Here is a 288,358-nt window from a genome sequence, read left to right on the forward strand (position 1 = left end):
TGGGGACTCCTCTGAAGACAACTTTGAAAGGCCCCCCTGCTGGCCTTTCTGAACCTTCCTTAGACCGTATGGCAGTCTAAAGCACTCCCACCCAACCTTCCCTCCATCTCACCTTCTCTCTGCATCAGAATCAAGGCCCTAGGCCCTCACCAGGTTCCCCCCACCCCATTTCTTCTCACAAGGTGGCTCCGCTAATAAAATCCTTGCCCGTCTAATCCTGTCCTGGCATCTGCTTCTCAGGTCACCTGGGCTAACAAAGAAACCAAATTTCTAATGTATTGCTGAAAGTTCCTGAAAGATACCAGCAAAAAAAAAAAAAAAAGACAGAACAGCTGCATTCTGTACTCTGCAATCCACAGGACTTGCTCAATCCAATCGCCCACCTCAGAGCCACTGAGGTTTAGATTTAAGTCCAGGAAAAATTACAGACTCCTAGAAGTTTAAGTCTATATTCTTAAAAGTGGTAAATATGTATAAATAAAAATGTATGGAAATAATGTCAAATCCACAAATGTCATGAATCCATTCTATTGAACATCTAAGATACTCTGGCCACCTCAAAACCATGTAGTAAAGTGTCCGTGGCCCCCCATATCTTTTTGCCATTCCGCATCCCCTTCCTCCACCCAGAATGCCCTTCCGTGCTTTCTCTATCTACTGAATTCCTATTTATTCTTCAAAACACAACTCAAAGTTTACTTCCTCTAGGAAACTCTCCTTGATTTCCCCTGGCCAAATTACCTCCTTGTACCCCATGTTTCTTTTAAGGATTTGCATATAATTTTATTGAAATACATATCAACTGGGATTTTTACAGGTACCAGTAATTTATGACTAAAAGGGCTTTAAACAATAAGGAGATCACTGCTATGTCACAGAACAAGAATTCTGGAGAAAGGCAGTGGCAGGATTGGCTCAGCGGTTCTACTGTATCTTCATGGACCTACATCTTTCTACCTGTCCACTCTATCATCTAGTGAGTTAGAAATGGTGTATTCGTGATTACAAGCTCCAACCCCCATCACCTCAAAAACTACACTCCAAGGCAGGAAGAGAATGTTCTACCCATTTGTCTCTCTTTTTTGATTAGTGAGAAAATCCTTTTTAGATATTTCCCATAAGATTCTGCCTTTTGTCTCATTGACCAGAACAGGGTCACACGGCCTCTCCAACTAGTCACAGCAAAGACTACGTGATGGACTAACAATGATTCATCTTTGAATTGGGCTAATCCTCTTTAAGCATATTGCGCCTGCATACCGAAAATTAAAAAAAAGGCCATTTAGCCAGGAAGATGCAGAGAATGGCTGTTGAACACAGAGATCACAGTGTCTGCCACACACCTGACTCAGAGTTGCTGGTTTATTTACATGCCTGTCTCTGCCACCACGTCCTGCAGTTCTCGGAGCCAGGAACCCTGTCTTATTCATCTCTGTAACATCTGTAACTGGCCCATAGTAGCATTCAGTACCTTTGTTGGACATTTGAAACATTTGGTTATTGAGTAAATAACATTTATTTATTCATAAATAATAAATAACATTTGTTTATTAAATAAATGTGTTTTTATTTGTTTATTAAATAAATGCAGCACATATAAACACTAAAAAAAAGCTTACAAAATAAAATATTAGATAATTTCTCCAACTCCTCCCCTGAATAATCAAAAGAATGCTATCTCAGTTGTAGAGAGTAAGAGACTGAAGCTAAAAAGAACAAATAACCAAGCTGAAATAACAACACAAACATTCTGACTCAACTGTTTAGCCAAAATCCCAGACCTCTCAGCTCTCTGGTTACACCGCAAATATAGTTTCAGTGCCTCACTCGAGGATACACAACTACATAGTCTTCACAAATACGTGCTGTACTGAGAGATTCCCTAACTAGTTAAAATGAACTCTAATAAATTTTTACTCAAGGCCACAGAAAACCACAACCAAAAAAAAAAGTTTTGATTTTAAATGCGCTCCACTACTTAACAAAAAGCCTTTTGCAATTCTTGACGTAAGTTGTCAAATGATGGACTGACTCTCTGTACACTGGGTCCTTTCAATAATTCTGATTACATTTACCTGGCATTTTGATTTGCAATTGCATGTTTATACCTCCTTCCCATCTCATTCTAAGGCTAGAGGTCCTATAATAATTGCTCACCAAGATAATTTTGACCAAGTTGGGACCAGGTCAGGTTTTATTAAGTTTCCCTCAATGAACAAACTTTTTCAAAAAGACGTTTTATAGAAAGCACAGATATAGCTAGAGAAAAACACCTCTCTATAGGATGCAAAAAAAAAAAACCTGTTGGCTTCTAGTCAATTCTGACACATAGTGACCCTATAGGACAGAGTAGAACTGCCCCATAGAGTTTCCAAAGAGTGCCTGATGGATCTGAACAGACGACCCTTTGGTTAACCGGGGCTATAGCATTTAAACACTCTGCCACCAGGTTTTTTTTATAGCATTTAAACACTCTGCCACCAGGGTTCCCTACAGGATGTGAGGAGGATATAAACATTACTCCTCAAACTCAACTGTGTGTGCAAAAACTCTTGCAACTGTTTTACTATATGTTTTCTATAAAGTAATTTCATTTCATTAAGTGCTCCCTTTTGGCCACGCAGATAAAAAATTTAACTTAGTTACTAGAGTTGCCTAGCCACACAAAACCAGCGTGAGTCCATGGGCATAGTTCCAGGGTCCTATGGTGTCTCAAGGTACCCTTAGAGTGGGAAGGGGCCCTCTGGTTATTAGCCATCTACCCACAAATTATCCCACCTCCCCAAATAGCTATTTAGCCATTTCTCCACTGATCTGGGGTCCAGAGACACATCCTTTTTCTCTTCTCTGCCCCTCCTTTCTGTTCCAAAGAAATCTTTTTCTATTCTGGGAGAATAACTTTTGTTGACAGACATAAACAGTGACTCTAAATAAATAACATTGCTTCTGTATGATTCATATGTAGTGCTGCAATTATTTTTTAAGAATTTTTTAAAAACTATTCGGTCTTTGAGAACTGTTGTGTTCTTAAAATTGTTTTCAATACTGCAGAAAGGCAAGAGGCATAGAGGTTATGAGCTTGGACTCTGGACCCAGTCTGTCTCGGTTTGATCTATAACCTGGGGAAATTTACTTACTCAGTGTGCAGCTCAGTTTCCTCATTTTAAATGAGGATAATAAAAGCATCTACCTCAAAGGAGTTGGTATGAGGCTACAATGAATACCTATATTTATATATCCACCCTCAGGATGCAGTAGCCTTATCAAATGACCCCAGCTGGCCTAGTGGAGAACAGGTGGGTATGACATTAAAATTTAATATGAAGCTCACTGTGCCCCTTTGGGACACTGGGAAGGGATCAGACCTGCTTCAAAAACCATGCCTATCCAGTGGAAGTACAGATGGGGGAAAGAAGCATGAGTGTGTGAGTAATAGCCAGAGCAGCTCAAAGCTAGGCCCCCTCTCTAGCAGGGGATTCTCTGACTCTTTATTTCACACTGAACTGGTGAGGAGGGGAGAGGCAAGCTGGTGCCCTTCCCTTCCCACCCATTTCCAAGCCTTTAGGTTCACAGCAGAGCTCAAACTGATTCTTTCTGGTTCAACCCCCTGCTGAGAATTTGCCTTTTCACTCCAGGTATACTGAATCAGAATCTACAGTTTAACAAGGTCCTCAGGCCGTTCTTACAAGAATCTTGTCAAACTCTAGATTCTGATTCAGTGTAATAAAAACCACCTGGAGATTTGGTTAAACCATAGATTCTGATACCTGAAATGGAAATGCAAATTCTCAGCCCGGCGTCAAACCAGAAAGAATCGGTTAGAAGTCCTGGTTCACATTGGTTCTCAGGCCACTGCACAATAGGATCACCTGAGAGCTTTTAAAAATCTGATGTCTGGGGAAAGGACTCAGACATCAGCATTTTTTAAAGCTTCCCAGGTGATTCCAACGTGCAACCAAATTAGAACTTTAACACAACTGTCTAGCCTGGGGTCACTGCTGGGAGGACATTCGCCAGACTCGGTTATCCTAGACTCCCCAGAGAGGGCTTATGGTCCTTTCAGAGTGCAAGCCTCTTTGGAGTGGAAAATGTCCTGACCCTGGCTGTTAAGTAGTGCCTGCAGCAGCAGTTCCACAGGGCCGCATGACCCCACGTCAGCTGAAGAGGGAATTAGCCACCTCAGCTAAAGGGCTTCTTAAGGCAAATTAATTTTTCCTTAAGCTCCTCGTTCACCCAAACAAAACACACAGCTTTCTGATCCATTCTAAAGAAAGAGTTGGGGTTTTCAAGGATAGAGTTATTTTTCTTTTATAAAGCCTTGCAATTTAAAGTGTAGTCCCCAACCAGCAGGAGGCCTCATCGGGAGGGCTGGTGGAAATGCAGTATCTCAGGCCCCACCCGGACCTAATAAATCAGAATTTACAGTTTAACAAAATCCATGGTGATTTTGAAGCACATTCTAGAAGCACCACTACAAAGACTTCTGATATACAGGACTGTGTTCCAAACCCTTATAAAATATGGACATGAGTACTCACGACACTGTATGTATGAGAACCTGTGAATTTTCAAAAATGGGCTGCAGTGACCAAAGATGACGTAAAAAGTCCACATTTCCTCACATATGTTCACAAATTGTCTGACAGAGTATGATGGGGCCAACCTCTCTCTTTCTAAAGGTCTATTTTAATATTATGGTCAACAAGTTTGTAATTGGTAGATTTATGTAGAGCTACCCAAAAGAAATATATGTGTGTGTGTGTACATACATATATAATTACATAAATGCTGTTAGATGATACAGAATGTGTTAAACTTTTTTTGCTATAGTGAAACACATATAAGAGAGGAAGAAATGCCAGTGGACTGACAAGTCATTGACAAAGACTTAGCATGTAAAAAAATAAGCATGTAAAAAAGAGGGAAATAATGTAATCTGATTCATTTGAAACTTTTGTTGTTGTTGTTACTGTTGTTTATTCTGGATTTGTTTTGTTTTATAATTACCATCAGTAATTAGCTAAATTAAGGAGTTTTTAAAGCTTAAGGGAGAAAACTAAGGGAGTGTCTTAGCCATCTAGTGCTGCTATAACCAAAGTACCACTACTGGATGGCTTTAACAAAGAAAAATTTATTCTCTCACAATCTAGGAAGTTAGAAGTTCAAATTCAGGGTGCCAGCTCTAGGGGAAGGCTTTCTCTCTCCGTCGGCTTTGTGAGAAGGTCCTTGTCATCAATCTTCCCCTGGTCTAGGAGTTTCTCAATACAGGGACCCGGGGTCCAAAGGACACGCTGTGCTCCCAGCACTGCTTTCTTGGCAGTATGACACCCCCCTGTCTCTCTGCTAGCTTCTCTCTTTTATGTCTCAAAAGAGATCGACTTAAAACACAACCTAATCTTATAGATTGAGTCCTCCCTCATTCACATGACTACCACTAATCCCACCTCAATAACATCATGGAGGTAGGATTTACAACACATTGGAAAATCACATCAGATGATGAAATGATAGGCAATCGCACAATACTGGGAATCATGGACTAGCCAAAATGACACACTTTTTTTGGGTGGGGGACACAATTTAATCCATAATAGGGAGTAAACAAAATCTTAAGGGCAAATAATGCATTTTTACATGTAAAAATTCCACATTGCCTTTATTGCTAAAATCCAGCATCAACAAGATAGTAAGACTTGCTGGAAAACGTGATAGCCTGTGAATCAGGAGCTGTAGGTTATTAGTCCAGTTATCAGGTTAGTGGGCCTAAATGATGCTGGTTTCCATATGACTTTCCCTAAGGCTCAATTTCTTCAACTTTAAAATGATGCATCCAAAATGAATCATCATTAAGGTTTCCTCTTGCTCAAAGGTTTACTATTTTGGGATCCATGACATATCAAACACCCAACCACAATAAAAAGTTTCAAGCCACACAAATGTTAGGGATTATTTTACCAGTAGGTGGCGATGTTGACCCAAAAATGCTAGAAAACAACATAAACACTCTTTCATGGTATTTGGCAGCTAACTTTATACCTAAGAGGAGACCCTAATGGCAGTAGCGGTTAAGAGCGATAGCTGCTAACCAAAAGGTCAGCAGTTTGTAATCCACCTGGCAGTCCTTGGGCACCCTGTGGGGTAGGTCTACTCTGTGCTATAGGGTCACCATGAGTCGGAATCAACTTGACGGCAATGAGTTTGGTTTGGTTTGGTCTGGTTTCTACATTTAAGGGTCAGAACATCTGAAAAGGTTAGAAATTATACTACTATACACGAAGCCTGAGGACTAAAATGTGTGAAATTGGAACACCATCAGTGAGGGACAACCAGAGGAGAAAGAAAAGCTGTATTCAGTAACAGAGACATCTTGAAAGATAACAGGCCAAGTACAGGAGTTCATGGGACGGACAGCCAAGGGGAAATTCAGAGAGTCTGGACAACCAAAGAATTCTTGATCCTGCTAAATGTCCCCCATTCAGCCAAGGAGATTGCTGGCACTTTAGTACTCAAGGCAGTAGCATACTTGGTATCCCAAAAGAGCCCTACAGCAACATATACCAAAAGCTCTGATTGCAAGTAAGCAAGTCACTCATCAGAATTTTTCTGACTTGTCCTATACCTGATTCCCTCCCTAGATCTTCAATCTTCTGGCATTTCCTACAGATTTCTAATTTTGCCCTGACCTAGAATTTAGGTTTTAGGCTCTCCTGTACAGGGTCACCATGAGTGGGAATCAACTCAACGGCAACGGATTTTTGTTTTTGTTTTCTAGGACACCACTCCTGAGAATTCATGGTATTGACTCCACTTACTCACACTGATGCTATCTCCTGGATCTCAGACAAACTTGACCCTAACTTCGATAACACCTGTGTCTCCCTCCAGATTCCATTCCTGAAAAATCTCATCTCACCTGGAAACCACACACATAGGTGCTTTTAGGAAAGAATCGTCAATTGTTACACACAGAAGAAACTTACACACATCATCACATCAATCCCTATTACTTTACAACAAGAAACTAAGGGGAGAGGCTCAGTAATAATAAAGATTTAATATTTAATAAATATTTAGCCAGGAAGGGATTTATGATCGCCTGTAACAAGAGATCTGATATAGGCAACTCTCAAACCTGTTGCCACACCAAAGTCCAAAGGCTGAAAAATGTACCACTTTCCCCTTGCACATCTGTTACAAGAAGGAAGAAAGACTGCACAGAAACCCACCAGCAGACTTACCTGCCCGTTTTCTTGCAAAGAAATGGGTCGCCTGCCCAGTCCTCCACCAATTGCTGTTGAGGAAATGGGACCACCATGATTGGCTTTGACAAATCAGAATTTCACTTATGTGGGGGAAAGGCAGATACTGGGACAAAACCGGGCTGTACCAAACCCGTTGCCGTGGAGTTGATTTCGACTCCTATCAACCCTATAGGACAGGGTAAAACTGCCCCCACAGGGTTTCCAAGGAGAGGCTGGTGAATTCAGACTGCTGACCTTTTGGTTAGCAGTGGAATTCTTAACCACTGCGCCACCAGGGCTCTCCACTAGCACAGAAGGAAGAGAAAATGCACGGTCTGCTGCGTCAGGGTGTTGAAACCAAGCACTGGGATGTCACAGACAATCGCATATATTTGAGAAATACGAGATTAGAAACCAAGGGACATCTAGGCAACTCAGAGTCAAAGGATATTTCTTTAACATATGACATTAGTTCCTCCATGAATTCCATTAATCACCCAATAGGAAGAGTTGGCCCCTGCTACTTCTGCCCCCGCTACTTCTCAAGTCAACTTCTCTGTATCAGCACGTGTTGCTCGTATATACGCGTCATTCTTCACTTGTCGTGCTGTTAAAAGCAGCAACTTCTCACAAAGCGCTAAATGAGGGCGAGAGGTCGAAGACAGGCTCCTAAATGGGCATTGCTTGACTCATTTACTGAGCTCGAGTAAGCAACATTGCATGTTGTAATACCCACTTCGCAGAACTTACACTCCCTCATTCTGTAATTATAAAAGCCCTATTTGGTAGTTAAATGCAGGGGTTTAACAGCAGAATACAGGAGTAACTGAAAGTTTCTAAGCAGGGAATTGAAATAATAGGAAATATTAACCAAGCAGTGGTATATGAAAAATAAATTAAGGGAAGTAGTAGTTGAAACAAATTAGAAGCTACTTTTAAAATACGGTCAAGACATAAGATTAAATCAGAAATTCAACTGAGAATTTCCTTGGGAATATGTTGGAACAATTCCTCACTGGTAGTAAGTTATTTGATGCACCTTATCTATTTTTAGACTTTACAAAATGCAAAAAAAAAAAAAAATTTATAAATGATGCATACAAGCAAACAAACCCTAGACTGAAATTTCACATACACACACACAAAAGGCATTTAATTAAGGCCACTATAATATAAAAAGATAATATATTATTAATTTAAAACCTCCTTGAATTTTAGAGGAAATCACAAATGTAATTCTTTTTAGCATGAAGTAGAATGAACTAGTTATAGCTTTCTTATGGTGATTTCACAATTTATCAGATATGTCATTCTATACACAACAGCTTTACACATCTGAATTTTCTACTAAAATTCCCCGGGGATTTTATAGTATTCCCCAGGTATCCATGGTAAAATGCAAAATAGGTTTAGATGACACAGATCAACTATACATTTTTATTTTAATAGTTTATTTTGTTGTTGTTAGGTGCCGTCGTGTCAGTTGCAACTCATAGTGACCCTATGGACAACAGAACGAAACACTGCCCAGTCTAGCGCCATTCTCACTATTGTCGTTACGCTTGGGTTCGTAGTTTCAGCCACTGTGTCGATCCATCTCATTGAAGGCCTTCCTCTTTTTCACTGACCCTCTACTTTACCAGGCGTGATGTCCTTCTCCAGGGACCGGTCCCTCCTGATAACATGTCCAAAGTATGTGAGGTGCAGTCTCACTATTGTCGCTTCTAAGGAGCGTTCTGGCTGTACTTCTTCCAAGGCAGGTTTGTCCTTTATTTTGGCAGTCCGTGGTACATTCAACATCCTTCGCCAACACCATGACTCGAAGATATCAATTCTTCTGTCTTTATTTTAACATGTAATAAAAAATATAACAAGCCCTTCAGACCCATGAATTCACAGATATTATGTTAATAATGTGTATAATTTTAAAAGATAAGCCAAAGAAAAAATTAAGTATATAATAGTAACACAGTCATATCAAATTCCTGTTGTTTGAGACTTCTCTTTTATCCGATCTTTGGCACCTCAGGGAGCATCAGTCGTGCCCTAAAGCACAGCTCATCCCATACCAGTATACCCATACAACTACCAGTGGCTGTTGAGTCGGCTCATGCTGATCCCTTGTGCATCAGAGTAGAACTGTGCTCCACAGGGTTTTCAATGGCTGATATTTTGGAAAAAGATCACCATCTCTTTCTTCTGAGGCACCTCTGGGTGGACTCAAACTTCCAACCTTTTGGTTAGCAGTTGTATTCATTAATGGTTTGTACCACCCAAGGTATCCCACCAATATGCACAGCACTATAAACCCTGGTGGAGTAGTGGTTAAAAGCTCGGCTGCTAACCAAAAGGTCGGCAGTTCAAATCCACCAGCCTCTGTTTAGAAACTCTATTTCCATCCCAGATACACTGAATCAGAAGCTACATTTCAACAAGGTCCCCAGGTGTTAAACCGTAGAGAAGAATCATCTGAGAATCTTGTTAAAATGTAGACCCTATTTCAGTATAACTGGGTTGGAAATGCAAGTTCTCAGCAGGGGGTCAAACCAGAAAGAACCAGTTAGAACCCTTGATTTAAACTAGCATGAAGCTGTAGAAGGAAAATTGCCTTAAAATTTCTTTAGCATTTTCTTTTGAAGTCTGATTTGATAGAGAAAAAAAAATTGCAAAGACATCTGGGTGTGCAAACTTTTCCTGAAGGTCCTTGAAGCTTCCTTTTCTCTTGAAGTTTTCTTGACCAAGTGACTCCCAGGGTAACAAACCAACCAACAAACAAATCAGCCAACAAATGAAATAATAAAAATTGTTTTATTTTCAGAAGAAAGTGCTGCTGCATAAAACCAACAATCCGTAGTGCCTCCCAGGAAACCTTAAATGTTAAAACCCTGTGTGGGTCCACTCATAAGAGCACCACGGTTCATAGCCTTGGTTTTCCTTCTCAAGGATTCTATCTCCCTCTCAACACACATGTGATTATTCACTGCGATGAGTCGGAATCAACATGACAACGACTAAAAACAACCCCAAAGAGAGTACGTTTTCCAGTTCACTTTCTTTCTACTTTGATAAAATGAATTTAGATAAAGAGAAAGACTGTATTTCAAACCATGGGTCTCTAAAAGCTCTCTAACAAGCTGCAAACTGGCAGGAAGCCTGAAGAGTTTCCAGGTGTGAATTAATTGGCAGCTTTCCCCAACTCTTCTGTGTCAGGGAAGCCATAGATGCTCATGGACATATTGCGATTCTCCTCTTCTCTGGAGGTTACAAACAAACTGCTCAAACTCGGGAAGATAACTTTTTTGAAAAATTTGGTTACCCAGCCAGTTCTCAGATGTCCACACCAACCTGTCCTCATAAATTTCAATAAATTGACATCATCCCACAGAAGCGAGATTAAGCCACATTTTCCTTCCTTTCTTTGCACTCAAGCTCTTCTCAGGTTCGGTGCTGTCCTTGTGGCTTCACTCTTTCTGTAATAGTATTTTAATACCAACTCTATATATTCTCCAGGCTCTTCCAAACCACAGGTATTTTCTGCCCCTGATAAATACTTCACTACTGGCTTAATGCTTAATTAGGAGCTTAATGCTGTTATTTCTTTGGAGTGCTGGATTTTAGAGTCAAATAGCTCCATCTCTGTCATTTCCTTCTGTGACCCTGGGAAGTATATCAGGAGGACTGCTTTTAGGCCTAAGTAACACAATAATCAACAAACAGTGGCTTAAGCAAAAGATAATAAATTATTTCATATAACCCAAGTCTATAAGGAGCCCTGGTGGCACAGTGGCTAAGCACTTGGCTGCTAACCAAAAGGTTAGTGGTTTGAACCCACCAGTTGCTCTGTAGGAGAAAGATATGGCAGTCTGCTTCCGTAAAGATTACAGCTTTGCAAAACTTATGGGGCAGTTCTACTCTGTCCTGTAGGGTCCTGTAAGTTGGAAACCACTTGACAGCAGCAGGTTTGGGGGTTTTTTGGAAACCAAGTCTGGAAGGAAGAAATGCCTGACATTTGCTGAGCAAGTGTTACAGATTGAATTGTATCTTTCAGAAAGATATGTTGAAGTCCTAACCCCTGTACCCGTGAATGTGACTTTGTTTGGAAACAGGATTTCTCTTTGAAGATACCATCAGGTAAGTTACCAAGGCTACACTGGAGCAGAGTGGGTCCTAATCCCTTCTGAGTGGTGTCTTATAAAAGGAGAGAATAGACACAGAGACAGAGTCACCAGCCACAGAATGCCAAGAAGTACTTGGGGCTAACCGAAGCTACAGGAAACCAGGAAGGATTCTCCCCTAGAGCAGACAGAGAGAGCATAGCTTTCTGCTGCCCCAAATTTGGACTTCCAGCCTCTAGAACTGTGAAATGATCAATGTTCACTCTTCAAAGCCACCTACTGTGTGGTATTTTGTTACAGCAGACCTGAGGAGCTGAGAAGCAGGTTTTACTATGTCAGGGCCGGCATGACGATTCTCCTGGCCTCTTCCTCATGATTCCCGAAATCAAACCTGGCCTTAGATTCTCTTTCAGTCACTCGAAAAGTATTGATTGAATGCTTTTATATTCCTGGCAGTAAGCTAGGCTTTTCTGAGGGAAATAACTATGACACTGGCCCTGCCTGGAAGGCCTGATATGACAGCAGAGTAAACATGGAGACTTATAACTTGAGTACAAAGTTGCAATAAACCATAAAGGAAGTACACATACATGTTGAGGAGTGTCAGAAGATGGAACAATAACTCTTTAGTCAGGAGAAGGAGAAAAGGAAAGAGGTGATAGAGCTGGGTACAGAAGTATGAGTAGTATTGGGACCTGGGGACTGAGTATAGGCCACTCCAGAGAGAATAAACGCAGGCCGTGAATGTAATCAGAAAAGCAATTAGGTACCTTTGGAGAAAAAACTGCTCAGCATTTCAGTGAGCAAGGTGCCTGAATGTGAATAGGCAATTTCAAGTCAGGAAGAAAAGAGGAAAAGGTGGAAAAACCTCTCCATATGTTTCCATCACCTTCCTGCTTGTCTCATAGCCAAACACGATGTCCCCTGGCCACCCTTGGCCATAAAGGAGGCCGAGAGAATGAGAAAGAGGATAAGAACGTGGTTATGGGATTAGCAGCCAACGTTGTCTATCACAGCAAAGTAAATAATCTTTCTGGGCTTCTGTTTCCTTTTCTGAAAATGGGAATAATGATGCCTTTCTCATGGGTTTATTGTGAGGATTAAATGAAACGCCTACCTGTGCACAGCATCTGGTGTAAAATAGGAGCTCATCTATATGTTTCTTAGACTTAGACTCATCTGCTCTCTGTGAGTATGGACGAAACGTGACATTTACAAATGACAGGACAGTTGGCTGGATAATTTATTTTGTTCTCAATATGTAGAGACTATTCTCTTTCTTAGTCTAAGATGGTGATCAGGGCTTTACTTTTCCTTATCTCAGAGATTTTTGTTTTAGGGCTGAGTGCAGCATTGCCTGGTATCCCAAAATCAATGTTCCATCATCATGCTACCTCACCCCCACTGGCCTTAGCTATTTATCTATGGAAAACCTTAGGTCATTCAGGAGAGTTTTGCCAGATAGCCTGAGGAGTAGAGGGGATGGAAAGTGGGCTTGGAGTTGAAGATGTGGGCATATCAGAAAGAGACATAAGATTTTGGAGGTTTCCTCTTAAGATTAGGAAGGGGATGAACAATTTGCTGATCGTGTAACCACATATTCCCCATAGTTGATCCTCACAATAACCCCGTAAACTTGTTCTCTGTAAGGTTGTATGTCACAGAGTCCTTGGGGATATGTCCTTCTAGGTCAACACTCCCTGGCTATTTGCATGGCACAATCCTCCTTTTGTGTGAGGAAAGGACGGACTTGACTGCACTAGAGCGCACCCCCCTCTAAGACTTAGCCACTCCATTCCCTCAAGAGATAAAACTAAAAACCAAACCCAGTGCCGTCGAGTCGATTCTGACTCATAGTGACCCTATAGGACAGAGTAGAACTGCCCCATAGAGTTTCCAAGTCCAAGGAGCACCTGGCAGGCTGGAACTGACGACCCTTTGGTTAGCACCCATAGCACTTAACCACTACGTCACCAGGGTTTCCTCCCTAAGAGATAGTTCACTATAAAATAAAATGAGGGAGAGATAGAAAGTATGTGATATCTGTAGTCTCTGTGTTTTTCCCTGCGTCATGGGAGTTCTCACATGCCTCTGTTGTGTAATGTTACTATTAGAGAGTAGAGAAAACTCATGTCTCAGTGATCTGAATAAGAAAGCAAAGACTTTATAAGAAGATGGCACCACTGTGGCTCACTTCATCCTAGAAGGAAGCAGTGAACAGACCACGTCCCTGGAGCTGGACCGTGGAGGAGCTTTTCCATGTCGGCCTTCCAAGATGTGGGTCTGGGAGAAGATTGTCACTCCTCCAACATGTGAAACAAAGAGGGAGAAAACTTCACCAGCAGAAGATTGAGAAATCAGTATGGTCCTTGTCTGATTATTAATTAGTGTTATATTGATTGTAAAATAAAAGGGATGCTTCTGACAAAACGTCCTACCTGATGTTTGTCTCCTGGAACTCTGAAACTTTTATTTATATCTTATAAGAAGAACCTACTAGTTAATTTAGGGCATTGTAAAGTCTTGAGTTTGGGCCTAATTTAGTTATGAATTAGTATATTTATTTTGCAGATGAGAACACTGAGGTTCGGAAAGTCTGGAACTTTCTCTTTCCTCTCATCCCTTTCTACGTTAGAGCACACACCGAATTTGATCTTTGGGATCCAGCACACTTTGGCACAGTTCTTCCTTTCTTTTATTAACAAGGATAATATGAAATTTCTTCATGATTATGCAAATTTACTTTGAATCCAATAGAACTTTTTATATCAAGTATTTCTGATAAAGCTGAAGCTCTAATTTGCAAAAGGTGTGTACCGTGTTTGAACAGTCATCCTACAGTGAGTTTTACCCGTTAACAGTTGCCATCAAGTCAATGCAGACTTTCTGATGGCAGCGTCAGCACTCATGCTGGGCCCAACTCACTGGCAAGGGCTTAGAAACAGTGAAACAAAAAATCGAAGAGAAAAGAAGAAGAGGATAATAAGAGGGGGAAAGGCAGCTGGTCCTAATGGTAGATGGCTATGTGTCACAGAAGCATTTGGCCTTAGTCTGTTCTATCTTGACTTCATCTATAACTCGTGATATTGGACAAACCATGCAGATTTCTATAGCCTCAGTTTCTTGGCCTATAAAATGGGCTAATATCGCTCCCCCTTACCAAGTTCAAATATCATTTTGAAGAAGAAAGTTGGAAAGGCTCAACCTGTGCTTGTGGAGTGTATTTACAGCTCCCTGGAGCAAGGCAGTTTGGAGCTAAAAGTATCACTATTTTTGCAGTTAGAGAGTCAGAATCCATCTTCCGTCATGTTTTAAGCCTTTGAAAGAGCTCTTTGTTTTTCTGCCTAAGCTTTGACCCACAGGGAAAAATATTTTGTCTTTCAAAAGGGTTCTTTCATAAACAGGTCATTCTTTTTAAGTGGGTTTCACTACATTTATTAACATGTAGTAACACTTAAGGAAGGTTTCATTTAGTACTGGGAAAAAGCAGCGTGGGCAGCCTGCCACCCCGTAGGCTAAAAAGAAATATTGTCTAGAACAAGGCCCAGGGCATGCAGGGAGGCCAGGTGTTGTTGCAGGTTACCACCTGGGTCTTGCATCACTCAGGCAGCACGAACAATGATAGGTGTCCCACAGGGCTCTCATCCTAGACAAGGCCAGGGAATGAAAATTACCCAGCCTTTCTTAGTCACTGAAATGACTTCATCAGAAAGAAATCTGTCAGTAAAGGGGAAGATGCAGATATTCAAGTTGATAAGCAGCAGAAAATTCAATAAGCTGTCTTTCCAAGTTTTCTTTCTGTCTGTATGGTTGAACTTTCCTCTGTTCTCTGAGTTCATTTTAAACATCCCCGTTCATCATTTATGTCATGATTGATCCTATTAACTCTCCTTGTTAACCTCCTCTGATCTCACTACTTAATTCAGGCCTCCCTTTCCTCCCCCTACCCCGTTTTTTTTTTTTTTTGGCAAGAAGAAAAAATCCATTCAATCAAGGCCATCCTTAGAGGTGTCTGGGCCTCCATAAATCTTACTTCAAGGTCATCCATTAACTTCTTTGCAAAGGTAAAAGCAGGTAAGAAGATGCCTCCAGAGCAGTCTTCAGTGAGGAAAGCAAGTCTGGAGTGGGCAACCTGCTGCTGAGGGGTGTTGGGGAGTAAAAGACCAATCACACAGCCTCCAGAGGGGCAGAAGGAGCTGACTGAAAGCCAGTGACCAGTTGGGGAGGTCTTTCCTCTCTGTTCCACTGGGACTTTGTCTGTGAGTGCTCACCAGTCACCAGCAAAGCCCAAAGCTTGAAGCAAATGTCTGCCTTGAGGTAAGGATCACCAAAAAACCAAACCCACTGCAGCCGAGTTGATTCCAACTCATAGTGACCCTACAGGTTTTCCAAGGCTATAAATCACCACAGAAACAGACTGCCACATCTTCCTCCCATGGGGCCACTGGTGGTTTTGAACAGCCAACCTTTGGGTTAGCAGTCAATCACTTTAACCACTGTGCCACCAGGGTTCCTTAAGGTCAGGATATGTACTATGCATTTGCTCTCTCAAGATCCAACCTCTTGAAGCTTCAGTCCAGAATCATGACATTTTGCCTAGCCCTATGATCTCAGAAACTGACAGAAGATTTATTGGAAGTCAAGACATTGAACTCTGACCAAGATTTGATAAAACACCCTCTCAAAGCTGGATGACAATTTCTATATGTCCTGAGCATTAAAGAGAATATGCTGCCCGCCCCATCAACACCCAACATATGGAACACACACACACACAAAATTGTGAAAGGTCTAATCCCTGAAGTAAGTAAAATGAATTTCAACTAGTTCAGACTTTTACCATGATAATAATGCCATGCTTTTTCTGAAATATTACATTTTTCCTTTTTTTTTTTTTCCTGTTTGTGTGCATGTGTTCCTGTCTGCTGATGCTCTAGGCAATATGCTCAGTCAGCCTATTGGGGATCCTATCCCCGCCTCTATGCACCCTGCACACCCCCACCAAATGTCTGCCATTGGTTGGTTTGGTAGTTTGTAACACAAGAGTTTCCATTAGGACAATTCTCCTTGATGTGACCTTCTCTTTTTGTAAGGAGCTCTGAAGAAGCAGGAGTAGATTTTAATAACATTTTTAATGTAGAGCCAATGCATTCATTTAACGCATGTTTCTTGAACACCCACGATGTTCCAGGGAGGACATAGGCAGTCAGCTACCTTATAGGGATAAAGTTAGGGGTGAAGTCACACATGGACAAGATCTTGAAAGACAAGGAAAAGTAAACCAAGTGAGCAAGGCATAAGACTCTCCAGGGTGCTGTGAACAGCACCTGCAAAGGAATAAAGGCAACTGGGAGCACTGAGCAAAAACGAGGGATAGCATCTCTGAAAGAAACTAATCATCTCCATCGATTTTCCTGTCTCAGTCTGCATGGTCAATTTTCTGCTGTCAGGAAGCATTTATTACCGAGGAAAAGCTATACTTCATGTTTAGCTACACTTACCTTGTGAAACATGTTGAGGTTTTAAAAATCTATATGACCTTAAATTACAGAGGGAGGAAGGAGAATAGGCAAGGAATCGCAATTAGGATCATGAAAAGTTCTTGTTCTTTTAGGATGAAAATTTAGTATGGGGGGAGGGGGTGGGGGCCTTTGTGAACGTCTGATGGAAATCTGTGGTTCACAAAATTTAGGTTCCTGTTAGGCTACAGTTTTATTATAAACAGGAAGCCTTGTGTTGAGGGGACTTTTTTCAAGCAGCTAGTTTTTTCGAGTTTCCTCACAAGAGGGCAGTGCTGCCTAAGAGTTGTAGCCGTCAATGAGCAGGCGAAGGAAGGAGAACTGTGCCCCCAACTGTCTGTCTCAACACAGGTAAAGCTGAAGAATTTTTGTCTTGTCCACACTACGCCATTTTGTTTTATTTTGTCTAAGGAAAATCTTAACAAAAGGCTATTTTTTGTCTTCTCAGAAAATGACGAAGTGATCCTGGCATAATAAATAGCCTCCAATTCTCCTGCTTCAACTCTGGAAATGATGGGAATTTAAACAGAGTATCAATTGCTTGGTGACAGGATGGGTTGGGTTAGTGAAATCCTTTTGGCTGATCTAATGTGCTTTACAGGCAGTTTTGGAAATGGTAAACATTCACAAGAGACACGTAAGTACTTAATACAATATCACTGAAACCCAAACCTAGGGGATAGCTAGATATGTTTTACAGAAGCAATTTAAATCTTACAGCATTCTAGCTAGGTGGACAAAAGGAAAATTACTAATCAAACTTCAGAATTAGGATGATTCAAGTCTGAAAAATAAGACATTTGCCCACATGCTCCTTCTGGAACTGAATACTTTCGTGTGCCTCTAATCACAAATGCCTCACTAATAACTTATTGCAAAGATATATATATAAACTCTACCTCCTCTTAAAGAGATTAAACTTAGTTTTGGAAATATGAGTGCAAATTCTGAGCAGTTACAAAAAGAAAAAATTTACCTATGTGAATTAATGTCCCTCTAAATATACCACAAAAATCACCTTTTCTGGTAATTCAGGTTTAAGGGTGAATTTCTAAGAACTGCTTCAATTGTACTAAGATGCATTCTTAGACAAAAGAGAATGTGCTCACTTACAATGAACAATCCAAAAATGAAATTAAGAAAACAATTCCATTTATGGAAGTATCTAAAACAATAAAATCTTTAGGAATATTTTTAACAAAAGAAGCGTAAGACCTATACACTGAAAACTATAAAATATCACTGAGTGAAACTGTAAAAGACATACAGTCTAAATAAACAAAAAACATTACAAGTTTATGGATTGGAAAACTTATATTGTTAAGATGGCAATACTTCCCAAATTAATATACAGCTTCAACAAAATGTATCTCAAAATACAAGCTGGCCTTCTTGTAGGAGTTGTCAAGCTGATTCCAAAATTCATGTGAAAATGCAAGAGACCCAGAGTAGACAAAACAATATTGAATAATAACAAAGAGGACTCACACGTCCCAATTTTAAAACTTACTACAAAGCTACAGTAATCAAGACAGTGTGTACGAACATAAGGATAGACATACAGATCAACGAGATAGAATTGAAACCCCCAAAATGAACACATTCATTTATGATAAATTGGTATTTGAAAAGGGTGCCAAGACCATTGAAATAGGGAGAGAATAGTCTTCTCAACAAATGATACTGGGACAACTGCATAGTCACATTCAAAAGAATGAATCCGGACCCCCTTCTCACACCATATATGAAACGTAAGCCAAAATCATCAAAGACCTAAATGTAAGAGCTATAACACTCTTAAAAGAAAACATAGGTATAAATATGTATGACCTTCAGTTAGGCAACGGCTCCTTAAATATGACATCAAAAGTACAAAAAGCCAAAGAAAAAATAGATAAATTGGGCTTCGTCAAAATTAAAAACTTGTACTTTACAGGATACCATCAAGAAAGTGCAAAGATAACCTGAAGACTGGGAGAAAAATAGGAGTAAATCATATATCTGCTAAGGGTCTAGTATCTAGAATATATGAAGAAGTTTTAAAACTCAACGATAGAAAAGACAAATAATCCAATTTAAAAATGGGCAAAGGATTTGAGTAAATATATCTCCAAAGAAGACATACAAATGACCATTAAACACATGAAAAATGCTCAACATCATTATTCACTAGGGAAATGCAATTTGAAACCACAATGACATACCACTTCACAGGCACTAAACCACCAGGATGGCTATAATTAGAAAAATGCAATATAACAACTGTTGATGAGGTTATGGAGAAAATGGAAACCTCATACATTGCAGGTGGGAATGTAAGATAATACAGTAGCTTTGGAAAATAGTTTAGCAGTTCCTCAAAAATTAAGCATACGATTACCATATTATCCAGCAATTCCATTCCTAAGAATATACCCAAAAGAATTGAAAACATATGTCTATACAAAGACTTGAACACTAATATTCTTGGCAGCATTATTCATAATAGCCAAAAACTGAAGACAACCCAGATGTCTGTTAGTTGATGAATGGATAGACAAAATGTGAAATATCCATAATATAGAATATTACTTGGCAACAAAAAGGAATGAACCATGAAAACATTATGCTAAGTGAAAGAAGCCAGTGACACAAGGACAATTTTTTTATGATTCCACATATATGAAATGTCCAGGAAAGGCAAATCTATAGTGACAGAAATAGATTAGTGATTTTGAGGGCAGGGAGTGGGAGGGAATCATTGCTAATGTATATGGGATTTCTTTTTGGGTTGACTAAAATGTTCTGGAACTAGATAGTGTTGATAGTTGCACAAAACTTGTGAATACACTTAAAACCACTAAATTTAATAGGGTGAGTTTTTATCTTATGTGGATTATATCTCAATTTAAAAAAGACAAAGAGAATGTGTTTGGGTATAATGTTCCTAATCATGAAGGAGATAGAAGTGAAAATGAGGTCATTAAAATGCTACTATCAAGAACAGCACCAAAAACTTATTCTCAACCCAGCTCCCAACAACATTACTGACCAAAGGACTCACTCTTTTCAATATACACTGATGGAAAAATAATAGCTAATTGACCAATAGAACTCAAAAAAAAAAAAGCCTACGCTAACATCGTTCCTATTTTTTTGCAGCAGATATTTATTTTACCAGTTAATATAAATTTATATCCACAGGAAAATTGATTAATAGTAATGTGTTAGTGCAAAAAAAGTATTATGTATTGCTATTAGGTGCCGTTGAGTTGGTTCCAACTCATAGTGACCCTATACACAACAGAATGAAACACTGCCCATCCTGTGCCACCCTCACAATTGTTGTTATGCTTGAGCCCATTGTTGCAGCCACCATGTCAATCCATCTTCACGAGGGTCTTCCTCTTTTTTGCAGGTCCTTTTAACAAGCACAATGCCCTTCTCCAGAGGCTAAACCCTCCTGATAACATGTCCAATGTATGTGAGACAAACTCTCACCATCCATGGCTCCAAGGAGCATCCTTGTTGTACTTCCTCCAAGACAGATTTGTTCCTTCTTTTGGCAGTCCATGGTATATTCAATATTCCTCACCAACATTACAATTCAAAGGCATCAATTCTTCAGTCTTCCTTATTCATTGTCCAGCTTTCGTATGCATATGAGGCGATTGAAAACACCAAGGCTTGGGTCAGGCCCACCTTAGTCTTCAAGGTGATATCTTTGCTTTTCAACACTTTAAAAAGGTTTTTTGCAGCAGATTTGTCCAATGCAATGTGTTTTTTGATTTCTTGACTGCGTGTCCATGTGTGTCGATTGTGGATCCAAGTAAAATGAAATCCATGACAACTTCAATCTTTTCTCCGTTTATCATGATGTTGCTTATTGGTCCAGTTGTGAGGAGTTTTGTCTTCTTTATCCTGAGGTGAAGTGTAATCCATACCAAAGGCTGTGGTCTTTGATCTTTATCAGTAAGTGCTTCAAGTCCTCTTCATTTTCAGCAAGGAAGGCTGTGCCATCTGCATAACACAGGTTGTTAATAAGTGATCCTCCAATCTTGATGCCCCATTCTTCTTCATATAGTCCAGCTTCTCGGATTATTTGCTCAGCATACAGATTGAATAGGTATGGTGAAAGGATACAACCCTGATTTACACCTTTCCAGACTTTAAACCACGCAGTATCCCCTTGTTCTGTTCAAACAACTGCCTCTTGATTAATACAAGTTCCTCACGAGCACAATTAACTATTCTGGAGTTCACATTCTTCCCAATGTTATTCATAATTTGTTATGATCCACACAGTTGAATACTTTTGCATAGTCAATAAAACACAAGTAAACATCTTTCTGGAATGCTCTGCTTTCAGCCAGGACATCAGCAATGATATTGCCGGTTCCATGTCCTCTTCTGAATCCGACTTGAATTTCTAGCAGTTCTCTGTCAATATACTGCCGCAGCTGCTTTTGAATGATCTTCAGCAAAATTTTACTTGCATGTGATATTAATGATATTTTTCAATAATTTCTGCATTTGGTTAGATCACCTTTCTTGGAAATAGGCATAAAAACATATCTCTTCCATTCAGTTCACCAGATTTCTTGGCATAGCAAGTGAGCACTTTCATTGTTGCATCTGTTTGTTGAAATATCTCAATTGGTATTCTGTCAATTCCTGAAGCCTTGTTCTTAACCAATGCCTTCAGTGCAGCTTGGACTTCTTCCTTCAGTACCATCGGTTCCTGATCATATGCTACCTCCTGAAATAGTTGAACATCGAACAATTCCTTTTGGTATTGTGACTCTGTGTGTTCCTTCCATCTTCTTTTAATGCTTCCTGTGTCATTTAATATTTTCCCAGTAGAATCCTTCAATATTGCAACTTGAGGCTTGATTTTTTTCTTCAGTTCCTTCAGCTTGAGAAATGCCGACCGTGTTCTTCCCTATTGGTTTTCCAACTCCAGGTCTTTCTACATGTCATTATAATACTTTGTCTTGAACTGCCCTTTGAAATCTTCTGTTCGGTTCTTTTATGTCATTATTTCTTCCACTTGCTTTAGCTACTCAACATTTCAGAGTCTCTTCTGACATCCATTTTGGTCTTTTCTTTCCTGTCCTTTTCATGACCTCTTGCTTTCTTCATGTATGATGTCCTTCCATAACTCGTCTAGTCTTCAGTCATTAGTGTTCAGCACATCAAATCTATTCTTGAGATGGTCTCTAAATTTAGGTGGGGTATGCTCAAGATTGTACTCTGGCTCTCATGGACTTGTTCTAATTCTTCAGTTTCAACTTGAACTTGCTTATGAGCAATTGATGGTCTGTTCCCCAATTGGCCCCGGCCTTGTTCTGAATGATGATGTTGAGCTTTTCCATCATCTCTTTCCACAGAAGTAGTCGATTTGATTCCTGTGTATTCCACCTGGCAAGGTTCATGTGTATAGTCACCATGTATGTTAGTGAAAAAAGATATTTGCAGTGAAGATGACATTGGTCTTGCAAAATTCTATCATGCGATCTCCTGTATTATTTCTGTCCCCAAGGTCATATTTTCCAACTACTAATCCTTCTTTTTTGTCTCCAACTTTTGCATTCCAATCCCCAGTAATTATCAGTGCATGGTGACTGCATGTGTGATGAATTTCAGACTGCAAAAGTTGGTAAAAAGTCTTCAGTTTCTTCATCTTTGACCTTAGTGGTTGTTGTATGAATTTGAATAATAGTCATATAACTGGTCCTCCTTGTAGGTGTATGGATATTATCCTATCACTTACAGTGTCGTACTTCAGGATAGATCTTGAAATATTCTTTTGGATGATGAATGCAATGCCATTCCTCTTCAAGTTGTCATTTCCGGCATAGCAGACCATATGATTGTCCCATTCAAAGTGGCTAATACCCATCCATTTCAGCTCACTAATGCCTAGGATATTGATGTTTATGCTTTCCATTTCATTTTTGACAATTCCCTGTTTTCCTAGATTCATACTTTGTACATTCCAAGTTCTGATTATTAATGGATGTTTGAAGCTGTTTCTTCTCATTTTGAGTTATGCCACATCAGCAAATGAATGTCCCAAAAGCTTGACTCCATCCACATCATTAAGGTCAACTCTACTTTGAGGAGGCAACTCTTCCTCAGTCATTTTTGGAGTGACTTCTAACCTGAGGGGCTCATCTTCTGGCACCATATCAGACAATGACCCACTGCTAAGCATAAGGTTTTCACTGGCTAATTCTTTTCAGAAGTAGACTACAGGGTCCTTCTTCCTAGTCTGTCTTAGTCTGGAAGCTCAGCTGAAACCTGTCCACCCTGGATGATCCTGCTAGTATTTGAATACTGGTGGCAAAGCTTCCAGCATCATAGCAACATGCAAGCCCCCACAGTTACGACAAACTGACAGATGCATGGGGGAAATGTATTATACAGCAGTGAAAATGAATGAATGTGTACATCAACATAACCTTGAGCAAAAAAGCAAATAAAAGAATATGCATCATATGAGTCCATTTATATAAAAATTTTAAATGCAAAGCAATACTGTGTGTAAGTGCATACACTATTGTGAATACGTATCTATTTTAGAAAAGGTATTAAGAAGTTCATGAAGTGATGGGCACCCAGGATGAAATGGGTATATACCCCCAGAAGAGAAAGGAGGGTGATGAGAAAAAGGAAGAGTACACATAGGACATTTTCAACCACATTGATAATATTATATCTCTTAGTTAAACTGGGTGGTAGATACATGGGTTTATATTCTTTTTAGTCTTTATACTTTTGGCCTATCAGAAACTTTTAATAATAAACTTTTAACAATAAGAACAAATGTTCTAAATGATCACTCTAAGACCTTCATTGTTTGCCTCAAAATCACAGCAGTCACACTGTGGATGAAGCATCACAGCTTCTTCAAAATACTTCTCAGTTGTCCAGTGGCAAGTCTTAAAGCTTTAGGATGTTTTCTAAAGATGACAGCAGAAAGCCAAGAGGCGGTTTTGTTTTCATTGTCACCTGCTAAAAAGATTTCCTCATGTTTTTAAACTAACAAAGACCTGATAACAGTAGTAGTAGTCTGATTTGGCTTGGCTGTGAATAGCTTCTCTCCAGCCCTCTAGCGCCGTTTTCTCTTCCTCCACCCCACCTTCAAGGTCGCCATCTGCAAGGTCCCCACACTTTATTTATTGCAGCTTTATTCCAAAATTGAACCAGTAAGTGGTGTCTCACTTTGGGAAAGTGATCAAAAGATTATTGTTAGCCTATGTTTGCAAGTATATGAAAGTCACTGACATACAAACTGACCACATGAAACTGATTCACACAACTGAAAAGTGAAAATTTCAGTGATCTACCTTCTTAGCATCTACAACACCTTATGTAACTCTCCATATTGATTTTTTCTCCTCCAAGTTGACCAAATTTAACAATATTGGGTGACTTTCTAAAAAGCACTAAAACGTATGCGTGTGTATGTTTTATGAATGTAACTGGGTTTAAATCCAGTCTATTAAGGTTATTACTATGTGGTTAATACCTAGAGGCAAGTAGCCATGAAAAAGTTAAACAGCAAAAATCCCAGGGCAGCATCAGCACGCAAACAAGCAGCCTTGAACCTCAGTGCTCTTGTCAGGGGGATGTTTGTTAGTGATAGGCTAGAAACAGTCTCGGAGAAAAGGACTTCAGCTGATGCTTTGCCCAGAGGAGTATTTTTTCCTGCCTAAAGCCAGAGAGATGTATAAAATTTCCACCAGCAATTTTGCCAAAGGCTTTAGCTGAGTTCACTGGCATTCAAAGACAGTCTTCTTGCAGGTCCCTTTTTGCAGCCTTGTGAGTTAGTAATGATCGACACAAACGGCCGGTACAGTCAAAGCCCAGCTGATGAGGTCTTCCTCAAGAAAATCAGAAGGTCTCTGTGCTTCAACATCTCCAGCCATTGAAAACCAAACTTCAAATTCTTTGTAATTAAAGGGGTTGCCTTAACCTGGGCAAGAGGGAAGCACAAAAACAAATCAGAAGACAATGCAGTCAAGTGAAAGCAAGAGAGAAATGAGACTAGGAGCAAGATACAGAGCCAGTTGCTGTGAGTCATCTCTGACCCATGGCAGCCCCACGTGTGTCAGAGCAGAGCTGTACTCCGCAGGGTTTTCAGTGGTGGAGTTTTAGGGAGTGGGTTACCAATCTTTCTTCTGAGGAGCCTCTGGGTGAGCTTCAACCTCCAACCTTTCCATTAAAAAATCCTTCTCTTAATCCCTATGCCGATTGAATTTTTGAAGTAAATCTTCTATTAAAGTATAGCATATTTATACAGAAAAGTACTTAAAAGTACTGGATAAATCTTCTCAAATCAAATACATCCACGTGACCACCATATTGACCAGGACACAGACCTTTTTCAGCATCCAGAATCCTCTTACATTAGTTTATCTCCAAAGACAGCCACAATTCTGTTTTCTGTGATTATCAGTTAACTCTACCTTCCTTTGAACTTTAAATAAACAAGCTCATACGGAACAAACTTGTCTGGCTACTTCTGCTCAACATTATGTTTATAAAATTCATTTGTGTTCTTTTATGTGGAAAAAGTTTGTTCATTAGATGAATATACCAAAATGAATGTGTTTGTAGTGTTGTTAATGAACATTGGCTGATTTCAGAAGTACCTTGTAGAGTGGCTATGAGGATTAAATGCCACCGCCCATCTGTCAGTTTGTCATACTGTGGTGGCTTGCATGATGCTGTGAAGCTGGAAGCTATGCCACCAGCATTTAAAATACCAGTGGGTCACATGTGATGGACAGGTTACAGTGGTGCTTCCAGGCTAAGACTAGGAATCTACTTCCAAAAACCTTAAGGATCACACCAAAACACTGTCCCACTTGCTTGCTTTGGATATGTCATTAGAAGGAATCAATCGCTAGAGGAGGATATCATGTTTGGTGAAGCAAAGGGCCAGTGAGTGTGTGGGAGACACTCAGTGAGATGGATTAGAACAATAGCTGCAACGATGGACTCAAACGTGTTGGCAATTGTGACGATGATACAGGGCTACACAATGCTTCATTCTGTTGTACATAGGATCCAGCTGACAGCAGGTATCAACAAGGATTAAATGAAATAAATGTGTACAAGTTCCTAGCGTACAGTAGTTCTTAGATTTCTTTCAAAATTTTTTGTCATATTTTTGGTAAATGTATTTTTATATTTTGATTTTTCATTTACCTTAATGTTCTTGTGTTTTGGTCTATGACAATGTTATACTTTATCTACATTTTAGATCATCTTTTTTTTTTTTTTGTATTGTTTTCAAGAGTTACAAGCTATCATTCTTCCATTGTTTAGTAGGACATCTACTTGGTTCCTTTGATTTTTCTATGGTCTGAATTTTTCTTTTTTTCCTTTAATTCTCCTGTAATGCAAATTCCCAGGGTCAAGTTGTGAAATAGGACAGGTATTTTTGCTACCAGCCTACTATCTGTCAGCTCTTCCTTTTCTTCTTCATTTGGCTGATGTTCCTCCCTACCCTTCTGAATGCCCTCTAGATCACCTCCCTACCAAAATTTGCCCCAGGGTGGCAGCTTAATTAAGTCAAAGTGCCTGTAACAGATTAAAACAATGATATCAAGCTGTAGTGGGAAAATAAATGACCTGGAGCCTTGTTAAGATGTAGATTCCCATATCTCTTATTCAGAAGGCTCTGTTGGTGAAGTGGTTAAGAGCTCCACTGCTAACCAAAAGGATGGCAGTTCGAATCCACCAGCCACACCTTGGAAACTCTATGGGGCAGTTCTACTCTGCCCTATAGGGTCACTATAAGTCGGAATCAACTCTATGGCAATGGGTTGGGTTTGGTTTTTAGTCCCACATTTACAGAAAGTGGCTTAAAGTACAACTTCTTCCATAAACTTTGTACATATGGTCTTAAACTATAGAAGAAAAACAATAGCATCATCTGACAGTGGATAAGAAAGCTGTTCTTGAGAGAATATAGACTTCTCTATGCCCTCAAAATTATATATATTCTTCTTTATAGTTACCAACACTCTAACCACCTTTAAAAAAAAAAAACAAAAAACTTCACTGGTCTGTAGTCTCATCCAAAATCAAACCAAGAACCAAATGCTTTCCAGTCAATTTAGTGTCTGAGAAGCCTAAAATCACTGGACCGCTCACTTGCTTTGTGAAGTACTGTTCTTATCACCAGAAAAAAAAAAAAAAAATCAAGTACAAATAAAATGTTATGTTTCTAAATGTGCATTTCCCTGAATGCTCCAACCAGTTAATCGTATGGTTGAGACCACTAGCAAATCCTCTCATTTTAAAGAAAAAATGTTCCTTTCATCATCTTTCTTCTAAAAGATTTTTTCAATATATAATATATAGCCATTTTATTTCTCACCACAAAAGAATTACACTTCCCAGACCTACTTCCTGGGTTGAGTGGATAAGATAGAAAACCTTACAAAATACCACAGTGAGTCTGAGAATAGATGAATCATGGGGTGCTACAGAGTGGAGTTATAAGAGTAGCGTTTCACCCCAAGTAACTGCCATTTCAGGTATCTCCCTACAGAGGCCTGGTGTTAAAAAAGACTAAGGGAAAAGAACAGTAAGGTAAATAATATTCTAGCATGGAAGAAAATTCATTGTGCATGAAGACCTGGGTTGCTGATAGAGTGAAGTGGAACTGAAGACCAAAAGCCTACAGGGTATAAATATTCTCCTGAGGGCCTTCCAAGACATCTATCACAGAATTATTAGTGGCTCTGTTTGATCATCAAATAAAAGGCTGCCATAAATCAAGAAGATAAAGGACAGTTTTCGTGCAGAGGACCAGAAAGCCTTCAAACATCTGGTCTGGAAATGGCTCGGTGGAGTGGGGTGTAATTCAGATAGCCTATTGGAAAGTGGATTGAAGGGATGCAGTTGGTGTTTGTCTTTTTTTCAAAGTACAGGGATTAATAACCAGATAGGAGAGCTAATGGCCCTACCAGAGTGGATTATTATTCTGCCTGGCTGGCAGAAATCCCTTTGAAGATATCCTTTGTCTATTTATTAAATTAACTGCTTTTTTTTCTTCAAAGGAAAAGTTACCCCTTTTTAACTTATTAAGCAATCTACTGCAGCAGTCTGGGATAAAACAGTTGTTGCTGTTGCACTTTGCTATTAAATCAACCCGACTCACAACGACTCCATGTGTGTAGAGTGGAACTATGCTCTACAGGGTTTCCAAGCCTGTGACCTTTTAGAAGCAGATTGCCAGGCCTGGTTTCTGATGTGCCTCTGGTTTGAACTGCCAACCTTTCAGCTAGTAGTTGAGTTCTTTGTTTTTTGCCAACCAGGAACTCCAGAGGGTTCCAATAGTGCTAAAATGGCGTCTCTGGCCCTGTTAGCTTAGGACCCATAGTCCCTTTAAAGTGCTTCCTCCCACACATCCTCCCCTCCTCCCATCCCCCCCACACATATATTTCTGGAGTCTCGGGTGTTTTGGCCTAATGTCAGATACACCAAGGTGGACTTTAATTCTTCTGTGTTCAGTCACTCTGGCACCAGAATTCCCAACCCACCAAAGCAAGGCTAAAAGCTTCATTTTTCCCAGCACATGTTTCCCACAGCACGGCAGGCAGTCTTAAGTCCCTAAAGTCTCAGAGGGACTTTCTATGAAACACTCATTGCTCCACTCAGAGCCTCTCTCCCATGAAATCGATTCCCTGGGCTGGGCCAGAGGAGCCCCTGAATGAGAATTATCACTCAGGTTATCCTCAGCTCTATGCTCCTCTCCAAAGCTGGACCTGGTGATTGTTGTTGTGTGCCATTCAGTCAATTCTGACTCACAGCAACCCTGTACAACAGAGTGGAAAACTGCTCCATAGGATTTCCTAGGTGGTGCAGCGCTTAAGAGCTCAGCTGCTAACCAAAAGATCAGTAGTGGGAATCTACCAGCCACTCCTTGGAAACCCTATGGGACAGCTCTATGCTGTCCTATAGGGTCACTATCAATCAGAATCAGCTTGAAGGCAATGGGTTTGGTTTGGTTTTTGGTTAATCTTTGTGCGTGTGTATGTGTGTGCTTTGGATGAAGGTTTACAGAGCAAATTAGTTTTTCACTATACAATTAATACATGTATTGTTTTGTGACATTGGTTGCAACCCCGCAACAAGTCCACGCTCTCCCCTTCTTGATGTTGGGTTCTCCATTTTCATTTGTCCAGCTTTCTTGTCCCCTCCTGCCTTCTCATCCTTGCCCCTGATGTCCCCCTTTAGTCTAGTATACACAGTTGGACTATGTGTATTATTGATTGTTTTATAGGCCTGTGTAATCTTTGGCTGCAGGGTGAACCTCAGGAGTGACTTCAGTACTGAGTTAAAAGGGTGTCCAGGGGCCATGCTCTCAGGGTTCCTCCAGTCTCTGTCAGGCCAGTAAGCCTGCTGTTGTTCATGAGTTAAAATTTTGTTCTACATTTTCCTCCAGTTCTGTCTAAGACCCTTTATTGTGCTCCCTGTCAGAGCAGTCAGTGGTGGTAACTGAGTGCCATCTAGTTGTGCTGGCCTCATCTGGTGGAGGCTATGGTATTTGTGGCCCATTAGTCCTTTGGACTAATCTTTCCATTGTGCCTTTGGTTTTCTTCATTCTCCCTTGCTCCAGATGGGTTGGGACCACTGGAGTATCTTAGATGGCCGCTGTCTTAGTCATCTAGTGCTGCTATAACAGAAATACGAGTGGATGGCTTTAACAAAAATAAATTTATTTTCTCTCTGTTTAGTAGGCTAGAGGTCCAAATTCAGGGCATTGGCTCCAGGGGAAGGCTTTCTCTCTTTGTCAGGTCTGGAGGATGGTCCTTGTCATCAATCTTCCCCTGGACTAGGAGCTTCTCTGCACAGGAATGCCAGGTCCAAAGGACACTCTGCTCCCAGCATTGCTCTCTTGGTGGTATGAGGTCCCCAACTCTCTGCTTGCTTTCCTTCCCTTTTATCTCTTGTAAAATAAAAGGTGGGGCAAGCCACTCCCCAGGGAAACTACCTTTACATTGGATCAGGGATGTGACCTGAGTAAGAGTGTTACATCCCACCCTCATCCTTTCTAACCACAGGTGGAGATTGATTTATAACACATAGGAAAATCACAAAGTGGAGGACAACCACACATGGATTAACCAAGCTGACACATATTTGGAGGGGGGACACAATTCAATCCACTACAGCTGCTCACAAGCCCAGATGCTCTCACCACAGTCAGAGGTAGAACATTTTCTTTATAAACTATGTTATGCCAGTTGAGATAGATGTCTCCCAAGACCGCGATCCCCAGCCCTCAATCCAGTAATTTGGTCCCTCCTGGAGTTCGAATGTGTCTATGAAGCTTCCATGACCTTGCCCTGGTCAAGTTGTACTGAATTTCCCAGTATTTTATACTGTTTCACCAAATTTACCACTTATCTCTTGTCTAATGTTTTTCTCTCCTTTCTCCTCTCCTCCCTCATAACCATCAAAGATTGTTTCTTTCCACATGTAAACCTCTTTGTGAGTTTTTATGATAATGGTCTCATACAGTATTTGCCCTTTTGTGATTGACTTATTTCACTCAGCATAATGCCCTCCTGAATCATCCATGTTGTGAGATGTTTAACAGATTCATCATTTTTCTTTATCATTGTGTAGTATGCCTTTGTGTGTATGTACCATAGTTTACCCATTCGTCTACTGATGGGCACTTAGGGTGTTTCCATCTTTTTGCTATTGTAAATAACACTGCAATGAACATGGGTGTGTATGTCTATTAGTGTGACAGCTCTTATTTCCCTAGGATATATTCCTAGGAGTGGAATTGGTGGGTTATACAGTATTTGGTTTATGGGAGCAGATCACCAGTTCTTTTCTCCCACAGAGCTACTGGTGGGTTCTAACCACTGACCTTCCAGTTAGTAGCTGAGCACTTAGCCTTTGTGCCACCAGAGCTCTTTCATCTTTTTAGATTAGATAAATCCATGACCTGTCTATCAGTTTGTCCTACTGCAGTGGCTTGTGTGTTGCTATGATGCTGAAAGTTATACCCTTGGTATTTCAAATACCAGCAGGGTCACCCATGGTAGACAAGTTTCAGAGGAGCTTCCAGACTAAGACAGACTAGAAAGAAAGGTCTGGCAATCTACTTCTGAAAATTACCTGATGAAAACCCTATGGATCACAACAGAATATTGCCCCATATAGTGCTGGAAGATGGAGGGCACTGCAGATACACAGTTGCCACAAAAATGGACCTGAGCATAGCAATGATTGTGAAAATGATGCAGGAGTGGGCAACAGTTCATTCTATCAAACATGGGTTTGCCTTCAGTCAGAGCCAACTTGATGGCAGCTAACAAAAACAGTAAATAAATACACAAATCAAGTGATTAATCATTGTTAGTCATTATTCAAAAAAGACAACCTTAGAACAATAGGCATACTACTGGCTATTGAATAAGCACTAAATGATTAAAATACATCAGAAATTATGGGTGACTCCTATGAACTTCACAAGAGTACTCACTTTATAGCTTAGAGAAAAAGTGCCAAGAAATATTTTGTGCTGGATCATTACGTGGCAATTGTTTATAAATTACCCCAGGTCACCATATAAACAGGGCCCAATTCAACAATGTCACTGAGTAACACTTCCTTAATTGTATCATTCCTATTGGTTACAAAATCATTAAAAGCCTTTTCTTTGAGAAGCCAAAATGCAAAGAGATCACATCAGCTTCTCTGGTCTTAACTACAAATCCAGTCCATTTTTTTTTAATGGGTTGGGGAGGGACTGGAAGAGAGGATGGGTGAGGGATGGGGCGCCTCAGGAAATGAAGCCCTGTCACTTCAAAGGGCAGCCGGCTGAGAGCAGGTGCGCAGCTCTCTGGGGAAGGTGCAGGATAGTTGCTTGACTGGAACACACATGTAGCAGTGCAGAAAATGAGGGGGGCTGGAAGATCAAAAGGAAACCTGAAAATTACAGGTCACCCCCAATCTGTACCTCTCAACGAGTATTACGTTGTCAGGCATTTGAAAGGGAGCTCCTGATCTTTACAAGGTCAAGAGCCACGGACTCCAGTGAGTCTGTAGTGGATCTGATTCCGCTTTCATTACTGCCAAGCAAAAAACTCATTTCAAGCCAGAGAAATTCAGGTAGTACCCAAAGCCCTTTAAAGTTTATAGAGGAAACCTGCATTCCATAGGCTTCCATGGGCTCTTTTGAAGTATCTCCAGAAGTTAAACAGCCTTCCCAGAGATGCTCATTTAGATTGCTCATAAAGAGTGAGGAATGAATGCTCTCCCCATTTTGGTCCTCCAATGCTGTTATACAGGTGGAAAGAGGATGTCTTCCTGCCATTCTGCCCTAGGACAAGGTCGAGACTCATGCAATGATACCGTTTATAAATATTCATGGGTAAATGGCATCCAGTTTCACTGCATCACCCTTTAAGCACTTTCTTTTTCCCTTGGTTAGAAAAAATAGACTATGTATCTAGCTTTATTTAGATTGAATTTCCCATGTGCAATTCTAACAGATTCAAGTCAATGAGGAGCCTTTTTTATGCAGCTCTGTGGTTATGACAAAGAGCATTATGGAAAGCAAAATAATCTAGCCATTGATTCTGTTAATTAATTTCATAAACCCAAGCAAATTACATGGCCCTCTACATTCTCAACAGAGGTATACAGTACTTACAAAAATTTTTGACTGGTTCAACATAACATCTTAAATGCAGGCTTAAGGAATAAAAAGTCATTCAAATGTTTTGTTTGTGTGAGTCTTGTAGATCCTATTTCCCAAGCCTAATTTTTTGATTGACTTCTACTGTTTTGCTTTAACTAAATACATTAAAAACATCTGCAAAATATAGTCACAGTTTTGGGGTTCCTTGGAGGAAAGGCCCTCTAGGCTGAAAAGAATCCATTTTTCTAGCTGTAATCGCACTTGTAGGAGTAACATAAGCCTCCATTGCTCAGGCCTTTTCCTCCCTCAGCTGGTTCTAAAAACCTTGGATAACTTAGATAAAAGCGGAATTTTCTCTGCGGATAATATGTGAGGTTATTACATATTATATCTCATCTTGCATGGCTCAGTGTGGCCATCACCACAATTTCACAAAATAACAAATCCAGTCCAATAAATGTCTACATCGTGTTCATGCTGGTTGAGTACCTAGAAATATTAGCTTATTTGATTTAATTACAAAAAGAGCAAATCAATAGAACACTATAACCAGAAAATTTTGAGCTATGCATGCTCAATAAATTTATTCACTTAGTTGCCTGAAAACATGCCAAACACTCTGGCAAAATATTCAAATTATCTGATTATATTTGATTAAAATTGAAGTAAAACCAATGGAGAGAAAACATCAGTAGTTGGTTGTGAAACCCTAATGGTGAAACTCCGGTTATGTAATAATTAAGTTTGCTATTGGATAATGTTTAAGATTTGTTTGAAAAACCAAGTCTTTAGAGACAACAAACACTAAAAAAAAAGTCAATTCAATTATAAAGGTCTCTACTTCTGAAATGCAAGTATATATTAACCTTTTATGATTTTCAGTGAAGAGTAACAATGAGAATCATCACCAAGTGCATGGATGAGGGGGCACAGCAGGAGGAGGGACTTGACAGGGACAACAGACCCTGCTGTATGTGGGCACGTGTAGGGTGGCTGGGCCACCAGCTGTGATATCCTGTGTAGACCATCCTGTGGCAGAGAATTGTCTGTGCCTTGGTTTCTGCCCAAGTTGTTTTTCCAGCTTTCCCACAGAGTCTGTCAGCCTAGATATATTTTTGAAGGTACCCTAGGTAGCGCAGATGGTAACTATGCTCAGCTGTTAACTGAAAGGTTGGAGGTTGGAGTCCACCCAGAGGCACCTGGAAGAGAAGCCTGGTGATCTACTTCTGAAAAATCAGGCATTGAAAACCCTATGGAGCACAGTTCTATCTGACACACATGGGGTCACCATGCGTTGAAATCAACTCAACAGCAACTGGATTTGTTTTTCTTTTTAATATACTTTTAAATGATTCAATTTCTGATGAATTGAGTCATGCTTTCTCCATTATTTGCAATCAAGAATCCTAAAAATACAAATATATTACAGATAGAGGAAGTAAGACAAGTAAGGGAGGCTAAAATGTGGATTTGTCTGAATGGAAGGCTTAGGGAAGAAAATAAATGAGAACCCAACTAATATTTCTAGCTGAGAAATTGGCAACTTTTCTTATGAAGTTGTAAAACAGCTGCCTGAACAGTTGAATTTTATACCTTAGGTGAAGAGGCTAGTGTATAAATGGAAATAGGAAAAAATTATGATGGCGAAGCATATTATGTACAACTGTTTAAAAAAAAAAAAACTGTTTAGTCCTACAAAAAAAAAAAAAAGACAAATTTAGGTAGATGGTGGCCAATTTGAAAGCAGAGAGCTACCACATGATTCAACTGCTGAGTCAACCATCTGGACTACCTCTTACCTAGTTAATACACTTGGTGTTAACACACTCGGATAAGTCAGGTTGCATTTTCAGTTGCTTTCAGTCAAGCCCATCTTAATGGTATACCAAGAAATTTGGATCCTCATCTGCTCAGGAGAGGAACAAGAATCTAGTACATGTTCTGTTGTTAAAAGTGGGCCCAAAGAGAGCCTCTCTTATTATGGGGCTCTCTCTCTACATGGTGTTAATTGTGTGTTTCAACTTGACTCATTGCAGATCCAGGCATTCAAAGCTGGACTGCCCGGATATGTCACCCTCCTGTACCAGAACCCTTTTACTTGCTGCCTCAGATTCTCTTGGCAGCACCAACCTCTAGGGCGTTTGGCCACTTGTCTTTGTATTAGCTGCCATGGCACAACCCAACAGTGCCTTGCCTCACGATCACAACACCTGCCTCTCCCCTCCTTCTGAGATTCCCTGTTGCGGCTGAAGCGTGAGAACCCAGGGTCCTCTTAACGCTCAGGTGTGTGCACAATGAAACATGGAGCTAACGTCCTGTGAAGAGGTCATGTCCTGCAAGGTGAATCTCTGACCATTGGAAAAAGAAGATAAATTCTTCTCCCTCCTCCTCTGTAATGAGTTCAAGGGGTTACAGGGCTGATCAAGGAAAATGATACGACAGCAAGTGTTGCAAAACAAGCTATCTCTTGGGGCTGATGCACTGACAGCTGCATGCAGGAGGTGATTCACCAACAGGAGGCCCTCTAGGAGCTGTCCAGGGAGCCACCAGAATGGGTATTCCCTCTTCTTGGAAAATCTTTTACTACTCATGAAACTTCTTTTCTAGTCTTGCACACACATGTATTTTTATTAATTCCTCTCAGGTATCCCAGTGACCCCCCAGCCCCCAAGCCAAAGAGACATTCTGATCTTTGAAGTTATCTTAGCCTTTGAGAATTCACACCATTACAATCATATTATTCATAATTGGGCTAATAGTGACAGATTTTATCACCAGCAGGCACTAGAGCCCCTGGATAAATTATTAATCTTTTCCAGTAGTGCAGATAACAGATATGCTCTCCTCTGTCTACTTCAATTTTTCCAAGAGTATTGATGAGAAATAAGTGACTAAAGTTTGTGTTATTGCTTGTTTTTTAGCATAAATACTTCCTGTCATAACAGCAGTAAAGTTGTTGTTGTTAGTTGCCATCCAGTTGATTCTGACTCCTGGCGACCCCATGCGTGCAGAGTAGAACAGCTCCATAGAGTTTTCAAGGCTGTGACCTTTTAGAAGCAGATCACCAGGCCTCTCTTCCAATCTACCTCTGGGTGGGTTCAAACCGCCAACCTTTGGCTAATAGTCAAGCACTTAATTTGTGCTACCCAGGCACTTAAAGTGAGAGTTAAGGTAAAAACTGCTTATGTTTAAAAGAAGCTTTCCGTACCTGAAGCACATCCGTTAATGTGGGCAAGTCTATCCTCACCTAAACTTCCCTTACTGAGGCTCTAACCACGCATCTCCAGGTCTGTGGTTATTTTCTAAGGCTGTTACACAATTAGAATGCCTTATCTTAATACATTCTTGAGCCCAAATGCCACCATCAATGATATGCCAGCAGATCTGAATTTAAGAGAAGCAACATTTCATTTCCAAATGATAGGAATTAACAAAGATATTGTTTTCTCCAATAAATGTTTGGACTAAATAGCTTCTTTCTATTCAATATGTTGATCCAAGTTTCTGCTAGATATCATTTATCTCCAAATAGTAATTTCTGCCTATTCATAGAAATAATTAGATACAGAAAGAGCTTCATTACTTCCATCTGAAAACAAAACATGGTAATCAGTCCAAGAACTCAAGCGATAATATGTCAAAATGCTCAAAAAATATATAGTTGGCTCAAGCTAATAGACCAGTTTTGAAAATTGAGAGGAAGGAAGTTTTATAAAATAGAAACTGCATAAAATTTACTGCTTAAAAAATCAAGAGCCTAGGAAAGAGTGGAGTAGAAAACATTCCATAGACAATGTTGGCTCTGCCCACAACCATTCACACTGTGTATTGCTGGGTCTGAACAAAGTGGTAGCCCCAGACTCCAGCCCCAAGTCCCCAACCTCAGAAAGCCTGCCTGCTTGAAAATCAGCCATCAGGCTAAGAGCACACAGGAGGCAAATTTCCTGAGAAGACACTTTTCCTCTAAAGTGACGAGTAATGCCAGTTATCATCGAGTCGATTCTGACTTATAACAAAATGCAAAATATGCAAAATAATGAGCACAGAGTCTGGCACAAAGTAAGGCTTCAATACATTATAACTATTTTATCTTTCTTGGAAAAATCCCATGCACTCGCAATGTTATTGCACAATGTCCTTATTCCCAAGTATTCTTCCCTGCACTTCCCACTACTTAGCTTTGATTTCATTTGCCTCACAGTTTCTGCTTATGTGGACATAAGACACATTATTCTATTCTGGTTTTCCAAAAGGGAGAAGCAAAGCTAAATGCTTTGACTTAAGTCTGCTCGTTGGGCCAAAGTAAGAACTACACTAGTGATTAATATTATATGCCAGTCCAGTGTTTCTCAGTGGGGATAGTGTTGCCCTTCATGGAAAGTTTTGGAAGCTTGTAGGGACAATTTTGGTTGTCCCAAAGACTGGGGAACACTACTGGCATTTAGCATGGAATCAGGGATGTTAGAGTTTGGCTCTATAAAAGAAAAAAAAAAAATAGTCCCACATTCCTTAGAATGTTCAAATATTGCTCAAGACATTCATGTGGATTAAAAAAAAATACATTAAACCTGCTCACAAATTGCTGAGCCAAAGCTCTAAGACTGTCATAAATGTAAACACAAAGTACATATCAACACACTGCTATAAAAACTCAGGCAGAGACTAGCAACAGGGGTTATTTAACAACTGGAACAGGAATGTTTCGTTATTTTAACAACTGCTGCACTGTATTGACATAATCAGTGATCAGTCCTGTAAATGTGCCCGTATCTTCATTTTTTTTTTTTTTTTGATTGAGGCAATGAATCCACCAGCTGCCATAATCTCACAAGGGAAGGAAAGGGGACAGTTTGAACCAGCCTGGCCTGCCCCCTGCTCCTCTTGAATGCCATTCAGTGATCTGTGTAAATGTCTTTGTTTCTCTTCAAAGATCAAACTTAGCCTAGCACACTCCGGAGAAATAAGAATGCTCCTCTAAATAGGGGGCATCCATAAAGACACAGAATTCTTGAGCCCCCAGTTCAATCAGCACAACATTCTTGACTACCTGAAGGGGCCAAGCTGGGAGCTCTTGCCCTGAGGTTCAGTGGCACAGATGTACAATATTCAAAGGAAAACCTCAAGAATCCTTTTACCCATAAGCAGAAGATCTTATCCAATTTTGGTGTCCTCGTGTGGGTGCCAATACAAAAAGGCCCTTATGGGTTCATTTTGACATTGTTCTTTGGTCAGAAAATACGGCATCCCCAGTACTACTCGTGTCAATTTAAATTTTACTTTTCAGTGTTTTCTTTCTTTGATTTCTATACTCTGTCATTACCTTCATGTGAAGATTGGTTAGTCAGTAACTAAAATTGCTATAAGCAATTAACTCATTTCATATATATTGTTATGTTTATAACAAGAACCCTTCAAAAACTAGGACCTATTTTTTTCCCCTAGGCATAGCCATCAGGCTCACAAAAAATGGATCATGAATGCTGTGGGCTAGCAGACATTTTCTGAGGCAACATGGGCCCTTGGGGCACATCAAAGAGAAAATAGTTTAATAAATGATTGTTATTTCTATGCTTATTTGAGAAAGTTTAATTTTCACTTTTATCAAGCTGTCCATTTCACTTTTACCAAGCTGTCCATTAGCAAGTTACATTATGTGCAAAGCCTTTGGAATTAAAAATATGTTTATTTTGCCTATTTATGGATATCCCAAGAGAATTTTAGCAATTTCTAGATGAATACCAAAAAAAAAACCTATTGCCCTCAAGTCAATTCTGACACATAGTGACCCTGTAGAACAGAGTGGAAGTGCTCCATTGGGATTGCAAGGCTGTAAGTCTTTACAGAGGCAGACTGTCACATCTTTCTCCTGCAGAGCTGCTGTTGGGTTCGAATCACCAACATTTCAGTTAGAAGCCAAGTGCTTTCACCATTGTGCCACCAGGGATCATTATGAAGGAATACCCACTGCCTTTCAGGCAATTTCAACTCACAAAGACCCAATAGGACAGAGTTGAACTGCCCCATAGAGTTTCCAAGGAGTAGTTGGTGGGTTTTAACTGCAAAACTTTTGTTTAGCAGCCAAACTCTTAACACTGTGCCACCAGGGCTTCTATGAAGGAACACAGCTTTGTTTGAACAACTGCCTCCTGGTTTCTGTACAGGTTCCTCATGAGCACAATCAAGTGTTCCGGAGTTCCCATTCTCTGCAACGTTATCCATAATTTGTGATGATTCACATAGTTGAATGTCTTTACATAGTCAGTAAAACAGAGGTAAACATCTTTCTGGTATTCTCTGCTTTTAGCCAAGATCCATCTGATATCAGCAATGATGGCCCTCATTCCACATCCTCTTCTGAATCTGGCTTGAGTTTCTGGTAGTTCCCTGTCGATGTACTGATGCAAACATTTTTGAATTATCTTCACCAAAATTTTACTTGATATGATATTGTTGGATAATTTCCACATTCTGTTGGATCATCTTTGTTTGGAATGGGCAAAGGTACGGACCTTTTCCAGTTGGTTGGCCATCTAAGTGTCTTCCAAATTTCTTGGCATAGATGATTGAGTGCTTCCAGCATTGCATCTATTTGCTGAAACATCTCAATTGGTATTCTGTCAGTTCCTGCAGCCTTGTTTTTCACTAATGCCTTCAGTGCAGTTTGGACTTCTTCCTTCAGTACCATCCCTGCTTGATCATATGCCACCTCCTGAAATGGTTGAACATTGATGAATTCTCTTTGATATAGTAACTCTGTGTATTTCGTTCATCTTCGTTTGATGCTTCCTGCATTGTTTAATATTTTCCCCCATAGAATCCATCACTATTGCAATTCGAGGCTTGAATTTTTTCTTCAGTTCTTTCAGCTTGAACAATCCCAAGTGTGTTCTTTCCTTCTGGTTTTCTGACTCCAGGTCTTTGTATATGTCATTATAATACTTTGTCTTCTCAAGCTGCCCTTTGAAATCTTCTGTTCAGCTCTTTGACTGCATCATACTTCCTTTCTCTTTAGCTACTCTATGTTCAAGAGCAAGATTTAGAGTCACTTCTGGCATCCATTTTGGTCTTTTCTTTCTTTCCTGTCTTTTTAATGACCTTTTGTTTTCTTCATGTATGATGTCCTTGATATCATCTCACAACTCGTCTGGGCTTCTGTCATTAGTGTTCAACACATCAAATCCATTCTTGAGGTGGTCTCTAAATTCAGGTGGGATATACTCAAGGTACTTTGGCTCTCGTCGACTTGTTCTAATTATCTTCACTTTCAACTTGAACTTGCATTTGACAATTGATAGTCTGTTCCTCAGTCAGCCCCGGCCTTGTTCTGACTGATGATATTGAGCTTTTTTTTCCATCATCTCTTTCAAAAGATGCAGTCGATTTGATTCCTTTGTATTCCATCCAGTGAGATCCATGTATATAGCTGCCATTTATGTTGTTTATAACAGGTATTTGCAATGAATAAGTTGCTGGTCTTGCAAAATTCTATCGTTTGATCTCTAGCACCATTTCTATTACCAAGGCCATATTTTCAAACTACCCATCCTTCTTCTTCACTTCCAAATTTCGTATTCCAATCACCAGTAATTATCAATGCATCTTGATCACATGTTTGATCAATTTCAGACTGCAAAAGTTGGCAAAAATGTTCAATTTCTTCATCTTTCACATTAGTGGTTGGTGCTTCAATTCGAATAATAGTATAATTAACTGATCTTCCTTGTAGGCGTATGGGTATTATTCTATCATTGACGGCGTTGTACTTCAGGATAGATCTTAAATTGTTCTTTTTGATGATGAATTGTGATGCCTTTCTTCTTCAATTTGTCATTCTTAGCATAATAGACCATATGATTATCAGATTCAAAATGCCCAATACCAGTCCATTTCACCTCACTAACGCATAGGATATAATGAATCCCTTAAAATGAAAGTTTTGTTTCTCAAGTCACTATTATGGTTTCTGACTCGAGGCAAGGCCCAATGAGCTCTTTAGAAAATCACTAGAGTTCGGCCTCTTGCACATAGTAGTCTATTTCTCACTAACATCTCTCGGGCAGGAACTGGAATCTGGAATAACCTCTCCTGGTGCTCCTTAGTTAGCAACACTTATTTGCAGGAACCTGTGAGGAAGGCTCTCAATGAGATAGATTGATACAGTGGCTGCAACAATGGGCTGAAGCATAAAAACAATTATGAGGATGGCACAGGACTAGGCAGTGTTTCGTTCTGTTGGGCACAGGGTTGCTATGAGCAGAAACCAACTCAACAGCACCTAACAACTAGAACATGAGTCCCTGGGTGGTACAAATGGTAAAGGTGCCAGTTTGCTGACCAAAAAGTTGGCCGTTTGTGTCCACCTAGAAGTACCAGTTCAGAAAGGCCTAGAGATCTACTTCCAAAAAATCAGCTATAGAAAACCTATGGAGTACAGTTCTGCTCTGACACACATGGGGTAGCCATGAATCAGAATCAACTCAGTGGCAACTGGTTTTGCCTGTTATCACTAAATTCTGTGTCCTCATCTCACCTAGCTGACAAAAATCATTAGGATGTGATACTCAGTTTTTTTATTCAGTATGCCTTGTGTGGAGACCTGGATATCTGAGTTTTCAACAAGATTATCTTGTGATGCTGAAGCACACCAAAGTATTAAAGCATCTGGACTCAATATATCCCAGCAAACATTCCCCACAGCTTTTTGTGCCCTACACATCAGCCTGTCTCATCAAAGTATTAGTAACCATCAGTAGGCTGGTCACCACAACCAATGAGTAATTTCAGCGTTCTGAGATTACTCCTCAATGAAGCAGAGAAACCAGACTATGTCTGAACAATCTTTCTTAGGAGCCAGGCCTGGCCAGTGTTCTTAATAGCTCCCTCTTGAGCTAGTCTAAGACCACAGGTCCCTTGTAAATGCTATTTTAGGTTCATGCCCTAGTTCTGGAAGGTCTTGGAGCATTAGAGAATTCTGGTCAAGAATCCAGGCTTTGGCGTCGACAGACTGCTTTTGAATATTGGCTCCGTTACAAGTCTATGTGTCCTCGGTCAAGCCTCAGGTACTTTATGTATTAAAAATAGAAATAATACCTATCTCATAAGATTTTTTTTTAATTTCACTTTTAACAGCCTCATTGAGATATAATTACATATCATAAAATTCGTTCATCTAAAGTGTACAACAGTTTTTAGTATGCTCACAGGGTTGTGCAACCATCAGCACTTTCTCATCCCAGAACATTGCATCACCCCAAAAAAGAACCCCATACCCATTATCAGACATACCCCATCTCACCCTCTTCTCCTTAGCCTTCGTTAACCACTAATCTTCTTTCTGTTGGCTATAGATCTGCCAATTCTGGACTTTTCATATAAATTGAATCATATAATTATGGCCTTTGAAACTGCTTCCTTTCACTTAGCATGCCTTCAAGTTTCATCCCTGTTGTAGCATAGCAGTACTTCACTCCTTTTCATTGCTGAATAATACTCCAAGAGTCATTATAAGTCAGAATCGACTTGACGGCAATGGGTATGGATATACCAGGTTTTGTTTTTCCATTCATCAGTTGATGGACACTTGAGTTGCTTCTGCCTTGGGGCTGTTATGAGTAGTGTTGCTGAGAACATCTGTGCACAAGTTTTTGTGTAGACATATGTTTTCATTTCTCTTGGGTATATACCTAGGCGTAGAATCACTGGGTGATATGGTACTTTATATTTAACATTCTGTGGAACTGCAGACTGTTTTCCAAAGTGACTGCACCATTTTACAATGCATGAAGGCTAAAATTTCTTGTTATAGTTTATTGTTATTAAAGTCATCTTACCCAGAACCCAGTGCCGTCGAGTCATCTTAGTGAATATTAAGTGGTACCTTGTTGTGGTTTTTATTTGCATTTTCCTGATGACTAATGATGTTAAGCATCTTTTCATATGCTTATTGGCCATTTGTATATCTTGTTTGTTGAAATGTCTATTCAAGCCCTTTGTCCATTTTTTAATTGGGTTGTTTGTCTTTCTGTTATTAAATTGCAGGGGTTCTTTGTATAGTCTAGATATTAGGCCCTTATTCAAATTTATGCTTTGCAAATATTTTCTCCTTTTGACTAGCTTTACTTTAACTTTCTTAATAATGGCCTTTGAAGCACAGAAGTCTTTTAATTATGACATTCAATTTATTATTATTTTTTTTTAATTTTATTGCTTGTGTTTTTGGTGTCATATCTAAGAAACTTCTGCTTAATTCAAGGTCATAAAGAATTATTCCTATGTCCTATAGGGTTTTGGTGAAGATTAAATGAGATAATGTTTATAAGCTCTGGACCTATTGAAAATGTCAATAGGAAGTAAATATAATAATTGATATTATCATTCAGGGTCTGCCTTTTGCTGTAGTGTCATTTTTCAGGTTTCCACTGCCTCTTTTCTGGATTTTCCTTTTGGTTGGACCCGCTATTTGGAATTGATTTCAAACTGTTCCTGATGAACTCTCTCTGGATCACACATGACCTTTAGTTCCAGACAAGTTATGCTGACTTTTGCTTAATCCAAGTCTGGGTTGTACAGGAAGGGCATCAGACAAGCAAAAGAGAGTGCCCTAGAAAAATCAGCTCTGATCAGTCCAATAATATCTACCATTCATTAAGCACCTGCAGTGTGGCATCCTGTTTATGAACATCATCTCTGGTCATTGCAATAATTGTGGGCATTACATATTAGCATCCCGACCTTATAAATGAGGCAACTGATTTTCAGGGAAGTTTAGTAATTTCCCAGTTAATAATTGATGAGCTGGGATATGACGAACTAGGAAGCTTGTGCTCTCTCTTTCTGAATACCACTGAGTCTCGATCTTTCAGGACAACCAGAAATCCTGAAGCAAGCATTACCCGAAACCCATTGCCATCGAGTCGATTCCGACTCATAGCGACCCTATAGGACAGAGTAGAACTGCCCCATAGAGTTTCCAAGGAGCGCCTGGTGGATTTGAACTGCTGACCTTTTGGTCAGCAGCCATAGCACTTACCTACTACACCACCACGGTTTCCAAGCAAGCATTAGAACTTCTTTTTTTAGTAGCTCTAAACACCATTAAGATATAGTTAACAAGAATGTGTTAAGAGGGTATGTACTGGAGGGCACATGAAAAAACTGGAAGTCAAGTTCTCTGATCTCAAGATTTGGGAAATATAAATTAGAATGTAAAACACAAGCACCAACTCTGAAGGCAGATAAAAAAAAATATGAAGTAATAATGCCTCAATAAAATCAACAGGGTAAATCCTGGCACCTAACTGAATTTTTCTTCTCTAGACTGGGTTGTGGTAGTTGGTGTAGCTAAACTATGGCTTAATTTTAAAGAAACTTGAACCTGACCAGTTTCTCTAAGGCACTATGCCTGCACTTTGAGTGTTACCCACCTGGTGAACCGTTAGCAGCACTTTCTCAAAATATTGTCTGGAACCATCTGCAGCAAAATCCCCTGGCATGCTGCATTTGTAACCACGTCTTCTTTAAACTAAAAAAGCGAGAGAGAGTAAGAGGATTGTTTCCTCACTGTGGGAGCCCAATTTTTGCCTTTAGGAAACAGTGTGTCCTCTTAACTTCTGTCTTACAATGAGCCTAATCATTATAAAAAAAGTTTATATGGTGATCATAATTATAGATAAGACTTTCCTAACACTTTTCATGGACCAGGTACTATTCTAAGTCATTTATTTACATTAACACGTTAAAATTCCCACAAGATCTTGTGTTATTGGCACAATTATCTTCAAACACATTACATGGATGAGGAAACAGGTTCAATAACTTGTCCAAGATTACATACCTTGAAGTTGATATACCCAAAATTCAAAAAAATTGGCACTCTAATGTCAGAGTCTAGGCTCTTAACTACTATACTTCTTTTTGAAAAATGATTTAATAGCAAAAGATGGAGGAGAAAGCCAACTGCCCGTCAGTAAACTAGTTGCTGTTGAGCTAATTCTGAGTCACAGCGTCCCCATGCATGTGAGAGTAGAGCTCTGCTCCATGTTAGTCACAAGTAGATCATCAGGACTTTCTTCTGCGGTGCTCTGGGTGGACTTGAACCTCTAGCCAAGCACGTTCACCGTATGTACCGCCCAGAGACTCTTGACCCATCAGTAGGGGACTGGCTAAAGAAATTTCAATCCCTCATACTATGAAATGCAGCTATGAAAAAGAATGAAGACGCTCCCACTGAACTGAAAGGCAAGGTGTAGAATGTGTATAAGATATCGCCTTTATGATTTTTTAAAAATCTTTTTTTAATTGATTTTTAGAAAGTATGTATTGGGAGTCTGTTTTGTTTTGTTTGTAATATAAGTTACAATTTTTTCCTAATTCATCATTTGGACTTTTTATGTGCTTATGGTATAATTTGCCATGCAAAAGCTATTATTTTGATGTTCTTGAATTAATCGTTTATTTTATGGTTTCTGGATTTTATGTCATCATTAGAAAGACCTTCCCTACTTCAAAGATACAAGGAATTCTTCCAGTTTTTTTTTTTTTTTTTTTTTTTGGTGCTTTTAGGCTTTTTTTTTTTTAACGTGGAACTTTAAGTGTATTTGAAGCTTACTATGGTATACAGTGAGAGATATGAACAAGCTCACTGTTAGTCACAGTACCCATTACTATATTTTTATCTTTATCCCGTTGATTTGAGATGCCCCCTCCCCTTTTCATGAAGTTTTCTCACAGATTTTGCATTATTTCTGGACTTCATTTTCTGTAGGGATCATGTGTTTGATTTACAAGGCAGCCAGAGGCCTTTGCGCTTGTACTTAAATATTATTTCAGTCCTGGAACTACATATATGGCCTGTTGAACATACCATGTTACTGGCAGCACCCCCATAGACCTGGGGAAGTTACAGAAGTAACAAACAGGTTTTCCAGTGATGGCTTCAGAAGAGCACAGATCAGAGAAACCCTGTTCCTGTTGATAATGGTATTGTACCGCTCACCTGATAAGATTTTCAAATTCATACTCTCTGCGCCACCACAGAGGGGCCTCGTACCTTTCCCTTCAGAAAATGGAGGCAAAAATTATATTCACAATGAGGTTCAAAAATTATACTACCACTATCAGTCGGAATTGACTCAACAGCAATGTGTTTGGTTTTTTTAGTTAGGTCAATGTGTATGTTGACTACTGGCTCCTGAGGTCTGCTCACAATTCCCAGAAACCACATCAAAATGGCAGCTTTAAACCTAAATGCTCATCAAGAGATGAATGGATAAACAAAATGTGGTACACAGACAATGGAATACTACTCAGCCAGCAGGAGAAATGAAGTCTTGATACATCTTGCAGTATGGATGGAGCCTGAAGACATTGTGCTGAGCTAAATAAGCCAATCACAAAAGGACAAATATTGTAAGACTTCACTTACATAAAAAGACAAGAAAAGACAAATATATAGAGGCCAAAGTTTATTAGTGGCTACCAGGGGTAGGAGAGAGGGGGGAAGGAGGAGATAACAGTGACAGAAAAATCACACTGATTAAGGGTGGGGTTGCACAGTTGTACCCCTGTAAAAAGTTGAATTGGCAAAAGTTGTGTGATAGATGTATTTATAACAACGGCAGGAAAAAAAAAAAAGAGTAGCTGCTGAGGCTGCTTATGTACGAGCAAACACCTCATGGAATTTGGATCCTCTGTTTGGGGGTTCAGGGTTGTGGTTTCATGGGACATCCTAGTTAACTAGCCTAATAACATGTTTAGTGCTTCTGTTCTACCTCCTAGTTCATTGCGTAGTGCCTGGAGTCTTAAAAGCTTGCAAGCAGCCAACCAAGGCACAATTGGTCTCTATTCACCTGGAGCAGCAGAGGAAGAAGGAGAGTCAGGAATAGGAGGAGGATATGGAATGCATGCTAATTGCCTCCATGAACAACTGCCTCCTTTGCCATGAGACCAGAAGAACTGGATGGTGCCTGGCTACCATTACTGAACATTTTGATCGAAGATACCATAGCAGAATCCTTATCAAAAGGGGGAAAAACGCAGAAGACAATTTCAAATTCTCATGGACTCCAGACTTTCTAGAGCCATGCAGGGCAGATGAACCCCTGAAACTACTGCCCTGAGATAATCTTTAAACCTTAAACCGAAAGTATCCCCTGAAGTCTTCTTAAAATGAAACAGTTTAGCTAAACTATTAAAAAAGGTCTTCTTTGAGTATTACACTTTTTTAAGAACTATCTATATGGGATCGAATACACTACAGCAACTCAAAAGCTTAGATAGGAACTTTAGGGGCAGTGAGTTTATCTTAATGAGGGAGGAACACCTCAAAAAAGGAGAGTGAGAACTGCTGCACAACTCAAGAATGTAATTATCAGCGTCACTAAATTGTACGTGTAGAAACTAGATGAATTGGTGTATGTTTTGCTGTATATATTCTGAACAACAAATGAAATAAAATTTAGGGGAAAAAAATGGCAGCTTTACTTAGAAGCGTGGAGACAATGCCACAGGAGCTACGCCAGCCAGTCACTTTTCATAGTGCAAAGCTCCTATATGGACCCATCTGTGACCTAAACTCCCTTTAAGTCCCCAGACAACTCTGGATGGGGTAGACTTTCTGGCTGTGTTTGAAATTGAGACTCCATGTCACACTACCGGACTTAATTTACCACCCCATAGTGAGAGAAGGTAGCAGGAGCACTGGGCTCAAGGCCTATGTATGATTGGCCAGTGTCCTTGGCTCAATCCTAGCCACATGTTAAGTTCGTATAACCCCAGTTGGAATGTGTGTGCTCTCTAGGCCTTGACAACTGAGAGGAAAGGAGGCCAGTCACAAATTAAATTAGGAGGTGTAAAGTGCTGTGGGAAGACAAAGAAAGGGAGGTGGCAAAAACAGGTGCCAAAAGGCATTTATGCACAACTCCATCACAGATTCATTTCTTTGCGTATGATTAGCAGCTAAATTGAGTTAAGGTAAATTTCATGCTTCTTTGACCTTTTGGTATCCTGAAGAGAAAAAGGAATAGCACCTGTCCCCAAAAGATTTTCCAAGAGAGAAGCAGGCCGTGTTCCCCAGGTCTCTCAAGTGCTCAGCTCCTCCACACCACGTACAGATTTAAGATCATATCTTTTGGAAACCAACCTCTCAAGGACTAGCTAAATTGTACAAAGCTGTTCCTTTATAAGTCACTGGAGGGGACAAGAATTGATAAGACCAAGGAAATGATCTGCATCTGTGTTTGTCACATCACAGGGACAGGGCCACTAATAGATATGTAGTGTTAAAAATGTCTTACACATCCTATGCCCAGCCCAGTTTTCAAAGAGTCGCCCCCTTTGCAGTACTGTGTATTAAGGGCTCCCAGATTCATGAATCAGTCAACAGCTTATGCTCATACCTCATTGGCCACAGGTCTTACTGTCTTCCTGGTCTTTTGTCACCACCGTGAGTCACGATCTAGTCTCTTTGCTTCCAAGCTTGGATTTCCAGCTGGTAGCATTTTCCTCACTATTTCGGAGGCAGGATTGCACAGTGATTGGGAGGAGATCTGAATTCTGGCTTCACTAAGCCTTGATGGCATGACGTTGTGCAGATGATGTACCCTGCCCCTGTGACTGAGCTTCTTCAGCTACAGTCTCTTCAACTATAGAATGGGGATAATAATAGCGATGATGATGATGATACTTAACCTCATGGTTAATCCTAACACTAAATGAGTGCTTGACATTTGAAGTGCTTTACTTGTTTTGTCTCCCGTAATCCTAAAAAAAAAAAAAAAAAAGGAGCCCTGGTGGCACAGTGGTTAAGTGCTTGGCTGCTAACAGAGATGTCAGCAGTTCAAACCCATCAGCTGCTCTGCAGAAGAAAAGATCTGGCAATCTGTTTCTGTAAAGATTACAGCCTTTGAAAGCCTATGGGGCAGTTCTACCTTGCCCTATAGGGTTGCTATAAACCAGAATTAACTCGATGGCAATGGGTTTGAATTTTTTTTGTTGTTAATCTTAAAAAATCCCCATGAGATAAGTCATTAGCCATCAATAAAGAGCAGCTTCATGAATCAAGCTTTGAAGGCCCACTCTCAAGACAGTGTTAGAGAACGTGGTGTGAAAGTACCTGATTATTCTTCCCCTTAGAAGTTGTAAACAGACTCCCAGTAAACTTATCTCCATGACTACAGCTCAGTGGAAATAAATGACTCCAGAAGTTGCATCCCTCACAGCACCAAGACCAGAAGGTGGGCTCTAAGCACCAGCTGGCAGATAGACTGAGGGAACAGAATCTTTCATTTCTTTACTACTTGTAATTCAACGCTGTTTTATCCACATTAGCAAATCACCCAAATTCGTAATCTTAGCAATAATTTATAAGCTTAGCAATAATTCAAGAAATTGAAATAGCTCCGCAAAAGAATGTGTGGCTATCACTCAGAAAGCCTAACTCCTAGCTGGTAAAACATCTTACAACAAATATCCTAGTCTAGCAGGAAAGTAAGCCCGAAAAGGAATGAGCACAGGGAGAAGAGACAGAGCCGGGACCCTGCTTGGGCTCACGTCCACCTGAGCTGCACTTGCCCATGGTTCACAAGTGCCGAGGTGCACTTTACCTTCTGGAGCCCTAGGTGCACCAAAGCTGTTCTGCTGAAGCAGCAGAATTCATCTCGACCTCTTCTCTGGTCTACATCTTGCTTACACAGGTCCTAAGTAACTGCCCTGTGACTCCAAGGTTTTGCCAGGATTTTGGAAAAGCCCCTCTTTTAGGCACTGCCATTTACATTATTCCTTTCTGATGACCAGGGCAATGCTATTTGGTGAGTTTCTATCCCAGACTCCCTCTCACTTCCTTTAGGACATATTCTCTTCCAGAGGCTCAGTAGGGTCTGTCTATATGTGCCCAAAGCATCTGAATTCCTGAACGAGCAAAGCTGAGGCTCAAGGTAGCCTCTGCCCCAGAATGATTTCATCAGTGACCAGAGTCACAAAGCCAGTGAATTATAGAGTTCTTCCTGTTTTAGCCATGAGAATCTTATTCCAAGGCCCCTTTTCTTTGCTTCCCCTCACTGCATGCTAGCTCACTCCCTGAAATAGCTTGAGTCAATTACAAGTAGGAGCGGTAATCAAGAAGGGACAGGATCTCACTACAGCTAATAAAGGATTATTTTTCTCCACAATTACCTTCAGCAGAGGGGATTAATTAGTAAATTCTTTAAAAGCTGTTTTCTATGTACCAAACTCAGACAAATGTAGTCAGTGGAACCCAGACCTGATATCTAATCTTAAGTATATCATCAACTGCACGATTGTAGTGATCATTTAAACTTCCCACTGCCTTCTCGGTGGTAACTGTCTCCTACTCTGCCTCATATCTATTCTGGGTAAAACGGAAGTAACTATCTCCTATGCCCTCATATAGATAGATACCCAAAGGATTGATGATCTTCTGTGTTTTGGGGCAGGAGTATGAAAATTAGCTTGATTTCTCACTCCCAAAGGATAACATTTCTTTTCCTGCTTTGTCCTCGCTTGTAACCTGTATTGGCTAGAGGTCTGTCATACTTGGGGTGCTGGCCTTACCTATGACACCTCTGTGTCTGAAATCTGCATGTGAGATGCCCTGCTGAGAAAAGCAGCTGCAGGCATAACATAAAGCATTGCAAGAGCTGATTGGAAAAAGAATGGCTCCTGGCCAAAGGCTGACTTCTGAGGTGGGCAGTCCTGAAATCCCTACCCAACAGGAGTGCCCTAAACAGGATATTGACTGAATGAATCTATCAAATTCTCTCTCTGGGGAAGTCTAAACACATAGAGAATGTGTGTGTTTACCCTAAGCACAAGGCGACAGCAGCCCACCACTAGAAGAACACAAAGCCTGTGTGGGGTGAACTGAAAGCATCAAGAACAATAAAACCCAAACCCAACTCAGCTCTTGATCAGACTGACAGAAGAGGCATGTCCATTTTCAGGTATAAATACTATTTGCCCCAGTCCCTCCTGTTCTACAGCCAGTGTCAGGATTCAATCAAAAATCAAAAGACACATGAACCAAAAAAACAAGGTAAAAAGACACCACCGAGAGAGGAAAGCAATAAATAGAATGAGACTCAGAAATGATCCAGATGTTAGAACCATTAGACAGGAACTTTTCCAGGATGTACTGGAAAAGGTAGAAAACATGCATGAACACGTGAGGAATTTCAGCAAAGAGAAACTGACTCAGATAGAAGAGCTAGAGAGAAGAAAAAAAAAATTATACCAGAGGGAAAGAATTCCCTTGATGAGCTCATTGGCAGACAGATGAGAAATGAATCAGTGAATCTGAAGATAGATCAATAGAATTACCCAAATTGAAAGCAAGGAGAATGGGGGGGGAAAAAAAATCCCCCAAACGGGAACACATCAACTGAACTATTACATGTATAAGTAGAGTCTACAAATAAGAGAGAATAAGAAACAAGAAATACATGGATAATTTCCAAAAATAATGAAAGAAACTAAACTACATATCCAAAAAGCTCACAGAACCCCTAGCAAGATGAAAACAAGTCATGTGGTGCAGGCATGCACATACACCCAAACCTAGGCTCATCGTAGTCAAACAGCTACAAACCAAAGATAAAGAAAAATCTTGAATGCAGCTACCACAAAATAATAATAATACATACAAAGAAACAAGGAATTACAGCCAACTTCTCATCCAAAACTATGCAAGGCAGACAATGGAGTGGCATATTAAAAAAAAAAAAAAAAAGTTAATAGATTTTTTTAGTATAATTTAAGACTTACAGAATTGAGTAGATAGTGCATAGAGTTTCATATACCCACCTGTCTTCTTAGTCACCTAGTGCTGCTATAACAGAAATACCACATGTGGATGGTTTTTAACAAAGAGAAACTTATTTGTTCACAGTAAAATAGGCTAAAAGTCCAAATTCAGGGCGTCAGCTCCAGAAGACTCTCTCTGTCGGCCTTCTCGTCAATCTTCCCCCAGACTAGGAGCTTCTCAGGAACCCCAGGTCCAAAGGACGTGCTCTGCTCCTGGCACTGTTTTCTTGGTGGTATGAGGTCCCCCCATCTCTCTGCTTGCTTCTCTCTTTTTATCTCAAGAGACTGCCTCAAGACACAATCCAATCTTGTAGATTGAGTCCTGCCTCACTAACACAACTGCCTCCCAGCCCCCCTCGTTAACATCATAGAGGCAGGATTTACAACATACAGGAAAATCACACAATACTGGGAATCAAGGCCCAGTCAAACTGATGATAAACACATTTTTGTGGGACGTAATTCAATCCATGACATCGCCCTACTACCACCTCCCCACCCCCTGTACTCAACTTCCCCTATTACCATCTTGAATTAAGTGTGGTACATCTATTACAATTGATGCACCAATATTGATACAGTATTATTAACTGGAAACCCTGGTGATGTAGTGGCTAAGTGCTACGGCTGCTAACCAAAGGGTCGGCAGTTCAAGTCCGCCAGGCGCTCCTTGGAAACTCTATGGGGCAGTTCTACTCTGTCCTATAGGGTTGCTATGAGTCGGAATTGACTCGACAGCACTGGTTTTTTAAATTTATTCATTTATTAACTATAATTCATAGCTTAGATTACGGTTCACTCTTTGTATTGTACAGTTCTACGAGTTTCAGCAAATGCATATGACTTTTATTCACCATTACACTTTCATACAGAATAGTTTCATCACCCTAAAAATCTCCTATACTTCACCTGTTTATCCCTCCCCTTCCTCTTGCCAAGCACCTGGCAATCATTGATTTTTTTACCGTCATGGAATGGCATATTTAAGGTACTGAAATAGAAGCACTTTCAAACAAGAATTCTACGCACAGTGAAGATACAATTCAAAAGCGAAGGTGAAACAAAAACTTTTGTGGACAACAAAAACAGAATTCAATGCCAGCAGATGTGTACCACAAGGCATGTTAAATTTTTCATGAAGGAGTGTATTACCAGATGGAAACTTGGATCTACACAAGGAAATGAACGCACTGGGAATGGCAAAAACGAAGGTAAATGTAAAAGCTATGTTGTTCTTATTTTTAATCACTTTTAAGAGGTAACTGACAATTTACCATAAAATAAATAACAGTTTACTGTAGGGCTGATAATACAGGTAACAATAAAATGTATGTAATGGGAAACACACTGCTGTAAGATTCTTACATAAAGTAATATTATTTTAAGTCAACTGTGATGCTAAAGTCGTATATTTCAAACCTTATGGAAACCCTGCTGGTGTAGTGGTTAAGAGCTACGGCTGCTAACCAAAAGGTCACCAGTTTGTATCCACCGGTTGCTCCTTGGAAGCCCTATGGGGCAGTTCTGTCCTACAGGGTCGCTGTTGAGTTGGAATTGACTCGACAGCAACAAGTTTTTTTTTTTTTAATGGCAACCACTAAGTTTTTTTTTTTTTTTTTTAATTAACTTTTATTAAGCTTCTAGTGAACATTTACAATTCCAATCAGTCTGTCACATGTAAGTTTACATACATCTTACTCCCTTCTCCCACTTGCTCTCCCCCTATTGAGTCAGCCCTTTCAGTCTCTCGTTTCGTGCCAATTTTGCCAGCTTCCCTCTCTCTCTATCTTTCCATCCCCCCTCCAGTCAAGAGTTGCCAACACACTCTCAAGTGTCCACCTGATTTAATTAGCTCACTCTTCATCAGCATCTCTCTCCCCCCCGCTGACCAGTCCCTTTCATGTCTGATGAGTTGTCTTCGGGGATGGTTCCTGTCCTGGGCCAACAGAAGGTCTGGGGAGCATTGCCGCCGGGATTCCTCAAGTCGCAGTCAGACCATTAAGTATGGTCTTTTTATGAGAATTTGGGGTCTGTATCCCACTGATCTCCTGCTCCCCCAGGAGTTCTCTGTTGTGCTCCCTGACAGGGCAGACATCGATTGTGGCCGGGCACCAACTAGTTCTTCTGGTCTCAGGATGATGCAGGTCTCTGGTTCATGTGGCCCTTTCTGTCTCTTGGGTTCTTAGTTGTTGCGTGACCTTGGTGTTCTTCATTTTCCTTTGCTCCAGGTGAGTTGAGACCAATTGATGTATCTTAGATGGCCGCTTGTTAGCATTTAGGACCCCAGACGCCACATTTCGAAGTGGGATGGAGAATGTTTTCATAATAGAATTATTTTGCCAATTGACTTAGAAGTCCCCTCGAACCATGTTCCCCAGATCCCAGCCCCTGCTCCGCTGACCTTTGAAGCATTCATTTTATCCCGGAAACCTCTTTGCTTTTAGTCCAGTCCAATTGGGCTGACCTTCCTTGTATTGAGTGTTGTCTTTCCCTTCACCCAAAGCAGTTCTTATCTACTGATTGATCAACAAAAAACCCTCTCCCTCCCTCCCTCCCTCCCTCCCTCCCCCCCTTGTAACCACAAAAGTATGTGTTCTTCTCAGTTTTTTCTATTTCTCAAGATCTTATAATAGTGGTCTTATACAATATTTGTCCTTTTGCCTCTGACTCATTTCACTCAGCATAATGCCTTCCAGGTTCCTCCATGTTATGAAACGTTTCAGAGATTCGTCACTGTTCTTTATCGATGCGTAGTATTCCATTGTGTGAATATACCACAATTTATTTACCCATTCATCCGTTGATGGACACCTTGGTTGCTTCCAGCTTTTTGCTATTGTAAACAGAGCTGCAATAAACATGGGTGTGCATATATCTGTTTGTGTGAAGGCTCTTGTATCTCTAGGGTACATTCCGAGGATTGGGATTTCTGGGTTGTATGGTAGTTCTATTTCTAACTGTTTAAGATAACGCCAGATGGATTTCCAAAGTGTATGTACCATTTTACATTCTCACCAGCAGTGTATGAGAGTTCCAATCTCTCCGCAGCCTCTCCAACATTTATTATTTTGTGTTTTTTGGATTAATGCCAGTCTAGTTGGTGTGAGATGGAATCTCATCGTAGTTTTAATTTGCATTTCTCTAATGGCTAATGATCGGGAGCATTTTCTCATGTATCTGTTGGCTGCCTGAATATCTTCTTTAGTGAAATGTGTGTTCATATCCTTTGCCCACTTCTTGATTGGGTTGTTTGTCTTTTTGTGGTTGAGTTTTGACAGAATCATGTAGATTTTAGAGATCAGGCGCTGGTCGGAGATGTCATAGCTGAATATTCTTTCCCAATTTTCTGTAGGTGGTCTTTTTACTCTTTTGGTGAAGTCTTTAGATGAGCATAGGTGTTTGATTTTTAGGAGCTCCCAGTTATCTGGTTTCTCTTCATCATTTTTGGTAATGTTTTGTATTCTATTTATGCCCTGTATTAGGGCTCCTAGGGTTGTCCCTATTTTTTCTTCCATGATCTTTATCGTTTTAGTCTTTATGTTTAGGTCTTTGATCCACTTGGAGTTAGTTTTTGTGCATGGTGTGAGGTATGGGTCCTGTTTCATTCTTTTGCAAATGGATATCCAGTTATGCCAGCACCATTTGTTAAAAAGACTATCTTTTCCACAATTAACTGACACTGGTCCTTTGTCAAATATAAGCTGCTAATATGTGGATGGATTTATATGTGGGTTCTCAATTCTGTTCCATTGGTCTATGTGCCTGTTGTTGTACCAGTACCAGGCTGTTTTGACTATTGTAGCTGTATAATAGCTTCTGAACTCAGGTAGAGTGAGGCCTCTCACTTTCTTCTTCTTTTTCAGTAATGCTTTGCTTATCCAGGGGTTCTTTCCCTTCCATATGAAATTGGTGATTTGTTTCTCTATCCCCTTAAAACATGACATTGGAGTTTGGATCGGAAGTGCGTTATATGTATAGATGGCTTTTGGTAGAATAGACATTTTTACTACGTTAAGTCTTCCTGTCCATGAGCAGGGTATGTTTTTCCACTTAAGTATGTCCTTTTGAATTTCTTGTAGTAGAGCTTTGTAGTTTTCTTTGTATAGGTCTTTTACATCCTTGGTAAGATTTATTCCTAAGTATTTTATCTTCTTGGGGGCTACTGTGAATGGTATTGATTTGGTTATTTCCTCTTCGGTGTTCTTTTTGTTGATGTAGAGGAATCCAAGTGATTTTTGTATGTTTATTTTATAACCTGAGACTCTGCCAAACTCTTCTATTAGTTTCAGTAGTTTTCTGGAGGATTCGTTAGGGTTTTCCGTGTATACGATCATGTCATCTGCAAATAGTGATAGCTTTACTTCCTCCTTGCCAATCCGGATACCCTTTATTTCTTTGTCTAGCCTAATTGCCCTGGCTAGGACTTCAAGTACGATGTTGAATAAGAGTGGTGATAAAGGGCATCCTTGTCTGGCTCCCGTTCTCAAGGGAAATGCTTTCAGGTTCTCTCCATTTAGAGTGATATTGGCTGTTGGCTTTGCATAGATGCCCTTTATTATGTTGAGGAATTTTCCTTCAATTCCTATTTTGGTAAGAGTTTTTATCATAAATGGGTGTTGAACTTTGTCAAATGCCTTTTCTGCATCTATTGATAAGAACATGTGGTTTTTATCTTTTGTTTTATTTATGTGATGGATTACATTAATGGTTTTTCTGATATTAAACCAGCCTTGCATACCTGGTATAAATCCCACTTGATCAGGGTGAATTATTTTTTTGATGTGTTGTTGGATTCTATTGGCTAGAATTTTGTTGAGGATTTTTGCATCTATGTTCATGAGGGATATAGGTCTGTAATTTTCTTTTTTTGTAATGTCTTTACCTGGTTTTGGTATCAGGGAGATGGTAGCTTCATAGAATGAGTTGGGTAGTATTCCGTCTTTTTCTATGCTTTGAAATACCTTCAGTAGTAGTGGTGTTAAGTCTTCTCTGAAGGTTTGGTAGAACTCTGCAGTGAAGCCGTCCAAGCCAGGACTTTTTTTTGTTGGAAGGTTTTTGATTACCGTTTCAATCTCTTTTTTTGTTATGGGTCTATTTAGTTGTTCTACTTCTGAATGTGTTAGTTTAGGTAGGTAGTGTTTTTCCAAGAATTTATCCATTTCTTCTAGGTTTTCAAATTTGTTAGAGTACAATTTTTCGTAGTAATCTGAAATGATTCTTTTAATTTCATTTGGTTCTGTTGTGATGTGGTCCTTCTCGTTTCTTATTCGGGTTATTTGTTTCCTTTCCTGTATTTCTTTAGTCAGTCTAGCCAATGGTTTATCAATTTTGTTAATTTTTTCAAAGAACCAGCTTTTGGTTTTGTTAATTCTTTCAATTGTTTTTCTGTTCTCTAATTCATTTAGTTCAGCTCTAATTTTTATTATTTGTTTTCTTCTGGTGCCTGATGGGTTCTTTTGTTGCTCACTTTCTATTTGTTCAAGTTGTCGGGACAGTTCTCTGATTTTGGCTCTTTCTTCTTTTTGTATGTGTGCATTTATCGATATAAATTGGCCTCGGAGCACTGCTTTTGCTGTGTCCCAGAGGTTTTGATAGGAAGTATTTTCATTCTCGTTGCTTTCTAAGAATTTCCTTATTCCCTCCTTGATGTCTTCTATAACCCAGTCTTTTTTCAGGAGGGTATTGTTCATTTTCCAAGTATTTGATTTCTTTTCCCTAGTTTTTCTGTTATTGATCTCTAGTTTCATTGCCTTGTGGTCTGAGAAGATGCTTTGTAATATTTCGATGATTTGGACTCTGCAAAGATTTGTTTTATGACCTAATATGTGGTCTATTCTAGAGAATGTTCCATGTGCACTAGAAAAAAAAGTATATTTTGCAGCAGTTGGGTGGAGAGTTCTGTGTAAGTCAATGAGGTCAAGTTGGTTGATTGTTGTAAGTAGGTCTTCCGTGTCTCTATTGAGCTTCTTACTGGATGTCCTGTCCTTCTCCGAAAGTGGTGTGTTGAAGTCTCCTACTATAAATGTGGAGGTGTCTATCTCACTTTTCAATTCTGTTAAAATTTGATTTATGTATCTTGCAGCCCTGTCATTGAGTGCATAAATATTTAATATGGTTATGTCTTCCTGATCAATTGTCCCTTTTATCATTATATAGTGTCCTTCTTTATCCTTTGTGGTGGATTTAAGTCTAAAGCCTATTTTGTCAGAAATTAATATTGCTACTCCTCTTCTTTTTTGCTTATTGTTTGCTTGATATATTTTTTTCCATCCTTTGAGTTTTAGTTTGTTTGTGTCTCTAAGTCTAAGGTGTGTCTCTTGTAGGCAGCATATAGATGGATCGTGTTTCTTTATCCAGTCTGTGACTCTCTGTCTCTTTATTGGTGCATTTAGTCTATTTACATTCAGCGTAATTATAGATAAATAAGTTTTTAGTGCTGTCATTTTGATGCCTTTTCATGTGTGTTGTTGGCCATTTCATTTTTCCACATACTTTTTTCTGCTGAGACGTTTTTCTTAGTAGATTGTGAGATCCTCATTTTCATAATGTTTAACTTTATGTTAGTTGAGTCGTTAAGTTTTTCTTCACTTTTTTCTTGAGTTATGGAGTTGATATTCCTTTTTGTGGTTACCTTATTATTTACCCCTATTTTTCTAAGTAAAAACCTAACTTGTATCATTCTATATCGCCTTGTATCACTCTCCATCTGGCAGTTCAATGCCTCCTATATTTAGTCCCTCTTTTTGATGATTGTGATCTTTTATCTACTGATTTCCATGATTCCCTGTTATGTGTATTATTTTGTTTATTTATTTATTTTTTAGAATTAATCTTAATTTGTTTGTTTTTGTGCTTTCCCTATTTGAGTTGATATCAGGACATTCTGTTTTGTGACCTTGTATTGTGCTGGTATCTGATATTATTGGTCATCTGACCAAACAATCTCCTTTAGCATTTCTTGTAGCCTTGGTTTGGTTTTTGTAAATTCTCCAAACTTGTGTTTATCTGTAAATATCTTAATTTCTTCTTCATATTTCAGAGAGTTTTGCTGGGTATATGATCCTTGGTTGGCAGTTTTTCTCGTTCAGTGCTCTGTATACGTTGTCCCATTCCCTTCTTGCCTGCATGGTTTCTGCTGAGTAGTCTGAACTTATTCTTATTGATTCTCCCTTGAAGGAAACCTTTCTTTTCTCCCTGGCTGCTTTTAAAATTTTCTGTTTATCTTTTGTTTTGGCAAGTTTGATGATAATATGTCTTGGTGTTTTTCTTTTTGGATCAATCTTAAATGGGGTTCGATGAGCATCTTGGATAGATATCCTTTCATCTTTCATGATGTCAGGGAAGTTTTGTGTCAGGAGTTCTTCAACTATTTTCTCTGTGTTTTCTGTCCCCCCTCCCTGTTCTGGGACTCCAATCACTCACAAGTTATCCTTCTTGATAGAGTCCCACATGATTCTTAGGGTTTCTTCATTTTTTTTAATTCTTTTATCTGATTTTTTTTCAGCTATGTTGGTGTTGATTCCCTGGTCCTCCAGATTTCCTAGTCTACATTCTAATTGCTCGAGTCTGCTCCTCTGACTTCCTATTGAGTTGTCTAATTCTGTAATTTTATTGTTAATCTTTTGGATTTCTACATGCTGTCTCTCTACGGATTCTTGCAACTTATTAATTTTTCCACTATGTTCTTGAATAATCTTTTTGAGTTCTTCAACAGTTTTATCGGTGTGTTCCTTGGCTTTTTCTGCAGTTAGCCTAATTTCATTTGTGATGTCTATAAGCATTCTGTAAATTAGTTTTTTATATTCTGCATCTGATAATTCCAGGATTGTATCTTCATTTGGGAAAGATTTTGATTCTTTTGTTTGGGGGGTTGGAGAAGCTGTCATGGTCTGCTTCTTTATGTGGTTTGATATGGACTGCTGTCTCCGAGCCATCACTGGGAAACTAGTTTTTCCAGAAAATCCGCTAAAAAAAAAACTGCAGTCAGATCCCTATCAGAGTTCTCCCTCTGGCTCAGGCTATTCGGATGTTAATGGAGCCGCTTGGGGAGGGTGGGGGAGGGATCAGAGAGCTAGGAGTGTAGCACCTCAGAATATAGCCAGAGTTGTTTGTCTTACTTGGAATGACTCTTATATCTGAGATTTCTGTGGGGCGCGTCGCCTATATGTACTGGCTGTGTGGAGATTGCCCCCCGGGGGTTCTGGCCCGCTGGCGTCACGGTCAGATCCTCCACTGTCAGGCCCACCCCCAAGGTTAAGGCTCCCCTACTGGGACGGTGTACTCCCGTCTCCAAAATCAGTCGCTGCCTCCCAGGGACTCCCCGTCCTGCCAGCCACGTCGCGCGCCGCTCCCGCAAACCGGGTGGGCTCCCCCCCCCGGGATCAGCTCAGGATAGCGGAGCAGGTCCCCGCGCCTGAGTCGCGACTGCGTGTCCCGGCTGGGGCACCGCTCTCCCTGCTCCAAGACCAGCCACTGCCTCCCGGGGACTTCTCCTACCGGCTGCGCCGCCACTCCGCCCGCGCGAGCCGGCTGGGTCCGCGCGAACCGGTTGGGACCGCCCTGGGGTCAATTCAGGGGAATGTAGCTGATCCCCGCGCTCACGCCTCGCCCGCGCCCGCCAAAATCCCGGCGGGACGGCTCCCCGGCTGGGACGCTGCTCTCCCGGCTCCAAGACCAGTCGCTTCCTCCCGGGAACTTCTCCCTCCGGTGCGCCGTGCCGCTGGCGCGAACTGGGTGGGCGCCGCCTGCACGAACGACTGGGCCCCCCCCCGGGGTCAATTCGGGGAAATGTAGCTGGTCCGTGCGGTCATGCCACGCCCGGTCCCCGCCAAACTCCCGGCGGGACGGTTCCCCGGCTGGGACGCTGCTCTCCCCGCTCCAAGACCAGTCACTGCCTCCCGGGGACTTCTCCTACCGGCTGCGCCGCCACTCCGCCCACGCCAACCGGCTGGGCTCCCTCCCGGTATGAGTTCGGGGGCTAGGGCTGGGCCCCTTGTCTGTGCCGTCTGCCCCCCTGGGCTCTGCCCCAAATCGGGCTCCGAAGGTCACCTGCCTGGTACGCTGGCTCCTGGCTTTGAAAACAATCGCTGTCTCCCCGTATTTGTTTGTTCTCCGTCTCTAAATCTGTGTTTGTTGTTCAGAGTTCGTAGATTGTTATGTATGTGATCAATTCACTTGTTTTTCCGAGTCTTTGTTGCAAGAGGGATCCGCGGTAGCGTCCACCTAGTCCGCCATCTTGGTCCCCCCAGTAAGTATTTTTTAAAGTTGTTAAAATGAGCCACTTTACCAGTTATTGTTGAGTCAAGTCTGACTCCTGGGGACACCATGTGTGTCAGAGTAGAATTGCGTCCCATAGGGCTTCCAATGGCTGATTTTTAAAAAGCATATCACCAGGCCTTTCTTCCTAGGCACCTCTGGGTGGACTCAAACCTTCAACCTTTCAGTTAGCACCACCCAGGAATTCCTAATAAGCCACTAGAGAAGATAAAATGGAATCACAGAAAAATTCAACCCAAAGAAGAGGAAAAACAGACCCAAGAGCAAATAGAAAGCAGCTGGCAAGATGGTAGATTTAAAATGAACCCTATAAATACTTAAATACAAAAGGTCTAAATATGCAAATTTAAAGGCAGAAAGTATCAGATTAGATTTAAAAATAAACAGCAAATTATCTTATCAGCAAAATTTTTTTTTATATTTTATTGTGTTTTTGGTGAAAATTTACACAGCAAATTATGTTCTCATTTAACAATTTCTATACATATTGTTGTGACAATGGTTACATTTTCTACACTGTTCTCATTATTTCCATTCCGATTGTTCTGTCTCCACTAATTTAGCTTTCCTGCCTCCCCTCCCCCACACTTTCTCATCTTTGCTTTAGGGTAAATGTTGGCCGTTTGGTGTCATATAGATGATATATTTTTTTTAAGGAGCACAGTACTCAGTGATATTGTTTATCTGATGAGTCAATTTGTTATTTAGGTGAAAAGCCAGCTCCAGGAGCAGTTTCGGTTCAAAACTCAGAATATCTCAGGGTGAGAATCTCAGGGGTTCTATTCTCTACCAGTCCAGTAAGCCTTTTTTTTTTTTTTTTAATTAGAGTTTTGTTCTACAATTTTTTCCCATTCTATCTGGGACCATCTTCCGTGCCCCTGGTCAGAATGGTCAGTAGTGGTAGCTGGGCACCATCTCATTCTTCTGGTCTCAGGACAGATGAGGCCGTGATTCAATGCAACTGTTTTAAAATAGGCGTTGACACACTACAGCCCACAGGCTAAATCCAGCCTTCTGTTTTTTGGTAAAATCTTCACACTACGAATGGTTTTTACAATTTGAAAGTGTTTTAAAAAAAGAAAATAAGACTATGTGACAGAGATCATATTAGTCATCAGGGAAATGTATTTTAAGGCCACACTGAGAGACAACTACACACCCATTAGAATGACTAAACTTAAAAACAAAAACACAATTTGTAATACCAAGGGCTGGTGAGGATGCAGAGCAACGGAACCTCTCATTAATGTCTTGTGAGAATGCAAAATGCTACAGCCACTTTGGAAAATAGTTTGGCAGTTACTTATGAAGTTAAATGTATACTCACCACGTTCTTGTTAGGTGCCATCAAGTTGGCTCCAACTCACAGCAACCTACGTACAACACAGCAAAATGTTGTCCAGTCCTGTGTCATCCTCACAGTAGTAGGTATGTTTGAGTCCATTGCTGCAACCACTGTGTCAAGCCATCCCATTGGAGGGTCTTCCTCTTTTCCACTGACCCTCTACTTTAACAATCATAATGTCCCTCTCTAGGGATTGGTCCCTCATAATAACATATCCAAAGTAAGCAAGACAAAGTCTCACCATCCTTGCTTCTAAGAAGCATTCTGGCTATACTTCCTCCAAGACAGATTTGTTTGTTCTTCTGGCAGTCCATGGAATATTCAATATCCTTTGTCAACACCACAATTCAAATGTGTCAATTCCTCAGTCTTCCTTTTACATTTTCCAGCTTTCGCATGCATATGAGACAACTGAAAACCCCATGGCTTGGGTCAAGTGCATCATACGACCCAGCAATCTCACCCCTAAGAATTCACTCAAGAGAATGAAAACATATGCCCACACATACACTTGTATATGAATGTTTAGAGCAACTTTATTCATAATCGCCAAAACCTTCACATAACTCAAATATTTTTTCAGCTCCTGAATGTATAAAGCTATTGTGCTATAGCTATACAGTGGAATTTTATTCAACAATAAAAAGGAATGAGCTATTGATACATGCATCATAGGTGATACACAACATAGATACATAATATCTATATAGCATTTAATGATCTGTAATATCATAGTAATAATTCCTTTTTTATAAAGCCATAATAATTTAGTTCAGAGTTTCACAACTTTGGCACTATTGACACTTTGGGCCAGATAGTTCTTTGGGGTGCTGTCCTATGTATTATCGCATGTTTAGCAGCACTCCTGGCCTGTATCCATTAGCTGCCAGTAGCAGCCTCCCCAGTCATGACAATCAAAAACGTCTCCAGACATTGACAAATGCTCCCTGAGGGGTAGAATCACCCCAATGAGACAAGCATTGATACAGTTGAAAACATGATTTTTATATTTTCATAATTTTAAATGTCTGCGGAGACAAAGGTAACTTACTTGATATATAAAATTGCTGCAGAAAATTTATGACATTCAAATTAGCCTTTCCACAGAAAACATGCGAGTTTTCCATAAATGACAAACTTTAGAGAAATATTACTTTTCATACAAGATTGAAGAAATATAGTTGTTTTAAATCACAATTATTAAACCAGGCTATTAACTTTGGTTAGTATTGTCCAACTATTAACTTTGGTTAGTATTATTATCTCAACTTTTTATATATTCACATACCAATTATAATTCTTTTTCATATTTTATTTAAGAATACTGAACTTTTTGGCATATTTCTTCTTGTTACTTGATAACATAGGTATGATCTTGTTTCTTACCTTGTAACCTAGCAGTTGGAAACCGTGGTGGTGTAGTGGTTAAGTGCTACAGCTGCTAATCAAAGGGTTGGCAGTTCAAATTCGCCAGGAGCTCCTTGGAAACTCTATGGGGCAGTTCTACTCTGTCCTATAGGGTCGCTATGAGTCGGAATCGACTTGACGGCACCGGGTTTGGTTTTGGTTTTGTTCAACCTAGCAATCAAGGCCATTAATTTACATCATGGCCAACTTCTTCCACCCTTCTCCTTCACCAAGTATTTAAGTTTCCTTTAAGAGCCAGCAAACTTACCACTGCATTTTTTTTTTTCCTTTCTGAAAATTCTTTGGTTCTCTAATTTTAAATTTATATACCAATCAGTTGCCATCAATTCCAACTCATAGAGCCCCTATAGGGCAGCGTAGAAGTGCCCCATAGGGTTTCCAAGGCTATAATCTTGGAAACCTTGGTGGTGTAGTGGTTAAGTTCTCTGGCTGCTAACCAAAAGGTCGGCAGTTCAAATCCACCAGGCACTCCTCGGAAACTCTATGGGGCAGTTTTACTCTGTCCTATAGGGTCACTATGAGGCCGAATTAACTTGACAGCAATGGATAATCTTTATGAGGGCAGAATGCAACGTCTTTCTCCCTTGAAGCAGCTGGTGGGTTTGAACTGCTATCTTCTGGTTAGCAGCCAAGTGCTGAACCAGGGCTCCTTTGAATTATCTAAGTCCTAATTATTTATGCCAATCAATGTAGGAGCTCCATTAGATTTGAGACTTTATAATCTAATTTATTAATTACATTCGGACATAAGCTAAGGGATACAAATCAACACACTTAGAAAATATTTCATATTCATGCAATATAAAATTCAACCAACTGTTGGGCAAGCTAGGGAATTTTGGAGTTTAATGGTAGATTTCTCCCTATTTCGGCGTATGTGTACATTTTGTTTAACACAAGGTTCTTTTTCACTCCTACACCTGGTTCAGCTTATTTCTTTAATGGGACTTTGTTGTGGATTAAATTGTGTCCCCCAAAATATGTGTCAACTTGGTTAGGCCATGATTGCCAGTATTGTGTTATTCTCCTACATTTTGTGATTGTAATTTTATGTTAAAGAGGACTAGGGTGGGATGTAACACCCTTACTAATGTAAAGGGAGCTTCCTTGGAGTGTGGCCTGAACCACGATAAAAGGAAAGGGAAGCAAGCAAAGAGTGGGGACCTCATGCCACCAAGAAAGCAGTGCCAGGAGCAGAGCATGTCCTTTGGACCTAGGCTGCCTGCACAGAGAAGTTCCTAGTCCAGGGGAAGACTGATGACAAGGACCTTCTTCCAGAGCCAACAAGGAGAGAAAAAGCCTTCCTCTGGAGCTGATGCCCTCAATTTGGACTTGTAGTCTACTAGACTGTAAAAAAACAAGTTTCTCTTTGTTAAAGCCATCCACTTAGCATGAGATGACTAAGACAGACTTCCTTTTTTTTTTTTTTTGAGAGGAGAGAGAAAAACCAAAGTACTCAGCACCCTTCAGATTGCTTAGAAAGTCATGAAGCTACAGGTAAGCTAGAAGTTATCTTTCCCATTCAACCTACAGTCCCATTCCATCACACATACATACTCATTGATATAACTGTTATAAAAATCAAGAAAAATTCTAAGTCTCAATGCCTTACTCTAAAACCATAAGAAACTCATTTCAATTTTTTTCCCATTTGATGGTTAATTTTTTTTTTTTCTTTAAATCAGAAATCCCTATAAAAAACCCACCCATATAAATGACCATTTTACGGTCAATTAATTTCCAGAAGTCAAGAAACAGTGAGTGAATGCCAGGTGAAAATACAAAAAGGATTACAATTATAAACAAATTACTTATAAAAGGCTACTTTCTTTTCTTTTTACAAGGAAAAAAAAAAGCACTTCTCCCCCACAACCTTCCCCTCCTCGCCCCCACCCCCGCCATGCACACAGAAGAGAACTAGCAGCCTCACTTTTACTACTTCATTCATGAATCAAAAAAAAAAAACCAAAAACCAATTTGTTGTAAAAGCTTTAAAAGGAGAGCGTGAGAGACAGAAAGGATCTCAGAAGGCTGTTTTCTTCAATAGGCATGAAAAGTTTTTTCTTTTTTTTTTAGCTCATAACCAAAGCCAAAACCAAACCTGTTGCCATCCACTAGATTCTGACTCCTGGAGATTCTACAGGACAGAGTAGAACTGCCCCATAGGGTTTCCGAGAAGCGGCTGGTAGATTTGAGCTGCCAACCTTTTGGTTAGCAGCCTTAATACTTAACCACTGTGCCACCAGGGCTCCTTTTAGCTAATACTGTGTAAATGAGACAACTAATGTGGAGGAGTCTACCACTGGCAGAAGAGATACCATTTCCAATATAGTCTGTGACATGAACAACTTCTTAATCCCACAGGTGAGACCAGCTAGTGACCTGCCTAATCTATGTCTGAAATGCCAGCAGAATCCTGAAGACAGGCAGACAAAAAAGACAAATGGCTGCTTGACAGAGAACCAGAAGGTCAGACCACAAAAATCAGCTTCCCAACATTGCTTCCACCAACCGAGAAATAAAGCAGTTGTGTACTGATCCAAACCAGAACTAGACTGGACCAAAACCCAGAAAAAGAAATCAGGGGGAAAAAATAGAAAACAGAGGAAGCAAGGGTGAAAGCTTTAAGTGCTGAACGAGATTCATCTTGTAGGCAAGGGCCTGCAAACAGCCATGAGGCGCATCTCACAGGCAAAAGTCAGCTCAGTAGCTGAGTCACCTAGACACCCAGTGGAGCATCCGCCTGTCAAAGGAAGACTCAGAGACAAGAGCACTTAGAAAAACTTATTTGCAAAGAAGACTGCAAGGGGATTTTCAAGCTTTAGAAGAAATGGCTCACAAATAAAAAAAAAAAGAGAACAGCTATTTTAAAGAAAAACATCCCACAAGTACCAAGGTTACTGAGTTTATAGTTAGCTTAGTCATGGGACTAAAACAGCAATTTTCTCATATCATCATGCCATCTCACATCTTTGACATTAACATTGAGAAAGTCATGGATAAAGTAATTTTTGTTAGGGAGTCAGCAAATTACAAGACAGATTCAAGATTTCATTAATTTTGTAGACTAGAACCAGACAAGGTAATTCTGTTTTTCTTGCTTATCTCAGGCTACAAAGTTACTCCAACCCCAAACTATGGGTTGCTTACTTAAATGAAAACAAAGTAAAATACTTGGTTTTGCTGTTCCTTCCCATAAGGCAGAGTTAGGCATCCCATTTCCATTCTCCCTACAAGACAAGCCACAGATCTGTCAGGCATTTGCTTATAGAAGAGACACTCCAATATCCAGAGTTGCAGTCTTCAGTCTCTACTGTCTTTGTGACTGAGAGCAGATGTTATTTGGCAATGTCTGGAGACACTTTTGGTTGTCACAACTAGGGAGGAGGGGAAGGATGTTAATGGCATCCACTAGTTAGAACCCAGGATGCTGCAGAACATCCTGCAGTGCACAGGACAGGCGTCACAACAAAGAAGTATGCAGCCCAAAACGTCAACAGCACCGCTGTTTGGAAACTCTAAAGCCAGACCACCTGGGTTGAGATACCATCTTGAACACTTACCAGCTGTGAAGTTTTGGACAACTGAGTCTTTAGTTTTCCATCTATTAAATGGAGAATAGTTCCTACACCTCATAGGTTGTTGTAAAGATTAAATCAGTTAAGTGCTGTGTAACTACTTGCTATGATAATCTTTATTGGAAATGTACGAACTATTTCTCCAACTTCTCAGATTATATATTCATATCAATATCTTTCATGCTTACTTTTTTTCCCTTTAATCTACATCTAAATTCTGCCATGTTTCTACCTCTAGGTGTGGAGGCTCCCTATTGATGCTCAGCGTGACTCCTTATCACTATTAGCCATGTCTTTGGATCAAGTAGTACAGAAAGAGTTAACATAGCAGGCCTGAGACTGTTCTCCCTTGAAAGGTATGATTACAAGGCCAGCCCTTGACTGGCATCTGGGAACTTATATTTCAGGGGAGTTCCCATCTTTCCCAAAAACCATTAAGAGTGGTTCACTATGCCTAGAGAAACCCTGGTGGCATAGTGGTTACATGCTACCCTGCTAACCAAAAGGTCATCGGTTCGACCAGGCGCTCCTTGGAAACCCTATGGGGCAGTTCTACCCTGTCCTCTAGCGTCGCCATGAGTCAGAATGGACTCGACAACGACAGGTTTGGTTTTTCGGTTTTACTATGCGTAAACTGAACAAAATAAATGGTTTATGTTGAAATCTGCTTTCCTTCTAAGAGTCTGGAATTCTGGTATGTGCCACGTAGAAGGTGCCTATTTGACCAGCCCACAATAAAAACCCTAGGCAATGCATTTCAAATAAGTTTCCTTGTTAACATTTCACACATGTCACAACTTGTTGCTGGAGGAATTAAGTGTGTCCCGTGTGAATTCGCCAGGAAAGGACCCTTGGGAGCTTGCGCCTGGTTTCCCCAGACTTTATCCCATGTGCCTTTTCTCTTTGATCTTGCTCTATATCTTCTTGCTGTAATAGATCTTTGCCGTGAGTTCTCCTAATTAATCATCAAACCTGGTGGTGATTTTGGGGGCCTCCAACATACAGTCTTATTGTTTTATTCTACTCTCAACAATATAAAATATTACATTTACCAATTTAAATTAAAAATATCACACTTAATGCATTTCTCATACATTGTGCATTGGTAGGTAGAGGAGCTGATTAAGCATAGTTTTCATGCTGTTCTTTTCTTCTTGTGAAGTACTAGGTTCTTACCTACTGCAGTTTTTTCCTACACCAAGCATATCTGCCATTAATACAGTTCAATGCCTGGTACACCATGTTTTTAAAATTTTCCCCTCGATATTCTTTTTGATCATATTAGCAAGATGACCCTGGATAAATATCTTTCCCACTTTTCATGAAATGCGTTTTATATCCTTCACTGAATTCATTATTCCTGTACCCAGAGCCAAGTTCAATTCTTTAACACCTGCGATTTAACCAGCTAAATTAACTTTCCATATTCTTTTTCTTACAATGATTGAACTGTCCATGGGAATGTTAGGTTAGAAAAATCTTTGTGCCCCAAATTCATTGGTTTTTCTGTTCAGAACACCGTATTTCCTAGCTAAAGCTACTTCTTTACCTTTTTTTTTTTCTTTTTTTGCCTCTCTTTTAAAGATTTTTCCAGAGTCCTTGTGTGGTGCCAACAGTTAACATGCTCGGCTGCTAACCAAAAGGTTGGAGGTCTGAGTACACCCAGACGCATCTCAGAAGAAAGGCCTGGCAATCTACTTCCAAAAAATCCAGCCATTGAAAACCCTATGGAGCATGGTTTTACTCTGACATACATGGGGTTACCTTGAGTGGGAATTCATTCAACAGCAACTGGTTGGTTAAAGATTTTCAAAACTATGTTCCTTGGGGACACTCTTCAGGCTGTTACTAATAGGTGCTTATGACAGAAGATTCAGTGGTTAACTAAGTTCGAGAAATTAAGTAAGCAAAGTTAAACAGGCTGCTTTATTACACAACTTTTCAGAGTCTTTAGGTGATTATTTGAATTGTGAAGAGACATTTTGGGCTTTGAATCGTATATAGTTTTGTATAAGTTACATAAAACCTTTTCCCCAAAACATCTTGAAGGGACCAGTATTTTACAGTAGATATTTTGAGAGATACTATGCCAATCCATGGTGGGATACCAACAATCAGATCGAATCTCTGAGAAGTCTTTGGATACAGTTCCAGGGAAGCTGCAAAATATGATGACCAACCATTTTTATGCCAATCCATGGTGGGATACCAACAATCAGATCGAATCTCTGAGAAGTCTTTGGATACAGTTCCAGGGAAGCTGCAAAATATGATGACCAACCATGCATAACTACATTGCTGAGTACTAAATCTATTGTGTTCTAGAACTGAAAACATCTAAAGTATTGAGTAAAATAGGAATTAAAAATGAGATCAAATAAAATTTTTTCATGATTATTAATTTTAGATCTTCCTCTCTATGGGAAAATTACTTTATAATTTTATATGATAGAAGAGTATGCAGTTTCTTTAACATTGTGGCAGTAAATTACTTGCCCATAAAAGGAAAATAAAAATTCAGTTAGTTATAAGTCAGTAATCACTCAATAATAGCTCATCTATCAACCTGAAACTTGAACTGCTTGATTTCTAAAATGAAAATACACAGATACTAAAAATAAGACTACTGGGCAAGAATTTCTTAAAAAAACAAATATACATTACTACTAACTCAACAAAAACGTTTGTTAATACTTTATTAGTAATGTCTAGTGGACAGAACATAACGCAAACCAAATAAAATGTTTAATCTTTGCCTTAGTCCAATAAAAATAACTGACATTCTGATTGTTGTTTCTTCTTTGTTAAAGAAGGAAAGTATTGATAGAACAATTAGGCACACAGTTGACACTTACTGTACAATGATATGCACAAGTTATTTTTTTTTTTTAACAATTATAATCCTAAAATGTGCTCTTTATATTTTTCCCTTGTAATACAGGAGCCATGCTCCTATAAGCAAAATTTATTAATAACAAAAGAATTTTATACAAGGAGTGACAAAAAGACTTCTAAAACAAGTCCTTAAATAAAAGGATGCAGCAACAACGGAATGTAAGTTGTTGGGTTAAGAAGACAGTTTAAACTAGATCTCAAAACATTAAAAATTCATTTATTTTACAATTACTCAAATACACATGCATTAAATGAAAATATTGCACAAAATTAAAATTATAGATTGTGAAATTTATATTGTTCTTAATTTCTTAAAAATTGGTACAATTTATGATAGCACTTAACTGTTGGATTTTTTCCAAATACCAGCAGCACAAACTTAAAATGACTCAACTGAAATATTCAAGAAAGTTTTCTAAAAAAAATTAAGGCTAACCAAGTGCATCCATTGGTCAATGGCACAATTGTTTTCAGCAACTATTCAGAACACCCTAACTGTAGGAAATGCCCACCTAAGTGCTATATGTAATTATACAATCAATTTTTTAGGTGAATGAACTGTAAGTTAGTAGTAATGGTTTTTAAACAGTTTATATGCTACCTGAAAAATTAGAAAACCCAAAGAATGATTAATTTTGAAGTTTTTTGCCTAAATGCACCACCGACTTAAAAACACATTCGAAAATCAAATATCATAAGACATAAAGCCTCTTTATGTATATATTCATATATGCAATAAATGCATTAAATGTAATAACTTTATTAAACATAGTACACTGTACTTGACTTACGGGTTAAATATTTTACACACAGCTCAACCAAGTCATTTTCAAATATATGTCTAACTTTAGCACAACCACGACTCTCTCTGATGTAGAAACATAGATGTGCACAGAGAAGATGCACTGCCATTTACATAGACTACCATTTGACATTTCTGCTTTTGAAATATAAACTCTTTTAAACAAAAAAAAAAATTTTTTTTAATCTCATTTAATCAAATAGTTTTTGGTATGATTGTGGTTATCTTGCAGGGTTCTGTTATGAAAATTTGGAATCTTGCATGACCTTCCTTTCCCTGGTTGATAGCCAGTGTTCCTCACATTACATGGAAACGGTTTTTCACATGTACACACTAGGCTCCTATGTGAATTCTTCTGTACAGACCTAGATTTATTCATGTCAAAAATATACTCGAAATGGGTAGGGGTACATATGAAAGTCATTGCACTTATGGCCATGCTGATGCTTTCCACAGACATGTTCCACGTATTCTCACTTTTTAAAGCCTGAGGCATGGGGAAGGGGTGGGACGGGGAGACACACTGAGCAGAAGAAATACTTCTTCCACCGGAGCCGCTAAAGATCTTTCTCACTTGCAAGCTGCAATGAAAGGGATTTCATGTATGTATTTCTGAATACATGCAACACATGTTGAATACGTGCATACTACAAGTATGCACAACAGCATTATTAATAAATATGATTACTATTATAAAGCTTTATAGGAAGGCTTTATGCTGTTAATAGGCTTTACTTTGTAAGTAGGATCTAACCAAAAACAAGAAGGTAATATCTTGTTCCAATCTTAAAGCTCCCAAATAACTGGGACACCAATACTCCATCCCTTTATCTTAAGCACCTAGACCTTCTTTTAATACCAGGATCTTGGCTCAGTGGTCTGATAAGTAGCTTCACTATTTTAAGGTTTTAGTGTTAAATATTTTTAAAACAACAACAACAACAAAAAAGCTGACACAACCAAACCCTTAGTCAGTGGAAGTATTTAAAACTATACAGAAATCCTGCATACAAGGGATATGAAGATTTCTAAGAAGGGCAAAATGGAAATGAGCAAACTACAGGAAATGCAGAGGCTCCAAAATTTGAGAAGTATTTTTCCTTGTTGTTGTTGGCATAGAATTATTTTAGGGACTTAAATGGATACACTGAGAAATTTTGCCAACTTGCTTTATTTAGAATTTTACATTATGCAAAATATAAATAAAAGCATATTTTAAAAAATATTATAATTCTGTTTTCATTATTTTCATATATGTACAATTTAATAGAATTAGGTATTTGTATATTTCATATGACTAATAAGTTCACTTAATCCTTTGATTTGCTATTTTTTTAATTACCTAAGATATATCTAGATCACAAGTTAAAATTAGCATATGGTAACTTCAGTGGAGTACTGTTTTTATAATTTCCATATTTTTTAGAAGGTCAGAATGAATTTGGCAGTTCTTTCAACAAATTATACTCTTCCCTGTATAATCAGTAATCTATTAAAGATAAAGAAAACTGTAATAACTTCGGAACTAAAATAAAGCCACCACAAACTTCTTTTTTGCACACAGAATGCAGAAAGAAAACGTATGATTGAGTACCATAAGGGCAAAACAGAGCCCTTAAAGCACATAAGACTCAATGAAAATTTGTTTTATATCACTGAATGACAAATCCAATCAAATTCTGGTTTTGATTGGTTTTGTTTTATATCATAGAACTTTAATTCGGTATAAGGGTACTTCATAGTTTAAGGACATTCTGTCACTTTTCCCAAATCTGAAACAGATGTTCCAAAGATCATTCGCCTGGCTATCATCCACAGTATATCAAAATGCTGACATAAACCTACAAAATCATTATGTGAGATCAATCCCCCAAAATCATACATTGCACAGTCTCCCACCGTTAAATCAATGTATCTGTGACCATTGTTTTGTGCTTTTCTCTGCTCTCATATCTACACTCTGGCACTTCGTCATTGCTGGAGAGAATGCTGATTAGTTTGAAATGGAAGAAACAAACATCATTCTTGCTCGAGATGGGAGCAGTATCCTCTCAATGTTGCAAAAATATGCACCAAATCATTTAAGACACGGAAACCTCTTGGTAGTGGCTGGATTACAGACGAGGATGAGAAGAACCACAGTCTTAGGGATGTATTAATAATCTATTTTGAGACGCTAAAAGACTGGTGCAGATACAACAGTATATGAGTTAAGCCCCAGAAGACCTGTCCATACCATTAGTCCTGGACAAAACGAACGCCAGCTTCATAGATTGGAGTGTCACCTTTTCTGTAAAGAAGGCGCTTGAGTAGTCTGAAGTTTCTGTTTATATTTCTGCATCTGCTTTGACCGTGAATGCAGTTTGTTGAAAAGGTCACGGAATTTATATTGTGGAAATAAGGTTTCCAAAAAGCCTTCCAAGAAAACATAAACCATTCTCCTATTTAACTGGTTGTGCTGAAACATTTCAAAAACACGAAGTATACCTTTCCGTGTTGTCTCAGCCCCAATAATGTGCTTCAGTTCATCTAAATGAGGAGGGAAAAAAAAATACCACAACTCAGCATTCAAATTAAGGAAACATAAGGCCTAAATTATACTCTTAAATAAATCAGAGGAACTGATAAAGAGTACATATTCAATTAGTATGTTCAGTTATCCAGTATAACTGAGAGCTTAAAATTTATGCATGTCTGCATGCATGCATCCACTTATGGTCCTGGAGACAATGAGGCACAGGAGAAAGAGGTGGAATCCAAACTCAGCAATCCCACATTAGAGCTACAATCCTGTTACTTAATACTCACGTGATACTAAACCACCCTGAGTAGGTGTCCATAATGAGATAATGTAAACTCCAAAGCACTATGTAAATATTCTTACTCTGTCTAGCACACAGTGAGAAATGGGATAAGGAAAGAAGATGTGTGAAAGCTGATCCATAATCTCAAAAAGTGTGTGGTATAGTAACACACTGAAAGCATAACTATGTTTGCTGAGATAATAAGGAAACATTTCCTTCAAGACAGCAAAGTCTACTTCAGTGACAAGTAGACTTTGCTATCTGGGCAGGACTGTGATAGCTGAAAACAGATGAAGGATTTGCCTTGGTGAAGAGAACATCGATGAGCAAAGGAGAAAAACTAAACCCAGTGCCGTCGAGTCGATTCCGACTCATAGCAACCCTATAGGACAGAGTAGAACTGCCCTATAGAGTTTCCAAGGAGCACCTGGCGGATTTCAACTGCTGACCCTTTGGTTAGCAGCCATAGCACATAACCACTACACCACCAGGGTTTCCGAGCAAAGGAGCTGTGGGAAAATAACAAGGAATGTTCAAAAACTGGGAGTGGTTCAGTCTGGTAGAATTTTATGATTTCTAAGAAAAAGTAGAGAAAAGATGAGAAAACTGACAATCTGTGAATGTCAGAGTGAGCAAGTTTGGAGTTTACTCATAGGCAACATGAAGTTACTAGAGATATTTGAGTATAGAAATAATGTATGATTATTCTTAATAATTCATAATCAGGACTCCAATAGCAGTAAATACTATTTGTTGCTTTAGAAAGAAACATGCAACATCCAAAAGGTAACTAGGGTTACAGTGTAGTTTGAAACAAACTGTTGTTTTTGTGCGCTGTCTATAGTCAATTCCTACTCATAGTGACCCTATAGGACATAGTAAAACTGCTCAGTAGGGTTTCCTAGGCTTAAGAAGCAGATTACCAGGTCTTTTCCCCCATGGAGCTGCTAGCCTTTGGTTAGCAACCAAGGGCTTTTACCATTGTGCCACCAGGGTTCCTTTTTTTCAAACAGTTTGTAAATTTTTTAAAAATCAGGCATGGGATTATGCATACATAAAAACATATTTTCTCTCACTTCCTTCAGGTCTTCACACAAGTATTATCAGCGAGGCCTTCCTTGATCACCCTATCTAAAAGTACAGGTCACCTAACAGTTCCTATTTCCTTTGCTTGCATTATTTTTCTCCTTAACACTTATCACTCTCTAACATGCTCTGTGTTGTATTTATTTGTTTTGTTTTCTGTCTCCCCCAATAGAATGTAAGTTCCAAGAAAGCAAAGATTTGTGCAAAGAACAGTGTCTGGCACGTTATAAGTGCTCAGTAAATACTGACTGAATGAATAAGGTTTCTTCCAGCTGCAGAAGTAACTCTGTCTTTATAGCACAACCTGGTTTATTTTAATAGTATATTAAATATTATTCTAAGTTACTGTTTTCTTTGTTTTTCTAAAATGTAAAAATAATATTTTTATAATTTGCTTTTTACCACCAAATGCAATAGGATATGGACCAGAATTAATAGCCATGTTGTAAATTTCCAGTTTAATTATATGTCTGACAGAAGAGAAGGGTGATCATTAAAATTTTATGAAAAAAAAAATTAAGTCATAAGAAAAACAGGTACTGTGTGATTTTAAAGAATGTAAAAATATTTCTTTTTTATTCTCTATATCTATAATTAAAATGTACAGAAGTATTTCTAGATATTTTCAAAGATAATAACAAGAAAGGGACCAAACCATCACCACTACCGCCCAGCCACATAAAACCTCTTTCCATATTATATAGCTTCTCTTAGTGAGAGAAGACAAATGGAGGCAAAGTGAATCTAAATCAGTGATACAGGTGTATCCTAATGAAATAACTCAAATTAGTCCAACAAAATGCTGCTATATATACTTTCTCTGGGATATTTTAATAAAGATTAATAATGGATCAATCAGTTGGTTCTATATAAAGCATTCTTGGAAAGAATTTATTTGTCCTCTTAAGTAGAACAACTGTTCTTCCTGAGAACATCATACATCATACTCTTTTTATTAGCCCTTTCATTTATCATATATTTTATTTATTTTATAATCTTATTCCTAAAGGAATCAGAGCCGCAGAGTGAAATGGCTAAAACCACAGGCTTTTAAGTCATTCAGAGCTGAGTCAGAATCCCAAACTTGCTAGCTTGGATAGGTTACTTAAGTTCTTCAAGCTTCTCTTTCCTCACATGTAAAGCTTGACATTAACAGTGTCTAGTTTTTTTTTTTTTTTAGTTTCATAGGAGAAACCCTGGTGGCATGGTGGTTAAGAGTTACAGCTGCGAACCAAAAAGTTGGCACTTCAAAACCACCAGGCACTCCTTGGAAACTCTATAGGGCAGTTTTACTCTGTCCTATAGGGTCGCTATGAGTCAGAATCGACTTGACAGCAACGGGTAGTTTCACAGGACTGTTCTGAGAATTACCTAAGAATATATGAGAAATGCTTAACATTGCCTGGTATATAGTAAACAAACAAATGGTAATTATTATAATAAAAAGACAGCTAAACTATCATGTTCAATGCCAAAAATTCAGGAGAACTACAAATTAATGAGATTTTTACCAAAGGTGCTCACTCACCTGGCATAATTGCAAATAATTTTGTTTTTCCAGCAATTCTTGTTCTCATTCGAATAGCTTTATCTCTGCATGGAACAGTCTCTGCTAAAATGCCATTGGGCCAAAGTGCATCTCTATTTAAGAAGATCAAATAAACTTTGTAAGCATTTTCATTTTCTAAACACAAGTTCGTAAAATTATGCTGGTTTTCTACAGAAAACAAACACGAACAGAAAGAGGGAAAGCTTCTGACATTTATATAGGTAGAATGATATTCAATACACAGTGACTAAGTGTAGGGGGTTCAGTTTTTTGGTGTAAAGGAATATACACAAAAAAATTAACAGATGAATTCTGCCCTGCAGTAATGTATAAAAAAAGTATAAACACTAACAAATAATAAAGATAACAAAATGGAATACAAAGATGACTATATCACAGCCATTTAAACTCAAAGCAAGCCTCTGCTGGTTAAATATCTTCTCCAAAATACAACCCTGCGGTATCTTGAATTCAGATACCTTAGTGCTCAACAGCCAATTTTTCTCAGTTATGCCGCTCCACACCCTCTTAGAACTAAGCCAACATAAAACCAAATTCAGTGCCCAGGCCTCCCATAGCTGGATTAATTACAATGTTCCTTTCATAAATAATAACAACCCATTCTCCTTCACTTTCACGATGAGCTTGATTACTGCTCCCTAGTTCGTGGGCAAAAGGCAGGAACTGTACACAATGACGAAACTTCCATCTGGGAATTTGGTCTGAAGAAGAGATTCCCCAGAGCCATGGTTTTCAACTCTGCACATCAGAATCACCTGGAAACGTTAAGAAAATCTTAATGTCCACGCCATATCCCAGATTAATTAACTCAGAATCTCTGGGGACGGGACCCAGGCATCTGTACTTTTTAAAGCTCTCCAAGTGATTCCAATACACAGCCAAGGTTGAGAACCACCGCTCCAAAGGAACATCGTTCACCTACACTGACACTGAACGAACATGCCAGGGCAGGTAGTTCCCCTTTAGAAGCAGCATGGTTTAGTGAGGAGAAACTTAGCTTCCGCATTAGAGAAACCTGGTTTCTCCATTTTTTGGCATATGAGCACCAGCATGTGAGCATTTTCTCATAATGGAGATTAAAAACACCTATACCTCATAAAACAGGATAAAATCAGAAAGCTTACACAAAGTATGTGGCAGTGCCAAGTACATAGTTAGTGTTCAATACTGATAGTTCCCTTTTGCTTGCTTTCCTTTTCTTCAAAGTATATGATGACATGAAATTTTTATTCCTTGCTTATCTTTTACATTTATAAAGAAAAAAAGGTTTATTTCTCTAGCATGCTATTATTTCTTCAAAGGGACTGCATCTCATTTTTCACTCCTCAGAGACTGGCAGTGTTAGGCACAGAAGAAAGGTTCAGTATATTTTTGCAGAATGAACATATTAATTGCAATATTAATGCTGTTTGATTTGCATTCTTTTTGAAGGTCAAATATTTAATAGACAATTAGGCCATATTCAAATCAAGGTCAGCAAACACAATAGAAAAACTAATCCCCAAAACTAGGCATTTGATTATATAACCCATGCCATTTCTACACTAATATCTAAATTATCTTAAAGCCACAGTAATATGAGAAAAAAAAGTAGCCTATAATTGTAAAGATTTTTCTTTCACCCTTTTCCTATTCTGGTTTTAAAGCAACAATGATCAATATGTTCATGGAACAAATGTTTACTCATTTTTATAAATCTTTTTGTATGTTTGCCAGTGACTGACTAAAACAAACTTTATGGACAGGAAGGAAATAAAAGCAATGGAAGTTAATTAGTGATAACAATGCTAAACTCTGTACTACCTGAAAGAAGTGACTTGTGTCTTAAGATATACCTGAAACGTTTCACTGAGTCAGCTACTTGCTCTGGTGAGGTCATCCAATCAACATAGTCAACTATTTTTCTGAAAGTAAAGTAATTTAAATGAGTCAGCTCAAATTTTTAGAAGATGAATAAAATTAAAAAACACTACTTTCATGAAGCAAGCAGCTTAATTTGGAAGTATTTTATCTCTAAGACCACAGACTAATGATCTTCTTAAAAGGCTCAGACAAGGAAATTCTCCTATAAAGGTCGAGCACTCCCAAAAGCAAAGGTTTAAAAGTTAAGTATGATTAGAGTCTATGTTTAAAAAAACAAAAATGTGGTACCTATTAATAGTGTCACCATATGTGGCTCTTATAAGCTGCTGAAGTAGGTTTTTGATATTCCTTCGCAACCACTGATTTCTCTCTTTTAAGTCGAATACTTCATCCATGAGAAGCAGCATTACCCTAAGTGGAATATTGTCATCCACCTACCAAAATATGGGGAGAAATAAGGATAAATTTATTTGAGGTAGTGATCTACTATGAATGGCCATTTTTGGTGCTCCTCCAAAAACGACTGGTTCTATTTCTCAAGTACGAGAACCATTTATACCAGAGCCCTCGCAACTTGAAATTTCATTCTAGTTAGAGAAAAATCTTTTAAAGCCATCTTGACAAAATAGAGAACTTTCCATCCATACAATGGTGAGTAAATTCTAAGGCTGTCATAAAAACATTTCTCCAAACGGATTCACGATAATCTTAGGAAAAGATTTGTCTCTCTTACATTCAGTAGGGGCTGTATCTGTTTGGGAAATCCCAGTGATGTAGTGGTTAAGAGCTACAGCTGCTAACCAAAAGGTCAGCAGTTTGAATCTACCAGGACCTCCTTCGAAACTCTACGGGGAAGTTCTACTCTGTCCTATAGGGTTCCTATGAGTCAGAATCAACTCAATGGCAATGGGTTTGGTTTGGTTTTTGGTATTTGTTTGATAAGTCAAATGCTAGCTCCACTGCCTATGTTCTGGTGCATCTCTTTTATAAGAATAAAATATTCTCATCATGCCTCTGTATTTAACAGAATAAAATACAATCTACACAGAATAATGAGTTTTGCTTGGTTAGTGAGTTGTATGTAATTAGGTATTTTTAAGAAAAAGAATGTGAAATTCAACACAGCATGTAGCTAAGTTAACAGTACAAAAGGCATATTAGAGTCTTCTTTTAACAACTAAAACTTGGTATAGTTTTATTATGGAAATATTCAATGAATGATATAGAAAGTAAAGAAGCTTAAGATTTCAAAATACTTGTCATGATTATTTCAGAGAATCCTAATTACTTATAGTAAGACAATCTGGAATGCTTCAACGTGACAAAAATATATAAAGCAAAAAAGAAGTAGAGATTTCAGACTTTAACAAAACTGCATATAATTACCAGTAACTTATAATTCACCACTAAGATACACTCTAATTATTACCTCATAAATGTTAAAATTTAAATGTTGACAAAATAGCATGAGCTGTAAACATTTTCTTAGTCACCCTCCATTTCACATATTGAACCTTAACCAAATTGGGGGGGAGAGGAAGACCTGTTTTATTACTAAAAATACTAAGGCAGAGCAAATACTGGTCTAATATCTGATCAAGTATATTCATGGGTTTACTGCCACATGACAATTCTAATAAACAGACTGTAAAAACCACATAACAACAGAAGGAATAATGTTATGGGTATTATACCAGCAAAACGCATAATAAAACATTCTAAAATAATCTTGAAAAAGCAAATTAAAAAATCTCTTTAAGATAGCTTAGTATATATTCAGTTGGAAACAGAATGGAAATAATTCTAATTTTAAAATAAACCTGTCTAACAGAACAGAATACAGAGACCAGAGAGAGACCCAAACATATACAATAACCTGATTTATAACAAGGGGGAAACTGAGTACACTGGGGAGAAAATGACCTTTTCAATAAATGTTGCCTGGGTGAACTGGACCCCTGCTTCGTTCCATACAGAAGAATCAAATTCAGATAGACTACAAATCAAAATGTTGGAATGATAAAATACTAAAGGTTTTTAAAGAAAAACATAAAAGAACATCTTTATGACCTTGCAGTAAGCACAATCACATATGTAGCACACACAGCAATACGGACGGTAAAAGATATTCATAACACATAAATATCTGACAGAGAGCTCGGATTGTATAAAGCATGCCTATTAATAAGACAAAGCCAATCAAGTCAATAGAAAAGCAGATAAAAGATCTACACAAATACATAAGACACCCAAATGGTCAATAAACAGAGGAAAAAAGGTTTAGCATTTCAACAGTCATCAGAGAAATGCCAATCCACACAATATACAACAATCATAATGGCCAAAAATCAAAAAGACACAAAATCTTGAGTACTGGCAGGCCGTGGAAGGAGCCTCGGTGGCACAGTGGTAAAGCACCTGGCTGCTAACGGAAAGGTTGGTAGTTTGAACCCACCAGCGGCTCTATGGAAGGGAGATATGGCAATCTGCTTCCGTAAAGAAGCAGATTAGAAACCCTATGGGGTAATCTACTCTGTCCTATAGGGTCTCTATGAGTCAGAATCAGTGTGATGCTAACGGATATGGGGCAGGATGTAGAGCATCTGAACGCCCATGCCCTGCCAATGAGAGGTATAAGTGGAACACTTTGGAAACTTTGGCAGTTATCTACTAAAGCTGAACTTATGTATGACCTCTCACCCCGCAATTCATTTCTAGGTATAGACCCTTCAGAAACACATGCTTTTTTTTTTTTTTTTTAAATCAAAAGACATGTACTAGAATGTTCACAGGAGAACTATTCACAATACAAAGAATAAATTTTGCTATATTTACAAAATAGAATAGTACACAGCCACAAGACTGAACAAACTACAATCACACAAAACAACACGAAGAAAACCACAATGTTGAGCAAAAAAAGCCAGACTTAAAGGAGTACACATTGTATAGCTTCATTTATATAACATATAAAAGCAGAGAAGAAGCAGCCAGGATGGTGATTAGCCTCAATAGGGGAAGGGCAGTGACAGGAAGGAAGCATGAATAGGTTTCTGGCGTGCTGGTCGGAAAGCTTACTATATGGGGGCATGTTCAGTTTGTTGTGAGAATTCATCAAGCTTCAAAATATAATGTCAGCATTATACATATGTGTGTGTGTGTGTATATATACCTATACATACATTACAAAACACTTCACTAAAAAGTTAAAAAGATCATCCAACTATAATTTAGATTACAATTGAATATTACGAAGAATAAAATTAACTCACATTATCATCAAGCTGAGCTGAGACTCGACAATGTTCAGGATCTGAATCAGTCTTCGGAAGTAAAGGAGGCACCTAACAGTAAAACAAAAAGCAAAAAATACATAATAAAATAAACACAGTAAAGCAGAGAAAGAAAAAAAACATAATACAATAACAAACCAAAATGAGCATCGAACATAATAAATAGCTTTGATTTGATTTTTGGTGCAATATATAAGCAAAGTTTAACAATCTAAAACAAGAAACCAAATATAAAGAGGTGATTATTATCCTTTGGTAATTACCAAAGGATTTTTTTCCTTTAAAAAAGGATTGACTTTTGAGTTGGAAGGAGAGGTTACTTAGTCAAACTCCTATATTTTTTAGAAGAATTTAAAACTAAGAAAGGTCAAGCGACTTGAAGATTAAATAGTAGCACAGCCAGGAAAGAGAACTCCAATCTTCTTTCACCTTAAAGGGCTTGACAGTATGTTAATAGGTTTAAGGAATTAATTAACCCATTGTTAAATAATAAATAAAGAGGCTATGGGGAGATAAGGACAGAAAGACCAGTGTTAGCTGACAATCCTTTGTCTACACTGGAAGTACCACCAAGATGAGCTACCATAATAACCCCTTCGTGTTACTGGCGAGGAAAAAGAAGCCAAGAGAAGTTCAGTGGCTTTTGTAGGAAGTCACATAGGTAGAGCGGCAGAAGTGCTACTGGGCAAAAGTTATTTCAGTGTTAGTGTACTTCTCCACAATTAGAAATAAAGATGAAACATTAGAAGAAGTATGAGAACAGAAAAGTATGATTAATACACACTATTTTAGGAGCCATCTGTCTTAAAGAAAATTTATCTGTGTTTATGTGTATTTCCCCTTCATTCAAACGTAATCTAACAAATAGAAAATTCTAACAGCTATTTGCTTTCTTTTATAGTCTTGATTACAATCTTAAATAACCACACTAAAATTCTAAAAAATGTAAAATCAGGAATGTAGCAAAGTCCTTGGTCCCCTGTCTTTATCTGTCAATGTAATGTAAACAGCTTCTGAGGAAACTCCTCCATGCAACTCTCCGGTACGTAATGTAAGGACCCAGAGCCTGATGGCAATAAAAGACGTTTCCTCCTTTTGATCTAGGGTTCGCTTAACCACGGGAATCAGGAGGAATAAGACTTCATGCTTCCCAAGTAAATACTCGTATAACACATTTGCACGATAGCACCTACTTGTTATTGAATTTAATATCATTGTATGACAAAAATGGCATAAAGGAATAAAACAGTACAAGGAATGTTAACTTTGCTAATTTTAAATATTCTTTTAAAATGCATTTTAAAATCCTACCATAGAAGAGAATGAGACATGAACAGATGATAATATCCATTCTGGTAAGAGTTAATTCTCTTTGGTTTTTCATTGTTTATGAGACTAGGTGTCAAGACAACCTTGGACTTTTGAAAAGAAATAAGGTAAATCTAGGCAAGAGCTCAATAAATCTCAGGTGACTTAAATCTGTTTTAGATATTACTGAAAATGTCTTCTTACCTTGAAAAATGATTGCTTTATGTCTTGACCTAATCTTTCTGACATTCTGCCCATGTTGTCTGACATTTTAGTCATTCCCTCTGCCAAGCTATCAGGAAGGGATTTAACTGCATTTGAAACATTCCTCATGGAATTGCGAAGTGGATTAACAAAAGTGTCCATCTAAAGGGGAAAAGATATTATACCATGATTTCATTGTATCAGATTTGCTATTCAGTTGAGAAGCCTGGGAAAGTACAGAGTGCAACACATGAAAGATATAATAGTTTTCCAGTTACAATATCTCATTTCATTTTTAAAGAATAGAACTGTTGCCTTCAGTGTTTTAAATATTTATACTCACACACACTTACTTATAAAATTAAAAAATTGGAGTGATGAGGTTATTGTCATAAAATGAATATAAGCTTTGGTTACCTTATTATTAAAAGATATTTGGAAAAAAATTGAAAAGTTTCACAAAACAGAAATTGATGCAAGTGGAATTAACCAATATATACTTCTGCCACAATTCAAGGCAACAACTGATATAGATATTGAAAAGTAAACAAGCAGATAAAATAAAAAGGAAGCTCAAATTAATTAACGTGTAAATCTTTAAGATTTATTTTTTTTAATAATTTTTAGATATATTACTTGCTGAATTAGAATCTATGGAGGGAATCTGGAGTCTAATACAAAGGAGGAAAAGGGAAGCTGAAAATGAGACATGTAAACTGTATTTTAGTAATGGAGAATATAGAAACTATAGAAGAAAATATGACCAGAGATATTTAAAGAAATGAAAATCTCTAGATTTAAAATTGATATTCTGACTGTAGAGATGTCAAACAGTTCAATTAAGAAATGAGGGACATCTAAAGAAATCAAAGTTAACTGTACATGGAATTCTCTGAAAGGATTTTTAACAGACAAGAACAAAAACATGAGAAAAGGAATACAACACCAAAGTCATACAAGACTGTAAGAATATTCTCCACAAAATGCTGAGTCTCACAAAAACTCTCAAAGAAAAATTACGAACCATCCAAGAAACAAAAACACAATTGCAACAAAAAAGAACCCCACTCTTGGGGAACATAGCACAATGTTACCAACACGACACAACTCCTTCACTCTGATATGTTTTCATGGTTTTCACCAAAAGAAATTAGAAAAAGTGAAATAAGTATTGTAATAAACACACAAAAAGTGAATTTCAAGATAATGTAAAAAGGTTGGGAGCTTTAGTTGCTCCCCGGCTTAAGCTGAGCCAACAGATCAGTAGAAATGCTTGATGATAAGCAACCTTTAGAAGGGACATTGTCAGAGTAAAACAACTCACAGTAGAACCAAAACACAGAAACCAGAATGAAGAAGGATCTGAAAAACACTACCATTGATGAAGGATAACATGTGGATAAAAAAGATGAAGCTAACTATTGTGCTCTTGTGTGTGTACATTCACATATAAACCAAAACCAAACCCGTTGCCATCGAGTTGATTCTAATTTTATATACTGTAGTTTCTGGTTAACCAGAAAAGTGTTCAAATCTACCAGGACATTATCTCCAACACTGTGTTTTTTTTTTTTTTTAACTGAAATAACATGAATAAGCTAAGTCATGAGAACACTAGTAAAGAATAGAGATAAACATGAGAATAAACACATTTAAAAGGTACAACTTAAGAGAAAATTGTTGTTATTAATTGCCATCCAGTCAGCTCCCAGTCATGGTAACATTATGTATAACAGAATGAAATGTTGCTGGGTCCTGTGCCATCTTCATGATCTTTGACATATGCTCGAGTTCACTGTTACGATCACTGTGTAAATCCATCCCATTGAAAGTTGCCCTCGTTTTCACTAACTCTCTACTCCACCAAACATGATATCCTTTTCTAGGGACTGGTCTTTCCTGATGACATGTACAAAGTAAACAAGCCAAAGTTTCATCAACCTCGCTTCTAAAGAGCGTTCCCATTTTATTTTTTCTGAAACGGATCTGTTCACTCTCCTGGCAGTCTATGATATAGTCAATATTTCTTGCCAACACCACAACTGAAATACGTCAATTCTTTTTCTATTCCTTTCTTTCTTTCCTTTTTTTTCAATTTTTGCATGCATTTGAGGTGAACGAAAAGGCCACTGCTTGGGTCAGGTGCACCTTAGTCATCAAAGTGACATTTTTGATTTCTAAAACTAGAGAGAAGGGCGGAGCCAACATGGCTCTAAGTAACATAGAAACAAACGCCAATCCTGGAACCCTACGTGTCAAATGAAGAGAGAAAGAGCTCAATCAAGCACCAAACGGAGTAAGAAACTGCGAGAGAAAAGAGAGCGAGGAGAGATGCGAGCAGAGGTCTCCTGTAAGTTAATGCAGCGCAAATTCACCATCTTGGACCCCTGTCAGAAATTGGTGGGCAGGGAGTGTAGGAAAGCAGCTTCATGGAGCTCCCAGCAGGAGAGAAAGCACCTGGTAACCAGCAATACATGCTTTCCCACCCCCCACTATTCATCCCCTTGCTTGGCCTCCAGTGCTTTTCAGTAGGCTCAGATTGCTAGACCGGCCAGGTGGCAACAGCGACATGCCACCTGAATTCATCCTGCCCACGCTGGCCTGCTCCTTCAGTGCCATTTCTTTGTTACTGGGGTTGCTTTTTTCAGCTTCTTTTGGTTTCTTCCCTACCTCTCACCTCCTCCCTCTCCTTTCTTTAGAACACCTGGCTCCATGTGCCATCTTTGCTTCTTCTTGACAGGTGTGAAGTGCTGCTCACCTGGGGAACTGCTTCCCCACTCTGCACTACCACGCTGGTGGGACCCCCGGGGCCTTTTTTTTGTTTGTTTTTCTTTTTCTTTTTCCTTTTGCAGCTTGGGAGCCCCATCTAGCCAGGCTGTACTGCACACCTTGGGAGCCACATCCCCAGTCTGCACAGCCAGGCCGCTGGGATCCCTGGGGGCATTTTTTTTTTTCCTTTTTATCTTTCTTCATTTTCTCAGTTTCTCGTCTCTCTCTACTTACCATCTTTTCCTGTCTCCTGAATACCTGGCACTGTGTGCTGTCTCTGTCCCCTTCTAGCCAGGCTGTACTGCATGGCTTAGGAGCAACTTCCCTGGTCTGCACAGCCATGCCAGTGGATCACGGGGGCCTTTCTTTTTTCCTTTTGGTCTCTCTTCATTTCTCAGTTTCTTGTCTCTCTCTACTTACTCTCTTTTCCTGTCTCCTAAATACCTGGCGCCTTGTGCCACCTCTGCCCTTTCATAATGGGCTATGCCCTGAAGCCTAAGAGCCACTTCTCTGGTTGTGAGTAGAATCCCTGGGGTCATTTTTTTTTTCTAATTTTTATTTATTTATTTCCTCTTTTTCATTTTTGTTTTCCTTCATGAATTGGTTTCTCGTCAGTTCTCTCAGCACTTTTCTATTTGTCTTTTTGGCTCCCGTTTCGCTCTCCTATTTCCCATATCCATCTTACCTCCACATATCACAACCTCCCCCTTCCTTCCTGCTTACTTGCACCATTCACTAAACACCATTCCCCTGAACAGCACAGGCATGACCTACCAGAACCAACCCTGCACTGACCCCTGGCCTGCCCTGTCGGCCCTAGTACATGCCACCAACAGCTCATCCCAACCCCTCCCCTTTACCTGGACAAGCTCTGCTGCACCACAGCTGAGTGACTGGGCCTACTTATTGGACAAGGAGGTGAAAAGTATCATGCCCACAGACAACAACAAAAAACGCAAATCCCACCTGCTCAGACATAACCAAATAAAACAGGAAGACACATAAACCTACAATCAATAAGCAAAGACAATAACTACTGAATGTCCTGAAGACAGTAGACAATATAAAGACAAAAAAAAAAAAAAAAAAAAGAACAGGATGGTTTCAGTAGGCATCCAAAATAAAATACGAGGTGAGTTTCCAGTAGAAGAACAGGCACTAGACCTACCTGATAGGGAATTCAAATCTCTAATATTCAGAACTATCCAAGAGATGCAAAAACAAAAATGAGGAAAAAATAGACAAATTCATGGAAAAGGTAGACAAATTCATGGATATACAGACCAAAAAAAAAACAGAAGAATTCAGGAAAGTAATACAGGAACTGTAAAAATAAATTCACAACTAGAAATTGTACAAAAAGAAAAATATAAACACAAAAGATAAACAAGATTTCAGAAACGGACAGTGTCAAAGAAGGTCTGAGGAGCAGATCTGAAATAATGGAAGACAGGATTGGCAAAACTGAAGACAAATTGTTGGATACAACTTTGAGGAAAAATCAGAAAAAAAGAACAAAGAAAAATGAAGAAACCCTGAGAATTATGTAGGATAAAATAAAAAGCAAAAATGTGCAAGTGATCAGAGTTCCAGAAACAGGGGGAGAAAACAGAAAACACACAGAGGATCACTGAAGAACTGCTGACAGAAAACTTCCCAAACATCACAAAAGATGAAAAGCTGACCATCCAAGAAGCTCAACGAACCCCATACAGGATAGACCCCAAAAGAATATCACCAAGGCATATCATAATCACACTCATTGAAACCAAAGACAAAGAAAGAATCCTGAGAGCAGTTAACAAAAACAAAAAGTCACATATAGTGGGGAAACAATAAGACTAAACTCTGATTACTCAGCAGAAACCATGCAGGCAAGAAGGCAATGGGATGGCATATACACAACCCTGAAAGAAAAAAGTTGCGAAAGAAGAATAATTTATTCTGCAAAACTCCCGTTCAAATATGATGGTGAAATTAGGACATTTCTAGATAAAGAGACTTCAAGGGAATATGTAAAAACCAAATCAAACTTACATGAATTACTAGAGAAATCCCTTCGGCTTGAAAACAAACAACATCAGACCACAGCCTAAATCTAAGACACAAAATTGCACCAGCCAGATACCAATCTAGGAAATAAACTCTCAAGGACTATTCAAAACTAGAAGACTTACATCAGAGAACCAAAGAGGTTAAATTAATCTGTAAATAACAATGATGGCAAAACAATAAAAGAGAATGAACAGTATAGATACATAACTTTCTAATGGAGAGGAACCCAAGGTGATACCAAGTAATGATAGACTGGTTCAAACCTAGGAAGATAAGCGTAAATTTCAAGTTAACCACAAAAAAAGTTAACAAACCTACTCATCAAAATGAAGAAAAACATAAAGTCTCAGTAAAAACAAAAGAAATGAAAAAAAGAATCCACAAACAAAAGGAATTCAGCACAGGAGAGTAAGAGGAACAAACAAAACATCTGCACCACAAAAAAAGCACTAAATGACAGCAATAAACACATACCTATCATAATTACACTGAATGTAAATGGCCTAATTGCACCCATAAAGAGGCAGAGTAACAGAATGGATTAAAAAACAGGATCCATCAATACGCTGTCTATAAGAGACTCACCTTAGAAACAAAGACATAAATTTATTTAAAATCAAAAGATAGAAAAAATTATATCAAGTAACACCTACCAAAAAAAGAGCAAGAATGACAATACTAATTTCAGATAAAAGAGACTTTAAAACAAAACCCACCATAAAAGACAAAGAACGGCATTATGTAACAATTAAAGGGATGATCCATCGTGAAGACATAACCATAATAAATAAATACACATCCAATGACAGGGCTCCAAAATACATAAAACAAACTCTAACAGCACTGAAAAGAGAAAATGACAGTTCAACAATAATAGTAGGAGACTTCAACATACCACTCTCAGTAAAGGACAGAACATCTAGAATGGAACTGAACAAAGATACAGAAGATCTAAAGGACACAATCAGCCATCTTGACCTCACAGACATATACAGAACACTCCACCCAACGGCTATAAAGCAGACATTCTTTTCCAACACACATGGAACGTTCTCCGGAACAGACCACATCTTAAGCCACAGAGCAACTCTCAACAAAATCCAAAGCACTAAGACAATACAAAGTATCTTCTCTAACCAAAAAGCCATCAAAGTAGAAATGAACAATAGGAAGAGCAAGGGAAAAAAATCAATTACATGGAAATGGAATAACAAACTACTTAAAAGACACTGGGCAATAAAGAAATCAGAGGTGGAATCAAAAAACTCCTAGAAACAAACAAGAATGAAAACACATCATACCAAAACCTTTGGGACACAGCAAATGCAGTCTTCAGAGGTCAATTGACAGCAATAGATGCACGCATCAAAAAAGGCGCAAAGTCAAAACATTAGCTACACAACTTGAACAAATAGAAAGAGAACAGCAAAAGAAGCCCACAGCCACCAGCAGAAAGGAAATAATAAAGATTACAGCAGAAATAAATGAAATAGAGAATAAAAAACAATGGAAAAGAATCAACAAAACCAGAAGTTTGTTCTCTGAAAGAATCAACAAAATTGACAAATCACTGGTCAAACTGACAAAAGAAAAACAGGAAAAACAGGAGAGGACACAATGAACCAAAATAAGAAATGAAATGGGGGACATTACAACAGACCTAACTGAAAGAAAAAGGATCATAACAGAGTATTATGAAAACTGTACTCCAAGAAATTTGACAACTTAGAGGAAATTGACAAATTTCTAGAAACACACTACCTTCCCAGACTAACACAAAATGATGTGGAAAATCTGAACAGATCCATAACAAGAGTTTGAAAAGGTAATAATAAAAAAAAAAAAAACTCCGCCCCCCCCCCCAAAAAAAATCTCCCCAAAAAAAAAACCCTGGCCCAGATGGCTTCACTGGTAAAGTCTATCAAACATTCAGAGAAGAGCTTACACCAGTACTACTCAAGCTATTTCAGAACAAAGAAAAGGAAGTGATACTTCCAAATTCATTCTATGAAGCCAGCATAACCCTGATACCAAAACCAAAAATACCAGACGAAAAAAAAGACTAATATCTCTCATGAATATAGATGCAAAAGTTCTCAACAAAATTTAAGCCAATATAATTCAACATTCTATCAAAAAAATAATACACCATGACCAAGTAGGATTCATACTGGTTATGCAAGGATGGTTCAACATGAGAAAATCAATCATCTTCATCTACCACATCATCTCAAGCAATGCAGAAAAGGCATTCGACAAAGTCCAACACCTATTTCTGACAAAAACTCTCAATAAAATAGGTATAGAAGGCAAATTTCCCAATAAAAAAAAATTTTTTTTTTTTATGCAAAACCAACAGCCAACATCATTCTTAATGGAGAGAGGCTAAAAGCATTCCCCTTGAGAACAGGAACAAGACAAGGATGCCCTTTATCACTACTCCTATTTAACAGTGTGCTGGAAGTACTAGCTAGAGTGATAAGGCAAGAAAAAGAAATAAAGGGTATCCAAATTGGTAATGAACAAGTAGAACTGTCCTTATCTGTAGATGATATGATACTATACACAGAAAACCCAAAACACTCCACGAGACAACTACTGGAACTAATAGAAAGATTCAGCAGACTAGCAGAATACAAGATAAACATACAAAAATCAGCTGGATTCCTCTACATCAACAAAGAGAACGACAAAAAGGAAAACAATGTCATTTATAATAGCCCCTAAAAAACAGAATACTTAAAAATAAATCTAAGAAGGGATGTAAAAGACCAATACAAAGAAAACTACAAAACACTACCGCAAGAAACCAGAAGAGATCTACCCAAATGGAAAAACATACCATGCTCATGGATAGGTAGACTCAACATTGTGAAAGTGACAATTCTAGCCAAAACAATTTACAAATACAATGCAATCGCAATCCAAATACCAACAACATTTTTTAAAGAGATGGAAAAACTTATCATTAACTTTATACAGAAAGTGAAGAAGCCCCAGATAAGTAAAGCACTACTGAAGAAGAATAAAGTAGGAGAACTAGCACTACCTAACCTCAGAACCTACTACACAGCTACAGTAGTTAAAAATGCCTGGTACTGGTACAACAACAGATACACTGACCAACGGAACAGAATTGAGAACCAGATGCAAATCCATCCACCTATGGTCACCTGATCTTCAACAAGGGCACAAAGTCCATCAAGTGGGAAAAAGACACTCTTTTTACAAACGGTGCTGGCAAAACTGGATGTCCATCTGCAAAAAAAATTAAACAGGACCCATACCTCACACCATACACAAAAACTAGTTCAAAATGGATTAAAGACCTAAATATAAAGCCAAAAACTATAAAGATCACAGAAGGAAAAATAGGATCAATGCTACAGGCCCTAATACATGGCATTAATAGAATACAATCCACAAATAACAACACACAAACTCTAGAAGATATACTAGATAACTGGGATCTTCTAAAAATTAAACACTTAGGCTTATCAAAAGACTTCACCAAAAGAATAAAAAGAGAACCTACAAACTGGGAAAAAATTTTTGTCTATTACAAATCTGACAAATATCTAATCTCTAAAATCTACAGGAAAATCCAAGACCTCTACAACAACAAAAAAAATCCAATTAAAAAATGGGCAAAGGAAATGAATAGACACTTCACTAAAGACGACATTCAAGTAGTTAACAGACATGAGGAAATGCTTGTGATCACTAGCCATTAGAGAAATGTAAATCAAAACCACAATGGCACGAATCAAAAAAACAGAAAATAAATGTTCAAGAGGCTGTGGGGAGATTGGCACTCTTATGCATTGCTGGTGGGAATGCAAAATGATATTAACTATTTTGGAAAATGATACAGCGCTTCCTTAGAAAGCTAGAAATAGAAGTACCATATGATCCAGCAATCCCACTCCTAGGAATACATCCTAGAGAAATAAGTCATTACACAAATAGACATATGCACACCCACGTTCACTGCAGCACTGTTCACAAGAGCAAAAGGATGGAAACAACCTAGATGCCCATCAACAGATGAATGGATAAACTGTGGCACATATGCAGAATGGAGTATTACGCAACGATAAAGAACAACGATAAATCTGTGAAGCATCTCACAACATGGATGAATCTGGAGGGCATCATGCTGAGTGAAATAAGTCAATTACAAAAGAACAAATGTTGTATGAGACCACTACTATAAAAATTCATAAGGTTTATACACAAAAAGAGACAATCTTTGATGGTTACAAGGGAGGGGAAGGGTAGGGATGGAAAAACACTAAATAGACAATAAAAAAAAATAGACAATAGGTAAGTGGTAACTCTGGTGAAGGGTAAGACAGTACACAACACTGGGGAAGCCAGCATAACTTGTACAAGGCAAGGTCATGGAAGCTCCACAGATATATCCAAACTCCCTGAGGGATCGAATTGCTGGGCTGAGGGCTTTGGGGACCATGGTCTCGGGGAACATCTAGCTCATTTGGCATAACATAGTTTATAAAGATGATGTTCTACATTCTACTTTGGTGAGTAGCACCTGGGGTCTTAAAAGCCTATTAGCCGCCATCTAAGATAGACCACTGGTCTCACCCCTTCGGGAACAAGGGAGAATGAAGAAAACTAAAGATATAAGGGAAAGAATAGTTCAAAGGACTAATGGACCACAACTACCAAGGCCTCCACCAGAATGAGTCCAGTACAACTAGATGGTGCCTGCCTACCACCAACTGCTCTAACAGGGATCACAATAGAGGGTCTTGGAAAGAGCTGGAGAAAAACGTAGATAAAAAATTATAACTCACAAAATAAGACCAGACTTACTCCTGACAGAGAGTCGAGAAACCCCAAGAGTACTGCCCCCAGAAACCCTGTTAGCTCAGTGATGAAGTCACTCCTGAGGTTTATGCTTCACTCAAAGGTTGGACAGGCCCGTAAAACAAAACGAGACTAAAGGGGCACAACAGCCCAAGGGCAGGGACTATAAAGCAGGAGGGGACAGGAAAGCTGGTAATAAAGAACCAAAGGTCAAGAACGGAGAGTGTTGTCACGTCATGGGGTTGTTAACCAATGTCATAAAACGATATGTGTTTAATGTGAAGCTAGTTTGTCTGTAAACCTTCATCTAAAGTACAATTAAAAAAAAACTTTAAAGAGATCTTTTGCAGCAGATTGCCCAATGCAGTATGTCATTTGGTTTCCTGACTTCTGCTTTCACAGGTGTTGATTACTAATCCAAGTAAATGAAATTCTTGACAACTTCAATTTCTTCTTTATTATGATGTTGCTCACTGGTCTAGTTGTGAAGATTTTCGTTTTCTTCATGTTCAGGTGTAATCTATACTGAAGACTGTAGTCTTTTACCTCCATCAGTAAGTGCTTCAAGTTGTCTTCATTTTCAGCAAGCAATTACCATCTGGATATTGCATGTTTTTAATGAGTCTTCCGCCAATTCCAATGCCATTTTCTTTTTCATGTAGTCACACATATACACACACACACACACATATATACATATATATGCACACAGTTTTTTATATATATGATTGTATAGTCATATGTACAGACATATATGCAACCTTGTTGTTTGAACGACTGCCTCCTGATCCATATTCAGAGTCTGCATAAGCACAATTAAGTGTTCTAGAATTTCCATTCTTCATAATGTTATCCATAATTTGTTATGATGAGGAGAAATCCCCACCCTTCTAATAGTTATGTTTGCAGAAGAATTTCAGAATCATAAAAGGCATGAATTCACCTTAATCTACAACCTAAGAAGTGACTGAACATCCTCAAAATTATTACAATTTTACACGTCAAAGCAAAAACTTGGGTTCAGCTAATATAACCTTTAGAGTTGGTTAGATGACTATAACCTCACAGGTTATCCAGGGATAGAGCTAATACTGATACTCTTTCAAGGTAAAAGAACCTAAATCTATATCATAAATTAGATAATTAAAAATAGTTGCCTGTGCACCATGCCAGACCTACAGAATCAATTTCTGAGGGTAAAGCTCAAGCACCTGTATTTGGGGTGAGGGGAGACCAAAAACCATATATGATTTTGATGTCTGCCTTTGAAGGAAGTAGAATTTCAGAAGCAGAAAAGTAGAGATCATCACTATAAGACAGCATTTCCAAAATCAGAATTTGTTTTAAAACAGATGTAGGAAAAAAAAGAGAAAGAAATTTGCAAATCATCAGGCAGAGGAGTAAATTATGGATTGCCAGCACAAGTATACACTTAGCCTGACTTATATGAATGTTACCTATTCATTCAAATATCACCGTAGTTGAGCTATTTGTATTGATAACAACACACACAATGAAATTTTAACTTAAACTGCGCCCTAGGTATAGCTTAGGAGCCCTGGCGCTACAGTGGTTAAGCTCTCGGCTGCTAACCAAAAAGTTAGCAAGCTCCAACCCACCAGCCTCTCTAAGGGAGAAAGATGTGGCAGTTTGCTTCCATAAAGATTTACAGCCTTGGAAATTCTGTGGGGCAGTTCTACTCTATCCTAAAGGGTCACTATAAGTCAGAATCTACTTGACAGCACACAACAATAACACAACTGTAGCTTAAAATGTTACAACTATAGCTTCACAGCATGATACAAAACTGAATAGAAAGATACTGTGCCCATAGAGAAAGACTCTTTGCCAACTACCTTTTCTAGGAATTGGTCCACAGATTTTTTAAAGTTAGAACAAATTTTGTGCAAATTAACACGTTATAAAGAATTACTGGGAGACCCTGGGTGGCACAAACGGTTAAGTGCTCAACTACTAGCCAAAAGGTTGGCAAATCAAACCCACTCAGAGGCACCTTGGAAGATGGGCCTGGCAAACTGCTTCTGAAAACCCTATGGAGTAGTTCTGCTTACGTGGTCGCCATGAGTCTGGGCCAACTCTATAGCAATTAAGAACAAAAACAAAGGATTTTTTTCTCAAGCTTTCTATACCTGCCAACAAAGGGCTTGTAGATGATTGCCTCTAATAGCCACTTAATTTCTAGTGAAATATAATTAAGGAAAACAATATTAACTACAATTTAGTCAAAAAGGAAATGTAGCTGAAAACCCTGAATTCTTGATATCCATAAAAATTATTCTGACAATACAAAAAAGGTCAAGGTGATCTTGATCACTATCAATATGATTTATGAAAAACATGTTAATATGGAGTGCCGGAAATGATTCAAAAGGATCCTTAGACTCCACTGGCAATTAAAAAAGCGGGGAGGGGAAGGGTATGGAGCTTATGGTTGGTTAAAAATATCCATATACATTTAAAAATCTCAAAAAGTTACCAATTTATTCATTTATCTTAAAATCAGTGCAATCTTAAGACAGAAAAAATAAGGTAAATAAACATAAAAAAGATGTAAGACTGCGCTGTATCTCTATTGACAATAAAACGATTTTAAGTTCAAATTTCAATTAAATCAGTTCAATCATGAAATACAGAGATAAGATCACCACTTTTTTTTTTTCTTTTGTTACCATTTTAAGGTTTATACTCTAGAACTCAGAAACCCTGGAGGCGTAGTGGTTAAGTGCTATGGCTGCTAACCAAAGGGTCGGCAGTTCGAATCCACCAGGTGCTACTTGGAAACTCTACGGGGCAGTTCTACTCTGTCCTATAGGGTCGCTATGAGTCGGAATCGACTTGGCAGCATTGGGTTTGGTTTTTTTGGTACTCTGGAACTTGTTACTAAAACATTCCACTTAAAATCTGAAAATCCAACACCTAGAGTAACCATATGCATTTCTTACGCTTACAGTTTTAATTTCTTACTTATTTCATACCAATTCCCTAATCTTTTTAAAAGGTTAGTCTTTTTTAGGGAGGAGGAGGAGTAGCAGGGGGACTATTTTTTTTGTTTTTTCATTTTGAAATAATTCCAGACTTATAAAAAGTTGCAAAATAATAAAAGTTCCTACGTACCCTTCACCCAGTTCCTTCAAATGTTAATACCTTATAGTATAATTAAAATCTACAGTACAATTATCAAAAATTGGTAAATTAACATTAATACATCATTAATCTATAAATCTCAACCTAATTTTGCCAAACGTGTCACTAATGTCCATTTTCTGTTCCAGAATCCAATCCAGGATCCCAAAGTGCATGTAGTTGTCATGTATCCCCCATCTCCTCTCCAAGCCCATCTGGGGCAGTTCCTCAGTCTTTTATGACCTTAACACTGGCCAGTTAGTTTATAGAATGTCTTTCAATTTGGGTTTGTCTGATACTTCCTCATGACTAACTTCAGGTTATATATTTTAGGCAAAATACCGAAGGAAGCAATGATGTACTTTTTCAGTGCGTTGTATCAAGAAGTACATGGTATCAATATGTCTCAATACCGAAGCTGTTAAACTTTACTTAGTTCATGTGGTATCTGCCAGGTTTCTCCACTGTAAAATTATTGTTTTCCTTTTGTAATTGTGTCTCGCAGAGAGGTACTCTGAAATTATGCAAATATCCTATCATATTTTTGTCCACAAATTTTAGCACCCTGAAATAATCGCTGTGTTTGCCATATGAAGATTTTTATTTCCATATGAAGATTTTACTCCTACATTGAGATTGTGCTGTAAGGAAGAACTGTTCCTTCTCTCCATTTATATATTTATTCAATTATTTATTTATTTCAGAGTGAATTCATGGGCATTTATTTTATCCTATGGATTATAATCAATTATTACCATTATTTATTTTATTGTTCAAATTGTAAAATTTCTAGTTAATACCTTACATGAAATCATTAACCTAGTCTTATTTCTCCCTTAAGCATATATACCCAGCCCTTACCTTTAAATTCTTACTCTACACCCTTTTCTCAGATTTTTACTGTAAGAATGTCTTAACTATTCTTCTAGCCTCCAATCTTCCTGCCTTTAAATTAATTCTGTAAACTTTTACTGGAATAATTTCCATCTACAGTTTAATCACAACTCCTTGCTCAAAACACTCTTCTCTAATGGCTTTCTTCTATAAACAGGATAAAAGGCAAGAATCCTCTCCTTGGTTTTCAAGATCTTCCACAGGCTAGCACAGCAGTGCTGACTTCAGTTCATTTATATCAGCAAACAATCTGAGGCAGTTTATTCTGTAACTACCTTGTAGAAAAGTTGTTTCTCATTATAGAAGCTAAGTACAACACACTAATCACACAGCCTTCTAACACATTTTGTCTATACTAGCCCTCAACACTGCTTCTACTGCCCCTGCTACTACAGCCTCTGCTACTACTAAGAGTAAACATTTATTCAGAGCTTAATTATGTGCTAGGCACTGTAATACACAGGTATCTCATTTGATTTATACAATGCTTTAAAATCAGGATAAACATCTTCATTTCTTGAGGGAAATGAGGCCAAGATTTAAGTGTTTGCTCAAGACCACAACTAATAAATGGCTGAGCAGGGATTTAAACCTAAGGCTGATTCCAAAGCTGTGTTTTTACTCATTAAGCCATCTCGATCTGCTAATTATTTGTCTTAACCTATCATCTTATCTCAAGTATAGGCCTTAAATGCTCAACAGGATTTTAAATAATAAAGGGCTTACTCAAGAGGCATAAATACTTTCAGGGACATAGCCTATTTAATGCTTTCCTTATTTTTATTTCAAGTAAGAGACATTTCCTTCCAATAAGAGACATTTCCTTCTCAAGCTAGTAAAAAACTTGTCAACTGTCTTAGACAAAATTTCCTTAATGTACCACTTCAAAAGTTATTTTTGCTTTTAGCTGGATTGTCATCTACATGTAAAGGCAAGAATTTATACATATTAGATACAGACATCAAAGTATAGAAGGTAAATATGCCAAGGAGCACTTAACAAAATTTCCTAGTTTTAAAACACACACACACAAATCTATTTATTTTTATTAAAAACAAAGTACAAAACAGGCATTTAAAAAACAAAACCCCATGAAATGGTATGCTTACCTTACGAGCAAAATCACCTTTCCCTTTGCTGTAGGCTTTGTTCTCAAGGAAATCATACACATAGTGAGCCAAAGCTGGGGATGCTTTCATCATTTCAGGAGTTAATAATAACTAACAGGAAAAATAAAGATATTTTAAATTGACAGGATACACTAGAAGTTAACTATTGTTCAGAATTTCATTTAGGAAAATGTTAAGAATGTGTACTAAGAATTTTAATTTTATATTAAAAAATTATATACTTCAAATAAAACTATCAATAATTTTACAACCATTAACAATTTGGTGTATTGTATATTAGTCCCATTCTGATTTTTGATTTTCATTGCATCTAATGTCACAGTTCTCCAAATATATTTACTTTTTATTTTCAGATTCTATAGAGCAGTGGTTAAGCGTTTGGCTAGTAACCAAAAGGTTGCCATCTGCTCCTTGGAAACCCTATGGGGCAGTTCTACTCTGTCCTATACGGTAGCTATGAGTCAGAATTGACTCAATGGCAATGTTGTTTTTTTTTTTTTTTTTAAATAGCTATTGTATACTAAGAAGCTCCACATTAGAAAATTGCTGTGTTACTCACATAATTCTTAAGTTAACATTAATAGAAAGCACATGCAAACAAAATATTTCTGATACAATGTCTCAAAACAAAATACCGTTGCTTTCACAACTGCTAATGATATAACTTAACATTCTAGCTTAGTTGCTTCCATGCAACATGTTTTGGCATATTGAGTTCCATTAGCTAAGAAGTATATGGTACAGCCACATTTAAAAGATATATCATACACCATATTGTAGAGGTGGTCACTTTCTAAATCTTATAAAACACTGATACGGATTTTGATGGAACTGAAGTTCACATATTAAAAAATATCAAAACGCTTGACAAGAATAGTACCGATGATATCAGACTTACCTTTAAAACAAGAGAAAGTGAAAGTGAATAATAATATCAGAGATTTATATGTGTTTCGGTATCCTTTAAATACATAATAATGTGAAAAATTACAATTAGTTATAAACAACCCAATCAGTAGAGAGAGAGAGAGAGAGAAAGTCTCCAGATGAAATATCCGGTATGGTATTAGCTAAATTTCACTAAATTCTAAGGCAGGGATTGACATAATTTGCCGTAAAGGGCCAGATAGTAATTATTTTAGGCTTTGCAATCCAGAGTCTGACGTAACTACTCAACACTGCTGTTGTAGTGCAAAAAGCAGTCAAAACCAACAGTAAATGAATGAGTGTGGCTGTGCTCCAAAAAAACTGTTAATAAAAGAGGTAGGAGACTACATCAGCAGGCTGTAGTTCGCTGATGCCTATTCTAAAGGCTGGAAACCAAAAATCCATTACCGTCGAGTCGATTCTGACTCATAGTGACCCTATAGGATAGGGTAGAACTGCCCCACAGGGTTTCCAAGAAGCAGCTGGTGGATCTGAATGGCTGATCTTTTGGTTAGCAGCTTAGCTCTTAATTACTGCGCTACCAGGGCTCCAAAGAGTGGAGTGGGGCTAACTAATAGAACACTATATACTTGGACTCATGCCTTGTTTCATACATGAGAAAATTTTATAAACCAATAATTAAAAAACAATAAAGTGATATTATTATTATGTCTATTATCTGGGTACTCAGGTCTAAAACAGAGTTATTTCTGGAATTCCTAACAGCTTATGCAACCAGTAACCTGTGAGACATGTTATGTTATCCCACAAAAGAAATCTCATGTCCAGGACAGTACACACTGGAAACAGTCCCTCAGATCTATCCGTTTTTAGAACTGGCTTATAAATTTAGAAGCATTAGAATCATTCTGAGTCATGGGAAATAGCTACAAACATTTCTGGGAATTAAAATCTGCTAGCTTTGGATACGGAGCCTCTGGGGCGCACAAAGAGTTATGTGCTCATCTACTTGCTGAGAGGTTGGCAGTTCAAATCCACCCACACGCACGTCTGAAGAAAGGCCTGATGATCTACTTCTGAATGATCACAGCCACTGAAAGCCCTATGAAGCACAGGTCTACTCTGAAATATACGGGGTCATCATGAGTCGGAATCCACTCAATGGCAACTAGCTGTTTTCTTTTTAAAGCTTCAGATACACCATGAAGAGCTTCTATCTACTGAATTGGAAACATTTAACTGTTTAGCCTAACATAAAATACCTAGACTTTACAGTAACCTGGAATGGTTATGAATGTATGTGTATGTGTTCATCTAAACATGAAGGAACCAATATTCCTAACACTGAAGTCCAGAAAATTTCTAAGTTAACTAATAAATACAGAAATAATGTTTATAAAATACTAAGCAGACTACATGTGACATCTGACATGCTGCTCAAAATCAGTTGCTATTCCATTATTCCAACAAACACATCGGTTGTTAATGAAATCTGCTGTACCTGTGCACTACCATTTAAAGGAAAATCTAAAGATAATAATAAACACAGACTTACCTGCAAATATGCATTTAGGTCTTTTTTTCTCTTTTCTAAAAAATCTCTATCCATATTATTAAAAGTCTTTTTACCAGGAAGCTTCAATATGCTTGAGAGATTTTCAAACTAGAAGACAAAATTCATTCAATAGTCTTCTTTAGTTTTTCATAAAACGAGAAAAGAATCTTCCAAGTACCAATTTCTCAATATACCAAAAACATCCTGAACAGATAATTTTGCTTTATTACGTTAAGAAAACTCCAAAAATAGAAAAATATTGTCCAATATGTCCAAAACACAGTTTTAATGTTATTCATTATAAAGAAGTATTTCAACCAAGAATGAAAATGGAGATAACTGATGAAGCTGGGTGACAAGCATATGGGGTTTCATTACATTATTCTCTCTTAATTTTGAGATAGCTCAAATTTTTCATAAGAAAAGATTTAAAAAATATTTTCATTAACAACCCTTTGGCTTGTGAATAAAGTCTTGGAAAATAAAAATTTTCATGTTCAAAGTTATGAGTTTCTGGCTTTTTATAAAATTTAATTTAAAAAACCAAACCCAATGCTTTTGAGTCGATTCCGACTCATAGAAACCCTATAGGACAAAGTAGAATTGCCCCACAGAGTTTCCAAGGAGTGGCTGGTAGATTTGAACTGCCGACCTCTTGGTTAACAGCCAAGCTCTTTACCACTGCACCATAAGGGCTCCTAAAAAAAAAAAATCTAATAGAGAAATATTTTTTAATATCAATGACTTTAATCATTATGATAGTTAATTATTAAAAGACAAATATTAAATAATAAATAGCAGTTATATTACAACTCTATATGTAATACAACTGATACTTCTCTCACACCAACCTCATAAAGAAACTCATAGATTATACTAAGAAAAAAAGAGACATTAGCATGTATCTTCATATAAAACTATAAAGTGTATACACAGGTAAGTCTAGCATTTACAGAATTAATATTTGAGTGCACCTTTGAAAGTTCATATTTAGTCATCTGTGCTGCCTTACTGAAGCACAAATGTTAACCATGCTGGCTGCTAAAAATAGTATAAAAGTAGAGTCATTTAGTTAGTGACGGTGGCTGGCCAACAACCTAGTACCTGGAACTTAAAAGACTCATTGCTCTTCCCATATGATATATATCCTGAAGAATACTAATGTTTCTTAAAGAAAGCTAACTCTTGGTACAGAGATTAAAAAGAAGAGGAAATGCCATGGCTTAGGATAATTTCCAGCCAAAAACTGGAGGATTCTGATAAGTTATTAAATTATAAATCTGATGTCTGCTTAGAGCTAAAATGTGAACAAATTTATTATATATTATATGCAAAACGTAAAGCAGCTCTTTCAGCAACTGCTCCAATCATGGCAAGAAAAACAAAAAAGTGTGGGCAATTTACAGGGAAAATGTTATGCTGTAATGATATTCACAAATTTGGTGACCAACAAAAGTGCTAGAATGGGTCCTCCTTGAACATCAACTGTCCAGCGGAGAGTATGTGGTTCTACGAATTAATTTTTTTTTTTTAAATCACACTTTAAAGAGGTAAATTTACTCTTTCAGTTTCCTAAGAACATTTAATTTCCTGGAATATTGCTTATCTATATCACCTTATATATTTATATCACCTTAAACTACTGACTCAGTTTTACAGAATGTAAAGTTTATTCTTCCATTACCAAGGTAATATGACCAAAGAAAAACCAAACCCACTGCTCTCAAGTCGATTCCAACTCAGAGTGACCCCACTGGACAAAGTAGAACGGTGCCATAGGTTTCCTAGGCTATAATCTTTACGGAAGCAGACTTTCACATCTTCCTCCCTCAGAATGCCTGGTGGACTACAACCACCAACCTTCTGGTTAGCAGCCAAGTGCTTAACCACTGCGTCATCAGGGCTCCTTGGTAATGGGACAAAAAAAATGTTCCCAGAAACTTTAAAATATTGAATCTTATTAATAAAAGAAAAAAATACATATTAAAATCACAATAATACCAGTTATTTTCTTAAAGTCTAAACTCTCAAAGCAAATTCCTTTTTAAATTATCTATCTGAAATAGAAATATAAACAACTAACAGTTTCTCAAATATTGTTATTACAATAGTAAGGAAAATTGGGAAAATTTTATTCTCTATAGAAACTTATTACATACTTGATATCTGAAAGATTATTTATAATTTCAAGTAAAAGGTGGCCCCTTCCCTAAAAAGTAATATAATTCCTTCTGCCAAAAATTCATGGAAGTATTTTTAAAGGAATGGAAAAGAAGACATTTAACTAAAAGAATTCACATAGATCAAAACCTTAGTTTTAATTATTATTAAAACCTTAGCTTTACGTATTTCAGTGTTTACAAAAGACTTAAATATTATAAATAAATCATAGATATTCCAAAATCAAAGATTTTCTTTTTCTACCATAAACCAAAATAAAAAAACCAAACCCACTGCCACCGAGTCAATTCTGACTCATAGCAACCCTATAGGACAGAGTAGAATGGCCCCATAGGGTTTCCAAGGAGCACCTGATGGATTCAAACTGCTGACCTTTATGGTTAGCAGCCAAACTCTTAACTACTACACCACCAGGGTTTCCCTTTCCACATTAAACATATGAAATTTAGAGTCATAACATACTACTGAAAGTTAAAAGAGCTTGAAATTTTATATTAGGATTCAAAATTTCTTCTTATCTGGCATATTACCTTATATAAATACTTTCATTTGGTTATCTTAATGAATATTCAATATTATCATTTAAATAAATGATAATAAGTATAGTATTTCATCTATACTTATACACAATTGGAACCCTGGTTGCTCAATGGTTAAGAGCTCAGTTGCTAACCAAAAGGTCGGCAGTTCAAATCCATCAGCCACTCTTTGGAAACTCTACAGAGCAATTCTACTCTGTCCTATGGTTAGCTATGAGTTGGAATAGACTCGATGGCAACAGGTTTGGTTTTGGTATATCCAACTGATCCAAAAAAACATAAATGTACAATATCTACTGGTATGCAAGCTCCTGGAGAGCAACAACTTGGTCTGTCTTATTCACTGTTACATCTCCAGCACTGAGAACAGTGCCCCCCTTCCCCCGTCCAAACGAAACCACAGGGAGTGTTCAATAAATATTTGTTGAATGAAAGAAGAGCAGCTCAGGCCATTACTAAAGTAATATCACATTTAACACTAAAATATTTTAATATAAATCTTTTTCATAAGATATAAACTGAGACTATTAAAAATAAATAAACAAATAAAACCTGTTTTAAAATAATTTTACTCCTTTAAAAGTTGGAGCCCTGGTGGCACAGTGGTTAAGTGATATGGCTGCTAACCAAAAGGTCAACAGTTCAAATCCACGAGCCACTCCCTGGAAATCCTAAGGGGCAGTTCTACTCTGTCGTCTCGGGTTGCCATGGGTCAGAATTGACTTGACGGCAACAGGTTTGGTTTCTGGTTTGGCTATGGAGTTAACATTTATTTATGCCAACAGAGTGTACTGTTTACCAACTGGTGATTTACGAATTACTGCATTTTTCTTCTGATATTTTGTAGGGTATCTGAGTTTAGAAAATAAAGACAAGGCAGTGTTAAGAGGCAAACACCCCTAGCCTTATATACAAATGCTTACTGTTTTGCTTAAACTTAAATTTTCATTTATAAGTTTAGCTTTTAATCTCTTAGGCTCTGTGAGCAATCTGAGCACTTAAGTTTAAGTAATCACATACTACTGTAATTTTATAGGAAATACAGAGTCAAAACATGTCTACTTTACCTGTACTGTCATTTAAAAAATGAACTGTTTTATATCAATTCCATTTAATTTTTGGTGCTTTATGGAATAGGGAAATTTCTGTATGATCTGTTTTAGTAATAAAGTTTTAAAGTATGTTCTTCACTTTTATTTGTCAGTATGACAATATAACATTTATAGCCCTAGCCTAGAACATTTAAATTAGGCATCTTAGCAAAAGCAGCCCTCGTGGCACAATGGTTAAGTACTCAACTGCTAACTGAAAGGTCAGAGGTTCAAACCCCCCAGCTACTCCAAGCAAGAAAAGATCTGGCAATCTGCTTCCGTAAAGATTACAGCCTATAGAAACCCTATAGAGCAGTTGTATTCTGTCCTCTAAGGTCACTAGGAGTAGGAATTGACTTGATGGCAAAAAGTAATGACAACAATAGTAGAAAAAATTACAATTATTCACACAAAGAAATTTTCATATTAAATCAAATTCCCACTGATTTGCAAGCAAATAAAATAAATTCAAATTATTTTAAAATTATCATGTTTGGTTAACCTGTGGGGAAGGAGAGAAAGATATATGAGCTATGTGCTTTTAAAACAATATCAAACAGGTGATATTTGAAAAGTAAAGCAATTATTTTTTCATGTGGGACAGAAAATTCTTTTTATCTCTGCAAATAAATCAAGTTAAACATGAAGGAAAACATCTATTCAACAAGAATAGAAGCACAGACATATCCAAAACCACTAATTTCCTTATAAATATAATTCAAAATGGTCCTTTAAATACAGGCTTCAGTGATCAATACTAATTTTCTGGTTTTCAGCTATTAGAGGTTTATCTCCCTTTATCCACAAAATATTTTAAAGAGATTATCATGGTGTCAACCATACTTCTTCCCCTCTCTTAAATGAAAAAGCTATTTTCTGATTTATAAAGTTGTGTAATGTTATTTCAAAGCTTTAGCACACCCAATCAGGTGTTGCTTTTAATTATTATTATTTTTATTGGTTTAATACCAGTTGTATACCTAAAAAGCTTGAATGAATCAAAGACAGGAGTTAAAAATAAATTTCACAGATCTTCTGTTTCAATTCCTCTGGTGACAGTTTTTTTTTTTTTTTTTTAAGAAAATAAAATATTTAATTAAAAATAGGACAGGGAAATAATTTCTTTACATTTTGTTAAGAATGTGAAGGATTTTTAAACAAATTTAATAAGAGTTCTTACAATTGCTTCTATAAAACAAGAGGGCTGTATTTATTAAGAACTAAAGATATTTGGTTAATGTTAAAGTTTTTTTTAGGTTGTGTTTCAAAATAACAGATCAGGGACTTAATGTTAAACTGTTGGATGAGGCTGCCATTTAAAATAACCATAGCTCTGAATATGTCCCCAAAAAGAAAACCACAAAATGTCCTACAGTGATCCCCATCTCAACTTCAAACCCAAATACCTCTGAAAGCACAACACATGCATACGTGAATCTTAAAATTAGAAACGTACACTCATTTTAATCTTCCAACGTATACCATTGATATACTTGACCACAATGGTTTAGACAGGTTAGAGTTCTCAATATTTGATTTACTGTAAGTGCTTAAAATCATTCTAAAATTTATGATTATATTGAAAAAAAAATTATTTTCTTTCATTAGCTTCAGGCAACATTCCAGCATCCTCAACACTATTTAGAACCAAAGGTTGAATCAAGAAACAATGTAAAGTACATAAGATTTAAAAAACTCATTACCTGTTCAGTGATTCTCATGTGGAAGTCATGGAAGTCACTGTAACGACGATAGGTTTTCCACATCTCCTCACTGTTTAGATTGCGCCGGTGGACGGTGATGGCGTACAATGCATAGGTCTTGCCATGATCGTTACAAACGCCTGCCACAGCATATGGGTCATAGTCAGCATATACTAGTCATTTAAAACAAAATGAAGAGGAACGAAAAATACAAAAAGGAGGAAAACGAAGAACAAAAACAAACAAACAAAAAGACAACATGAAATGAAGAATCCGAAATGACAGACTGAGACAAAAGGAGGTCAAAGGATAAAACAAATTCCCATCCTCTATACTCACTTGGGAAACCCTGGTGGCGTGGTGGTTAAGTACTACGGCTACTAACCAAAAGGTTGGCAGTTTGAATCCGCCAGGTGCTCCTTGGAAACGCTACGGGGCAGTTCTACTCTGTCCTATAGGATCACTATGAGTCGGAATCAACTTGATGGCACTGGGTTTGGTTTTTTTCTTTTATACTCACTGGGAAACACTAGTGGCGTAGTGGTTAAGCACTATTGCTGCTAACCAAAAGGTCAGCAGTTCGAATCCACCAGGAGCTCCTTGGAAACCCCATGGAGCAGTTCTACTCTGTCCTATAGGGTCGCTATGAGTCAAAATTGACTTGGCAGCAATAAGTTTGTGTTTGGTATACTCAGTTGGGATGGCTAGGAGTCAGAATTGACTTGATGGCAGCTAAGAACAACAACAGGCCCACATCCATCAGGTGTTATATATAATAGCTCTACTACAACATAAACTAAAAGTTTATGACAGTACCAACCACAGAGTGATGCCTATTTTAGACTCTCTTTCCGAAAAGCTTTTAACCTATTATTAGTTATGTTACCACAGTACCAACTGATGGTATAGCATTAGAGTCTCTTAAATTTAATGAACCAAACAAAACAATCATCTTTTGCATGAACCTCCATCCAGCTATATTTCAATAAAAATCTTTTCAACTACATAGACGCAAAAGTCACAAGATGACATTTATCTGTTCTGGCAATTCTCTTTCTTTTTTATGTAATATTCCACAACTTGCAAGTGGAGTTTATTCTAGGGGTTTAAAAAAAAAAAAGGTATTTTCTTAGTGATTAGTCACATACCATCCAAGTCAGGTGGTCTTTAAAATCAAAACCAATTGCCAGTTCGCACTAATTTTAAGTAAGGAGATACACTTTGATTCTTATTCCTTTAACTTGTCTATCCTTCCCATTTCTCTCTCTGTCTGTGCTGTATTCTACTCTAGGTCATTTCCTCAAGTCTCTGAGAGTTTACCAAGTCTTCCGTTATCTATATTTGGTCTATTTCCTAATCCATCTATTGACCTTAATATTGATCACTGTAGGAGGTGGGGTCAAGATGGCTGACTAGGTAGAAGCTACCACAGATTCCTCTTGCAAATGAAGACTCGGAAAAAACAAGTGAATCAATCATATACATGACAATCTACGAACTCAGACCATCAAACACAGAACTAAAGAGTTGACCTGAGTGACAAGGGAGTGAAAAGCCACGCCCTGAAGCAGTGACCGCTTCTGGAACCGGCATCCTGCGCCACAGCCTCAAGCCTTCGCGGTTCCCTGGTGCCACAGTGGTGGGGCTGATTGCGGCTTACTAAGATGGGCAAGCACGGGACACAGCCCTAACCCCTAACCCACTGGAGTAACCTTGGTAGAGACTCGGCCAGCGCAAGCAGGCTGCACACTGACGCGACTGACAAGAGAGCAAGCAACCACGGGGAAGCAGCAACTGCTTTCGGAGCCTGGAGCCAGCGTCCCAGTCAGAAAACCTTGGCGCCACACTTTGGACAAAGCGCAGAGGAGCTGAGCGCGACTTTCTCAGATGGCACAAGCACGGGACACAGTCCTAGCCTAGCCCCCTGAAGTAACCTCGGGGGAAATCCAGGCTGCACGCAGGCTGCACAATGACGCAGCTGACAAGAGGAGAAATCACCGGGAAGCAGTGACTGGTTGTGGAGCGTAGAGTGCAGCATCCCAGATAGAAAACCTTGGCGCTGGACTTTGGACTAGGACCAGAGGAGCTGATCATGGCTTCCTGACAGCACAAACACTCTGGCCTGACCCTTGGGGGCAATCTCAGCCCAGCCAGTGTACACAGGCTACACACCCCTCTGGAATCTCGGATAAAACAGTCATCACCAAGCAAGATAAGTAACTTTGTCTATATTGCCATGCACTTTTTTTTTTTTTTTTTTACTCTCTCCTATCTATCTGATCTCTCCCCTCCCTGCCCCAGGCGGCTTCATTAACATTGGAATTTTCTGGGCCAGGGAGTGAAGTGTGGGGGGTGGAGGGGGTGGGGGGGGGGGAGTGGGAGGTGGGTTTTTTTTTTCCTAACCCATTCTCCTGGCCAGCAACTAACAACCGAGGGGGCGAAAAATCCTTCCCTGACTTCCCTAAACTGGAATAAAAACACAGAACCAGCTCCAGCCAAGCATAAGAGATCCAAAGTCTTTGGCTTTCATTTCTACAGGGAACAAGGTAGCTATTATAATGCAAAGGCAATTCTGATAGAGATCTGATTTACAGAGCAGTGGAAAAAGTTTTCCAGGTCTGATACCTCTCTACCCATTAAACAGAGCCCTCACTGATCCACAGCTGGGAATTGAGGGCTGAAGCTCCACCCAAACCACCTAGCCACCTGCTAAAGGGGTCTGAGGATGGTGACGCCTACCAGTCTTTAGAGGTACAAGCATTGGGTGCTTAAGGTACAGCTGCAGAGCCCACCTACCAAAGTGCTCTAGGAATAGAGACACACCTACCTCACTGGCACGTGGGGGTAGGCTGTCAGCATCCTGCCCTCCTTGGAGTGTGACCTCCTGTCACTACTAGAATCTGGTGCACACAATTAGCACCACTACTCCTCTAAGTTAATAGGTGACAGTCTACACCACACACTTGGTGACCCAAAATCAGAACACCTAAGCTGATTCTTTTCAAGAATAGTGAATGGACTCTTAGGCTTATATATATGGTAACAGCTCAAACCAGCTGGTAATAGGACATAAGCGATTCAAAGGCTACAATAATCAAGACAGTGCAATCTAGTAGCCCATCTGGATATATTGAAACAAAACAAAACAAGAAGATAAGACTCAGTGAGCAAATATAAAATAAATCATTACAATATCTTACAGATGGCTTGGAGACAGCAGTCTATATCAAATCACATAAAGAAGCAGACCATGATTGCTTCTACAAATCCCCAAATTAAAGAATCAAAATCTTTCCCAAATGAAGACACGATCCTGGAACTGCCAGGTGCAGAGTATAAAAAACTAATACAAAGAATGCCTCAAGACATCAGGGATGACATCAGAAATGAAATAAGGCAATCTACACAAAAAATCAAGGAACAAACTGATAAAGGAGCTGAAGAAGTCAAAAAGATTACTCAAGAACATAGTGTAAAAATTAATAAGCTGCAAGGATCCACAGAGAGACAGCATTCAGATATCCAAAAGATTAACAGTAAAACTGCAGAATTAGACAACTCAATAAGAAGTCAGAGGAGGAGAATCAAGGAATTGGAATGCAGACTGGGGGAGCTGGAGGATGAGCCAATTGATACCAATAGAGTTGAAGAAAAATCAGATAAAAGAATTTTAAAAAATGAAGAAACCCTAAGAATCATGTGGGACTCTATCAAGAAAAATAACTTGCGTGCGATTGGAGTTCCAGAACAGAGAGGGTAACAGAAAATACAGAGGGAATAGTTAAAGATCTGGAGGCAGAAAATGTCCCTGGCATCGTGAAAGACGAAAGGATATCTATCCAAGATGCTCATCGAACCCCATACAACATTGATCCAAAAAGAAACTCACAAAGGCATATTATCATCAAACTTGCCAAAACCAAAGATAAATAGAAAATTTTAAAAGCAGCCAGGGATAAAAGAAAAGTTACCTACAAAGGAGGATCAATAAGAAAAAGTTCAGACTACTTGGCAGAAACCATGAAGGCAAAAAGGCAATGGGATGACTTATATAGAGCACTGAAGGAGAAAAACTGCAAGCCAAAAATCATATATCCAGCAAAACTTTCTCTCAAACATGAAGGTGAAATTAAAACATTTACAGATAAACAGAAGCTTAGAGAATTTGCAAAAAGCAAACCAAAGCTACATGAATTACTAAAGGAAATTCTTCTTTCAGAAAATCAATAACATCAGATGCCAACACAACACAAGGTCACAGAAGAGAACATCCTGGTATCAATTCAAATAGGGAAATCACAAACACAAAATACGATTAATTTAAACAAGAAAAAAATGCTCAAAACAGGGAACCATTGAAGTCATTATGTAGAAGATTATAATAATCAAAAAAGAGGGACTAAATACAGGAGGCAAAGATCTTCCATATGGAGAGGAAAACAAGGCAATATAGCACAATACAAGTTAGGTTTTTACTTAGAAAAATGGGGGTAAATATTAAGGTAACCACAAAGGGGTCTAACAATTCCATACTTCAAAATAAAACGACTCAGCAAAAATTAATTCAACTACTATGAAAATGAGGAACACACAAATTTACAAAGAAAAACTTCTCAGCACAAAAAAGTGGAAAAATGAAATTGTGAACAACACACACAAAAAAGCATCAAAATAACAGCACTAAACTCATACTTATCTATAATTATACTGAATGTAAACGGACTAAATGCACCAATAAAGGGACAGAGAGTCTCAGACTAGATAAAAAAAAAACACAGTCTGTCTCTATACTGCCTACAAGAGACACACCTTAGACTTAGAGACACAAACAAACTAAAACTCAAGGGAAGGAAAAAAAATATATCAAGCAAAAAAACAATCAAAAAAGAGCAGGAGTGGCAGTATTAATTTCTGACAAAATAGACTTTTAAGTTAAATCCACCACAAAGGATAAAGAAGGACACTACATAATGATTAAAGGGACAATTTACCAGGAAGATATATCCATATTAAATACTTATGCACTCAATGACAGGGCTGCAAGATACATAAAACAAACTTTAACGGAATTGAAAAGTGAGACAGACACCTCCACAATTATAGTCGGAGACTTCAACACACCACTTTCGGAGAAGGTCAGGACTTCCCGTAAGAAGCTCAACAGAGACATGGAAGGTCTAATTGTTACAATCAACCAACTTGACCTCACAGACTTATACAGAACACTCCACCCAACAGCTGCAAAGTATACTTTTTTTTCTAGTGCACATGTAACATTTTCTAGACTAGATCACATATTAGGTCATAAAACAAACCTTTGCAGAATCCAAAACATCGAAATATTACAAAGCATCTTCTCAGGCCATAAGGCCATAAAAGTAGAAATCAGTAACAGAAAAATCAGGGAAAAGAGATCAAATACTTGGAAACTGAACAACACCCTGCTCAAAAAAGACTGGGTTATAGAAGACATTAAGGAGAGAATAAAGAAATTCATAGAAAGAAACAAGAATGAAAACACTTCCTATCAAAACCTCTGGGACACAGCAAAAGCAGTGCTCAGAGGTCAATTTATATCGATAAATGCACACATGCATAAAGAAGAAAGAGCCAAAATAAGAGAACTGTCCCTACAACTTGAACAAATAGAAAGCGAGAAACGAAAGAATCCGTCAGGCACCAGAAGAAAACAAATAATAAAAATTAGAGCAGAATTAAATGAATTAGAGAATGGAAAAACAACTGAAAGAATTAACAAAGCCAAAAGCTGGTTCTTTGAAAAAATTAACAAAATTGATAAACCATTGGCCAGACTGACTAATACAGGAAACAAATAAACCGAATAAGAAATGACATGGGCCATATCACAACAGACCCAACTGAAATTAAAAGAATCGTATCACGTTACTACAAAAAATTGTACTCTAACAAATTTGAAAACCTAGAAGACATGGATGAATTCCTAGAAACACACTACCTACCTAAACTAACACATTCAGAAGTAGAACAACTAAATAGACCCATAACAAAAAAAGAGATTGAAAAGGTAATCAAAAAACTCCCAAGAAAAAAAAAGCCCTGGTCTGGACAGCTTCAATGTAGAGCTCTACCAAACGTTCAGAGAAGAGCTAACACCACTACTACTAAAGGTATTTCAAAGCATAGAAAATGACGGAATACTACCTAACTCATTCTATGATGCCAGCATATCCCTGATACCAAAATCAGGTAAAGACAACACCAAAAAAAAAAAAAAATTACAGACCTATATCCCTCATGAACATAGATGCAAAAATACTCAACAAAATTCTAGCCAAGAGAATTCAACAACATATCAAAAAAATAATCCACCACAACCAAGTGGGATTTATACTAGCTATGCAAGGTTGGTTCAATATTAGGAAAACAATTAATGTCATCCACTGTATAAATAAAACAAAAACAAAAACCACATGATCTTATTAATAGATGCAGAAAAGGCATTTGACAAAGCCCAACACCCATTCATGATAAAAACTCTCTGCAAAATAGTAATAGAAGGAAAATTCCTCAACATAATAAAGGGCATTTATACAAAGCCAACAGCCAACATCTTCCTAAATGGAGAGAGCCTGAAAGCATTTATTTCCCTTGAGAACGGGAATCAGACAAGGATGCTCTTTATCACCGCTCTTATTCAACATTGTGCTGGAGGTCCTAGCCAGAGCAATTCTGCTAGACAAAGAAATAAAGGGCATCCGGATTGGCAATGAAGAAGTAAAATTATCTCTATTTGCAGATGACATGATCTTATACACAGAAAACCCTAGGGAATCCTCAAGAACACTACTGAAACTAATAGAAGAGTTTGGCAGAGTTTCAGGTTACAAGATAAACATACAAAAATCACTTGGATTCCTCTACATCAACAAAAAGAACATCGAAGAGGAAACCGCCAAATCAATGCCATTTACAGTAGTCCCCAAGAAGATAAAATACTTAGGAATAAATCTTACCACAGATGTAAAAGACCTATACAAAGAAAACTACAAAGTACTACTGCAAGAAACTAAAAGGGACCTACATAAGTGGAAAAACATACCTTGCTCATGGATAGGAAGACTTAACATAGTAAAAATGTCTATTCTACCAAAAGCCATCTATACATACAATGCACTTCCAATCCAAATTCCAATGGCAGTTTTTAATGTGATGGAGAAACAAATCACCAACTTCATATGGAAGGAAAAGAAGCCCCAGATAAGTAAAGCATTACTGAAAAAGAAGAACAAAGTCGGAGGCCTCACTCTACCTCATTTTAGAACACATCATACAGCCACAGTAGTCAAAACAGCCTGATACTGGTACAACAACAGGCACATAGACCAATGGGACAGAATTGAGAACCCAGATAAACCCATCCACATATGAGCAGTTGATATTTGACAAAGACCCAGTGTCAGTTAACTGGGGAAAAGATAGTCTTTTTAATAAATGGTGTTGGCATAACTGGATATCCATCTGCAAAAAAATGAAACGGGACCCATATCTCACACCATGCACAAAAACTAACTCCATATGGATCAAAACCTAAACATAAAGACTAAAACGATAAAGATCATAGAAAAAAAAACAGGGACGTTAGGAGCCCTAATACAAGGCATAAACAGAATACAAAACGTTACTAAAAATGATGAAAAGAAACCAGATAACTGGGAGCTCCTAAAAATCAAACACCTGTGCTCATCCAAAGACTTCACCAAAAGAGTAAAAAGACCACCTAGAGACTGGGCAAAAATTTTCAGCTAAGGCATCTCTGACCAGCGCCAGATCTCTAAAATCTATACAATTCTGTTAAAACTCAACCACAAAAAGATAAAGAACCCAACTAAAAATTGGGCAAAGGATATGAACACGCACTTCACTAAAGAAGATATTCAGGCGGCTAACAGATACATGAGGAAATGCTCTCGATCATTAGCCATTAGAGAAATGCAAATAAAAACTATGATGAGATTCCATCTCACTCCAACAAGGTTGGCATTAATCCAAAAAACACAAAACAATAAATGTTGGAGAGGCTGTAGAGAGACTGGAACACTTATACACTGCTGGTGGGAATGTAAAATGGTACAACCATTTTGGGAATCGATCTGGTGTTTCCTCAAAAAGCTAGAAATAGAACTACCATACGAGCCAGAAATCCCACTCCTTGGAATATATCCTAGAGAAATAAAAGCCTTTACATGAACAGATATATGCACGCCCATATTTATTGCAGCACTGTTTACAATAGCAAAAAGCTGGAAGCAACCATAGTGTCCATCAACGGAAGAATGGATAAATAAATTATAGTATATTCACACAGTGGAATAGTATGCATCGATAAAGAACAATGATGAATCTGTGAAACATTTCATAACATGGAGGAACCTGGAAGGCATTATGCTGAGTGAAATTAGTCAGAAGCAAAAGGGCATATATTGTATAAGACCACTATTATAAAATCTTGAGAAAGAGTTTAAACTGAGAAGAACACATTCTTTTGTGGTTACAAGAGGAGGGAGGGAGGAATGGTGGGAGAGGGTTATTTACTGATTAGATAGTAGATAAGAACTACTTTAGGTGAAGGGAAGGACAACACTCAATACAGGGGAGGTCAGCACAACTGGACTGGACCAAAAACAAAGAAGTTTCCTGAATAAACTGAATGCTTCGAAGGTCAGCAGAGCAAGGGCGGGGGTTTGGGGACTATGGCTTCAGGGGACATCTAAGTCATTTGGCAAAATAAATTCTATTAAGAAAACATTCCGCATCCCACTTTGAAGTGTGGAGTCTGGGTTCTTAAACGCTAACAAACGACCATCTAAGATGCATCAGTTGGTCTCAACCTACCTGGATCAAAGGAGAATGAAGAACACCAAGGTCACAAGGTAATTATGAGCCCAAGAGACAGAAAGGGCCACATGAACTAGAAACTACATCATCCTGAGACCAGAAGAACTAGATGGTGCCCGGCCACAACCGATGACTGCCCTGACAGGGAACACAACAGAGAATCCCTGAGGGAGCAGAACAGTGGGATGCAGACCCCAAATTCTCATTAAAAAAAAACAGACTTAATGGTCTGACTGAGACTAGAAGAATCCCGGCGGTTAAGGTCCCCAAACCTTCTGTTGGCCCAGGACAGGAACCATTCCCGAAGCCAACTCATCAGACATGGACTGGTCTGGACAATGGGTTGGAGAGAGATGCTGATGAGGAGTAAGCTACTTGCATCAGGTGGACACTTGAGACTACGTTGGCATCTCCTGTCCGGAGGGGAGATGGGAGGGTAAAGGGGGTTAGAAACTGGCAAAATGGTCACAAAACGAGAGACTGGAAGGAGGGAGCGGGCTTACTCATTAGGGGGAGAGTAAGTGGGAGTATGTAGTAAGGTGCATGTAAGTTTATATGTGAGAGACTGACTTGATTTGTAAACTTTCACTTAAAGCACAATAAAAATTATTAAAAAAAAATATTGATCACTGTATTTTTTCACTTCTAAAATTCCTATTTGGTTCCTTTTTCATGCTGTTGTATTCTGGCCTTTGCACCATATTCCTTACTTTATATTTTTAACACACTTATTTTAAAATCTACTGTATTTTACACAAATAACACGCACCTTCTGTTTGTTTGCCAGCTGTGCCCTCACCCCATGAAGTATTTTCGTAGGTGTGCTACACTAATTTTTTCTACATCAACATGTAAAAAAGATCTGGCATAGAAGCGCTTAAGAAAATACCTCATGGGGGAAGGCGCAACTGGCAAACGAATGCAGGAAGCACAAATTACTTGTGTAAAAATACGTTATTTAAGTTCTTAGGGTGCAAATTATTCCATTTGCTGGATCTGCTGACTCCTTTATTGTGGTTCATATTTTCTCTGTGGCTTATAACGCTTCCTATAAGCTCATTTTCAACAGGTTTTGCTTCTCCCCTAGAGTTCTGAGTGCCCAAGACTGTGGAAGCATTCACATTGAGCAGTGTTGCCACTGTAACTACTGGTTTCAGCAGTTCAGAACCGATTTTTAATACTCTGTGGCTTAGAGACCCTGTGGTACACACTCACTTGAGGCCATCTGAATCCTGACACACTCATATTGAGCTATAAGCTAGACTTTAATTTCTTGTGGGCGAGTGGCACCTTTGCCAACCATGACCTTGATAGTCCTCCTGTTCTTGTCCTTGAAGGTAGGCTAAATTTTCCCAGTTCTCCTCTCACATCCTACTGCCCTTTGAGACTCTGGGCTTTGTGAAAAGGACTTGGTTCCAGCTTCCTATGGCCCTGGGCCTCCTGTCTCTTCTCCTCTTGAGGGAATTAAAACGCTATCAAAATCAAGGTAGCAGTTTTTATGTTCCTATGAGCCTCTTGCTTGAACTCATCACTTCCTTTGTTCTTTTTTATGTTCGAGGACACCTGTAGATTTCCCTCTTTGGCTATTTTTATTATAGTGCTTTTAGCCTTTCCATGGGAAGTACAGGACTTTCCAAAGCAGTTCAGACTACCATATTGACCAAAAGTCTAAACTGTTCTCCTAATAATGGAAAGACACATAATAATGGCCAAGGTTTGGGAGTGAATTAAAAGTTTTACTATTCTGTATAAAATTAGGCAAAGAAGGATCTGTGCAGCTTCTTAGCAAATTATTTTTATCACATAAAAGCTAGAAATCTACACTGGCAAATAAAGTTGAATAGAAACCTCTCTCGGGTTTTCACCAAAGTTTTTTTTTTCCCTAACATTTATACTTTTTACTCAAAATTGTCATTTATTCTCTTTCTGTCTAGTATCAGTGTTCCTGACTTGACAAAATATAAGAGTAGGAATAGGCTCTGGTCACCTTGCTCTACACAGAGGTTTTAACTGTAGGTGGCACTATTATTCACTGCTCATCTTTTCCAGTCATCATTCACAGACCTATGCAGATCAAACAGCACACTTCTTCACCAAGTTAGAGCACAAACATTTCTTGATAGAGGTAGCGTGACAACAGGGGAATGGCTTTACCTGCTGTGCCTAAGATAAGTTTTGGAGAAGAAAAAGCATTGGCCAATTAGGCATCTAACCATAATCAATTAGGAGTTAACAAAAACAAGGGGAATAACAAGGAACAGAAAAGGACAGGAGGGAGAGGAATGTATGAAAGCTTTCTAAAAAAGAATAATCAAGATTTGGTGATAAAATGTGTAATTACGCAGACATTTATCAACTGGACTCAAACATAAAGAGGAAAAGATTGGTTTCAGAGTTCATAAGAAATGAAAAATGCTTAAAATTTCAGCATTTTCAAACACTAATAGTGACAAGCTTAGACAGTAGATACCTAAATACACAAACAAATGAACACCACAGAATTCAATGAAGAACATGCTGCAGAAAAAAAACAGTAACTTAAAAATATAGCTACAGAATGAAAATAAATGGTTTTTAAAAACAAATACAGAAAATCACTTTGGGATAATAATAATTTTTCAGTATTTATACTATAAAGTCTCTTACCAGTATCTGAAATGTAGGCATGGAGTTGTACTGAGTCATCAGAAGATACATTTGAAAGATCATCTAAAGACTGACGGTGAGCAGGGACAACCAGGAAACAAAAATTAAAAATTTTATAGAAAAAAAAAGGTAAAGAATTTTACATCACATATGCATTACTAATCCTCATGTAAGCCTTATATTATTTGTTTTTCCCCAATAATCCTTTTCATTTATACTAACAGGAGAGAGAAAAGCCAAGATTAAGAAACAACCAAAGTAATTCAGTAATCAATTTAATACATCAGATTATTTCTTCCCTTCATTGCTTGTCCATATAACTCCCTTCTTCTCAATTGTACTCAATACATGGGAAAAAATTAAAACTGTAGTTAAAAAACACTTCAGACTAAAAACATTCAGAAAACTGCATAATACAACAAATGTTACCTCTTATTATCATGATTTATTAAATGAAGTCAATTCATTGACTAAGACAGTTTTTTTTTAATAATTCTATAATGGTAAAATACATATAACTAAAATCTACCATTTTCAACATTTTTAAGTGTACATTCAGTGACATTACATCCACCAAGTTGTCAACCATCACCACTATCTACTTCCAAAATTTTTCATCATCTCAAAGAGAAACTCAGTACCCCTTAAGTAATAACTCCCATTTTTCTTTCCCGCAACCCGATAACCACTAATAAACTTCTGTCTCTGCATTTGCCTAATCTAGATATATAAGTGGGCTCATACAATACTTGGCCTCTTGTGTCTGACTTATTTCATTTAGCATAATGTCTTTAAGGTTCATCCATGTTATAGGATGTATTAAGAATTTCATTTTACTTTATGACTAAATAATATTCCATTGTATGTATATAACAGTTTATTTATCTATTCATCTCTTGAACACTTGAGTTGTTTCCACTTCTGGGGTATCATGAGTATAGCTGCAATGAACACTGATGTACATGTACCTTTTTGAGTCCCTGCTTTCAAGTCTTTTGAGTATATACCTAGGAGTGGAATTGCTAGGGTACATGGTAATCCGATGTTTAATAAAACAGATTTTAAAAATCATTCATTTTCAAAAAATTCCACAAATAAAAATTATTACTGATGAACCCAGAACAAATCTTTTATAACTATGGCCTTTAGTAAAGCATTTTTTTCCACATATACATACACCCACACATACCTAGAAAGGAATACAATCATATAATGTAAACGGACTATACAGAAAAGAAATAACAGCATGACTGAGACTGGTCCCCTTCAAAAGGCCTGCTTTCAAGGTTAGCCCTTGGTTGGCATCTGAGAACTCAAATTTAGGGAGGACTCCCATCACACTCTAACTGGTAAGAGTGGCTCATTGTGCCTAAACTGTACAAACAATGTAGCTAACGTTGAATCTACTCCCCTTCTGAGAGTCTGGAGTTTTGGTATATGCTAAGCAAAAAAGTGCCTGCGTGACCTGTCCCCAATAAAAACTCTGGGCACTGTGTCTCAAATGAGCTTCCTTATTTAGCTACATTTCACAGGTGCTGTTACAACTTGTTCTCAGGGAAATGAAATGCACTCTATGTGAGTTCCCTGGAACACATCCTTTGGAAGCTTGTGGGGTGGTTGCCTCTAGACTCTGCCCCATGCACCTTTCCCTTTACTGATTTTACTTCATAACCTTTTACTGTAGTAAATCACAGTCATAAGTATGACTATACGCTACATCCTGTGAGTAAGACTAGCAAATCGACAAAATTGGGGGTGGTCTTGGGGACCCCCAACACACAGATATTGTATGTTGATTCAGACATATGTCACTTTAAAAGCTATATAATCCAAATAAGCTCTGGAGTCCTAACATGGTATCACCGATTATTACTAGAAGAGTCCTCTATATGACTAAAATGTAACCATGCATATGACACAGAGCCATTTAAATTGAGGCAATGGCATTCTAAGAAGAGGGCCAAAAGTTCACCTACTAAAGATTAGTCATTAAGAGAAACAAAACGTGGTAATTTTACACAGATGATCCCCAAGACACTTCTGGTTAAGTGGAGTGAGAGAATCATTAAATTCAATTAGGTCTAGTCCAGGCTCTACCTTAAAAGACTGCAGCTATATCAACTGTCTTTCTTGTCTCTTAGTATTCCCAGTGATCTAATAATGGTGTCAATCCCTAGTCTACATCTCCATCAGGATATAATGTGAAAGAAAATATTTTGAAAAGAATGTTTTTGTTGTGTGCCACAGAGTCGATTCCAACTCATAGTGACCCTGTAGGACAGACTGGAACTGCACTATAGGGTTTTTAGGCTGTAATCTTTGGGGGAGCAGATTGCCAGGTCTTGTCTCCTGCAGAGGGGCTAGCGGGTTCAAATCACCAACTTTCAGTTAGCAGCTAAGTGCTTTAATCACTGTGCCACCCAGGCTCCTTCTGAAAAGAAACAGGATGCACTTATTTTCAAGTGGCCTATAATAAAACACTTTAAGAGAAACAACTCAACTTTTGCCTTAATATTCTTATGTGAAAGACAGAGACCTCACAAAAAACAGAATTCTCTACCAAATGTAACTATTCTTTACCATGACTTCTTCCAAATAAAAGCTAGCATGGGTAACAAAACAGTAAGCTTTCTAAAAAATATATTATTACTATAATAATCATTAGTACTGGTAACTGCAGTGTGATTGATTACTTTTGTCCAGCCTTTCTGGCCATGGTCTTGTAACTCCCACCCAGGTGGCTGGACGAGACTATGTGATAGGGTTATTGTGGCCCATCAAGGGGACTGGTCAGTTTTGCCTAATAGAAAGCCAATTCCACAGCAGAGAGAGGATCCTACCATCACCACTGAAGAACAGCCAGGAGCAGAGAGTGCATCCTTTGGACCTGGGGTCCCTGCACTGGGAGGCCCCTGGGATCAGGAGACAGAGAGAGAGACAGCTGTAACCCCGAAGATGGTGAGAAGCAGTGGCAGGAGAGGCCCAGCACGGTGGGCCAGCCCAAAGAGAGAGAAAGCTGAGTGTCTTTGGGCAGAGGCCTAGGACCAGAGAAAGAGGCGTGCCTGCAAGCACAGCTGGGCAGAGGCTGTCCTGATGAAAAACCTGTATCCTTGAGTGTTCCTGAGCCTGAACTGTAACCTGTTACTTCTCTAATAAACCCCATAATCCTGAATATTGTTCGTTGAGTTCTGTCTGGCCTCTGCAATGAATTATTGAACCCAGCAGAAAAGTAGAGAATGCTGTGAGAGGGACAGTTGGTGTTAGAATTGGTAAAGACGGCAGAAAGAAGAGGCATGTCTGACACCCACCCCCCCAAAACCAAAAGGTCAGCAGTTCAAATCCACCAGCTGCTCCTTGGAAATCCTATGGGGCAGTTCTACTCTGTCCTACAGGGTCGCTATGAGTCAGAATTGACTTGATGGCAACGGGTTTGGTTTTTTTGGTTTTATTACATGTAAATACCAAGCAGACTATAAAATTATAATTGGTAAAATAATAGTAATTATAGCACTACATCTGACTTAGAAATGTAAGTATTGACCAGTAAGAGAAAACTGTGATTTCAAAACAAGTACATTAATGTTCTACTGAAATAAAACACAACTTGCAAAGTGAATGTTAGGTTAATATTCCTGAGCTCCTTGTAAGAAAAAGTGATTTTTTAACATTACACTACGACAAAATCTGAAAATTCAAATTTAACTATGATAATTTATCCCGTAAGCACAACTACGTTAGAAATGCTTGGAATTTATCTGCCAATTTCAATTGCAAAATGAATAAAGCACCAAGTGCATTAAATATTTTCTTTGCTGGGTATACTGGAATAAACTATTATGATCTAGTTTATAAAATTTTATACTATCTCAAAAATACAGCTATGTACTAAGATTTCTCAATGTATTTTTAAAAAGAATCCAAAAAACTTCAGCTATTTAACAGCTTGAATTTAATAGACTGATGTGAGTTATAAAACACTGCAAGTCACTGCCCTCAAATGTGACCTTTTTTCTATCCAGAGACAGTTCTGGCTTATATCACTATGTGGCAAAGGGATCTCTTTTATTTAAAAAAGCATTTATTCAAGACATATAACAAAGCCAGGAAAAAAAAAAAAAAACTTACTAGTGTTTAAACACTTGTACAAGCACTGCAAAGGTGAATACTAGAAAATTTCAAACTAAGGAAAAGTTTCTTCATGTTTGCAAGCTTTTCCTATATAATGAACATTATTGCTAACATTGCTTTAATGCTGTAAGAGCTAATCCCTTTTGGGATAAGGCTCTGGAATATAACAACTTAATAGTAAGGATACCAAATGATTTAGAAAAACAATACTTTAAAAGTTACAAAGTATTTGATGTACACTATGGCTGATTTGCTCTAGTGCTCAGTTTTGTACTTTGTAAAGTAACAGTACCTTTACTCAATAAGGTTACTTTAGAAATTAGTCATATAAAAAGACCAGTTGCCGTCACGTAGACTCCAACTCGTGGCAGCCCTATTTGCATCAAAGCAGAACTATGCTTCACAGGGTTTTCAATGGCTGATTTTTTGGAATTAGAGGGCCAGACCTTTCTTCCAAAGAGCCTCTGAGTAGACTCAAACCTCCAACCTTAGAACCCAAGAACCTTAACTATACCCCACCCAAGGACTCCAGAAGACAAAATAAGATAATGGATCTATAAACCATTCAGCTATTTAAAAAAACAAAATCTACATACAATGGAATACTACTCAGTCAATAGGAGAAATGAGGTCTTGACACATGCTATACAGTATGGATGGAGCCGGAAGACACTACACTGAGTGAAATAAGCCAATCACAAAAGGAAAAATATTATATGACCTGACTCATTTAAAATGACAAGAAAAGGCAAATGTATAGAGACCAAAGTTTATTAGTGGTTACCAGGGGCGGGAGGAAGGTGAAAATGGGGGGTTAATGGTGGTAATCGGGGGAGAAAAAACGGTCTAATAGATAAAGTTATGCAAGTGGAAGGAAAAACAAACAAACGCCCCCACAAACTCTGGACCCAAACTTTTAGAGCACACTAATATTTCTTCCTAACAGCATTTTAGGAAATAAGTTATTCATTGGCAATGCTGGATATACACTAAAAGAGTACTAAAATGTTCATTATTTCACACTTCACCTGAATATATGACAGGCCAATGATAGCTTATATGCTAATAACATGTCATTCTTAAACCACTGAATCATTACAGAGGTAGTCAGTTGCTTAATTCACTACAAAAGGCTCTAAGCCAAAAAAAAAAAAATTTTTTCATATCAATCTGAATTTTTTTTTAGTGAACTTTAAGAACTATCTACACGTTTTTCCGTTATCCCAACTGGTTTTACAAATCTTTTCTAAATGTAAGGGAAGACAAAATAAATTCCAATGTGAACACTGTCACTGACAGATTTACAATCACAGAACTGTAATGAAAGAATCATTTAAAAATACTGAAGTTATTTTAATATTTAAAGTACCCGTAACAGTACTTACCAAATTTATGCTTCCTGTAGGAGACCCATTAAAAGATTCTGTGGGGGAAAAATTCAACTTAGAATGCAGTAAAAAACTTTTGAAACAGTTTTTTCTTAAGGTTTAAACAACAAGAATCAAAATCAGATAAGTTAAGACATAACAGAACAGTAAGGAAAACTGTGGCATACGCCTGAACATCTCAGTCCCTAAAGTCCCATGGCTTTCCAAACCAAATATTTTGGTGAAAAATTTACATATGTAGCTATAGCTGCACCCTCCCCCCCCAAAAAAGGTCATTATGCACAAGAAGCTAATACTAAATGACTTTTTTATTCTCACAGTATCATATGAAGTCTAATACAGGGTAGGCGTGAGGAAACACTCATGTGAAGTCCATTAGGAAAAGTCAGTGCTATTTCAGTTTTACCTCTTTGGATTAAGAAATATTACAAATAAAATTCTTCTTTAGTGTGAACGATAAATAGATTGATTTTTAATATATCTAATAGATCCACTTATTCTTGGTAGTAGATTTGGCTCAAGAACATTGGAATCTAGATTCCTAAATCAATACAACTAATATATGTGATAGCATCATTATATATAACATATGTAACTAACAGATCGAAAGATATTTAAAAGTCTACATGCAATGCCATTTAATTAAAAAGCAACTAGGAAAAATAAATGGTAAAAATTAATGTTAGAGTAAGTTACTAAAATTAATACCAAGCAATAATCTTTTCTCTCAGGGTTTTATTGTATATCTGAACAAATTAAGTTACAATTAAGGTATCCCTCTGTTAAAACACAAATGAATATATGGTTAAAGCAATATTCATATACAATTTAAAGTTAATATAAGGTTTCTAGCACTTATGAGGTTATTTATGAATCTGGATCTTTAAATGGGTCACCAAAGCAATTTCCCATTACTTCTAAAAAGAGGCAGTTAGTATTTGGCTCCTTACTTCAACAGCTCTAAATACCCAAGATTCCTCAGAACTGTGGTCACAAAAACTAACCAGGAAATGTCATCCTAGGAGTACCCCTTGGTCAACAACCAAAAAAAAGAAAAACAAAACCCATTGCCCTCGAGTCAATTCCAACTCACAGGGAGCCCATAGGACAGAGCAGAACCACCCCATAGGGTTTCTAAGAAGCGGTTGGTGAATTCGAACCGCTCACCTTTGGGTAGCAGCCTGAGGCCTTAACCCACTGTACCACCAGGGTTTCCCCAGGGTTAACAGCAAGGTGATAACTAAAATGAGTAAACAAATAACTACTCTTTTTATTCATTTATATACTCCAATAGATGGCAACTGGTATTTTTTTTTTTTTTTTTTTTGGCACATTGTTCTAAGGTCCATTCACCTCTTAAATTTTCTCACCAAAGACAAGTTATGTTAAAACAAACACAAAAAAATCCACTGAAAGGGGGGGAAAAAAATTAAAGCCTCTATAGTTACAGTCTAGTCTGTTGCTACATTTTCAATATTTTATTTTAATATACTAACTACGGAAACCCTGGCGGCAGAGTGGTTAAGTGCTACAGCTGCTAACCAAGAGGTCAGCAGTTCGAATCTGCCAGGCGCTCCTTGGAAACTCTCTCTCTATGGGGCAGTTCTACTCTGTCCTATAGGGTCGCTATGAGTTGGAATCGACTCGACGGCACTGGGTTTGGGTTGGTTTGGTTTTATACTAACTACATGTTGTCATTCACGTATAGATTTTAGATATATAACAGTTTATATTTGGGGTTCAAGAACATTTTGTACCTTGTTTAAAAGGTCACTTTTTTAGTAAGTAGAATATATACAGGAATACACACACATACATGTAAAATGTGCATCGCCTTACCTCCATCACCATCATCTGATCCTCTGAAACTAGGATCTTTTAACATATCCAGCTCAGCTAGCATGCGCACATAAAGTGCATTCTGCCTGAAGGAAGGGTAAAATCTTTCATCTCGCAGCATCAATTCATATACCTTATTGAAACAAATCAAGATACTTAGTTATCAATACAGGTTAACGTGCTTATTTTCACTAAATAAACATTAACCAAAAGTTATACTGAGGTCTTGCCATAATGCATCACAGGCCCCACAGTTAAGATGTCAGCAGTAAGACTACCATATTTTTCACAAATAACATGCCCACGTAAATAATGTGTCCACACATATACCGCATGGAAATGGAGATATTGAGTAAAGCAGTTCTGCCACAGTGCAGTTGGGAAAAAAACGTGTAACAGGCATGTCATATGTGTAAAAACATGGTATGTCACAACTAATAGTTTCCTCTGGTACCTCCAGTAACTAAGTGCTGACAGAGTTCTGCTATAACACACATGACATGACAGCAGGCTATTTATAACGTTCTGAGAAGTAATGTTCTCCAAAAAGTCCACATAAAGAAAGGCTCCAGGTGCATATTATAATGAATTTGACAGACCCTTTATTTATGCATTCATCAATTTATGAAGACTACAATGTCAGGTTCCTTAGTCAGATTCGAATAAACAACCTAATATAAATATTTCCCTCCTCTGTTAATTAAATAAATAACAAAAAATTGGTTCTTTTTTTTTTTTGTAATTAAGAGGTATTATTACCATAACTGGAGCCCTGGTAGCATAGTGGTTAAGAGCCACGGCTGCTAACCAAAAGGATCAGCAGTTCAAATTCACCAAATGCTCCTTGGAAACCCTATGGGGACAGTTCTACTCTGTCCTTTAGAGGCGCTATAACTCGTAATCAACTCGATGGCAACGGGTTTTTTGGGTTTTATTATCATAAGTTATCTTTTTAGTTACCACTCCACTTCTTAAATGTTTCAATAACCGTTTTAAAAACTAAATATGTACACATAAAAATGTATTTTTTCAAGAAAGAGAAAATGGTAAATATCATATTTAATACCTTCCTTTGAATGTCATCAAAGATTTCAGGGGTTGGATCTTCATGATTCAAAGTATCTGCTAATTTTGCTACCAAATAGTCATCAACAGTAACCCTTGGAGATGCCTAGCAAACAGAGAAAAAATAACTGTAGCAATGACCTTTGGAATTTCCAAACACAAATTAATCCTTGTTAGTAGAATAAAGTAACAGAATCATATTATTAAAAGTAACTGGCAAATAAGAATCCTGGATTTGTAAAGGAAGCCTTGATGTTTAAGAGGACTGAAATAAGAGCTAGAACCTGCTCTTCATAGTGTACTACGCAGTACACTGGCAGGCAGACAAGCATGGTTTAAACCTTGACTCTTGCCAAGCCCCCACGTGTCTGTCAGAATGTCCAGCTGTGCAGACTTGCATGTTGCTATGATGCTGGAAGCTATGCCACCGGTATTCAATACCAGCAGGATCACCCATGGAGAACAGGTTTCACCTGAGCTTCCAGGCTAAGACAGGCTAGGAAAAAGGATGCTGCAGTCTACTTCTGAAAAGCATTAGCCAGTGAAAACCTTATGAATAATAGTGGGACACTGTCTGATATAGCTCTGGAAGATGAGCCCCCCAGGTTGGAAGCCACTCAGTAGACGACTGGGGAAGAGCTTCCTCCTCAAAGTAGAGTCGACCTTAATAACGTGGATGGAGTAAAGCTTTCGGGACCTTCATTTGCTGATGTGGCACGACTCAAAATGAGAAGAAACAGCTGCAAACATCCATTAATAATTGGAACCCAGAACGTATGAAGTGTAAATCTAGGAAAATTGGAAATCATCAAAAATGAAATGGAACACATAAACATCAATATCCTAGGCACTGGTAAGCTGAAATGGACTGGTATTGGCCATTTTGAATTGGACAACCATATAGTCTACTATGCTGAGAATGACAATTTCAAGAGGAATGGTGTTGCGTTCATTGCCAAAAAGAACATTTTGAGATCTATCCTGAAATACAACACTGTCAGTGATAGGACAATAGCCATACAGCCATACGCCTACGAGGAAGACCAGTTAATACGACTCTTATTCAAATTTATGCACCAAACACTAAGGCCAAAGATGAACAGAAGATTTTTATCAGCTGCAGCACGCTGAAACTGATCGAACATGAAATCAGGATGCATTGATAGTTGCTGGTGATTGGAATATGGAAGTTGGAAACAAAGAAGAACAATCGGTAGCTAGAAAATATGGCCTTGGTGATAGAAACAGTGCTGGAGATCAAATGACAGAATTTTGCAAGACCAAAGACTTCTTCATTACAAATACCTTCTTTCACCAACATAAACAGTGACTAAAAAAAAAAAAAAACTGGGTTTTTTTTTTTTTTTTGGTATACACATGGACCTCACCAGGTGGAACACACAGGAATCAAACTGACTATATCTGTGGAAAGAGACGATGGAAAAGCTCAATATCACCAGTCAGAACAAGGCCAGGGGCTGACTGTGGAACAGGCCATCAATTGCTCATATGCAAGTTCAAGCTGAAAATTAAGAAAATCAGAGCAAGTCCACGAGAGCCAAAATATGGCATTGAGTATATCCCACCTGAATTTAGAGACCATCTCAAGAACTGATTTGAGGCACTGAACACTAATGACCGAAGACCAGACAAGTTGCGGAATGACATCAAGGACATCATACATGAAGAAAGCAAGAGGTCATTGAAAAGACAGGAAAGAAAGATCAAGATGGATGTAACAGAAGGCTCCAAAACTTGCTCATAAACGTCAAGCAGCTAAAGCAAAAGGAAGAAATGATGAAGTAAAAGAACTGAACAGAAGATTTCAAAGAGCAGCTTGAGAAGACAAAGTATTATAACAACACATGCAAAGAGCTGGAGATGGAAAACCAAAAGGGAAGAACACACTTGGCGTTTCTCAAGCTGAAAGAACTGAAGAAAAAATTCAAGTCTCGAGTTGCAATAGTGAAGGATTCTATGGGGAAGATATTAGACAACGCAGGAAGCATCAAAAGATGATGGAAGGAATACAGAGTCATTATACCAAAAAGAATTAGTCGATGTTCAACCATTTCAAGAGGTGGCATATGATCAGGAACCAATGGTACTGAAGGAAGAAGTCCAAGCTGCTCTGAAAGCATTGGCCAAAAATAAGGCTCCAGGAATTGATGGAATATCAAATCAGATGTGTTCAACGAACAGATGCAGTGCTGGAGGTGCTCACACGTCTATGCCAAGAAATATGGAAGACAGCTTCCTGACCAACTGACTGGAAAAGATCCATATTTATGCTTATCCCCAAGAAAGGTGATCCAACCAAATGTGGAAATTATGGAACAATATCATTAATAACACACACGAGCAAAATTTTGCTGAAGGTCATTCAAAAATGGCTATAGCAATACATTGACAGGGAACTGCCAGAAATTCAGGCTGGTTTCGGAAGAGATGTGGAACCAGGGATATCATTGCTGAAATCAAATCGATCCTGGCTGAAAGCAGAGAACACCAGAAAGATGTTTATCTGTGTTCTATTGACTATGCAAAGGCATTCGACTATGTGGATCATAACAAATTATGGATAACACCGTGCACAACGGGAATTCCAGAACAGTTAAGTGTGCTCATGAGGAACCTTTACATAGATCAAGAGGCAGTTGTTCAGACAAAAGAAGGGGATACTAACTGGTTTAAAGTCAGGAAAGGTGTGCATCAAGGTTGTATCCTTTCACCATACCTATTCAATCTGTATGGTGAGCAAATAATCTGAGAAGCCGGACTATGTGAAGAAGATCGGGGCATCAGGATTGGAGGAAGACTCATTAACAACCTGCGTTATGCAGATAACACAACCTTGCTTGCTGAAAGTGAAGAGAACTTGAAGCACTTACTAATGAAGATCAAAGACCACAGCCTTCAGTATGGATTGCACCTCAACTATAAAGAAAACAAAAATCCTCACAACTGGACCAATAAGAAATATCATCATAAACAGAGAAAAGATTGAAGTTGTCAAGGATTTCATTTTACTTGGATCCACAATCAACAGCTATGGAAGCAGCAGTCAAGAAATCAAATGAAGCATTGCACTGAGTAAATCTGCTGCAAAGGACCTCTTTAAAGTGTTGAAAAGCAAAGACGTCACCTTGAAGACTAAGGTGCACCTGACCCAAGCCATGGTATTTTCAATTGCATCATATGCGTGTGAATAAGGAAGACCAAAGAAGAACTGATGCCTTCGAATTGTGGTGCTGGCAAAGAATATTGAGTATGCCACGGACTGCCAAAAGAACGAACAAGTCTGTCTTGGAAGAAGTACAACCAGAACACTCCTTAGAAGCAGGATGGCAAGACTGCATATTACATACTTTGGACATGCTGTCAGAGGGATCAGTCCCTGGAGAAGGACATCCTGCTTGGCAAAGTACGGGGTCAGAGGAAAAGAGGAAGACCCTCAATAAGGTAGATTGACACAGTGGCTACAACAATGAGCACAGCAACAATTTTAAGGATGGAGCAGGATAGGACAGTGTTTCTTTCTGTTGTGCATAGGGTCACTATGAATCAGAGCTGAGTCGTCGGCACCTAACAACTACTTGCCAGGCAAATTACTTTACCTCTCACTAAGCTACATTTTCGCAGTCTGTAAAATGAACAAGAGATTATTTATAAGTATTAAAAGATATATATGTAAGATATATACCACAGGGTCTGGCACTTAGGGAACAGTTATTAGGAATTAATTAGTATGAGTATCCAATACTACTGAATGTGTATTTAAAAAACTGCCAAAAGAATAAGCCATTTGTGACTATCATTTGACACTACAGCAAAAATCCTTCTGAACAGCCTTGAAAACATACTGTCCTATCCTAAAATTTGGAGACCTGGTGGCGCAAGGGTTAAGAGCTACAGCTGCTAAATAAAAGGTTGGCATTCTGAATCCACCAGCCACTCCTTGGAAACTGTATGAGGCGGTTCTACTGTGTCCTGTTACGGAGCTATGGGTCCGAATCAACCCAACATCAACAGGGGTTTTTATCCTAAATTTGGTTTTATGACCAAAGCTGCAACAAAGTTTCAGTGTGATGTGGGAGGAAGAGGATGTGCAAATTTAACTTGTTCTAAGAATTTCTATTTGAAGATGCATAATATGATAGATACTACACAGAAATATGAAATATGACTTTTCAGTGTGAAAAATTACTTTATAGCCCAGGGAGGGGCTTCCCAGGACATGGAATGTCACTCAGTGCTAAACCCAGGGCAGTTCTGAGTAACCCAGGATAGCTGATCAACCTAAAACATGACACACATCAATAGTTCATCTATAGCCCTCTTTTGGAAACCCTAGTAGCAGAGTGGTTAAGAGCTACGGCTGCTAACCAAAAGGTGGGCAGTTTGAATCTACCAGGCACTCCTTGGAAACCGTATGGGGCAGTTCTACCCTGTCCTATAGGGTCGCTATGAGTTGGAATCAACTCGATGGCAACAGGTTTTTTTTTTTTTTTATAGCCCTCTTTTATTTATTTATTTATTCTCTTTTATTTATAATTCCATTATTTTTAAGGATGTAAAAAACCAATAAACTCACTATCCACAGCCAATTTAAAAACCTTAACAATATCCTACATCTAACTATACTTTCTCTCCCGCTTCCAACATCTCATATCTTGCCTCTTCCTATTCAAGGGAATCATCAAATCATCAAATTTAGTTGTTTTTACCTTGTAAAAAAAGGAGTATTACACAGTATGAAATCTTTTGGGGCTTACTTAATTCATATGATATCACATCACTAAAATTAATCCAGATTGTGTGTGCCACTATATAAAATTACACTGTATGAATATAGTTATATTTAGCATTTACATTATATTCAGGAGTATATTTCTTTATTTTTAAAACCTAAAATAGTTGAAGCATTATTTATAATGTTTTTAAATCTTAAAATCTTAAACTTGTCATCCTCTACAATGAAGAACAACTGCCTTTTCTGGCAGCTCTCAAAAAAAGTAACTGTCCACAGAAGATAATCTTTTACACAGAGAATGCACTTCTGCTCTGCGCTAAGATGCAACCCACATAAGTTGGCAATGTAATTCAGCATCTATCATATGAATTGCTTAGTAAGCACTGTATCTCAAATTACTACTAACCTCTTTCCTAGTCTCACCTCATGTACTTATCCTTTTGTTTTTTTCAGATATTCACAATCTCATTTCCACTACCCATGTTCATTAACCTCCGAAGATTCTAGTTCTTTGCCCCTACCATTTTCTTCCAGTTTGCCAGACCCTCCTAGCCTCACTTTTTTCCCTACCTAGTCCAAGTCACATGGCTAATCTTCTGAAATAGTCTTACTAATACCATAAAAGCTCTTGTTACCCAATATTTCTTCTGTACCCACTGGGCAAAACACTAACACTAGTTCCAACCTCTGCTCTGAAACACAGAAATCTAAATGATGGATAAATGCAGGAAAGCCATACAACTACACAGACCAGATCCACTAAAACTAACCGTCTCTGGCCTTTGCTGGGCTTTCTAGAAGGCCAGCCAGCTTGCTCTCCCTTCCCCTTCAATGCCTACATCTAGCCTTCGTCATTTTAGGATTACACAAATTTTAAGTTCTCTTATGTCAACAGAAAACCCACCACTTTTGATTTCATAGAGAAAATTAAAGACAAAAAACCAAAAGTCCCACTTCAAGATTTTTTAATTTACATTTGCCCTTACTGGAATTCTCTTCTGACAAATTATTTTATGACTACACTTCTTTAACTTTATGCAATTTTTACTTAAAATATGATCTGCTAAAAAGCAGCTTTCTTTCTCTAAAATCACTGCTTTATCTAAAATTGACACCCCACTCCCTCTCTTTAACATTACCTTACGTATTTTCCACTACTCCTTCACATTCTTAAAAACAGCACCCATGTATATCAAAAATTAGTTTATATTATTGTTTCTACTCCCTCATCTCATATGTGCATCTTAAATACGCTTGTTTTTATTATTATTTTTTAACTTTCTAGAGAAAATCCCCTTGGTAAGTCTAATGGATAATTTTCAGTAATCATTTTACTACATTTTCCTACTACTTGGCACAGTTAATCATTACCTTTGCCTTTCTATAAAGTCAACATCCCTAGTTTTCCTCCTACTTCTCTGATCATTAATCCTCTCAATCTCCTTATACTTTAATCTTACATGTGATTGTTCCCCAGGACTCAAACTCAGCACACTTATTTTTTATTCAATGCTTTATCTACCTTATTAAGTTTCAACTACCAAACATCTGAATTATCATTATCAGGTCATCCTAGTATCTCACTCTTTGGAGGTGACACCCAACTATCAGTTATGTTTTTAAAGGTACCACAGACATATCAAGTTCCAAAATAAACAAAGCTGAATTCACCTTATAATATCACCTTCCTCCATCATCACCCACCCAGTCATCCAAACGGCATATAGAGCTGTATTGTCAAATACAGTAACCTTTAGCCACGTGCATTTATTTAAATCAAGAATTCAGTTCCTTAATCACATTTCAAGCATTCAGAAGTCCTATGGGGTTAATGGCTACAATCATCACAGAAAGGTCTATCAGACGTCACCGACACAGCACATAACCACAATGAAAAACACACGTGGAAACAGTGGAATTCAAAAAATATGAACAGTGGTTACTTCAGGGAAATAGTGAACAGGTGATTTCTGCTGCATTTTCCAAATGTTTGCAATGAGCCTGTATCATTTTAACAATTAGAACAAAATCCATTTTGGATTTTTCTGGAATCACGTCTTAGTAATCACTTTTCCTTAATCCTCAAAGAGTTATAACCACCGAAGTCCTGCTGATTTTATCTCAAATATTTTAGACTATATTCTTCTCTTCCTGTCCTTTACACCATAGCCACTAGAGCACTCTATCCAAAATGCCAACCTTACCATGATCTTCCTCTCCTTAAAACTCTGTGGTGTGGTACAGTGGAGATTCTAATTTTTCTGGGATATAAGACCCCAAATGAGAATTTGTGAAAGTTAAGGATGTAATTCCAAAAATAAAATAAAAAATCCTTATAAGCTCACAAAATTTCAGAGAGTAGATTCCCTACTTTCAAGACAGATTCATTAATCCATCCATTAAAGTTCATTACTAGACTTATTAGTCTATTAACTTTAAAGATAGGTTCATACTGCTTGTGAAATAAAATCCAGGTTTTTATTTGACCTCCTTGATTTGGCTTGTCTACCGCTCTGTAGACATCTTTTGACATTCCTTACCTTATACCTTAAAGGTCCAGCAACACCAAAAAGTATATTAAATTCTCTTTACTTTCTGCTTCCAGTATTGAAGTATAAATAAATCAAAATAACCACTCTGTTGAGAATAACCAGAAAAGCTGGACAAAACACGTGTTTTAAAAATCTGTTTGAAAATACTGGAGAGCGTTTCCAGAGAGCTAACTAGGCATTGCAAAATTACAGAACCAAAATCTGAGAAAGGATTTAGCATTTAGACCCATTTTTCCCATGAAGGTATCTGGTAATTCAGGTGGGTGTCTGAAAGGAGAGGCAAAGCGTTTCATGTACTCGAGGGCGAAGGAAAGAAAAGCTAAATTCTTGGACTAGGTGATGAAAAATTAGATCAGTCCTCAAAGGTACTGAAGCCAAGTTTACAATCTACTCAATTTTTAAATGAGATTAAGGTGATCTGGGTTGCTAATAACACCAACCACATGGCAAAAGCAAACGTAAATCCTCTCCGGAGGAAGGTAGTAACATCTCTATAATCATCTCTATGATTTTTCCTGTTCTGCATTTTACATTGAATCACAACTAACCATGCACATGAGGAGACAAGATAAAAATAAAAAAAGCTAGCAAACATGGACATTAAAATAACTATGATTAAAATGCTCAAGGAAATAAAAGATTGAAGATTTAATAATAAAGTAAAAAACACTATAAAAATAATCAAATAGATATTACAAAAACTGAAACAACTGAATAAATAGGTTTAATAGATTAGACACAGGAAAATTTCTGAACAGAAAATATTCAGAATAATGCACAGAAAGGTAAAGGAAAGCATTAGAAACAGAAAATGTGGTGAAAGGTCTAAAATAAGAATAACTGAAACACAAGAGAATAAGAAAAAAAAATTAGGAGCAGAAGCAATATTTGAAGAATTTTGTAATGTCAAGCATTTTCCAAATCTAAGACACAAAGCCATAGATTAGGCAATAAAAACCTCAAGGAGGATACATAAAAGAGAACCACAATTAGGCACATTATATTAAAACAGCTAAAAACCAAAAACAAAATCTTATAAGCAACCAGATTAAAAGAAGATATACCTTAAAAAAAAAAACAAAAAAAACCTGACAGATAATTTCTACTTCTCCTTTAAATTCTGTCAGTTTTTATTTCATGTATTTAGGGACTTTGTTGTTAGGTACATATATATTTATAATTATTTTATCATTCTAATGAATTGACCCTTTTCTCCTTATAAAATGTTCCTCTTTCTCACTAATAACAATTTTTGTCTTAAGTCTGTTTTATTTAGTATTAGTAGAGCCACTGCAGTTCTGGTTGGTTACTGTTTGCATGCATTATCTTTTTCCATCCTTTTACTTCTAACCAATTTGTGTCATTGAATCTAAAGTACAAGTGACAGTGCATCTTGACTCTGTCATTTGTATTTGTATGACTCTTGTCAAGCTAGTTCTGTTTTCTAAAAATCAGTTTCTTCATTTGTAAAATGAGAATACACAGTAAGACTGTCGTCAGGGCTAAAAGGTATGATGTTTGTGAGGTAGTTATAAAAAATAAATAAATAAAGAGGTAGTTATACTCAGCATAAATATGGACATTTGCAAGTTTCACAATTAGTAGTATTAATCATTCTGCCAAAGAGAAGGAAACATTAATCAAAATGTATCCTCACCTTTTCTGATAAATACTGCTCATAAATTCCAACAGCAGCTGCTCTTAAGAGACCTTTGGTTTGGTTGCTTTGATGTCTCCCATCTTTCTGACGACTTAATAAAACCTCTAGCTGCTGTTGGGCTGTAACCCGGTATCCTTCCACTGTCATCCAGAAGAAAAGATGTGCTTGACCTCCAGTTTGCTGCATGTAATCTGCCAAACAAAATCCATAACAGCATAGATATTAAAATCACATTTTGGGTGCATGCAGTTAGAAGCAGGTAGGAAAAATTGCAGTTTGAAGTACTTATAATGCTACATTTTGCAAAAACTGGTTAAGAACAGTTGCATAGGAAACACAAACTGATTAAGAACAGTTGCATAAAATAGGAAACACAAATCAAAGCACATACTAACAACAACAACAACAAGTCATTTTTTACGATACAAACTCTGTTGTTTTAAGAAACTGGCAAGTCGATTCCAACTCATACTTTTGTTCAAAAGAACAAAACATTGCCCAGTCCTGTGCCATCCTCACAATCATTGCTATATTTGAGCCCACTGTTGCAGCCACTGCGTCAATGCATCTCGTTGGGGATCTTTCTCTTTTCCACTGATCCTCTTCTTAGCCAAGCATGATGCTCTCCTCCAGGGGCTGGTTCCTCCTGATAATATGTCCAAAGTCAGACTAAATCTCGCCATCCTCTGCTTCTAAGGAGCCTTTTAGATTTATTTGCTCTTCTGGCAATTCATGGTGTATTCAGTATTCTGTGACAACACCATAATTCAAAGTCATCAATTCTTTGGCCTTCCTTATTCATTGCCCAGTTTTTGCATGCATATGAGGCCACTGAAAATACCATGGCTTGAGTCAGGTGCACCGTAGTCCTGAAAATGACATCGTAGCTTTTTAACATTTTAAAAAGGTCTCTTGCAGCAGATTTGCCCAATGCAATGTGCCTTTTGATTTCCTGACTGCTGCTTCCATAAGTGTTGACTGTCGATTCAAGTAAAATGAAATCCTTGACAACTTCAATATTTTCTCCATTTATCATCATGTTGTTTATTTGTCCAGTTTTTTCTTTGTTTTCTTTATGTTGAGGTATAATCCATACTGAAGGCTGTAGTCTTTGATCTATATCAGTAAATACTTCAAATCTCCTTTTTGAGCAAACAAGGTTGTGTCATCTGCCTATCACAGGTTGTTAATGAATCCTCCTCTAATCCCAATGCCACTTTCTTTACATTATCCAGCTTCTCAGATCATTTGCTCCGAACAGATTGAGTAAATAGGGTGAAAGGATACTATCCTGACGCACACGTTTTCTGATATTAAACCATTCACTATCCCCTTGTTCTACTCAAATGACTGCCTCCTGGTCTACAAACAGGATCCACATGAGCACAGTTAAGTGTTCTGGAATTCATATCTGTAATGCATGAGCCGCTCAGTTAAATGCCTTTGCATGGTCAATCAATAAGCCACAGGTTAACATCGTTCTGGAATTCTTTGCTTTCAGGCAAGATCCACCTGACATCAGCAATGAAATCCCTCATTCCACATCGTCTTCTGACCCAGCTTGAATTTCTGACAGTTTCTTGTCGATGTACTATTGCAATCGTTTTTGGATCATCTTTAACAAAGTTTTACTTGGATGGGATATTAATGATATTGTCAGATAATTTCTGCATTCTGTTGAATCACTTTTCTTTGGAATGGGCAGACATATAGATCTCTTCTTGTCGGTTGGCCAGGTAGCTGTCTTCCAAATTTCTCGGCATGGGTGAGTGAGTGATTCCAGAGCTGCATCCATTTGTTGACACATCTCAACTGGTATTCTGTCAGTTTCTGGAAACTTGTTTTTCACCATTGTCTTCAGTGCAGCTTGGACTTCCTTCAATATTACCAGTTCTTAATCATATGCTACCTATTGAAATGGCTAAACATTCACCAATTCTTTTTATATAGTGACTCTGTGTATTCCTTCCATCTTCTTTTATGCGTCTTTAATATTTTCCCCATAGAATCTTTCACTATTGCAACTCCAAGCTTGAATTTTTTCTTCAGTTCTTTCAGCTTGAGAAATGCTGAGCATGTTATTTCTTTTTGGTTTTCTAACTCCAGGTCTTTGCACATTTCATTATACTTTACTTTGTCTTCTCGAGTTGCCCTTTGAAATCTTCTGTTCAGCTCTTTTACTTCATCATTTCTTCCGTTTGCTTTAGCTACTACTCTGCATTCAAAAGTAAGCTTCAGAGTCTCTTCTAACATCCATTTTGGTCTTTTCTTTCCTCCCTGACTTTTTAATGATATTCTGCTTTCTTCATGTATGAAGTCTTTGATGTCATCCCACAGCTCGTTGGGTCTTTGGTCATTAGTGTTGAACACATCAAATCTATTCTTGAGATAGTCTCTAAATTCAGATGGGATATACTCAAGGTCATACTCTGACCTTCACGGACTTGTTTTAATTTTTTCAGCTTCAACTTCAACTTGCATATGAACAATTGCAGGTCTGCTCCACTATCGTCCCCTGGCCTTGTTCTGACTGATGATAGTGAGGTTGTCTCATTCCACAGAAGAAACTGATTTGATCCCTGTGTATTTCATCTGGCAAGGACCCATGTATAGTTACTCGTTAAGTTGTTGAAGAAAGGTGTTTCCAATAAATAGGTGGTTGGTCTTATAAAATTCTATCATGCAATCTTCGAGGTCATTTCTATCACCAAGGCCATATTTTCCAACTACCAATCCTTCATTTCCAACTTTTGCATTGCAATCACCAGTAATTATCAATGCTTCTGATTAGATGTTTGATCGATTTCAGACTACAGAAGTTGACAAAAATTTTAATTTCTTCATCTTTGGCATTAGTGTTTGGTGCATAAATTTAAATAATAGTCTGTTAGCCAATCTTCCTTGTAGGTGTATGAACATTGTCCTATCACTCACAGCGTTGTATTTCAGAACAGATCTTAAAATGTTCTTTTTGACAATAAATGTGACACTTTTCCTCTTCAATATGTCATTACAGGCACAGTAAACCATTTGATTATCCCATTCAAAATGGCCAATATCAGTCCATTTCAGCTCATTAATGCCCAGGATATCAATCTTCAAGCATTAAATTGCATTTTTGACAACTTCCAGTTTTTGTATGTCATACATTCCATGTTTGCAGTTGTTTCTTCTCATTCTGAGTCATGCCACATCAGAAAATGAAGGTCCCGAAAACTCTACTCCATACACGACATTAAGGTCAACTCCAGTCTGAGGAGGCAGCTCTTCCCCAGTGGTATTCTGAGTGCCTTCCAACCTGAGGAACTCATCTTCCAGCACTACATCAACCTTCTGCTGCTATTCATAAGGTTTTCACTGGTCAACTTTTTAAGAAGTAGATCACCAGGTCCTTCTTCCTAGTCTATCTTAGTCTGGAAGTTCCACTGACACCTGTCTACCATGGGTGACCCTGCTGGTATTTGAAATACCAATGACATAGCTTCCAGCATTACAGCAACACACAAGCCACCACAATACAACAAACTGAAAGATGAGTGGTGCATAAAATCTCTAGGGAATATATTTGTTGTACAATAAAAACTCCACCAAGATACAGCTTCTTTTCTCAATAAAGGTTATTAATCATAATGTATTTCCAGAGATACTTAAAACATGGAATGGGCTCTGGAAACCACACATCTTTATTTTTGATCACAAAAAAGAATACTGAAAATGTAATATTAATAAAATGTATATTCAATATATATGAATATATACATGTATAAATATATTTATATGTATGTATGCATATATATGTATAAAAGCAAATTCCTTACCCCACTCACAAAAATGAAATAAACAGGTTACGTACACAGTGTGCTCCCAATACTCTTTCTCAATGAATTTTAATTTATAGTAGAATCTCCTACAGCTTATTTTAAAAGAAGTTTAGGAAATGTACATTAGAGTTATGATAAGCATTTATTTCCTGCAAAGAAAAATAAATATTTACCTCCATGGTTTCCATAGAAAACTGAACTTTTCAGAGAATAATATGAGAGGAGTGCACTGGCGTGCTTAAAACTGCTGCTGCTGTTGTCAGATGCTATCAGGTAGGCCCCTGATTCGTGGTGATGCCTTGTACAAGGGAACAAAATGCTGCCCAGTCCTGCACCATCCCCCTGATTGGGAGCAGATCAGTCCATTGTTACCCAAAGGGCTTTAACTGGCTCATTTCCAGGCCTTTCTTCCCAGTCTATCTTGGTCTGGAAGCTCAGGTGAAATCTATTCAGCATCAGAGCAACACATAAGCCCCCACTGACAGATGGGTGGGCTATGCATGAGCTGCGCTGACTAGGAACTGAACGCAGGTCACCAGCATGAAAGGCTAGAATTCTACCACTGGACCACCAATGCCATATGCTTAACACTAAGTATTTAAAATTTACAATAAGTAAAATTATTAAAAATTTCAAGTACTATATCATTTTCATAAAATGGATTTACCTACCCATAAAAAATTGTAGTGCAACATTGTCTACAAGAATGCTGTCCAGGGGGACTGTACAAAGTTTCCCAAAGTTTGCTGCCAGTTTCACAGTATTTATTTCCTGTAGATAAAAGTTTACATAGGTTAATATTGTATCTGTTCACTCAATTTTTTTTTTTTTTTTTTTTGTTCACTCAATTAGGTCAAGATCTTTACATAAATGTAAAAAAAACCAAACCCATTGCCGCTGAGTTGATTCCAATTCACAGCGACCCTATAGGACAGAGCAGAACTGTTTCATAGGATTTCCAGGAAGCAGCTGATGGATTCGAACTGCTGACCTTTTGGTTAGCAGCCAAGTTTTCAACCACTGTGCCACCAGGGTTCCACATATAAAATAATCCCCAATAAATTAAAATGGAATATACTGTCCCCTTCTCATGCATATAGGTTTCCCAATAAAATATTCTCAGTGAATTTAAATTCATAGTAGAATTTCCTAGAGTTATTTTAAGACTTGCTTAGTAAATATGTTAAAGATATGATAAATCACTGTACTTTCAAGTATTCTTTACCTCTACATTTTTAAATAAAAATGAGTATTTCAGTGGCTAAAGGGGGATGGGGATATTCAGAATGTTTAACATTTCCAAGAATAAACAAATGTCATCATTTCCAAGTATAGACTGAAGTCTACCTACTCTGAAAACAAAGTATTACCAAAGAGCAATTTTGCAGCTAACAGTAAATACTCTTACAATCTTCACTGGTATTTCTTTTCAGACTATCTAAACACTGAATTACATACACCTCTCAAAATCACAAAGCAAGGTAACTATGAAAAAAAGGGAAAACTTGAGTCCAAACTTTACTGAGCATGTATGTGTCAGCCAGTGTGCTATGAACATTACACACATTATTTCATTTAATCTCCGCAGCAATCCTATTAGTTAAGTATCATCAATTCCATTTAATAGATGAGAAAACTGAAGATCAGAAAGGTTCCCTAGGATCACAAAGCTGTTAATATAAGTCTGTGTTTTCAAAGCCCATTGTCTTTTTCACTAAAACCTATGATGTTTTTGTGAACTATTTTCAAACTATATTCCCAAATTCATATCTGTTTGCCAAATCCAAATCACAACCTCTATTTTGGAAAAATAAATACAAGCAATTTTTCTGTAAATCAGACAAACGATCTTATTCAGAGGCAGGTAACAAATAAGGCACAGGTGGTACAGAAAGAAGAAGAAGAATTTGAAAAGAATAAGTTTTCTTTGTAATTAGTATCTCCCTTCATGTAAGTACTAAATGATAACAGATAACAGACTTAAAATGCCTGGCATAGATCAATCTAGTACCAGCACATGACTTCTACTGTCCATGTCTTTCTTCTTAAATTTTATCACCATCCTCTGGCCCAGCATATGTGGAATGGGAAGAGTATTCATTATTTTGTAAGATTCACTTTATTTGTAAGATGAAAGGAGAAAGGGTCTTCTAAGATTTCAAGATGAGTGGCCTGGTTATAAAACTGTATCTCCATAGGGTTTCTGTAAATTTTCTCCAAAAGGAAAACATTATATGGCTTGAGCTATTAAAAAGGTAAAGTTTGGTATTAAAATGGAAATAAAAGAATACCTAACACAATATCTAAATTTTAAAAGGATGCAATATCAAGAAGTGTATGGACAAACAGATTTTATATAATGATACTGAAGGACCACTAATTCTAAGACCCAGATAAGGTAGCCAGTTAAAAAAAACAACATACACAAATGAAACCGTATCATTCTTCTATTCTAAATTTGCATGGGTATATGTTGTTATTTAGGTGCCGTCAAATTGGTTCGGACTCATAGCGACCCTACATGCAACAGAATGAAATACTGCCCAGACCTGCACCTTCTTCACAATTGTTGCTATGCTTGAACCTACCACTGCAGCCACTGTGTCAATTCATCTCTTTGCGGGTCGTCTTGTTTTGTGCTGACCCTCTACTTTACAAACCATGATGTCCTTTTCCAGGGACTGGTCCCTTTTGGTAACATGTTCAAAGTACAAGAGACGAAGTTTCACCATCCTCACTTCTAAGGAGCATTCTGGCTGTACTTCTTCCAAGGGAGATTTGTTTGTTCTTCTGGAAGTCCATGGTATAGTCAGTATTCTCCACCAACACCATAATTCAAAGGCATTAATTCTTTGGTCTTCTTTATTCCCCGTCCAGCTTTCACATGCATATGAGGTGACTGAAAATACCATGACCTCATAGATAATTTGGCGGCTATGTAATGATGTAGTTATCCTCCATTCTGTGATATAATGTAGTCACCTCCATGATGTGATTTGATGTGATCAGCCAATCAGTTGTAAGGGGAGTTTCCTTGGGAGTGTGGCCTGAGGATGTTCTGGCAAAGCTCACTGGATTTTGCTAGCTGTGGGTCCTGCATCCAGCTCATCATCATCTGATCTCCAGTTCTTGGAACTTGAGGCAGCAGTCTGCCATTCTGCCTGCTGATCTTGGGATTTGTCAGCCTCCACAGCCTGCTACCCAGCAGCCTACTGTCTGATCTGCTGATCTTCTGTTCATCAGACCCTGCAGCTACATGAGTCAGAAGAAGCCACCAGCTTGAAGCCCGATGCCTGATCCACAGACTTGGGACTTGCCAGTCTCTACAACTGCATGAGCCATTTTCTTGAAATTAGTATCTCTCTCTCTCTGGTTTTGCTTCTCTAGATAACCCAGCATAAGACCTTTGTTTATATGCCCATGGGATGGGCATATAAACTAGTTTTAAAATACCATTAACGGAACACACATAGGCACAAAAACAGGCAGGCACGGACAAATAGGGGCCTCAAGTAACTTTCAGTTAAGTGATAATAGATCTAGCAAGCTACACTGTAGATTTTTAAAAACAGGTTTTATATTCCTTAAGTAACTTAGGTTGCAAAATTACAAGACTCGAGAGTCAAATATTTTCAAAATAGAAACCAGCAGAAACAATGTGATTACATGAAAAACCAAAGGTAGTAAAAAAAATCTTTTTCCCATTTTAAAGCACCAAATCTCTGCTCCCTTGTATACTAATAGTACTTCCAAGAGCTATCTGTAATTACTATCTCTAATTTATCTCTTCTCATTCTCTCCTGGAACTGACTTCAACCCAGAGTTCTCTCTGCCACTCCACTGAAGCTGCTCTCATCTCATCAGATCACCAATAATATCCACAGTGGCAAAACCAATGGTCAATTGTCTTCATCTCACTCAACTTCTCAGTAGCGTTTGACATACCTGTCCTCTTGCACTTTCTTTAAACACTTTTTAGTCTTGGCTTCCATTAGGATATCCTACTCCCAGGTTTTCCTTCAATCTCTCTAGCCACTTACTCTCTTTATGTCTTTGGTTGGATCCTCTACCTTGCCCTAAACTCTAGCCACTGAAGCACCTCAGGACTAAGTCCTTGGTATATTCTCCACCTACGTTCTCTCTTTTAGATAACCTCATTCGGTCTCCTCGTTCGGTCTCTTAACTTTAAATAAATATCTGATAGTCCTGAAGATTCTCAAAGTTTATCTCTAGCCCTAACCTTTCCTTTGAACTCAAGATTACCAATTAGCATTTTTACTTGATGTCTAAGAAAGGTCTCAAACTAAAATATCCAAACCTTGATTCTCTCTTCCAAACCTCCTCCTCCCTCAGTTTTACTCATCATAGTAAATGACATACCTATTTATGCACTTGGTCAAGCCAATAACCTTGGAATTATCCTTGACTCCTTTTTTTCTTTCTCACCTTACAGCCAATAAATCAGCAATTCTTATTAGCACTACGTATTTCAGGTCTCCAGGCACGTCTTACAACATCCATGGTCATATCTTACCTAAACTAGAGCAGTAGTCTTGTAAGTGGTCTCCCAGTTTCCATTCTCACCCTCATCACCCCACCACAGTCTATTCTTCACAAACAGCCAACATGATCATATGTCAGATTATGTCACTTGCTGGGTTAAATCTCTAACAGATTCCCATCACACTTAGGATAAAATAAAAACCTTACCATGGCCAGTGAGACCATACACGATTTAACTCCTAAGTTCCTCTTAAATGTCATTCCCACCACAATTCCTATCATTTATCCCATACCAGCCACAATGAACTCAATACTATTCTCTAAGTCACTAAGCATGGTTCCTACTCTGGGGCCTTTGCATTTGCTCTCACCTCTGCCTGAAAAATTGTTCCAAGAACATCACAGAACTAGCTCCTTCACGGTCTTCAGCTCTCACTATGCTCAAATGTCATCAAATCTCTCAGCGCCTACCTAAAATACTTCTTGATTTCCCTTACCTTACTTTTTTTTCATAGCAGATATTACTACTTGACATTATACATAAATTTTCTTATTAGTTTATTTTCTGGCTCTGCAACTAAAATATAAACTCCGTGAGAGATTTTGCATATTTCGTCTACCTAAAGCAATGCCCTCATCACAAAATTCAATTAATGTTGAATGACTGATAGAATAAATAAATAAAGGGATAAGATCTTAAATTATTTTAGCATTTTCAGGCAGTGTTTTTAATCTTTTTAGTTTGGTTTAACGTACATTTATTATATTGTGTAAGAGAAAACTTTCTGATAGGCTTTTTGTAGAGTATGACATTGATTAAGGTCCTACTTCTTGGAATTTACTAAGCATTTTAATTAATTGAAAGTATTTACAACTAAATATTAATTCAAAAGTACTTTTACTTACTTTGCCTGACTGCAACCGCTGTATTCTTGAGTCACATACTTTCTTTACAAATAATAGGCTATTTATTTGATTTTTGATAGTGTTGATATCTAAACACAAATTGATTACGAATTAGAAGGTGGTAATGTTATTTGTGAAATACTTTAAACATGTATTTACTCTAATTTAACATAATAATCGATGAACAGAGCAATAAAAGAAGTGATGTGAAATTACACAGTTAAATTACTTAATTAAACCATGTCAATTATTTTTACTGTACGGATCACTGCAACACTAGTAGTCTCATATTCAGAACACAATAATGCTTTATTCTTAGTGTATGTTAACATAATAAGGAATATTTAGTTAAGGTGAAAACAATAGCATCAAATGATATTTTAGTCAATCAAAATTTCATTTGAAGATATAGTTATCATTTAAGAAAGAAAACAGCCTCGTACTTATATAAAATACTTACCATCTCCAGCTGTATCTAGAGATCTAAGATACTGTAATTCTTCTGATGCCTTATCTCTGACTGCTTCTAGTTCTCCAATATTGTCACTTAATTTAATAATGTTCATAAAGGCCTCATAGTTGCAGTTAGAATCACGGATCTGAAAATAAAATTTTTAAAAAGGTGGAACTCATTCATTAAGAGGAAAATAGAATCATGAGTGCCTACTACGTGTCAGGCAGTATTCACTATATCCCCGGTGCCTGTAACAAAACAAATGATAATCCCTATATTTACGGGCTTATATTCTAGTAGACTGCAGACTATAAACAAGACAAAATAAATATATAGCATGCTAGCGTACAGAAGCATACTCAGAATCTTTGGTGATAGCAAGGGAAGTCATGATGGCTAGAGATGATATATATATGTACTGCTTATTCAAACATAAGCAACAAATGCATTTAAGGTTCCACTTCTAGTGACTTAAAAGAGGACTAAAAATGATGGGAAAAAAAGGAACTGAATTTCAGTGACACATGGGACAGTACTAACATCCAACTTACATGTATAACTGGAGTCCTAAAAGAGGGGACAGAGATGTCTTAACTTTAACCGGAAGATCAAAAAAGCTCGGAGAACATTAAATGGGATAAATAAAAAGAAAATAACACCTAGTCATATCATAATCAAAGCAAACATGAAGAGAAAATCTTGAAAGTGGCCAGAGGAAAAAAAGACACATTATATGCAGGGATCAAAGAAACAAATGCAGTTGACTTATTAGAAACAGGGAGACAGGAAAAAAATAAAGTACTTTTCAAAATGCTAAAACTATCAACCCAGAAGTACAGCCAATAAAAATATCCTTCAAAATGTACAGTGGAACGTATTTTCAGATCATCAGAAGCTGAGAGAATTTATCACCAGCACACCTACAATACAGAGAACGCTGAAGGAAGTTCTTCAGAACGAAGGGAAATGACAAGGGGAAACTTGTATCTACAAGAAGGATTGAAAATGCTAAATACGTTGGTAAGTGTAAAATACTATTTTTCTCCTATTCTTAGTTTCTCCAGCGGACAACTGTTTAATGCAAAAAAAGCAATGGTGCATTGTGGGATATATTATGTATGAAGATATAAGATATATGATGATAAAAGCACAAAAGAGAGGAGTTTAACTAAAATAATCCTGTGGCAAGGTTCTTTATATTTTATATAAAGTGGTAAAGTACTGCCTCTAAGCAGACGATGACAAATTAAGGAGGGACACTGTAATCCCTAGAGGAACCACTAAACTAGTAATAATAACAACAATAACAATGATGATGATGTATAGCTCAAAGCCATTTGAGTAATTAAAAAAGAATACTAAAAACTATTCAATTAATTTTACAGAAAGCAGGAAAGGAGACCAAAGAACTACACAAAAATGTTAATAGAAAGCAAGTACCAAAATGGTATACCTAAATCGTACCAATATATATATATATATATTAAACGTAAATGGACTAAATACTCCCATTGAAAAACAGCTTATTACGTTAAAAAAAAAAAAAAAAAAAAGCAAGACCCAATTATATGCTGTTTACAAGGAAACCCACAAGGCTTTAAAATTAAAGATGCCAGTTAAGAAAGGAAAACGGAAAAAAGATAAATCATGGAAATAGTAAGCATAAAAATGCTAGTGTGGCTCTATCAAAACAAAGCGGGCCTCAAGGTAAGTAGTATGTCCAGAGATGAAGTGGGTCATTTCATAACGATAGAAAAGTCAAATCACCAAAAAGACCTAATTATCATAAATGTGTATGAGCCTACTAATAAAGCTTCAAAACACAAACCTAAAGAAAGCAACAGACAAACCTACAATCATACAGATTTTAACTACCAGAAACTGTCAGAACTAATACATACACTCATAGAGGTTGCAAAAATACAAGATCGATAAATAAAAAATCTATTCTCATGGGAGAAAGTCCTGGTGAATTGCTTCTATAAAGATTGCAGCCAAGAAAAATTTATGGGGCAGTTCTACTCTGTCACATGGGTTTGCTATGAGTTGAAATCGACTCGATGGCACACAGCAACATCCTAGATATGCCAGAATGAGGGATGTGGGGTCAAGTGCCCAAGCTTCCTTGCTGCTATTCAAGGGGGGTCAGGTGAAATGGGAGTGGTTTTTGGTAAGTCCATTCCAGTACCCACCATGGAAGTTCAAAAGGTTAAATCCTGCTTGAAAACTTATAGGGAACACGAGTAGGTCACTGCCCATGCTGCTCCATCCAGAGGCAACTCTTTTTCAATGCTTCAAGCTGTTTTTTCCAATATTTCCCTTCAATTTTCTCAAGAATATACTTCTATTGTCATTTTTTGATTACTCTTAATTGAGGATTTACCTCCACTACACCAGTGTCCCTGGCTGTGCAGTGGTTGAAAACTGCTAACCCAAAGGTCAGAAGTTCAAATCCACCACTGCTCCTTCAAAAACATATGGGGCAGTTCTACTCTGTCCTATAGGGTCACTGTGAGCTGGAATAAACTCAACGGCAAGGGGTTTTTTGGCTTTTTAACACCAGTATCTCCTGCCCTGCCTACTTCCCCTTCCCCTCATAAGCAGTTTAACAATTTGGCTAAATCAATAATGATTTCATTATTGTGAATATATAAAAATTGCTTACTGCTGAACTAAGTTGTATACTATAACTTTTTTCCCTCTCTGGCATAAGTTATTTTGTTTTAACTAGAGTTAATTGTCTCTTTTTTCATTTGTTTAGTTTTCTACATATTAGCTCTTCCCCTAAATAGCCCAGCTGGTCTAACTAGTACCTTTCTGTTGTCTGGACATTGGGTGTTTGCCTCTACAGTCCCTCAAGTCTGGCCTCATCCAGGCAGGATGAGCTCCCCTTGACCCCTCTCCTGTCAGTGTCCTATGCTTTGCACTCCAGGGCTTCCTCTCTTGGACTCCCACCTCATTTTGCCAAAGGACATCTTTCCTAAGAAAGAGTGTGGGGGACTACGTTTGAGTCCTTACATACATAAAGATGTCTTAATTCTACTCTGAAACTTGATTTTTGGCTGGGTGTGAAACTTGAAGCTGAGTCATCTTTCTTCTTGAGCAACCAATAAGTTGGACTATATGAGAAGAATGCAGCATCAGAATTGGAGGAAGGCTAATTAACCATCTCTGATATTGAGATGACACAACCTTGCTTGCTGAAAGTGAAGAGGACATGAAGCACTTACCAATGAAGATTAAAGACTACAGCTTTCAGTATGGATTACATCTTATCATGAAGAAAACAAAAATCCTCACAAACAGACCAATAAGCAACATCATGATAAATGGAGAAAATACTGAAGTTGCCAAGTATCCTTTTACTTAGATCCACAATCAAAACCCATGAATACAGCAGTCAAGAAATCAAATGACATAATGCATTGGACAAATCTGTGGCAAAAGATCTCTTTTTAACACAAAAGCAAAGATGTCACTTTAAGGACTAAGATGCAACTGACCCAAGCCACAGTGTTTTCAATCACCTCATATGCATGAAAACTGGACAATGAATAAGGACGACTGAAGAAGAACGGATGCCTTTGAATTATGATGTTGGCAAAGAATACAGAATATACTATGGACTGCCAGAAGGATGAAAATATCTGTCTTGGAAGAAGTATAGCCAGAACGTTCCTTATAATCAAGGATGGCAAGACACTGTCACACATACTTTGGACATGTTATCAGAAGGGACAAGCCACTGGAAACGGACATGATGCTGTCCAGGAAGAGGGTAAACAAAAAAGAGGAAGACCTTCAATGAGATGGACTGACACAGTGGCTTCAATAACGGGCTCAAATATAGCACCGATTGTGAGGATGGCACAGGACTGGGCAGTGTTTCATTCTGTTCTATATAGGTCACTGTGAGTATGAATCAACTTGACAGCACCTAACAATAACATTTTTCCTCTAAACTTTAAATACAATTCTACCAGTCTTCTAAGCATCCCAGGTTGTTAGTGAAAGGTCTGATGCCATTCTGACTCTTCATTCTTTGTATGTGACTTATTTTCTCTCTTGGACACCATTGGGACCTCCTCATCCCTGGTCTTCTCAGACATCACAGGAACTAAGAGTTGGGTACCTGCCAGCCCACTGTATTCTGAAATCTCAAGTCATTCAGTTTTGACAAACATTATTACTTCCTGGATCATTTTCTTTCTTTTGCTTTCTTTATTCACTCTTTTTGGAGTAGAATTAGGACCTTCTGATTTCCCTAATTAAAAAAATATATTTTCTCTCCAGAAAAAAAAAAAAATTCTATTCTACATCTACATACTAGCACCAAACGCATAACCAAACCTGCTGCCACTGAGTCAATTATGACTTATAGCGAGAACAGAGCACAAATGCCCCACGGTATTTCCAAGTCTATAATCTTTACAGAAGCAGATTGCCACGTCTTGTTCCCGCAGAGGAGCTGGTGGGTTCAAACTGTCTATCTTTCAGGTAGCAGCCAAGTGCTTAACTTAGCCACTGTGCCACCAGGCCTCCTTATACACTAGCACGTAAATTAGCAAAGTGAAAAAATTTAATCACATTTATAATGGCATCAAAAAATACTTAGAAAAAAATTTGAAAACAGATTTGCAAGACCTGTACACTAGAACTACAAAACACTGCTGAGAGAAAAGAAAGAAAACATAAGTAAATGGAGAGAATTATCATGTTCCTGGATCAAAAGACTCAATATTGTTAGGCTGTCTATAAAGTCAATGTAATCATAATCAAAGCTCTCACAGGTTTTTAGTAGATATCAAAACTTAATGATAAAATTTATATGGAAAAGTAAAGGACCCTGAAAAGTCAAAACAATATTGAAGAAAAAGAACAAATGCGGAGGACTCACACTATTTGATTTCAAGATTTACTATATAGCTATTTATTAAAAATTTTTTTTTTTTTTTTTTTTTAGCAATCAAAAAAGTGTAGTCTTTTCTTAAGGATATACAAATCGATCAGTGGAAACAAACACAGGCCAAAATTAGACCCAAACATGTAGTGGTAAACTTTTTTTTTTTTAACTAAGGTGCCAAGACAATCAATTCTATGGAGAACCAAAAACCAAAACCAAACCCGTTGCCGTCGAGTAAATTCCGACTCACAGCGACCCTATAGGACAGAGTAGAACTGCCCCACAGTTTCCAAGGAGCGCCTGGTGGATTGGAACTGCCAACCTTTTGGTTAGCAGCCATAGCACTTCACCACTACGCCACCAGGGTTTCCTCTACGGAGAAAGGTGAGTCTTTTGAACAAATAATGTTAGAAAAACTAGATGTCCATACAGGGGGGAGAAAAAAGAACCTCGATGTATACCTCGACCCACATGCAAAAATTAGAGATTATGATTTATAGACCTAAATGTAAAAGTCAAAACTATAAAACTTCTAAAAGCAAGGATAGGCAAATAATTACGTAACCTTGGGTACACAGATTTCTTCTAGAAGACACAAGAAACAATAGGTATAAAAGAGAAATTTGACAAATTAGACTTCATTAAAATCTAAAATTTAAAAGCTCTGCTCATCAAAGGGCCCCATTTTAAAAGGAAAAAAACAAGCCACGGGCTAGGGATAAATATTCACAATACATATATATGACAAAGGACTTGTATGAAGAATATACAGAGCACTCCTACAGATCAATAACAAAAAGATAAACAACGAGATGGGGGGAAAATGGACACTCTAAAAGCCACTTGCAAAAATACATACAATTGGCCAAAAGCACATGAAAAGATACTCGATATCATTAGTCATCAGGGAAATACAAGTTAACCACAATAAAATATCATTTCACATCTACAAGAGAAGCTAAAATGTAAAAGATTGACAATATTAAATGTTGATGAGAATATGAAGTGACCAAACTCTCAAACACTACTTGTCAAAGTGCAAAATGATACAACTTTGGAAAACTACTTGTCAGTTTCTTATAAAGTTAAACATACATTTACGCTATGACCCAGTATTTTCACTCCTAATTATTAACCCAAAAGAAATGTGAAAATACATATCTATGGAAAGATAGATACATGTTCCCTTTAGCAAAGGAAAACTGAAATATAAAAATATGTAAATAGTAATAAAAATCATTCTTAATCCATCCTGATAAACATGCTTTTAATGTGCCTGATGGATGAGAAAACTATTTTTGAGTTATCTGCTTATAGACATACGAAGCAACATAGAGAAACGGGCCTAGAACACAGGATCTTCTGATTCTCAGTCCAGTGTCCCCTCCTCCATATGCCCCCACCCCTGCCATTTTATACCACTAAATGTGAAGTACATTCTACTGAAGTAGTTTAGATCACAAAAAAAAAAAAAAAAAGATACAAGTTGTATTTAAAACCAAACAGTAGCTTTTAAAATCATCATCTACATGTGCAGGCAGTGAAATATCCTTTTTCAAAATAAGCAGTAGCAGTGCTATAATTTTAAGGAAGATTAACTTATTAACAGACACCTTGAATAGAATCTGGCTAGCACATTAGTAGGCAGAAATATTAGAAATATAAGGGCTATCTTCAGAAACACTTTTTCTTAATTTCTTTAATAAATTATTGCTTAATCACCTTGATCTCCAAATTGTATTTTTACCTTTGAAATATCTTTAAAAAGAGTTGTAATTTTACAAAGTACTTACCATCCATATGACATACTGATTAATATAATCAGGATCACTGAGTTGATTTATTAATGGAAGAAGAATTCCTCGTGCAAGGATTTCCTGAAAAAAAAGTAAAAACAAAAAAATAAAAAAATTCACCTAATACATTTGTCAAATCTATAGCATAACGCAAATTTACTAATACAGTGCAGTTAAGAAAGGTATGGTACATGTGCAAGTCAAACTTGATAACCAACATTAAAATAAATGAACTAATGCTACCCATATCAACTTGGATACTTCACAATGACAACTAGAGTTAAATGAAAAAAAGCCAAAGGATATTTCTTGTATGTTAGTATTTATGTGAATTTAGGACTATAGGTGTGGTGTTCGAGGATTCATATACATCTATAATAAAAGTATAAAAACAGAAGAAAAGGCAAGGCTACACACCAATTTCAGGATAGTGGTTACTTTAAGGGAGAAGAGCAACCACAGTAAAATATTAACACTGGTTAAATCGGAACGGTTCGTGCATAACTGTCTAGTGTTTTATTCTCTATACTCTTCTGTGTTTCAGATTTTTCCTAATAGAAAATAATAAAAATAAAATAATAAATATGTTAATACAATCTACTCACCATTCTCTAGAATACAGAACACACGTTCCCATCCTTTGCCGCTGTTTATGCTCCTACCTATTAAAATTCTGCCCTTCCTTCAAGGACTGACTGTAGAGTCAATTCTCCTATTAAATAAATTGTCATCATTCCAGATGAACACTTTTTCACTTATATGCTTAAAATATACTCATGCCCTGTATTTATGGCATTTATCACTTACCATTTTCTATGTAATTATGTATACTTCTCTAATAAACTACAACTTATCTAGAACTCTCTGTATGTGAGAGAGATTGCTCAATTAATCTACTGATTTATCTATCTTCAAAAATACTTACTCTCCCCATCTTCTCAAGCTCATTGTCTTAAACACAGTAGGTATCTGATAAATATCAAATGAACAGAAATAAGGAAACTAAGAATTTAGCACTGATTTCATTATACAATGTTTTTCATTCCTTGGTGCCTGTGTTATCTAAATTTATGAAACATCATTGCTTAACAATTCTGGAGAGGCTAAGAAGTTAACAGGAAATTTTACTTTTAAGTAAAGAAGCAGTTTAATTTATCTGGGCCATGTGCTGGTACAGGTTCATGGAAGGTGACCTTTGTTTTTCTTCACAGGGATATTTTATATAAATCCGACTTTTGTGAGCTCTAGATATCTCTAACAAATATTATAGCATAACAAATTAATATTTCAAAAAAGGACTAATGGAGGCTCCAGGAACTTTTCGAAATGTCTTTTGAGACACTTTACATTTCCAAATTATAAGGAACTGCTTGATTTTTCAAGATGAGAACCTTCTGCCTCTTAAGTTTTTGAAACTTGTATTTACTTATACAATTTCTTACTTCAAATCATGCCTCTGGGTCCATATGCTCAAATTTTTTTAATGTACTTTGTAAGGAGAAAATTCACAAAATATTTTTCCAAAGTTTTTTTTTTTTTTTTTTTTTCAAAATGAGAAAAAAATACCTGGGGAAATTTTTTGAGTTAAAGCAACTAGTTGATGTGTCTTAGAAAACTACACTGATTTCCTAATCTGTCTCATAAAGGGGCTTGGTAAACTAAAGGCTAATCACATGACTCAAAAATTCCTGTATGAGTCCTAGTGAGAGCTCTAAATATTCTAAAATAAGTAGATATTTACATGTAATTCCTACTTGACGACCCCAAAATTTATTATATAGCACCAGCTACCAAATATGAGGGCCTAAACGATACAAAGTGTTTGAGGTCGTAAATCTTTAAATGAAAAAAAGGTAGTTATGGAAAGAAACAGTCAAATAGTCTGATTTGTGTATAATCCATACAAAAAATTGGAAAGAAGAACTCCAAAAATGTCATCCTTTAGGGTAACTTGGATGTAACTGATTACTCACAACAAAAGAAAACTGACAAAGAACTTCTATCAAGTTGAAAGGAAAACAAAACTGATTTGCTGAATGTAGTGCTTTATAATTAAAAAAAAAACCAAAACTAAACCCAGTGCCATTGAGTCGATTCCGACTCATAGCTTTACAATTATTCTCACTCAATTAGAGTCAAACAAAAAGAAATAAAATACTGGTCTAAAAGAGCAATTTATAGCAAACATACTTCCAAAAATTCTCATGGCGACCCCATACGTTACAGAGTAGAACTGCTCCATAGGGTTTTCTTGGCTGCAATTTTTATGGAAGCAGGCTGCCAGGCCTTTCTTCCACAGGACCACTGGGTGGGTTCAAACCGCCAACTTTTAAGTTAGCAATCGAGCATAAACTGCCTCATCTGATCAGGTGTTCAGGGGAGGCATCTCTGAGGAAGTAACATTAAATGAGATGTGAGGAATGAATATAATTTAGCCAAGAGAATAAGGGGAATATCAATCTGGGCAATGGAAAAAAGAGTATGAGACAACCCTACGGTGGGGGAAAAGAATGGCGTTTTTAAAGAAGAAAACCAGTGTGACTGCAGTGTACTGAGTTAAGCGGAATGTAAGCTAGAAAGAGTTTTGCACAAGGCATTGACATGATTTGAAATGTATTTTTTAAAACCATTTCAACTATAAAATGGAGGTTATGTTAAAGGGGGGCAATAGAAATATAAGGATGCCAATAAAGAGGCTTGAATGATGATGTTGGTTTGGGTAGAAATGGAACTTTAAAGACAGAAAAAAGAGTGAATAGATTAAAGACAGTATTTTAAAGACAGAATCAAGAGATTTGGTGATGGACTAGATACGTAGTGTGACAGAAATGCTGGGGATCAACAATGGCTTCCAAGATCAGTATGAAAAATTTGCTAGACGGTCACTCCATCCACTAAGGTAGAGAGAACATTAAAAGGCAAGCAGGACATGGAGGCAAGAAGACTTCAGTTTGGACATGTTAAGTTCGAAAGGCCTATGAGTGTCACTCAGGTGGTGATTTCAAGTGAGCAGCTGGTCTGAGTAGCCTGGAGCTCAGAAGGAAAGTCTGGACTAAAGATATAAACTTAGAAGTCATCAGCAGTTGGATGGTATTTAACACCACAGGAATGAATGACCTCACGCAAAGAGGAAGTGAAGTTAGGAGGAGGAAGGCGCAGGACTGAAGAACGTGCATACTTAGCAGTTATGTAGAAAAGGAGTTAAAGGGTACAAAGGTAACTTAAAAATGTGCCCAGAGGAAGAGAGAAATCAAAAAGACAGCAGTGACATGAAAGCCAAGAAAAGAGAGAGTTTCAAGCAGGAAAACATGTAGAGCCATGTTAAATGCTGCTGAGAATACCTAACAGTGGCTGTCTGGAGTACCACGTACACAGCTTCTGACACCAATGGGTACTCATCAGGAGTGAGTGCTATAACCTATGATTACCAATATCTTCCTTTCATTATAGATGTGAATGTAGTGATAGGCATACCAGGTTTTTATCACCCTTGATAATGACTTCCCATCAAAACTAAGCATTTCCTTTTCACTTAAGGGGTAAGTATCATCAATATACCTGAAAAGTCCTCTGAACACAAGTTAGGTGGGTATTAGGAAATTGTGTGATATTCCTTAAGCAATAACATACAAGCATAAAAGAACACCTCAGAAATTGGTATCTGTTTTTACATACATAAAGATGTCTTAATTCTACTCTGAAACTTGATTTTTGGCTGGGTATGAAATCTGAAGCTGAGTCATCTTTCTTCTTGAACAACCAGTAAGTTGGACTATATGAGAAGAATGCAGCATCAGAATGGGAGGAAGACTAATTAACCAACTCTGATATTGAGCGGACACAAACTTCCTTGCTGAAAGCGAAGAGGACATGAAGCACTTAACAATGAAAATTAAAGACTACAGCTTTCAGTATGGATTACATCTTATCATGAAGAAAACAAAAATCCTCACAAACAGACCAATAAGCAACATCATGATAAATGGAGAAAATACTGAAGTTGTCAAGTATCCTTTTACTTAGATCCACTTTACCCTTCAATCAGGGCAAGATCTTATAATACAGCTAGCATTTCTCAATCATAACCAGCAGGCAAAACCAAATGTTATTCCTTTGGATTCCCACATTTTTAAGAGTGAGGCAGGTCCTAGACCAAAAGTTTTCAGAATCACTGCTTTAAGTTTCTTTACAACCATTATTTGGGATGAGTTTAAGCTTACCCTGACAAAGTATCGCATGATCTTGTTCTGGAAATCTCCAGGAGGTAGCAATAAATATAATAAGACCTCACACAAATCCCTGAGGAATCCTAGGAATAGAAATGGTAGATACAGTAACATTAGGAAACATAAAATCACCACCACCTTTAATATAAAACATGTAAATGAAGGGAGAAACAAGCAGTTTCCTGATTATGCCAGCTTGTTATTTTAGTGATTAGTACATATCGGTATTCATAAAAAATTCGTCTCATTATTCTTTGCAAATAGTGACTGTTCATTCATCAAATTAGTGGTTTTTACCTTCTGCTCAGTTTTGACTAGTTTTTTGAATCATGAGAAATGTCAAATACAAAAGTTTCTTTCCCCCCAAAAAATCATTTTAGTTGTAGCATGTCTTGTGAGCTTCTATCACGTTATCTTTTCACACTTAACAGTTATTTTGCACATTTGAAAATATACCTATAATTCTTTCAAGAAAGAACCTCCATTATCTTGACAAGTATTAACAAAGGAAAAAGTGTATGCTCATCTACAGATCTAAGAGTTCAATTTACATAAATGTACTGCACAGCATTACTTACATTTCTTACATTCAGTCATTATTTCATATCGGCGCTAATAAAATGGCAATTAAAAACTGGATTGTAAGATAAACATAAAAAGAAGAAACGAAAAGTAGAGGAAAGAAAAAAGTTGACTATATTTTCAAAATCTAAGATAAAAACCTATATAACTAGAAATGCTTGTCCATAGCTGTTCTCATGCTAACACTTCCTGGAAATACTATGATACAGATGATCTTGTTAATCAAAACTGTGCCAAGCAGCAAGGAACTCTTAGTAATTGGAAAACTGGGAAAAAGCAAACATCCTCAGTCAGAACTGGCCTGGTATAGCCGCCCAGAGAGAAAAGACAAGTTCATGCAGATCGATCAATTTTATTTAAAATCACTGTAATCATTCTCTTGGAAAATATTTTAGGATAACAGACATGTTCTTAAAGTAAAAATAATAAATTCAAGGGGAAAATAAATTAGTGTAGATGAAAAAATACAAGTTTTCAATTATAAAATGTGTGTTTGCTATATTTTGAAAGCAAACACATTTATTTGGAAACAAGTTACTTTTTAAAGGTCAACTTTTAAAAAAGAATCTCCAAACTACCTTTAAGAGTAAAAAATTAAATGGAATAAAATGAAGAGTAACAGTCTCTTTACTACGTAAGAATAATTTCACCTTTAGATTTTACCCTTTGATTTTACCCTCTAATCAACCGGAACAGTTACTTTCTCAAAAGAGTTAAATTGAAGAGCAACCTTCTTCATCTTTGGGAGACGTGCAGACGAGATCACGGCAAATTTTCTTCTCCATTTCAACTTCAACTTCAAAAAAGGTATCTACAAGATCTTCTGCTGTACCTTGAGACAAAGAAAGGTACAATTCAAAACATACAAATGATAAAAACAGATTTTAAAGTCCTCATTTTCACATGGAATAAAAACATTACCTTTTACTTGATCATCTTTCTCTGTTACTTTCTGTTGAGCTTTTCTGAATACTCGTAGATGTGTGCCAAAATCATCTACAATACGTGTAGTAAAATAAGGTTGCCAGTCTATTTCTTTTGACCTTACAGAAAACACATTACATGAACGCGTTATAAAAAGTGCTCTATATGTAAAAATATAAATCCACTTTAATGACTAACTAACAGAAAACATTACTATCACCGAGACTGTGAATCTATTTATACAGAGGTTTTGTTCATTAACTACTACATCTTAGCACTCAGTTTCATAAGACCCAAGACTCAAATCTACTCCACTAAGTCTTCCAATAATATAATTTGAAATATGTTATGTGTCAAAGCTTAAAAGTACTATCTAAATACTTAAAATAACAGGAAAATAAACTTTTTTTTTTCCCAATTAAATGTGAAATAAGTCCGGTAACAGGTATATTATGTAATTTCTCAGCCCAGACATGAGAATACACAAGCGATTCAGAATATTTCTGCTTGCTTTTCAAAGTGTTTGAGATTATTCCTTGGTTCCTGAATATTTTCTCAATTCTCCACGTTCTTCATTTTAGTTACATAGCCCAAGTCCTTAACTAAATACCACTGGTATGAACCGGCATAATTTTTGTTTGAATATAGTAGCACTTAAAAACTTGGCCATCAGAAATAACTATTGTTGCTGTTGTTGGGTGTTCAGTCCAACTCATGGTGACCCCATGTGACAGGGCAGAAACGGGTTTCCTAGGCTGTGATGTTTATGGAAGCAGATTGCCAAGTCTTTCTCCACAGAGCTCCTGGGTGGGCTCGATCCACCAACCTTATGGTTAGTGGCCGAGTACTTACTCGTTGCACCAGCAGGGCTCCTAACAGAAATAATGATAGTCCCACATAATCTAAATGTGTAAAAAAAAAAAAATACAAAAGCCTCTAAAATATCCATGAAAAAGGTGATTATTGCTTTTATAAAGCTACCTACTAAACCAAAACCAAACCCATTGCCATGGAGTGGATTCCGCCTCATAGCAACCCTCTCAAATGCAACAGACCTCAAGATATGATAAAGAATTTAACACTTTATGCTAATTCATCACACCAATAAAATAGCTAAACAGATAATCCAAAAACAATCTATATTTGTACTTAAATTGATATTTTTAAATACATTTTTTTTCAATGCTGCTTTTTTTAAAATAGCACTAAAAATAATCCAGCCTTTTAAGAACATACCACACAGAAGACAAAGACTCTTCATAATGATGCTGGGCAATGGGGGAGCCAAAACAGAACACCACAATTCATTATGGTAATTACCCACACGTGTATAACAACGAAGCTACTGAAGAAGTTGACTGTCACTTTTTGAGAGAAAAATTTTAAGGGTAGAGACAGCATTGAGGAATATAAGAGATGGCAGTTTTCAAAGAAAAATACAAGTTGTATACAGTAATGCTTTAAAAAATGCACAACTATGGCTTTGTTATATACCTGAAAAGAAAGTACATGAAGACAAAAACAAATTAACATAAAAAAGGTAACCTGAACTCAGAAGTTTGAGGAAGGATTAACATTTTTTAGAATATGAGTCATACATGTAAACATATACTAAACTTGGTAATAATATTCAGCCTCAACATAAAAACTAAAATAAAAACTTAAACCTCAGTCTCCAGAATCTTTCTTATTAAAAAAAAAAATCTGTTGACACTTCTTTCAAAAATCTTTACGTATTTGTTCAAAATCATCCATCCATACTTGGAAATTTTATAAAAACAGAATTTACTTAGCATAGCTCATTGAAAGAAGAAATCTATATTTAAATTTTAAAATACTTTTTATATATTTGCATTGCTTGTTAATTTTCACTCATTGTAAATGTCATCACATTTCCTATAGCAAATTAAGATGGATTAAAAATGCCTTCTAAAATTGGTAAATTATATTTTGTTTGAAAATTTCCCTTCTCTCTCCCACATTTATTTGGCAATTCCCACTTACAGTTTTAGAGTTCAAGTGTCAATTCCACATGAAAGCCTTCATTGATTCCCACCCTCTCCCTTTTTGCATCAGACTAGTCTGGTTACAGCACTGGGTTACTGGGTTAGTCTGGTTCTGAGGTTATATATTCTTATGGCACAAGTACTTTACTCCATAAAAGGTTTATTCTAACAAATTTAGAAGAAAACAATAATTATTTGAGTTACATTTGTTCTGTTTCAAGGTACAAAGCTATTATTTAATTCACTGAAATTTTCAAACAAAAAATTCACCAATTTTAGAAGGCATATTAAATTAATCTCAACTCATTACAGAGAATGTAATGACATTTAAAAATAAGTGAAAATTAACAAGAAATGCAAATATATAAAAAATATTTTAAAACTTAAATACTGATTTCTTTTTTCAGTAAAGAATATGGTGAAGGTGGGGAAAACAGGAAACCCAGTGTTCTGTACCTCTACTGAAGGTCACTATTTAATCTTTATTTGAATCATTTCCCAGTGAGTACATGCAAAACTAGTGCAAATCTCAAAAGCATTTGTCTAGATTAGGAAGAAAAAAACAATACTACATGGCTTCCCATCTATAAACCAGGAGAGTACCTACAAACAATTTCTAATAGTACTTGTCTTAACAAAATTAGAAAATATTTTGGTGACAATGAAGTACTTTCTAAAATTATGGTGTATGATGTATAATAAACAGAATGTGAATATGAATTAATTACAAATAATTCAAATTATGTAACAGCCAGACTTTCTTCTATTGCACTCACAATGTAGCTTCTTAAGAGTTATTTTAAATTATGCCTACTGTCAAAGCTCTTTTTCATTTTCTTTAAAACATTCCCACACGATTCTTGATCTAGTTAAAAACACATGGGTAATTATACAAAAAAAAAAAAAATAGATCTTAATACCTACATTTTCACTGAATTATTGCTTAAGCTTTCATTCTTGAATTTAAGAGAACATATTTCCTATGTGATAAAGAGAAAAAGTGACCACATTCAACTCCACTATGAAAAAGTAAAATTTATAGTAGCCCCCTAAAGCTTATATATTTTGGCAAAATGGTGGCAAGAATTAAGATTAACTGGGAATGCAAGCAAGCAATGAAGTTTTAATTGAAGCACCAAAGCAAAAGCAAAATTATAAAGCATACCTCTCTGAACATATATTTTGCACCCCCTTATTTCCATCTCTAATGTCACCATCCTAGTCCTGGCCTTCTAATAGGTCTCCCCACATCCACTCTTGTCTCCCCTTCATTCCATTTTCCACAGAGCTGCCAGGGTAACCTCTTTGAAAATACAAATATGATAGCACAAGATGAGAGCTTCAAAACTCTTTCCATAATGTTCCATTGATCTAACGCATTCTCAAAGATACTGCATACCGGGGCACTTGCTTACCTCCTCAGCATCATCTGTTCTACCCTCTTCCTTCAACTTTGTTTTGCAGACTCACAAGCTTTCTTTCCATTTCTCAAACTAAAATATGCCCTTTTACCTCAGTGACTCAGAAGAGACTATTCCATCTGCCAGGTTTGCCCACCCAGCCCACTCTCCACAAATTTCCCTTCTCTCCCCCATATTCACCTGACAATTCCCACTTACACTTTAGAGTTCATCTCAAGTGTCAATCCACATGGAAGCCTTTGTTGACCCTTATCCTCTCCACTATTGCCTCAGACTAGGTGTGGCTCCCAGGTTATATATCCCTATAGCACCATTTCTTTTTTAAACTTTCTATTGCCTTACAACCTGCAGTTAAACAATTCAACTCCTAGAACAAAAATCTCAGGAAGGCATGGACTGTGTTCTGTTCAACTGCGTCTATTTTATTCACAGTTGTACCTCAGTGGCCAAATGTGTGCATAGAAGACACTTGATATTTATTTATTCCTCTTTCAAGGTCCAAGCATTATTAATAACAAGTGCTTGGAGAACAGCCATTTGAGGTACACACAACAGGTGCTTTATTCCTTAAAATTCTGAAAGAAAACAAATACTCAGAAGCTTTTCTCGCCTCTTTAAACCCCACAGCTACTTAATGTCAATGCCTAAAAAAGGTAAAGAATGACCCCCAAATGTGTGGGCTGAGACTTCTAGTACATAAATTGCTTCACTTGTCCCATCTATTCTAAATGACGTACGCTTGTCACGGATTGAGTTATGTCTCCCTAAAAAATGTGTGTATCAGTTTGGCTGGGCCATGACTCCCAGTATTGCGTGGTTGTCCTCCATTTTGTGCTTGTAATTTTATGTTAAAGAGGATTAGTGTGGGACTCTAACACCCTTATTAAGGTCACATCCCTAATCCAATGTAAAGGGAGTTTCCCAGAGGTGTGGCCTACACCACCTTTTATCTCACAAGAGACAAAAGGGAAGCAAGCAGAGAGTGGGGGACCTCATACCACAAAGAAAGAAGCACGGAGAGCAGAGGGTGTCCTTTGGCCCTGAAGTTCCTGTGCAGAGAAGCTCCTAGCCCAGGGAAAGATTGATGACAAGGACCTTCCTTCAAAGTCGACAGACAGAGGAAGCATTCCTCTGGAGCTGACACTTAGAATTTGGACTTCTAGCCTACTAGACTGTGAGAAAATAAATTTCTCTTTGTTAAAGCCATCCACTTGTGGTATTTCTGTAACAGCAGCACTAAATGACTAAGACAACACTCATCATCAGTAGCACAAAAAACACACCAAAACCAGTTAAGTATTTCTGGAAAGAGCACTAGACTGGCATAGATGTCCTTCATTCAAGTAAAAGACCGATCATTTCATTAGTTATGATCATCAAGAAGTCATATCACTTCCCAGGATTTGTTTTCTCTAAGAACACTTCCAGCATTAAGAGCCTATGATTCCAATATCTTCAATAATGTCCCACTGCTCTTAGGGCTAAGACCTAATGCATTCTCTAAGATACTGCATACCAGGGCACTCGCTCACCTCCTCAGCATCATCTGTTCTACCCTCTTCCTCCCTCTCTATTCTGCAGACTCACAAGCTTTCTTCTCGTTTCTCAAACTAAAATATGCCCTTTTACCTCAGTGACTCAGAACAGACTATTCCCTCTGCCAGGTTTGCCCACCCAGCCCATTTTCCACAAACTTCCCTTCTTTTCCCTACATTCACCTGACAATTCCCACTTATACTTTAGAGTACATCTCAAGTGTCAGTTCTACCTGGAAGCCTTCATTGACCACCATCCTTTCCCCTATTGCCTCAGACTAGGTCTGGTTCCCAGGTTACATATGCTATATTTAGTCAACAGAATATATCCTACACACAACACACACACCCCTACACGCATACACATACAAAGATCGAGTACACAAGAAATTCGTAGTTGGTCAGTAAGTAAATGAAAATATCTAATCAGAAAGTGTCATCAGTGCATTTCATTTTAACTTAAATTGTATAAACCTTTCAGTGTAGGCTAAGCCTTTTGGGGTGGGAGTTATGACTGAAAACAAATCAAGACTAATACCAAACTGACTAGGTAATCTTAGTATTTTAGAACTGGAAGGGATCTCAAAGAATTACAATAAGCCCCTAATATTAGAGAGCCAGAACTTAAATTACTTATTCTAGATTACATAGTGACACCTAGGTTTTATTAAATCAACCCAGTGTTGTCTCAGCTATACCATACTTAACAACAAAACAAAACCTTCTGACTAATAAAAGTTACAAACCAATTGGCAGAAATGGAGAAAGGCTTAGGCCTGCAGTTTTATACAACCATATTAAAGGAAGTGGTAGTTAGTGAAATGTAACACTGCATAAAAAGTACAGTTCTACATTCTGTGTTTCAATGCTTCAAGGAGGCCCAAGATCCAGATGTTCTAAAGGATTTAAATCTCAGAATATAATGAACTTATACAGATGAACACACATGAAGCATACCTGCCTATTCTAGGGTTTGAGTGTAAAGGACACAGAGCTGGCAGCCATTTTAAGTAAGGAGCAGGAAAGAAAAAAATCGGCCTAGGGCTAAGTGTCCATACTCTTAAGTAAAATGTTATATAAATTATTTGAAAAATTAAGTTCATGCTGTTAATTAACTATTTTAAAAAACAAGAGTTTGGTAAAATTGACCTGATACATGAAACATACATAGAAGCATGTTAAAATTGGGGGGATGAGGAGGTAACATGAAGTTTCAAATAAAAACCCAATTAACAAGAATTTATTGAGTATGCACCATTCTCTCATATACAAGGCACTACAATAAACATAAAAAGGTCATAGCCGCCTATATGAAACATATCATCTATAGTTGGAAAAAAAAAACTCTTATATTTACGTTCATAAGAACAAAGAATACGAAAAAAAAAAACAGGCAAATGAATTTAGGAAAAAAAAAAAAATTCCTAGGTATCTTTATTGCTGATCACCAAATGTTTCTATTTATATCCAGCTATAAAAGTAATACATGCCCATTTTGCAAAAGGTAATTTCCTTCTTTAGATTTTCTGATTCAGCTATAATCAACCATAAACCCACAATCCAAAGATGACTGTTAGTGTATTTCCTCTTAGCTTCTTTGCTATTTACATTCTTTTACAGCTGAAATCCTATAATGTATGTTACTCTGTATAGCTTTTTTAAAATATATTTCCTATATATTTAATGTTGTTCACTGCCATCAAGTCAGCCCCCAAGGCATGGCAACTCTATACACAATAGAACAAATACGCTGTCCTGTCCTGTGCCATTCCCATGATCAGCTGCAGATCATGCCGCTCATTAGAGTTTTCATTGGCTAATTTTTGGAAGAAGGTCACGGGGCCTTCATTCCTAGCCCACCCATCTGAGTCTGGAAAGCCGCTCATTAGAGTTTTCATTGGCTAATTTTTGGAAGAAGGTCACGGGGCCTTCATTCCTAGCCCACCCATCTGAGTCTGGAAGCTCTGCTAAAACCTGAGCATCATAGCAACATGCAAGCCTCCACTGGGACAGGTAGTAGCTGCACTTGAGGTACACTGGCCAGAAATCAAACTCCAGTCTCCTGCATGGAAGACAAGAGTTTTACTACTGAATCACCAATGCCTCATATATATTTAATAAAAATCTGTGGCCGTCAAGTCGATTCCAACTCACAGTGACCCTACAGAACACAGAGCTGTTCCATAAGGTTTCCAAGGAGCAGCTGGTGGATTCGAACTGCCAACATTTTGGTTAGCAGCCAAGCTCTTAACCACTCCGCCACCAGGGTTCCACATATTTAATAAGCTTTATTAAATATTTTAATGATTGCACAATTGTGTGTTACAGGGATCAACAAACTTTTCTCTAAAGAGCCAGGTAGTAACTATCTTAGGCTTTGTAAGCCACACAGTCTCTGTAACAACTGCTCGACCCTGCCACCGAACACAAAACAGCCATAGAAATATGTGAATGAATGAGGGTGACTGTTCAATAGACCTGCATGTACAAAAACAGGCAGCAGTACAACACAATAATAAAATGACGAATAATCCAATTAAAAAATGAGAAAAGGATCTGAATAGACATTTCGCAAAGAAAATACACAAACGGCCAATTATTGTTGTTAGCTGTCACCCAGTTGGCCCCCAACTCATGGCAACCACATGGGCTGCAGGGTAGAACTGCTCCTTAGAGTTCTCTCGGCTGTAATCATTACAGAAGCAGTTCGCCAGGCATTTCTTCTGCAGAGCCACTGGGTGGTTTTGATCTGTCAACCTTTAGTTAACAGCAAATCACAGGCTCCTTAAATGGCCAATAAGAACATGAAAAGATGCTTAATATGATTAGCCATCAGGGAAATGCAAATCAAAATCATACTAAGATACCACTTCATACACACTCAGGCGACTATAATCAAAAACACAGACAATAACAAGTGTCGGTGAGGATGTGGAAAAGTTGGAACCCTCATATACTGCTCATGGAAATGTAAAACCGTGAAACCACTTTGGAAAACAGCTCACATTTCCTCAAAAGGTTAAACAGAATTAGCAACGACTCAGCAGTTCTACTCCTTGGCATATACCTAAGAGAAATGAAGACATATGTATACACAGGAACTTAAACATTGATGTTCATAGAACATTTTTCGTAATAGCTAACAGGTGGAAACAACCATATGTCCACCAACTGATGACTGGACAAACAAAATGTGGTATTATCCACAAAATGGAGTATTATTCATAATAAAAAGATACAAAGCATTGATACATACTACAACATGGATCAATCTTGGAAACATTACTGCTAAGTGAAAGATGACAGTCACAAAGGACCACGTATTGTATTATTCCATTAATATAAAATATCCAGAATAGGCAAATCCACAGAAACAGAAAGTAGATTAAGTGGTTGCCTAGGGCTGGAAGCTCTGGGGAGATATGGAGAATGACTGCTAATGGATACAGGGTTTCTCTGTGGGTTCATTAAAATGTTCTAAAATTGACTGTGGTAGACTACACAATCCTGTGAACACACTAAAAGCCACTGAATTGTACACTTTAAGTGGGTAAACTATGTGGTATGTGAATTATATCTCTATGACATTATTAAAAAAACAGGCAGTGGGCTAGTTTTGGCCCATGGGCTGTAGTTTGCCAACTCCTGGGTCTACTCTGTAGATATAAAAACAACTTATTTTCCTTTCTTTCAAATATTTAGAAGGTTTTGCTCTACTGTAATAAATATGACAAGAATCATTTTTCTGATTGTCAGTTATGAGCTAAATTTTCAAATGGCAACGAATATATAATGATGAAAATATAATAACGCAAAACTTCACACACTGCGAATGTTGCCAGTTGCACTTGTCTTTTAGCCAAGTCTAGGAATACACCATTTGTTTTCGCTATTTCTATGGCAAAAGGTAGGAGAAAAATGGCAAAATTTGCGCAACTTGCTCTCTGTCATCCTAAAAATAGTGTTATCATTGGTATCATAACAATTACATCTTGAAACCTACATATCTGTGCCCCTCTGGGAAAATCCTTCAGGAAGAAACACAGTTGCATTAAAATATAGCTTTTTTCTGCTAATCTTAGGGTTAAGGGGAACAGGGATGGAGAGATTTAGAAACTCCATTTCATCTTCAAGAGCAACAAGTTTCCTTTTTCCTTTGTATCTCCTTATGATTTCTACCACATTATCATTATCCCCTTTTCTAACACTTTGTTCATAAAGTTTTTGTTTTTATTCCTCTTTTCTAACATGTGTTTCATCCTCCTCTATCTTGCCACAATACAATATAATCATTCTTGAAGACCAGTTTCTAGCCTTACCTCACATGAGGTCTTAACCAGTTACTGTGTCTGGCCCATTCCATCTCTACATGGCAATTGCTATCAGTACCACACAAATGACTACTTTATTTCTCTGCATTTCATGTTCCTTAATTTTATCTCCTCAAACCAAAAAACAAAAATCAAGGTAAGTTTAAAGAGGAGCCCTGGTGGCACAGTAGTTAAGAACAATGGCTGCTAACCAAAAGGTTAGCAGTTCAAATCCACCTTGGAAACCCTTTGGGGCAGTTCTCCTCTGTCTTACAGGGCAGCTATGAGTCAGAATTTACTGGATAGCAATGGATGAAAGTTAAAGAATCTGTGTATATTTTCTAGGAACAAAAAAGTAAAACAAAAATAACAACAAAGCTAACATTTATTGAACACTTGCTATGTGCCAGATCCCGTAATTTTTTTTTTGTACATATATGTATTTTTCTCCCATATGATTATTACAACAACCCTATGGGATAATTTGAGGAGCCCTGGTGTCACGGTGGTTAAAGCACTCAGGTGCTAACCAAAAGGTCAGCAGTTCAAACCCACCAGCCACCCCATGGGAGAAAGATGTGGCAGTCTGCTTCTGTAAAGATTTACAGCCTTGGAAATCCTACAGGGCAATTCTACCTTGTCCTATAGGGTTGCTATGAGCTGGAATCAACTCAACAGCAGTGGGTCTGGTCTGAGATTTTTGCTATGGGATAATTACACCATTTTAATGATGCAGAGATTGAGGCACAGTAGGTCAAGTAATTCACCCAAAATGTCATTAATTGGTTGATGAATACTGTACAAAGTATTTCATGCACGTCATCTCATCTGCCCCTCACAACACTGAATTAGGTACAAGTATTTTTTTTTTTTTTTGTATTACTGTTTTAGCGATGTTAAGAAATTTTCTTTCAAATACACTGTAACTTACTGGTAGAGACAGAATTATAACAAAGATCTTCTAACACCTATCCTAGAGCTTTCTGTTCTACATCCTAATACCTCATTTAAAGGGGGAAGAAATTACAAGGATTATCATGGATTATTCCATAGAGCTCCAGCCTAATTCAGGCCCAGGTTCCACAGACAAGGAGAACTCAAGGGTGCCCTGAGAGGCTGTCTTCCTCAAACTGCTACTGTAATAACAAACAGGTACTAAAGCTGACATAAGGTGTTACCATTACCATGTGCTCTCTCACATGTGGTGTCATTTAACCTTACAACAATCTGATAAGGAGATATGGGTTATTATCCCCACACTCAAAGCATTTGTCTTAACTATTCAAGGCCACTGAGTTTAATAAGTAATAGAGCTAAAGCTCATATCCAGGACTTCAGACTCTAAGTATGTTTTCTTTCAACTATGCCTCAAAATTTAGTACTTTGTTTTACGCTGACATTCCTTTATTGTTTCTCCAAGTTGATGAATAAATACAAGCACTAGAATTTGGTGATACTAAAGCTTTTCTTGGTTCATAGGCCCATTTTAAAAATGAAATCCATGGAACTGCTCAATAGAAAAAATAAAAACAGTTTGCACACATTTTCAGGGTTCTGTGGATTCCTGGTTAAGAACAGCATACGAGGTTGCAAATTGAAGGGTAGGGATGATAACTTATGCTCCTTTCATATGCTTCACAGTGTACAGCAGTCAGCACATAACAAGGAATGAGTTCAGCACGAAACAAGGATTAAAGAAGTGTGTGAATGACCATAAACAGACCTAATTTCCTGGATAATGTCACTGGAAATAGTCGTGGAGAGGCTATTAAGATGCATGTTTTAGTAGTAATAGAAAAAGCCAAGGTATGAAAAAAATTAAAAAGTCATTCATAGAGAAGGCACAAAGAAACAATTATTGAGCCTTCCTATATGCTAGCAGCTTTACTTGATGCCATTTTTTAAATCTCGAAGCAGCCTCTAAACTATTTTACAGGCTTTTACAGATGAGGAAACTAAGACAAAGAGAAGCTGATTAAATTGCCCAAAATTTTATGGTCAATAGTAAAGCAAAGATTTGAACTCTGGTCAGCCCAAGGTAGAAGAAACTTGGGTTTTCTCGTAATCACCTAAATATGTAGCTTGATAGATCAAAATGTTACAATGGGAAAAAGAAAAAAAAACATGTAGCGAAAAGAAAAGGTAGTTAGGGGCCCAAAAATAGGGAAAGCATTGCAATAAAGGGAAAGAAGGGTGGGGATACTAAGGTAAACAGTCTAATCATAATGTATCTGAGGGGGAATGGGAAACGGGCACCAGATTGTAAGAACAATTTGATTATAATTCCAACTCTGCCCCTAACTCACTGGACAATCTTGGACTAATCACTTAACTTTTCTGAACCTTAGCTTCCTCATCTGTGAAATCACGGGTGTTGGGTGGCATAAAAACTTAAATTTCTAAATTCCTTCACAACTTTGAAAACACCGTCACCAGTATTTTCATTTTACTCTACTGCGCGGAGACTTTATTTGCTGCTCTTTCCCTAGCACCGAGCTGGCACAAAGTAGGTACAGGATAGATGAATTGATTCTGACAATAACTCTGTGAGGAACACTGAGAATGGCAGGTATCATCAGCCCTATTTTACATATGAGAAAAAACAAGGTTCAAGGCCCCACAGCTAAGTTGTGGAGCCAGGATGGAAACTCTAGTCTTCCATTTACTAGTCGTAAGTTCTTTCCAGTTTTAAAATTTGTTATTTTATACTTTAATATACTCTTAGCAGTCAGACATGAGGGTATTGAACTCTTCTTAATCCCACCCTTTTAAAAGAAAAAATTAGTATTGCTATAGAAAGCTGTGAGTGACCGAATGTTGAGAAGAGTTATCTAAAAGAATAGCTAACGCTCAATAATGTTGCATATGTAATAAAAGAGATACAATCCAATTTCTGACTTTCTTTGATTATAACCAATTATATTTTCTGTGTTCCACAGTGAGTCTGTATCAGTAATTCTAGCTGGCTACCTTGCAAATGGAAGCCCTAGTGGTGCAGTGGTTAAGTGCTACGGCTGCTAACCAAAAGGTCAGCAGTTCAGATCCACCAGGCACTCCTTGGAAACTCTATGGGGCAGTTCTACTCTGTCCTATCAGGTCGCTATGAGTTGGAATCGACTCGATGGCAGTGGGTTTGTTGTTTTTCTTTACTTTGCAAATACTTGCTGTTAATCATAAGAAAGAGGAGCTCAAATTTATCTCCAAAACTAAGGTTACTGTTCAAGACTTTTTGCAGGGCTCCCCAGTGACCTGAGGTTGAGGAACTATTAATCCCCCTCTAATCTAAGATTTAGGATTAACTGAGTTGCAGAGAAAGGGTACTGACAAGGTAGCATGAGGTTCAAAATATCTATGTTCACAGAACAAAAAACATGGCATCGGCCCTAGGGCAGATCTCTGTTCTCTAAGACACTAAGAAATATAAGACTTGGTTTTCAAGAACCTAAGTGGAGAAGGGGAGGAGTTGGCTAAAGACCAACACCTTCAGGTGTGACATGGTCCTCATGGCCTTGTCAGCCAACTTCCTGCCTTAATGTTATAGGCTAGTATGAAAATCTTTGTGTGTGTTGGGTAGCATATTCTTTTAACTCCCCTCACCAAAAAAAAAAAAAAAAAGTTTACAAGCTCATCAAACTTAAAATCTTTTCTTTAAAAAAGTAATTACTGGAGAACAACTTTTTTCTTTCATATAATATTGCTAATGAATAAAACAGAAGGCTTTCAAAAATAAAAATGCAAGTCAACCTAAGTTAAATAAATAAAAAGTTAAATAGACACTAAAAAAAAAAAATTGCTGTCCAGTTGATTTCAACATAAGATGGCCAAATATATATATATATATATATATATATAAAATCAACTAATTTAAGTACAAAGATATATGCCAAAATATTTTATCATATGGAAAGCAGTACACAGTAGATTTTGTGATATGAAAATATTATTGTATCTCAAAAGAGAAAAAAATTCTTAAAACAAACTCATCAAAATATACTTATCTTCTGAAACAAAAAATAAACAAACTGAATATTCTCCATTGAACTTTCATTAGCCATGTGCCAAAGGTGAGAGAGCAATCAGTATTTTGAAACTACAGTGGGGAAAAACAGTTATACTAAAACTAATTTGCACAGCACATGAATAAAATAGAGTATCCGAGGAGAAGGGGAAAAAAAAAGTATTACCAATAAGTGGGGAAAGATACTTTGAAAAGTCAAGTAATTCGACCCAGAGGGGCAAACTGGCATGCAGACTGAGACAGCAGGGCTTAATCAAGATAAACATTCTGTAAAAATCTGAAAGATTTTAAGAGCTCTGGTTCTGTAAGCTGGGGATTATCCCACAATAATAATCTACTATTCTACTCACCTTTTAGTAAACAATTCCCCCCTCCCATTTAAAAGTTATTTTCCCTGTTGGTACGAACCACATATCTAAATTTTTCTGCATAAGTACAATGCAGTAACCTTACCTAGTAGCAAACTGAATGAGTGCATTTTGAAGAGTCTGCCTAATTTCAAGAAGAAAAGATTCATCATCGCTTAATGTATAATACCAATACTGGACATAATCCCTCAAGGAAAACTGGATAACCTAAAACAAAAATATTGGAGAAAAAATACAACTTTTTAGGATTTAAAAAGTAACAGTGGCAAACTAAAAACTAAGTGGATTATCTGTCAATTTATATCATTCTCTACATACTAAATTGTGGTGGTAAATAACTGCCTTAAGCGCAAAAGCAACAACATGCTAAAAGCCATTTCAAAATTTTTTAATTAATTTGGTACCCCAATTTATCCATGCTCAAATTTTTTAAAAAAATTAAGGTGTTATCTATTGCCAAGCCCCACCCAAATTCAGGTAAAGACAGAGCCTATAGAAAAAATAAATATTCAATGCTACAATACAGTAAAAAGTCCTACTCGATATGATGGAATGAGATGCAAAATAATGCTAAAGGACTCAAATTCTAAAAAAGAAACAGTTTTTCCAAGATTATGTCATCAGATCCATTACACTCTAATTGTAAAAATGTCTGTGGAGTTCACTAAATTCTACTGATACCTTTGACACTGCCAAAAGTATTCGGTAGTGAATAAACAGTAAATAATACAACCCAATGATAAGATTTTTGCAAATCAGATAAACACCTATACATGCAGAATCATCTATAAAATAAATGTCAGAACTTAAATATTATTTATAGTGAATCATATAATAAAACAGCAATGAAAATTATTTGGGGAGGGGGAATCATTTTCTTACCTAATTTTAGCTTCTAAATATTTTGGATGAAACCAGGTACTTCCAAATTAAAAAAAGTAATAAAACTAGTAGGAAAAAACAAGTCTGATTTACCAAACCACTAAGCCTGTTCAATAGGTAAAGACTAAAGCTTTAACTATAAATTGACTAGAAACATTAAATACCAGTAAATAAAAAACTATGTTTTGCTAAATATAAATTCAATCAAAAGATTTAATATTATATAAATCACCTCATTATAAATGAGTTCATAAATAAGGCATCATCTTTAAATACAGAATCCAAAGATAACATTATAATGAAATTCCGGCATACTCCAGAAATAGCAAAAAAAGTGTTTCTTAGTATTTTTGAAAGAAATACATCTAGCACATATGGAATTCAAATACCACATACTGAAACTCACTTGCTGGAGAGGTTCATCAATTATGTTGGCACCTGTCAATCTTCTATCAATCTTAATAGTCCTGGCTTCCCGTTTCATTTCTTCTAAGCACTTAAAGGAAACCATAACATTTTACAGTGTAATTTCTTCATTTAAAATCTCTCTACTACTAATCGAATGCTCATTGTAACATCCCCGTTATTATTCTCAAGTCAATAATAAGTCTTATTTCTTGAGACTCTAGTACAACCAAACACTATTTCTCAGTCAGCAAAGCTAGATACCCCGCAGATAAAAAAAAAACTACTCTTACTCTTGAAAATCGAATAAAATCAGCAAACATTATTTAGAATGTAAGAAAACTGAAAATGTACAAACGTATCATTGCTCTGTCTCAATGAAACTTTACAACCTTAAGTTGGTGTTTAAGTGAGTCAAATTAATAATACTTGTCTTTACTAAACATTCCTCTTCTCCTCCCACACACTCCAGAGCCCAAAAGGGTACTACTAACTGCCAAGTGAATATATTTTAATTGATTTTATTTAGGGATGATTTTTGGCAACTAAAAATTTATTTTTCCTTAGTCTTTATAAAAATCAGAGGCCTGGGACTAGGTGAAAGGTAGTGGGAGACTCTTCAATTCAAAATACAATCAAAGCACATATGGATATATATAAATAATATATAGTTAAAGTTATAACATTACAACCAGTAATTTTTTCATAAAATATTCTTATAAATCATATTTAAGAAATACCCAAACCAACAAAACCCACTGCCGTAGGACAGATAAATTAGGATATATATAAATTAGGACAGATAAATTTAAGATATATTAGGACAAATAAATTAGCACAGATTTAGTTTCTTAAATTTAGATTCTTAAATTTAAGAAATTTAAGAAATACCAAATCTAAATCACTGTTTTTTGTACCATCTACTAAAAAACAGATTATAAAGACTTAAATAGTCTTAACTATGATTCATTATTGTTTAGTATCTTAATTCTTAAAATGTTTCCCATCCTTTGTATGTACCACTCAAATAAATGAAAACTATGGGCTGCTAAGAAATGGTTCAAAAAAAGAAAAGGCTTGTTTTCTCAAAAACACTTGTGAACAAAGGAAAAAATACATATTAATTGGAGTTCTAAAGAGCGAAAATTTTTTCAGAGATTGTAAAAAAGTTATAATATTAGAAAAACAACAGCATACTTATGAAAGTCAGCAGAATAGCGTGAAATTCTTTTATTTCAGTAATGTAAAATAATACCATGTATTACTTTTCTATGGATCTCTTTTTTTTAGCCCATAATGGACAAGACAATAACTGTAAAGTTATGGTATTAACTGTAGGCCAGCTGTCTCTTGTCATACAAGATGAATCCACCCCACCTCCATAACAAGAACTGAAGGCATATAAAATCTGAAGTCTACCTATAATCCTCAACTCTAATTTTATTTACAGAGTAATGATATTGAAAAAAATAGAAAAACAGCACCACTTGAGATGATAAAAATTGTGCCTGAACTATTCAATTTATAGATGTTGCATAACTTAATTACAAGCTATACTTTTCAAAGTAGTTAAAGGAAAAGGGCCAATTATATATTAACTGACATTCCTACAAATAAAATACATGCTGATTGGAATTTCCATGTTAAGGCAGCAAGAAAAGTTCCCAAATTGAACTAATCAGTTTCTATCTTTTCCCCAAATTTGCACTCTTACTTTCTGTATCTAACACACAGAATTTTCAGGTTACCTTTTCTAATGCATTTTGTAAGAGTGATCAGATAGTCTACCACAAATTTACAGTATTAGTGAATTATAAAAAAATCTGCCAAGCCATATATAAATGATCATATTACTATCATTGCAAAGAACTGGACTGTGAGGTTTCACATTCTCACACACTCTTTACCTTAGGAACCCCAGTTGATGTTGGAGGAAGAAATGAGTGTTCACACTGCTCTAGGTACTTCTCTGAATTTGTTTTTCCAAACAGGAGAATAACCACAAAACCTCTAGAAAAAAATTAATTATAGATTTAAAAGAAAAATTACTATAATTTAACACATCTATCACCAAGTATATTTTTCAGATTTAATAGATGGTTTTATCATTTACTGAAGAGTCAGCATATGATATATGGCAAAGAACTGACAGGTTTTGTTCTGAAGTTTAACACAACTATAAACATTTTGTGAATTTATACAATAATGTGTTTCAAAGTTTTGATCAAATATATATCATAATGAAGCTCAGGCAACATTTTCAAACTTCAGGAAAATCAGCCTTCATTAAATAAGCAGACTAAATAATAACCAAGGATAAAGACAAGTGGGATCTAAATTACAGCTAAATGATAGGCTTCTATAGCTCTGTTAACTATTTAAGACATTAATAAATATAACTTGCCACTATTAATATAGAATAAGCAAAGGCCATACAGAAAAAAAAAAGATCAAATTTATTCTTTCTTTAAATAAGGCTGAAATAAGAAATGTACATATACCCCAAAACGGTTATTTTTTTAAAACAATTATAGGACCAAGGTAAGATAAACACCAGTTTAGAACTACTTTACTGAAAAGTATTGACTAAATGTTATCAATATTTTCTATATTCAAAATTTACCAATAAACCTAAAGCACTAGAAGTGCATACAAGAAGAAAATTAAATTTTAATCGTACAGTAATCTTACAAATTCAAAGGCTAGGGACAAGAAAAAAATAGGGAAAAATTAAATATGGGCACTCTTAACTACTGAAAAGAAGATTCTCAATGTCCTCTGCTTTTTTCTGGCTGCCTGCTATTTCGCTGTTCTTCAATATAGGTACCACAATAGCAGAAGTGGGGTGGGGAACACAGATAAAGTCAAATCAGTTCATATGGATTCTGGTTTTTCTTTTTTTTTTTTGTAAAGGTGGCTTCAATTTCACCCATTTATGTTATATTTGATATCATTACTAAGAATCAAATTGGCCTATATTTTAGCTTGACTTGACATTTATATGTACACACAGAAAATGCTTACATTAAGTTAACATTGTATTTGTAAGGACATCATCATGGAACTGACTGATAAAAACATTAACCTTTACTGACAGTACTCTAAGGAACAGTCTAATATTACAAAGAACCTAATTAATAGTTTCAGCCTTCAGGTTTAAATAGAAATAGATGCTACAAATAGCTACATGATACAACATATATTAGAATGTCATGAAATAACCCATAATATGGCACTGATGATATCCCAAAATAACAACCAAAGAAAACCCAATGCAAAACAAAAATCTCTTAAGAGTGGTTTTCTTTCCAAAAGTTTTTCTTTATATTATAAGATATTAACTTTGACTATACACAAAATATAAACATTATCAGCATGGTATACGGGTAAACTGCAGAACTTGACAGATTTATGAGGGGAAAAAAAGTTGGTTTCCACAGGAAAATGCATTAATTCCTCTCACACTTGCATTTTAAGAAAAAGGCAAAGTGCATTTTCAAAAACTTATACACTGAAACTAAAAATGATTCTTTTAAAAAAATTATGAGTTAAACTTATTTTATTTAAAGTTGATACTTAAAATCTATTTTTCTTCTTTAAATTCACAATGCACTAAACTATATTAAAAGAGGGGACAATCATTCTCTGTAATTATAACTAAAATAAGAAAGATCTGGCTCAGGAAATTACGGCACCCCTTGAGCATAACTGAATAACATGAGAATGCTAAGTAACTAATTCGCATGAGAAGATAATGGGGGGATGCTAGTATGTAAGCAGAAGACCCCTTATTGAGGCAGTGGGTTTCACTGAGATCAACACAGCATGGAACAGAACATCAGATCAATTTATGATTTATCATGACCTTGGAATTTCAAATCCTACTATGTGATTCTTAAGATTACCTGAAGAGGTATTTGGTGCCCTTTTCCACACCCTCCAATATCCCACTGTACCTAAAATTTTTTACAGAACTTTACAAGTCTCCAAAAGATTTTTTACAATTGTTCTATGATAAATTAGCAGATTCAAAAAAGGGAGCACAAAGGTTCCTGTGACCTTGAAATGAATAATGGACTGATCAGCCTTCTTTTCTCCCTTTCCCAAATTTTACAAGGAATAGTTTAGTAGAAATGATCCTTCACTGAGGGATCCTAGGGCTTTTACCTTGGCCCATAAAGCTGGAAGTTCCTCCTTTTGAAGTATTGGGAAATATTCTGAAATTCTTCCTTCACTCTTGCCAAGGACTTGTTTAATTAGTGAAATTAGAAGAAAACTCTCCCTTTCAGAAAAGCATCTCTTTGGGACAAATAATCTCGTTTACAGTCCCTTTAAAAAGCCTTGACTCTGTGGGGGAGAGTGCCGCAATGCAGCTCTGGGCTGTTTGGCCTTAAAATCTGCAACTGAGGATTATAATTAGAGAGCCATTATGTTGCAGATCTATGATAAGGTCTTCGGTCATCTTTACCATCATTAAAGATATTCCGAACTCCATGCATCTGACTCCTACGGTTTATTTCTTAACTGTTTTAGTATGCAGTATCATATGTGAGTAACTGTAACAAAAATACAAAGTGTAACATAAAGTACAGTTTTATGAAGAGTCTTGGAGGTCACTGCCCAATTTAAGTAACTCTCACTTGTCCAGCAATCAACGAGTGTGCTCCCCATAAAATGGCTACACATACACCCGTGCCCTGAAAGAGATGATAGGTGGCAGATATCTTCAGAAGCCACCCTTTTATTGTCTTACCCAGTTTTTCAGGGCAGTATAAATATGCTATTCAATTCAGCTAAGTCCTCTAAACCTATAAGTTCATTAACTCCTGCAAATATCTGAGGTCTCAAAAGGTTAAAAGAACAAAATTTCTTAAGTGTTCATCCCATAAATAAATAGATAAATGAATCACAGATATAAATACATCCTGACAACAAAATACTCATTTTGGCTAAGCTATCTTGGTTAGACTTTAAATATAAGCACCTCTCTTGCCTACACATTTTCTTACATATTATTCATGTCTGATAGAAAATGCTCTGCAAAGGAAGTTAAACTAAACAAACTCCTTTGTGAAAAGGTTTATCAATGCAAGCAAAAGCATAACATTGTAAACCAAATAACCCCGAAGAGAAAACCACAAAACCTGGTGTTTATATGAATTTTCTAGACTAAAATCACAGTATTCATTCAGAGATATAATTAACATTACTGCCTGAAGTCTAATCAATGAGACAATACCTTCTTCTATGTAAAACTTGATGTGGCATCTCAATTTTAACTTATGTACTTTAAAAATCTTAAAAACTTTTTATATTATCACAAAAAAAATTTACATCTTCAGAAAACTGAAATTTTATTTTTCAAGATTATCATCAATATTTCTGGTATTAATAATAACCATCATTGTTTTTATTTCCATAGGTACCTTAATTTTACTTTTTTAATTTTGGTCAAACAATTTGTATAAAGTACCATTCACAAATAAATCATACTCCCATTTCTCATGGTCATTTGTTTCAATTTTGAACAAGAGAACATGACATATGAATTGTGAAATTATCATTGAGTATACTTACCCACCCACAAAGCAGAGGATATAAAATGCCAAATAAAATATTACAAAAGGTCCAAAGGTTACTAGGAAAAGGACAATGCCAAGGCTTCCCCATCCCCATATGGAAAGACTGGCCTGAAATAAAGCGAAAAAAAAAAAAAAAAAAACATATATATAAATAAGTTATTCCCCATATGGACTAGAAAAGAATCAACAAAATTTTTAATTATATTTTAAAATTCCTCCTTTTGAACATTTATGGTATTATAATAACTATTAAAATATTTACTTTTGAAACCATTAAGTACACACTTGGGGATTTATCTCCATGAAATGATATACACAACCTAGCTGTATAAAGAGATTTATAGAATATCAGCAATGTTTAAAAAAAAAAGTGGCAATGTAAAGGTACAACAAGAGGGGAACAGTTACACAAACTGTTAAGTAATACGCTGGCATGAGAAATTATAACAAAGTGTGTATAAAAACATTTGCATATTTTATATATAAACAAAAGATTAAACTGTAAAGTAGTATTTATTTAGAATTAATATTTCCTTTTAAAACTAAGTTCCAACTAACTATAGTATGACAAGAGATCTGGAAAAATAAAATTTTCAAGGAAAGAAATCCACATCTCATTGAAATTGTGATACTTTTATTCAAATCCTGTACCAAAACCCAAACCAAACCCGTTGCCGGCAAGTCAATTTCAACTCATAGCAACCCTATAGGACAGAACAGAACTGCTCCATAGGGTTTTCAGGGCAGCTGGTGGATTTGAACTGCTGACCTTTTGGTTAGTAACTGGACTCTTAACAACTGTACTACCAGGGATCCAAATCATATACAGAAACCCAAAATTATAATTGCAAATGTTTCAATGTCCAATTACCAAAATTTATCATGATGTCAACAAACAGATCCAAAAAGTTGCCACCCTATAAAATAAATAAATACCTATTTCATACAGAATTATACTGTTTTATTCAATAAAAGAATTCCTGCTGTTGAGGGCAAACTGGATTTTAGCAATTTAAGTCATTATGAATGGATAAATGTATTCAATTCAAGAAGTCCCTACATCCATTTGCCTTGCACTGAGAGGTATACAAAGGAAGTATTTATCCCACTTCTGCCATCAAGGAACACAGAGAAGAATGTCTTATAGGAATGAAACAATTAGACACTGAACCAAAAGAAAATAACAGAAAGTATTATAAGATGCTAAACTGAACAAATGACCAAAAAACTATAGAACAGACAATAAGTCCTGAGAATTTTGAGAGAATGGAGAGTTTTATTTATTCATTCACTCATTCACCAGTCATTGATTTCATTCTATGTGCTAAGCACAGTTCAAGGTACTGGGATACAGCAAGGAACAAAACATACCCTCATATACATACTGTCATAAATTTACATTCCAAAAGGGGAAGAAAGGTAAATAAGTAAATACATAGTTATATATAAAACATACATAAACAACAACAACAAAAAAAACCTGTTGCCATGAAGTTGAGTAGATTCAGACTCACAGCGACCCTACAGCACAGTAGAACTGCCCCATAGGGTTTCTAAGGAGCGCCTGGTAGATTCAAACTACTGACCTTTTGATTAGCAGCCACTACACCACCAGGGTTTCCATGGGGATAAGTACTCCGGAATAAATAAAGCAACTGTATAAGTTGGTTTAAGACGTTTCCAATGATTAGGCAACACGTGAGCAAAAATCCTGGACAAGATTTATTGAGGAACAATTTATTCATAATATTGTCTTCCTACTCCAGACGGACATTTTTCTATTTATTCATATCTTCATTTCTGCACCTTGGTGAAGTTTACATTTTCTTTTCCATATAGGCCTTGCACATTCTTGTTCATTTTTTTTTCCCCTCATCCAGGCCACTACCATCTTTTTAACCTGAAGAGAGAATACCTACTGATAAAAAGTTTCTGCTCTGTCCTCACGCTCTCCTGCCTGAATCAGCATAGGGTACTATTTCACAGCTACAGAGTAGTCTCCTTTGACTTACTTATAAGAGCTGAAAGTAGGACACAGTGATTAGGAAGAACAAAGTACAGAGCAGCCCACGCCCTCTGACAATACTGCCTAAGCACCTAGTTAGTACCTGATCCACATTACACTACTGTCAGATGCTCGACTATGGGAAACAGATGCTTGTTTCCCAAAACTCACTCAAAACCTTATCCACTGACTTCCCCACAAACAGTTCTTGTGAACTCACAGAAAAGCTGAAACCACCTATATATAACCCACATACTTCATTCAACCTACCTTCTCCAGTGAGATTTGATCTAATATTCACAATATTACCCTTTGTTTACATGGTTAGATTTATGCTTGCTGGTCAGCTTTTCAAACTTGAACAATGTACTGTTTAATGATACATTCAGGGAATTTAAAATAAAACTAAATGCAAAGAAAATGGCTATCTCTGTGGATAAAGAAGCATGCAATTCGAGGACAAACACACGGAGCATTTCAAATGGTAGTGTTTTATTTCTTAACAAGGGTTATATGTGTTTGCTTTAAACTGTATAAACGTTTTATATATTCTTCTGTTTAAATGAAACCTTTAACAATTAAATTTTCAAACAGAATGACAATCAGTTACATAGGGAAGATTAATGCAGCAATTAATTAATATGAGGAGATGCTCAATTTGTCTATCAACTCAAGTTTTCAGATCTTTATAGGTCTCCTGGAAACCCTGGTAGCGTAAGTGGTTAAGAGCTACGACTGCTAACCAAAAGGTTGGCAGTTCGAATTCACCAGGTGCTGCTTGGAAACCAAATGGGGCAGTTCTACGCCATCCGATAGGGTTACTACAAGTCAGAATTGACTCGATGGCAACAGCTCTGGTTTGGTTTTGATAGGTCTCCTACTCATTTGAAAACGGTAGTAAAATCTCTAAAAACAAACTCATATTCACTCATTCAATAAGTATTTATGAATACCTACAATGTGCCAGGAGCCCTGGTGGTACAACGGTTAGGTGCTCGGCTGCTAATTGAAAGTTCGGAGGTTTGAAGCCACCAGTAGCTCTGCGGCAGAAAAGACCTGGCGATCTGCTCCCGTAAAGACTGCAGCCCAGGAAATCCTATGGGGCAGTTCTACTCTGACTTATGGGGTCGCTATGAATCAGAATCGACTCGATGGCACACAACAACAATGTGCCAGGTGCTGGTGATTTGACAGTGAACGATATGTTACCACCATATTAAAAAAAAAAAAAGTTCTATAAGAGGGCCTTTTGCTTAATTTTGAGAGAAACAAACTCCAGAGACAAATATAATTAAACATTTCCAATGAAGCAAGTCAAGTGCTCACACGCTCTGTAGTTACAGCAGTTAACTTCAAATGTTAAATTGTTCCCTGAAACATCAGAATAGTCAATTGTCCAAAAATAAGAAATCTTTGTTATTCTTAGTGTTTCCATATTTATAACTTGCTGATTTTATAATCGTCTATTATTTGGTGAGATTAATAAATCTACATTACAGTGATTTATATTAAAATAATGCTTGATATATTAGCATTTTTTTCCCTGCATATGATAATCGATGCTAAAAACAGCCATACTGCCCGGTCCTTAAATCACTGGCCCACAAACTTGGAGATGGAAAAAACTTTCAAGATCATCTAGAGCAGTACTTCTGAAACTTTGAGGATCTTGTTAAAGCGCAGATTCTGATGTAGTAAGTCTGGAGTGCTGCCTGTAATTCTTTAATTTCTAACAAGCTACCAGAACTGCTCAGAATTAAAGGCAGCTCTAAATACATTATTATTTTTTAAATATTTACTTAAAGAAACATCACAACTGAGTGCTCTATATCTTTAATAAGATAACAGATTAATACTTTCCTAACATTATACGAGGTGCCCTGGTGGCACAATGGTTAAGTTCTCAGCTGCTAACCCAAAGGTCTGCTGTTTGAACCCACTAGCTGCTCCTCGGGATAAAGATGTGGCAGTCTGACTACACAAAGATTATAGCCTTGGAAGCCCTATGGGGGCAGTTCTACCCTGTCCTGTAGGGTCACTATGAGTCAGAAACAACTCGATGGCAGTGGGTTTTTTGGTTTTTTAACATTATATGAAATAAAAACCTAGATCTACTCTAAGTCAAAATCCAGAACATTAGATGAAACATAAAAATAATTCCAATTAAAATAAAGAATTAGACATTGTTCTCAACATTATTTAACATTGTTCTGGAAGTACTAGCCAGCAAATTAAAGGAGAATAAAAAAGACTTGAAAAAATGAGACAAAATTATGATTATTTGCAGTTAAGATGATTGGTAACCCACAAGGAAAACCAACTGGAAATTATTAAAAACACAGTGAAGCAGTAATAAGTCTTATTACAAAATTAAAATAAAGGAAAAAAAAAGTCTTACTACATACAAAACAAGGAGAAAAAAATAATATAATAAAAGATCGTTTAAAAATATAAATTAACAAGAAGCATGTTAGATCAAAGTTAGATAAAAGATGATCTTGGTAAATAGAAAGACTTTTTGTTTTTGAACAGTGAAACTCAATATTATGGGGAAAAAATTGTTGTTGTTGTTAGCTGCCATCCAGTCGGCCCCTAACTCATGATGATCCTGTGCACAACAGAATAAAACGCTGCCTGCTCCCGAACCATCTCCATGACCAGTTGTGGATCCAAATGTGATCCACAGGGTTTTCATTGGCTGATTTTCTAAGGTAGATCACCAGACTTTTCTTCCTAGTCAGTCTTGGTCTGGAAGCTCCAATGAAACCTATTCAGCATCACAGTAACATGCAACCCCCCATGACAGATGTAGTGGCTACACACGAGGTGCACTGACCAGAAATTGAGCCTGGGTTTCTCACATAGAAAGCAAGAATTCTACCACTCAACCACCAATGCCTCATATTTAAAAAAAAAAAAAATTAATTCTCCCTAAATTAATCTCTAGGTCTGGCTTATAATGGCTTATTCACAACTCCAAATGCCAAAATGCTCTGAAAACCAAAAATGGACCAAGCCCTATACTTAGCATTCTACTATATTTCATTTACTCCTCAGAACAACTTATGTAATCAAGAAGGTAGTATAGCATAATGCTAAAAAAGGAGGTATTCTGGTATTAGACTATGTGTGTTCAAATTCACCTTTACTACTTACTTGCTGTGTAACCGCTATATGCCTTATTTCCTCGCCTATGTCTGTGGACAGTAAACGAGTTCAGGTCCAGTGGTCAATTTTAGCTTAACCACTATTATTATTCCTAGGAGCCCTGGTGACACAGTGATTAAGAGCTTGGCTGCTAACCAAAAGGTCAGCAGTTCGAATCCACCAGCTGCTCCTTGGAAACCCTATGAAGCATTTCTACTCTGTCCTACAGGTTGATATGAGTCAGAATCGACTCAAAGGCAATGAATTTTTGGTTTGGTTTAGTTTAACAATAAAAAAACTAAGGTATGAAGAGGTTTAAAAAATTGCCCAAGGTCATACAGCTAGTAAGTAAAAGACTGAGATCTGATCCTAGGCAAATCCTGACTCCTTAACAAACTTTTAAACTTGCCAGCTGACAACTGCCTGAAGTTATAAAAATAACTAGTTACAGCAAATAAAAAATGCTAAAATCAAAAATGAGTGCTTTCTTGAATCTTCATATTTATCAGCTTAATATGCTAAGAAATAGAAAACTACTTGTAATAAATGAACATAATAAATCCCTGATCTGAACATAAAGTACATAATCTTATTATTAGAAAATCAGTTTATTTGTATACATATTAAATAAATAATGGAAAGAATCTCAGTTTCAAAGGGTGTCAATTTATTAGCATGCCCGGATAGCTACATACATCAGTTTGTCCCTTAGCTCAGGGACACACACACACACACACCCTTTTTTTTTTTTAATAACCTCTGCTTCTAAGATTTTTAGAAACCAGAAGTGACAATGGAAAGAATCATATGTCTCCTAACAATAGGAAGCAAATGAAAATAATTTACCTTATAATAATTCATACTTAAATCATACTGACATTTATCTCATTTTATCATCACCACCGGCATTTATGATAGGAAAGGCAGTGTAATAGAGTACTAAGAACACAAAGTCAGAAACTACAGATTCCAGTTTGCCACTAACTTTCTAACTTAGGCAAAATCACAAAACATCTCCTTGAACCTGAATTCCAGTTAGCAAAATTGTTGTTATGAGATCATCTCAAGTCAATTCTAGCTGTCACAGACTGGTTAAGTGACTTTCCTTATAATTGCATAACTAATTAGATACAGAGCCAGGCCTCAACCATCCTGACTGCATGTGGAAAGTAGAGGCTAAATGGAAACAGCTGTATCAGATCAGAGGAAGATGACTGTCAAAGGACGCACAGCAAGGACCTTGGACTTTGATATGAGTCACTAGAGTAGGCCAACCACTCTCAGAGTTATATTCACCTGCTATAGTTAGATACATTATATGATATATATAGGGCAGCCAAGCAGACAGGGCTGAGCATCTTAAACCTGATACTACTTCAGTGCTAATTTGGATTATAGATACTATACATATAGGAGTTCAATAACACAAATAACTAGCCATAAGAAAAGTGGCCTGTTTTCCTCTCATCTACCTACAAGAAACTGAAAAGTCTTCTCCATGTAATTAAAATAGATGGTGTACTCATGGCATGGGACTTTGTCTCGTTCAACATTACATAATAATCTATTTAGCCAGGGTCTGGTGCACAGAAGCTGCTCATTAAATACGGAACTAAATAATTAACTTACTAAACAAAGAAATGAAATGAAGAGGGAAAGGAAAGTAAAAAAGAAGATGACGTGAATTAAGGTGCCTCTCCTTAACTCCAACTTATATTACGGCTTTAGGTAAGGCGACACACTCCTACCAGCACAACCTACACCTTCCTCCCTCGAATCACTCAAGGGCTTGGTCTTGTTCTCCAATTGGACTGATGTAGTCAGTTGACTTACCCTAACACTAATCCACATCATTACTTCATTTTCAGGGAGGCAGCTACAGAAAGGCAGCTATACAAGGATCATCCATGCATTTGCTAGGTCAACTGACGGCCCTAAATTGTCTCTTCCCAGGCTCCAGTGACAGGAAGATCCTCTTCCACTCACCCCTATTTAAGGGACCTCGTGTATCGTTGTGAGGATGATTAAAGACTGGTGATACTGTGCAAGTTTCCAATCCAGCTGTGGAGCCAGGAGGGATAGAGGGTCTGTGAAAATGGTGGATACCTTAACCAACTACTCTAGTCCCCAACCTGGCTAATTGGTCGGTAAACAAAGACGGTGGCCACTGGACACTCGTGGAGTTGCTCCTTCCTCACTTGGGTGCCTCTAATAACTAGGTTATACACACAAATACTTGTAGAGCAGTGGTTATAAAATGTCATGGACTACCACATGCTAACAGTAGGACTCCTAACATCCAAAGAATGAGAAAACGCAAAATAACAAAAAAGCTACTATAATTTCAGCGTTTAATTAAATTCTGTGAATTACAAAACACATACACAGTTAAAAATAACAGCAAATACATACATGATATGTATTATTTGTTCAGGATACAAACTAAGTTTGTATCCTGAACAAATAATATGTTCTGGTCCCTTTGTTACTGAAACTTTTACAGTAACTTTGCAGACAACCCCAACCCCTGCCAAACAGTCCATACCATTGGGAATCAGTGAATTAGGGACTCAAAACAAGTACAGTATTGACCAAAAAAAAAAAAAAGATTTGTATTTAATGCATGCTTTACTTGATACAAGAAACATAGTATTTAAAATGTCAAAAGTGTGGTATAGTAGAGAACAATCCTCAACTACAAGCTTTGTATTTAACAGGCTTGCAGCAAATATTCAAGATCTCAAATAGCAAAATGACTAAGGTTTCCCGAATTTCTGATAAAAGGCCTAGTAAGTAGGCAAGGCCGAAACAAATTAACCAAGGAATCTTTCTAGAAACTATATTTTTCTAGCTATACATGCTGGGTTTTCGCCTTAATAATAACAAGCTTTCTGTCTTTATCAAAATGAAAGAAACTATTAGGTTCTTTCATAACAAGCCTTTCAACATTTGGAAAGCAAAATAGATTCTGTTTCTCTATAAATGTTTCCATTTAAAAGATGTAGGTTAAATTTGTTTAGGGATGGGACGTAGTAAGTCTATGTGTAGAAATAAATATATAGGCATAGTGAGCATACAAAAAGAAATAGTCCCTTAAAAGTAACTGAAAGCAAAAATCTTAAAGTTAGCAAATAATGAGTTAAATTTCATTTGCATAAGCTAACAGAATCATCAAGCTATCTAAGAAAATAACTGTAATTCTACTTATTTTGAACAAATTATCTTTCTTTGCAACAGCATATTTACCCTGATTATTTGTCTTAAATTCACTTACAAACCAGTAAAGAGATGTATAGTTATCATTTATCTAAGAAAGGGAGAAAGCTTATAAATACACGTTATTTACTTTTTTTTTTTTTTAATGGAAGGATAAGAAAAAAATTTTTAAATGATGATCTATGGAGAAAGGAGGGAATGGGGTAGAGGAGAACAGAGTAAGAGACATCTTTGAAAACACCTTGTTTTGTAGATTTGATTTTGGAACAGTATAAGTATTTTATTTAATTATAAAAAGTAAAAATTTAAAAAGCAATCTGTAAAAGAATAAATCAAAGTGAAACAAATCTAACTGCATAATGAACAAGGTAGAATAACCACACAGAGAGAAATTATTTCAAGCGATTTTACTACACAGTAACTGGACTATGAATCCTTAGTGGAATACACCTTAAAAACAAAAAGAGCTATTTAAAAAAAATCTTAAACTGTTTCAGTAAACACTGTTGAAGTCCCACTAGCATGAATCAGGACTACTTAGGGGAAAGGTTTTGGAAGAAAGGTCTGATTCCAAGCCTGGGACAGGACATACATTTAAGACGAGCCTGGAGCACCTTGTTATACTAGAAAGCTATCAAAAGCTACTGAGAATATGTCAACAGGCCTCAGGAGCCAACCTGAAGAGGTGAACTGGCTAAAGATGGGATCAGTGAGAATAGCAGTTGCAATGGATTGGAATGCTTCAAATATTTGATTTAACAAGACCATAAAGATACTTTTAAAAAATTCTTCTGATCACCTTTGAAGGATACTAAATAACCAACTCATTATTTTGAAAAGTGGTACAGAATTAAGCTCTTATTAGGGTAATCAGTGAAAATTTAGTTCCTCTTTAAAGAAACATCCTATAATATAAAGAAAAAATAACAGAATTAGACTAGGTCATACTGAAAAGCCTTAATGAATTAAGGATCTAGGCGATGGTAATGAACAGCTGTTACCATCACAAAAAAAAGAGCTGGAAATAACCAGACACTACGTGCCTCCCCCAAAGAAATATGTACCACCACCTATGAACGAGTTTTGCTGGGCGGTGGGGGAGGGGGTCAAACCTAAATCTGATTAAGGAAACACAGAACACTGAGGAAATGCTACATTACACCACAGAGATAAAACAAGTAAAATTTTGGACTGTGGGAAACACTAAAGGACAAAAGACCTAGTTTCTTCAACAAAAGAAATGCAAGGGAAAAAAAGGTGGGGGGCGCCTTGGATTTAAATGGGAACGTGTAGCCTATGCATGCGTGTTGTGTTTACCCTTACCGTTTCTATAAATTGTACCAAAACATCCCTTAAATTCTTTCATGTATACCATTTCTTCAAATAATCTGGTGCCCACCACCCCCCACGCCAAAAAAAAATTGAAATGTGTACACTTTGATTCTGATTTTAACAAAAATACAGTGGAAGAAGAGAAAAAGGAGAAGGAAGAAGACAAGAAGGGAAAGAAGAGAAACTGGCCAATTTAAACAACATCTGGATATTTGATGATGTTAACAAATTGCTATTTATTTTTAGCTGGTATAAAGGTGTTATGGTTATATTTTAGAGATTCATGATGAAATGTTTACAGATGAGATCATATATCTGGAATTCACTTTAAAATAATTCTAGATGTGAGGAGTATGGGAAAAGTGTAAAAAATACATATACATAAAATAGGGTTGGCCATGAGTTGATAAATGTCTATGAGCAGAGGGAGTTTATTATGCTATTATTTCTACTTTTAATATTTTAAATTTTCAGAATTTAAAAATACACGACAGCCACAAAATCCACTTGCATTCCTTAAGTAACCACCTCCAGGAAATAAACAGCCCATGAACATGCTATATAAACCAGAAAACTAACCTGAGATTTAAAGTTTTTTTTTTTATAATTAGGGTTTGGGTTTTTTCTTTTTTATAATTAGTTGATAGTGAAACAATATACACATGGCTATTTAATTAAGAAAAAACTACTTTTAAATATGGAACTACAAAGTTTTAATATCCTATTTTGTGTGTGGATATGCCTGTGTTTTATATAAGAAATACTGTCTTTCAAAATAATTATTTTGGGGGATTTCATATTCATTCTATAATGGCTAGCCAAATGTGTTAGGCCTTAATGATACAAAGATGAATCAGACAGTTTCTGCTCTCAATGTGTTTACAAACTAAAAAACACACGTGCAACGATAATATAAATGTGATAACTGCCATAATAAGGAGAACTGGTTTCAGAATTCCTTTTGAATTATCCTCAATAGGCAGTTTTGCAGTTAAGAAATATCAGTCTCTTTTCTTTACAGCTACCTACTTCTTTCCACCAAAATGGTATTACCCAAAATTCATGACTAACTTTACATATAAAGCTCCGAAAAATCCCAAAATAAAAACTCCAGAGAAACAAAGACTGGTAAATGCTGAGGATATTCAACTGCATTTTCACAGGTTATCTGGGGTCTTAAATGCTAGCAAGCGGCCATCTAAGATCCATCAACTGGTCTCAACCCACCTGGAGCAAAGGAGAATGAAGAACACCAAAGACATAAGGTAATTATGAGCCCAGGAGAAAGAAAGGGCCACATAAATCAGCCTGAGACCAGAACTGGATAGTGCCCAGCTAGCACCAGTGATTGCCCTGACAGGGAACACAACCGAGAATCCCTGATGGAGCAGGAAAACAAAAGAATGCAGAGCTCACATTCTTGTAAAAAGTCCAGAATTAAATAGATACATAAGACTATGTGGGCAGCTCCTGTCTGGAGGTAAGATGAGAAGGCAGAGGGGCACAGGGGATGGTTGAACGGTCACCGGGAATACAGGATAGAGAGGAGGACTATGCTGTCTCATTAGGGGGAAAGAAGCTAGGAGTGGACAGTAAGGTGTGTGTAAGTTTTTGTATGATAGACTGACTTGATTTGTAAAAACTTTCGCTTAAGACATGATAAATAAAAAAAAAGACAGAAAAATAAACAAAAAGCAATTTATCTAGGAAAAGAGAAAAGAATGTGCCATAGGAAACGGACTCTGAAATTCACTGATTCAAAAGTAGGGCAGAGAATAACTTCTGTTTACTGCACTTAAGCCCAATGCTCACGGCTATTTACACTTTTATGTCTGAATATATTTAAGATTTAATTTATAAATGGCAACAAAGTAAAAATATGATCCTCACTCTACATGCACTAGTTATGAGGGATAAACGCACTATTCAAGAGTTTCCAAAAAGTAATTTGCTAAAACTACATATAAATAAATACAAGTACAAGATGCTTTTAAAAAGGAGGGGAGGAGAACATCCAGATGGCACCAGCCATGAATTATAATAAACTGATACATGGTCAGCCTCATCAATGCCTAAAAAAAAACAAATGCTGAGAAGTCAAACTGCTCAGAAACAACCAAAATGCCCATGAACAGATGAATGAACATAAAGAGAGATGAAGCACTGATGCACGCCACAACACAGATGAACCTTGAAAACATTATGCTGAGCAGAAATAAGTCAGTCAGTCACAAAAGGACAAATACTAGATGATCTCACGTACATGAACTAAGCAAACACATAAACCAAAGATTATTGGTGGTAACCAGGGTGACAGGGGAAGAGGGAGTTTTTGCTTAGGGGACATTTGTTAGTGGTGATGGAATGATTTGGAAAAGGACTGAAAAAATGTTTGCACAACTTGAAGAGTATAATCAATGTCACTGAACCATATATGTAGAAATTGTTGAGTTTGCATATGTTTCATTATGTATATTTTCACCACAAAAAGAAAGACGTCAAACTGCCCAAAATTCATTCAACTTTCAATAAAATGTACAAAAATTATTTTCACATGATGTTAAAATTAACTAGTTATATTCATTTCACAGATTTCATGATCAATCATCTCAGTGCAGCAAACAATAGAGAACTCTGATACAGTAAACCTTATGAGAAAGTCCAAGCCTATATAAAATACACAATTATCACAAAATTAACAAAAATTGTTAGACTATCAAAATTTTAGTTAACATGACAAATTTGCACATACTTCAACTTGTTCCACCTAAGAGATTCCCCCCTACCAAAAGAAAAATCACACCTCCTTTATTTAGGAATCCTACAGTAAACTTCCTCTCCTAAGCTAATCTGATGTGGTCAAAAACTGGTGAGATTAAGGAGCAACAATCAAATTCTAATATTTTGTGGCAATTTTTAAAAATTTAATGATAAGCTCTAATTTTTTATATAAAAGGAATTTATTTACAAAGGAAATCTGGTCCCAAATGTGAATACGTGCAATCAAAAGTATGAAAGTTTCACCTGCAAGAATCACTACTCTTCCCTCCCACAGAGTCAACAAAGTCAAAGGTCGGCTCCAATGTATCTCCTTGATTTTCCAGTGGAATGAGCAGACTTCCTTTTAAAACTCTGTACTTTGATTCAACAGAACTAAATAAATCAAGACAATACAATCAGACTTAATGAATTACACTGCAGGAGTTCATCTGGTGAGTCAGCTCTCCAGAAATTGAACCCCACTGATTGACAGAAATATTATTCACATTGGTTATGTGATGGCGGCAAACACAAAAGTACTTTTGCGTGTGTGTGTGTGCGTGTGTGTCTGTATTTAAATATTTAGGGTAGAATAACAGAAAAATATTCTCCCTAACTATCCAATTTTGTCACTGATCACAGCACCGTGGATCAAGAATTCAGTATACAAGGAGATGAAGATGGCTAGAATTCACTGATGACTCAACAGCAAATGGCGACAATTAATTGTTCCATAGGTGTGCATCAGCCTTTCCACGGCACTTTTCTGTGACTTCCAGTAAAATTTCCTCTTACCCTAGTACATAATCTCTAAACACATCTCAAATATCTCTGTAAGTGATACAGGTAAGTCACTGTTACAAATAATTTAAGATTTGAAAAAAGGATCAGGAACTAGGAATCAGGATTTTATTTGGTCAGCATAGATAATATAAAAAAGAAATCTGAATAAACATTTGAAAGTCACATAAAAACCAGGATTAGCTTCAAAGGAATCACTCTCCTGAAAGGCAATAACTGAATAAAGCTAAGTGGTAACAATCTGAGGAAAATGAGCCATGAATTCTTCAACATTCCATAGTCTGAATACTTTCTATAAGGTTTACCTGCTGCTGAGTCCAAGATGTGGTTTACCACCATAATTTTACTGCTGTTTTGATTAAAGAAGGAAAATATTTATCTGTACTTATGTGTCTTAGTTATCTAGTGCTGCTATAACAGAAATACCATAAGTGGGTGGCTTTAACAAACAGAAATTTATTTTCTCACAATTTAGGAGTCCTTTGAAATCAGGGCGCCAGCCCAGGAGGAAAGCTTTCTCTCTCTGCTGGGTCTGGGGTAAGGTTCTTGTCTCTTCAGCTTCTGTTCCTTGGCTCCTTGGTGACCTTCATGTGGCATGGAACCTATCTTCTCTCATCTCTGCTTGCTTGAGGCTTGCTTAATCTCCTCTTTTATATATCAAAAGAGATTGACTTGAGATATAACTTACACTAAAACTACCTCATTAACATAACAAAGGAGAAAACCATTCCAAAATGGCGTTATAACTACGGGTATAACCAAAAACCCAAACTCATCTCCATCAAGTCAATTCTGACTCACAGCAACCCTCTAGGACAGAGTAGAACTACCCCATAGGGTTTCCAAGGCATGGCGGGTGGATTCGAACTGCCAACTTTTTGGTTAGCAGCCATGCTCTTAACCACTATACCACCAGGGCTCAAATCAGAGGTACAGGGGTTAGCATTTACAACACATATTTTTGGGAGACAGAATTCAATCCGTAAGACTGTTACTATAAAAAATTGGAAAAACAAAAGATAAGGCAAGAGAGCAATATGTTTTTAAAATGGTACAGAGACTATTTCTTAGTAGAATTGAAGATATAAATAAAAAACCAAACCAAACCCAGTTGCCATCGAGTCAATTCTGACTCATAGCAACCCTATAGGACATAGTAGAACTGCCCCATAGGACTCCTAGGTTGTAATCTTTACGGAAGCAGAATGCCACACCTTGCTCCCATGGAGCAGCTGGTGAGTTCAAAACTCCGACCTTTCAGTTAGCAGCTGAGTGCTTAACCACTGTGCCACCAGCGCTTCTCAAAAAAAAAAAAAAAAAGATACAAATAAAAAAAAATTTTTTTTTTTTTTTACAAATACATACACCCATTTCATGTAGGGACTTAAGTTCACATATCTGATTTAAGCATTTACTTACATGCTTAAAAATCTCAAAGAGGAATAAACTAATAGCCTCAGGAAGAATCCAGTGGAGTGAAAAAAAGGAAAGAAGAAAATTAGGAAATCACAAATAGGGACTACAAAGGGGAAATTTTTAGAATGTCTGTTAAATTGGAAAAGGATAAGAGCAATCAAGGAAAATTAATGTCACTTTCCCAAAAGAACTGAAAACAGGAATTCAAACAATATTTGTACCAATGTTCACAGCAGCATTATTCACAATAGCCAAAAAGTAGAAACCACCCAAGCATCCAGCAACAGATGAATGGATAAACAAAATGGAGTATTATTCAGCCATAAGGAGAAATGAAGTCCTGATACACACTATAACATGGATGAACCTTGAAAACAATAGGCAAAGTGAAATAAGTCAGACACAAAAGGAAAAATATTGTATAACCCCACTTATATGAAATACCCAGAACAGGCAAATGCATAGAGACAAAAGTATATTAGTGGTCACACGGTCTTGGGTAGTGGGGAATGGAGAGTTACTGCTTAATGGGTACAAAGCTTCCGTTTGGGATGATGAAAAAGTCTGGGAAACATTGTGGTGAATGCCACTGAATTGTAGCAATAAATATGGTTAAACTCGCAAGTTTATGTTATACATATTTAACCACAATAAAAAAAATTTAATTAATATTACTTTCAAATACACCCTTGATTTTTAAGCAGAAGCCTGCGATTCCCAGGCTTTTGTTTCATCTTTTTTTTTTTTTTTTTACTATATATGCAACTCCTGAGTAATCTTGTTTTCTCATGCACCACTTTTAACCACCCTGTATATCCTATGACTTCCGAAATTGTGCCTCCAGTCCTGATATACCTCCTGAGTTTCAGAAACTTATATTCAAGTGCATACTAAGCATACACTACCTGAATATCTCAAACTCATTATGTCCAAAATTAAATTCATTACATACCCCAAATATCTTCTATATGTTGTTGTTAGCTGCCAACAAGTCAGCCCAACTCAGCGATTGCAACACAACAGGATCAGGTCAGTGATCCATAGGGTTTTCAGTTGCTGATTTTCTGAAGTAGATAGCCAGGCCTTTCTTCTATTATGCTTAGTCTGGAAGCTCTGCTGAAATCTGTCAGCATCAGAGCAACACAAGACCTTCCACTGACATATGAATGGTAGCTGCGCTGGCCGGTAATCAAACCTGGGTCACCTGCATGGAAGACAAGAATTCTACCGCTGAACTACCACTGCCTTCGTCTCCTATAAACCCTTATTTCAAAAGAAAATTTCTCAGAAACACCTTAGACTGGTCTCTTGGAACTAGTTATCAGGGCCTGCCCATTTTACACCCTAAATATCTCTTTGGTCCCTCCCCTCCTGACTGTCAAACCCTTAGATAAAGCCTTCATCACAGCCTGCGTGACTACAATGCCTGCCCTCTCTTCCATCTCCTTACTGCCAAAATGACCTTTGAAAAGATTCTAGAGTGTGTGGCTCTTCCATGGTTAGGACCTATTCTCTTGTTTCTATTCTCTATCAGGGACTACAGAGATTTGCAATTGGCTGCTAACTGAAAAGTTGCACTTGGAACTCACCCAGCAGCTCTGTTAAATAAAGGTCTGATAACCTGCTTCCATAAAGCAGTTCTACTGCGGAGCAGTTCTACTGCAGAGCAGTTCTACTCTGTAACACATGGGGACACCATGAGTCAGAATCAACTCAACAGCAAGGGTTTTCGGTTTGGGTTCTCTAGCAAGAACCTCTGGCAAGTTTTCTTCAAGAATCAGCTCAAACACACATCTTACATGAAACAAGCCTACCCTCATAAGCATCTCACCCTCTTCCCAGGGAGAAAGTTCATTTCTTGCGTTCTTTGCCTCCACTGCACTGTTTAAAATTCTGCAGTAGTTACTTATGTACATCTGTTTCATCTAGACTGAAAGCTTCCTTCATTCATTCATCAAACATTTACTGAGGTCTACCATGTGCCTGAGGACAGCGGTGGTTCAGTGGTAGATTTCCTGCGTTCCATACAGGAGACCCAGGTTTGATTCGCAGCTAGTGCACCATGGGCAGCCACCATCTGTGGAGGTTTGCATGTTGCTATGATACTGAAAAGGTTTCAGCAGAGCTTCCAGACTAAGACAGATAGGAGGAAAGACCTGGTGATGTACTTCAAAAAATCAGCCAATGATGCACAACTCAAAGAATGTAATCAGTGTCACCGTATGACACATGTAGGAACCATTGAGCTGGTGTACGTTTTGCTGTGTATATTAAGAACAACAACAAAATAAATAAAATTTTAAAAGAGATCAACCAACAAGAGCCCTGTGGATCACAACGGTCTAATATGCAACTAATCATGGGAACGATGCAAGACTGGGCAGCATTTCGTTCTGTTGTGCATGGGGTTGCCATGACTCTGGTGCCGACTCAAGGGCAGCTAACACCAACATCATATGCCTACTACAGGTAGGCTCTGCAATTTCGAAGTTAAGTAAAGTATATTTCCTGGCCTCAGACAGCTCAGTCTTGAGCAAGAAACACAAACATATCATTATAAAAGAATACAGTAAGTAAAATGATGGACATGCATAAAGTATTACAAGGCATTAAGAAAGAGCATGTTATCTAACCCAGCCTACAGAGAGGGGTGAGAAAAATCCTCTTGGAAAAGGCGATACCAAAGATTAACCTCAAAGGATCATAGCCAGGTGAAGAGCAGGGCATTTGGTAAAGAGAAGATAGCATGAGTAGGTCCTGAAGCAAGAAACAATGTTATATGAGGCACCCAATGAAGGGTTTTTATAAGGTAGATTGAGAGAAGCATATGGGGCATCTCAAGTTTAAACCACTCTATCAACTATCTGTAAGATCTGAAATAGGCAGGAATATCTATGAGACAGCAGTTAACAGTCAGCCTCTAAGGGCCAGAGATAGGGCAAAGGTAGTGGAAATGAAGAGGAGGTGGCAGACTGGAGAAACATTTAGATGACCCAACCAATAGAGCTTTGTGATCAACTGCACTGATCATAAGAAACCTGGTATCATCACAGCTTTTCAAGCTTGAGTAATAACTTAAACTCACCCCAAAGGAGATATGGGGGAAAAGGCTTAGATACTTCTCAGGAAAAAGTATTTTATCAAACCCCAACATATATATGTAATTCTTTTTTTTTTTCCAGTTACAGGTAAAACATGGTAATCCTAAAAGGCAAAAGTACAGATAATAAAAATAAAAACCACCCACAGCCCACATCATACATAAATACCAAAAAGCAAAAACCTCTTGCCATCTAGTAGATTCTGAATCATAGCAACCCTACAGGACAGGGCAGAACTGCCCCATAAGGTTTCCAAGGAGAGCCTGGCAGATTCAAACTGCTGACCTTTTGGTTAGCAGCCATAGCGCTTAACCACTACACCACCAGAGTTTCCTTGTACATAAATAAGTCATTGTCAACATATATAGTCTTCTCTTTATTTCTATAGAACACACCTTTTTCAATTAACTGAATCATAGAGCGCATTCTAATTATGTGACCCTGGGTCATCTATTTATTTCTAGGTCCCTCTTTCTTCTAAAAGAATTGAGGGACTATGATTCCTATACAGTCTCAAATGCTCAAACACTGAAGTTATATGATTCTTTCCTTAAAGCTGTCTATCATTTGGCAGGTAGAAAACCATAGTCAATAAACCAGGTAGTTAACAGGAAATATGTTAATGTCAACTGTCGAAGACCTGATTTTTCATGTACTTCATAAGGACTTTTCTCTCTCTCTCTCTCTCGGCAAACAGAGATAATTTAGTGAAACTCATGATTAAAACCAAATAAAATACGAAATACTGAAGAAGATGCACCGACTTCAGTAATGCCAGAGGGTGCCCAAACTAAGTCAAAATCAACCTCACCTCAAAACGTAGAAGATCTGAACTACTATTCAATCTATCTCAAACCATTTGCTTTAAATGTTCTAAAACATCCATTTATCAAGTGTAATACAAAGCACCCCCACATGTCTGTCAGTTTGTCATATTGTCGGGGGCTTGTGTGTTGCTGTGATGCTGGAAGCTATGCCACCGGTATTCAGATACCAGCAGGGTCACCCATGGAGGACTGGTTTCAGCTGAGCTTCCAGACTAAGACAGACTAGGAAGAAGGACCCGGCAGTCTACTTCTGAAAAGCATGAGCCAGTGAAAACCTTATGGATAGGAGTGGAACATTGTCTGATGTGGTGTTGGAAGATGAGCTCCCCAGGTTGCAAGGCACTCAAGAGACGACTGGGGAAGAGCTGCCTTCTCAAAGTAGATTCGACCTTAATGACATGGATGGAGTCAAGCTTTCCGGACCTTCATTTGCTGATGTGACACCACTGAAAATGAGAAGAAACAGCTGCAAACATCCATTAATAATCGGAACCTGGAATGTATGAAGTATGAATCTAGGAAAACTGGAAAGCATCAAGAATGAAATGGAATGCATAAATACCAATATTCTAGGCATTAGTGAGCTGAAATGGACTGGTACTGGCCATTATGAATGAGACAATCATATAGTCTACTATGCTGGGAATGACAACTTGAAGAGGAATGGTGTTGCATTCATTGTCCAAAAGAACGTTTCAAGATCTATCCTGAAGTACAAAGCTGTCAGTGATAGGATAATATCCATATGCCTACGAGGAAGACCAGTTAATATGACTATTATTCAAATTTACGCACTAACCACTAGGGCCAAAGGTGAAGAAATAGAAGATTTTTATCAGCTGCTGCAGTCTGAAATTGATAGAACATGCAATCAAAATGCACTGATAATTACTGGCAATTGGAATGTGAAAGTTGGAAACAAAGAAGAAGAATCAGTAGTTGGAAAATATGGCCTTGGTGACAGAAACAATGCCGGAGATCAAATGATAAAATTTTGCAAGACCAACGACTTCTTCATTGCAAATACCTTCCTTCATCAACATAAACGGTGACTATGCACATGGACCTCGCCGGGTGGAATGCACAGAAATCAAATTGACTACATCTGTGGAAAGAGATGATGGAAAACTCAATATCGTCAGTCATAACAAGGCCAGGGGCCGACTGTGGAACAGACCATCAATTGCTCATATGCAAGTTCAAGCTGAAACTGAAGAAAATCAGAGCAAGTCCACGAGAGCCAAGATATGACCTTGAGTATATCCCACCTGAATTTAGAGACCACCTCAAGAATAGATTTGACGCTTGAACACCAGTGACCAAAGACGAGTTGTGGAGTGATATCAAGGACAGCATCCATGAAGAAAGCAAGAGGTCACTGAAGAGACAGGAAAGAAAGGAAAGACCAAGATGGATGTCAGAGGAGACTCTGAATCTTGCTTTTGAGCGTCGAGCAGCTAAAGCAAAAGGAAGAATTGATGAAGTAAAAGAACTGAAGATTTCAAAGGGCGTCTCAAGAAGACAAAGTATTAAAGACATGTGCAAAGAGCTGGAGATGGAAAACCAAAAGGGAAGAACACACTCGGCATTTCTCAAGCTGAAAGAACTGAAGAAAAAATTCAAGCCTCTACTTGCAATAGTGAAGGATTCCATGTGGAAAATATTAAATGGCACAGGAAGCATCAAAAGAAGATGGAAGAAATACACAGACTCATTATACCAAAAAGAATTAGTTGATATTCAACCATTTCAAGAGGTGGCATATGATCAGGAACCGATGGTACTGAAGGAACAAGTCCAAGCTGCTCTGAAGGCAGTGGCGAAAAACAAGGCTCCAGGAATTGATGGAATATCAGTTGAGATGTTTCAACAAACAGATGCAGCACTGGAGGTGCTCACTCATCTATGCCAAGAAATACGGAAGAGAGCTTCCTGGCCAACTGACTGGAAGAGATCCATATTTATGCTTATTCCCAAGAAAGGTGATCCAACCGAATGTGGAAATTATAGAACAATATCATTAATATCACATGCAAGCAAAATTTTGCTGAAGGTCATTCAAAAACGGCTGCAGCAGTGTATCAACAGGGAACTGCCAGAAATACAGGCTGGTTTCAGAAGAGGACGTGGAATCAGGGATATCATTGCTGATGTCAGATGGATCCTGGCTGAAAGCAGGGAATACCAGAAGGATGTTTACCTGTGTTTTATTGACTATGCAAAGGCATTCGATTGTGTGGATCATAACAAACTATGGATGACACTGCGAAGAATGGGAATTCCAGAACACTTAATTGTGCTTATGAGGAATCTTTACATAGATCAAGAGGCAGTTGTTTGGACAGAACAAAGGGATACTGATTGGTTTAAAGTCAGGGAAGGTGTGCATCAGGGTTGTATTCTTTCACCATACCTACTTAATCTGTATGCTGAACAAATAATACGAGAAGCTGGACTATATGAATAAGAATGGGGCATCAGAATTGGAGAGAGACTCATTAACAACCTGCGTTATGCAGATGACACAACCTTGCTTGCTGAAAGTGAAGAGGACTTGAAGCACTTACTAATGAAGATCAAAGACCACAGCCTTCAGTATGGATTACACCTCAACATAAAGAAAACAAAAATCCTCACAACTGGGCTGATAAGCAAGATCATGATAAACGGAGAAAAGATTGAAGTTGTCAAGGATTTCATTTTACTTGGATCCACAATCAACAGCCATGGAAGCAGCAGTCAAGAAATCGAAAGACACGTTGCACTGGGCAAATCTGCTGCAAAGGACCTCTTCAAAGTGTTGAAGAGCAAAGATGTCACCTTGAAGACTAAGGTACACCTGACCCAAGCCATGGTATTTTTAATCACATCATATGCATATGAAAGCTGGACGATGAATAAGGAAGACCAAAGAAGAGTTGATGCCTTTGAATTGCAGTGTTGGCGAAGAATATTGAATACACCACAGACTGCCAAAAGAACGAACAAATCTGTCTTGGAAGAAGTGCAGCCAGAATGTTCCTTAGAGGCATGGATGGTGAGACTGTGTCTTACGCGCTGTGGACATGTTGTCAGGAGGGATCAGTCCCTGGAGAGAAGGACATCATGCTTGGCAGAGTACAGGGTCAACGGAAAAGAGGAAGACCCTCAATGAGGTGGACTGACACAGTGGCTGCAACAATGAGCTTAAGCACGACAACGATTGTAAGGATGGCGCAGGACCGGACAGTGTTTCGTTCTGTTGTGTATAGGGTCGCTATGAGTCGGAACTGACTCGACGGCACTTAACAACAACAAATAAGAAAAATACAAAGCACTGTTTTAATAAACATGGCATAGTAACATCATAGCCTCAGATTTAAGGAGATTCAAAAAATAATTGCCAAGCTTCACCAATTGACTTTTGTGGCAAAGGTCGAAGACAAAGAAATTTGACTTCCCCTTAAATCAATTAAGACCTATAAATAACTCCTTAAAAATACCCAAGACTATTTCAACATTTCTGCTGTTTCTTCTTTTTGACTAGTTGCCTTTTATTTTGTATAATAAATACACCACTGGTATTTACCTAGACCTCTAAAACCGTTCTCCTCAGCTCTGAGAACATAAATATGACGAGTGAAAATAAATGAAGGAATGTAACTTCACCTCAGTTTGAATAAAAAAAAAAAAAAAAAGATAAAATTAGTTTGAAAAATCTATTGCAAATGATGCATCAAATAAGCATTCACAACTTTAAAAAAAACTGCACAACTTGTCCAAGGCAAGGTCAGGGAAGCTCCACAGATACATCCAAACTCCTTGAGGGGCTGAATTACTGGGCTGAGGGCTGTGAGGACCATGGTCTTGAGGAGTATTTAGCTCAACTAGCATTATAAAGAAAAAGTTATACATGCTACTTTGGTGAGTAGAGTCTGGAGTCTTAAAAGCTTGTGAGTGGCCATCTCAGATACTCCACTGGTCTCACCCTGATGGGAACAAGGGACAATGAAGAAAATTAAGGACACAAGGGAATGGTCCAAAGGACTAATGGACCACAACTACCACAGCCTCCACCAGACTGAGTCCAGCACAACTAGATGGTATCTGGCTACCTCCACTGACTACTCTGACAGGGATCACAATAGAGGGTCCCAGACAGAGCTGGAGAAAAATGAAGAATAAGATTCTAACTCACAAAAAATGACTAGACTTACTGGCCTGACCGTCTGGGGAAACCCCAAGAGTATGGCCCCTGGACAGCCTCTTAGCTCAGTAATGAAGTCACTCCTGAGGTTCACCCTTCAGCCAAAGATTAAACTGGTCCATAAAACAAAAAACATATATATATATATATATATTTTTTTTTTATAAAACAAAACAAGACTAACGGGGCACACCACCCCAGGGGCAAGGACTAGAACACAGGAGGGGACAGCAAAGCTGGTAATAGGGAACCTAAGGTCGAGAAGGGAGAGTGTTGACATGTCATGGGGTTGGTAACCAATATCACAAAACAATACGTGCACTAATTGTTTAATGAGAAGCCGGTTACTTCATCTAAAGTACGGTAATAAAAAATTTTAAAAAACTGAGCTTTGGCTCAATTTTCTTTTTCAAGTCAGCATGCTGTCACCATGATGGAGCAGTGGGGCAATAAACAGTTCCAGTTATTAGAAGACACAATTTCCAGACCCAGGTTCTAAGGTCAGGTATTAAAAACTGAGTTTTGGCTCAATTTTTTTTTTCCAAGTCAGCATGATCTCACCATGATAGAGCAGAGGGGAAACAAAAACAAACAGGGCCAGTTGTTAGAAGACACAATTTCTCGACCCAGGTTCTAAGGCAGGTATTCATAGCCAACCCCTCTGAGCCTCGATTTCATCATCTATAAAACAGGTTGGGAACAGATGATACCCAAAGTCCCTTTTCATTAACCGATGCTGCATATTTACAAGACTGCATTTTGAAGAATCGTTATCATACAGAAATTTATCTGAAAGACAACGCATGAAGTACTAATGTTCTCAGCAAGTTCACAAGTGGAGTCATTACACAATTTCAGATAACTGCTTCTCATGATTTTAAATAAAAGTGGACATACACATTAAATGACAGTTCAATGAAGGCAATTCTTCAAAGGGTAAAACTAATGTGTTGTAAGAATACAGTCCTTTAGTAGTCAAACTATATCTAAGAATAAAAACTGGAAAATCTAGAACAAAGTCTGGATTAAGTAATTCTTGGGCAATTTTTCCCAGTATCAATTCTGGGCTCTGTGAGGTACTGAGTATCATATAGTCTGAGGTGTGAATTAGAGTTAATCCATATACACCTAAAAATCAGATAAACTAATAAAAACTAAAAAGCCTAACTGGTGTTCTCGCCAGCCTACTTTTTATAAGGTGGCAGACTATAAGAGTACCTATAAACAAAGCCAAAATGTTCCTTAGGAAGTAGTTTTGGATATGTTCCAACATAGCAAACGTTGACCTAAATTACCAGAATTTCACATCATACAGTATAATTTTGACCTAGAAAATTTAAGGCAAATGATGTCACCTGCTACAGTAAACAAAAAAGTTAATAACTTTCCCATGAATAGTCTGAATCTGTATCTACACAACTAAACTGCAAACTGTATTCCCAGACAACTGAGACAACTGCCTTGCTGTGCAGTTCTTTAACAAAGATCAATTGAGTTTTAGAGAAATGTGTAGTATTCAGGTCTACCTAAAAATCAGGTAAGTCAACAAATGCAATCCAAAAAGAGGAGAGAAAAACAATCACAAATTAATATAACTGCTCCTGTTTTCATCTTGCGAAATTAAAAAAAAAAACAAAAAACCCCATTGCCATCGAGTAGATTCTGACTCATAGCGACCCTATCGGACAGAGTAGAACTGCCCCATAGAGTTTCCAAGGACGGCCTGGTGGATGTGAACTGCCAACCTTTTCGTTAGCAGCCGTAGCACTTAACCACTACACCACCAGGGTTGCTAAATAAAGCACATCTAAAAACTGTGAAAATAAAAGATACATACAAAATGTATGTCACAACACAGCCACTGAAAGCATCTTTCTGATCTCACCTAAATCCCATGACACATCATGGGCTTCATCTCCTTGGTGTCAGAGCTTCAAAAAGTTACCCATAATTTCATAATTCAAACAAAGTGACTATATGCAAAATTATCTAATTTAAAAATTATAAAAGCTTTAATCAGTATATTTTGCCCAGTAAAAACATATGGGTTTAATTACTAGTTAACATGATATACCATAATTATGCAAAAGTTGCACTTTCCACTTAGCATACAATTTTCTTATTTCTACAACAAGCTGTTACCAAATTTACGGCTTTACTACTTACCTTAGTCTGACCAAAAATATATTTAAACTTTCTCAAAATGCAATTAATGAACACTTCGTTAAAAAGCAATATATTCACTTGTGTAACCAGAGTAGCTCTTAACGTCTATAACTATATTATACTTTTAAAAGCTTTCTTCAGTTTTACAAGAAAAATATATTTGAGACAATCCGCTGATAGTGGTGTCTGATGTTCTCCGAGTTTCAAGTTTAACAGCGCAAAAAAATCAAGTTGTGTGTCAAATTAATAAAAATGGGTTGTAGTTAACCTATTTATTCTTAAAATGAATTTGAATCAGTGTAGCAATTATAAATATACAGTCACTGCCCTGGTGGCGTAGTGGTTAAGAGCTTGGCTGCTAACCAAAAGGTCGCAGCTTGAATCCACCAGTCACTCCTTAGAAACCCTATGGTGCAATTCTACTCTGCCCTATAGGGTCGTTCTGAGTCAGAATCAACTCAACAGCCATGGGTTTTGTTTTCGTTAATCCAGGCTAAGTGATATCTTTGTGAAACTCACTTCACAAAACTCAAATATAAATAAGGGGAGCTTGCCTAATAACTTCTAAGGTCCCTTTTTTCACTCTAAGTGTTTCTAAGTCTACACCATTTCTTGTACATTGAAAAAATAAAACTTGTAATAACCAAACCAAAACCAAACCCGTTGCCATCGAGTCGATTCCAACTCCTAGTGACCCTATAGTTGCTCCCCAATCTGGGACTGAGCTAAACTGCTCCCGAAAAGCATCAAGTGTAAAAAAGTAAGGAAATAGTAAAGGCTCTGCCTCTGGTAGGTAGAGCAGGTTGTCAAAGCACATCTGAGTGAGCAGAGCTATGCTACAGAGAACTAAGGGAGCCTTGAGGCTCTCAAGGCTTCCTCTGCTGCTGTCAGAACAAACAGACCAGGCCTCTAACTACTGCCCTGAGAGAGCCTGTGGGACAACAGCTCTGAATCCTGGGCCTCTCCATGGATCCTGCACCATCAGTCCAAGCTCCTTATCAAAGAGAATAATAAAAGCATAGGACTTCCTATGAAGTCAATCCATCAAGGTTAAGACTGACTCCTGAAAATCATTCACCTAATTCCCAGCTGCCACCACCACGGAACTGCTGGACCTATTCTCCAGGCTAACTCTGAACCCACTACGCCTTACAGGCCTGTTATCCTTGATCACCACACCAAGTGATAAAATTATTCACTTATCAATTCTCTCCTCTTCTCTAACCACCATACTGTTCTTGCTTTTTCTTCCTTTATCCATCTTTCCACTGCTTCCCTCCCTCCCAAAGATTCCCCTCTACTCACTCTGTTAACTTGGTATAAACAAATACTTCTATATCCTCAACAGCTCCACTGTCTTGCTTTAAGTAAAAGCTGATTCTCCTATAGAGGAAAACATTCCCCTTGCAGCCCTCTGAAACAGAGGCTGCTTATTCTTTCATTTATCATGTACCCCAATTTCAGGATGCAAGGTCAACATCCCAACCATAACTCCCTGCCAGTTTCCTGCTATTAAAAAAAAAAAAAAAAAACTCGATTCTTGTGCAATTCCTGCATATTAGAATTACCTAGCGGGCATTTTGCAGCCCTGGTGGCACAGTGGTTAAACGCTCACTTACGAACCAAAGGGTCAATGGTTCAAACCCACCAGCTGCTCTGTAGGAGAAAAATGTGGCAGGTCTGCTTCCATAAAGATTACAGCTTTGGAAACCTTTTGAGGCAGTTCTACTCTACCCTATAGGGTTGCTATGAGTCAGAATGGATTCAAAGGCAATGAGTTTTTTTTGTTTTTGTTTTAGAGGGCATTTTAAAATATCAAAGCCCAGGTTACATCCAATACAAATTAAATCAGAATAGTTGAGGGTGGAAGCCAGCATCAGAACTTCACATTGCACAGCAAAAGTTGGGAAAAGGGCATTAGTCCTTTGTAAAGTTCCTCAGGTGATTCCAATATGCAGCAGTCAAGGGTGAGAACCCCTGATCTCCAAGGCTCCCCATGTCATTCACTGAAAACTCTGGCATGCTGCACATGACATTCCTATCTCTAGTACTGCTAAACTTGAGTTATTTCAACATATATATGGATAATCCAACCAACAATTTTAGTGTCATAAGCACTTCATCTCCACTAACTTTCACTGCAACTCCACTTTAGCCACTGTAAGACAACGCTTAGACCTCATCATCACCTTCTCTACTCTGACACTGACATGTGAAAATTAACTTTCTTAATCTCTAACCACAATCTTCCAGTTCTAAATTAGTTATACCAACTGCATCTATTTTTCATTGGCATTCAGAGTTACAAGACACTTGATTCCTCTACTTTCTTCTTACTTAGCCTATTTCTATATTCACTTCCCTTATCTAGGTTAGACTCTGTGGTTCACTGCTTCAACCATTCTCTTGCCAATATCCTCATTTATCACATTATGCTGGAATTGCCTGTTTATGTTCCTGTAAATATCACATGCTATATATTTCATGAGAACATAAACTGTGTATATTTTGTTCACTGTTGTATGGCTATTGCCAAGTATAACATCTGGCATGCAATAGGCACCTAGTAATTTGCTGAACAAATAAAATGAAAACGCAGTATTATCTTTTGATTAATCACTTAAATCAATGTTTTATAAATCAAGTTTTTTTCCGGTGACACATCTTCACCAGTTTTTCCTTTTTGATCTTTCACTGACTTATCAACACTTAGGTTGCCCTTGCTCTAAGTTTGTCAAAATCAATTCATTGAGCAACTACTACAGGGCAGAAGGAAGGAGAGAAGATTAGAGTACAAGGTTTAACAACAAACAAAAACTACTAGAACCAAAAATGAAGAAATAAAATTATGAAAGCAGGAAAAGATAATTCACATTACTATTTTGATGGGTAATTTTTTAAGTTAATGAAAATTCTTTCTCGTGTGTTTACGCACAGAGAATGGTATGGAAGTAGGTATTCAAACTGTTTTTAAAACAGAAAAAGTAAACATTTCTTCACCAGTTGACTTTTTAAGAAGCACAAGAAGCATGTAAACAAAAAGAGCACTTCATTATTTTTAGACTACACATATCACTTTTCTTACAAAGGGCACACCATACCCTTAACTTGTCTTATTCCCATTCAATTAACACTCACTTAAAATACTTAAATAAGTGCATTACTCCTAACTTTTATTTCTACCAAACAATGATCATAAAGGCTGCTATGAAACCATAAAACTCCACCACGTGACAAAACATGAAACATCCTGATTTAGAAAGCAAGACAAACTAGCTGGTCAAATTAAGATAAATACCAAGAAATAGCTTAACTCACACTGGATCTTTAAAATATACTTGCACGGGGAGGATTTTTAAAAGAAAGAATAGTTACGTATATGTTTAATTATTTAAGCAACAAATCAAAGTTTTAAAACATTTCAAATAAGCAGTATGACACTAAGAGAAAGGGTTCGTAGGCGGCACAGATGGTTTAACACTCAGCTACTAGCCAGAACGTGGGCAGTCTGAACCCACCCAGAGGTGCCTCGAAAGACAGGCCTGGTGATCTGCTTCGGAAAGGTCACAGCCTTAAAAACCTGTGGAGTATTCTAGTCTGCACGCGTGGGGTCGTCATGAGTAGGAATCGACTGCGTGGCAACCAACAAAACAGATGATAATAGGCAATTACTGATAATCTTATTAGATGTCACAGCAGTGCTATGGTTATACAGAAAGCATACTTATTCTTAGAAGATTCATGAGAGTATTTTGAGAAGTGACATTAATATCTGCAATTTACTTTAAAATGGTTCAACCACAGTAACAACAAAAATGACACACAGACTCAGAGATAAAGCAAATATGACAAATGTTCACAAATTAGGTAACTTATATGAGTGCTACTGGTAATTTTTTCAACATTTCTGTATGTTTGAAAATTTACATTCTAAAAAATTATCACTTGTATCTTTTTCCCCCACAAAAAAAAACACGTGCACCATATACAATGAAAGGTTAAAATCCATGGGTAATGAGATGTTACAAATCCTTAATACTCCAAACGAAAAACAGGACAGGAAGAAGCAATTCAAACAGGACATACAAACGGCCAATAAGCATATGAAAAAATATCAACCCCACCAGCAATTAAAGAAATCCAAAATTTTAAATCAAGAATATAATTGTTCGCCTACGGGACAGGCAAAGATGCAAAACTGTAAGTTAATTTGTTTGTTAAAATAAAAAAAAACTAAACATAAAAGATGTAAATTCTGCTGTTGAAATTTGGACATAATTTTTAATACAGTATCCAATCTCTATTAAATATATTTAATCAGGAATAGCAGCTGAATTTCATCAAATGCCTCCTTGGCATCTACCGTAACACTTAGAAGTTTTTTTTTTTTTCCCCCTCTCTGCTAAACAATTAATAAGGTTATGATATTAAAATATTTCTAAATAATAAGCCATCTCTGCATATCTGCAATGAACACCATTTAAATGGAAAACAGTTTTCCTTTAATGTACTGATGCCTCTGACAATTTTATTCAAAATTGTTGATTAATATTCATAAGTAAAATTGTTCTGTATATTTACGATCAGCATTAAGTAAAGCCATGGTATTTTCAATCACCTCATATGCATGCAAAAGCTGGACAATGAATAAGGAAGACTGAAGAACTGATGCCTTTGAATTACTGGTATTGATGAAGAATATTGAATATACTATGGAACACGAATATTATATATATACATACATATATGAATATACTATGGACTGCTAAAAGAATGAACAAATCTGTCTTGGAAGAATATACCCAGAACACTCCTTAGAAGCGAGGATGGCAAGATTTCATCTCACATACTTTGGACGTGTTATCAGGAGGGGGCAGTACCTGGAGGAGAAAATCATGCTTGCTAAAAGGAGAGGGTCAGCGAAAAAGAGGAAGATCCTCAACAAGATGGATTGGCACATGCTGCAACAATGGGCTCAAACATGGCAAGGATTGTGAGGATGGCACAAGACAGGGTAGTACTTCATTCTATTGTACACAGGGTAGCAACGGGTCAGAACCAACTCAATGGCACCTAACAACAACATGAAGTAAAGGCAGATATAACAAATGTTTACATACGATTCCACTTTTTCTAAACAGTGTCCAAATATGATACAATATTGAAGATAAAAATGTTAATCGTAGTTATTTCAGGTGATAAAATTACTAGTGATTAATATTTTCTCTTACAATTATCTTTGTTTAAATTTTTCATAACCATGTATTATTTTTAAAATCATCCCCCATAAAAACTGTCTTTATTTGAAAAAGAATCAGTCATGAATGTCTACAGAACTTACTCAAGGGTCAAATACACAATAGAAACAAGTCTTTGAATTAAAATATGATTTCTAATAGTTTATGCTATGCCCCTACGTAGAAGGTCAATGCATGTGAAGAAAAAAAAAAGCTGGATTTCATCAACATTATGTGAGATTCAAAAAAAGGCTGAAAATTATGTAATTTTAATCGTGTTCTCTGAAACGGTTAAGCATATTAAAAAATTTAGTGTTTCCTATAAAACATCTACCACAAAAAAAAAAGGGACTTTCAAAATTGCGTTTAAATCATTTATTTTAAAAGTCTCTCTCTGAATAAAGAAGAGAGTTTTAATTCATTACATTTCTTGAAATAACTACGGAAATGTTTTAATAGGGAAGGAGGGGCTGTTCCACTGTATTTTTCAAGGCCAGAAGAAAAACACCAAAATGAAATCCTCTTTATTGTTCATGTTTTTTAGCAGCTCTCCTCCTATTCCATGAATACCCTGTTCTCTTTAGTTCCCTTATCACTATGACACTAAACTAAAATAAAATGCATTACTTTGACAATAATATAGTGTTTACACTTGACATTTCTAACCCAACAATCTATCTACTGCCTACCCACTGCATTTGGGCCACTTACAGTACATAAAGGCCCTCAAACATCTAGATTATTTTCTATCAGTACCTCATTCTGAAAAATAAGCTCAGTTACAGGGCAATTCATCTTACGCTCCTTTAACATAACTGAGTTAGGAAAAAAAGAATTTAGTTTATATATCAGAAGACTTCCATTCAAAACAGTTTTTTCCTTTAAGGTACACACAAATTTTACCACAGCAGTTCAGTGGTGCAAAAGCATGATAAAATAGGCCTATTCATAAATGTTATCTTTCTCCTTCACTCATATAAAACTATATCAGTGTAATAAAAGTCCCATTATTCACAACTCTTAACTTCTGCTTTTCCCCCTAGTATGTAATCTAAGGAGAAACTAAAACATCACAAATTTATCCCCGTAGAGGGTTAACACTGAACTGTCATTAATCTGCAGCACTTCCTTATGAAAAGGGGCACCCTCTAAAACAACAATATATACGAGCGCTATCATTTATTAAGTGCTTGCTATTTACTAGGACCTATGCTAAACACATCGGAAACCCTGGTGGCGAAGAGGTTCAGTGCTACGGCTGCTAACCAAAAGGTTAGCAGTTCGAATCCACCAGGTGCTCCTTGGAAACTCTATGGAGGGCAGCTCTACTCTGTCCTATACGGTCGCTATGAGTTTCAACTCGACAGCAGTGGGTTATGCTAAACACTATTGAAAGTATTTAATCCCCACAACTCTATGACAGGCTATATTACTAACTCTACAGGTGAGGAAACAAGCTAGGAAAGTAGCTAAGTCATAAAACTGCAGTATGAAAGGAAGTTGGTTTACAATCCAAGCATGTTCTTAACGATTTATTCTGACTCTCAAGTACGTTTTAAAAATAGGGAGGTGGGGTGTAAAATTCAGCACATGACATTAGAATAATCAAAGCGGTTTACTAAGATTCAAAAAATTGAACTTAACAGAAAAACCTCAACTAACTAATCTGACACTAAGACATTAGAGTCCTTGATACCTTTTAAGAATCTGATGAAGATTTTGAAGGTGTTTTACTTAGTATTAAGATAACTTTCTGTATGTTCTATACTTAATATAGATTTAGATAATTTACCTCACATTCCTGAGGCCTGTACAGTAACAACTCAACTTCAGAACAATGACCCTGAAAGTACTATACAAAAAAACCAAACCCATTGCCGTCGAGTCGATTCCAACTCATAGCGATCCCACAGGACAGAGCAGAACTGCCTCATAGAGTTTCCAAGGCGCCTGGTGGATTTGAACTGCCAACCTTTCGGTTAGCATCTGTAGCTCTTAACCACTACACCACCAGGGTTTCGAAACTACTATAAGATCCTTTTAATTAACTATAAAAAACAAAGTTCAGCAGTGTTCACTTAATTCAGAGAAGATGAGTCTTTTCAATCAAGATAAATTCAGACAAGAGTCATACAATCACAAAAGGAAATTATACTGGGCTATACTGTTGAAAGAAAAAAATACATAAGCTATTCTAATTATAGAAAAATACATAAGCTATTCTAATTATCTTTCAAATTAACAATGGAAAATATTTTTAAACCCTTAAATAGAGCAAAACAGAAAAAATAAAAGTTCAGTTCTCTATTGTGATGTGTAACTTATTTGAGAGAGGAAGAAAGAAGGGGAGGGTGGCGGTGGAGAGAAATCTTGAAAGAACAAGCTGCAGGCCTACAGACACAGAGGAAAATAATACAGACAGAGGCAGAGAAAAAAAAAAAATCAACACACACAAAGCAACAGCGACAAAAAAGAAAGAAAAAGGAAAGGAAAAAACAAAGGACTTTCATGGCATAATCTCAAACTAAGTAAAATGTTAGGGTAACATAATACCTCACTCCTTGAATATATAATGGACTGTGATATTACTGGAAACCCTGGTGGTGTAGTGGTTAAGTGCTATGGCTGCTAACCAAAGAGTTGGCAGTTCGAATCTGCCAGGCACTCCTTGGAAACTCTACGGGGCAGTTCCACTCTGTCCTTTAGGGTCGCTATGAGTGAGAATCAACTCGATGGCACTGGGTTTAGTTTGGTTTTGGTGATATTACTTGAACTCAGATAAGCAGCTGCTGTATAACATCAATCTAAAATTATTTATACGCTTAATACCCATCATTTATACTTATAAAGTAAAATTTTTATTTATAACTTAGCCCGAAGTCCTTTTCTTAACATATTGCATAGTACTGTTAATATCAAGCCAACTACATATTTTTAAAAAAGGCTTTTAAAATTCTTTACCTTTCTATTCACTATATGACAAACAATTCACCAGAAGAGCTTATATAAATTTAGAGCTACTTTACACAAACTTTAAGGAGCTCTTGTGATGCAATGGTTAAAGCATTCGGCTGCTAACTGGAAGATCGGTGGTTATAATCCACCAGCTGCTCTGTGGAAGAAAGACGTGGCGGTCTGCTTCCATAAAGATTTACAGCCTTGGAAATCCTACGGGACAGTTCTGCTCTGTCCTACAGGGTCGCTATCAGTCAGAATGGAAGGTAGTAGGTTTGGTTTGGTTTTGGTTTAGCAGCCATAAAAAATATATCGGTTAGCCAAAACTTCTGATTTTGATCAATTCATATCATACAGGTGTGATCTCCCTTGATTTCCTCCTACAATTCAGTCTAAACCTAGCTCTTAGTATTCACTTTGGAAATGCAATACAGAAGTTAGAAAGTAAAAACTGAGATAGAAAGTAATCGGGAGCTTAGACCATCTGGATCAAAGATTACTTTGTTTAATTTGACATTTTTTAAACTTCCTCAGTGAAACAAAGAGAGAATATAGAAAACAACCTCAAACATTAAATTCTAAGCTATTTATTTACTTCATGGTGCTTTAGGTGAAAGTTTACAGCTCAAGTTAGTTTCTCATTCAAAAATTTATACACATATTGTTTTGTGACATTGGCTGCAACCCCCACAATGTGAAAGCACTCTCCCCCTTTCTACCCCGGGTTCCCCATGTCTATTTGTCCAGTTTTCCTGTCCCTTCCTGCCTTCTCAACTTGCTTTTGGACAGGAGTTGCCCATTTGGTCTCGTATATTTGACTGAAGTAACAGGTACATTCCTCACATGTGTTATTGTTTGTTTTATAAGCCTGTCTAATCTTTGTCTGAAAAGTGGGCTTTAGAAGTAGTTTCAGTTCTGAGTTGGCAGAGTGTCAGGGGCTGTAGTCTAAGAGACTTCTCCAGTCTCTGTCAGAGCAGTAAGTCTGGTCCTTTTTTTGTGAATTTGAATTTTGTTCTGTATTTTTCTCCCACTCTGTCCAGGACTCCCTGTTGTGATCTGGGTTAGAGCAGTTGTTGCTGTTAAGCAGGCACCATTTAGTTTTTCGGTGCTCAGGCTGGTGGAAGCTCTGGTTCATGTGGTCCTTTAGTCCTCTGGGTTAATATTTTCTTTGTTGTTTGGTTTTCTTCATTCTCCTTTGTTCTGGATGGGATGGGATCAGTAGATGTATCTTAGATCGCCACTCACAAGCTTTTAAGACCCCAGACGCTACTTACCAAAATAGGATATAGGGCATTTTCTTTATGAACTTTGTCATGCCAATTGACCTAGATGGCCCCCAAAACTAAATTTCAAAGCTTTTTAAATAAACCATTTGTTATTTATATCAGAGAAAATAATAATAAAACCTAGCATTTGTTGAGTGAACAGACAGCCCTATGGAGTATCAGCTGCCATCAAGACGATTCCAACTTAACTACCATTAATTGACAAATTAAACAGATAAGAAAACTAATGATTAGAAAGTCAGTAATCTTTCCAAGTCAAAATACTCAGAAGTGACAAAACTTAGATTCAAAACCAAATAATCTGACACTACCATCATTGTTAACCAAAACCATACAATCTTTGTCAGAAATAAGGAATATTCAATTTCTGATTAGAAGATAGAGGATTGACAGATAGATGATTAACAGCCTGAGACCCAGTACAAAGATAATCTCACTAACTTTGGTAGTCCTGTATATTTCACATTAGTGTCTATTATTTGACTGAATATTCTAAGTTACCAGACACCATAACTTCTAAAGCTTTTTGGTTCATAAAATACGTTTTTAATAAATTATAAAATAACTTACACCTAATTTATTTTTCTAAAACCTTTATGTAGCCAACACACACTACTTGTGGAGTATTTTAGTTTCTTTTTCTATATCTTTATTGTTTTCCACCCTTCAAGTTGTCCCCAACCTCCCTCTAGCCCATTTCCTATTATTCTCCCGATTTTCTACCAACCAAAAAAAAACCAAACCCACTGCCGTGGAGTTAATTCCAGCTCACGGCAACGCTATAAGACAGAGTAGAACTGCCCAATAATTTCCAAGGAATGCCTGAGTGGATTCGAACTGTTGACCTCTTGATTAGCAGCCGTAGCACTTAACCACTACGTCACCAGGGTTTCCGATTTTCTACCGGGATTAGACTATTGCAACCGCTTAAGTGTTGGTAGGTACTCCCAGTACCCCAGTGCCGTCGAGTCAATTCCGACTCATAGGTAGGTACTACTCAAGGGAAAGCATAAGATGTTAGCAATTAACATCAGATGTAAAAGTACCCAATCACATTAATGGTTGCAGACTGATTAAACACGAATAGTGTTTTTCACCTGAGAAAAATTCTAAGAAAAAAGGCTATCTCAAATTCAGGAAGAGAAATCAAGAAAAAGTTGCTAAGTACAATATCATGGCTTGAAGAGACACTGGATAATATATAATAGCATATCTCAAAGTCAGACCATTATTTCTCAAAATTTATGTAATAGCTGAAAGGAGGTGAGTTTTTATTTCATAGTAACTCTTCCACTAAAACTGTCCAACTTCAATCAGTTTTATAATTTCCAAGCCTCAAATGATGATGAAACCAAAAGCTATTCTCCACATGCATGTTGTCATACGAGTTCAGCCTGAAAATAAAAGAACTCACAACACAAAGAATCACACACTCTCTCTTGAGTTAAACCACAGCCAGGCTAAAAATAGCTCCAGGGTTTCAGAAGCAAAACCAACTCAGATTTAAACTGGGTAACATCCAAGGACTCTACAATGAAGCAGGGCTAAGGTCAAGGGCAAAGCTGGATTCACCTTAGAGGTTTCACTGATGAGTCAATAAAAAGGTACCTCAGGGAAACTGGAGGAAACAGCGAAATTGGAGGAAACAGTTTAATGAATTGACCTCTGAGTTACTCCAATTGATATATATGACAGTGTGATACTAATTCAAAAGTATATTACAAAGATCATTAAACCATAAAGTTCCCTGAAAAAAATTCTTAACAGTTTAACACAGGAGAATTAATGAACTTTTTTGATACATGTTTTTTAACTTCTGAATACACAATGGAATTATCAAACAGTGAGGTGATTTATCAGTACTCTGCCTCCAACAGTGAGTGACACTGAGGCATTTTAGTCAAGAGATTGTAGTAGTTAGTGGCCCTCCGTGAAAACGTACACTCCAAATTTCCAACTTTCTGAAATCCATCATCAAATTCTTACTCATACTTGCAAACTTTCAAGGTAGCATTAGAAGTCATATCAACTGTGAAACACAAAGTGTCGTGAAAATCAGCACTATTCTACTATCATAAAGGCTTCTTTATCTACTTCAGGAATACAAATTTCAAATGGTACTCATATGAAATTATACTAAAAATCAAGTAGAAAGAGATACCAAGGTAAAATCCAAATAGTTTTTTGCATATATAATTGGCTATGTCAAAACAACGTCAATCTAATCAGATTTTTCCCTGTGGGAAAAACTAAGACAGAATTACATTCTAAGTAACAGTCTTTGGTGTTCACTCTTTTTGTTTTTCCCTGAATTGATCCCAAACACAATATTCAATCACAGTGTCTTTATTATGATAGTTTAAATTCATCATAGACAATTTTATCTTAGCAATTTTTCACTTTTACCTGAATTTTACTGGAACATTCAACATGCATTCAACAGATATTTACTGAGGCCTGTTAAGTGTCAGGCTCTGTTCTAGGCACTGGGAATATAGCTATGAGCTCCATACTCAGGGATTTACATTCTGGTAAAAAAAAAGAATGTATAAAAAGCATATAAATATATAATATGTGAGACTGCGGACGATTATTTTCATCAGAGTAATAGAATTCGGCTGGATCTTTTGTTAAAATTTGATAGGCCTCTCTAAGAAGACTTAAGAGCCTTTTCAGAAAAAAACAAATTCACAGACTTTTTTTTTTTTGCTTCTCTATTTTCTCATTTTTTTTCACTTCTCACTGTGAATTATCTTAAGCAAATACACACCTCAAAGATGGGTTGGCCCCTCAGTTACAAGAAGCTCATTTTAAAGCTGCCATCTCATCCAAACTAGTAGTTTCACCTGAAGTTGTAAAGCTATCCAAGACACTTACGTTTTAATTACATTCTCCAAACTTCTCTTCCTCTTAATTTTTCATCCTTTAATCTCTCCCTGTTATTTGTTTTATTCTGACAAAAGGTCTCAAGGCTGAATGATGGCGCAGAGATAAATTTAGCCCTGCAAGTTATATTTCTGAAGGCAGCTTTCTGATCTGACTCACCACACAGCACCGGAACTTAGCATGTGTCTAACACACAATACCACCATCTGTCAGCTTGTCACACTGTCCTGTAGTGGCCTGTGTGTTGCTCTGATGCTAGAAGCTATGCCACCAGTATTTCAAATACCAGCAGAGTCACCAATAGTGGACGGGTTTCAGCAAAGCTTACAAACTAAGACAGACTAGGAAGAAAGGCCTGGTGATCTACTTCTGAAAATGAGCCAACGAAAACCCTATGGGTCACAACAGAACATGGTCCAGTATAGTGATAGAAGATAAGCCCCTTCGGATGGAAGGCATTTAAAATACACAGCAGCCAGAGCAATGGACTTGAGCATACCAAAATCATGAAGATGGCACAGAACTGGGCAACGTTTCGTTCTGTTACAGATGGGGTCACCATGAGTAGGAGCTGACTCAGTAGCAACTAACAATACACCGTAGGCAGTATTCATATTTAGTGAACAAATTAATCCACAAAATCAATCTCCAGTATAAACTGTAACCACTGCCTTATAAATATTATCTTAAACAATAGCTTTTCCTTTTAAGAGTTGCTTTAAGAATTTACTAGGGTTGATTAAAAATAGGATTTCTTTTCCCACAAGTATTTCAGAATATGCACACACAAATTACTAACTCCCAAATCAGCCACCTTTTTCAAAACATTTTATGGAACTTTCCTTTCAGAAATTCCTAGGAATCAGTTAAGCAGCCACACAAGAAACTATCATCATTACTAATTTGCAAGACATGCCCTCAGCCTTTTTTTTCCTTCCTTCCTTCCTCCCTCCCTTCTTTCTTTCACTTCTTTTAGTCTATTCCCTGCCTCACTGCAACTGCGCCAATGGCCAGGGGACACCACCCCACCTGCTGAGATGTTACTGAGCAGTAGAGCCAGGTGAAGCCTAGGACTTGAATTCGTATTAAGGCAAACCATATTTAAAAAAAAAAAAAAAAACTGATGTTATTAACTACTTATATTTGCACAATGACCGACAGTTTAAAAAGAATTATACCCTCCATTACCTTATTTGATCTTCACAACAATGTGAGAGCAGCCAGAAGGTGCTATTATTAAGGCAATTTTACATGAAAGGAAACTAAAACTTGGCAAGTTCAAACAACTTCTCCAAGGTCACAGCATAAACAATTGGTTAAATTGGGACCCATCCATTATAATCAGCTTGGCATATAGGTTACTGTAATAAGGTATAATTTGTTGATAGATATAGTAGTATGCATCACCATAATTAAAGTCTATGTTCACTCGATTTCAATCACTTTTTAAATGTTAAAAGGAAGTTTAAGAGCTGTCAACTTCCTTTCATTCAAAGTTCCCTCTCTGGCAACTACTAAAGGCATTGTATTATCAAAATTAAGCTTGATTCTGAAATAGCTTCTAGATTCTAGATTACCCTCATTTGAACAGACATTTGGTGTTCTGTGAAACTACAAAATTCCAAAGCACAAATTAAAAAGCCATACCCTGAGAACCTCAGGAAAAGCTGTAAAGTCACTTGGCTTTGCCACCAAATGGCTAGTTCATGGCTAGCATCGGAAACTCTTCCCCATGATAGAATTTCTTTTCTTTCCCTTCCAGGAGCTCTCGTACCTCTTTTTCCATGATTGCTCAGCTAACAGCCTGGTTGATTTCACCTAAATTAATCTCTCTATTTCAAACATTCTCTCATACTCTTTTCTTCTCCCTTTATTCCACAGTTAAACCATTAAAAAAAAAAAAAAAATCCATTGCCATAGAGTAGATTCAACTCAGAGCAAACCTGTAGGACAGAGTAGAAGTGCCCCATGGGGTTTGCAAGGCTGTAAATCTTTACACAAGCCAGCTGCCACGTCTTTTTCCTGCTGAACGGCTCTTGGGTTCGAACTGCCAACCTTCTGATTAGCAGTGAGAGCTTAATCACTGTACCACCAGGGCTTCTAGTTAATTAAATTATAAATGGCACTAATTATAAGTAAGTGTAAGACTATGTCTAACAATATGATTAAACTATAAAAAGCACCCTTTATAATCTGCAAAAATCTATATACATGTTTGTAGTTACTACATTGAATGAAAAGTCATACATTCTGTAGTGGCCCTAGGATGCGCTAACTGACACCTTAAACCTCCAAATCTGTAAGTTTCTTACTTCCTTCTCCTACTCCCACTCCTAAAATTAATATAATCTTATTATTTTGTAGCAAATAATGTTGCAAACACTTTTCATTATAAATATATACCACATTAAGCTGGCTAGAAACTATCCTTTATCAATTTCAATGGAAAATTGGTCAACAAACTTTGGAACAATTCACCTGAAAGCTAGAGTCATATATATGTATTGGTATCTCCCTACCTAAGGCTCTAAAGGATAGTTGTCAAAGTCTAAAAACTATGTTTTAATATTTGAAAATGCCTAATGGAAGACATATATTTATCTGATATAAAGTTGTAGGGCTTAACTAAAATATCACATGTATTTGCTTTTGTTTGCAATTCTATCAACTAGATACAGTGACATTAGCTAGCTGGCTGCTGATCAGAAGGACAGAAGGACAGGTACACATGTGTGCTGGATTAGTAAAACACAGTGAAAATAATTACTTAATAAATATAATTTATGTATAAGCTCTCTGAAAAAAACTGGAATCAATGGAAATAAACAATACAAAGGCCATTTAAAATTTCTGAAAAAAGACTGGGAATATTCAGCTGGACTTGTGAAAAAATGCTAAACAATGCTATATGTAGAGTGGCATGCCAGACTCATTCTAGACAGTGGGATCCTTCTACTCCTTATAGGATTCCTCTTAACACCCTTTAAAAAGCAATGAATCTATGGTTCTTGATCTGATTAGTAGCCACTGCAATGTCAATAATTAATAATTAAAGAAATAGCTTATATAGTTTAAAGATAAAGCTTTCTCAAGCATATTTTCACTACACACTAATCAACAATATTATTATTTTTTACTAAGCACTTACTACGTGCAAGACTGTGCAAGTCTTGCACATAGTAAGTACTTAGTAAAAAATCTTTTTAAAAAGAACCCTGGAAGCCCTCAGACTCTTCCCTGAAGCACAACTCAGACTCTTCCCTGAAGCACAACTCAGACTCTTCCCTGAAGCACAACTCAGACTCTTCCCTGAAGCACAACTAGTCACTACATCTCAGGATTTCCCAAAGTATAGTGAAAGAAACTCTAGTCTTCTGAATACCAAAAAATAAATAAATAAGACTCCATGGTTAAGTAACTCTGCAATATGCAACAAATTCTATCACCCTCTTCAAGAAAGTCCACCAAAGAAATGTATTTAATATCCTTTTCTTCCAAATTTATTTGACCAACAAAACCTTCTACTCTTTTAACAACTATTAACATACCAAAAACCAAACCAACCCCAGTGCCCTCGACTCATAGCGACCCTATAGACAAAGCAGAACTGCCCCACAGAGTTTCCAAGGAGCGCCTGGCAGATGTGAACTGCCGACCCTTTGGTTAGCAGCTGTAGCACTTAAGCACTATGCCACCAGGGTTTCCAACTATTAACAGAGCACTTCTAAAAGGGCGGCAGCTGATGCCTTTTGCTCCATCTGTATCTTATGTGTCAACCTCAAAATCAAGCATCAATGTTAATACATAAAATCACAGATGAGCTATTTTTATCTAAAATTTACTTAATGCCTCACATCTACACACAATCCAAATAAGTAACAAGCTCAAATAACTACAATTTTTATTCACTATTTTTAAAAGCACAAGACAAGTGACAACAGACTGATAATTAGTTTTTATTCAAAAAAAAAAAAAACAACCTCCAGAGTACGCCACTGCACTGGAAGAAATTCAACACAGTTTCCTACATCTTCTATACTTTCAGTTCTCTGTAACAATAAATGCTCAAAATGACAATCCTTTTGAAACATCAAGAAAAGTTTAAAGTGTTTGGTGAAGATTTATTGATAAATATTTCCTTATATTCTAATGTGAAAATTCAGTCATTGAAATGAACTTTTAGGTTAACAAACATCCCATCCCCCAACTAATTCTGCTATATGGAAGTTTACTGTTATTTTTAAAAGGGATGGGATGAATATTAATTTTCAGGTATACTATGAAAAACTTTTTGCCAAATGTACTAGGAGTAATTTTAAGAGTAGTAAGTCCTAACGGGCAAAGACAGTAGAAGGGGGGAAAAAATTTAACTGGGCATTAAAAAAAAAATCTCTCACCAATGATAGCCCTGACAGGAAATACAACAGAGAGTCCTGGACAGAGCAGGAGAAAAATGTAGAACAGGACTCAAATTCATATAAAAAGACCAGACTTAATGGTCTGACAGAGAATGGTGGAACCCTGGACGAACTGTTAAACCAATCCAGAATTGAAACCATCCCCAAAGCCCACACTTCAGACAAATATTAGGCAGGACTGTAAAACAAAAAATAATATACATGAGGAGTGTGCTTGTTAATTCAATCAGATATACGAGACCAAATGGGCAGCTCCTGTCCAAAAGCAGGATGAGACAGCAGGAAGGGACAGGGACTGATCAAAGGGACACAGCAAACCTGGGGTAGAAAGGGGGCAGGTGCTGTCACATTGTGGGGATTACAACTAAAAATAAAAACTCTCATTCCTCTATGGAAAATGCATAAGACACAATTTCATAGATATGGCTATCAACTCTTCTAAATAAGTCAGTTGTACTTAGAATAATGATACAAATCGAAGTCAAAAAGGTTGAGAACTATAAAACTCTTTATTAAAAAAAAAATGGAAAAACTAAATGGGTTGTACTTTTTGATTCACGCTAGTCTATCATATGTCACAGGTTTCAAAGTTCACTGTACATACTAGTTTGCTCAACTGAGTAATTTTCCCTTTTTGCTTAATAAAGCCCTTAATTGATCACTTGTGTGGCTTCTCATTTCTGAAAAGGTTCCAATTAAAGGTCTATTTTGACAAAATGCAAAACTGAGAAGCTTTATATGTTTATCCTTACACTTATCATTATGCATCTATGTACTTAGTTTTAAAAAAAAGTAACTAAAAGTATCAATTACCAAAAAAATAATGATGCATTCAGACATTTAGTACTGAGCCACAAAAAGGATACATAATTTGGAATAAAAGAAGCTGGATATGATTCCTTGCCCCATAGCTTGTTATAGGATTTTTAGCAAGCTACTTTAACTCTCTCAGCCTCAGTCTTCTCATTGGGCTAATGGGAATAATATCACCTACCTCAGTGCTGAGATCTAAAGGAACCAATCACATAGTACAGATTCACCAAACACTTTCTGAGCAAAGCAAATGCTTACTAAACATAACTAATGTAAAGAACAGGAGAATCTTCACATCACAGCTCATTTTAAACACTTTGAGACCTAACAAAAATTAAGTCACATCCCCTAAAACCTGCTGTAAGTTAGCAGTGAAACAACAATAAAAACAAGTTCCACATACTAATTTTTTTCGGAACCAATATTGAGTAAATTTTACAACAAAGTATTTCAAAATAAAACTACTGCTGAGCCTGTTTAATAAAAAAAGCAAAGGAAGGCAAAAAGCCTTTCTCAAGTAATTATAATTTTCAGTTCACTACAAACTAGATAAGGAAGTAGGATGTTTTAAAATCTACCAAGAGAACTGAAAACTACCCATGCAGAAGCAACTGAGTAGCATGGTCAGAGGTATATACTCAGTGTCTGGAGATTTGATTCTTGTTTCAACTCTATCACTTTATTTGACCTTACACAAGTCTCTGGGCTTCAGTTTCCTAATCTATTAAATAACTACTAAAAATCATAGATGAGATCCAAGTAAATTTAATCTGGGTCTTACTTTGGAGATGCAATGCAGTATAGTGGTTAAGAGAATGGGATGAGTAGCAATCCCTGAGGTCAGAACCCTGGCTCTGCCACTTAAAAACAGTGCACTGTACACACAGGAGGGGAAGCCTTGGTGGTACAGTGGTCAAAGCGCTCAGTTGCTAACTGAAAGGTCAGCAGTTCGAGCTCACCAGCCGCACCGCAGAAGAAAGATGTGGCAGTCCTCTTCTGTAAAGATTTACAGCCTTGGAAACTTTATAGGGCAGTTCTATGCTGTCCTACACTGTCGCTATGAGTCGGAATCCACTCGATGGCGGGGGGTTTGAGTTTTTTGCTACAATAACCAAAAACCCATTGCCACAGAGTCAATTCCAACTCACAGTGACCCTACAGGACAGAGCAGGACTGCCCCATAGGGTTTCCAAGGAGCACCTGGTAGATTCGAACTGCTGACCTTTTGGTAACCAGCCGTAACTCTTAACCCCTGCGCCACCAGGATTTCCTTCATTATCAATACCCGTAACAAAATACAGGATTTTATTACAGATCTATAGATAGTAACAAGGTAATTAAATAATTCATGAACAACTTTAAGCCAATGAATTTGAAAGAAAAAGATGAAACGGAGAAATTCATAGAGAAACTTACTAAAACTGAAAGAGAGAATATAGAAATTTGAACAGTCCTATCAGCAAAGTGGTTAAAATGTTTGGCTGCTAAGCAAAAGGTCAGTGGTTAGAACCCACCAGCCGCTCCATGGGCGAAAGATGTGGCAGTCTGCTTTCGTAAAGATTTATAGACTTGAAAACCTATGGGGCAGTTCTACTGTCCCATAGGTTTGCCATGAGTCGGAATCGACTTCACAACAGTGGGTATGTCTATTAAATTAAATCTGTAATGTGAAACCTTCCAAAAAGGAAGTCATCAGGCCCAGATGGCTACATAAGCGAAGTCTTCCAAAAATTTAAGGAAAAAATTACTGTACAGACCTGTTTAAAGAACAGAAAAGGAAGGAAGACTATCCAACTTCTGTTACGAAGCCAGCATAACAGTGAAACCAAAACTTGATATTACTGAAAAAAATAATTATATGCCAATCTCTCCCAAGGACATGGACAAAAACAAAAACATTTCAACTACTAGAAGGCTGAATTTACTGACAGATGAAAAGGGTAATACATCACAGCCAAGATGAGTTTCCTCCAGGGGTATAAGGTTAATTCAACATTGAATGACCAATCAGTGTAATTCACCACATTAGGAGGAACAAGGTGAAAAATCATATGATCATCTCAATAGGTTCAGAAACGGATTTGATAAAATTCAACATCCACTCACATAAAAATGCTTAGCAAATCAGGAATAGAAAAGCAAAAAAATCCTTAATTTGATAAAAAGTATCGACCAAAATACAGTTTATTTTTGTTGTTATTAGATGCCTTTTAGCTGATTTTCAACTCATGGCGACCCTATTTGACAGTAGAACTGCTCCACAGGTTTTTTTTGGCTGTAATCTTTACAGCAGCAGATCAACACGTCTTTTTCCTGCTGAAGGGCTAGTAGATTCGACCTGCCAACCTTTCAGTTATGATCGCTTAATTGTGCCACCACCCACTGCCGTAGGGTCGATTCCAACTCATAGCGACCCTATACCCAAAAAACCCAACCCAGTGCCATCCTATAGGCTCCGAAAATTATGAAATATTTAATGCTTTTTGCCTGAAATCCCCTGGAGTAGAAGTAGTGATAAAACACTGAGCTGTGCATTTGTGTTTTGTGTGCTTTTCTACATGTGTGGGACATTTGACAATAAAAAGTAAAAAAAAAAAAAGCTATGTGTTGGAATTGACTTGATGACAATCAATTTTGTTTTTGTTTGTTTAAGACAAATTTATTCAAAAGATCATCTCATAAAATATTACACATTAGAAACACCAAAGAAAACTTATTATAAGGCTAATTATTCCCACCAAAATATCACACTGAAGGTAAAAATAGAACTTTTGCTACCTTTTTTTTTAATCTACTACTGCTAATGAGAACAGCTTACGATACATCATATATTTCCTATCAAGACAAATAATCTCCGGAAATGAAAAACGTGTAGAATTTAGAAATGTACCGTGAATTTCGAACTACTAGAAATAAGTAGTTTGCTTAAGGAGTAGTTTGTTTCTGAAGCAGATGCTTCGGCAGTTAAAATCAACCAATAAATATTTACCAGACACACCACCTGTGCCCAAGCTCTGTGCATAGGTTGTGAGATACAAACACCAAAGTATGAAGTGCCTCAGCGTTCACAATCAAGTTGGGAAGGCAAGTCTTTCATCGTCACTTTTTCACACTACAAATATTGGTATTTCCTTATTGGTCCAAGTGGAATTTCTTCCAGTGCCCATAAATTCATTTCGGCTGTCGAAGACGGCCAAACCAGGCCAACAGCTGACATCAGAATCCTCACGATACTTCAGCTGAACAACTTCTAAGAAGAGATTTCATCAAATGCACAAGCTTTCAGAAGTTATCGTTAACGACGCCTTCACCTGTGTATACCACTACACGTAACTGTATTAACGAGGGTGAAGTACCTAGTTGCACCAATTTATTTCTTCCCCTTAAAGTATTGCTAAAACCCAGACTAGTAAAGACAAACTCTACTTCTTCAAAAAGTCTGCTTTTGCAATGGACCCTAGGTACCAGAAAAGGGAAACTGATTGGTTAGCCATAGCTGCCCTACTTCCATTTCAGGTCCAAAGAAAAAACTATTCCACGGAGTATAGCAAGGAGGCCATACGCCAATCAAGAGGGTGGATGCCATAGTGAACTTTTTGATCGCCACAATTTAGGCGAAAGGTGACCTGATGGGGGTGCGGGGGAGGGGCGATATAACTGGGTCATCCAAGCTGGCTTGAGGAAAAAGAAGGTGCACTTCAGGAGCAGTGGAAGTCGAGGGTGGGAAGCAAACCAGTCTGGCCGCGCGACAAACCCAGGATGATAACCGAGCTCGGAGGCGGAGGGCCCTGGAGGCCGGGACCCGAGAGGGAATCCTCGGGCAAATTGTAAGGGAACAGTAACCAGCAGGAAGGACGACACACAAACGGTGCCATAAAGCAGCGTGTAAGAGGACACCAAGGAGGGAGCAAGGAGTTACGAGGTAGCAATAGCAGGAGAGACCACTGCCAGGGGCGACAGGCAAGTGCCAACTGCGAAAGGCGAGGCACAAGCAGCCGGAGGCGGTGGGACTCTGTTGAGTCAGCACAGCTCCTGCTTAGGGGGCACTTGTAGGATCCCCGTTGCTTCTCAGGCCCCAGGGCCGGCTGCGTAGGGTCAGATCCGCCGGAGGAAGAGGTGATGCTCTTTGATGGGAGGGCTGGCGCCAACCCCTTCCCCTCTCCCATTTCACAGGTAAACACTGGCCATCGTCACCGCTTACCTCTGTTAACATTATTACATCCCGGGGAAGTGAGCTCCTCCCTAGCCTCGCCTCATGGCAACAGCCGTAGCAGCAGCGAAAACTGCCCGGGCCGCCGCCAACGGCGGCAAATACTCCTTCAGTCCTTTCCCCGGCAGCGGCTTTACTGGGCTTCGCTGGCTTCCCCACGGCCCGACTGCTTGCGACGGACGCGCCGCCATCTTGGAAGAGCGACGCCCGCGTCCCCCCGCGACGTGCGCTCCCATTGGCGGGCGCAGGAGCCACCGGCGTCTCGTGACCGTCTCCATGGCGCCGGCGCGCGGAGAGGCAGAGGCGGGCTTGCTCTTTGGTCGCCGGGGGCGAGGCCCACGGCCCTAGGCACCCAGGTGGTCCAGGGACCACTGAGAGCGGAGCAAGGGCTCTGCCCCAGGGCTGCACGTGGGGTCCGAGAGCCGGTGCGCGCGTCCGTTGGGGCCGCTCGTCCACTTCCTCACGCCGAGATCTGCTGGCCGTGGGACTGGGCGAGACCGACAGAGGCTGAGCCTTTGACCGATGGCGCTGCAGACCTCCCGTACCCCGAGGATAAGGCCACACATCTTCAGTAGAGAAACTTTCTCTTAGCGTTTTCCTGCCTCTCAGCGACCGAAAAGGACGTGAGGTGTCTGCCTTCCTCCACGGCCTGGGACTTAAGTGTGATCTGAAACTGCTCCCCGAAGTTCCTCTCTCCTTCTAAACTTTGCCCGAAGCTTTCCTTTGTCCCTACCAATCCACACTGAGTTCTCTATTATGAGGTGCGATAGGTTTTAGATGCGGTACGGGCATATCGGCTTTGCCACGGTACTAGCAGAGTTAGGGCTGTCACTTTTCCTCGGTTAACCAGCACATACATAACAAGGAAGGCTTAGTTTTGCTTCTTGTAAGAGACCTTTAGAAACTTAAACTCGTTTTTTCTTTTGAAATGCTGTCTCTAGGACTTTACAAGCTTCCTTATCTTTATACAATGCGTCTGTGTTTCACAGTGATGAAATTTCAACAGCTATCATTGTGGCAATTTAAACGGAACTCAGCGTGCATGGAAGCCCGGGACTGATTCCCCTGCGTGGGTTACAATATGCGGAATTAGAGGCGGTCAGTTCTTCCCCATAAATTGTAATGGAAGTGGTTTACCTTAACCTAACCCACCCACTGCCGTTGAGTTGATTCCGACTCATAGCAACCCTATAGGACGGAGTACAACTGCCCCATAGAGTTTCCAAGGAGCGCCTGGCAGTTGGTTAGCAGCCGTAGCACTTAACCACAACACCACCAGGGTTTCCAGTTTACATGAAGGTGCTGTCAAAATGGGTTATCCTGTTTTACGTTAAAATCTGCAATTGCGAAGGAAATTGAAGAGTAAATTTTCAGATTGTACTTAGCAAAACCCTTCCATTACGTTTTTACAAGGGTTACAGAGGCATTTGGGGAAACTGAAGACAGAAATAGTTCTTACATCTTTACTAGAGTGCCTCCCCGCCACTTTACTTCACCGGTGGGCGGGGGGGATGGTTCGCTTAAGCGGTCACACAGAAATTCAAGAAAAACCCTGATTTTGCTTGATTCAGCTAATTGAGGCAAAATCATTTTTGTTGCTGTTGTTTTAATCTACATCTTGTACGTAATTCCCACAAGTTTCCACTTTGCTAGGCCAGCGAAATTCTGACCTATGTGTAACGTAATAAAATGTGTTGCTGGTATTGACACACTAAGCCATGAATAGGTAATAAGATTGGAAAATACTATCTAGACCAAGACATTAAGGGAAACTTTTTAAGACATTAGAGACAATGAGGAACCTGGAAGAGGATACTGTTCCAACCTGTAAATAAACAGGAGTTTCATTAATATTTAAGATATCAGCTAGTGAATTAAAACTGTACTTTAGGTGTCTGGACTCTGTATTCCATTTTCTTTTTCTCGTATTTTTCTCTTTGCAGAAGCAAGGCATTTTCACTTCACTTTAAACGTGGTTAAATTAGGTGTCTACTACCCGTTTGTCAGTTTTTGGTACTGTGGTGTCTTCAGTGTTGCTGTGAAGCTGACAGCTATGCTGCTGGTATTTCAAATGCCAGCAGGGTTACCCATGGTGGACAAGTTTCAGCAAAGTTTCCAGACTAAGATTAGGAAGAAATGTCTGGCAATTTACTTCCAAATATAAGCCAACAAGAACTCTCTGGATCACAATAGAGTATTGTCTCCTATAGTGCTGGAAGATGAGCCCTGTAGGTTAAAAGACACTTGAAATACACAGTTGCAACAACAGACTCGAACGTACCAGTGATCGTGAAGATGGCATGGCGCAGGACTAGACATTTCTTTCTGTTTTACATGGGGTCACAATGAGTAAGAGCTGACTCAACAGGAACTAACAAGTTAAGCATAGGCACAATTTGAGGTTTGTACCAACCTGATAAGACAGGGATATGCCTTTAACATTCATAAGTTTAAAGACTTAGAAGCAAGTCACACTCATTAGCTGCTCCAATGGTTTCTCAGTTCCTTCAGCCAGAGCCTTGCTGTGACCTAAAATTACTGTATTAATTGGCCTCCCGAGTCCCATCCCACCCTCCCACTCTCTGACCTCGTTTATATCAAACACTCTGTTCTGCCTACGCTGGCCTCCTCTCTGATCCTGTGACACCAAGGCATGCTCTAACCCTGGGGCCTTTGCACTGACTGCTCTATCTACCTGCATGGCTAGATCTTTCACTTCTGTGCCATCTTTGCTCAAACGTCACCTTTTTCAATAAAGCCTACTCAGACCATCCCATTTAAAATGTTGCCCTTCTCCCAGCATCCTACCTTTCCTTGCTTTGGTTTCTTCATAGCACTTACGTCTTCTATCATAACTACTTATTTTTCTTCCTTATTATCTGCCTGTCCTCCACTAGAATGTAAGCCCCACAAGGTCAGGGTTTTTTCTGTTTTGTTTTAAGATGTTTCCTCAGTATCTAGAAAACCAGAATGGTGCTTGGCATAGGTTGTTCTGTTGTGTGTCCTGGAGTCAGTTCTGACTCATCGCAACTGTATGGAACAGAGTAGGACTGCCCATAGGATTTCCTAGGCTGTAAGTCTTTAAGCGAGCAGATCACCAGGTCTTTTCTCCCACAAAGTCGCTGACGGGTTCGAACTGCTGACTTTTCAGTTAACAACCGAATGCTTAACCATTGGGCCACCAGGGCTCCTTGCATGGCACATAGTAGACACTTAATAAAAAGTTTTTGGATGAATTAGTGAATTAATAAATGTATCATTTCTGCCTAAAAGACCCCAAGAAGAAAAGGCTCATTTTAAACTGTTTAAAAACAAAATCCTTTGTGTTAGAACATTGTTTTAAAAAGTTGTGTCTCTCATTTTGCCATTCTGGGGACACTACTGCCACTAAAATGCTAGATAATTTACGGCAGAATTATGAGCTATGCCTTCCCCTTCACATTATAGCACTGCTGTTATTTTCAAAGGAGGTAATAGGATGGGAGGGGGAAGTAAGGATAAAACACGTTGAAAACAAAATTTCTCAGACAAATCTTGAGCATGAGTCGAAGTCAGTTTGCTAGCAAAGGAAGCAGCGAAGTTAAAAAGGTGTGCCATTTCAGAGTGTTACGCAAATTGAAGCGTTGTATAGTTGGGAAAGAAAATGCTTACAGAGGCAGCTAGCTAAAAAAAAAAAGGAAAGCACCTACTTTGGTACAGATTACGGTTTGACTCCATGTGGTCTTAAAAACAGCATATTCATATCACTCATTATAGAGGAAACCTGAACAGGATGATCTGAGATGCTGGGTTCTTTGACTGTCATTGAGAAATTCAAAACAAAACAATCTATCTTAAGAAGCGCATGATAAGAATACATCTGTGACTGTTATTGGAAAAAGTTTGATTCCCCAAGAGCATTGTCTACGCTCTGATTCGCACAGGAAAGGATGACATAGAGGTCAGAGGCAGAAATAAATGTATGGTGCTTTTTAATAGGCCACTGCCAGTGACTTCTAAACTTCTACATGAAGATTCACAATGTCCTGTTTGCTCATTTTTTAATTTTGAAATCAGATAAATATGAGTTGTCACAAATTAGCTATAATTCCGTTTGAGATTCTGGAAAAGTATGGTATCAACCTCCCAAGCAAACTGCCCATCTATCAAACAGTTGTCAAATTTAATCTTTTGGTTTCTTAAACCATTTTATTAACTCCAGTTTCATAATAATGCAGTCGGAATTGACTCAACAGCAATGGTTTTGTTTTGTTTGGATCAGTGTCACCTACTGAACACTAAACAGTACTGTATGTTCATTAATAAGTCTTGTGTCAAAGACAGCAAATCTGTATTGAAATAATGCAGTGCCAAAAGACACGTTCTAAGAACAAACAGCAGCAGGATATCCCAGTTATTTGTTAGGGCTTTAGTAGGACAGCAGTAAGCAGAAATCTCAGGGTATTTAAGAATGCTCTGAAGTCTAGCTTCAAATAGCCCAGCATGCGCTTTGTTCTTGCATGCACTTTTTTTTTTCTCCTCTCCACCCCTTGCAAGGCATTTTTGAGGAAATATTGAGCCAACTCAAGTCTAAGAGACAGAAGCAGAAATAATATTCAGGCTTTGCTATGCACGTGCAACCATAGCAAAATAATGTTCACAAGTCTCTTCAATAATAATAACGCCACAGAAATGTTAAGAGATAAATATAAAGGACCACCTTTTGTAAATGTGTAGAGGTATTATTAGGTCAATGGCGCCCCAGTCAATTTTAAAAAAAAAAAAAAACCTATTTTCACTCCACAAAAATTAGATTAAGAGCACTTTTCAAATGTTAAATTCTCGGTTGTGGATATTGGTTTTCAGCACCTATTATGGGCCAGGCACTATGAAAGGCATTATGCATATATTGTATTTAACATTTGAAATAGGCCATCATGTTGTTGTTAGTTGCCATTGAGTCAATTCCTACTCATGGCAACCTCATGTGTGCAGAGTAGAACTGTTCAATAGGGTTTTCAAGGCTGTGACTTTTCAGAAGCAGATCCCCAGGCCTATCTTCCAAGGCATCTCTGGATGGGTTCAAATCGCCAACTTTTCAAGCTCTTGTGGTGAAGAGTTTAACTGTTTGCGCAACCTGGAGACTCCTAGGCCATTATAATAGATCTTATTAACCCCAGAAGTCCTGGAAAGTTGAGTAACTTACCCAGGTCACCATCTGATTGCCAGGCCCATGTTCTGTCCCACTGTCCTCTATTAATCTGCTAGAGGCTTGGCATAGTCTCTCTATTATTAATCTGTTATTCCTCAGAAATAATGTTAACCCTTTGGTGATCCAATTATTTTCTGCCTTGAATTTTGTTGACACTATGTGTTTTCATTAATGGAAGCATGCTGAATCATTGAATATGCCTGAGTTTTTGGTAAGTAATATGGATTTTTCTTTTGCCGCCTCTCACAAGCCTACCCTAAGTATTTAGTGGTACAAATGAAGTATCACTTATTATACCCCAGAGTCCAGACAGGGGTCTATTGGTACATATGTGTAACAAAATTTTTCAAACTTTCTATTTTTCTTGTCAAAAATACAGACAATTCATACCATATGCTGTATAAATAGTTATTTGTAGCACATGCCTGTTTCTTTGGTTTCAAACAATCATAAAGGCCCCTGCCTGGTGGCAGCATGCACTATCAATAGTATAGCAGCTTCCTAACAAATCCCAGAAGCTGAAAATTTCATGATTGCTGTATGTACTGCCAGGCACAAAAGGGATAAACCACAAGTCCCTAGATTTTCACATCCTTTCACCATTATTTATTCAATCTGTATGCTGAGCAAATAATCTGAGAAGCTGGAGTATATGAAGAATGGGGCATCGGGACTGGAGGAAGACTCATTAACAACCTTCCTTATTCAGATAACACAACCTTGCTTGCTGAAAGTGAAGAGGACTTGAAGCACTTACTGATGAAGATCAAAGACCACAGTCATTCGTATGGATTACAACTCAACATAAAACAAAAACCCTCACAACTGGACGAATAAGCAATGCTATGATGAACAGAGAAAAGATTGAAGTTGTCAAGGATTTCATTTTACTTGGATCCACAATCAATGCTCATGGAAGCAGCAGTCAAGAAATGAAATGACATATTGCATTGGGCAGATCTGCTGCAAAAGACCTCTTTATTAAAAAGCAAAGATGTCACTTTAAAGACTAAGGTGCTTCTGACCCAAGCCATAATGTTTTCAATTGCCTCATATGCATGCAAAAGCTGGACAATGAATAAGGAAGACCAAAGAAGAATTGATGCCTTTGAATTATGGTGTTGGCAAAGAATATTGAATTTACCATGGACTGCCAAAAGAACGAACAAATCTGTCTTGGAAAAAGTACAGCCAGAATACTCCTTAGAAGCAAGGATGGCAAGACTACATCTCACATACTTTGGACATGTTATCAGTAGGGATCAGTCCCTGGAAAAGGACATCATGCTTGGCAGAGTACAGGGTCAGTGAAAAAGAGGAAGACCCTCAATGAGATGGATTGACACAGTGGCCACAACAATGGACTCAAGCATAACAATGATCGTGAGGATGGCGCTGGACCAGGCAGTGTTTTGTTCTGTTGTTCGTCGGGTCACTATGAGTTGGAACCGACTCCACAGCACCTAACAACAGCAAAGTTGCTAGGTGCCAGGAGTTGGTTTCCACTCATAGCGACCTTATTGGATAGAGTAGAACTGACCCATATCATTTCCAAGGAGCGGCTGGTGGATTCGAACCGCCAACCTTTTGGTTGGCAGCCTTAGCTCTTAACTGCTGTGTCACCAGGGTTCCACAACAACATAAGTGATTTTAAAACTTTTGTAAAACTGAGCTTTATAAAAAATGTTGTTTTGGTAAAAATGAGTTCATATGTCACACTTTAAGTGTAGTTTTTTTTTTTTTCCTTCAGCAGAATATGACAATGATTCACCTTTATACTTTTAAAACAAATGCATAAATTAAATTTGGTTCTTGCTTGTACTGGGAATTTAATCCTGAAATGAAGATTTCAGCTATTGTTTTTTTAAACAGTCTTTATTTTTTAGATTTGCTGAAAAATTGAGATGATAATTCAGAGAGCTCCTATATACCTCCTACATTAGTATGATCATTTGTTACAATTAATGGGTTTTAGTTTTTTTTAGTATAATTAATTAATATGGACACATTATTATTATTCACCTAATGTCCTTTTCTGTTCCAGAATCTCATCCATGACACCACATTACATTTAGTTGTCATGCCTCCTTATGTTCTTCTTGGCTGTGACAGTTTCTCAAAACTTCTGTTTTTGATGACCTTGACAGCTTTGAGGTATATTGGTCATGAATATTGTAATATGCCCCTCTGTTGGGATTTATCTGGTATTTTTCTCATTATTACAAGTTATAACTAGAATTATGGGTTTTTGGAAGGAAGACCTCAGAGGCAAAGTATGATTTTCATTACATCCTGTAAGCATGATTTATCACTGTTGATGTTGATTTTCATCACCTGGCTAAGGTAGTGTTTATTATGTTTCTGCACTGTAAAGTTACTCTTTATTTTTCTCCTTTCCATACTCTACTCTTTGGAAGGAAGTTACTAGGTACAGCCCATACTTCAGCAGTGGAGAGTTATGTTCTCCGTCCTTGAAGGTAAGAGTTTCTACATAAATTATTTGGAATTTTTCTGCATGGGACATACGTCTCTTCTCTTCCATTTTTTTTTTTTTTTATTCAGTTATTTATATCAGTGTGGACTCATGGATATTTATTTTATTCTTATAATCTAATATTACTGTATTTATTTTGTTGCTAAAATTGTCCTGGTTTTGACCATTGGGAGCCCTTTCAGTTGGCTCCTATATCCCTTTGACATAACCCCAGAAATGTGGATTAGTTTTTTGTTTGTTTTTATTTTTTAGCACTTTCTTACTTTCTGCAGCTACAAGATTCTCCAGGATCATCTTATACGTTTCCTGCCCCAGTTCCAGAATCAGTCCTTTCCTAGGGAGCCTTGGTTTCTTTTACTAGAGAATGGTTCTATAGTACAATGCTTATGTGCATTTCCTTTAATCTTACAGGTCCCACCCATTTTCAAAGTTATTTAGGTCAGCACTTTCACCCCACCTCATTCAGTGAGGTTGTTTCATGCATTTGTAATACATTCGGATTCTCTTGTCACAGTCTGCATTCTTTCCTGGGAATCCCCAACCTTCTGAATGATTTGATTTTTAAAGTTTTGCATGCATTAAGTTTTACTCTCTATGTGTAAAGTTTTAGGGGTTTTGACAAAAGCACAATATCACATACCTAGCATTATAGTACCATACATAATAATAGTACCATACATAATAGTTTCACTGCCCTAACAAAGTAAAAGAAAAGGGAAGTGCATGATTTCATAGAAGAAATTTCAGTTGAATGTAGAATAGGGATATAAATATGGAGAGATAGAGATTTAAAATACCCAATTCTCTATAACAACTAATGTTTATTAAGTGCTTATTATGTCAGGCTTTGTTTTAAGCACTTCACAACAATTCTGTATGATAGGAGCTGTTATTATTTCCATTTTACAATGATAAAACTGAGGTGAGAAAAGCTAACTTGTTTCCCCACATTTACACTGCTGGTAGTAGACCCAAGATTCAAAAAAAAAAAAAAAAATCAGATATACACATGTGTATACACCATGTATGTGTATATATACCATGTATATCTATATAACTCAGAATTATGTTCGTATATACAGTGTCTTGAAATATGCCAATTAAACTAAAATATTTAGACTATCTTTGTTTCCAGTTTCTTACATGAATAATCACAGTTGTGATAGACCTTTGACCTCCTGTTTTTGCTTTCAGTCCAAGGAGGAAGTGAGAAAAGGAATCAGTGCTCGTAGATACGACTTCATACGTCCTCATGCTTCAGGCTGACCTCAGCTAATTCCATTTCTACAGAATAAGGGTGGAATCAAAGACTGCCATTATATGGCTTCCTACTTCTCTAACTTAACAACCAAGGTAAAAAATGTAAAATTATTCTGAAAATTACTACTGTTTTTGAGTGGTAAGGTATTATGTCAATTAAAAAAAAATTTTTTTTTAATTGGCACCGGTTAATTGGACATGCCTTCACCTTTTCATATATTATGATCTTTTTCTTTTCAATTTTCAATTGGTAACTATTTGTAATGAATAAACACACAAATAAATGAAGGAGGTAGTAGACATATGATCCATAATCTTGGCTGTGGAATAAAAGGAACACAAGCCTGGGTTGTAACGTGAGAAGAGCTGCATGTGGCCCTGTCTCTGCTAGTGAGAATTGAGCCTTTGAAGTGAAAATTTGTCATTTGCTGAGCTTCAATTTTCTTCTCTTTAAAGTTAGGAGGTTGAAACTTATGATTAGATTAACAGTAGTATATTATAAACGATTACATACAGTAGATTGCTATATTAAACATTGGACAATGTCCTGTGACTCAAGATAAACTTTAAGGTTTCCTTCAGTTCTAAAATGGTGACACTTACGATTGCAAATAAGTTGCAGTTCATTTTCAGATCACTTTCCTCCAACATGCATATTCATCATCATCTTTCTCAGAAAACTTGCTACAGAGCAATGGCACAGCCTGCTGTGAACTCTTTTGCTTATGGTGATGAACTCCTTGAATTACCACCTTTCCACTTGAAATGAGACACCTCCTACCTTATAACCGCCGTATGTGCAAATAGCTACAAACAGAGAAATCAGCAGAAATGTCAAGTAAAGGTCTAGTGCTTAAAACAAAAGGGAAGAAAACAAAAAATAAATAAAAAGCAAGTTGAAATCAGGCTATTTATTCTTGAAATCTATAGGACGTGCACCTAACTTGGACAGATAATACATATACTCCCTGTTGCTCACTAAATCAGCAAAATGCTGAGGGCTTCACATTTTATCTTTAAAAATAGATGTCCTTTTTGGGTTTTCCTGTTGCTGGGGAAGTGTTCTTTCTGTTGCTTACAGAGAGCTAAATGTTCTGCTTCAGATGGGAAGTGTTTGTTTTTATTGATGGGAGTGGCAGAGAAGTGAGTAAAAAGATCCATTTCTTAGGCTGTGTTTCTATAAGTGAGATGTCTCCCTTCTGGATGGAGGTATACGATTGGCTATTTACCAGAGATTCTTTTAATAACCAAAAAAAAAAAAAAAGAAACAAACCTGTTGCCATAGAGTCAATTCTGATTCATAGCGACCCTATAGGACAGAGTAGAACTGCCACATAGGGCTTCCAGGGTGTGCCTGGTGGATTCGAACTGCCGACCTTTTGGTTAGCAGCCATAGCTCTTAACCCCTACGCCACCAGGGTTTCCAAACCTTTTAGTAGAATGATGGAATTCTTTCGTTGGTTTACACATTATTTTATTTGCTAAACCTTTAATGGGCTAACCATTCAAATGTAAAGACGTAGTATTATGGAATCCATATCAAGAACATTTATTATCACTCAGCCATGAGCAGTTGGGAAATACAAAGAAGATATTGATCTCTTTAAATTTTTGCCTGATATAACCCACTCTCAAAAAAGGAAAGGGAAATAGGTGAGATTTCGATTTCCCTTGAAATCTTAGGATCATATAATTAAAATACAAGCCATCTTGCTCTTCATCCTTACATATTTTTGTTTGCTCTGTTTAGGACAGAAATCTGGGGAAAATGCCACAGTCAAGCAAATCAGTTCAAATTACTACTTTGGTATATACTCTGCTTAAAATTGCGTGAGAAAAAAAAAAAAAAGGCCATTCTGGGTATTATCTTGTCATTAAGCTTAAAATAGGAAGTACAGAGTTACTTTTTTCAAATACAGTTTTGTTAATTTGAAATTAAGTTCTGTATTCTTGCTATTTAATTATTGTGTTGTGGTACTCTGTAAAGGACCATTGATTTCTTACACAGGAACTTTTACTTTGAAGCTGTATCCACTCCTCTGGACGATTCATCAAATTACAAGAATTCATCAAACTTACACTTTATGGTTAAGCTGGAAATTTTGGTTACAATGAAACTTTACACTGTGAAAAGATAACTGAGTTTCTGTCTTCCAAATTTCATTTTTGTCATCAGAATCAAGTTATTGTTATCTATGAGCCTTTGGCTTTGGGGGATAACGGATAATTTATATCTCTCTGAATCACCCCCATGGCATGACAATGCCATGTGTTCACTTAATCATTTCATTTTCCTCCTGAGCATGGGGAAGGAGATTACATATCCTGTCTATCTAGTTGGGGTCCTGTAGCTGGCTCAGATCAATGGAATGTAGCAATCTACTTCTCTCTCTACCTTCCAAGGTAACTTTGGGTGCTACAGGTTGAGACAATAGTGGCTCAATTGGAAGGAACCGTGTAGGAGAACCAGTCCACCAGATCAAGAGGAATACTTTTGAACTTTGCCTAAGTGACAAATTATTTTGAGTTGTTAGAGCAGCTAGCAATACATACTCCTGGTAAAACACTCTCAAACTCTACTTACTGAATTGGAAGTGTCTAACTTGAGGAATCCTCAACCTCTTTTTTTCCCCCAGCTTGAGGGTACTATTTTAAGTGATATTACTTCAGGAGGTCCTCAAAGAGATACACAGTTATCCAAAGAGAGCTACTTTAAAAAGTCATGGCCTAGATGCTACAGATAAAACACACATACATAGAGCACCTAAAGATTTGGGAGTGAAGGAGATGCTTAAGACCCTGATCCATCCAGACTAATCAGACAAAAAAAAAAAAGCCAGGAAAGTAATGGAATAGGGATCAGGGGTATGGTACAAGGAATATGTGTGGACCAGAATCAGGGATCAGTTGATCTGAACATCCTGAGAGCCTTTGCAGAGAGTTCCAGTGGCCATTGCCCAAGGATGTGACCAAACTGGGAACTATGGTAGGGAGAAGTAGCTCTGGTGGTGCAGTTGTTAAAGCGCTCAGCTGCTAATTAAAAATTCGGAGGCTGTAATCCACCAGCTGCTCCTGCGGGAGGAAGATGTGGCAGCCTGCTTCCGTAAAGATTTACAGCCTTGGAAACCCTACGGGACTGTTCTGCTTTGTCCTACAGGCTTGCTGTGGCATTGGGACACTTCTCTGCCCTGCAGGCTTGCTATGAATCCAAATCAGCAATGGGTTTTAAGGTAGAATACATTCAGGTGTTTGGCTCAGGAATCTGTGCATCAAAGAATGACTTCCTGGACTGAGGGGCAGGTTTTGCCCTGGGCATATCTTACAGGTTCTGACAAATAGCATCTCCCACACTGAACATTTTGCTCAGAAAAACAAGGGAACCAAACATTTATTGAATTATTCCTCTATGCCAGCCGTGTTACATACCCTGTTACCTTTAAACCTCATGGGGTAAGTGCTGTTGGCCCTATTTTAAAATGAGGAAATTAAGGCCCAGAAGGTTATTTAATTTGCCTAAGAGTTCTATGCTAACAAATGTCAAATCATTTTGCATCTAGGCTTTTCTGACTCAAAACTTGCTCTTTCTTGCCTCTCTCTCTCACAAGGCTCAGTCTCAGTTCTAAAGGTTAATACACCCGTTGGATGGCCAGTAAAATCTTTCTCCATTTTCTCAAGTGTTTTCTGCTTTTTTTTTTTTTAAATAATTTTTATTGTGCTTTAAGTGAAAGTTTACAAATCAAGTCAGTCTGTCACATATAAGCTTATATACACCTTACTCCATGCTCCCACTTACTCTCCCCCTAATGAGTCAGCCTGCTCCCTCCTTCCAGTCTCTTCTTTCGTGACCATTTTGCCAGTTTCTAACCCTCCCTACCCTCCCATCTCCCCTCAGACAGGAGATGCCAATACAGTTGTTTTCTGCTTTTTATAGTTCAGATCTCATGAGGATCTCCTGAAATAAACTGTCATTTATCTAGTGATGGCTTGTTTTTCCAGTTAACCCAGTTTTTTTCCTTCTCACTTAAGAAGAGACAAGGGTAAGTGCTCCATGAGAGTTTTATCTGATTTCTTCTGTTATTCTGTGGAAATCTACTCTATGTAAACAATCTTTACCTCTCCTATTGTAAAATGCTAATCTCACATTTTTTTTTTAATTTTTCTCCTTAATTGACATGACATTATACATTTTGTTAATGACACAGAGCCTCTTGGAGGCCCCTATCACTGACATCAATATGACTTTTATGTCTGCTTCATTCCTATTTGGCTTCTGCTTACGTCATGCCAACAGCGTAACCTTAGGGTATCATGTCCATTGTTTTCTGCTTCTGCTTCCAGGTAATGTGCCTGCCTTGAGTTGCTTTACTTCTATTTTCCCTCACTTTTCTCCCTCAGGGACCTATTGCTTTTCTGTATTTCTAAACCATTCCTTTATCCCTCTCCTTATCTGCTTTTTTCTGACACTGATAAGGCTCTCATTGATATCAGCTTCCACTGCCTCCTTAGGCTAGTCTCTAGTCCCTAAGGCATACTTGGATACATAGTCCTAGGCTGCCTCTAAACCCTATTCAAGCGGAAAGAGATGACCCTGTAATCTGTAACCACTAGAAAGAAGAAACTACAAAGTACAAATATATAATAACTTCACTAGTAGCCTTTATTTGCTACAGTGCGTGGACATTTATGAGATGTCCAGGGTTGATCTGCAAAATCTTCTGTTTTTTTTTTATTGTGGTTAAAAATAATAATAATACTTATATATATATAAGTATATATATATAAACAAAAAAACCAAACCCATTGCCATCAAGTCAATTCCAGCTCATAGCGACTCTATAGGACAGAGTAGAACTGCCCCATAGGGTTTCTGAGGAGTGCCTGGTGGATTCAAACTGCTGACCTTTTAATTAGCAGCTGTAGCTCTAATCACTATGCCACCAGGGTTTCAAGTGACCTAATCAAAAATAGGCAAAGGACTTGAATAAACATTTCACCAAAGAGGATATTCAAATGGCTGCCAGACACATGAAAAGATGTTATTAGCCATCAGAGAGATGCAAATCAAAACCACAATGAAATACCATTTCACTTTCACTAGGATGACTAATAATAATTAAATTAAAAAAATAGAAAATAACAAATGTTAGCAAGGATATGGGGAAATTGGAACAGTTATCTATTGCTGATGGGAATGCAAAATGGTACAGCCATTGTGGAAACCGGTATGGCAATTCCTCAAAAAACTAGAAATAGAAATACCTACCATAAAAATGACCCAGCAATTCCACTCCTAGGTATATAGCCAAAAGACTTGGTATACCAGTGTTCATTGCAGCATTATTCACTATAGCCAAAAGGCCGAAGCAACATAAATGCCCATCAGTGGATGAATGGATAAACAAAATGTACATACATACAATGGAATACTATTCAGTCACTAAGGGAAATGCAATCTTGATAAATGCTTAAATACGAGTGGAGCTTGGAGATGTTATGCTGAGTAGAATAAGCCAATCACAAAAGGACAAATGTTGTAGGGCCTTACTATATACAAAGATAAGAATAGGCAAATATGTATTAGTGGTTACCAGGGGGAAAGGGGAGAGGGGTTATTTCTTATAGAGTACTGAATTTTGATTTACAGTGATGGAAAAAATTGCATTCATTAAGCATAACTGCTGTCTACAAGTTGCACACCTGTAAAAAATTTAATTGCCAAAAATTGATAGACATGTTGGCAGAAAACCAAAAAGAGCACCTGCTGAGGTGCTTATATACAGTCAAACACCTCATTGGATTTCCTTCTTTGATTTGGAGGTTTTGGGTCATAGTTTCTTGGGACACACCATTTAATTGGCCTAATAACATATTTAATGCTTCTGTTCTACCTTCTAGTTAGTTGCATAGTACCTGGAGTCTAAAAGCTTGCGAGTTCAAGGTACAATAATTGGTCTGTATCTGCCTGAAGCAAAAAAGAAAGAAAGAGAGTCAAGAATAGGACGAAGAAATGGAATATGTGGCTAATTGCCTCCATGAACAATTGCCTCCTTTGCCATGAGACCAGAAGAGCTGGATGGTGCCCAGCTACCATTACTGAACATTTTGATCAAAGATTCTACAGAAGAATCCTAATCAAAAGAGGGAAAATGCAGCATAGAATTTATAATTCTCATGGACTACAGTCTTTCTAGAACTATGTAGGCTGGTTAAACCCCTGAAATTATTGCTCTGAGGTAATCGTTAAACCTTAAACCAAAAATATTCCCTGAAGTAATCTTAAAATAAAACAATAATTTAACTGAACTAGTAAAGACTGTCTGCCTTGAGCATTGTGCTCCTTCCAGAGCTATCTATATGGGATCAAACTGACAACACCAGCTCAAAAAATTAGATAGGAAACTTAGGGGGCAGTGAGTTTATGTTAATGGAGGAGGAACAACTCAGAAAAGGAGGGTGAAAATGATTGCACAACTCAAAGAACGTAATCAATGTCTCTAAATTATACACGTAGAAATTGTTGGATCGGTGTATGTTCTGCTGTGTATATTCTCAATAACAACAAAAATAAAATACATATATATAAAATTATATACATATATAATCATATGCCACATAATGTCCGTTTGGGAAACATCTGACCACATATGTTGTTGTTGTTGTTAGGTGCCATCGAGTTGGTTCTGACTCATAGCAACCCTATGCACAACAGAACGAAACACTGCCCGGTCCTGAGCCATCCTTACAATCGTTCCTATGCTTGAGCTCATTGTTGCAGCCACTGTGTCAATCCACCTCATTGAGGGTCTTCCTCTTTTCTGCTGACCCTGTACTTTGCCAAGCATGATATCCTTCTCCAGGGACTGAGCTCTCCTGACACCATGTCCAAAGTATGTAACACACAGTTTTGCCACCCTTGCCTCTAAGGAGAATTCTGGATGTACTTCTTCTAAGACAGAGTTGTTCATTGTTTTGGCAGTCCATGGTATATTCAATATTCTTCGCCAACACCACAATTCAAAGGCGTCAATTCTTCTTTGGTCTTCCTTATTCATTGTCCAGCTTTCGCATGCATACGATGTGCTTGAAAATACCATGGCTTGGGTCAGGTGTACCTTAGTCTTCAAGGTGACATCTTTGCTCTTCAACACTTTGAAGAGGTCCTTTGCAGCAGATTTACCCAATGCAATGCGTCTTTTGATTTCTTGACTGCTGCTTCCATGGATGTTGATTGTGGATCAAAGTAAAATGAAATCCTTGACAAGTTCAATCTTTTCTCCATTTATCATGATGTTGCTCACTGGTCCAGTTGTGAGGATTTTTGTTTTCTTTATGTTGAGGCGTAATCCATGCTGAAGGCTGTGGTCTTTGATCTTCATTAGTAAGTGCTTCAAGTCATCTTCACTTTCAGCAAGCAAGGTTGTGGCATCTGCATAACGCAGGTTGTTAACAAGTCTTCCTCCAATCCTGATGCCCCGTTCTTTTTCATATAGTCTAGCTTCTCGTATTATTGGTTCAGCATACAGATTAAATAGGTATGGTGAAAGAATACAACCCTGACGCACACCTTTCCTGACTTTAAACCCATCAATATCCCCTTGTTCTGTCGGAACAACCAGCTCTTGATCTATGTAAAGGTTCCTCATGAGCACAATTAAGGGTACTGGAATTCCCATATGTACATTTGCATATATACATATACATCTAGTAAAGTTCTGAAATTCCAGTGAGAGAATGAGATGCAGTAAATGTAACTGGACATAGCAAACACAACAGCTTCCAGCACACAACAAGCTTATGTGTCTTGTATGCAAAGTGATTGTGCTGCCAGGCATACAATGGTACAGTACATATATAACCTATAATAAATATGTCTTGATGTCATAATAAATGCCTGTGTTACTGGGTTATATATGTACTGTACTATCATTACTTGGATGTGCACTTTCTCTACTTACAAATAAAAAATTTACTGTATAACAGTGAAAACATTTTACTTATAGGTAGCAGCATTCAATCTCGTGTTCGCACAACATCCAAGTCACATAATGTCCTATTTCACAGAATGTGTCATGGACGTTAAGCAACACATGACTATATATATACATACTTATATGTATATGTATAAATATATAATATATATAATACACGCATGTATATATAGTCGCTTAACGTTTTTTTTAATGTTGCTTAACGTCCACTATATATATATATCTCAAAACATTTGCCAATTCAAGTCTTCTGTATTTGACATCCAGACTAATGTGAATTTATTTTTAGTCATTTCTGATGATTTTTCTTTTAAGCTCCAGATATATTTCTTTTATTAGTCTCATTATCCTTTTTCTTTTTAACCAGTTCCTTGGAAACATTCTTGGTTCACTCTATCTCACTTAATTGTATGTTTTTCTTTGCTTATTCAAGAAATAGAGACATTAAAATTTAAAACATACCCTGAGAAAACAAATAGGTTTATACAGCTGTATAATGTTTAAAAGCAGTATAAGTCCATACTCAATAAAACATCAAAGACAAAGTAATTACTAAATGAGACAATTGCTATCCCGTTTCCCACCTAATGTACTCAGGAATTCTTTTCATTTATCCATGTCTTTTATTGCTTAATAAGAGTTTTAGTTGCCAGAAAGCCACCAAGCAGATACTTCTATATTCAATGTTAAATATATATAAGTAAAGGAAAAGATCAAAAATGTTTCTCAATGTTATTTTTTTTATTCCTACTAGTTTCTTAGCAAAATTATATTCACTAAAAGACAAGTATATCCGACATAAACAGCATATTGTCAGTGCTCATTGTCCTACTTTGGTCTAGTGCAGTTTTTTTTAGAAGATTATTAAAGTGTGAAAAAGATTCTGATAGAGTTCGTGCTATAAAGAAATAGAGGTCAGATTTTAATCACACACATCAAGGAAGGAGCAGAAAAGGCTTACAGAGATTCTGCTTTTCCTTCCATTCTGTCTGTAATGTGAAGCTTGTGAGACTTGCACTCTTTGAAAATGTGATACAATGACCTCTCAATCACTTGCACTAATAAAAGAAAATGGATTCGAAAAATTTTCAATGGTGAATAATCTAAAAGTTCTCAAGTTACGAAGAAAAGCCATTCAAACTTCAGTTTATCTAACACTGGATGTTGTTAGGTGCCGTCGAGTCAGTTCTAACAGCGGCCCTATGTACAACAGAACAAAACACTACCGGGTCCTGCACCATCCTCGCAATAGTTATCGTTTGAGCCCATTTTTGCAGCCCATTGTTGCACACCTTGTCAAAGGCCTTCCTCTTTTTTGCTGACCCTCTACTTTACCAAGCATGATACTCTTCTCCAGGGACTGACTCCTCCTGATAATAAGTCCAAAGTATGGGAGATGAAGTCTTGGCATCTTCGCTTCCGAGGAACACTCTGGTTGTATTTCTTCCAAGATAGACTTGTTCATTCTTCTTGCAATCTATGGTATGTTCAATATTCTTCACTAACACCTTAATTCAAAGGCATCAATTCCTCTTCCATCTTCTTATCCATTGTCCAGCTGACACTGAATAGTCATCTAAAAGTATTTGCATATGTTTTAGATAGATCATAGTGACACACGCTATGTTAGAACCTCAGTATTACATGTCAGCTCTCTATATTACAATGACTTGAAATTATGTTTTCTTAACTAATCTTTTCTTCATAGGAATCCTGCAAACCATCTCTAGTGGTGTGCTGAGCTGGCTTAGACCAGCTCACGAGAGGCAATTGTTGACATTTTTGGAATTTTGTTAGCTGATTGCTAAATGCAGCTGCTATTAAAAATTATTTAAACTTACAATCAAATAAATATATGCAAAACAAGATTAAAAAAACTAAAAAATTTTTGCTTCCAATTTTTTAAAATTATTTTACTACCATTTCCTATTATCTATGCACTTTAGATTATTTGTATCTATCGTACAGTGAAAATACTACAGAATGATGTGATAGTTCGCATCTCTTCCCAACTCTGTGTTCAGTGATGTCATGTTGGTAGCTTAAAATTGGCTGTGTTGGAAGTATTTACACCAGAGAAATTGGCAAATGCTGCACATCAAGACTTGAATTGTTTTGCTGATTACCTACAGTTAAGAAAATGATCAAGAAAATGTTGATAAAGTGAATTAAACTTAAAAGTTTGTCATGACTAGCCATTACATTGTGGCTAGATTTTTTCTTCTCAGAAAATTGAGAACTTGTCTTCACAGTGTTTAGAAACTGTTATCTGAGCAAAGAAGTTGCTTTGACATCTAATTTATTAACGATAAAGAAAATGTCAGTCAAAATTCATGCTGGAACTACATCTGTTCATCAGTTACAACCATGGGTTGGCTAGGATAAAAAAGTTCAGCAAATATCAACAAAAGCATTCTGAGAGAATCAATTGGCTAAAAGAAATTAATAAAAAGTATTGAACATTGTATCACTTTTAATAAAAAGTGTGCAACACATCCTTTATATCAGTAACATTTCTAACAAACTTATGCTGGCTGCTGTTGCGTGCCGTCGAGTCAATTCCTACTCATAGTGACCCTATGTGGCAGAGTAGAACTGTTTTATAGGTTTCCTAGGCTGTAATCTCTACGGGAGCAGATCACCAAGTCTTTTTTCCTGCAAAGCAGCTGGTAGGTTCCAACCGTAGACCCTCTTGTTAGCAGGTAAGAGCTTAACTATTGCACCACTGGGGGTTCCTAATAAACTTAAAATAAACTTACGTGCACATATATGAATATATGCTATGCATACAATTTTTTCCAGAGTGCCAATTTACCAGCATACCACTGTCTAGCACTGATGCTCTCTGACCCCTTTCACATAGCCTCAGTTTAGCCATTGATTGCCAGTTTATTCCCCTCTCCTCCCCTCTCCCATTTAATTGGTTATGACCTGAAATAATTCCCAGATAAAGGTGGGGAAAAGTAATTCCTTGGCTGTTATTTCTATTGTCTCTGATTCCTGGTGCAGGAATGATGTGTGGATGTTGGTTATTAGTGTTTAAGGTGCTCAGTTGTCTTTCTTCTAGTTACAGACCCTGCCTTCCTTACCTTCTTGCCACAGAGGTGGCCATGGGACTAAAACTTGATGAATCTGAGCAACAGTGATTGGTGGATTAGCAAGTGGCCTAAGCAAACAGAATCCTTCCCTGGGTTTGATACGTAGATGCCCAGGGAAGCTGTTTCTCCGGGGATTGTTAATCTGGATCTGCTGGCAGGTATGTTCTCTAACGTGTGAAGAAGGCCTACCTGTAGCAGAAGAAATAAGATTAATATGCCAAGAGATGTAGAGACGAGATAAGAAGCAGACAGAGAATATGTCCTGGTGATATTGTTGATCCAGCCCTTCCCGTAGGTATTGCTTCCTAAAACAATTGGGTCATTTCTGTGAGTAATCTCAATATCTTCCCAGACACATGGGCCAATACATTTTTCTTTGCTTTAAAATGTTCTAAGTTGAATTTCTCTTACTTGCAGCATTAAGAGCCCTAATACAAATCCCTATGCAGTTAATGGACAGGCTTCAGCAAGCCTGCAAACCACTTGAAATTGTATGCAAGATCATGTGTGTTTGTGTTCAAGTGCATTTCCCCCCGGGAATAGGATTCAAGGCTTTCCTTAGATTCCAAAAACGTCCATGAACCCACAACAGCTGGTTCAAGTTAATGTGAATCAAAATAAACTAAACATAGCTTTCTGTGTCGGATTTTGCTCAGTGTATTTTTTTTATCACACCAACCTAGTGGAGGCTACAGTCACCTGAGTATTAGTTTGAGTCTCTTTGCCTGATATTTTTAACCTATGCTTAAAGGCTTCCTAAGAATTCTAAATCCCAAAGGTACTTACTTCTCACTTAATTTCCTTCCCTGTTGTTACTTTCTTCACATACTAGCCTATTTGTGTATGTGTGATATTGTTAGCATGTTTCTCAAGAGTGACTAAAATGGGAGATACTTGTTATTCATTTGACTTAGGAAATACCAAGCAAGTTCAACATCTACTAAAAAGCCAGTCTCTCTATGCTATCCAAGTTTTAAAAAATAAATTTTATATTTTATATCTTCAAAAATAAGTTTTGAGGGAAATGATATCAGGCATAAAATTGGAATTTCATAGATATTTCTGAGATGTTTCAAGATTACTTGCAAAGAAATTCCTGGGTTAAGAGGCCTATGAAATCATTTTAGAAGGTGGAAGAAATCTTTATTGGGAGGCAATTAAAATTGGACTCAATATGAATGAGAAACAGTAAAATATAAGAAACCTATCTGGTTCTTCTGTAATATTAGCTATCAAATGGAAAATAATTGTATTTGATGAAAAGCAAAATAAAGTGTTCCCAACACTATGCGTTTAATACATTTATTTCAGAAAAAGCTAAAGCAATTTCAAGGGATGATTTTTGTCTAGAAAGGTAATTTATTGGTTGGATAAGCATGATACGGAAGGCTGTGCAGGTTCTGTGCACCTAACTGAAGCAATATTTTGTCAGCCTTTGTAAAAGTTGTGGTTGATTGTACCTACTGCACCAAAAAAGGAAATTATTTAAATCTTCTTCAAAATATAATTGAAACAATAAAAAGTAATATAGTGACAGATTTCTTTGAAAATAATTTTGAGTTAAAAATTAAAACATGGTATATTTAAGATTTGAAAAAGTAAAAACAGTTTCTCATCAGAGTCAATAGAAAGCATTAGAAATATTGTATCAAAGCCAAAGTGAATAGACAATGCTTAACATTTATGCATGAATACAACTAGGACCAAAATATCAGGTTAATGGCTAAGTTCCATAATGAGATCTTAGGAGCTAAAGCTGTAAAATTGACTAGACTATTCTAAGGAGAAATTTACTACATTTAAATTTGTACTTTTAGTTGAAACTTAGTGCTGCTTCTCTAAATCATACCAACCATAATCAATGCACAGAAAGAAATTCTATTCTTAGTCCTACGCCTGCAGTAGGTCATAGCTATTTGATAGGTGATTGGACTAGTCTGAACTTTAAGGCTGACTCAGATTCTTGCAATCTTTAATTGTCTTCACAAATACCTCTTATGCTATTGACTATTACATTAATTTAAACATGTACCAATCTAGATAGAACGGTAGATAAACTAGATAAACATGACACAGAAAACTATGAAAGTCCTGTTCCCCACACTGAAGCAATATTTTGTCATCCTTTACATAAGGATACACACACACACACACACGCCCTGGTGGTGCAGTGGCTAAAGTACTTGACTGCTAACTGAAAAGTCGGCAGTTTGAAATCACCAGCGGCTCTGCGGGAGAAAGATGTGGCAGTCTGCTTCTGTAAAGGTTCACGGCCTTGGAAACCCTATGGGGTTGCTATGAATTGGAACCAATGAGATGGCAGTGGGACTGAGTTTTGGTATATAAAACAAAAGATGTGGGTGCAATAAGATTAAAGAACCAGTCCCTGTATATTTCTGACCACAGGACTCAGATCTCATGACAGTCTATTGTAACAGAAGTTCAAAATAATATGGCTCTATATGTTCAGCTCCAAGAAGAAAATATTAAATCCAAAGAACCCTGGTTTGAGACAAGGAATATGTGACTCATTATTCTTTATTATCTACATATTGAAATTATTAACTTCTTCTAAAAGATGCCTTACCCTAACATCAAAAGAAGTAACTTTTCCTGGAGTAAATACTATACTGTTAAAACTGATCTTGTCACCTATTTAGGTCATTATTATATGTGACATGCAGATGGAGACCAAAATGCAAAATAAATAACCAACAGATCCACGTAGTGCCTCCTCACACCAAAGACTTTTTAAATCTTGTTCTTATTGTTAACTGCCCTCGAGGTGGCCTCTGACTCATGGTGATCCCATGCACAACAGAACAAAATGCTTCCTGGGCAGCTTAGACTATTGTGATCCATAGAGTTTTCAATGACTGATTTTTGGATGTAAATTGCCAAGCCTTTCTTGATAGTCTGGAAGCTCTGCTGAAACCCACACACTCACCCACATTTAGCACTGATAAAGAGGATGTTTTACCTGTCAGTGAAAAAATTACAAGCAGATGACACCCATAGTTTATTGCTGTGCTTAATGCACTTAACCCCATAAAGTGTGTGAAAACTTGTCAAAAAAGAAATTATGAATAGGGTCCGAAAACCCACTGCCCCCGAGTCGATTCGGACTCATAGTGACCCTATAGGACAGAGTAGAACTGCCCCATAGTGTTTCCAAGGAGCGCCTGGTGGCTTCGAACTGCCGACCTTTTGGTTAGCAGCTGTAGCACTTAACCACTACGCCACCAGGGCTTCCTGGGTTCCAAGTGTTTAGGAAATTAATGTTACATTTCAGAAGAATAATGATCAAGTACCACTTTCTATTTCATACATGTGTCTTAGATAGCTGCATAAGCTATCCCCCTACCTATAAATAGCTGAAAATAAACGGCGAAGCCCAATAAGGATACCACGAATATTGCCATGTCCTTAAGAAGGGCAAATAATATTCATCACAGTGCTTTCCATGGCTGACAGGATTTGTGCTAGAGGCCTGGTGGATTGTCCTCTGCTGGGTTTCCGCTTCCACCTATTTCTCATTTGCAAGTTTATGTTCCTGCAAGATAACAGCCTAGCCAAATTCAAAGCTTTTATTTTTGGAAAGAGCCTCTGTCCTGGATCTCCCACTCCTAGTCTATTTTAATGAATTAAAAAACCCCAAACCCACTGCCATCCAGCCGATTCCAGGTCATAGCGACCCTGTAGGACAGAGTAGAACTGCTCCCATAGGGTTTCCAAGGAGTGGCTGGTGGATTCGAACTGCCGACTCTTTGGTTAGCAGCCTGAACTGTTAACCGCTGCACCACCAAGACTCCAAATAAAGCAAAAACCAAACCCGTTGCCGTGGAGTCGATTCCGACTCCTAGCGATTCTATAGGACAGAGTAGAACTGCCCCATAGAGTTTCCAAGGATCAGCTGGTAGGTGCGAACTGCTGACCTTTAGGGTAGCCATGAGTCAGAATCAACTTGACAGCAATGAGTTAATGCTTCAAATAGGGTTTAGTAATCTAGAAGAAAATCTTAAAATTCTTATTACTAGTCTTTCCTGAAACAGCATCTAGAGTTACTCCTAAGGAGCCACCTTCAAGCTTTCTCTTCCGCAAACTATCCTGACCCCTCTATTTTTTCTGATTCACAGGTGTTATGGAAGAATTGTGCTTCCACCTCACCCACCAAAAAATATGTTGTAAATCCTACATGTGGACATAATCCTATTTGGGAATAGGACTTTCTTTGTTGTGTTAACGAGACTATGTGAGTGTAGGGTGTGTCTTAAAGCAATCACTTCTGAGATTTAAAAGGAGCAGATTAGGCACAGAAACAAGGAACTGAAAATGGGGGAAGACCCACACCACATAAAGATCTGTGAGGAACTGAGGAAACAGAACCTGGAACGAGACAAGGACCTTCCCTAGGGCCAACAGAGAGAGAAAACCGTCCCCTAGAGCCAGTTCTCTGAACTTCTGTACCTTAATGTCACCCACTTGCGGTATTTCTGTTAAAGCTGTACTAGATAGTTAAGACAACAGGTAACTCCAAAACAGCAGGAACCTCCAACCTAAGATAGTGAGCCTACAGGGAGAGAGAAAGACATCCAAATGTTAGCCACTTCAAGCTGAAGTACAAAGAAGGCCAAAATTTACCCCAACATGTCTAATTAAAAAAAAATTCTATACCCTATTTCAGGTTTAAAATCCTCTCTCTTTTCCCAAAAGTTCCAGCACCTTCCCCAACCCCAAGCATTGTTGTTGTTGGGTGCCATCAAGTCAACTCTACCTTAGAGAGACCCATGTAACAAAGTAAAACTGCTGCATAGGGTTTTCTTGGCTGTAGACTACCAGGTCTTTCTCCAGCAGAGCAGCTGGGTAAGTTCCAACAGACAACTTCTGTTAAATAGCCAAGAGCTTAACTGTTGTGCCATCAGGACCCCAAGCATTACCACCAGCTCTTCTACTCTCGATTCGAAAGTCGCTGAGAAAGAAGAGAAGCCAGTGAGCACTGAGAGGAAAAATAGAGGCCTCAGAGCTGGTTAGTGGAAGGAACAAAACATTTAAAATATTAGTGTGAACACTTAACAATGGTAAGAAAATTCCTTTGATTTCAAAATGTTTATTTGTATAACTTTATTTAACAGACAACTGATTGGTCTTTGATCACAAAATAATTATGAAAACACTAGGAAATGACAAATGAGTTAGATTGCTTGCCATTATTCATACAGCTACAATTTGAAAATCAGATTGGCAAAGTTTCAAATGGCTGTGGGAAAACAAACACTGTTACTTTTGATTTCTTTGTCTAGCCTTAAATGCAGATTTTCTCTTATTTTTTCCCTAAGTTTTATAGTTTTGCATTTTATATGTAAGCATATGATCTATTTTGGGTTAAATTTTGTATAAGGTAGGAAGTTTAGGTAGAAATTCATTTTTGCCTATAGATGTCTGATCATTCTAGCATCATTCGTTGAAAAGGCCATCCTTCCTCCACTGAATAATTCCTCCCACTTTATTCATTTTTGTTAAGATTTTTTTAGCTCTTCCAGGTTCTGTGCATTTTCTATGTACATTTTCAGATAAGCTTGTATATGTCTACAAAAAAAAACTTTCTGGGATTTCAATAGGAATTACATTAAGCCTATATATCAATTTAGGAAGAATTAACATCTTTAACATCCTGAATCTTCCAATCCATGAATACTATATGTCTGTTTATTTGGGTCTTTTTTAAATTTCTTCCATCAAAATTTTATAAATTACACCATACAGGTCCTGTACATCCTTTTTTAAGTGTATAGTTAAATATTATATTGACTGTAAAGGATTGAGTTGTGTCCCCCAAAAATATGTGTCAACTTGGTTAGGCCATGTGTGGTTGTCCCCTATTTTGTGATTGTAATTTTATGTTAAAGAGGATTAGGGTGGGATTGTAATACCCTTACTAAAAGTATCCCTGGGGTGTGGCCTGCACCTCCTTTTATCTTAGAAGAGATAATAAAGGAAAGGGAAGCAAGCAGAGAGTGGGGGAGCTCATACCACCAAGAAAGTAGTACGAGAGCAGAGCATGTCCTTTGGACCCAGGGTCCGTGCATGAAGAAGATCCTAGTCCTGGGGAAGATTGATGGGAAGGCTGACAAAGAGAGAAAGCCTTCCCCTGGAGATGACACCCTGAATTTGGACTTTTAGCCTACTTTACTGTGAAGAAAGAAATTTCTCTTCATTAAAAGCCATCTGCTTGAGGTATTTCTGTTATAGCAGCATGGATGACTAAGACGTTGAGTTTTAAGCTGTGTAAACGTTTTAAATAATAAAAAATTAAATTCAATCAAAAGGAATAGTACAAGCAAATTGTATTGAATAGAGTATAGACAGAAACATAGGAACCCAACTACATATCAAATTGTTAACATATCATAGAAAAGAATTCAAGTAACATTTGAACATTGTACTCTGAATATGCACCCCTTATTATATATATTCTAAGGTTAAAATGAACTACAAAGAAATCTTGACTTAGCAGGCTTATTACTGGCAGTGTACTGATCGATGGGGTAACTTAACGTTATTTTGAGTGGGTTGTATAGAGAAAACAAGTAAAGATACTGTTTTCTAGGGAATCAGAGTTTTAACTGTGGGAGAAGGAAGATACTCAAAATAAAGAAATAAAGAATATATTTCTCAGCTCTTAATTCACCAAGCAGATTTGGAAGCAATGATATCCCTGTAGCAATGAGTACACTTCACATTCAGATTGTGGTTTTAAATGCCATTTACCATTTAAAAGACATGCAACTCTCTGGAGAAATGGCTGATTCCAGGCCTCAAAACTGTGAAGTGCTCAAAAATGCAAAAAATGACACAGGTGCTCTCTCGACGAGGGCTCTCGCTGGCCAAATTTCAGATAGTGCAAACGTCAAAAAGAATAATGACCATATGGATAACGAGGATATGTATATAATTTTTCCCCCAAACCAGGACATTTTTGAGAATAAATGATGCTGCTATTGATAATTACTCTGGAATGACAGGCATAAACCATATTGGTCATTCAATTAAAAAAAAAATCTGTGAGAGAAAGAAAATTCCAAAGGTGAGGGATGGAGAAAAGAGAAGAGTTTCTCTTTATTAAAAAATATCAGCTGATACATGCAGACAAAATGATAAAATTTTGCAATCTCAAATGTATAAAATTGATGTATGCAAACGAATGCTAAAATGATTGGTTGGGAAATTGTTGGGGAGGGATACATATAGGGTCTCACCCCTCAATTACTTGGTAATTACAAAGAGGAAGATGTACGTTTATAATGGAGAGTGGCAATAATCACCTTTTCTGAGTTACCAAATGTTATTATCAATAGTGGGACAGCTTAAAATGAAACAACTAAAAAGAAGTTTAACCTGAATCTAATCATAAAGAGACTATCAAATAAATCTAGAATGTGTAACGGTCTACAAGACAGCTGGCCTGGTCTCTTCATTAGTAACAGGAGAAGGTGAAGAGACTACTCTGTATCAAGACGTTGAACAGACAGACACCACAACCAATTGTAATTCATGAAGCTTGATTAGATCCTGGAAAGAAAAAGTGGCTATAAAAGATGATTGAAGGACAATTGAGGAAATTTGAACACATATTATAAATAATTTTGAATTATTGTTGTTTTTTTTTTTTGGTGTGATAATAGCTGTACAAAAGAATGCCCTTTTTCTTATGAGATTCTTTTGATGTATTGACAGTCAAAGTATCATGATGTCTCAAATTTACTTTTAAATGGTACAGCAGAGAGAGAAAAAGAGAGAGGGAGACAGAAAACAAGAAGAGAGGAGAGGAGGGAAGGGGGAGCAGAGGAGGAGAAGAAACAAATTTAGGAAACATTGTTAACAATTGCTGAATCTAGTTAAAGGGTATATGGGTGCTCAGGGTACTCTACTTTCAACTTTTCTATGGGTTTGCATATTTTACAAATATGGGTATTCCCTGACTTACAATGGGGTTCCATTCTGAGGACTCCATCCTAAATCTGTCCTGACTTAAGCTGAATATTCAGAACAGAGCTCAGAAGCCAAATTTGCCTTTGTTTTGGAAGTCACGGATGGAGCCCAGAGAGGCTGAGCCTCCTCTGGAGTTAGGGTTAAAAATGTGTGTGAGTGACGTGGACATTCTATAGAAAATAGCAGGGTATTTAGGTTTTTTTTTTTTTAGTCTTCATAGCCTGTTTATGGAAGTGTTTTGAACAGTAAATCATAACATTTAACATCTGAGTGTGCATCTGAGAATGATAACATCAGCAAATTACACACTGCAACATTGTAGTACATCGTAGTACATATTAATAACAATAAGACTAAAAAAATGAACTACAATTATGATTATAAGTGTATTGTTGTTGTTAGGTGCCGTCGAGCTGGTTCCGACTCGTAGGGACACTGTGCACGACAGAAAGAAACAGTGCCCTGGTCCTGCGCCATCTTTACAATTGTTGTTATGCTTGAGTTCACTGTTGCAACCACTGTGTCAATCCACCTTGTTGAGGGCCTTCCTCTTTTCCGCTGACCCTGTGCTTTCCCAAGCATGATGTCCTTCTCCAGGGACTGATCCCTCCTGACAACATGTCCAAAGTATGTAAGATGCAGCCTTGGCATCCTTGCTTCTAAGGAGCATTGTGGTTGTACTTCTCCCAAGACAGATCGGTTCGTTCTTTTGGCAGTGCATGGTATATTCAATATTCTTTGCCAACACCACAATTTAAAGGCATCAATTCTTCTTCGGTCTTCCTTATTCATTGTCCAGCTTTCACATGCATATGATGCGATTGAAAATACCATGGCTTAGGTCAGGCTCACATTGTCTTCAAGGTGACATCTTTGCTCTTCAACACTTTAAAGAGGTCCTCTGCAGCAGATTTACCCAATGCAATACATCTTTTGATTTCTTGACTGCTGCTTCCATGGCTGTTGATTGTGGATCCAAGTAAAATGAAATTCTTCACAACTTCAATCTTTTCTCTCTTTATCATGATGTTGCTTATTAGTCTAGTTGAGGATTTTTCTTTTCTTTATGTTGAGGTGCAATCCATGCTGAAGGCTGTGGTCTTTGATCTTCATTAGTAAGTGCTTCAAGTCTTTTTCAGTTTTAGCAAGCAAGGTTGTGTCATCTGCATAACGCAGGTTGTTAATGAGTCTTCCTCCAATCCCGATGCCCTGTTCTTCTTCATATAGTCTAGCTTCTCGTATTATTTGCTCAGCATACAGATTGAGTAGGTACGGTGAAAGTATACAACCCTGACGCACAACTTTCCTGACTTTAAACCAATCAGTATCCCTTTGTTCTGTCTGAACAGCTGCCTCTTGATCTATGTAAAGTTTCCTCATGAGCACAATTAAGTGTTCTGGAATTCCCATTCTTTGCAATGTTATCCATAATTTGTTATGGTCTACACAGTCGAATGCCTTTGCCTGGTCAATAAAACACAGGTAAACATCCTTCTGGTATTCTCTACTTTCAGCCAGTACCATCTGACGTCAGCAATGATATCCCTGGTTCCACATCCTCTTCTGAAACCAGCCTGAATTTCTGGCAGTTCCCTGTTGATATACTGCTGCAGCCGTTTTTGAATGATCTTCAGCAAAATTTTGCTTGCGTGTGATATTAACGATGCTATTCAATAATTTAATTTCCACATTCGGCTGGATCACCTTTCTTGGGAATAGGCATAAATACGGATCTCTTCCAGCCAGTGGGTCAGGAAGCTGTCTTCCATATTTCTTGGCATAGACAAGCTGCCTCCTTTTGTTGAAACATCTCAATTGACATTCCGTCAATTCCTGGAGCCTTGTTTTTCGCCAATGCCTTCAGAGCAGCTTGGACTTCTTCCTTCAGTACCATCGGTTTCTGATCACATGCTGCCTCTTGAAATGGTTGAACATTGACTAATTCTTTTTGGTATAATGACTCTGTATTCCTTCCATTTTCTTTTGATGCTTCCTGTGTCATTTAATATTTTCCCCATAGAATCCTTCACTATTGCAACTTGAGGCTTGAATTTTTTCTTCAGTTCTTTCAGCTTAAGAAATGCCAAGTGTATTCTTCCCTTTTGGTTTTCTCTTTTCAGCTCTTTGCACAATGTCATTATAATACTTTACTTTGTCTTCTCAAGCCACCCTTTGAAATCTTCTGTTCAGTTCTTTCACTTCATCATTTCTTCCTTGTGCTTTAGCTGTGCGACATTCGAGAGCAAGTTTCAGAGTCTCCTCTGACATCCACCTTGGTCTTTTCTTTCTTTCCTGTCTTTTCAATGGCCTCCTGCTTTCTGCGTGTATGATGCCTTTGGTGTCATTCCACAACTCATCTGGTCATTGGTCACTAGTGTTCAGCGTGTCAAACCCATTCTTCAGATGGTCTCTAAATTCATGTGGGATGTACTCAAGGTCATATTTTGGCTCTTGTGGACTTGCTCTGATTTTCTTCAGTTTCAGATTGAACTTGCGTACGAGCAATTGACGGTCTGTTCCACAGCAGATCCCTGGCCTTGTTCTGACTGATGTTATTGAGCTTTTCCATTGTCTTTTTCCACAGATATAATCAACTTGATTCCTGTGTGTTCCATCAGGTGAGGTCCATGTGTATAGTCACCGTGTATGTTGGTGAAAGAAGGTATTTGCAATGAAGAAGTCATTGGTCTTGCAAAATTTTATCATTCGATCCCCGGCATTGTTTCTATCACCAAGGCCATATTTTCCAACTATGGATCCTTCTTCTTTGTGTCCAACTTTTGCATTCCAATCACCAGTAATTATCAATGTGTCTTGATTGCATGTTCTATCAATTTCAGCCTTCAGCAGCTGATAAAAATTTTCTATTGCTTCATCTCTGGCCTTAGCGGTTGGTGCGTAAATTTGAATAATAATCATATTAACTGGTCTTCCTCGTAGGTGTATAGATATTATCCGATCACTGACAGTGTTGTACTTCAGGATAGATTTTGAAATGTTCTTTTAGACGATGAATGCAACACCATTCCTCTTCAAGTTGTCATTCCCAGCATAGCAGACTATATGATTGTCCGATTCAAAATGGCCAATACCAGTCCATTTCAGCTCACTGATGCCTAGGATATCGATGTTTATGCATTCCATTTCATTTTTGATGCTTTCCAGTTTTCCTAGATTCTTACTTCGTACATTCCAGGTTCCGATTATTAATGGATGTTTGCAGCTGTTTCTTCTCATTTTGAGTCGTGCCACATTACCAATGAAGGTCCTGAAATCTTTACTCCATCCACGTCATTAGGGTCAACTCTACTTTGAGGAGGCAGCTCTTCCCCAGTCATCTTTTGAGTGCCTTCCAATCTGGGAGGCTCATCTTCCAGCACTATATCAGACAGTGTTCCACTGCAATTTGTAAGGCTTTCACTGGCTAATGCTTTTCAGAAGTAGACTGCTGGGTCCTTCTTCCTAGTCTGTCTTAGTCTGGAAGCTCAGCTGAAACCTGTCCTCCATGGGTGACCCTGCTAGTATCTGAATACCGGTGGCATAGCTTCTAGCATCACAGCAACATGCAAGCCGCCACAGTACAACAAACTGACAGACATGTGGAGGATTGTAAGTGTAGTTTACTATAACTCAAATACATGGTAAGATGGGGCTACCTGTAAAAAGTTAAAGAAAAAAAAAAGAACTAATGAAAGAAAAAAAAAATTTTAAACCTCTACTGATAGTTGACATGCCTGTCTGGTTATGTATCTCTGGGAGTATTACTCTACAGTATTATATTAATACCCTAGATGCAGACAAGGAATAATTCTTATCTTCATTTCATAGGTGAAGAGTCTAAAGTCTGGGCAGTTAAGGCACAGTAGCAGCCTCTGCCTTTCCCAGCCGTTATTGCTGAAAGAATCTCTGTCCAGTGGAAGGCTGAGTCTATCCTCGCCAGGGCGGAGAGACTTGGCCAGAAAGGTCTGGGATGCTGCAGTTGCAGGAGCAGCACCCTCAACCCTTTACAGTGAGCCCTGTCTGCTCTTCCAGTGCACCTGCCCCTCATTCACAAAACTGTAATTTCACCTTTGTTTCTCTACCTGATACTCCACTAAGACTGGAACATCTAGGCTGCCCTACTAATGCCCTGCCTAGAATTTACTACCCTTTTCCCTGGTGGTGCAGTGGTTAAGAGCTCAGCTGCTAACCAAAGAGACCAGCAGTTCAAATCCACCTAGTGCTCCTTGGAAACTCTATTGGGCAGTTCTATTCTTTCCTATAGGGTTGCTATGAGTCGGAATTGGCTCAACTGGCAATGGGCTTTTGATTTTCCCACCAAAGGCCATGTTCTATTCCCCAATTCCTGTTGTGAATTAAGAAACCAGAATCGGCGTGCCGTCGAAATGACTTATAGTATTTATACTTCTGTATGAGTCAGAATTTACTCAAAGGCAGCAGGTTTGGGTTTTCATTTTTTGTTTTGGTATATACTATTTATTCCCTGATCTGACATGGACTCTTTGTATTGTCTGCCATCCCTATTATTATTGCCTGTTTGGCTCTCCTCAAATAATGACTCCTGTTAGAACCAAGCCCAAAACTTCTTTCAACTTTATTCCTTGACTATGGTGCTGATCTGGCTTATCCAGCAGCAAAGGCACTCTTCTCCGTGACTCTTTCCCCACTTAATCCTGCCTTCCTTCTTCTCCATGTCCAGCCCTTCTTGCTAGAGTTAGATAACTACCCATGCCATCTAATCCTTAGTTCCATTACCAAATTGCTTTTCATTATGCTGTGTAGACATTACAGTGCTCACCTGTATCAGTTCTCCTCTCTTTCTGGAAACATGGTGCTTTACATTTCTCTGCCCACCTGGAAGTTAGGTGGGATGGTCTTAGGTTGAGTTTCCCTGATGCAGTCTTTCAGACTAGAATTGCCTGCAAGTGATTTATTAAGAAAATGCTCTCGATGGAGACTGGTAAGGAAGTGAGGGAAAAAGGACAGCGAAGGAGATAAAGCCAAGCAAGAGTATAAACTCAGGAAAAAGTCCCAAAGAGGGTAGGCTTTAGTATGACCCTATAGGAGAATTCTGGAAAGTAAGTGATGCCTCAGAGTTGTCCTAACCCCAGGCAAGGGAGTTGAGCTCATATTCCTGCACAGAGTAGTCATTAATTAATGGCCATTTGGAGGGGGGGGGGGTCTGTGTGTGAATACCCATGTGCTTCTGGCTCTCTGTGCAAAGGGCTCCAGTAACCCAAAGGCAGATCATTGAATCAAAGCCACAAGTCCTGAGATTCAAAGCATGCGACCTAGAGATCTACGGGGATTTGTGCCAGGGCTTCTAGCCAGTTCTAACAAGTTCCTGGGAAGTTATACATAAGATTCACCTGGGAATCTTGTTAAACTGTAGATTCTGATTCAGTGTATCTTGGGTGGAAATGCAAATTCTCAGCAGGGGTTTGAACCAGACTGAACTGGTTTGAAGTCCTGATTTGGGCCAATCACTGACATTGTTTGCTTCACATGTGATGTGATTAGTCCTGGCCAATAAGCTTGGAATGGAAATTACAAGTGTTACAGATGAATTTCATTTCCTATGAGAGATCATTCAGCACTTTCTTCTCTTGCCATGTCAACTTAGAAGTTCCCCTCCTTCGGACAGCATAGCTAAAAAGCAGTAGAGACTTGTCAGTCTGTATCCTTGTGTTATTGGTGCAGAACTCCTTCTGTTTTGTGTTGGACATTTATATTAGGTGAGAAATAAACTTAGGTGTGCTAAATCACTAAGATTTTGGTGTCGTTTGCTACTATGGTATATTCTATTCCATCCTAATACATTTATTGTTTATTCATTCTTCATCTAAAAATAATTGTTAAAGTCTTTGTTGGTTACAACGGATGGAAGGGGTAGGGGAGAGAAGTCACTAACTAGATAGTAGACAAGTGTTAACTTTGGCGAAAGGAAAGACAACACACAATATAGGGGAAATCAGCACACCTTGACCAAGGCAAAGCCACAGAAGCTTCCTACACACATCCGAATACCTTGCGGGACCGAATTACTGGGACTGAGGACTGGGGACCATGGTTTCAGGGGATATCTAGGTCAATTGGCATTACACAGTTCATAAGAAAATGTTCTACATACTACTTTGGTGAGTAGTGTCTGGAGTTTTAAAGGCTTGCCAGTAGCCATCTAAAATACATCTTTTGGTCCCATTATGTTTGGAGCAAAGGAGAGTGAAGAAAACCAAAGACACAAGGAAAATGTCAGTCCAAAGGACTAACGGATCACATGAAACACAGCCTCCACCAGCCTGTGCCCAGAAGAACTGGTTGGTGCCCAGCTACCACCACCAACTGCCCCAACTGCTCTGACAGGGATCACAATAGAGGGTCCCAGGCAGAGTGGGAGAAAAATACAGAACAAAATTCAAATTCACAAAAAAAAGACTAGACTTACTGGTCTGACAGAGACTGGAGGAACCCCCAAGATTATAGCCCCCGGGGATCCTGCTAACTCAGAACCGAAGCCACTCCCAAAGTCTACTTTTCAGCTAAGATTAGACAGGTGTATAAAACAAATAATAACACACCTAAGGAATGTGCTTCTTAGTTCACTCAAGTATATGAGACCAAATGGGGATCACCTGCCCAAAAGCAAAGACGAGAAGGCAGGAAAGGACAGGAAACCTGGACAAATGGACATGGGGAACCCCGGGTGTAAAGGGAGAGGGGGAGAGTGCTGACACATTGAGGGGATTGCAGTCATTGCCACAAAACAATTTGTGTATAAATTTTTGAATGAGAAACTAATTTGTGATGTAAATTTTCACCTAAAAAACAATAAAATTTAGAAATATATGTATTTATTAAGCACTTACTATGTGCTAGGCCTTGTGCTAGAGAATATAAAGGCAAAGAAGAAATGTTTCTTTTTCTCAGTACCCCATTGCTGCCATAAACCAAACCCGTTGTAGTGGAGTGGATTCTGCTTCATAGTGACCCTATAAGGACCCTATAGGTCATGACACTAGGGCTCCAGTAGAGTACACTAAATGCCACGATAGAGATATGCTGTGGCTTCCCAAGTGATCTGAGCACTGAATAAAAAAAAATAGTTGGCGTCAAGTCTATTCTGACTCATGGCAACCGCATGTGTGTTAGAATAGAACTGCTCCACAGGGTTTTCAATGACATTTTATGGAAGTAAATCTCCAGGCTTTTTTTCTGAGGCACCTCTGGGTGAACTTGAACTGCTAACCTTTCTGTTAGCAGCTGAGAACTTAACTGTTTGTGCCACCCAGAGACTCCAAATATTGAATACTCAGACCTAGTGACGTCTAGTCGATTCTGACTCAAAGGACAGAGTAGAACTGCCCCATAGGGTTTCCAGGGAGCGCCAGGTGGATTCGAACTGCCGACCTGTTGGTTAGCAGCCATAGCTTTTAACCACTACGCCACCAGGGTTTCCAAAAGTATCTCTAATTTAAATAGCAATGCTGGAAAAGGCTCCTTAGAGGAGGTTGCACGTGAGTAAAGTTATAAAATACAAGTAGAAATTAGCTAGAAAATAAGGAGACTGGAAATAAAAAGTAAAACCCTGGTGGTGTAGTGGTTAAGAGTTTGGCTGCTAACCAAAAGTTCAGCAGTTTGAATTCACCAGGGGCTCCTTGGAAACCCTATGAGGCAGTTCTATTCTGTCCTATAGCGTCGCTATGAGTCAGAATCGACTGAAAAGCATTGGGTTTTTTGGGTTCGGGAGATGAAAAGTCATCTTGGGCAGTGATAATATGAGATGCAAAGCACAGATTCATGAAGCAAAAGATGCATCAATAACTCATTAACGTAGAACAATATGCAAATTAGTATTTTGCTGTTTTGTTTACTGTAGCTTGGCCTATCACATTAAACCACAGACTAGTCAACTGACAGGAAGTCAGCTCAAATGATGACTTAGTTCATGACCTAGGGAAATTATTATTTTACTTCTCTGTGTCCCCTTTACCTACTCTGAAAGAAGAAAGTACTGACCTGCTTATAGGAATGTGGTTTAGTTAATAATTTGAAGCAGCTTTAAAAACACCATGCCCTTCTCAAGCATGAACTAATACAACTTCCTTGGAATCTGTGCTGACTAAAGACAATTTGAATTTTAAATCTTTAGGCTGGAATTAATTTAAAGAAGAAAATAATTATTGGTTCTGTTCCACCAATACTAGAGGACTTTTTACTGTTCTGTCTTTAATAATTTCAGGTTAAAGAAGATGGTAAAGGTATGATCATTCCATGCACGAGGTTGGACCACTTCACAACAGACCATCGCTGGAAGTAGCTTCCAGGGAATAAGTACTCAGATGGCCTATTTTACTCTTAAAAACACCAAAACCAAACCCTTTGTCATCAAGTTGATTCTGGCTCATAGTAACCCTATGGGACAAAGTAGAACTGCCCTGTAGGGTTATCAAAGAGTGGCCAGTGGATTCAAGCAAAAACACTGGTTTTGGTTAGCAGCCAAAAGCCTAGCCACGGTGCCACCAGGGTTCCTATTTTACTCTATTAAATTTAAAAGTAAATGATGATGGTGATGATAGCTAAATTTAATGAGCAAATACTAGGTTCTGGAACTATTCTAAGTGTTTTTACATGTATTATCTTTTAAAATACTCCAGGAAGCACTAAGCCAAGGGTTTATTATTATCTCTCCCTAATAGATAAGGAAATGCAGGCATAAAGAGTTTTAATAATATGGCCAGGGTCACTCGGAAACCTTGGTGGCTCAAAGGACTAGCAGTACTCCCAAGTACCCTCAAATGTCTCTGATTTGTACTTCTCTACATCCTTTTAAGTCATCCACAGTTCCCCTGTAGCTCTCATGGGCAGAATAATGCCTTTAAGGTATTACCACACTTGGGGAAAAACTTCTGTATTTATATCTGAATCAATAAAAATTGTTATTTTAGAAGGCCAACTGCATAAGAAAATTTATCTGAATTCACATGTTTTCTGATCACTTTGTTGACAGCACTCAGTTGCCCCATCTATTTCCCACCTAGTTTGGCTTCCCTCAAGATCATGGAAGATTTCTGCTTTTTCTCAGCAACAATTGTGGATATGCTTTTTTTTTTTTTAAATCACTGTAAAAGTATACATAACGCAATTTTGCCAATGTAACGTTTTTTCATGTGTATTCTTCAGTGACATCAATTACATTACTCATGTTGATCAACCATCACCAACACCTGTTGCCAGATATTCCATCATCATAAACAGGAAGTCAATGGATAACTTTTTTTTAATGTACTTTTTCCTGAAACTTCTGTCCACATTTGATCCATTTTCCAAAATTCAAACAAAACTAGAAACCCTGCCATAGGCCCATTTTACTAACCAGACTAGTCCCCAGGTGTCTTCTTTGCCCATGGTGGGATATGACATAAGGCAATAATACACACTAAAATAATCCCCAAGAAAAATATTTTGTATTTTCTAAACACCTATAACACGTGCTCTCCTGGAGCATATTTTCAGTGTTCTCAAATTTGGTCAATGTCACTAGCGTAGAGAAATGGTCTGATCTACATTTCGATGAAGCAATACTATTGTTGTTGTTGTTAGGTGCCATTCTGACAATCATTGTTATGCTGGAGCCCATTGTTGGATCATCCTCTTTTTTGCTGACCCTGTACTTTACCAAGCATGATGTCTGTCTCCAGGGACTGATCCCTCCTGATAACATGTCCAAAGTATGTGAGACATAGTCTCACTACTCTTGCTTTTAAGGAGCATTCTGGTTGTACTTCTTCCAAGACGAATTTGTTGTTTTGGCTGTCTATGGTATATTCAGTATTCTTCACCAACACCATAATTCAAAGGCATCAAGCAATACAAATACTACTTGAAGTTTCCTCATATAGAATGTATTCTAAGAGCCTCATTCAGACTAAAGCATAAAAAAAAGAATGCTAATACAGATTAAAACTCAAGTAAATTATACCTGGTGATATGAGAGCAGTATAGCCTATTACATCACTCTGAAAAGATATAATTATGAAAACTGAGTTGTGTCCTATTAATTTTGTTTACACTGAATATTAGTCAGGCTTTCAGTTGTCGGTGATAGAGTCATTTGTATGACGGTAATAAAAACAGTAGCTGATACATATTGGGAACCCTGGTCATGCAGTGGTTGAGAGCTTGGCTGCTGGCCAAAAGGTTGGTGGTTTGAATCCACCTGCTGCTCCTTGGAAACCTTGTGGGGCAGTTCTATTCTGTCCTATTGGATCACTATGAGTTGGAATCGACTCAATCGCAACAGGTTAATATATATCGAGCACTTACTATGTACCCAGCACTTTGTTAAGCATTTGATTTGCATTATCTCATCTAATATTCCCTGAAATCTATGACCTATGTCGTATATACTACATATATTAATTGATACACTAACTGATATATATGGCAGAATGTATATATATATATTTGTTTAACTTTTTACTATGTAGACTAAGCAGCTATCTCAAGGGTACGATTTGATGAGGATTATGAAAATTCTTCCAACCACCCTACAATGAATGCAAAGTTTCCCCATTTTTCGATTATTTTGTAGACAATATCCAGTATTCTCTAGGGGTTTACTTATTACTTTAGTGAGTTCTATTAGAATAATTAGCCTGTCATTTGGCAGGACAAAATGACAAGAGTGAACAATTAGGACAGATTAAAAAAAGAAAGAATAAGGTGTGGGGCTTGAGATCGTAATCAGCTCATATGTTAGGCAGCCAAAGGAAGTATTAAGTTGGGAGAAACATGATTGGGAGTAGAAAGGAAAAAAAGAAAAAAGAAAGAAAAGAGACTTAACCTTGAATGAGAAGCATAACATCAGAGAAAAGCAGATACCCATTTCCTGATAGGGGCCAACCTCTGGATAATAGCACCTATGGCAATTAGTTTTAAATTGCTGAATGAACTCTCACAGCTGGTGATGGAAACTGCTATGGCCAGTAGAGACCTCTTGTTAGCCCCCCTCCTCAATCGGTGCCCAGGGCATGTGCCCTACTTGTCATGCCTTAGTTACACCTCTGCCACACAAGAGGAACTTGAGAGAAGTCAAATAACTACACAGAGTCACAAGGTTGTTGAGCCAGTAATCAAATCCCAGTTTGTCTGCTTCCACATCCTTCCTACCACCTTTCTATTACATGGCAGTGCTGCCGGGATCCACAATACTTTTATTACAATAGTCTGAGTTGAGTTGACCTTCCCAGTTCCTTCTCAAGGCAAACAAAATCTAGTTTTTTCTGATGTCTTCTGAGATTCATGGCTGATGTGCTGGGGAAGCAGTTAGGAAGAAAAGTAAAGTGCTGAGGCACGGCAGCAGCATAGGTAGTGATTAGGTCTGTGGACTCTGGAGCCTAACCTCATGGGGGTCAAATTCCAGACCTCTTATAGCCTGTGTTACCTTGGGCAAGACACTTCAGCTCCTTGTATTTATGCTTCTTTATCTGCAAAACAGGGACAATGAGGATAATATTTTACAGAGATTTTTTTAATGAAATAATAAATGCCGCAAGCACAGAGAACAACGCCTTTCACACAGGAAGTGCTCAGTACACGTTGCAGGATATTTCAACATAAATGGCAAGACGCTCAGTGTTATGATTAGACATGGAGCTGGAAACCAAGACGGCAATGAGGATTGAAATCTTCTAAAATAGACAAGAATGGTTTAGTGAAAGGGGGAGAAGAAAGAGAGAAGTTACACAGGAACTAGTAGGCAAGCTGACAGAAGGAATAAAGCGCAAAGATCAAATAATGAGAAGCAAAGTGAACACAGTTTCAAAACACAAACACTGCTAAGAGTGAGGAGGAAGTTTCCCTTGCCTCCTTTCTTGGCTGATTGCAGAAGCAGGGGGAAAGGCAGACCTTCCTGGAGGAAGCTGTACGAGGAGCTGCAGAGACACCAGGGGAGAGCTTGGAGTAAAGGAGGGAAGCTATGAGAAATAGGATTAAACATAAGTTTGCACACAGTTGACTGGTCATGGAGGCCACAAAGAGAATAATGGAAGTGAGGGGGAAACAAGTGTTCCAAGGGAATTTTATGGAAGAAAATGAGGATAATAAATTTGTGCTGGGAACATAGGTGGGCAGAATAAGAATGAGGAAGTATTGGAGTGGGAAAAAGAAGTAGGACATTATCAAAACCAGTTAAAGTCAACAACTTATTTTCCATGTACCAAAAGGCTTAAAGATAAACCAGGTCCACAGCCCGGGTTGAAAGATGACTGTAACCAAGGGAAAAACATACAATCACACAATCCAGCTAGTAAAGACCAGTTGCTATTAAGTAGATCTGACTCACAGGGACCCCATGTTTGTCAGAGTAGAACTATGTTCCACAGGGTTTTCAGTGGCTGATTTTTTGGAAGTAGATCACCAGGACTTTCTTCCGAGGCACCTCGGATTGGACTCAAGCTCCCTACCTTTTGGTTAGTAGTCAAGTGCCTAATGAGTTGCACAATCCAGCAAACGATTTTAAGTAATAGCTTAATTCCAAGCCCTCATCTCGTAGGTGTTCTCTACTTGTCCCAGAAAATCTAAACTCCTAGTATGATACATAGACCTAGAGTTAAGGCTTGATCCATGTTGCACATGGAGTCGTCAGGATAGAAATCCTTTTCAAACTTGTGGGTCTGTGCAAGTTTGGGGTAGGAATGAATTGTTCACGATTTATTACGCCAGCTAGGTTCTCTTACATCTGATCCAATGATTTCACAGGTAACAAGGATATGATTTTAGAGCAACCTTGTTAAAGAAGTAAAAATATCAGCTTGCTAGACCTTAGAACAACTAACTGTCATACTGAAATCTAAATAGTTCATCCAGATTTTTGACAGTGATCCCTGAGGGCAGTAAAAGCCACCCCCAGAGTGGCTGTAAGTGAAGCAGGGAGATGAATCAGTTATGAACGGAAGAATTGGGCTGACAATATTTTTGTTCCAGAAATTTGTAGCATAAGACTTTTTAAATAATTTCAATTTCTTGTTTTTGGAGTACTTACATATGTTAATATATTCAAAATGCTTTCCCAAATATTCATTTTTTAAATAAGTGCAGTTAATGAAGATTAGCATATTGTACTTTTAAAAGTCTTGTACTTTCCTCATAAAAAGATGCTCAGTTTTTGCAGAGCTTCTAAATCTACTGATACATAGATTTCTCAAAAGTAAAGGATTTCTGGTATATGTTAAATATGCAATACACTGAAAAATTTCTGACTGATACCATCATTTTTATACTTTGAATTGAATTCAAATCTCAACTCTAGGTGGCAGTTTACTCCATCACTTCCTTCTGTTCACTTAACAAGCAGTAGATTCATTCACAGTTTTTTCATGAATGCATAATTCTGTGTAAAAATTAGTCCCTGGCTTTCAGTATGTGTTAAAAATAGATTTGATTTTAGGAATAAAATCATCATTTCCCACTGATCCGAGTCTGGGATGCAGGGTTTCCATAAATCTTGTCGTCCTTAGTTTCATTAAGTTTATGGGATGAAGCAAAAAGGAATAGATAAATATGATTATTATAACCAATTTTTTGAGGAATGTGATTCTCTTAAATCATGGCAATAGCTCTATGTCAAGATTGCATTTCTATTATGCAGAGTAGAATTTAGAATAAATAATTTTTTCATGAAGGCATTAATTTTCAGAAATATCAAAGATGTCCAACAGTCTGAACTTTCTGGGATTTTTTCATGGTATCGGTTTTTTTCGGTTTAGTTGAAGGAAAAATGTCTTATAAAAAAGGAAAGTGACTTGTGTCTGTGTTTCTTTGCATCTCATTGATGGAAATAAACGAGGCTAGAATTTAATTAGATTGTCAGGGACAAAAATACCCACGCAGCCTGATTAAAAACAATCCCTCCTCTTGCCCACTCACTCCAAAGCAGGTCTGTACGAGGTGTTTGGTTTTAATTTGTAAGTACCCCACCAAGGGGATGTGCAGAACAACTTCCCGTCACTTATCACACAAATAGCTTGCTACACTAGACAGGTTTTGCATTGTTTATTCCTAACCAGAGAAAAATTGATAGAGAATTTAAACTTTGTAAAATTAGGTTTTCTGTAAAACGGAGATAATAATAGTGCCTACTTCTCCATGTTATTGTGAGCATGAAATAAGATTATGTTTGTGCATGATGACTGGCACCTGGCATCCCATGCATGTTACTCTCATTCTCACTGTTCTTTTTATTGATAAAGGGTGTTAACTAGAATCTCAAAGAGACCGGTCAATGTGACAAACTCACGAAGACCTTTTATTTGTGAAGTTGTGTGCATTCAGGTCCCCTAGGCCTGGCCCTGTCACCATACTCTATGTATAAATGGAACACAGGAAAGAGCCATATGGCATGGGTGTAGGGGGTAAAGATATTAGTCACTGAAGTGTGAAAATTAACAGCTTCCAAACATGTCTGATTGTTTCTCTGGTGGCGCAATGGTTAAGTTCTTGGCTGCTGACCGAAAGGCCTGCAGTTCAAATCTTCGAATCCACCAGTGGCTCTGTGGGAGAAAAGACCTGGTGAACTGCTACAGTAAAGATTGAGCCAAAACCAAACCCATTGCCATAGAGTAGATTCTAACTCATAGTGAACCTATGGAACAGAGTAGAACTGCCCCACAGGGTTTCCAAGGGGGGCCTGGTGAATTCAAACTGCCAACCTTTTGGTTAGCAGCCGTAGCTCTTAACCAGTATGTCACCAGGGCTTCCCTGTACAGATTAGAGCCTTGGAAACCCTATGGGCAGTTCTACTTTGTCCTACAGGGTCACTATGAGTCGTAATAGACTCAACAGCACATGATAACACACACACACACTCACACACACACACACATATGTACCTGCCAAAAGAATGAATAGTCCTGTCTTGGAAGAAGTATAACCAGAATGCTCCTTAGAAGCAAGGATAGTGAGACTAGCCTCACATACTTTGGACATGTTATCAGGAGGGATCAGTCCCTGGAGAAGGACATTGTGCTTAGTAAAGCAGCAGGTCAGCGAAAAAGAGGAAGACCCTGAATATGATAGACTGACAGGGTGGCTACAACAGTGGGCTCAAGCATAACAATGATCATGAGGATGGCACAGGACCCGGCAGTGTTTCGTTCTGTTGTACATAGTGTTGCTATGACTTGGAACCTACTTGATGGCACCTGACAACAACAATAATATGTATATACATATACGTACACACACACACACAGTAAAACCTGCGAAAGCCAGAACCTGTGTAAGGTGGAAGCCTGTCAGAGAAGTAAAACTCAAACTATTTTCAACTAGTAGAGAGTGATGGAAAAGTGTTAAGACTGGATCCTCTCAAAGGTGGAAAACTTTCAAGACAGGGAAAAACAAAGTGGTCCCATCAAGTTCTGGCTGTCACAGGTTTCACTGCATATATACACACATATGTGTGTGTGTGTGTGTGTGTGTGTGTATGGAAACCCTGGTGGAGTAGTGGTTAAGAGTTTGACTGCTAACCAAGAGGTGGGCAGTTCAAATCCATCAGGCTTTCCTTGGCAATCCTATGGGACAGTTCTACCCAGTCCTATAGGGTCACTATGGGTTAGAATTGACTTGCTGGTACATAACAAGGTTGGAAAGAACTATTCCAGGGTCACCAGGTATTCTCATTATCAAAGGCTGAATATATTCCATAATCGTATTCCATAATTTTTCCAAAGAATAATGTTGATCATATACAAAAAGCTTTTGGCAACTCCCCATTTCCTACTGAGTGAAGCCCAAACGTCTCATGGTGGTAGTAAAATCCATCCCCTATCTGCCTCAAAGCTGACCTTTCAGGTCTATTTCCCAACCTTCCACACCACACAAGCCAGCCCAATGAACACCTCAGTGCTTACAAGTCCAAAATTATGCTGAGTCATTGCTCCTGATGTTTTATCTGTTTGGAATGCATTTTCCCCACCTCATTTCCACATGCCCAAATTCTACCTGATTCAAATGCAGGTGTCTCTCTATAGCCTTCCTGATTCCTCCAACTGGAACGAACCTCTCTCTTTTATAAATAACCTCAAAATTGTATATGTCTCTCTGTATAGCCATTCCTATGTTCTATATGTATCTTATTTCCTGGTAATAAAATTAGGATTAAACCTAACTGCATGTAACTGAGGAAACCCTGGTGGTGTAGTGGTTAATTGCTATGGGTGCTAACCAAGAAGTCGGCAGTTCAAATCCACCAGGTGCTCCTTGGAAACTCTAAGGTGCAGTTCTACTCTTTCCTATAGGGTCACTATGAGTCAGAATTGACTTGACGGCAGTGGGTTTGTTTTTTGGTTTTGGCATGTAACTGAAAATTACCAAATTACCCAAAATAATAATAGCTTAAACAAGGTGGACTTTTTTTTTTTCTCTTTCACAGACATGAAGTCCAGAAGTAGGCAGCTGAGAGCTCTTTCAGCACTCCAAGTTATGACCCCCTTAGGTTCTTCTATCTTGTTGCTTTGCTTTCCTTGGTACTTTGTCTCCAACCTCATGATTCAAGATGGCTGCACAAGCTGGGGCCATTATATCAGCAATCTAACCAGCATGAAGGAAGAAGGGTGGAAGAAAAGTACCCCCTTTGCACTTTAAGAACCCTTTCTGAAAAGTTGTATACACCAATTACACTTACATCCCATTAGCCAGAATTGAATTGCATATCTAGAGGTCTGAGTAGCTAAAAACTGCAGGCTTTCTTCTACATGCCCATATGCCTCATTAATAAAAAAAAAAGGAAAGGGGGAGGTTATGTTACAAGGGGAGGAAGAGAGGATGATATAGGGAACGATTAATCTCTTTTCCACTCACTTATGAGAAGAGTAAATTCCTTGTAAGACAGATCCATATTTAACTTTTTAGTCCTAGCATCAGGAAAAGTGATAGAGATATGGATATGGATAGAGATATAATGAATACATGAATAAGAGTAAAGCATGAGAATATTAATCCTCACCCTTTCGTAGACCTTATCGCTTTATCATTTCAAGTGATATTGAATATTGAGCTTGAGTATATCTGGAACAGATTATATTTTGTTGTGCATACTTGACTACAGAACACTGAGAATTGAGTGATATTTAAATATAGGGAAGTGAAATGAAGAGCTCATTCCAAATATTTTGAAGAATGGGATTCTGGAAATCATGTATATTAGACTTGTGTTAATGCCAACTTTAAATGTCATTATTGGCAAGCTTATTGTCATTGTTTCACTCCAACTCTCTGTATATCTCTCTTCTATGGGCACAGATTTGAAATTTATGAATCTAACCCTTGCTGATTATTAGAAGCATTAGAATTGCCAATTGCAAATCAAAATAAGAAGAAATGTGATCATTCTCTTCCTCCTTTGTCCTTGGGCCCAATGAAAGATGGTTTCACTTTGTCATTGATAGCTACTTGGCTTTAAAGAAGCTTTCTAAAATATACCCCTTGCCAATGGGAGATGTCCCCATACACAATATAATTTATAATTTAGTCTCTCTAGCTCCATCTTAGATTGTGATTTGGGTTGAAAACAGTCGAATTTCACTTGCTAGCTCTCTTTGACTTTTTAGCTCTCTTTTTATGGGCCATTGTTTATGCCTTCAGAACTTCCTATCACATTTCATATAAAAGTTTAAAGCATTTTCCTAACAACACAGAGATACACTATTGGGAGGGAGGAGCCTTTCATTTGGGTGAGAGCAGGAAGAAAAGGAGGACACTGGGAACTAGGAAACTGTAGGACATTAAGAACAAGTTATACTTCCATCTCTTACAATCTCTGGATAATGGCTGGGTTCTAATTTTCCTTGACTTCTTTTTATGTGCCTATCACCATACAGCAGACTTTATTGTTCTAATTTAGTAGTATTTATTAGGTTTTGATGAAGTTCAGAAGCTTAATCTCCTATAAACTAATAAGAAGATTTAAAGTCTAACCCACTCATTCATTCAACAAATATTTATTGAGTAACTATAATATGTAAGGCACTAATACCAACACCTAAAATGAATACAAAGATGAATCCCATAGCAAGTTGGCTGTCAGGAAGATGACGCGCTAACAATATCAAATAAATACCATACAAGAAGTACTGGTTAGCTTAGGTTCTTATGTGAGTAACAGGAGCACTCACAGTAGCAATGGTTTAATGAAGATAGTAAACACGGTGGCAGGGTTGTTCTGCCATGTTTGGCCTTGCAATTCCAAAGCTTCTTCATTGTTCCACGTTACTTTTGGAGTTCTAGCCTTCATGACCAGTTAGCAGGAAAGGGGAAGAAGAAAGAGAATGGCACATCCTTTGCATTAATTTCTTAGTGCTGCCGTAACAAATTATCACATACTTAGTGACTTGGAACAAAGGAAATTTATTCTCTCACAGTTCTGGAGGCCAGGAGCCTGAAATCAAGGCGTGTTGGTAGGTCTACACTACCTCCAAAGACTCCAGGGGAGAATTCTTCCTAGTTTCTTTCATTATCTGGTGACTCCAGGTGTTCCTTGGTTTGTGAATACATAACTCCAATCCCTGCCTCTGTCTTCACATTGCTTCTCCCTTGTGTGTCTGTGTTTTCCTCTCTTTCTCTTATAAGGATATCTCCCACTGGATTTAAGGCCCACACTAAATCCAGGGTGATCTCTTCTTGAGATCCTTAACTTAATTACATTTGCAAAGACCCTTTTTCCAAACAAGATCATATTCACAGGTTCCACGTGGACGTATTTTTTGCACAGGGGAAAATAATTTAACCCACTACACCATCTAACTTTAGGAATACTTCCTAAAAGTTGTGCTCACCACTTCCATTTTTATCCCATTGAATAGAACTTAGCATCTATGCCTAGCTCTCAGTTCGAATCCACCAGGCAATCCTTGGAAACTGTATGGGGCAGTTCTACTCTGTCCTATAGGGTGGCAATGAGTCGGAATCGACTCGATGGTAACGGATTTGGTTTTGGTTTGGTATGCCTAGCTACAAAGGAGTCCCCTGGTGGTGCAATGGTTAAGCTATCGGCTGTTAAATGAATCTACCCAGCAGATCTGTGGGAGGAAGTCCTGGCGATGTGCTTTCATAAAGATTACAGCCAAGAAAACTCTGTGGGGCAGTTCCACTCTGTCACATGAGGTCACTATGAGTTGAAATCAACTCAACAGCACCTAACAGCAGCCTAGCTACATGGGGAGCTGAGAAAAGTATTCTTTATTCTGGGTGGCATGGATCCATTTAAAAGCCAGGAGTTCCACTAATCATCACAATTCAAAGTAATACCGTTTTACTAAAAATTTACTTAGAAAGTACCATGGATAATCACAACAACTTGTCCATTTGAGCCGATGCTATTATTATAATAAGCTACACTTGTATGCATCATAAAAACAAAAAAATAAAAACTCATGTGAAGTAGGAACTGCAAAGCCCCTGCTCGGACATTGGTAAACAACAAATTCCACAATGGTTACAATTTCCTAAGGGGTTTGTGAGGTTTAGTGAGGCTAATTTACAATGGCCTCTTTGTTGTTTTTTTTTTTTTCTTTGTTGTTGTTAGGTACCATTGATTCAATTCCTGCTCATAGTGACCCTATGTACAACAGAACCGAAATGCTGCCTGGTCCTGCGCCATCCTTACAATTGTTGTTACATTTGAGCCCATTGTTGCAGTCACTGTGTTAATCCATCTCACCAAGAGTCTTCCTCTTTTTCACTGACCCTCTACTTTACCGAGCATGATGTCCTTCTCCAGGAATTGGTCCCTTCTGATAACATGTCTAAAGTACATGAGATGAAGTCTCACCATCCTCGCTTACAAGGAGCACTCTGGTTGTGTTTCTTCCAAGACACACTTGTTCGTTCTTCTGGCAGTTCACAGTATATTTGATATTCTGTGTCAACACCAGATTTTCAACATCAAATTGTTCTGACTGATGATATTCAGCTTTTCCATCTTTTTCCATCTTCTCTTTCCACAGATGTAGTCGATTTGATTCTTGTGTTTTCCATCTGGTGCAGTCCATGCATAGAGTCTCTGTTTATGTTGTGGAAAAGATATGTGCAATGAAAATGTCGTTAGTCTTGCAAAATTTTATCATGCAATCTCCAGCGTCATTTCTATCACCAAGGCAATATTTTCCAACTACTGATCCCTCTTTGCTTCCAACTTTTGTATTCTAATCACCAGTAATTATCAATGCATCTTGATTGTATGTTTGATCAATTTCACACTGCAGAATTTGTTAAAAATCTTCAATTTCCTCATCTTTGGCATTAGTGGTTGGTCAATAAATTTGGACAATAGTTGTATTAACTTGTCTCTCTGTCTGAACCAAAAAAATAAATAAATAAATAAACTCTTTGCCATGGAGTTGATTCTGACTCATAGTGACCCTACAGGACAGAGTAGAACTGCCCCATAGGGTTTCCAAGAAGCAGCTGGTGGACTTGAACTCCAGACCTTGTGGTTAGCTGCCAAGCTCTTAACTACTATGTACTTCAGGATAGATCTTGAAGTGTTCTTTTCACAATCAATGTGATAAAAAAAAAAAAAAGTCATTCCTGCTGTAGTAGACCATAGTAGTTTCATTTCATTTTCTTTTTTATATGCTTTAGGTGAAAAGTTTACAGCTCAAGTTAACTTCTCATATAAAAAATTACATACCTCTTGTTATGTGACATTAGTTGCAATCCCCATAATGTGCCAGCACACTCTCCCTTTCCACCCTGGTTTCTTGTGTCCATTCAACCAGTTCCTGTCCCTTCCTGCCTTCTCATCTTGCCTCCAGACAGGAGCCACCCATTTGGTCTTGTGTATTGGCTTGAACTAAGAAGCATACTCTTGAGGAGTATTATTTTATGTTCTATAGTCCAGTCTAATCTTTGTCTGAAGAGTGGGCTTCTGAAATGATTTTAGTTCTAGGTTAACAGAGCATCTGGGGGCCATGGCCTCAGGGGTTCCTCCAGTCTCAGTCAAATCACTAAGTCTGGCCTTTTTATGTGAATTCGTGTTTTGCTCCATACTTTTCTCCCACTCCGTCTGTTGTATTCTATCAGGGCGGTCATTGGTGGTAGCCAGGCACCATCTAGTTCTTCTGGTCTCAGGCTGATGAAGTCTCTGGTTTATGTGGCCCTTTTGGATTAATATTTTGCTTGTGTCTTTGGTGTTCTTTCTCCTTTACTCCAAATGGGTTGGGACCAATTGATGCATCTTAGATGGCCACTTGCAAAATTTTAAGGCCCCAGACACCACTCACCAAAGTGGGATGCAGAGCATTTTCTTAATAAACTTTGTTATGACAACTGACCTAGTTACTTCTTAGCTTTTAGTTTAGTTCAGTTGTGCTGACTTCCTCTGTATTGTGTGTTGTCCTTCCCTTCACCTAAGATAATTTTTGTCTACTATAGTAAATTCCCCTCTCTCTCCCTCCCCATGCTTGAAACCATCAAAGAATGTTTTCTTCTGTGTTTAAGCCTTTTCTTGAGTTCTTATAATAGTGGTCTCATATAATATTTGTCCTTTTGCAACTGACTAATTTCGCTCAGAATAATGCCCTCCAGATTCATCCATGTTGTGAGATGTTTCGGGGATTCAACATTGTTCTTTATCATTTCATAGAATTCCATTGTGTCTAGGTACCATAATTTGTTTTATTTATTCATCTCTTGATGGTGGCCTAGGTTTTTTCTATGTTTTTGCTATTGTGAACAGTGTTGCAACAAACATGGGTATGCATGTATCTATTCATGTGATGGCTCGTATTCTCTAGGATATATTCCAAGGAGTGGGATTGCTGGATCGTATTGCTTCTATTTCTAGCTTTTTAAGGAAACATCAAATTGATTTCCAAAGTGGTTGTACCATTTTACATTCCCACCAGCAGTGCACAAGTGCTCCAGTCTCTCCATAACCTCTCCAACATTTATTATTTTGTGTTTTTTGGATTAGTGCCAGCCTTGTTGGGGTGAGATGGTATCTTATTGTAGTTCTGATTTCCATTTCACTAATGGTTAATAATCGTGAGCATTTCCTCATGTATCTGTTAGCCACCTGAATGTCTTCTTTGGTGAACTGCCTGTTCACATCCTTTGCCAGTTTTTTAATTGGGTTATTGGACTTTTTGTTGTTGAGGTGTTGCAGTATCTTGTAGATTTTTAAAATTAGACCCTTATCAGATATGTCGTAGCCAAAATTTTTTTCCCAGTCTGTAGGTTGTCTTTTTACTCTTTTGGTGGGCATAAATATTTGATTTTTAGGAGCTCCCAGTTATCTAGTTTCTCTTCTGGTGTTTGTGCATTGTTAGTTACAGTTCGTATTCTGTTTATGCTGTGTATTAGGGCTCCTAGCATTGTCCCTATTTTTTCTTCTATGATATTTATCATTTTAGATTTTATATTTATGTTTCTGGTCCATTTTGAGTTAGTTTTACCTTAGTGTGAGGCATGGGTCTTGTTTCATTTTTTTGCAGATGGATATCCAGTTTTGCCAGCACCATTTATTAAAGAGACTGCCTTTTCCCCATTTAAAGGGCTTTGGGCTTTTGTCAGATATCAGCTCCTCGTAGGTGGATGAATTTATTTCTGGGTTCTCAATTCTGTTTCATTGGTCTATGTATCTGTTGTACCAGTACCAGGCTGTTTTGACTACCCTGGCAATATAATAGGTTCTAAAATCAGGTAGCGTGAGGCCTCCCACTTTTTTCTTCTTCTTTAGTAATGTTTTATTTATCTGGGGCCTCTTCCCTTTCCATATGAAGTTGGCGATTTGTTTCTCCATCTCGTTAAAAAATGTCATTGGAATTTGGATCGGGATTGCATTTATCTGTAGATTGCTTTGGGTAGAATTGACGCTATCACAATGTTGAGTCTTCCTACCCATGAGCATGTATCTTTTTCCACTAATGTAGGTCTCTTTTGGTTTCTTGCAGTAGTGTCTTGTAGTGTTCTTTGTATAAGTCTTTTATGTGTATAGTTAGGTTTATTCCTAAGTATTTTATCTTCTTGGGGGCTATTGCAAATTGTATTGATTTGGTGATTTCCTTTTCAAAGTTCTCTTTGTTGGTGTATAGGAATCCAACTGAATGTTGTATGTTTATCTTGTATCCTGTTACTTTGCTGAAATCTTCTATTAATTCCAGTCGTTTTCTTGTGGATTCTTTGAGGTTTTCTGTATATAGTTCCATTTTATTTTTGATGACTTCCAATTTTCCTAGATGCATACTTCATACCTTTCATTTTCTGATTATTAATTTGTGTCCAGCTGTTTCTTCTCAATGTGAGTCAAGCCACATCAGCAAATGAAGACCCCAAATGCTTTACTTTATCTATGTCATTAAGGTCAACTCTACTTTGAGGAGGCAGCTCTTCCCCTGTTTTATTTTGAGTGCTTTCCAACTTGAGGGGTTCATCTTCTGACACTATATCAGACAATGTTCTTTTACTATTCATAAGGTTTTTACTCACCAATTTTTTCAGTAGACTGCCAGGTCTTTCTTCCTAGTCTGCCTTAGTCTGGAAGCTCTGCTCAAACCTGTCAACCATGGGTGAGCCTGCTGGTATTTGAAATACTAGTGGCATAGCTTCCAGCATCACATCAACACACAAGCCACCCCAGTGCAACAACCTGACAGACACATGGTGGAGAGCCTTTTTAGCTTGTCTGATAGTTGCTTCTCTCTGCCTCAACTCCAGCTCCTCATAAACTGTGACAATCACAGACTCGTTTTTTTTAAATCAAGAAACAAATCGGTTCAGATTTGAGAAGAAAAATCTCCTAAGCTTAAAAAAAAAGCTTACAGACCTATAATTTGGGAAAATAAAATGCTTCTTTTTGAAAAAAAGGAATTGACTATATAACCAACCAACCAGTTGTTATACAGACAATTCCAACTCACGGTGCTCTCTCGTGTGTCAGAGTATAACTATGCTACATAGGGTTTTTTTTTTATGTATGTTTGTTTTAGTTTTTTAGGTTTAACCATTTTAAATAACAGCTTTGAGATATAATTCACATACCATAAAATTCACTCTTTTAAAGTGTACAATGCAGTGTTTTTTAATATACTCACTGAGTTGTATAACTACTCTATAGGGTTTTCAGTGGCTGATTCTTAAAAGTGGATCTCCAAGTCTTTCTTCCAAGGTGTTTCTGGGTGGAGTCCAACACCCAACCTTTTGGTTAGCAGCCTAGCATGTTAACTGTTTGCGCCACTCAGGGACTCCATTGACTGTATACTCAGTCTAATCAGATAGAACCATTACCTGAGAGCTGAGAAAGGTAAATAAATGAAGCCTTAGAGTTTTAAGTGAACTTTACTACATAAAGAAACATTTCTGGGACTTAGTCAGAAAGCAACCTGATATTCAAAATTCTGGGCAGTGGATCTTTATTTGTAAAGCTGAGAAAAGTAAGCCTCCAAGATACAAACAAGGATCTAAGCTTTCACAAACTTACTGACTAAATACATTCCTCTTATAATCTTAGAATTTTGTACGGACAGAATTTTCATTCAAATTCGGGTCCCCTTACAAATATAAGAGCCGTGGTGGCACAGTGGTTAAGAGATTGGCTGCCAATCAAAAGGTCGGCATTTTGAATCCACCGGCCACTCATTGGAAACTATGGGGCAGTTCTACTTGTCCTATATGGTTGCTATGAGTCAGAATCAATTTGACGGCAATGGGTTTGGTTTTGCTTTTGCAAATATTATTTGATTTTTTTTTTTTGAGCCACCAACACATTTAGAGTAAGAGATCAATTCAAAATAATTTTGACTAATATAAAACTTTTCTATGGTTTCTTTTTACCACTCTGTTTTTAGTTACTATTAAGTTAACCCTGACTCATGCTGACCTGTTGCTTGGCCCTGTGTCATCTTCTAGCACTATATTGGACAATATTCTGTTGTGATCCACAGGGTTTTCATTGGCTAATTCTCAGAAGTAGATTGCCAGTCCTTTCTTCCTAGTCTGTCTTAGTCTGGAAGCTCTTCTGAAACTTATTTACCATAGGTGACCCTGTTGATACTTGAAATACCAGTGGCATAGCTCAAGTATCATAGTAACATGCAAGCTACCACAGCATGACAAACTGACGTATCGGTGGTGAATTATCACTCTACTGAGGTTCTTTTTTTTTTGTACCCAAAAGGAGACACCTCACCTTAAAGAAGAATCTTACACTTGTTCCATGTTACATAGTTAAAAGGGTTTTAAAAGATCAACAATGTCATATGAGGAAGTGATAGGAGAAACAGAAACCTCTTTCTCAAGGTATATTAAACAGAATTAAAAAAAAAAATCCTTGATTGTCACAGAATTACCAGTCAAGTTTAGATCCTTTGGCCCATGTTACTATTCTCAACTCTAAATAACCTATTAGGGCTGACTCTGGGGTATAAAGGGCAAAAAAACACTGCTTTCTTTCTTGTCCAAAGTATCCAATTCAAGGACATCAGGCATCAAAGAGACATTAACTCCAAGCTGTAATGCTACCTACCATCCCAAGTATACTATAGGCTTAGTTTTGTCCAGATGTGTCTCATATGCTACCATTTAGCAAATATGGGTGCTATTTATAGTTAAGTTTGGTAAGGAGTTTTCCGTTTAGCAGCCAGTGTTCTACATGGGCCTTTCTCAATTTTTAAAAGCCTATTTAACTTTCATATCACTGAACTTTACTACTGTAACATTAGTCAGACTTAAGGAGAACTGCAAAAAAGGAAGTCTAGTTTTCTCCTGTTTCCTTGGGAACAGGCAAATTTGTGACATAAAAAGTGGCATAGAGGTTACATGGCTGCTAATCAAAAGATCAACGGTTCAAATCCACCAGACACTTCTTGGAAACTCTTATGGGGGCAGTTCTGCTCTGTCCTGCAGAGTCACTGAGTTGGAATTGACTCAATGGCAACGGGTTGATTAGTTGGTAATTCTTTTTAGTGCATTTTTTTCTCACACACTATCTCCTCCTGGCCCATCCAGATGCCCACGTCTTTGTCCAGTCTTAAATGTCCTTTGTAGTTATAAGTGTCCTCTGAGCCCCACCCTACCCTCCAGCAAACTGACTGTTCCTAATCATTTTACCTCCTCTCTCCCAGCCCAAATATTAATTTCCTCCTTACAGTCTTCCCTTAAGTGTTATAAGGAAAGCTATCTGATTGAATTAGTTTCAAATCCTGTGTCAGAGAATAATAGCTTCCTAGTTGATACTGTTTGTTGCTGTTGTGTAGATTCCAACTTATGACGACCCCATGTGTGCAGAGTAAAATTGCTCCGTTCGGTTTTCAAGTCTGTGATCTTTTAGAAGCAGATTGCCAGGCCTGTCTCTGAGACGCCTCTGGGTGGGTTCAAACCTCCAACTTTTCTCAGCTAGTAATTGAGTGATTAACCGTTTGAGCCACCCAGGGATGTAGCTTCCAGCATCTCACGTTATTTACATTATTAAAGGAGAATGCTTGTTACTTAAGAAACCAAACCCATTGGGGTTGAGCTGATTCGAACTCATAGTGACCCTATAGAACAGAGTAGAACTGCCCCATAGGGTTTCCAAGGTGCAGCCGGTGGATTCAAACCACCAACCTTTTGGTTAGCAGAGAGCCCTTAACTACTATGCTACCCGGGCTCCTGTTACCTAATAAGAATAGCTAATTGGTAAGAATTTCAGTCAGAACTACAAAGTGAAATGAAATGTTGTTCTTACTGTAAAATGAGGAAGTTAAACTGGGTGACTTTTAATGTTCCCTTTAACCCAGATGTCCTTTAATTTTATGACTACGAAAGGATTGTATAGAGAAAAAAATATTTTCGCCCACATGCTACTGAGGCCTGGTTCTTAGTTTCTACTGCCTTCTTCTTCCCACAGATGGACTACCTACTCCTAGCCTCAGCTCAACTGCAGTCCTTAGGAACAGTCTGGATTTTAGGCTGGAAACATTTAAGAAGCTCTAGACCAGCATTGTCCAATAAAAATGTAATGTGAGGGACAGATGTAATTTTAAATTTTCTGGTAGACACATTTTAAAAAGTAAAAAGAGAAGTAAAATTAAGTCTAGTCATCTATTTTAACCCAATGTATCCAAGATAATAACATTTCAACTTGTAATTATATACTATTATTAATCAGTATTTTACTTTATTGGTTTCACAATAAGTCTTTGAAATCTGAGTGTATTTTATACCTACAGCCATCTCTGAATTGAGATTGCTAGAGACTATAGTATTGAACACTGTAGTTCTAGACCATGAACGTCTACCTTGGCCAAGTATTAGAATATTAGTATTAGAATACTCTGGGGGGCTCTTAAAAGCCCTGATGTCCAAGCCACACCCCATACTCATTAAATTAGAATGTATTGGTGTGTACCCAAGCATGAGATTACTATGGGTAGCCAAGGTTGAGAACTACCCCTCTAGACTATTATTTCTCAATTTTGGCTTAGGACATGTAGATAGTTTTTGTTTTAAATAGCAATGCCCAGTTTCCACCCAAGAGATTCTGATTTTAGTTAGTCTCGGCTGGTTTCCAGGCTAAAGTATTTGTTTAAATTTCCCTAAGTGGTAGTGGAAACCCTGGTGGCCTAGTGGTTAGCTGCTACGGTTGCTAACCAAAGGGTTGGCAGTTTAAATCCTCCAGGCGCTCCTTGGAAACTCTATGGGGCAGTTGTTGTCTTATAGGGTCGCCATGAATTGGAATCAACTCGACGGCACTGGGTTTGGTTTGGTTTTGGTAAGTGATAGTAAGGGACTAGCTGGGTGAAGAAACATTCACTGACACTCTTGAACTCAGGGTTTCAGCTCCTTTCTCCATCATCTTCAGCATCAGTTGTGGTAACTAATTGGCTTCTGTCTTGCTTCCAAGACCTACTTGTCAAACTGTACCTTGAATACTTGATTTTGTTTCCCTATCCGGATCCCTAACTTAATATTACATTTCCTGTAGGAGCCCTGGTAGAGCAGTGCTTAAGAGTTACGGCTGCTAACCAAAAGGCCAGCAGCTGAGAATCTACCAGCTGCTCCTTGGAACCCTATGGGGCAGTTCTACTTTGTCCTATAGGGTCCCTGTGAGTCAGAATCATCTTGATGGCAACAGGCTTAGTTTTCAATTTTTTGTAGGTCTGCAGCTTCTCCTTGCCTTGTTAGTTTTCCTCTCAGGTGCTGGAATTCTCTCCCACAGCCCTACCCAGTGAATGAGTCACCTGCTGACAGACTTTCTCAGTAATAGTTGTCTGCCTCACTAGATCCCCAGATAATACTTTTGCTTGGATTCTGTATCATTGTGCTTGATTGTCCATTGGATGCTTTCCTCAAACCACAATAGATTTCCCTCATTTTGGTTAAGAGTTCAGCTGCTAACCAAAAGGTCAACAGTTCAATCCCACTAGATACTCCTTGGAAACCCTATGGGGAAGTTCTATTCTGTCCTATAGGGTCGCTATGAGTTGGAATCGACTCGATGGCAACAAGAGAGTGGGGATGGTACTGTCACCTACGGCTTGTCTCTAGTACCACCTATAGCTTGTCTCTATGTGCTCCAGATGCCATGGACCTCCTCAGCACCTGTCCCACGCGACTATTGTATCCAGGTTATATATTCTCCCACTCTGCCCATCCAGATTCAACCAGCCAGATCATGTCAAACACCATGAGTAGGAATGTCTTTCTAACAGGCATACATTTTATCAGACTGGCCCTCCTGGAAGTCCACATTAGAGTAAATTCCTTTACACTGTGGATAATTTTTATAGTCTCTTCCCCTCATCGTACTTTTATGCCAGACTATACTTGTTATCTCTCCCCATGCTTCTCCCATCTGCTCTTGATCTGCATCTCAGGTGCCACTGTCACTACCTACACATTTTCCTAAGCTAGGAACCTTTGGAATACTTTGGCTCTCTCATTCTCTGCCTTCAGTTGATTACCCTGCTCTTTTTTATTTTATCAACTGTTTCTCCATGTTGTGACATTTCTGTACTGCACTTATCTTTTCAAAATGTGTTGAAATATTACACACATGCTTAAATTTTATGCTGGTTCTCCTCTGCTTACAAAAGTACGTGCAAATTCCTAACCATAGCACATAGCAATAAAATCAATGATATATACTATCTCTAGGACTGTGCTAAGGACCTTTCATGTTTCAATTTGCCCTCAATCTTGATTTTCAGCCTTACCTCATTACACTTCTGCCTTGACCTTCTGTCTAACCACCCCAAACATGCACTGTTACCATGATACCGTTCCTTCTGCCTGGAGAGCCCTTCCACCAGCTCTTTGCCTGGGAAACATCTACTTATCTTCAGAGTTCAGATGGAGCAGCCCCTCTAAAACTCTGCATCTTGACATTCTTCTTTTCGGGATCCTTAGTACTTTGCACTGAATTACATTACTAGCATTTACGGAATTATTATTTGCATCGGTCTATCCAGAAGAATGTGAGCAGAAATTTATTATTCATCTCTCTATTTCCATCCCTGGCACATATTAGATGTTCGATAAATGCTGATATAAAACCTCTTGCCGTCGAGTCGATTCCGACTCAGAGCAACTGTATAGGACAGAGTAGAACTGCCCCATAGGGTTTCCAAGGAACGGCTGGTGGATTTGAACTGCTGACCTTCTGGTTAGCAGCTGAGATCTTAATCACTGCATCACCAGGGCTCAGTGTTAATATAGTATGTAAAATGATCATAGTTTCATTTACTTGGAACTGTGTGAATGCTTTTATCTACACCCACTTGAGGAGTTAATTATTGGTATGCATTCTGAAACCATTTAATAGGAAAATTTATGAAGATTTTAGTCCCAGTTCTCCTTTTCCTACTTTTCTTCTTATCACAAGTATCTTTTCTCAGCCATCCAGTGTCACACATTGCCTCAGAAGAAGATCTGATAGAAAATGGAATAAAGATCTAATAGTGACTCCTGAAAATTTAAGGCAAAGAACAATAATCAGGAGGTCAAAGTGCTTTGATTTGCAAGAGCCGAGCAATTTGAAGGAAAAAAAATATTTTAGGTCCTAAAAGTCAGAACTTGGAGAACTGAGAAAAGTTTAAGCCAGGGTCTTTTAAACATTTTTTTGACAGTGGCTCACAGAAAGAAATATATTTTATGTCTTGATCCAGCATACACACACACACACACACACAAAAACTAAGGTGCACAAAATAATACTTGCCATTACTGCATGATAGAGTAATATTTTCTATTCTGTTTGATTCTATTTAATTTTAACAAAAATAAATTGATTTTATAACATACTAATGAGTCACAATTTACTATTTGAGGAACTCTGGTTTATACTACAAATCATAAAATGAAAAGAATTTTCTATATAATATCAGAGCATTTTTCTCACCCTTATAAAAGGAGATAAAGTTTCAGCTCAGCTGTCAAGGAGAAGATGAGAGAGGACATGACTAAGATTTAAATCCTGCCCTAGCTAAAAACCCCAAATAGATTGCAGGAGAATTCAAAAAAAGCAGCAAAGAAGACCATGGATCTCAGTAGCTTTGCAAGGAAACCTGGTGTTGAGAGGACTTTGATGCCAGGCTGAAGGAGGCATCTGGACAGCAGGGCTTGGGGCACACTCACAGAGGCCACACATTCTAGCATGAGGGAGGAACACAGCTCAGTGTTCTCCAGCTCTCAGGGGTGTATAAAAAAAACTGAAAGGCCTGGGCACTGGAAGTGCTTGAAACTAGGATCAGAAAACTTCAGAATGTATGGGATCACGCAACAGCACTGCAGCAGGCACCATGCATATCAGCAGCAGATGCCTGTTCGTGATGCCCAAGGCTAAGGAAGGACACAGGTAAACCACAGCAGATGCCTGAACACCAGGTAGGACAAGAGACATCTGCCCAGAGGACAGTTTTTGGACCAGATATTCTCTAGCCTCACCCTCAACACACACATGCTCCACAACAACACGTACAACACTAGAATGATAACTAAGTCCCTAGGCAACTTAGTTCACTTATGGGGAGAAGAGAGAAGGCCAAGGAGTGGGAAAAGGAGGAGGATGAAGAGAAGGGTGAAAATCCTTTTTTTTCACTATTTGTCTGAAAGACATCACATTTTAAATCAGAAGTGTCTAAGATATTGAAATGGCCTGCACATTTGAGCAATTACTACAAATTTTAAACCTACTAAACACAACAGCCAAAGTGATAAACTGTCTAATGGCTCAGTGTCTCCCATCTTCTATACCTGTCATCAGCAGAGGTTTTCTGATGCATACATGCAGGATAAAAATTTTGGCATTTTTCAGAGGCAGGGATGGTGCACCAGCCACTAGCGGTACTCTTTCGAGGCAGATGGGGGCACTATAGCTGCCAGGCCAAGGCAGGGAGAGCAGTAAGATCCATTGGCAGTAGTTGCTATCAATCAAGAAACCAGCCTTGCTCCAGAGAAGGATCTGAAATGAAGACTTTTACCAGGTAGGGCAGTGGCTAGAGCAGGATCCCAAGAGAGGACACTTGCAAAACCCCATATGGTATGGGGACTGCTCAATAGGAAGAGAGTAGGGCCCAAAGCTTAGTGGCCAAAGAGAAGGCCCCTGAGCCGTCTGAGGAAATTGGTTGAATTCCAGCGGAATAGGAGAAAGGCAATGTATAGGAACTAGTCTGAGCTCTGGTCAGGAGCAGCTGGGAAGTTGACCTCATGATGTGGGTTTTGCCGACCACATTTTGGGCTCTCGATCAGCTCTACTGATTTTTAAAGGCACACAGCTTCCATATAGACAAGTCTCTGCAGGGCCCTGTAACCCTCATGAGTCACTATTTTCCATTCTCACCAGCCAATTTCTTCCCTCAACTCTTAGTGGGCTCCATCTAACTTCCTCTCTGCCTCCCTTCAACCTCAAGTACACCACAATTCTCTTAATACTTTCACTTGTTTCTGACACCGGCCCACTACACCTGCTTCTCTACAGATCCTATACCCCATACAAAAAAAAAAAAAAAACCCATTGCCATCGATTTGATTCCAATCATAGCGACCTCATAGGACAAAGTTTCCAAGGAGCGCCTGGTGGATATGAACTGCTGACTTTTTGGTTAGCAGCCGTACCACTTAACCACTACACCACCAGGGTTTCCCTATAAAAAAAAAAAAAAAAAAAATTTCCTATACCTAATAATAAATGACAAATCTTCTCTCAGTGGTACCTTTAAAGCTTCTTTGGCCATCTCTGGCCTGCAAACTCTCAACTATGTATATATATTTATTGTACTTTAGATGAAGGTTTACAGAGCAAACTAGCTTCCCATTAAACAATTAATACAAATATTGTTTTGTGACATTGGTTGCCAGCCCCACAATATGTCAACACCCTCCCCTTCTCGACCTTGGGTTCCCTGTTACCAGCTTTCCTGTCCCCTCCTGCCTTCTCGTCCTTACCCCTAGGCTGGTGTGCCCATTTAGTCTCGTTTTGTTTCATGGGCCTGTCTAATCTTTGGCTGAAGGGTGAACTTAAGGAGTGACTTTACTACAGAGTTAGAAAGGTGTCTGTCCGGGGGCCATACTCTCGGAATTTTTCCCATCTCTGTCAGAGCAGTAAGTCTGACAGAGAATTAAGCCCAGTCTCCTTTCTTCTTTTAGGTCTTACATTAACATTTATTCTCTCTCTTCTGTATTTTTAAATTCTCTCTATTGGCTCTTACCTCATAGACTACAAATGTGGTCAAACTTTTCTCATCTTAAGAAAAAGTAATTAACTTGGCCACTGCCTTCAGGTACCTCCGTATTTTATTTTCATAGTTGAGCTCCATGAAAGACTATTCTACACATCTGGTCTCAAATCTTTTTTGCAGTTAGAATTTTGTTCTACAATTTTCTCCTGCTCTGTCTGGGACCCTCTATTGTGATGCCTGTCAGAGCAGTCAGTAGTGGTAGCTGAGCACCATCTAGTTGTGCTGGACTCAGTCTGGTGGATGCTGTGGTAGTTGTGGTCCACTAGTCCTTTGGACTAATCTTTGTGTCTTTGGTTTTCTTCTTAGATGGCTGCTTACAAGTTTTTAAGACCCCAGACGCTACTCACCAACGTAGGATGTAGAACATTTTCTTTATAAAGTATGTTATGCCAATTGATCTAGATGTCCCCCAAGTCTCAACTGCATTAATTACACAATTTGTCTTTTTTTTCCTGTTAAATTTAGGCCACAAAACACTGCCGTCGAATATTGACTAACTGTACAGCATGGAGCCATTCCAAACATAGGCTATCCAATCTCAGTGGTCTTCTAATACTATATTAAAATCCTTTAAAATATGTCATGTGTTAATATAAATTCTCCCCAAAGCTCTAGTAATCTGCTAGCCCTTTTACTCATTGTATGCAAAGAAATAATGCTTAATATTTATTGAACGCTTTTTATAATAGTTATTTTTATAAGCATTATCTTATTTAGTCCTCATAACAACCCTATGACAGGTATTATTATTGACCCCTTTTTACAGGTGAAGAAAATTAGGATTAAAGACAAGTGATTTGCTCTAGTCTATAATTGGAGGAGCTAGGGTTCAAATGGAGCCCTGGTGGTGTAGTCATTAAGAGCTCAGCTGCTAACCAAAAGGTTGGTAGGTTGAATCCACTAGCTGCCCCTTGGAAATCCTATGGGGCAGTTCTAGTCTGTCCTATAGGGTTGCTATGAGTTGAAATCGACTGGACGGCAACCGGGTTAGGGTTCAAATCAGTTTATGAGCTGACATCAGAACAACACATTTTAACCACTAGGAGGCTCTGCATACTTCTCAAGCAAAAAACTAAAAAAAAAAAAAAAAAAAAAGATTGCCCTCCAGTCGATTCCTACTCATATCGACCTTATAAAGCAGAGTAGAACTGCTCCAATGGGCTGATATCTTTATGGAAGCGGATTGCCACATCTTTCTACTGTGGGTTCAAACTGCCGACCTTTCAGTTAGCAGTGAGTGCTTAACCACTGCTCTATCAAACTTTCACTGTCCTTTCTTAAAGTCTCCAGGGCCTCTGTCCTTTCATCCTTTTCAGTGGAAGTGCTTTTTTTCCCACATCAATGCAGGTGTGGAGATCATAAGATGAGAACAACTATGACTCCTTCCTCTGCCACTTCTACTGATTACAGCGTGAGAAATATTAAGTCCAGCCCCCTTCTTCTTTTAGGTCTTACTTTATCATTTATTCTCTCTCTTCTGTATTTTTAACCTCTCTCTATTGGCTCTTTCCTCATAGATTATAAATATGGTCAAATCCCTCTCATCTTAAAAAAAAAAAAGTAACTTGGCCACTGCCTTTATTTACCTCCATATGTTATTTTCATAGTTGAGCCTCATGAAAGGCTATCCTATGCATCTGGTCACAAATCTTAAGATTGTGAGGTCCTTGAGGACAGAGAAGTTGTCTGCCTTGTTTACTGCTCCACCCATTCTCTGCTCCATCCCCCATCCCCACCCCAGCCTGATGCTAAGCACAACTCCTAGCTTAATGGGCATTTGCTAAAGTTTTATTAAATTAAAGAATGGGTGAATGGAAGCATGGAAGAAATAAATAAGATTTCCATCCCCAAGTTGGAACTATATTAGTCTTGTTTCATCTGAAACCAAACTTCCCCATTGGTACCTTTCCTTTATACCAGATAAAACTATTATATCAAACAAGCATAGCTTATGCTGTCTCCCACTCTTCTTTTTAATATTTTCTGTGGGACTAATTTTCAACCTGCTTCTAAAGAGAATCTAGGGCCAAGGCTCATGATTTTTTGGTCACTTTTAGTGACCAGCTACATCACAGCCCCAAAAGCCCAGTCCCCCAGGGGCAGATCAAAAGCATTCATCCAACAAAAATAGTTCTTCCCATAAGGAGAATTTTCAGACCTATTGTTGAATGATAAGCAAACAAACAAATAAATCCATGTTGTTATATTCTAGTTTTCATGTTATACATCTGATTGCATTGTGCTGAATCTAACTTTTTCCTTTTAGCCTATCACACCTTTTATTGTGAATTTCTCCACAAGATAAAATTTCTCATTATTCTCCCTTTGCTCTATGCATCCAAGTCTATCTCTAAGTTTCAACCATTTCCAGTTTTAATCCTGATATTATTAGGCCCAGATCACCTTTGAAGGGGAGGGTATAATTTCCACTCACTCGGGGGCTCCTTTAGGGAAGGGATCATACCCCTCCATCCCCCGACCAGAAAACAATGTAACTACCTTCTTGGCATCCCAATGCTGTTCCCATTTGTCTTAGTTATCTAGTGCAGCTGTCACAGAAATACCACAAGTGAATGGCTTTAACAAACAGAAATTAATTTTCTCACAATTTGAGGCTAGATTCAGGGTGCTGGCTACAGGAGAAGGCTTTCTCTCTCTGTTGGCTCTGGAGGAATGTCCTTATCTCTGAGCTTTGGCTCCTGGGCAATCTTCATGTGGCTTGGTATCTCTCTTCAACCATCTTTGCTTCTTTCACTTGCTTGTTTAATCTCTTTTATATCTCAAAAGAGACTGACTCAAAAGACGACACCGTACACTACTCCTGTCTCATTAACATAACAAAGACCACCCATTCCCAAATGGGATTATAACTACAGGCATAGAGGTTAGAAATTACAACACATATTTTTAGGCGACATAAGTCAATCCATAATATTCTACCCTTTGCCCCCCAAAATTCATGTCCATGCTACCTGCAAAACACATTTATCCCATTACATCATCCCAAAAGTCTAAACCCATTTCGAGTCCAAAGTCTCATCTTCTGAATCATGTAAATCAAATATGGGTGAGACTTTAGGAGTATTCCATCCTGGGGCAAAATTTCTCTTCATCTGTGAACCTATGAAATATAGACCACATGTTATCTCTAAAGCACAGTGATGGAACAGACAAAAGGCAGACTTTTCCGTTACAAATGAAAGAAATCAGAGGGAAAGAAGGGATAATGGGCATCAAGCAAGTCCAAAACCCAGCAGAAAAGTTTACATTAGCTCTTAAGGCTTGAGAATAATCCTCTGTTCTCTGAGACTGTCTAGACATTGGCACTGCCCTCTAGATTCTAAGTTTAGGCTACGCACTCTGGACTCTGGGTGAAGGATCCTCAGCCCTGGGCTTCAGCTCCACATTCTAGGCCCACTGGGATAGCAATCTGCTCACTTGGCTGTAGGTGGCCTCATTCTCCTAGTCATCTGAATGGCAACACCAACCTCTTGGCCCTGGCACGCCCCATTCTTGTGCCTCCTGGGCATGGCAGCCCTGCTCCCTCAGCTTTGCTCAAGGGCCCCATCCCCTTGACTACACTGAATGGCAGCCCCATACTCTGAAACTGAATTGGTGAAGATCTAACTCTTTGAAACCTAGGGTCCATGGCTCTACCCTTTGACATACGGGAGACCATGGACCTAGCCTTTGAGATGCCAGAGGCTGTCACCCCACCCTTTG

The 288,358-nt window shown here is 37.8% G+C and overlaps 1 protein-coding gene across 4 annotated transcripts; it reads right to left on the minus strand.

Annotated features, from left to right (window-relative positions):
* Positions 1 to 65,345: 65,345 nt before the first annotated feature.
* Positions 65,346 to 224,117, minus strand: SNX13 (sorting nexin 13). 4 transcript variants are annotated; one of them, XM_023544375.2, is made up of 27 exons: positions 223,896 to 224,117; positions 177,138 to 177,250; positions 173,468 to 173,570; positions 171,562 to 171,651; positions 170,359 to 170,480; positions 156,613 to 156,734; positions 156,422 to 156,523; positions 155,104 to 155,192; positions 150,881 to 150,964; positions 144,191 to 144,329; positions 143,731 to 143,819; positions 138,993 to 139,092; positions 134,498 to 134,691; positions 125,537 to 125,641; positions 124,471 to 124,603; positions 122,629 to 122,666; positions 117,116 to 117,185; positions 105,593 to 105,732; positions 100,079 to 100,186; positions 97,615 to 97,725; positions 82,811 to 82,972; positions 81,278 to 81,349; positions 78,294 to 78,439; positions 77,978 to 78,046; positions 76,101 to 76,213; positions 73,170 to 73,211; positions 65,346 to 69,245 (listed from the first exon to the last, which is right to left on the minus strand). In XM_023544375.2, the coding sequence occupies exons 1-27, from the start codon at positions 223,905 to 223,907 to the stop codon at positions 69,100 to 69,102; spliced, it is 2,814 nt and encodes a 937-aa protein (XP_023400143.1). In that variant the 5' UTR covers positions 223,908 to 224,117; the 3' UTR covers positions 65,346 to 69,099. The 4 variants fall into 4 exon arrangements, with proteins under 4 accessions (XP_023400143.1, XP_010585529.1, XP_023400144.1 ...); XM_010587227.3 differs by lacking the exon at positions 65,346 to 69,245 and having other exon boundaries at positions 69,861 to 73,211; XM_023544376.2 differs by lacking the exons at positions 65,346 to 69,245; positions 223,896 to 224,117 and adding an exon at positions 213,984 to 215,387 and having other exon boundaries at positions 69,861 to 73,211.
* Between the last annotated feature and the right edge of the window lie 64,241 nt (positions 224,118 to 288,358).

Source organism: Loxodonta africana, chromosome 8 (genome assembly GCF_030014295.1).
Source record: "Loxodonta africana isolate mLoxAfr1 chromosome 8, mLoxAfr1.hap2, whole genome shotgun sequence".
Classification (NCBI taxonomy): domain Eukaryota; kingdom Metazoa; phylum Chordata; class Mammalia; order Proboscidea; family Elephantidae; genus Loxodonta; species Loxodonta africana.

What these genes read in the sequence shown, in the direction of transcription:
- SNX13 (XM_023544376.2), bottom strand. Translation starts at nt 214,013, where the DNA reads ATGCATGTTGAATGTTCCAGTAAAATTCAG. An exon ending in CATCAACTGGGGTTCCTAAG is followed by an intron (nt 171,652 to 173,467) that starts GTAAAGAGTGTG and finishes GTTTCCTTTAAG; the next exon opens with TGCTTAGAAGAAATGAAACG. An exon ending in TCTAGATACAGCTGGAGATG is followed by an intron (nt 143,820 to 144,190) that starts GTAAGTATTTTA and finishes ATTTGTGTTTAG; the next exon opens with ATATCAACACTATCAAAAAT.